The sequence below is a fragment of the Diorhabda sublineata genome, chromosome 2 (assembly GCF_026230105.1).
Source record: "Diorhabda sublineata isolate icDioSubl1.1 chromosome 2, icDioSubl1.1, whole genome shotgun sequence".
In the NCBI taxonomy this organism is placed as follows: Eukaryota; Metazoa; Arthropoda; class Insecta; order Coleoptera; family Chrysomelidae; genus Diorhabda; species Diorhabda sublineata.
This window is the reverse complement of record NC_079475.1, coordinates 37,926,563-38,207,421: the sequence shown is the minus strand read 5'-3', so window position 1 is coordinate 38,207,421 and position 280,859 is coordinate 37,926,563. Positions and strand designations below refer to the sequence as shown.

Sequence of the window (280,859 nt, the reverse complement as noted above, 5' to 3'; positions counted from 1 at the left end):
AATAGGCATAAGTTGAATTAACATCTTGACCTTGAAATATTTTTCAAGATATACTAAGAAGATTATGTGTAGATGTCAATTAGGGATGGCGATCTGAAATCGATTAATCGAAGAATCGATTCCTCCGACCAAATAAATCGATTTGTTGTACTAAATCGTTTCAGTGGATCGGTATTTCACCCTTGAAAATCAAATTTCGTTTTTTTATGTTTTTATTTTAATGTAGCAAATAGATTTAGAAAATAAATGCGTTTTTTTATACCTGATCTGATAATTTGATATGGTAATAAAACTAATTGTTATTATCAAATTCCCTGAACTAAAAAATCCCTGATATTACTGATGAGATATCTCGGAGATTGTTAATTATGGTATCTTTCTTGCTTTTCATAAAATAGATTCATATTTACATTGTGAATAAAATGAATTTATTAGAAATCAATCTTTTAGACCCCGATTTTTTTATGGATCGATTCATCACGTTACGATTCGAATCGATTTAAAAATGGATCTTTCTTAGAAACAATCGCCATCCATACTGTCAATAATAAAAACTAAACAACAAGAAAAGTGGATTTACCATAAGAGTTAGGTTAGGTCAGTTTTACAAAAGTGCTTTAACCGATCAGCTGATCCGACTGACATTTCCTTTGTTGTTGATTTGAATGTGATCATATTTCTCCGTAGAACTGCAACTTGCATGCAAAAAAATCCTCAAAGAAATTGTTATTTTTAAGTCATTTTATAAAAATAATTTTATAAATAATAGAAAGAAAAACATTGTTTATAAAGTATTTATTCATCTATAAAAATTTAGAAATACTGAATTACATCACTGATAGTCACAACGTTAATTTATTCTTATTGAAATTACCAAAAAAAATTGTGGCGATGATACAAAATATTATCTATTTTAAAATTAAATGAAGTGAAAGGAAATAATTGTTGCGTTCGGTAATGTTGTTCGCGGAACCCAGCGAGCAAAGAGAGTATCAAGTGATCATAGGTTGTACAGATTGATTGTGGTGATTGCTGAACAGTAAACGCTTACGAGAAAAAAACCTAAAATACGTCAGCTGGTCAGAACAGTGTGTAGTTTTATGAAAGTACACAAATTGACTTTTTAATTGGATATTTGCAGTATAGAAGGGAAATATTATACTCAGTCAGTTTTTATACATTACGAATAAAACTACTACATATGTACAAACAACTGTCGAATAAAATTGGTAATTGATAAACATTGAAATGTCAAACGAAAAGTCAAAATGCAAAACAAATCTGATAGCCGTCTTTCAAGATTCGGATAAAAAAAATCTTACTCGAAAGGACTTTCCGGAAATTATGGTTGGGTTAACCCAATCAGGATAAGAATGTTCGGAAACTTACAGAGTCCTTCGGATCGTAGTCGTACGATATGATCTCTTCTACTCTGATAGACCAGTAGATGAATCGATCAGCTGACGGGTTATTGTATTTATCTATGGGTGTTTGAACTTTAAAAATTATTTATTTCCCTGTCTACTTTCAATTCCCATTGAACGCAACATTCGGAAACTGTGATCTAAATCTCGTTCAGCTAATAGGTGATCTACCTGAGCACGGGTTATAGCTTTCAAAAAGCCCTAGAGTATTAAAAAATATATACAACCAAACACAAACCGAGCAGTGCCATCGAAATAAAGTGGATTGCAGAGCGATACCTAACAGTCAGATTTACACAACCGAACACAGTAAATAGACATCAAGGTATAATTTAAATATTTGATATAATAGACGAGCGTTTACATATTATTGAAAACGAACAAAGAAACAATTCGACGAATTATAACACACTATTTAAAATTGCTGTTACATGAATAAGATGAAACTTGCAAAACTCGTTTTTTTCAAAGGTGAAGTGGAAAGTTTGTTTTTTAACTTTGATTAAATCTAAGTTTAATTGCAAATTCTAACGAACTAGGCAAAATTTTAATGAAAGTGTAACAAGAAACCACGAACGCATTGACTCTGTTTACAACTCACATGATTTCCAAGGAAAAAGGTTGTTTGGTGTATAGCAATGGAAAACCAATTACAATTTACTCAATGGTTCTATCTTTGAAGGAAAAATATCTTTTAGACACAACGTTAACCATTTTTAATTTCTTTCTTTAAACCAGGATTTACTTTCTCAAAAATTGATTCCATTTTATGCATTCCTGTTATTTTTGCATTTCAATTGTAAAAAGTGAATAGAAACGTTTCTTCCTGATTCTTTTTGTAGGAATTAATAATCTGTCTTGTTTTTTGAAAAGAATTTTTGATTCTTTTTAAACAATTTTACCCTTTTTTTTTAAAAAAAATCGAAAACCATTTTCTAACCATAAAAACTCTTTTCAATTATTTTTTATTAAAAGCCACTAAGAGGATTTAGAATAGTGCAAAATCGTTTAGATTTAGTCCTTTTAGATGTTTTACCACTTTCTAGGCTAAAGTAATAGTTTGTGTAACTGTATAGTCTAAGATAAAACCAATTATGTACTGACCAATCAAATCTACAAAATAGTCAACTTCAAATCAATTTTAGTTCAAAACACAGTATCTACTTCTTTTAATAGTAACCACAGGGTTTACATATAACTCATTTGTAAAGTACACGCATTTTTGTATAATGATCGTTAATATTAATAACAAATTGCATTTTCTAGCATAACATAACAACGGAGATCAAGGCAAGCTGTGGGAAACAGATGCTTCTGGGCAGTTCAGGGAGCTCTCACGAAGGTCAAAGCTCACAATTTACAAAACACGCAGTCAAATAAGGATGCGAGACATGAGATATGACGAAGACAAGTGAGCGGAGATCCTACGAAAGATTTTTGGTCCATGCACAGCCATGTATGGAGTTCCTGGAGGACGGCGACTGAGAGAAAGACTGCGCCATCGGTGGTTGGAAGACGATGAAGCAGATCTGATTCCGCAATGACATTGGAGGCACCATGTTCAGGATAGAAGTTTTGGCAGTCGATTGTTGAGAAGGCCCTGGTTCTCAAAAGACCGTAGCACCGGTTAAAGAAAGAAGATCTTCTAGCGGTGGAGCTCGAGCCCTCAAACATGAGAAGCAAAATATTTTTGTTGTAATGTTATTAAACTGAAGACGCGTTTATACCTACCAAATAGATTCAAAAAAGGAACGGCTTTGGATTTGTTTGTTAATGTGATGTCATAAGTAAAGAATGTCATGTCTACGAGTCAAATGGAAACAAAATGCTTTTAATACGATTTATTTAATGCAAAATGAAAAATTAAACTTCCAACAGGATAATCACATGACAAAACTCATGGGTAAAAAGTATATTGTTTATTTACAATTTGTACAAATATCTAATTATGGTTAAGAATATTATTTATTTTTTACATTTCATATTGTTTATTTATCTGTTTATTTTCTTAATATGCGGTTAAGCACGTTATCAGAGGATTTGTTTAGCAAAATTATTTATCTAATATTACATTTAATCTGTACATTTTTCATATAAATATTAAATATATACAGAAATACACAGAGGCTAGCATTGGGGCATATATAACATAATATTTTGGTAAATAGTACAGAAATACATATATCTATTGTCTTGTAAATATCAAGTGGCAGTAAAATTTATATGAATGGTATGCTTTATTAAATTTAAAGAGACACAACTCGAATTATGACACTTTCACCCACATTTAATTCTTAGTTTACTAATTTCACTTGAGAAAATAATGTACAATAGATTTTGCACGATTTCGAAGTTGTATATGATATGAATTTGAGACGCCCTATGTGAGTGAGAGAATTAAAAAATACCTACTAATGAGAATGACAAAAAAATATGGAACTTTCGAAAGCTATATGTGATAAAAACATTATGGGGAGTCAAGAGGTACCAACTGTTAAGAATGACTGAAAATTTTGAACTATCGAAGGCTATATGCGATAAAAAAAAACATTACAGAGAATCAAAAATTACCAATTAATGAGAACGACTAAGAATTTGGAAGTTTATAAAGCTATATTTCATTAAAAAATATAATTGGGCGTCAAACGGTACTAAACCATGACAAAAACTAAAACTTTGAGACTTTCGAATGCTGGATTTAATTAAGAAACATTATGGGGAGTTTAAAGGTACTAACTAATGAGATTGATCAAAAATTTGGAACTTTCGAAAGCTATATGTGCTATAAAAACATTATGGGGGGTCAAAAAGTACCAACTAATGAGATTGACTGAAAATTTTGAACTTTTAGAAGCTATATATGATTAAAAAACATCATAGGTCGTGATATGGTTCTAGCCAATGACAAATACTAAAAATTTTGAAAGCTGGATTTAATTAAGAAACATTATGGGAAGTCAAAAACTACCAATTAATGAGAATGACTAAAAATTTGTAACCATATGTGGTTAAGTTAGGTTACGAAAGCTATATATGACTAAAAAACATAACAATGACGAAAATTAAAAGTTTGAGACTTTAGAAAGCTATATGTGATTGAATGACTAAAAATTTGTAACTATACGTGGTTGAAAAACATTATGGAAAATCAAAAGACACTAATCATTGACAGAAACTTAAAATTTGGTTCTTTAGAAAGCTGCACGTGATTATTCACAATACGGGAAGCAAAGATCTACCAAATATCAACCAAGATTCAAATCGTAGACATATAAAAGTAATTTAATAAACTGAAGAATGCAGATCGGAATTAATGAATTTAATCTTATAAAAAACCTAGTACTAAACTTATTTTCACTAAAACTGTCTTTTTTCTAAATATTTTTTGTTAGATATTAAATATTTTTACTAATTTATTTAAACTGACACTAACTCGCTTGCCTCTGTATAAACTGATTGCTAATAAAACAAAAGTAAGGCATTTCCTAAGTTTCTAATGTGAATTAACCCGATTATTGCTATACATTATAAACGATTAAAAAATATAAAACAATAAAATTCGAATAATACTTTTGATTTTCATGCACCTCCTTCAAAGCTTCAACGATTGTAAAATAAGACACCAAATGTTGTAAAACGAGAAATGACTTACTCTGTATTAAATTTTCAAGAGTATTCGCTTAATATAACTGCTGAAAAAATATCACATGGCCCTTGTAATATAAAAACCAGTTTTTATAATAAAGAATAAATTTAAAAAATGCACATAGAATAAGATAAAATCATTCAGAAACCAATTTTTTAACCGCCTTGAATGCATCCAAATTAATAAGATTGTTAAGTTTTGATTTTAAAAATTTTCAAATAATATTCCCAAATGGATTCGAAAATTCAATAATCTGACAGTTATAAACCCAAAATGACTTCAAATTGTGATAATTTATATAAAAAAAAGTAATTAGACAAAAAATTAACAACATGAGTATTGCGAAAAGATATGAAACCCCCATATGTCTTTCATTGGGAATCATCATCGTAAACATGATTCTGTAACTGTACAAAAAGTATTTGATCACCCTATATACAAGAAAAAAAACTTTACATTAAGTTTAATCGATATTTATAAATACAAACAAAACTTGATGTTTTGAAATCGGAAACTATAGAAGGGAATCTGAATAAAATTGAATGCAATATAATTTCTTAATAAACGGTTATTTTCGGCATATGCCAAACTGAAGATATTTTAGACTTGAATAGAGTTGGTGGACAAAATTTTATGAGATGCTATTGGGGTTTGATTTGAAAAGGAATTTGATCCACTATTCAAGTTTCACCCATGGAAAAAGCATACAATGACCCCTTGCAATATCTCCCACCACACACAATCTTACAGTTTTTTGCTAACATGGCCTAAAAAGAACGAAAATAACAATAATAACCATGAGTTGAGTAGATTGGTACATAATTGCCTTTTCTAATCCTTATCTAATTCAGTAAGAAAGAGAATAACAGAATCGAAATTTATAAAGCAAATTATTTATTTTAATCAAATTTAGTAAGACAAATTATTTTCCTATAAATATTTTGAGAAACTAATTTTTTTTTTGTCTTTTGCATCAGAAGAACATGTTTCCTGAGGATATAGTGCATATTCAAAGCTTACACCCTTAAGAATATGTCCTTAAACAGATTTTAGCATATTAGCTGTTTTTCTCGAAGTTACTTTTTTGAAGTGGTTGACATAATATTTCAAGTTCTACTCCACCGATTAATTTCAAATTTGGTGGAAATCCTTTCTATGTACTGCTCTATCGCGTCTGCTTTGGATTTTTAAAAATTTCAATTTGGAGTATTTTTAAAAAATTCGAAAATATTAAAAAAAGTTTGATATGTCGACGCTATTTTGTGATTTTTTTTCTTTTTAAAGATTAAGAATTTTTTTTATCCAGATCACTACAAGGGCTGGAATCATGTCAACCAGGGTGCACCGTTTTTTTGTAGCCCCTACTTTACCAACCTGTGATTTATTGAAATTCGGATTTTTTTATTTTCTTCAAAAATTCTATAAATATCAATTCAATAAAAAAATGGATAGTAAAAATGTTTTTCATGATTTTTATACGTTAGTTTCAAAAATGCCTAAACTTTAAGCTTCTATATCAGAATACCCCCTTAATCGATTGTAATTATTTAAAACCATTGATAAAAATTTTCTATCTGAACCAAAACTTAACAACCCCTTACATGAGGTCTACAAAATTATACTATTAAAAGATTTTCGACATTTAATCAATATGAAACGTCAACGTTTTCAAATCATTATAAATAGAGGGGCATATGGCTTTAAACGAAACACAAGAAGAGAAAAATTGAACGGTTCTTCTGTTGATAGAACTTTAATTAATTCATCTTGAATATTTTCATAATAATGTCATTTTATATATTTAAAATAAGTATAATCTGAAATATTCAGCGTAATATGACAGCTACCATTCAAAGACCACTAAAATAAATAGTCCAGGGAATAAATAGCACTCACTTGGTTCTACCTTTCGATAAGTTTTATTTCAACTTCGGACAAGCGAAAATTGAAAAAAAGTAGCCCCCCTACAAATCACCGGGAGAGAAAAAAATTGTAAAAATATAGAAATCGTGATGAAAAACAATTATTTTTTTCATTTAAATTCAATAAAAATTATTATCCTAGTACTTATCCTGGAATAAAAATAAATTATTAGTCGCTGCCACAGCTATAATATTTTCGGCGGGATGCCATGCCGTGTGCAATATTTTTTTATTAAAATCTAAGCAGTCCACGCTAATTTCGTCCTTTTTTCTTTTACCTTGCGAACATACTTTTCGTAGTTTCAGCACGGTGCGCGGTTTGGCGACATCGCGTGAAGCTTCTAGCGTTAATTCACGTTTCGTCGACCGATCGAACATCCGGAAAAAGTTGTTATAGGATCCTGTCATTATAGCCGAATCGTTACCATTCCAACAACACTCAAATTTGTCAAAAATACAATCGTTCTCATAAAGAGAACACAATTTAGCTCGTAAATATTCATGTACCTGCAAAAATATATTAATTATTTCATATATCATTACAAGAAATAATGTAAAAATGAAACATATTACCACAATAAAGATACAAAGAAAATTACAACAAATGATAGAAATTCAGCCTAACACACATACCACACAGTATAAGCTGAAATTAAAGAGTTGTTTATAATAAGTAATTTATTGATTACCCAAAAGCATTCGTCCATGCAATACTTGTATAAATGTAATCGCATGGTAAAGAGGTAGAAGTTCAAAGTGGAGATTTACCACGACTTGAGGGTCAGTCAGCTTTTAACTAGGTTGCAAGGAGAAAGGTTGGTTAGGCAGTTTAATTTAATATGATGATAATCATTAGTAATTAACATAATGACGACATCTCTACAGCATGTAAATGGTGGCTGATTGACATGTTAAGTAAACAAGAGTTCTATAAATGAAGTGAAACAAGATCTGGAAGAATATCACCATCTATTTTGCAACTGAAAGAATATCAGGACACATTTTGGGCACGCATGAGAATGTCCCCCTGAAACTTTCTCATACATTTAGGACAACATATCACCAGAGTTGGAAAATTGTACAAAGGACTGCAACCTTCACCTGGCATAAGCACTTGACAAAATTAGCTAAAGTGGCTTTACAAAAACTTGTAACCCTTTTTAAGACCAAAAAGCTATAAACTCCCCAATAGCTTTTAATTATCTACAAAGCCCAGATTCGTCCATCTTTGTAGTATTGCTCGGCAAAGTATACCCTGAAGATGCTCGACTCAATACAGAAGAGAACAAAAAAATTAACCTGAAATTTGGACAGCTTATAGCATAGAATAAAAGTCAAAGGTTTGACTCTGTTTTACAGATACTACCATGGCAGATACTCTTCCATGCTGTCCCACATAATCTCACCTAGAGCAGTATTTGCAAGACCTACTCGACATGTAGACGGAGACAAAGTGGAAAATAAAGTAAAAATAATTGGGTGGAGAGAAAGAACAGAGGATAGAAACGGATGGAGAGGTATAGTGAAAAAGAGTAGAGGAAAAAAAGCAAAGCATAGCTTAAAGATTTTGAGAATATATACAGAAGACCGCACAATATGACAAAAATATTAGGACAACTAGAAACAAGATATTTTCAGACTGGTAAAAATGAGGTGCAATCAAAAAACAAACCATACAAAATGATCCAATGATGGTCGGATTGTTGGGTATCCAATACAGCAGTAAAACAACTGGAAAGATAACAGAATTGATAATAATCAATATTCTCAGTAAATTTATTACCTATTAGAGAAAAAAATAAAATTTACTTCTAAATAAACTGAAATGTTCTTACCGGATAAGTTTCAATAGGTCTAGTCTCCATATGCAAATCCCAAACTTTAACTGATAAATAATCCCTAGAAATCATATACCTTCCGTTATTTGACAACTTGACATCTGAAATACTAGAAATAATTTCAGAGAAAAAACTCCTATTAGTCGGATCTTCAGGTTCTTCGAATAACTTTGAATGTCTATCACATAGAGCAGCAGCTCTCATATCACATAACCTAATAGTCCCTTTACTGCTACTATATACTAACAAATTACATTCGGTCGGGTGAAATTCTGCTGCTGTTATAACTTCTGTAAGTTCTTCCATATTTGTTGGTTTAATATCAACAATATTAAAACTTTGATCCGTTATTTCAAGATGCCATAAATTGATTCTTAAATCGTCTGCTGATAAATATGTTTCTTGATCCGAATTCACAGATATTGAATTTATATGGTATGTGTGTGCGTTTGCAAATATACGCCTTGGTGAAGCCTCCACCATCAACTCCATGGGCTTAATAATAGGTACTCTTAAGGAACTAACGCTAGTAGGATCGACTAGGCTACCATTTTCTGATTTAGTATTATACCTAAAAAGTCCAAATGATTTCTATACTTATTATCTAAATGTTAAAGGGGGAAACATAGCATTAAAACCTTTATTGAACCAATTCTCAAATTAGAAATGCCCAGAAATAACTCACCCTTCAACTCTTTTATCCCTTTCTGAAACTTTCCATAATTTAATGGTTTTGTCATTGGTAGATAACAAAAAATGAGCTGGATTTTTACGCCTCAACCACCTTATCTTATTTATTTTTTCTTCTATTTCTAAACTTTTTAAATAATCAAATTCTGGTTCGTGCGACTGAAACGTGGAATAGACATTGTATTCTCCACGTTTTGGAAGAACTGTTTTTGATACAGGGTCACGTTGGAAAATAACTACTCTGCCTCCCTTGTCGCCAGTGGCGAGGAGTTCTCCGTCGTGGTTGAATTCCACGCATGATATTATATCAGCTTCTGTTACATCATCATCTAAAGTTCCCTTCACTTGAGAGAAACACCATTGAACTTCACCATTACCTAAGAAGAGAAACAAAAATTGATTATATTCAATAATAGACAAGAAAAAGGGAAGTTATTTTATGATTCAAGTATTTAAGTTTGAACAAGCTAACTAAATTAGAAGAAGTGCAAATGAAACTGATATTAACTGTTAAAATCATTTTAAGCATATTCTCACAACAATAAACAAAAACTTATTTTGAAAACTTAATTTTTGTGTTGCATACTTCCACTATATCCGTCATCACTTACAAAAGCTCAAACAACTCATAATCAAACAAATTATAACAAGATAAAGTTGTGCAACATATTTTATAGCTTTTATCAAAGTAATATAAATGTCAAATTCTTGATAAATAATTCATAATAATAAATGAAACATCCACAAATTTCAGGCTTATCATATGTTCCTTGTATTTCAAGTTTTTGAAATGAAAGTAGGTTTTTGTGTGTTACAGGAAGTTGTCATATAATAATATTACAGGGTTCTCAAAAAAAGTGATTCTTTTTTATTCGAGACATGAGAAATATATCAACTTCAATCTATAAATTTAATTTAACAAATGTGTTGACATCTTATAAGATAAATTGTATCATTATTATGGAAAATACATTCTTTAAAGAAACTTAAATATCAAACTATTATCAAATGAATGTCTTTCAAAGGAAAGATATATATCGAAAATGCTACAAGTTTAGTAGGTTCATATCTTGTAGCACAATCCTTCTCCATAGAGTTCTGTCATTTTTACTTTTAATTCTTTTACACCATCCGCAACCTCCTTCAATATCTGCCTTTGAACTATTTAATGTTTTATTACAAAAAAAGACACACCATTATCCAAAATTCATATTTTTTGAGTTTGACAATTATTTGAATTACTTTAGATACTGATTTTAGATAAATTATTTATTTCCTTGGAATATATTTCATTTTTTTATCAAAAGACTGATGCAAAACAGTCTATAATAATTTTTCTGTCTTTTAATTTTGATTGCAATGGATCAAAACGCAAAAGATTGCACAATCAATTTATAATCTATTTAACAAGATGAATAAAATTTTTACTTTGTACTACTATAATCCTGTTGGAGTCTCTTCTTTTCCTCAACCCAGAAATGAGATTAGGGAATGCCACTGTCCTTAACATCAATTAATTATGGTAACATCAACGTAAACAAATTGTGATACAAAACTAACAAATTCACTCAATGCAAATTTGCTTATCTATTTGAAAACATTCTATTAACTACTTAAATCAACTAAAACTATCAATAAATTGAGAAAACCGAAAAAATACGGTTGTTTATTAATTTTTGATGTCAAACAAGTATCTATAAAAGGAGATATGTGCTAACTCCATACCTAGTTAATGTAGTACTTTAATTTTTATTTAGATTACTTAATAGATCTTATACAGACTCTAAATCGATATACGAGCCTTAGACACTACGTAATTCACATACTTAGAAAGATCACAAATTACGCCGAGTAGGGTTATGCGTTGATTGAATAAATATAAACGTAATTATTAAAACTATACAATTTTAGGTGGATAGGCAATTTCTTGCACAAATAGACGAGGAATTTAAATTCAAACAACTAATTAAAAAGTTTATAATAATTATAGGCGAATTATCAAAGAAAAACTATAGGCTTGATTTCTGACAGAGTGCATGGTGGTTGAAAAAACTGTAGAATAAAATATTTTTCAAATCACTCACCGCCTACTAATTAATACAATTTAATAATAATACATAGTTACCTTCCATAATTCTAGATATTGCGATTGTTTTGCACAAGAAAAATTCACATAGCCCCTCATCGGGGTCACACTGTTGTCGAAAAACGAAACAACTTACCAGCAGCCATAACACAATGAGGGAGCGGGATTTTCGAATCCGTAACAGATTTAATCACAGATTATTAACAATAGGAGGTTGATTAATTTGATTTATATATTGCATAGGAATACTAAGTATAAAAAATCCATATAAAAACGTAATAAACTGTAAATACACTTTTTTAAAGTAGCGTCATAAGTTCACTTTTTGCAGTGTTGCCAAATAGTATTTTGATGGCATCTTGAGAAATCAATCTTTAATTTCAAGTTCCTAACTTCATTTCTTTACTTATAACGATAATTTCTCTCACAGTTTTAAAATCCCGTAGTTAATTGAATTGAATTTTATGTTTAAATAATATCCCATATCATTTTTTATTGAAATTTGTTATATCTGACATTATATATTAGCTTTGATTGGTATTAATATATCAAGGCTGAAAATACGTGGCGAAAGTTTGCCTTAAAACTTGACAGTTTAATTACGAGGGTGGACAGTTCCAGAGAACAAAACATAGGTTATGTTCCATGGGTGAGAAGAGTTCTTGCTTAGAAGACGTAGTAAAACACAATTTTCAACTGTAAATTTATTTATTTAGCGATTATCCAAATATAACAATAAGTGCTAAAAAGATACCTGATTACAAATATTGATTCAATAACAGCTTATTAAATAGAAAAAGATTTTTATTTAGGTACATTCACAAAAACATTAATACACCGAAATATATGCATTACTATATAGTATCACAGACTGCATAAACAAACATTTTATTTGGAATTATAAACTAATGTGTATAATATGTATAATTTATTTAGGCCAACTTTAGCTAAATTTCAAAGAAAACATTAGATTAATTTTTAATTAACAAGATAATCACTATCGGATCTTTAAAAAGTAATTCGAAGTTAAGCTCAAATCAAAAGAAAGAAAATGGATTAAATGGGAGGATGACAGTTATTTGGATATAAAAATTGAAAAAACAGTGTTGGTTGAGTAGGCTGTAGCCACCTCCGCAAAGTTGGTTTCCTGGTTTAATTATTTTGAAATTTCCTTAATGCTAATAGAGACGATAAGAGAGAAAATAAAAATTATTAGAGAGTAATTAGTTAATTGGCTAATACATATATCAAGTAATTGTAATAATTTGTGATCGGCTGATATTGGTATAGCAAGAACTTCCATAACATATTGAAGTACTCAATTGATATGGTTCAAAAACAGTCGATGATTAGATTGTAGAAATTTTATCATCCCCGATGCAGATGTTGCTTCTGATACAGTTAGTGTACCCATTCTGAAATGTATATTGACAAGAGAGTTCAAAAATTTTCCCCAACAGCAAGATACACATCAGCGAGAAGTTGCAATTGCTGAGCAGGACATATATAGGTCTTCTCATGAGAAGTGGCAGTTTTTGCTTTGGCTGATCCTGTGGTTGGACCACCTTCAATCGTTTCCTCAACTGTTTCTCTCATGGGAAATTTACCTGGAATATTAGCCAATTCGACCAAATAAGTGACGGAGGTATTCATTCATGTTTACAATGTAGACAACGTTTACCATGGTGTATCCCAAACTTGCAAGGACATTGTTTTATCTTGTAGTCCTTGACAGTGCAAGATTGTACCTTTTCCACATATCTATTGATCGGTGCTGCTAGATGTCTTGCACAATGCAGTTCCCACTGCTGAGGGAGTATCAAGCACATTTCGCCTTATGTAAGTATTTAATATTAATTGAAATAATTACTCTCTAACAATTTTTCTTTTCACTCTCTCACAATTGGCATTAATGAAATTTTAAAATAATTAAAACAAGAGGCAACTTCATGGAGGTGCTGTAGCCTAATGCAGCAAATTTTGTTCAAAATTTTTTACAGAAGTTTGAAGTAATTTGATAAAAATGGAAATATAGTATTATATGCAGCATAGTAAATACTTGAACATCCCTAAATGAATAATTGCTAACACTTCGTAAAATATACTATTAGCATGATGAATATTGCAACAGCGATACATTATAATTGAAATTCACAATTTATTTAATGATAACTTTTAACCAATAATTATATTTATTCATCCATGTTACTTAATGTTAAATCTAATTACACAATCAATCAGTCAATTTCAATGATCTAATTAGGAAATGATCAAATTTAATTTCAAAATACCTACTGAAATTTATTATTTTTAAATTTTGAATATAAAACAGAAAAATAATCAAGAATTTTACAGAAAACTTCATTTATCAAATTATATAGTAGAGATTTTATTAATGAAAAATTTAATGTAAATAATTGTGAACTAAAGATCAAATTTGCTGTTCATGGGACTTGAACCCTTCTATTGAAAAGGCATTAGAGAAAAGAATGTAGTTATGAGCAAAACCAATTATTGGGACAACCTTCTGTGGCTGAGACAGACAAGGACTCTCCTGGGAAGCTATAACCAGAGAAGATTTGCTGAATGTATCAATTTAAGTAAAAACAACCTACGAATACTAACAAGAGACACTAGACCTCTATTCACATTATTTCGAAATGTGAAACATTATGGAATTTCACAGCACCACACCTGGGAGGGTGTAGGATTAACAGTTCAGCTGTAAACACTGGGTAGTATCGCAGCAAGAAAAAGGGACCACAAAAGATCCTACAGGTCATAGTATATATTAGATCCCAATATCTACTTACAATACAAAGAAGAAAAGCCTACAGGCGACAAACCCGCTACTGAAAAAAAAAACAATAACAAATGAAAAGTTGGATTTACCTAAAATAAATTTTTGTTTACCTAAAAAACATTGTATAGATTTGTACTTTATGCAGTTTTGTTACATAAATTTAATCGTGCTAATTAAAGTATGCTAAATAAAAAAAAGTATTTATTACATAAGCAACACAGATAGAAAACTCATGTTTTTTGTGTAAAATATGTATATACAGTGCTAGAAAAAAGTATGGAACATATGTATATAAAATCGCTAGTCAGCTTAATTCCAATCTAATTTTAGAACTTCGTGATAAATTAAACTGTTCCACTTTACCTGAGTGAGGATTCACATTTGCTATAATTAATTACTTTTCAAGTTGTAGCAACATAAAACAATAACCAACAACTCTAAAACTACTTCTCAAAGACAGTAAACGTTAAATATTATTTTGAAAATACTTTTCATGTATAATGGAGTAATCAAGTGCCCCCTCAGATTACCAGTTCAAATGATTTTTTCTTTAGGTTTATTTGGGTTTTGAAAGATCTACAGATCTTAAGGAAATAAGAAAAATTGTAGTAGAATTACAGTTGCCTTGTTTTTCATTTTTCAAATTATTGTTAAATTTTGTAACAAATTAAATTTAATTTTAAATTAAATGAACTATTTGAAAATTTGCATTTTAGTGGCCCCAGTTCTTGTTTCGATAAATTTTGACTCTTAAGTAAGGAACTCAAAGAAGAATTGGAAACCAATGGAACAGTTAATTATATTCAAGTTGGTTAAATATTTTACATTTATATACTTATGCTCAATAAAAAACTTTTCGTTATGGTATAATAAATTGTAAAAAAATATGTTTTGTGGTTTTTGGGGGATTTCGCTACAAAGGATTTGATATTGATGAAACCCTCCATAGAATCAACTAAATAATATTCTATATAAAAATTGTGGATATATTTAGTTTGTGAGCATAGCCAATTTCAAAATTTTATAAGCTACTGGTTTGTTGATATCGAAAGATGCATGATATCAAATGAAGTACCATAGTACCCTCTGATTATGTTAAAAATGTATCTGAAATATTATATAGAGGCTGAAATTGTTTAATCTCTTTAAAAATATCATTAAATTTTCTGTGGATTATGATTTTTTGGTAATATGATTTTTGTTTAAGAAAAAAATTGATTCAAATTCAATAATTTGGATTTATAATGGATATATCAAGTTATGAATTGTTAAAATAATAAAAAATTGGATGTTTAGATCATTCTAAAACTTGTTTTTTGGTTTACAGTATAGAAATCTCAAATTTTTTGCTAAAGATGTTTGGAAATTGGCTTATGCTTGATATTAAAAACCGCTTACATTTTTACTATCTGGAAAACTAGTTTGGGTTAAACCTGATCAGTCTTTGAATCACTGAATCACTTCATGGGAGAGTATTAATCATAAATAAGTTTTCAATGACCCACAATTAAAAATATTCTGATATAATTTTCATGTAAGGTTCTTGAATCAAAATAGAAGTATAGAATATAGAATAGAATTACCATTTTCATAGTCTAGTAAAGGTTTTCCTAAAATGTTTATAAAAATATAAAAGAAACCAAATATAGTTAATAAGTAGAAAGCAATTACATGATTGTAAAATAATATGCATAATTACAAAAAATTTCTATAATATATGTGGAGAAATCTCTTACCATTTTCTTCTCATCCATTTAAAATAAAATATCTTCAAACATTCAATCGATTATTTATCAATATATCAATAAAATTTATCTAGGATGAGGTGAAAATGTGTAAAATCTCGAAATTAACTGAAATTAAATAACGACAAAGAAAAATCATCATGTTATTGGAAAGTATCACGGAAATTTGGTTACCAAAATTGATCATTTACATACAATATAAAAATAAATTTTAATGGAATATTGTAATAAAAAGTGCCAAGAAAGGAGCCCTGAGTATGGAAATGAAACTGGTTTTATTTATTGTCATTAAAGAAATGTTTTTCAGCTCCCAAAACATAATAAATGTTGGAAATGTATTCAAAACTTGTTATACAATGAGTACCAGTACCAGTAGTTCAATTAGAAAGAAATATAATTTTGACAAAAATCATTATTATAAGCCAATGTGATTAGAACAAATTGTTATTATATAAATTGAAGAAAAAAAAATTGGGGCAATTATTGAATAGAAGGCCCACAATTATAAATTTTGAAATAATCACAAGAGAAGCTTTATGAAAAGTGCTATAATCTATTCAACTGTAAAAGTAAACAAAACCCGTTGGAGAAGGGGCACTAAAATTAATTAGATGACTATGATATAGATTAGTTAAAAAAAATTTTCAAAGAATAAAAGGAGAAACGACAGATGCGAAAATAATACTACCTATACACAAAAAAAACTCAATGCAAAAATTGTAGGGCAATATATCTGGTACGAACCAGTTATAAACTTTATTAAAATTTTTTGGACTAAGGCACTACTAAGAACTACAACTAGAAGGCAGCTTTTATACTGGAAAGACAAATCGATAGTAATCTAATGTATATACATAATAAACAAACTCGATAGAAGTAACAATAGAGAAATAGGAAGAAATGTTCTTTGTATTTATTAAGTTCAAAACAACATTTGATGTGGTCGTTAAAAAAGAGAAGGGCTAATACGGGCTATACAGAGTACAAACAAAGGACAGTTAAAGCTCCTAGATATTGATGAATATACTTAACATGGACAAGACAATATAAAAAAAATGAAACCCTGAGTATAACAATTTAATGTAGGAACGTAGAACCTGTTATACACTGATGATTGGTCTTAATATCAAAAAGAAAAATTTACCCATTGTCCCCATTATTGTAGAGAAAGTATCGAAATAGTGAGCAGACTGAAATATGCATACAATTACAAGAAAAATAGACAAAAATTAAGATGATTAATGAGGGTGGAAATACCACTGACAAACAAAAGAGGAGACCAATGTAAACATGGATAGACCTACTAAAAGAAATTGAGGAAAATAAATGAAGACAGAAGTAGAACCGAAACCCTCTTCTGACAACTGAAAATATGAAAGAAAAAGAAGTTATAAACCACAATTAAAGTTAAATATAATAGTTTACCTAATATTATCAACACCAAAATGGTAGATAACGTATAAAAAGGTATAAATCACTTTTTTGAGTGACTGCAAAAAATAATTAAATACAAGGTTACGTTTCTCCAAAGGATTCATCCATTTGACCCATATAAACGAAAACTTCGGCATTTTCCAAGTAGTTTATAATAAGAGTAATGATTTTTTGATGTAATAAATCGTCCTTGTCATCTTTGAGGTGTTGTAAGGCTATAGTGCCACAACCTGTATCCAAGATGATTTTGTTTATAGTATTCAAAGCCATAGAAAAACTTTTGTAATTGAAACAGTCTTTGATTGTTTTTCTAACAACACACCCACACAAAACACAATTTGAAACCTTAGATTTAATAACACCTCCGAAATTTTTAGGGGCTCGTTTGAAATCTTCTAGAAATGAGAATCGTTTGTTCAATTCCAAAATTTCTTCAGTAACGTACGAATCTGCCGAAGTGAAATAAACTATTATGGACTCTTTGGCGTTTGGAAGGTAGTCGTTTTTGTGATGGATTTTGATTGAATTTGTTGGTACAGCGTCTTCGTTAGGCGTAAAATTACAAACTATTATTTCAATCGGTATATCTCTGAATAAATAGCCCATAATTTGTTTAACCGTTGGCCAATTCAATTGATCCAAACCACAGCCGAGTGTCGGTACAGCTAATTTGACTATTTGGTGTTTTTTAATGTGGTCTCTTAAACGCTTCATAGAACACCAAAAATCCTCGTAAGAAGGCTTATCTCTGGATCTCCTTTTAGTAATTAGGTAATACAAGAATCTGTCCTTGTGTTTTAAAACTGCCAAACCTCCAGGTTTTTCGTTCACATTTAAAAGAGAATCGACATGACGAAAGGTATTTCTAAAAGTAACAGCTATTCCACTCCCCATCCTCATATCCTCAGCTACACAGTGAGCCAATGAATAATCTTCAGACATTTTGAACAAATCTTGATTTTGTTCTTTGATTTTTTCTGACGCCACTAATTTGTTATCTTTTAAATCTTGTAGGAAAGCTTTATATTCAGGGTCTGATTCTGCGTATGTTTCATCAAAAACATGTTCTGTATTTGACACAGCAGACGGTCTGTTCTTGAATCCCTCATAACGTACAGTTATTTCTACTTTAATATCGCCCCGCTCTTGTTTCAAATCTCGCGGTTTATCGTGTTTCTTTTCGAATAGAGCATCCCTAAATGATTTTGCAGGTTTTCTTTCACTTTCGTCTCTATTAAACGATCTCCTATTCAATCTGATACCATCTTCAACATCACTGCACGACTGATTTTTCGAATTATATTTCATTGATTTATGTTTATCTGGAAATCTTCTATTTCTTTCCTTATGTTTCTCTTCATCCAAGCTTTCAGTATTGGAAGTTTTATTGTCCGGTGTTCTAAATTTTGATTTTCTTTCTTTGTGGTGTTCGGATTTAACTATTTCAGTATTTTCTGCTGGTTCAATTTGTTGTTGTTGCCTTTCATCTTTTTTATCGCGATATTCTCTAGAATTATTCGAAGAACTTCTAGGATTCATAAATCTACCTTTCTGATAATTCCTATTTCTAGGTTTTGCACCTTTTTCCTCACTTATTGACTTTGATTCCTCAACTTCCTTATTGCCGTATGACTGTCGATCAGACCATTTCCTTTTGAAACTTTCTTCATCAGCATCCTGTTCCTTTCGATTATGTCTGTATTGATTTCCTTTCTTAATTGAATGGTTTGATTTATTAAATTCTGTCATTTTCTGAGTAGGAGTTTCTGCTTCAACAGTTACTTCATTATTCTCATTCTTATTCGTTTCTTCATTGATATTTACTTCGGTTGTACTACATTGTATCTCAGTTACTTCATTACTATTTTTTATGAAGTTTGGAGAAGATCTGTTATAATTTCTTCTCTTGTCATAATTATGGTACTTATCTTGAGTTTTACCTCTGTCTGAATATTGTCTATTTGGTTTGGCATCATTTTCTAGGTATCGGTAGGGTGATCTGTAAAACAAATTTACAATAAATAAAATATAATTATAATAATATTGGTCTGATATGTGTACAAAATACAACTTATAAAGTATACAGTCTCAACTATAAATTAATTAAATAATTACATAAACCCAAAAAAGTTAAAGTCGGTTACATACTTGTTTACTAAATAAAGTACTTCTGTACTTTTAGGTTTAACAGCTAAATACAGATTTTTATGTCTTATGTATATAATAAACAAGTTTTTCCCTCAAATAAATAGTTGTACACTTTTAACCATTAATTTCGACCAAAATATGGTCATACTTACCTCGCTTAGAAATAAATTTACAACACACGATTTTTCGATGCCATGTCAAGACAAGAAAGGTAAATAACATTAAAGTAGGGAAAAATAGACAATACCAGATATTTACAAAGCTTTTTCTTCATCTTAAAATTAAGAATGGACTTGTATAGGTGTACAGCTGCTGCTTCTGGATCTGTAGGATGAAAGTAGTGCAGTACCTGGTGTCACCAGCATATCATTGAATTTGATAGTGAGAGGAATAAGAGTGGGCCAACTATTGAACATTGTGGCACACCAGATACTATTTCACCAGCCTCAAATAAACTCTGATCTGTACAAACTCTCTGCCTCCTTCCTTTCAAATAAGACCCAAAAAAATTACACAATATTCCATCAAATCTCGGATATTTCAGCTTTACACAAAAATAATGATTCAGCACATCAAATGCCTTGCAGTAATCCAAGGATACGGATATGACAGCCTTCTACTTATCCAGTGCTCTTATTATGTTGTCAGTGATATTTATCATTGCAGTTGCTGTGCTATGCCCCTTACAGAATCCCAACTGATGCTCAGGAATTTTTTAACTCAGCTGTTACAAATTGATTCAGGAGCCTTTATCAGAATACACTCAGAAAGTATTGATCTCATTGGTCTTTTGCAAACTTGTAGCCACTAGTACCTTGAGGGCAGTATTTAATCAGGGACAAAGGGGCTTAATTACTCGAACTGTTCTAAGGGATAAATGCTTTTCAAACAGAGACACAAGCTGGGAGGTAAAAAAGTTTACTTTTTCTTCAATATTTGTTAAATAGTTGATATCATCCCATTTGTCTTTATCAAATCCTTTTAAATCCCAAAATTATACATATTATATTATAAAATATGTAGAGTGTTTCATATCAAAATTGTACTATTCTATTATTTAGTATAAAACATTGATAAATTTATGTTATCACTTATTACAAAGTAAGTTTTTATTTTGTTAATACTTCTGATAAAATTCAATGATAATATTTAGAATAATTAAGATATAATTATAGACTTATTTAAGAAATGACTGGTCTGAACTATTATAATTGATGATGTATAAGCAATTGTTTTTATGACAATAGATCTTGAACTATTGAACAAATTAACTTTGTACAATTAAATTTTTTTGTATCATTATTATTTCCAAACAATTTTTAATGCATTATTTTTTTAATTTTATCAAATGATTTATAAAATCAAAATTGCTCAATAACGATAAGTAATATTTGATTTCTACAATTTAAATGACAAAAAATACTAGTTTATCTGTATTTGTGTGTAAATATTTCAACAATAAAGTAAATTGTTCTGAATTATTCAAAATCTGTTTTTTTTCAACTTTACACTCTAAATTAAATTTTATATATAGAAATATATGGATTTTATTAAAAAAATTTTGCACAGCATAATAATTTATCAACACTAAAAACAATGTTTAATTTTATTATACTTACTCTTTTTGCTGGTCACTATTTGAGTGGTGATTCCTCCTTAAATCTCTTGGTTCTTCGTCTTTATTTCTTGAAAAATTTTCTCTAAATGTTTGAGAATATCTAGATTTACCTTTTTGTCGGTAATGTCCATCGTCCTTTTTCCAATTTCTATTATGTTCTCTATTATTTTTATCATATTGATATCTAGGTTGAAAGTTTCTGTTACCAGCATCATTTTTGTCCCTGTTTTGACTTGTTCTATCTATACAATCTTCTGTTTGGACTGTATTATTAAATTCTGGTAAATGTGATTCATCAACACTACAATACCTATGTAATTGTTCAGGATTTTCACTAATATTGATGTTTTGTCCAACGAATTCTTCAAAGCTTCTGGTTGGCATAGTACTTAGTTTATCTTGGCTCTCATTTTCTTGTATTAAATGAACACCTTCACTCAATTCCGTATTATAAAGCTTACTACTTAAATCAGATAAACATTCAGCCACATTTTCAGCTGTATCATCGGCCCAACTCGTTTTAGTAAATTCTTCTGGGGTGGAAACTAATGTATAACCACCTGATCTGTTATATACAACACTCTGATCAGCATCCTTTGTTGATTCATAATTAATGTTCGTATTTACATCCAAACAGTATCTAGGAACGAATTCCTTTGCTTCTATTCTTAAATTCGTATTTTTTACAATTTCAGGATCAACTGAACGATTTTCACTTTCAACGTGCCACTGTATTGGAAAATTTTCTTTTTCATAATTGTTTTCTTCCAAATTATTCATTGTTGTATATTGCTGAGTATAAAAACTTTCTGTGTATAAATATTCTTGGATAAACTGCTGATTCTGATTGACCGCTTCATGTACGATGTAACTGTTAGCTAGCATCGTTATGTAAAATGGCGTAAATCTAATTCAATAGTTATCAATGAATCAGAGAGATAAGATATGTCTACTACACGGTGTTTACTAAATGTAGCCACATCGTACATAAATAAACGCTTCCACGTGACACGCCTTCATTGACAATAAACAAATGTCATTTTTGTCATTCTCATTGATTAGGCATATTTTTACGTAAATGTTTAGAACACAAAATGAAATACAGCTATAATTAAATAACAGTTAATTTGCATGGATGTTTTTACTGAATTATTAACATTTGATCAGAAACTACTTAGATCGCATCATTGTTATAAAATTTCAAAACTTCATGTGCCAACAAATTTGACTGTTAACCGTTATTAACCTTTCACAAACGTTGACAACGACCTTGAAATTATTTTTTTGTTTTTAATAATATGCATTCGCTCTTTTATTGTGTGTCTATAAGGTTAATTATTCTTTAGTTTGGGATCCATTATTTCCAGACTGTATAATGTTACCATGAGTATTTTATGTCATCGCTTCCAATCTAGTAACTTTTTAGTGATTTCTAGTGGTGTCACTCAAGCTTCCTAAAATGGCCCTCCTAGTTTGAAAATAGGGTAGAGAAGAAAATAAAAAAAATACTGATTTATTCTCAGTTGTATATAAATTTGAAACGTTTGAGTCTCTTTTTAAAATATAATGTACCTGGGATAATTGAATGCATTGACTGCACTCATGTTGCTTTTATAACTCATAAACTGCTACTATTTGTTTTGTTAGCGGTAGATATATTAAATATTTTCTGTAACCAGATTCATGCGCAGTTTGAAATTATGCGCTCGCGGTGCTAATAAAACGTTTTCAGGATTTAAAATCCTGTGATTGTAGAGCACAGATTTCTAATTTCGAACGTGTTCTTAACATTATTGAATCTAAGTTGCTATTTCCTTGAAAGCATTTTCGATCCCTTGTTTGGGTGTATCTCGTGAGGGATGTATTGAATTTAGGCAGGACATTAGTCCATGGTAGAGTAGTGGAAATATGAAAAGGGTTCGTTTTTGAGAGATCTATGCGTCGAGAAGCTGTGATGGGTTTTATTGGAGGAATAGTTGATGGATGGTATAAATTTTTAGTGGCAGTTGTAAATAGAGGTTAAAGGGGTTAGATGAGACAGAACAAAGATTAGATACAGAAGCAGGATAAGAAAGAAATTGCTATCGTTTAATTCAAAACATGGGGTCTCTTTAGGTTCATAATTGAAGTTTTCTATGAGGTTGGATCGAAAACAGGTTCAAACATAAAAAAGATTAGTTTTAACATTTTTATTTTAATAATTTAAAATCTCACAACAAAAATGTACAATTGAAAAATAAATATAATACTTATTTCGAAGTCATCTAATAGCTATTGAGAGTTTCGACTAGATATATTTATTTAACCATAATAGAAGAATAAAAGATCAAAATCAAAAGTTTCAATTTCATTTATTAATTGAAACTTAGTGACAGTTATTACATTTCATCACCATCACAATATAAAATTGATATCTAGCTATCTATAATGATTAAATATTATTTCTAATAAGGATGTTAGGACTCTTCAAGCAGTTTTGGGTATTTCTAGATTACTAATAACTGCATAGGTGAACTGTTGAGTTGTGGATTGTCCTCCGACGTCTTTTGTCTTCACTTTACCATCCTTTAAAACTTTTTCGATGGCATTCCTAATCATTTCTCCGTAAACTGGTAGATTGACGTGTCTGAGCATTTTAGAAGCGCACAATAACATCGCTGTGGGATTAGCGACATTCTTACCTACAGCTTCTGAATAAGTGTGACGCGCACCCTACAAATCATTGGTTGAAATATATGGAAACATTATTTAATAAACCAAACTAACCGGTTCGAAGACAACACAGTTAGCGGAGTACGATGCTCCAGCAACGACGCCAGCACCTCCAACTAAACCAGACGCCAAATTATCCACGATGTTACCGTAAAGATTTGGAGTAACCATAACGTCAAATTGTTGTGGATTCGATACCATCTGCATGGTACAATTATCTACGATCATTTTTTCAAATTCAATTTTCGGATACAACTTGGCCATCTACAACAAAATAGGAAGATATAATTATTTTTATAAGTTATAATGAAATATACACACCTCTTCGCAGCTTTTTAAGAACAAACCATCTCCCAATTTCATAATATTAGCCTTGTGTACAGCGGTTACCTTCTTTCTGTTGTTTTTAGTAGCATAATCAAAAGCAAACTTGGCTATTCTTTGAGATTTTATAGCGGTAACAATTTTAAGACATTCAACAACCCCTTTGACTCCCTCGTGTTCTAAAGCAGAATATTCTCCTTCAGTTTGTTCTCTAATAATAACGCAGTCGATATTGCTGTGTCTTGATTTTACACCTGGTAGAGATTTAACGTGAACTACATTGGCATAGAGGTCCAGAGCATTCCTAAATATCAGAAATATTTGTTCAAAAAAATTATCAAACTTTTATAAAGGAATAAAAATTATATACCTCACAATATTCCAACAAAATTTATTATTACAGAACAAAGAATATGGAAACTGATATAAAGTCGGTACTACAAGATGCGTCCCCAGAAGAGACTTAGAATCATGACGATTTACAAACATAAACATATCAAAAGGTCTAAGAAATAATAAATTTATATAAAAGAGTCCATGTGTGTCGAAATGGTGTGAGACTGCTGGATGGTTCCCTCAATTCATTTGATTCCATTACCTCCAAGGCTTGTCCAAAAGTTGCTACCAGAATCACCTTACGATACTGCACTGTCTGATCTATTTAAATCTGAAAAATTTTCTCCAAAGAACTGTTTCTTGATAGAATGACATTACATTGCATCTTAATATGATTATAAGAATTTATATTGCCATCTACTTACAGTATTTTTTGTAAATAGTTTTCAATGACTATAGTTCTTAATAAATTATTTTAAACTCTTATACAGTGTATGTTCTGTAAATTATGCGATACCACTAACTGTAATCTGTAATTATGTGTTTAATAACTTCAAAGCCTCTGTATATCAATAGTAACCTTGAATTTCTAGTATCATTGCTATTTACCTTTTGTCAAGGTGTCGGAACATCAGCAGTTAGCAGTAAAAGCATTTAAATCTGATTATACCAGCACTCAACTGCATCCTACATTTCTTTCTTTTAATTTTACCTCGCATGATTTGAGAACTTTTCTATTCACATTGAAAAAATCGAAATATATTTATATGCCATCCAACCATACTTCAACAGTAACTGAATCAAGAATTTATTTGGCAACCAAATATGTAATATATCACTTATAAGTATGTTATTAATCTTTAACTGGTTCAACCAGTGTGGACAAAAAACAAACTAGTAAATGATGAAAATATGAAATGGTTTAGAATCCAGTTGCTCCATGGATGAAGTTCCTAAATCAAATTTTTATACTAAAATGCTGTACTAAGACATAACTTTGAAATAGAATGTTTAGAATGCACTATTTTATTAAAATTGACTAAAGTGATTAACCCTTTCGCTGCTATTACCATGAATTCTTATTTTTTGTTGCTGCTTTCTATGTATTACTGAAAATTATACTATCATTCTATACTTTTGTAAATTTACTTACAATAATAAAAATTATTTTCCAATTTTTTGTTTTATTGTGTCAGTTTTTTGTTAAAGATGTGATAAAATTTATTTTATTTCTTTGAAAATACAGAGCTATGTTTTTCAGTCCAATATTTTTTTTAATTTTCCATTTTATTATTATTTTTTATAAATCATTTAAAATATATTTTTCTGGATTAAATGAAATTCTCTTCAATGATCATTACTACATTCCCCAAAGTTTCATACAACAAATAAACAAATGAAAAATTTTAAAAATAGCCACAACCAGGTGTGGAGTTGCTTGTTCAGATAGCTGTTGCAAATCTAAATCCATGTCTTCAATTTCATATATTATACTTTAATTTTTTTACATTAAATGTTTCTGTAAAATATTTTTGATAATAATTACCTAAGTTTCATGTTGAGTGTCTGCAATTCACCTGTATGACTGTAATCGGGGGTGGCCAATATTCCTTTTAGACAAACCCTGTTCCTAGAAATACTTTCAGTAACTTTTTCTATTGGAGCACTAAGAGTGGGATTTACTTCTGAAAAGAAATACGTTTCAAAATCTACAGGTATTCCAGCCGCTTTGAAGACTTCTGTAACTGAATACATGAGTTCTGGGCCAACACCATCTCCTGGTATTAATGTACATGTTGTTCTGGCGTCGGGCCGTTCGGCTATTCCGGACTAAAACGTTTTTAATAGAAAATTTTTTAAATATATTAAAATGTACTTACAGAAAAACATCTTGAACTTGTCCTTGGTAGGACTTGAAGAGCCTGGAATTTGAAAAAATAAATGTAATGATAAATAAAACAAATTTATAGCACTGAATTAAAACTCATCACCGTTCTCCAAATAATATTACATTTGAATTATATTGGTGAAATATATATTTATTTCTTCACCTAAGGTGTTATATCATCAAATAGTATTTGTGTTTCATGATATTAAAACTTACCTGTACAAGTAATTTTGGTACATTTCTGGTGCTTACAGCCATTGTTAAAGAATATATATTTTATTTAGGCTGTTTATTATAATAACGTAAGTAATTCAGCTATATCTATTTATTTTTTACTACCCAGTAACTGGGTCACAATAGGTTAGGATACTCGTTTCGTGTAGATTCGCACTCCATAGTACAAAAAATGTCATTTTTGCAAAAACCATATTCTATTGGCACAATTGTATAACAAGGTTAGCCAAATTGTGTATGTCAAACGTCAAAAATCACTTATTCGCATCAAATACAATGTTGTCAGAATACATAAAAGTCTTGTAATTACAGAAAAATTAGACCCGATAAAATCCATTTGCTATTCTTACTTTATACAACGAGTTTGATTATCCATCATGAACGTACTACTTAACCCTTCAATAATAATTTTTCTTTATGTAACAAACATGAATGATACTTTTTCCTTGCAAACATCACTGAAATGAAAGGATTAACTAAAAAAATCTGAAACGCTGGTGCTTTTATGAATGAGTATTTTTTCTGTCGGAATTATGCCACAACCAGCTACCATATTGTCTTCAAGGGCAAATATTGCAATATTTACATTAAAATTATTATTGATATTGGACATTCAGCTGACTAAACCATGAGCAGCTATGTAAAATTCTAGTGAAATTGTTCAGTGGCATATAATGCCCAAGCCCAACACGCTTTGGAGCTACTACTACTGTTTACAGCTGGAGATATACACTATTACTTTCGCGCTTGCGCTCTCGTTGGCGTTACGTTCGATTTGACGTTGGAACGCGAGCGTTTCTATTTATAAATCACATTTTGTAATTTATTTACTTTAACCATAACTAAATGCAAGCATTTTTCGTAGATAATTTGGCAACACCGATTCTGACATATTCGTTCTGTCGTCTAAACCCCCTTCACTTCAAATTCTGATTTGTAAATAAACTATAGGGAACAAAAAATAATACTACAAATTAAACTACTGGAACTTTATTATAAATAATTGCGAGATATACAGTCTTTTAATTTATAAAAATAATACTAATGTGCTCTTTCCAACATTACAACTAGTTTTTATATAAACAATGTAAGGGCACTGTGGTTTACTAATGGAAGGCAAGGGTATAGTCGTCATACACACAAGTGCTAAGAAACTTTCACTGAAGAAGTAACTAGTAGGTTGTATATTTGCGAATTGTTTCAACTAACCGTTATAATTCAATATAAATAATATAAAGAGAACACAAAATTATTTTTCTCAGCTAAGATAGAATACTGAATGCAAATAATAATTTTGTTACGTAAGAACAAATTTTTATCTTGATAATCATTGCCTTTTTTCCTTTAAACATTATCTACAAGTTAAATTGATACAAAAATAAACTCAAGATTATTCTATAACTACATAATTCTAGTTACCTATGAAATAAAATTAATCACCGGGTACACAAAAGTTATTACTTCAAATTTTCCTATAGTTATTGATAATATAATTTAAAAAGAAAGGTTTTCATAGAGATTCTCAAATTAGTCGAATTCGTCTGCAAGCTAAATCAGCTCTAGTGCCATTCTTTAGTAAAGGTGAGACACTATGTGTCAAAACTTTCTGAAAATATTATTACTGGGATGCAAAATTGAAGTGAAGTCTGGAGGAAACAAAATTCTTCTCCTAATAGACAACTGTTTAGTTTCCAATCTGAAATTCATAAAGCTTGTGTTTTACCGTCCAATGTCACTTCTGGCTTTTATTTTAGAAAATAATTTCATAAAAGACAATATCAAGGTACTATAGATGCCAATGAACTTCAAAATTGTAACATACTACGTTTAAATAAAATGATTTTGCTTCACGGAAGTTAAATTTTCTTTGTATGCTTCATTAACTATTATTTTCTATATTCATAGTAACATTGTGAGCGGCCAAGGTGCTGATGAAAACGTAGGTCTTCAGATAAGCCCGACGTGCCCCACTTGACGTTATGGCCGACCAGGCACTTTGGGTTTAACGCTTTGATGTCATTAGGCTTCCCAAATGTTTAAACCGCGCTCGTGTAATTGCTGGTCGCTCACAGATGATGTAGTCTGCAGTTTCATCCTCCTCCGTGCACCAACAGCACTCTGAATCGTCGGAAACGCCCATGGTGAGGGTATGGCGTCTTAGATGACAGTGTCTGGTCACTAGACGCCTATTTAGTTAGAACACAAGGTCCATCTATGTGTGCCTTTGTTTATCTCATGCCAGGTGTCTCTATCCATCTCTGCCAAGCTTGCCTATCTTTCGTTCAATTAATGAAATTGAACAAATTCAAGGAAAAATTTATAGCCTTTAGTTTAAAGAAAATGACATCACATTCACAATCAGCATCTTTAAAAACATATAGTTAGGTCGATTTATAGAAATATAACCACAATAGGGACCCACCATGCTGGATTTTAGAAAACTAAAACCAGAACATCAATAGTTTCTATAACCCCCATCTCCAAATTTTCATGTGGCTCCCATTAATGTCAAATTTTAGCCCCACTCAGCACCGCTATGAAAACCTTTGCCTAAAATACTACAAAACAATTTATTATGTGTTTCATAAATTATATTCGTATATCACTAAAGTTGATAAAAAAAGCAAATACCATTCGTTGTTTTAGAAAATATAATGGAATTTTTTGTGATATACCTTTTCTAACACAAAACTGAGATCAAATTATTAAAAATATATATATATATATATATATATATATATATATATATATATATATATATATATATATATATATTGTCATGGTATTTCGTTGTTGAGTATCAGTCAATTCAGATAATAAAATTCTTATTTTCACTAAGATGTAAATTGAAAATGTAGTTAATAATAATCATATATAATATCAAAAAAAATTGGGAAACAATACTCCTAACTCTTTGCAATAATCAGAAACTAAAGATAACTCTTAGTACATCTGAATATATTATTTACTACACCAGCATCATAATTATGCTATCTGGTACTTTGAGCCTTTCATAGGTGATTGGTTCATATGTGGCTCGATACACAGATAAAATAATTGTAGGAATTGGTGTGGTAAACAGTATAAATATCACCAGAAATTCCAACAACAACTTCGCTTTGAAATATATTACACTTTAATTGAATCCAATACAAATACGTAAGATTCATTGAAATTTTCCATAAATTTATAACTTTTAGATGCTAGAAACTTTTTAACGGTATCTTTTTCAGTATCATTACTATATAATTGAACGTTAATGACATCAATATGGGTTCTTTCGAAAGGAACAGTTTCCAATACTTGCAATTCTGTACCACCAGTTTCTAATATCAAATAATCAATATTTGTCACATTGGTAGCTAGAAGTAAGGAGTAAAGAGGAAAACATTTCACTCTTGTATTAAACCAATCGCTGTCATCAGTATCTAATATACTTGAATGTATGCTATTGACTTTAGGAAGTTGAGATTCAGGATGTAGAGATACTTCTTTAGGATAAGGGGACGGGCTTAAGCAACCATGTATAGCTTGAGAGTGTTTTCTGTTGTGACGACGGAGGCTGAAATAATGACGTGGGTCAGGTTGAATCAAAAGTCCTTGCCAGTTGAGTTTTTCTTCGAGCCATTCTGTTTTAGAAGTTTTGCCGTCGTTATAGGCACCTGCTTCTACAAAGAAGCCTTTATGCTGCCAATAATTTATTTATTTCGATAAGAAAAAAACATTCAATTTAGTTTCACTACCTCTTACCTTATTTTTTAAAATTTTAATAACATATGCTGTATCTTCTGAAATTTCTTCATCGGATTTTAATGGTTTGTGATTGGGTTCTGCTGCTGGTGTTAGATGAACTTCTCTAATATACATAATTAATTGTGGATTATCCTGAGAAACACCAAGTAAGTCGTAATCCTGACTCATATTTACCCTAAATTGATAATGCTTTATTGCTAGAATAATATAGTGGGTGATTAGACCTGGATTATCATTATAAATAACAATATTTTTACCTGTATTATCCATATATACAATTAATACGGTCATTACAGTGGTGAATGCCATAAAAAATGCGGCCAATGGCAACAATTTTCTAGTTACACTTGTTACAGACTCTAATTTAGATAATTTGCCTATTGTTAACATATCAGATAAACCATTATCAGGTTGAGGCTGCTGGCATTGATTTGGAAGAGTCATTTTTATAAACTATGTCTGAAAAACCTATTATCAAGTTATTATAAAGAGATAAAATGTCCAGAAAACTTAATATTATTAGAACCTATATTTTTAGTAGAAAATATGCAAATTTCTTGAACACAAAAGAAAAACTCTTATGACCTAATGTTAAACCACACCACGCAGCAGGTGCATATATATAAATGGAAGTGAGAAATGCGAAACTAAGAACTTTTATTAATTAAAATTGACTTACCACAGGTTGAAAATATTAATTAAGTACAATTTTAAAGCTTTAAATATTTTGTTCGGATATTTATAATTGCAACTTCCACATGTATTATAAATGCAAACAAAACTTTTGTTCAACTTATACAGTTTCTAGTGGTTATACCAATTATAGGTATTAGATTACCAATAGTTTATTAGCCACTGAATTAGGACAGTTGACATTTAATTATTTAATCAAGATTGTTGTACTCAAATTTTTCCATTTATAAAATATGGACAATAATTTGTTATAAATATATTACATAATATAAATACCAAGACACTTTTATCGGAACAAAAAAATATTCTCTTATGCTAAAAATGCGAGAAAATGCCTAGAATAATTCATCCATATTAAAGATGGTCTACATTATAGTTTTTAAATAACTGGAAAAAAAATTAATTGGTTTGATTTTAGCATGTTCTAATGAATTAAAATCAGCGTTTCGTTCAAAGTAGACTTGATAAATGTTTTCTACATTATTTCCAAAATTCCTTCTTCATTAATGTGTTTTGAAAAGTTATATTTAAAAAGTAACAGTTACCTATAATATTCAGCTCTATCATTCTGACAGTTGTATTAGTCATCTAACCCCTGAGGTGGAGGGGACCGAAACCGAATAATTTTGATTTTAGACAATTCTAAATTAGTTATATTTATATTTTGTGTGTTAAAACATTGCAAACTTTTATTTATTTGTAAAAAATGTCGAATAACAATAGTTATAGAACGGTTTACGCTTTTGCTAGGGAAATGTATCCAAAGAAAAAAGACTCGTTTTTGCAATATGGGACAGCAGGTTTTAGAACAAAGTAAGTGGATAATTTGAATAATATTATGAGAGACAATTGCTTATAACTATTCTTTTCACTATTTAGAGCTACTGAGCTACATCATGTAATGTACAGAATGGGATTGTTGGCTGTGCTGAGAGCAAGGTACAAAAAAGGTAAGATTTTAAAGTAGTTATTGTCGTAAAAATAAAAACGTCAATTGAAAGTGAAAGTAAACTTTGATATTATACCCATAAAGTAAACTTTGATATTATAAAAATTTATTTCATAACTTCAAGTATATTGCTCCAGTGAACATTTGAATAAATTTATTTCATTAACTCTTATCTATGCCATGAAACCAATCTAATCTGTTTATAATTTTAAATAATTAATTGATGTTACAGTTGTTGAATATTTTACTATCTGGAATATAGTTTTTTATAAATTCTTAACTCAATAGATACTATATATTATGTAAATAGTATGAAATATATTATGAACAGTACAAATTTCATTTTATATGATATATATTCATTTTTTAGCTGTAGTAGGTGTTATGATCACTGCTTCCCACAATCCTGAAGCAGATAATGGAGTGAAAATAATTGATCCGCATGGAGAAATGCTGGAAGAAAGCTGGGAAACTTGGGCAACCAAATTTGCCAATGTTGTGTAAGTTTTTCTTTTCTAAATTCATTGAGCTTATTCCTAATATAATTTTTTTTATTGATAACCTGTACATTATTTTAAGTCAATAAAAACTTTATTTTCAGTATTTGTTTACATTTTTGGTATTTGTTGATTTGTAATTTTAATTTTGGATCATCATAAAAATATCAATATTTTGAAATAAAAACTCATAAATAATATTTCCAATTTAAAATTTAGTGAAAATTTTCAGTTATATTTGTTTTATTTTTTTCTTAATTTATGAATTTCAAGTGATGAAAATATTAATTCAATTTTGAGAAACTTATTGAACCATTTGGAAAGAGTTGTAGTTGACCTACTTAATTTAATCATGTGTAACTGTCATTAGCTAATAAATATATCTCCTTTTAGAAGTAAATATATGGATTCTATTTTTAAATAAACTGATTATATTGAAAACAATTTGTTCTGATATATATATCCAAAGCCGAAATTGATTCAGTTAAATGCAATTGACCTTGTTAACCTGTTCTATTTATTTTTTGATGCCAAACGTTAATTAACTATATTGATTTATCAACAGTTCCATAACAATTTATTATTGTTAATTAATTGTTTGATTTCTTTTCAATTTACTATCAATTCATTTTCTACACATGTTTGTTGATATTAAATATCTCTCAAAATATCCTTTCTCCTGAGATGATTTTAATTCACTTAATTTTTAAGAAGAACATATAACATTTGTTCCAACCTCCTAATATAGACCGTTCTTGGAAGCCTTTAAATGATATTTTCTGAGCAAACTCCATATATGCAAGGTTCTTAACAGATTGCTATCAATCAAATATTGAAAATACTTTCCTGGAAATGGTTCACAAACTATACCTAAGTTGGTTGGATTAGAACAGAATCGTTCATATAGTGATAACTGCCCAGTTGGAACATGTGATTTCTATTGCACAGAATCATCACCATATCAATTTTTGATGGGTTGGAACGCACTTATACTAATCAATATTTAAAGATAAACAAAGGGCATAGTTCGATAATTAAAATAAAGATAATATATCTGTAGTATTCATGTCAGATATGCCTTTTAAGAAATTTCAAGAGTCATTTGTGACAGTCAGATCATTTCAGTTAACATCCTAGTTACTTTCTGTAATCCTACATGCAGCAGAAGGTAGTGATCTTACTCCTCTCTTGTCTCCATCATCATCTACTCCATGTGGAATCGGATATGGTGATAACTCTGGTGGTAACAATATAGGTGGGATCATGAACAGGCTTTAGTTAGAGTCAGGGATTTGTCATCCAGAAATAAAACTGGAGATTAATGGAGAAGTGCAAGTCTGTGAAATCAGCTACCAAGACATGTTTTTCATGAACACTGTAACCTATAGAAATACAAGATCAATATCCATAGGCATCTCTATACAGCAGGCACCACTAGAACTACTAGAGTGTAATAGGGTTTGCCCTCTTGTACTTTACATAAAAAAATTTCATATCTTTAATATTAACAGATTTACTTAGCCCGCTTAAAACTATCCAACACCTATATATCACAAATCCAATCCTATTATTGCCTATGAAGTGCCACCTTTGAATTTATGTTAGTACTGTCACTTCCTGGTATAGAAATGAGAAGTAGACCAACTAACTTGATAGCACTCAACAACCAGGAGTCTATCTAAATAGATAAATGTGAAATTAAAAGCCCCAACTAACATCCCAAAGACAACATCAAAAGATAATGTCGCGCTTAAAATTGGGTCATAACAATTTAACCTATAAAAATGTTTCGCATGCACTGGAATATCAACGCGAAGACTGTGTTGTGGTTTAAGTGACCGAAAAAAATATTTCTTCGAAATATAATAACAGACCAAATTGTCATCGTGGAATTTTTTATTTTTATCAATACGTATTCCTATTTCCTATTTCTCTGATTATAATTCCAGATAATATGTAAACATTACCCGTAATACCAGATAAATTGAAATTGTGCAATTACTAAAATTTAATTAATTGCATGTTAGAAACAATGTTAAATATTTTTACATTATTTGCATTCTTTTCTTAAAAATGTTATTTACGTTTTAGTCAATAGAAATTGTTACATTAGCTCTTTAAGTTTAAATTTTCTTGAATATACATTATGTTCCTTATTTATGCAAAGATAAAACATTTTATTCTGCACTTATTTACAGTATAACATACTGCCTCCTTCTGTTGACACACTTATTTGGTTAACATATCTTTTACAGCTTTTTTATGTTCCCATAACTTTCAAAATAAGACAGCGGTATGCAGTTTACATGGTTTAATTTCAAGTTTTAAAATTGTTTGAAACAAAAAAAATGCTTTTATTTTTTGTTCCGCCTTGTACAGTCAATATTAGTATAATACATTTTTAACTTAAACTTTTTGAAACACAAATTTTTCTACGGCTGTCGAGAACTTAATTAAATTCTTTTTCTAAGGGAATTGTGTATTACACGTGTTTTGATCGATACAAACTCTTTTAATAAAAATTTCGCGATGCATTTATCTGACTAATAATCTAGGTTAGGTTGTTTGATTCGCACTATTTTCATGTACGGCTTCCAAGGGATTTATAGGACTTAAATGTATTATAAACTTATAGGGTATTCCAAACTAAATAAACATTATAAATGATCATATAAATGCACAAAAAAATATGAAGCAGTGGCGTAGCTTCGTTAATAACCGCCCGCGACCATAGATAATTTTACCACCATTTTATTTATGTATTTCAATCTAAAATACTATTGAAATACAGAGTGAATAGATGTCATGAAAATAATGCTGTGACATTCTATCATACAACCCCTCGTTTGAGTTACAGGCCTTTAACGTTGCGAAATCAGAACTTATTTTTAAGTATATTTAAGTACATTCGAACATTATAATAATTCACGTTTCGGTATTTATGCAAAATTCGGGAAGTTACGCGCATGCAGACATAAAGATTCTTAGTATATTATAAACATTTAAAAAAAGTTGTCGAACCGAACTGTTTACTGTGTACACCGAAGTGCTACTCGTCATGTAAGTGTAAAATTTTATTATTTTTCTAACCTAACCACTTCTAAATGCAACAATAAAGGCAACTAAAAGACTCTAAAGGATGTAGTTGCATTCATTCAACACTTAACCTCGAATTTAGTTCATGTTAACAGTGTGGCAGTGCAAGACACTGACTTAAAGGGTCACTGTAACTCTCGGAATTTTGTGAAAATATCGATAATTCTACACTACTATCTGAAGGCCAGGGACGGCTTATGCCCAATGGTTAACAACGTAACGTAAAAAGGTACTTTTTGTTTAACTCGATGAAATTTTTGGTTTAGGAGATATGTAGATTTTTAGGTCGTTATACATTATCATAAATTGAAATTATTTATTAAAAATACTTACGGGAGGTATTAAAAACACTACTACTAACTAAAGAAAAGTCCAATCGATACTAAAATTTATAAAAATCAAACATTGTATATAAATGGGGGGTGAGAATAATAAAAAGTAAGCAAATTAAGATGAACTTGTTAAAAGACAGCACACTATAATTAATTATAGTAAACATAACCGTAAATAAAATCAATGGTAATTAATATTTCAGATTATGTACCTCGAATTTTTTTTAATTCAGTAACAAAAACTTTGGTACAATTGAGAAGTATTTACCTTTTTTAGGGATGAAAAATTAGAAGATACTATAAACGAATTGATAAAAGTGTTCAATATAGACAACATGAACGATAGGGTGGAAGTTGTCATCGGAAAAGACACCAGACCCAGTAGTCCTGGTTTAGCTAAAGCAGTCCAAGATGGTGTATTAGCTTTGTCGGGAAAACCCATAGATTATAATATAGTAACTACTCCACAAGTCCATTATTTTGTAGTTTGTAAAAATACTAATCGAGCTTACGGTCAACCGACTGAAGAAGGTGAATTTTTTCTTAAAATACTATGGACCAAAGTTTATTTTTATATATTTTTAGGCTACTACCGAAAATTAATCAACGCTTTTTTGAAGGTGAGGGGGGATAATTATAACACAGGAAATTATGAAAATAGACTGATGTATGATGGTGCTAATGGTGTAGGTGCTAAGAAGGTGAAATTTTTGAAAGAGGTGCTAAAGGATAGTCTCCTTTTAGAAATGTATAATGATGAAATCATCGGATCCGGAAAATTGAATCATTTAGTGAGTAATTCATTCCGTACTCCTGTAAAAATATTGAAAATATCATTTTCAGTGTGGAGCCGATTATGTCAAATCGCAACAAAAATTCCCTAACGGACTTCCCAAGGAGAAAAACACTCGCTGTTGTTCTGTAGATGGAGATGCCGATCGTATTGTTTATTATTATTTAGATGATAATGAAAAGTTCCATCTGTTAGACGGTGACAGAATCGCTACTTTGGCCGCTGCTTATCTCAAAGAAATTTTACAAAAAACTGGTTTGAATTTGAAAATCGGTTTGGTACAAACCGCTTATGCCAATGGAGCTTCCACTGAGTATATATCCAAAAATTTGGTGAGCAAAATCTATCAATATAATGCTTTTTTTACTAAGTTTATCTTTATAAGTTTAGTGAGATTGTTTGGTGGATAAATATATTAGTTTTTGTCAGATATATCTTTCGAAAATAATTTTTTCTACGTCTAGTGATTTTTTTAGGATAAATTTGGATCTAATCATAGTTTTAATATCTACTAATTCAGTCCATTATGCTATCCGTATGTGATAGGGATGTTCCTCATAAAGTAAAAAAAAGTCATTTTCTGTCTGAACGGTTAATGTTATCGATAGAGGTAATTCTTCTTATAATACTGCAAAATTACATTTTTAACTTAAAATACAAATTTCTTCATTATTTAGATTATAAAGTGCAGTAGTAATTTTTTAATAATTGTTTGTAGTCGATAATGACATATAGGTATGATATTTAGAACTTCCGTTATTGAAAAGTTTTCGATTTGTACTTAATTTTCACTTCTTTCAACAAATTTCTTGCTTAAACCTTCAGAGGGAACATGATTTTTGTTCCTTTATGAGGAACATCCCTCTCACAGATGAATATTGGAGTTTAGCTTCTTTTTTTTTGGATTCACAAACATTTTAAAACATTTATTCACCCCATATTACTTTTTATTGTTAATTAGCACATAATACAGTTCATGGGTAGTTAATAAATCGAAGTAGAAACTTATTAATCATAAAACGATTCATTTTTCAAATATTTTAATATATCATGCCAAATACCACAAAGAAGTAACTAATAAAACAAATATTCAACCTATATAATTACTATTATTCAAATATAAAATCTATAATAAAATCAATACTAATAATAATGAAAAAAAATATGTTAGTCTAAAAAGCAATAAGAAAAGCAAATATTAAAGTACTTTAAGTTCAAAAATTTTATGTAAAAAAAAATAATAGGGTAGTTTTAACATCAATATTACAAAAAAAGTAAGCTGCTAATACCTAGCACTTTTATGAGAAGTATATAAAAACTAAAGAAGTAATAAAACCAAATAAATAAAAATACATAGATAAAAATTAAAAAAAAGAAAAGAAAACAGTAGTAAAAAATGTATGTTATAAGAAATGCCTGGTTGACAGACAGATGTTCCGTTGAAGGGTTAATCTTTTCACAAGGACAATTTTGTTACACTACAGTATTGGAAAAATTAAGAAGTGAAATTATTCTTGAAATCTCCTTCATATTTCTGGAACTACTAATAGTTTCATCGCTATTAGTTTTAAGATTACCTTTCTCTATTATTAAACAACAGATCGTTTTATAAATATTAATGATATTGTATTTATACTTTTTTCCTTATGTGTATATTTTTTACTAACGTTACAAATTTTTCATTATAGAATGTACCTGTGGCTTGCGCATCAACTGGAGTAAAACATTTACATAGATTAGCCTTAACTTATGACATAGGTGTATATTTTGAGGCTAATGGACACGGTACCGTCGTATTTAGTGATGAGGCTAAGAAAGCGTTGGCAACTGCCTCAAAAAGTGACAGGTGATACAAATATAAACAATAACACAATTAATTATAGTCCATTCGTTTAGGGAATCCTTAAAATTTTTAACTTTTAATATAGGAGATATTTTCCAGGCAACAGTATGGTTGATATTTGGTTATATAGGTGTGTAGATAACTTATTAGTAAACTGTATCTTGATCTTAAAGGTGAGAAAATAAATTGAATTGTATAAAGTCGAAATTTAAAGCTGGCATGAGCAACCAAATATGTTCCGATGTGATTGTTATTGGAGAAACTACCATTTACATTCATTTGAAACAGTCTTATAACCTGTGAAGAAACCACGTGGATAAATCGTATATATAAGGTTGTATCAGAATTTATTGATGACAAAATATTTAATCCTAAGTGTTTCTACCCTTGCGGGTTGTAGAGTATATGTGGAATCGAGCAACATTTATTTCTATCCATTACTTTCCATCTTATCTTATTCCATTTTCCTATCGCTATCTTAACTTCTCTAGGTCTTTTTATTTATTTTTTTGCTGTTTTAGTTTGTATACCCTTTTAATGTCTACTTCTATGACAAAATGAGAAAAGCAAGGTCTTAAATCTTCACTGGTGGAAAAATAAGATATAGTTTGTTGGAGATGGAAATATTTGAGGGAAATACACAAATTCAGAAGATACTAAGAAAATGGATATTCTATTTATAGTACAGGCATATTTTTAAGCAAGAACTTGAATTAAATTGGGTGGTTTTGGAATACTGAATAAGTCTAGCAACTCTTAATAAAATTATGGGCACGGATTTTCGAAATTTTGAGATTTGAAACACTCAAAAAAAATTTTTAAACGCGGTTAACTCGAAAATTATGAGGAATTCGAAAAAAAATTTCCGTAACAAAAACTGTAGAGTACAAAAGTCTCCCAGCTATTTGTTCATAACCTCAAAATTTTCACCTTAAAATGGATTTATACACTCAAAAATGTTTTGAATCGCGAATAACTCGAAAACGACGAGGAATTCGAAAAAAATTGTACATTACAAAATTCTCTACAAATTGGTCTTTAAGCATTTCATAACCTCAAAATTTCCATTATAAAATGGGTTTGAAAGCTCAAAAATATTTTGAATCGGGAATAACTCGAAAACTACGTAGAATTCGAAAAAAAGTGCCGGAATCAAAACTGTAGAGCACAAAATTCTCCATAAATTAGTTCCTGGTAATTTTTTCCTAACCTCAAAATTTCCATTATAAAAAATGGGTCTGAACGTTCAAAAATATTTTGAATCGAGAATAACTCGAAAACTACGTAGAATTCGAAAAAAAGTGCCGGAACCAAACCTGTAGAGCACAAAATTCTCCATAAATTAGTTCCTGGTAATTTTTTCCTAACCTCAAAATTTCCATTATAAAATGGGTCTGAACGTTCAAAAATATTTTGAATCGAGAATAACTCGAAAACTACGTAGAATTCGAAAAAAAGTGCCGGAACCAAACCTGTAGAGCACAAAATTCTCCATAAATTTGTTCCCAAGCATTTTTTCCTAACCTCAAAATGTACATTATAAAATGGATTCATGTACTCAAAATCATTTTGAAACGCGAATAACTCGAAAACTTTGAGTATTTCGATACAAACTGCCGGGACATGTGGAGCACAACATTCTGTACAAAAAAGGTTATTCCTAACCTCAAAATATCCATTATAGAAAGTGCCGAGCGAAAACTGTAAAGCACAAAATAAGTACCTCATTTGTTTGAAAGAGAAATTATTTAGAATTCTGTGAATATTGAAATAATAATCAACCGAGAAAGAGATTGTGTTCATGATCGTGTTTTTTCAAAGTTAGTTCATTTGAAACCAAAAATTAGCTCATATGTGTTATATACCTTTTCATCTAGCATTTTGTTTTCTGTTGCCGAACTGCCGCTCCCCGGAAAGTAAGTCTTTAGGAAGAGACATGCCCATGGTATAGTCAATATCCTCACAGAAATATATGAAGCTTTGTCCCTTGCTACTCCGATTTCTTTATTGTCGGCAGTGCGGTTTTTGGTGTAGCTCTAACAGTCTTCGGAACACTTTGTTTTGTTGAAAAGATCAGTTCTTAACTTGGACAGATGATCCACATTCCACCAACTGTCTCATTTCTTTGAGTTCTTGCTCCAGATTCAATCGGTATCTAACCGTTCTGGTCTGCATGCAACCTTATAGTTATTGCTTTCAATCAGGTCATCAATTTCGAATGGACTATAATTTTAATTCTATATATGTGTAAGATGTTTTCATAGAATAAAATTATTTTCAGTCGATCTACTGAACAGAAAATGGCTTGTAATAAAATGTTGAATTTAATAGATTTAATAAATGAGACTGTAGGGGACGCCATATCCGATATGTTGTTGGTCGAAACAATATTACACGAAAGAGGTTGGAACGTTAAACAATGGGAGGAATGCTATACGGATTTACCGAACAAATTAATGAAAATCACCGTCAAAGTAAACATTTGTTGTTTATTAAAATATATATTAATTATATATTGTTTTAGGATAGGAACGTGATCACAACAACCGACGCTGAACGAATATGCGTCACGCCGAATGGTCTCCAAGACGAAATCAACTCCATAGTATCAAAATATACAAAAGGAAGATCCTTCGTCAGACCATCGGGTACTGAAGATATAGTTCGGGTTTACGCTGAAGCCGCTACAATAGAACAAGTCGATAAACTAGCTAATGAAGTGGCTAAGAAAGTTTACGAATTAGCTGGCGGTATAGGACCTATACCGGAATGACTCAATTTTAAAAGTGTAATAAGTAATTAATCTAGAGCAATCAAGTCAGGAATATTCGATCACTAATTCACCGAAGGTAAATAAATATGTATACCTAACTTGCTTATTAAACTTGAATGGATTATTCGCATCGATAATTATTTTGAAATTTGAGTCTGGTTTTCATTTATCATCAACTGCAACCAAAAGCCACTGGCCAATATCGAGTTTTTTTTTCTTTAGATTCTCCCAATAGGATCATATCCTTTTTATTCTGAATATATAGGCTCTTCTTGTATTTGGTTTCCGTTTTTTTGTTGATATATTTTTGAATTGTTTTTAGATTATTCATCAAATATTATTTTAAAAAAATATATTGACTTTAAGTAATATTACTAAGCAGCTTAAAAGCTTGATTCGTTAAGATATACAGGTGAATAAAAAAATGAGTTTAGAGAACCTTTAAAGGCTAATCTTTATAGATTTTAATAAAAAGTGATTCTAGATGTGGCCTTAGTTTGTTCGAATTATCCATAGTTTTGGTTCAACTTCCCAGGTGGCCAGCTTTACCTTAGTCCTATTATACCATTTTTTTTAATTATATTTAGCCTCTTCCTGAGTTCTGCTCAAACTACAACTCTCTTATAATCTTTTTGGTGGTATGTCTTAATTTTTTTTATATGTTTGGTTTGCCCTTCTGTTTTCTGGCATTCTTTGGAAATAATCTTTACGTTCTGTGTCCCAATTCACCTCATCATAAATTTCCAGTTCACTGAAACCCTAACTATTCATTTTGTATTTGGGGTTCACACCATTATTTATTTTCATTGCAGTTGTTTTCATTATTATTTTTGTTATTCTGCATATGTGAGACTAGGTCTTACATATGTTTCGTAGATTCCCATCATTCTCGTATACTCATTACATTGTTTTTCAATATTATTCCTCTGAAACTTTGGATGTTTTTATCACTTAAGTAGTTTTTCTTCTATTAGTAATCAGACATAGAAAAATACACAATGGGATGTAATAAACCTTCACACTACTTTGCTTGCTGGTTGCTAAAAGAAATAGTACTATTTACATGAAGATTTAATGTTCTTACAAATCTGCTTGTGTTGTATCAATTATAAAAAACTGATTCCTAATGTGGCCCTAGTTTGTTCGAATTATCAATAGTTTTGGAGAAACTTGCTTTTTAGACAAAGCCTTTGCAAACTGATTCACGAAACTTAATTTTATATGTAGATGTAGTAAGAGGATTTTTTTGAATCTACAAGATTTTTTGTAGAATATTCTTCTCACCAAGTTTTACAAACTTCCTCGCCGGCTAAGCTATAATTTCAAATATTTAGCCTTCTCCTAAGTTCTTCTTAAGAAACTTCATATAATATTTCTGGTAGTCTGTTTGTTGCCCATTTGGTCCATCTGTTTTCTAGTTTTGTTTCGACATGATCTCTCCAATCTCGTTTACGTTCTGTAACCCATCTCACCATATCCTGAATTCCCAGTTCTCCAATACCATGACTTCTCGTTCAGTTTCTAAAGTTCACTATCTTAAATGTTCTTCATTTCAGTTGTTTTCATTATTATTTTTGATGTTTCTGCTCTTATTTCCATTGCATATGTGAGACAAGGTCTTGGGTATGTTTTGTAGATACCTATCTTGCTTTGCGTACTCATTATATCGTATTTCCTTATTTTTTCTCTCAAATATCTGTTGACTTTTGATGGTTTAATCACTTGAATAGAAAAGTGAATGCAAAACATTAGTACTAGGAGAAATAAGCTAAATTTACATGAAGATTGAATGCTCTACTGGCGTTATATGTATCGTAAGGTAATATGTCAACCTAGCTGCTATTCCTACTACTTTTTTTTATTTTCTGACATTTGGTGTGTAGTTTTCAGCAGAGTAAATTCGTGGTGATTGTATTTGTTGAATATCTGATCCATTGAGTTTTCTTATTTGGCACATTTCGTAGATTTATGTTGTAACTATCCGTTCCAATCTAGTCTTGGACTCTAGGTTCCATTTTTCCTTGTTGCCGAGCATTGTTTTTATTAGTTCGTCAATTCCTGGGAGAGCTTCTCCTCTTTCTTTGGTCCACCTGCTGCATTCAGCAGATTAGTTTTGATTAAACTAAATAGAAAACAAATTTTAATAGGTTTGTTGCTATATCTATTTAGATAACTAAAATTTTGTCATTATAACCAATTCTTATTTATTCAATTCACATTTGGCAATTTTTAAGACATCGAACCCTGATTATTACTAATCAGAATCATTTTTCTCACTTTCATGGTTTGTTAGTATTCATAAACTTTGATCAGTCCTGATAAGGGGTCTGTCCCCTTTTTCTATTACTGTATGTTTTGGCATGTTTCTCTTAGCCATCTGTTTTTTTTGTATTGGATCCAATTGGTGTGTAGCTTTTTATAAATTTCAAGATTAATGTATTTTATAGTTGGTGAATTGGATACAATATAGAAAAATAAATGCTCCAGCATATTATTGTTGATTAAACTCCTCAAAAAAAAACTGTTTCTACTTAAAATTACTTGTTACTGTTTCCATTCAGATAATTACAATTTTGCAAAATAAAACAGGATTTACTTAAATGACATATATTGTAAAATTATTTACTTTATTGTTAACAATTTATGGTTTTTTAAGTCACATTTCCAAACTTTAAAAACTTCGAACCTTTCATATTTATTCTAAACTTTCTTTTCATAGTAGTGTTGATATTTTTATTAATAGATATTTTTAATTTTAATTAATTTTTAATTAGTTATGATTACTGATATTGCAGGGCTTTAATTACTATATCAACTGGATATCGAAACTACATATTAATATCTATGTGTTCACACTATAAAACTAATTGTAAAAACACAAAAGTCTCATGTTAACATTGGAAATTTCTTATTTGAGAAAATTTGTGAATAACAGTTTACACTCATTTGAAAATAAATTTTTTTGTTTATTTTAAATCACACATAATTTTAACAATAAATAATTAGATAAAACATCAAATTCATGTTTTATGTGTATTGTACATTTACTCTTATTTGCTTCTTTCATAAATCTTCAACCTTGACCTCCTGGATAGTTCACCTCCACACTGTTCTTCACCAACGTTCCCCTTCCTCTCACATTCATTGTTTGTAAGTCTTCGTGAACTTGATCAGTCCTGATATAGAGTTCGTAGTCCATTGGCATCCCCTTGCCCTCCATTCTATCTTCTTACACTTTCAATTCGTTTTTATTCTTGGTGATGTTCCTCAGAATATTTTCCCTATGGTGGGTTCCATTGTTTTATTTAGTTCTATATCATGCTTTGAACAATTTCTGGAAACCAAAGATGCATATCCTACAAAAATGTGTCTTAATCTATTCGTGTGCTGTATTAGATCCAATCTAGATCCTTCCACTTGATCTTCGCATAATACTTTAGGTCAATTGTGTGATTTTTATTATTTTTCCAATAATGTTAAATTAGATTTTTTAAAAAATGCTTGTCACTTTTAGCCCCTTGTAGTTTTCATTACATACATATGAATATACCTTAGACTTTCCCTAATTGGAGAAGTAAAAACTGCTTTTTTTTAGTCAAGCTATGTTCTAGTCACTACCCCATGTAGTTTAGTTGTTTGTGAATCGTTGAAAAAAATATTCGACCGATTAACTAGGCAAATTGTTAACCCAGTGATTACGAATTATTATTTGATTTACAGAACAAGATTTAAAATAAACAATGATTGATATTTGTTTATAATTTGACTTTTTATATATTCTGATATTCAAACTTTGTATATATGTTTCAACAGCGCATTTACAAGCTGTATAACGATTTTGTTGGTATTTTCTTATATTGTTTATATAACATTATGTTTAAGATTTTTATTAATCGCATCTTCTATTATTTAATATATATGACTTGTTTTTTGTTTTATTTATAAGAACTTTTTTTAGCCAAATTCATCAACGATTTTTTTTATTATTAAGGGTAATTTTAAGAAATAATCATTTTTAATATAAACAAAATTAGTATATTATTGCAGCAAATTAAATTTCCTCATTTTACCGCCTTCTCTCCACCTTGTGACTATTTTCTGTCTCGAAAATGATCTTTGAGGAAGTGATTTTGGAAATCTGAAGGACGTAATCGATCATTTAAAAGCTATATCAGCTGAAGACTTCTAGTGCTACTACCAAGGAGAACTTCTTCGGTGTGTAACTAACCGAGGAGACTAACATTATTTAAATTCCCGTTTTGATTGTTTGTGGAAATTTTTAACCCCAAAATACATTTTTGCTATTCCTCAACCAATCTCTCCACCCTATTTAAGTCCTCGTTACTATTTTCTGTACGGAAGTGATTTTGGACATATGAGGACATAACCGATCATTTGATAGCTATACCAGCTGAAGATTTCCAATGCTACTACCAGGGAGGGTTTCTTTGGTGTATAACAAACCGAGGAAATTACTTTGAAGAGAATAACTATTTCCTAGATTGTCCAATTCATTGCAATCATACGGATTTGATATAAGAAAAAGTAATTTACTGATCGCAGTTCATTATGTATTTCCTAAAACAGAACTACAGGTTAAGGCACAATGTTTTTATTCCCTTATCACTGTTCCTTAAAGAACGGGCTTACTAAAAACCCCTTTTTTATATATAATGTTCTCTTGTATTATCAAATACTTAGACAATTATCTTTTTCTTCCTTTGAATTAAGAACAAGTATAGAGAGCGATAAAAAATTGTTCATATTTAAACGAACCTTCTTATTTCCCTTGTAATATGGCACTGAGGAACTTGGAAATGTTTTAATACCTCCAATTGGGAGTATAATCAGCGCATGACAAGGAAAAGTTTACTGATGAATTTAGAAAAATATCACAGTTGAAATCCCTGTTATGTTCATATTTGTATTCATTTAAATTACTATGTTCAAGATTTGTCAAGAGACAGACAGTTTCGTCCAAGTAAAAGTTTTGTTACAAGTTGAATTCTTAGGATGTGAAATTATTTCTAATTTTGCATATAACATTAGATTAATTTTATATTGTATTCTTAATCAGTTGAAATTGAATTTGCTGCCTTTGTTATAAAAAAAACTTTCAAATATCTCAGGACTAAACTAATTAAACTAGAAGTGTATATTGATAAGCCATAAAATATACCCTGTGGAAAGTTTTCTGTAAAAAATTTATTTATACTAAGATGGTCTTCAAATGACATTTAAAAGTAACAACACCACAACTATTATGATCTAACTGCAGAAAACTATTTGTATTTTTTTTATAAATTTAAAAAAATGAGATCATTAACAAATATTAAGTGAAAATAATGTTTTTGTACTTACTTTTTTAATAGATTGCCTACCTAAAAATTAGGAATTGACTCATTTACAAGGTACAATGCATAACTTTTAATAACTAAATTAAATTCATTGTATAAATCAGAAGCTTTTTAATATGCAGACACAAGTTTTTAATTTTCAAAGATCAAACCAGTTAAGTACATCTCCTATTCTCCATACACCGAGTAAACCGATGGCATTTGTCATCATATAAGGTTTTATTGTCCAGTTTTTCCTGGATATTGAACTTTTAATCTGATGATATCCTTGGATGTCTCTTGCAGTATATCTATTTTCAAACATACTGTTCTTTAAGTCCAACATCAACACATAGCTATTGAAGAATTAATTACCTCTTACAACCAGGGACCAATAATTCCACATGAGGAAATTGCACCTACACCTCAACTAGGAGAATGAACTGTACCAGGACAAAACTGTGTCGTTGAATCTTGATCAAAAGTCACTATATTAACCAATTGCATGGCGTGAATTAAAAAAAAGGAAGTTATGTGACCATACCTTGTACTTCAAACATATTGCAGCTTTTAGAAAGCTTCCTAATAGCTAGCTCCTGAATATTTGACCAAGTACTGCCATATTTGGTGTATAAGGAAACTTTGGTACATCTTAGTTTTGTATGTGAAAGCCTAGTCTTGCTATAGATGCAATATTTATTGTACCATGATTAAATTGCATTTTTTTATTAAAAATATGAGTATTTCGTAAATGGTTATATCGCAAACAAAAAATTCTTTATTTACTGCTGTAACTATTTTAATAATACATTTTTAACTTTTATATGGCGTTTTTCTCAATTTTACCATTATTGTTAGCAACCTAAACCAATTCAATCATCATTGCCATTAAAAGTAAATTGATCATCTGTGCTTTGGTTTATATTTCTCCCAATGCCGATGATTAACAGAAGCAAAATCAGGGCAATTTTCAGCTAAATCTTTCAAATATTTTGCCAAATTCAACAGTTCTTTGTCTTTTCCTCTGTTTAAATGAGCTTCTCTGAATGGTTTTATCCTCAAACCGTTTTTCGGATTCATAATAAAGTTCCTTCTTATATCATCAAACATAATGGTATTTTTTGAAGTAAACTGAGGAAATTTTCCCCAAATAACACCCAACGGCTTTACCTAAAAATAAATTAGATATTACCAAGCATAATGATTGCTGATTAGTTATGTTGGCCAGACGAATACCCAATAGGTAGAACATTCATAGAATGGGCATGGAAATCAATAATCATGTCATTCCTTTATTGAGGTGGAAAGAATAAAGAAGAACTTGTGAATTGGCAGAAGTGGGAACCAGTAACATCTGCTCCATTTATTTGGCTGAATTTGCAATAAAAAGTTAGATCGGCTAATATGAGACTGGGGACCAAACTAAATTATCTAGCTTATAATTGGAAATTGATGCAAAAAAACTCCCAACAAAATAATGGAGCAGAATGATGAAAAAGTGCATAAAATAATGACAGACAAAAACTCAGGGTGTGAAGAATCAGAATCTGATCATCTGAATTTGAGACACTTCATTCTTTTGAGAATAACAGTGTTTATCTGTTTTTATTATATAAATGAAAAGCACTTAATAGTTGCTGCTCCACTTGTATTTCCAATTTTTTCAATAAAAAACAATTGCTTCTTTGCAAATATGGTGTTTCGTTGAAAGTTTTAACTTTCAAATAATACCACAATCACTGTAATGAAGTTCCAGAAAAAACTGATCCGTTACAAAAGATTAAAAAAAAATAAATAGAAATTAGTTCATTAGACTAAATATAAAAAAATTGTACAGCAAATTTCATCAATAACACATCATTAAAACATATCCAGTATCATTAATAAGTGCTTGTTTCACAATAATTTTACATCATTAGTTCTAATGCATTTCCAAAATATGTCAATAATCACTGTTGGAGAGTATAATTGTTTAACTCTCAGGGTTAAAATGTTTTTTCCAAATATGTGAATGTTTTAAAAGGGTTTAGTTGCCCCTATAATCACCATTAACAGTTTTTTCAAAGTTTTCTTGCAAAAATGTATGACCTTCTTTCCAAACTAAATAGAACCACACACTACTTTAGTGACTAGAAAATCATTTATATGTAAACCCTGTTTTCTAGGGGTTTAATTCCAGATATTTATTTTGCATTCCCTATGGTATTAAAAACATCCCTTTGCAAAATATCAACAGAAATTATTCGGTTTTATTCAAAAATTATTGGCACTACCTTTAAAGTAACTACTAAATTAATTATGGATGTTAAATTTTGCATTTTCCAATTGTTTTACTAAAAAATAGTAGTACCATGTGAAAATTAACGAACATAAACTTTCAATTCTTAATAGTACTATTAAAAATAAAAATGTTGGCAGTACAAATTTTAAAAAATTCTATGAAGATTTGTTGCATCAGATATTTTGAACTCTAAAATTTAAGATCTCACACACTGGTAAGCACAATTAATACAATAAGTATCAACTTACATCAACAACACCATACTTTGGTATATGAACTGAGATCATTGCAAGAGAATCTAGATAAAATGCTATTTTGTAATTGGGATTACTAGAAACCCCTAATAATTTCATTTTTTCTTCAATCCACTTCATACCAGTAGCTGACCAAATGACAATATCATAATATTCATAAGAACTCATTAAAAATTCATGTAAATAAGGCCTCATGAGTTCTGCACCCGTTTGAGCTGTAGATCTGTGATCAAAAAGTGTGTAATCTATATCTAATACCAACAGCTTTTTATTCGGTCTGAGATCATTCAACAAGTTTATCTTATACTCCTTTATACGTTTTTCTACTTTTGCAAGATACACATCTTGGTTTTCTATTGCTACTTCTTCTTCTTCTATATCCAAATCATTAACTACTTCTGGAAGATTTGTAGGAGCTGTATTTGCTTCAACTATATCCTCTTCTAAAGAGCCCATCATCATAAGCTTGAAATTGGGCTTTAGTTTTAATTGACCCAAAGTACAGTCGTCATCGGGGGTTTTCCCTGAAATAGACATTTAGTACTGGAGAAACATAAAATTGAAATTCAGAATGTTTGATCACCTTTATACTTTAGATTTAGTAGTTTTTGCCTTTCGCATTTTACACCGGTTACATTTTCTATCAATTTCTTCAAGTTCAATACCGTATCGTCTTCGGCAGTTTCAACATCGAACTCCTTACCATTCCATTTTAAAATAATCTTAATAATACCGCTCATCTTAAGCAAAACAAATTTCATAAAACAACATAACCTATTCGAAATCGTTTCTTCTTTTTTAACTTGTGTACTAGCAGTAACGCAATTTCTTATTCACGACGTAATGTAAAAATAGTCGTGACATGATAATAGAAACGAAGATTATTTTTGACATTTGTTCATATCGAGACCATCAAAATAAAATTAACAGCATCAAGTGTTTGTTATGAGTGGTATGTAGTTATCTTGATTTTAAAGATAAAATGAAAGTGAATATTTCCAATGGCAACTTCTACATATCAGTCATCCTTATCTTCAGTATAATTGTAGAGATAACATGTAAGTAGATACGAATTTGTTATTTATTCGGGAAAATAAGTTATGGGCGCGGTTGATGACTCTTTCTAGGGTTTACATTATAATTTAATGAATTTGAAATACTTATTAATCGTGTTAAATATAAGAAAAAATTTATGCTGATTCAAAAGGAGATAATTATAACTATATCATTTTCATTGATAATAAATCCGTATTAGATGATTTTCCAAGTGATCAAAATATAAAAAGTTCAATATTTGAACATGTAAATAAATACCTAGGTGGTCTTCTGAAGTTTTGCTTGTACATTTTATATGTTCTGATAATTATTCATGTAATTTCCTACATCTTCCAGTTGATATTTTGGTGCTTATATGTTTCCATTTCCATATAGGTCAAAATTTTTGGAAGATCAATTCCTTAGATCGAGAAACATATCGACCTAAAGAAGATAAAATTATTTGGTGTACGATTACACCTGAAGAACAACAAAAATGTCGGAATTTTTCATGGGCAAATGAAAGGGATCAGATTAAAGTTGGATACAAGACAATTAAAATTGAATGTGTTCAAGCCTCAAATAAAAAACAATGTATGGAATTATTAGATCAAGAAAAGGCTACAATGACCACATTGGATGCAGGAGCAGTTTTTGCAGGTGGAAGGTACTAATTTCAATATATCAGATGAAAAAATATGTTATCTTTTGGAATCCTCATACTTATTATCCAAATTTTGTATAATATTCATATTTTCGATCATTCTATTATACAGATATCACAGTTTGGTACCAATTGCTCAGGAACGATTAGAGGGAGGCTTTAACTACTATTATGCAGTTGCTGTTGTCAAAGTTGGTAGTTTGAGTTATGTAAATTCATTACATCATTTACGTGGTACTAAAGCATGTTTCGCTGGTGTTGAAACTTTTGCTGGATGGATTTTACCCATAAATACAGTAAGCAATCATATTGTTAGAACAAGTATGACTATTGAATATGTTTTTTTACTCAGTTAATGAAGGAAGGTGGTATGGACATTGTTGATTGCAATAATCATGTTAAATCTGCTATAAATTATTTTGGACCATCATGTGCAGTCAATTGTCTTACTGACCAATTTAACCCTATTGGAGATAATTCTGATAAGCTTTGCCAGCTGTGTGTTGGTAAAATACCAGGAGGAAGGTGTACAGACAGTGATCCATATGCCGGATATGAAGGAGCTTTTAGATGTTTACTTGAAGCTGGAGAAATTGCTTTTTTGAAACATAACACAGTACAAGAATTGTTAAGTGGACTTGAATTTGGTAAGTAACTTTATTTGCAGTACAATATGACAATTACAATAATTTATTATTTCAGGTTCCCTAGATATCAATAATTTTCAATTACTTTGTAAAGATGGTAGTAGACGTCCTTTATCTGAATATCTTGCTTGTAATTGGGGAAAAGTTCCTTCAGATGCTGTTGTTGTATCATCAGCAGTATCTTATGAAGAAAGGACAAAACTGCAAAGATTTTTACAAAAATTTGCTGAAAGATATCCAAAATTAAATAGGAATTTGACCGAAAGCACAAATCAAAATCAGTTTGATCAAAATAGAAACCCTTATGATCAAAGTTACAATAACAACAGATTTAAAAGACAGAATAATTATAATGACTATAATCCATATACAAGAAATGATAACAATGGATACAATAGAAACAATCAAAATGATGATAATCCTTATACCAGATATGAAGAAAACAACCCTTATGTCAGAAATGATGGGAACAACCCTTATACCAACAATCAAAACTCCAATGATCCTTTCAATCGTGACCCATATACAATAAATAGAGATCAATTTGGTGTTAATATTGACCCTTATGGGAACTCCAATGAAAATAATCCTTATGGAAATACAAATGAAGATAATCCTTATGGAAATCCTAATGAAAATAATCCTTATAATCCATTTAACACCGGCCAATCTCAAGACAACTATCCTGGAAGAAATCAAACAGATAACATTACTTATTATGAAGTGTTTGACTTATTTGAATCTAGTCCTAAATATGGGATACACCTCAACTTGTTATTCCAGGTAAGGATTATCTGAAAAGAGTTTTTATGTTTGAACAATAAATATTTTATCATTTCCAGGATTCCACTAGAGAAATAATACCTGTACCAGAAAGTCAACAAACATATACAACTTTCTTGGGTGATTCACTTGAAACTATTATGGGTGTCAGATCTTGTCCAGTTGCTAAAGTAACATTATGTGTTACTTCTGAAGCTGAAAAAAATAAATGTATCAAGATGAGAGTAAGTGACACAGAAAACTATTGCTATACACTTATTAATGTGTTGAATTATTTTGCAGACAGCTCTCAAAGCGCAATTAATGAAACCGGAAATGGAATGCTACAAAGGTCACTCTCAGATACATTGTATGCAAGCTATCAGATCTGGTACAGCTGATGTAGCTGTTCTAGATGCCAGTGATGTTTATACTGCAGGCTTAAACTTTGATCTGATTCCTTTTATTAGTGAAGTTTATAATTTAGAAGAACCTGAGTATTATGTTGTTGCTGTGGGTAAGGAATCAGATCCCAGCACTGAATTAACATATCTTAAAAGTGAGTGAATGGATAGTGGATTAATTTTAAGTCTGTCCTTTCTACATGGTATACTTGTATTTAAGAAAAATATTCACAGGCTTCGCATTTGTTGACTAATTTTTTTTATTTTTAGACAAAAATACTTGCCACGGTGGTATAAATACAGCAGCTGGTTGGGTCTATCCATTAGCTTTTCTACTTAGCAACGGTTGGATGAGACCGTATGGTTGTAACAGTATCAGAGCAGCTGCAGAATACTTTTCCAAAAGTTGTGTACCAGGTGCTATAAGTACGGAGTACAATACAGGAGTACCTTATGATAACATGTGTGATCTGTGTCATGGATCTAGTTTCAGGTAAAATTTGCAACAAAACTTTTGTACTTATTTATTGTTGGAAAATTTTCAGATATTGTAGACGAGACGCTTCTGAAGATTATTATGGTCACACAGGAGCTTTTAGATGCCTAGTGGAAGGTGGAGGACATGTTGCTTTTGTGAAACACACAACTGTTACTGAAAATACAGGGGGTAAGAAGAAGGAATGGTGGACAAGAGATAATTTGAATGATGATTACGAATTATTATGTCCAGATGGTAAATATTATTAATTGATATTAGATATTTATTTTTTATTATCTGTTGTATATTTGTTTTTAGGTACAAGGGCTGAAATTAATGAATACACAAAATGTAATTTGGGAAAAGTGAAAGCAAATGCGATTGTAACTAGAGGAGGATACGGTTATAATGAAACTCATATCAATTCATACATAAACCTCTTTTTGTATGCTCAAACTTTCTATGGTAGAAAATTCGCTGATGAATTCAGGTAAGGATAAAAGTTTTGGAGACTTCTCTTTTGATTATAACACTTCAGATATTGGGTGAGGGTTTGTATATCGCTCTTACCTATTTTTGCCATATATTTTCCTACCTTTCTAAAATTAGTCTATCTATTACTTTCTTGCACTGCCTCATCAGTTTTAATGGTATTTATTGCTTCAATTGATACTTGGTTGTCTTCATCATGACCTCCTTAACTATTCCCACTATTCTTCTCAAGTATTTCATTAACTTGGCTTTTCTTCTTCTTCATCTTTCCTCTAAAGTATCTAATTTTTATTTGTGTATGTTATAGTTAATACTTCTCATTTTCACTACCATATCCATATTTTTATGTCCCAATATTGTTTTATTTGATAGTAAAGTTTCCTAAATTATCTCCCTATCTGTTGGTAAAATATTTTCTTTCTTATATCAGTCTTTTGGTTTTCTTATCATGTTACTCTATTAATTTTTTTTTCTCTTAAGTTTTTTGCTTTTGTATTCTGTGCCTGAATATTCATGTGTACAGCTGGTAAACAACACTCATAATTTAAGGCAATACCAAAATCAGAATTTTACACTCCAGTCAGTTTAATGAGAGTATTGAAGCAAGCTAACATCAAAAAACCATTCCGAAATTCAAAGTTGATTAACTAAAAAAGTGCGCCGGTCACAAAAGTAGCTACTTTGAAATTTACATGTACCACTCATGAAATTGAGTTCAAGACCTCCCATATGGCATTTGAGCCTTTCAACCTTGGAAATCTCATAAGTTTTGCAAGCAGAAATGCAGATAGTTGCTCTAGTACGTTAAGCTATTTTAGACCAAGTAAAATTCTTTTGTATTTTTATATGTTCAAAATTAAATTATTATTACCTTTAACTTAGTTACTAACTTAATTAAGTTTTTTAAAATAATTAATAATGTAAAAGCAGATCATTTTTAAGAACCAGAATATTGTGCAGTTACTTTTTATGACTTAAGAGGGAGAAATAATTTTTTATATCAGATGTATAATCCAAAAATAATTTTTTAAAATTTGTTTCGATATGTAAGGTATAATTACAACTGATAGATTTTTGGAAATGTAAACAGGTTCTAATTGAATATATGAAAAATTAAAATAAACGATATATTTCTCAATGTAATAAACATCACTAGTCTACCTGCTAAAAATGAAAAATTAATTTCTTATAATGATAGAGATACAACAATAACATCTTGACATTTTTCTCTAAAATAACAGATGGTCAGTTAGAACCTTGTCAGCCCAAGGTAAAGTAATGTTAATAAAAATTGTATTTTTTAATGTTCAATAGTTATTTATACTTATGTTTTCTAAATCAGTTTCAGTATGTTTTCCTCTCAGCCCCCCTATTCCGATTTGATCTTCCAAGATGCCACCACTCAGCTTAAAGTTATTCCGCCAAATCAGCGTCACTACCCCGAATATTTAGGAAAAGATTTCATGCGAGCTAGAAGAATAGTAGATTGTCACGCAGGGGGTTCTAGTTTAACCGCAACGCTTGTAGCAGCTGCCATCCCTATGTTTATACTTAGGTTGTTATTGTAGTATTATTTTTTTAGTAACTAGTTTAAACAACTAAGTTGGAATTTCTGGAACCGTTGGTGATATTCATATTGAACACACTGTTTACACTACCATTTCATCAACACTCACCGTTACACTGTCGGACGCGCGTTTCAATAACACAGTTTACCTTCAGTCTCTGAAGATGATAACGAGGTAAACGAAATGCGCGTCAGACAGTGTGAAGGTAGCATAAACAGTGTGTTTAGTAGTTTAAAAAACGTGATACAAATATTTCCGTCAATTTCTTAACATTGTACAAATTTAAGACTCAGTAGAGTATTCATCTATCAATTTAATGATGCCGTGGTGAAAGACGAAAAGAACAAATTCTTAATTTTTTTTGATTATATGTGCCTTTTTAAAAATAACTCTGATCTAATATTTATTTTAAATCCTAGATTTATACACAAGTGAAATTATATAAAGTGTTTTGTTAATAATTAAGATATTATTTAGGTAAATCAACTTGTATATAATTTTTACTGTTAATGAAACACCCTTTATATTGAATCTTATTTTTGACTAATTGTTTTATATGTGAATCTCAATTCCGTCCAAATATACAAAGTGTTTTTATACATTGTACTTTTTCATTTTAATAAAATTTTATACAATCCTCTGTAATTTTGATTTTAAGAATAACAAAAAACGTCCACAGATAAGAGCAGACTACATAGAGCTAATTAAATCCATTCAAGTGATTTTCACAATTAGAAAGTAGAAACCTTGATATATACCAGGTCCCATCCCAAATTAGATAGAAACATAGTAAGTTGAAGTGTTACCTCCAAAATTCTAGAAAATCATTCTGCAGTGATAAACATAAAAACACGTTTAATTTATAAATGAAGCTTTATTAAATATTCAAATACTTATATAAATAATACACCTGGTAGGTCGGTGCGTTGAGTAGACAGTCGAAGAGATACAAAAAAAAAAACAAAAATAAAAAGGCGCTACTGGCGATCAGTGGATCGCAGTTTATCTTCTACTGCTGACATACTCGCCTCCGACAAATCTGTCGCTTGGATTGATTTTTGTATTACCAATGCTTTTTTAAGATATTCAAAGGAACTGAAACAAAAACGAAAAATTAGTAAATAAAATCTATATCATAAATTGTGAGGAAGAAGCCTGTCAGTCATCATGGTATGTAGAAGGGTGACAAACATAAGGTGCAAAAAAAATAAGGCAAATTTGCAAAAAGAATTTTTTGTTATTTACTTGGAACTTAAAAACCTTTAGTGAAATTCACTGTTTACTATCATTGATCTGGTCCTTTGAGCCTAATAAGAACCAATCAGTGTATAAAATAAAGAAAAATATTATAACCTATGAGGCCTTCTTTATCAATTTCTAACACACTAATAAACACACCTAATATATCAAAAATTCAACCTTAATTAACATTTGGTAACTTCACTGTTAAATGTCTAACATAAAGTTATAAAAATCTGCAAATAAATAGGGATTGTATATGTAATAAATCTGCAAATGAATTGAATTAAATTAACAAAATAAATAGGGATTATATATGTAATGAGTCTAATCTATGCAAGAGGGTTTATATGATGACGGGTGTATAATTTTGAATGTTATCCTTATAATGGTCAGGAAGATTTAGTATAGTGATTTTTTGGATTGTTAAATCTGACATAAAAATTAAATGGAATCATAAAATACATCATATGAATCTCACATCTTAATGCCAACTTTAAATTACACCTGTTGTGTTGTGGCATCAAAAACCACAAATATGTATCTTTGAAACCAATATTATATGCAATAAACCTTTTGATTCGGCGCCAATTTTTTTTCAATTTCTAATCTGTACTGATATTCCAAAATTATCAGTTGTAATACAAATCAAATAGTTGAAAGATAAAAATAGTGTGAATTGTGCAATGTTGCATTTGATTAAGTATTTTTTGTAATACATCACATGAAAAACTTGTGTTATGTAATATTTTTTTTCAGTTTCTTTTTACTGCTTCACACTGTTTCCCAAGGTGAGGCCTATGCCCCTAAGGGGGACAATTTCATTATTAAGGGGGGCAATTCGAAAATGGGACTCAACACGAGTTTTACTCTCTTTTATTCCAGACAATATAAATGCAATGCTGATTTTTGGTAGCAAATTAAAATATTAGACATAACTTGGTTTGACAAGACCAAAATATCAGGCTCCAGGCTTTGCAAGTGACCCCAGACCTTTTAGAATCTTGCTAAATGACCTGAATAGCCCATCACAACTTCTGTATTGTTTTATAGCATTCAATATGATTTAATTAAAAATAAGTGCCCATAAAAATTGTTGTATATTGATTTCTTCCTAAAACCTATTAATTAAATTTCTCAATGGAACAATTCTTTTTTTAATTTTGAAAATTATTTATGTTACACAGGAGCATAGAAATTTTAGGCGGGGCATGGCAAAAAAAAGGTTGAGAAACACTGGCCTAGACTTTTTTGTAATAGATTTTTGGTGTTTCAGCTAAAAAATCTCAAAAATCTGTATAAAAACCATTTATTTATTGAAATAGACCAGATATCAAGAACACCGTATTGTAATTATAAGATATTTTATATTATATCATTTTAATTGACTATTTGAGAATATTCTGATTCTAAAACTCTTATATCAAACAACAAACAAGAAGTCAATAAAGTAATTTGTGTAAATCAAATTGAATTTTTAATTGCATTAACTAGTTATTTTATAGAAAAATTGAACTTTAAACTCACCTAGCATATACCATCTTCTTTTTCACTGAGGCAGTGTCTGGACACCATGACATGAGGAATAATTTTTGTTTCTTGGTAGATTCAGATGTACCTTGGCACTGATGCATATATTCAAAATCGAAAAGTCCATAACGACATTCACCAGAACCTCCGGCCTGAAGATGAGTCAAGAAGTCTTCATAGTCTTCATTTCGCTCCCCTATGCGTTCCACATCAATCTGTTTGCCGTCCTTAATGTAGAAGATGGCATATCGGTGTTTTTTGTCCCTTTTAATTTCTTCGTGGACCTTTTTGCAAGCATCTGCTACAGTTACTCCTGATGCCTAAAACAAGAATTACACAAATCAATGAGATACATATACTATTGAAGTAAAACTTATTTCATACTTTAGAAAGTTATGTAAAAGTTTTGTTGAAAACAAATTTGAATAGAATCAGTAGAAATGTCAATCCCCTATCATACATCCTGCCGTTTGCAGAAAATAAATAACTAATAATTTTTAAAATGATAAGTAGAGAAAAAGTACAAAAAATTATTACATATAGTTATTTATTCATATTCATCTAACCTTGACAAAAAGATAAGACTTCCTATAATTTGTGGGGATAGCCTGTTATTAGGAAATTGGTTTAGTCATCAACTGAAAACTTCTTAAAAGAGATATCACAATGATTTATTAGTGGGGGAATATCTCACTATTTTTTTATAGCGATTGATTGTTCCTCAGTAAAAAGAGTCATGTAATAGATTAAAAAAAACTAGATTCATTTCTCACTTCCTTTTTAATAAAGTAACTATTCTCTATATTTCCTAATAATTTATTTGGCTTCATTTAGAAAAGAGATTAGTTAGAACAAAAGGCCATACAATCAAATATTTAAATAACTTCCAAATTTCATTGACTAAAAGGAACAGTTACGAAATTTAGAATTCATTAAAAATTTTTAAAAATAAATCATTTTTCGCCACATATGGAGTCATAATACCTACACCTATTTTTGTTTTTAGAACTATGACTTAAAAATAGGTTTAGGCGATATAATTAAACCACACGTTTATAATAAAAGGAGTGAATTTCGTATATTTAAATAATAAAAAAACGATAAAGGCGAATCCCATTGAAAAATACTGGAAGATATCGAATGTCACTCCATATAAATGCATGACTCATTATGTAAAATTTTCATTTTTCAACAGAAATACGAATAAATTAAATTTTTTCTTTTCGTTTTAACCTTGAACCTACCCATTTCGTGAGTCATCCCCACAGGTGTATACCTTATGATAAATTAAATTTTTTTGCTGTAAAAATATTTTTTCTTTTTGGGCGAGGTTCTAATATCAACCGAAAAAAAATTCATTAACAATACTGACAGTAATTTGTTTGAACATGAACTTAATATTTGACGAAGTAGTAAAAATCGTTTATAACTGTTATGTGCATCCTATTTTGGCTAGATTTAATGCCAATCTATAAAATATGGCCGCCCGGCTTACTAGAGATAAATTTGTTAATTTTCACAAAAGACAAGAATTTTACTAGCAAATCACGCCATACACTTAATAAATTATTGAAAGCACTTACCATATTTACTTCCTAATACGAAAAAATGTACAATTAGAAAAACTGAACAAACAGATTCACTGAGTTAAACGTACTGCCTGTCTTTGTAGATCGGTTGGGGACGTTGTCCTACCGGCAGTTTTTGATACGCTTGCGCAAGCTGAATAATAATACGCGAATATAAGATTTACTAATACTTATTTACAGAATCCACTGTAATTCCTGAAATTGAATTCAAGTTTCAAATGATCAGAAATATGAGTTTTCGTTAGTACCGTCATTAACAAGTCATAAACTTTCGAATTATTCTAAATAGAAAGTTGAACTACTTTTCGCTGTCTATATGCTGCGCGAGTTTTGAATACAACTATAAGTTTAAATTTTTATTATATATTTATGTTTTAAAATTTTGTCGCGACTAGTTTTATTATAAAACGGTTAACCTGTTTTTATATATTTCAAATTGGTACTTAGATAACCGTTACTGTCGCGATAGTAAGTGAAAAAAAATAATTAAGGGTCTCAGATATGATCTTGCGAATTTCAACCAATGTAAAAGCTGGATTCGCTTAAATGCCCATAAAAGGTAAAGAGAGGAGTGAATGCAAAATGGCTGCCACCACTTGAAAAGCTGGCGCCCCGCCCTCCAAATTCATTGATTTCTTCAAAGGGACGAATAGAAAGGGTTTTCTACAACTACGTCCGTTTTCCGTAGAAAAAATTAAATACAACTCAATAGTAACAAGATAAAATACAGTTTACAATTACTATTTATGTTGATTCTAATAGAGTTTACTATATATGGAATTATATATTTTAATTATTCAAGGCCAATGACAATTTATTTTTTATAGATAAAAAGAATGAAATGCCAATGAGTCATGTTTAATGAAAGTTCAAAGACACACATTAAGTACAAGGTTAACTTAGACGTCAATAAAAAATGTCACTCTATTTAAAATAAGTTTAAATTTAATTTTTTGTTAGAAAAAAAATTTTTAAGCAATTTTAATGGTTGAAGATATTTTATAATTAAGAGGTTGGTCGGCTTGAATTTTACACTGTCATCTATTGGACAATAGCTTTGTTTTTAAGGTCTGATTCCTAAATTAGGTACCTAACGTGTGCGCACTTTCAAAATTGTTGTTCAAGGTTCATATACAGGTTGACCAGTTCTGAATTTTTAGTTTTGTGCTCCCAGAACTTTTGACGGCAAAAGTTCGCGCTAAAATACGAATGGACTTGTAATGAAGCATGCGCATTATAGCGATCCTAACTAATTCGGAATCGATTCTAAATTGACTCGCGAATAAAGCTTCGGTTATAAAATTTGATTATCTTTTCGAACAAACTCCAAGAAAAACATAATAAAAAACAAAATCGTTTATAAAATACCAGAAAATTTTGCATATAATAAGAGAGTGATTATAGGAACGTCAAGTAGTATTGAAAAATAACAAAAATAATGTGTCGTATTGAAAAAGTTATTTACTACCTTATGAAACTAACCTCAAATGATATATGTATAATAAGGACAATCAAAACCAAATTTAAGAACATTTAGATATGACAGTATAATTTAAAAAAAAAAACAATAACTTTTTGTTCATACGGTGATACTAACTTTCATCATGCAGCGTATTTCAAGAATCCACAAGTAAGAATGAATGAAGTTTATTTTTACGTATTTATTGTAAGACAATAAATTCCTTCATGATTGTTTAATTATTTCATCTACATGACAAGAACTAATTATTCATTATTTTACTTCCATACTAATTGAGTTTATTAGATATTTTTCAGTTTTACATACCTATTGAACCAGTTTGGCACATAGACAGTAAAGAATCGGGAATTTATTATTTTTTCAAAATAAATTGTCGATTTACAATTGAGTTGGATAAATACTTCATTAAAATGATCATGGAGTTCTGATGACCCACAGTTGACCATCATAATATCCACCCACATATTCATGAGCTTTTAGAAGATTACTATTGGATTATGCAAGCAAGAAACGTCAAGATCTAGTCTAAGAAAGAAGCAATAGAAAACAGAGGACAAGAAGGATTTATAAGACTCAGGCTAAGAAAGAAGCAAGAGAATTGCAAATAAAAGAAAACTGATGAGAAGCAGGAAATATTAAGACCCAGACTAAGAAACAATCAAGAGAAATCCAAAAGTTATAGTAAACTGGGGAAAAGGATAAAAAAGAGCAAAAGAAAAACTAGGGACAAGAAGGATATATCAAGATCCAGCATGAGTAAGAGCAAAATAAATGCAAAAATAAGAGAAAACAGAGGACAATAAAAGAAAACTGATTAGAAATAGGAAACATCAAGATCTACTCTAAGAAAGAAACAAGAGAAATCCAAAAGTAAAGGCAAACTGAGGATGGAAGACACATTGAGACTCCCGGTACAAAAGAAGAGATATTTCCTCAATAGGAAATTGAGGACGAGGGAAAACAGGACATAAATAATAACATGGTTATTGAAAATTATGAAACTGTTTTTTGTAATAAATTTTTTATTAAGTAAACTTTATATTTCAATAATTCTTTACGCAATTAATACAATTTCGATTGTATGCAGCATTTTTTTAAATAAATTAGTTTAAGAATTCTTCATTACATAAAAAATGTATTTAATGAAGCATGTTTGCTTAGCAAAAAGCAGGTAAACGAATACAGAAAAGAAAACAATAATTAAAAAACGTACATTTAATATTTCACATACATCATATCTACTATGTACAAATCTTACATATGTATATTATAAAGAAACAAAAAAGTTTGCTAGATGACAAAAAATCATAATAAATATTTAAAATTATGAATCACGAGTTGTGACAAAAAATTTAATACCTTTTTGATTCGTTCTATGGTAGCTAGTCAGGTTCTTTTTAAACAAGTTCGATGCGAGGAGTTTACATAAATACTAAATAAGGCCCCTTTTCTTTTTATAATCTTGAAGATTCAGACTTCTTTTGGGAGCCAAATCTTTTGTTACCGCCTTAGGCACCACATTTACTGGAGTAGCTAAAAAATCAATAAACAATAACTTGCAAGTTATTTTATTAGTAATAATTTACCTGCAAGAGGAACTTCAAGATCAATTTTAATATCAAAATCATGAGCAGAGAACAAATCGTCCTGAGATACTTGGGCCACGTGGACAGATTTCTTTGTCTCTACAACGGCTTTCACCTCATTTGTTTTCAGATCAGACAGTTTTTTCTCCATTTCTGCTTCTTTTAAGTCCCGCGCCTCTTTTTCACCCGATTTAAAGTTCATCCTAGGTTTTGTCGATCGTCTGGTAAATGGATCTTCAATCTATAACAATAAAATAATTACATATGGAAACTCTGTCATGTAATCAAATTTATTTCTACCTTCTTTCCTTTATTTGCTCGAACTTCGGCCATAATTGCTTTCTCCGCTTCCTCTACGTTCTTTTTTCGATTCCTATCATTAATATATGAAATACTGGAAATTGTTGAAGTACGTAATTTGTCCAATTCTGATGCTCTCTCTTCCAAAGCAGCCAATTTTTGAGCCAGCTCCCTTGCCAGATCTTCGTCTCCTCTACTCATAGCGCCGTCTCTTTCTTTCATTAGTTGTGTTTTTTTCATTGCATAATTGTAAGGATTCGCTTTGAAACGAGATTTTTCTTGAATCTAAACAACAAAAATACTCAATTCACTATCAAAGGGTCAAAATATATAAGCAAGAATAATGTAATTATAGAACACTCACAATTTACACTGATCGACAAAGTTATCATCGTCAGAGGTAAACTTTTAGTTTTAATTTACTTTTAGTAAATGTAATTGATTGTTGCTGTATATATAAATATCACCAATGGTACCATAAATGAAATCATGCTCAACAGCTGCAATAGAAGCAATTCTGAAAAGCAACCTATGAATATCAACAGGAGTCCTATCGGACACTGTCACATTAATGGACAACTTAAAAGGACTAAGGAAATGACAAGATATGGAGCTGGAATATGGAAACTGAAAATTAGAAAAAAAAAACAAAAAAAGAGAGACAAACCTAGAAAATCTTGGGATTGCAGCATATTCATTTAGACCTAAATTGGGATTTTCATTAAGCTTCTTAAGTTTCAATATAGATAAATAAGAAGAAAAGAATCAATTAATATTTGGCCTTCCAAGTCAATCTTTTTTATGTACCCTGATCTAGATATAAATTAGAAAGTAGACACTGGAAAGAAACAGACGACGTAGCTCAAAAAAAGGAATGAATGGAAGACATTTGCACAAACAACCATTATTAACCTACACCATTAAGTGATAGAAGGGTTTACAGATCACATATACTTACTATTCTTTCTACGTCCTTTTCATTAAATTCGTAACTAATTGCTTCCTTAATATCCATTTGTTTTTGTTCCATTTTACTTTTAGAAGGCATTTCATTTCCTGCTATTCTAGTTGCATCTAACCATTTCTGATATTCGTGTTCAGTAAATTCCTGATTCGATATAAATTCTAACCTAAACACTCTTTCTTGAGTACCATGCCTTACCTTTAAACCCTATGAGCAAATAAAAGAATTTCAATTTAGAAGAAACAATCTCTATGTATATAAAACTTATCATCATTTATTGCAAATTCAAGAGAAATAATTGAAATATCAGAATTTAAGAAACAAACCTTATTAGTTTTTGTATTGCCCAAATTGTATATTTTAGCAGTTTCGTAGACTCCTATAACTTCGGCTACCCTGTATACAGGTGCATTGTTGTGTTGGCCAATACCAACTCTCACAAAACAACCTTTTGCTATTCTATCAAAAAATGGCATGTGGACAAATCTGTCAGATATAAAAATAAGTTAACTAACACATACAGTTTTACTTGATCACTACAAACCTTTCCAATTTGTGTCTAGATAAGCGTACGTAATTAAGATCGACTCTGGATGGCAAATAATCCTGTTTCTTTTCTTCTTCTTCCTCTTCATTATCACTGAAACTTGAGCTTGATGAAGATCTCGATTTAGATCTAGATCGAGACCTAGATCTAATTGAATCTGCTATAGTTGGTCTTTGGGCTGTGGGTGAAGGTTCTGCTTCTGATAAAAATGAGACACATTAATAGAAAATTAAGCAAATAGGATATTTTTAATTTACCTCCATCGCCTGAGTCGCTATCGTCAGAGTAAATATCTGAAGCTTTTAATTTTGTTTCATTTTTCTTACTCATTATTTCTTCTTCTTCGTCCTTCTTTTTTTGTTCCTCTTTCTTTTTCCTCTCTTCTTCGGCTTCCTCTCTTTTTATCTTTCCTTCTCTTCTAGCCTTTAATTCTGCCATGGCATTTACTCTCTTATTTTCAGCTTTACCCCTATTCTCTTCTATATTTTTCTTTCTCTCTTTGCTTCTTTCTTTGTGGTCAATTGTGCTAAAATCATTCTGTAACTTACTTACAAATTCTTTATCTCTATCTTTTTCTTTAGGTTTTGATGGCTTGTCTCTGGCACGTTCAGCCTTTTTTGCTTGTCTTAATTTCTTCTCAATCTCAAACCTAGAAGTATGCGGATATACAGATACTCATGATTTGAGAAGGGATTGTTATTTATATCATTTTATAAAACAGAAACCAACAATAATTATCAGTAATATAATGAGAAAAATATTAGAAAATGTCCATTACAATATATAACTGACTAAAAACTCACCTCGTCTTCATCATTTCCCTTTGTTCTATCCTTTTAAAAATCTCTGTTTCACGCTCTTTCTCAGTTAAAGCTGCTAATCTGGCTCTATCTTCTTCATCTCCCATTAATTGATCATCATAGCCATCATTAAATTCTTCCTCAGAGCTGGAAGAATCTGATACTTCACCTTCTTCAGGTTCCGACTTTTCTGCTTCTTCTTGTTTCTTAGTTTCTTCCTCCTCAGCCTCTGATTCTGATGAAGAATCTTTTCTTGCTTTTTTCTTTGCATTTTTCAACGAACTATCCGATTCTGAATCAGATCCAGATGAATGAGCAGCCGGGGACTTTTTCTTTTTGTTTTTGGCAAGTTTTAAAAATTCCTACAAAACATATACCTAATAACATTTTCAGGACCGTTGATATAACGAACATTTACAAAACCTGCATGCATTACAAAAAAGTGTTAAGTCGTAATTCAACTGACGTCTTAAAAGTGATAGCCTACTGGATACTTTTTACTTACAATTTTAGAAACGTTATAGAGCATGGGTTATTTTTTTACGTTTTGAATATTCAAAATATTCTTACCGAATCCAAGTCACTTTCGGAATCATTACTCGAATCACTATCTATTAAAGCTGTATTTTTTCGCTTAACCATATTTATAATTTAAAATTAAAACTTAAAATTTGTAGCATTACACACTTTTACAACCCAGTTAATTTTACTACTAAATGCTAACTATCAGTACCACCATAACTGAAGCATCTAGCTTGGTAATTGACATATGTCATGTCACCTTATAAATATAAACATACATAAACTATGATTATTATATATTTTTATAACTTTAAAGGAAATTATATTTTTATATATACTGAACTTCATATATTAACATGAAAATATTATTACATACTCTTTTTGTAAAACATTTATCTGACTAAATTTGTCAATAATAAACGTTCAAATCACGGTAGCACAAACTTTTTTCTCCTCTGGATTACTTATACGAATCTACAAATATTTAAATATTCTCTATTAAAAAATACGATGGAAACAATCATCTAATTACGATTTGTATGTAAATGTAAAAATTTCGAAAGAAAAATTTAAAAGTAACTTTGTCATCTTAAAATAGATGGCGCTCACTCGATTATGAATGTCAAAAAATAAGTGGGACCAACATTAAAATTTCAAACAAAGCTCGTTAACCTCAAAAGTGTTAAACAATCTTGAAACGTCAACATCGATATAAAAAAGTAATTTATTAGTCATCCCACATTGAATCATTCGTCGGCAAAATTCGGAAATTTTTGTAAAAATATATAAAAATAGATCAGAGTGTTTCTAGAAGATTGGAAATTTTGTATCCAACTAACATTTAGTAGTTATATTTGATCAAAATGAGTGTACTGGGTTTTAGTGATATTATAAACGGACCGTTAGCTCAGTATCTACAAATATCCGCCCAAATTGGTGGAGATGTTGCAGAACATTCAAATTTGGTTAAAAATGCCTTCAATGCCCAATTCCAATTTCTACAATTAGCAAGCCAATGCGCCCAACCTTCTTCCAATGACTTGATCAACCTCTTGCAACCTACTAGTGAAAATATTCGACTGATCCAGGATTACCGAGAAAAACACCGCACTTCACAATATTTTAACCATTTATCAGCTATTAGTGAAAGTATTCCTGCATTGGGATGGGTTACAGTAAGTCCTGCTCCTTTTCCTTATGTAAAAGAAATGAATGATGCTGGTCAGTTCTACACCAATAGGGTATTGAAAGACTGGAAAGAAAAAGATAAGAAACACTTTGATTGGGTTAAAGCTTGGATTCAGACTCTTGGTGACCTTCAGGCATTTGTTAAACAATATCATACAACTGGATTAGTATGGTCAGGTAAGAAACAAATCTTTTTAAGTAGAAATTAACTGCTTGGAAATGCTATTATTGTCCAATTGAGATTAAAAAGATAAATTGAAAAAAAATTAAGTAATCATTATTTTTGGAAATCTCTTAGAGCATTACATAATTTGCTTAATAATAATTTCTTTTATAAATAATTATATGGTACTGTTCTAAGGTTCAGAATCAACAAGGTGAATCCATATAAATTCAAACACATCTGTTGAATTTTTAATGTAAAAGGTATTTACTTCTAAAATTTGTGGTTACAACTGGTATTTTCTGCATTTTAATTTAACCTATGGTTCATTTTTTGTGCACAAGGTATCTGATGAAGCTATTCTCTTGATTAAATATGAATCGGGGACAAAGGCAGCTTTTCATTGCCTTTCGTATTTTATCTTTCAAATATTTTAGTTTCAATGATCATTTTGTCATAAAAATTTTTTAAGAAAATTTCCTCTGTTTTCCATTGCTGTATATAGGTTAAAAGTATATAATTTTGTAATTTCAATTTAGTAGCTTACATTATTTTGTCAGGCAAGATTGTTGGTTGTGCTCCAAAAATTTTTGTTTAAATACAATTAACTGTATATAATTGGTTGTTATAAAAGTACTTTATATCACTTTTTCATAATGTCAATTAATAAGTGGACTACCGCTTCTCTTCCAAAAGTAATTGTTTACAGAATTTCTAAATAATTACTTATTAGAAATAAATTAAATGTTAAAAGCTTATGAAGTGATTTTATCTAGTGTTTCCTTTATAATCAAGTTACGGTTGTTAAAGTGGGTATATTAATTAATGGTTAATTCATAAATGGCTTTCAGTAAATATGTAAGGGTTATAGTTTCTGAACTGAGTCAAAAATTGAGAATACATTGATAAATAAATATACTATACTTTTAAAATGTTTGGGATTATTTACTACTTTGTATGTCATAGCCACTAATCTCACTTAAAAAATCCAAGTAATAATCTTGGATATCTACCAAGTAAAACTAAGTGATATTGTATTTGAATGTTTTCCAAAATCTTGTATTTAAAGCTCACATATAATGCAATGTATTAGATAAGTAAATAAAGTTGCATTTTATACATAATACAGTGCTTTTAGCCTCTTTTATATTTTAGGTCCCTAAATGTCCTTTTTTTATAATTTTGCATCAAAGATTGTAAGATTTTATTATATGCAAAATTATAAAAAAAAGGACAATAAATTAAGTGACAATTATCACAATTAGCTACTTTTTTTCTATAAAAATGTGATAGAAGGGAATAAATTGTTGTAATGCGTATTTTAAAGTTACTATAATTTTTTTTAATTATAATTATAATAAAATATCACAAATGATTCACAGCATTTGCCCTGGTATGCCAATGTTTTATGTATTGATGTTGCTGACTAATTTTGTTTTTAATTTTCTACATAATATATTTTATGACTAATGTTTGTAAAATCTACAGATGTTGATAAATTATCTGTACATAATTAATGTGTCAGCAGTTAGGAAATAATTTTATATCTTAAATAACTATTAAATAATTCAAACATCATAAGTAATTATACAAAAATTTCTGGGAAATTCCATATTTCTATGAGTAATTTCTTTTTTCAGGCAAAGCTACAGCTCCAAAAGGCGGAGTTCCTCCACCACCTCCTCCAAGTTGTCCTCCACCACCACCAGTACTTGATGTAGACATTATGGGAGGCGCTGGAGACGCAGATCGTTCAGCTCTCTTTGCCGAAATCAACAAAGGGCAAGATATTACCAAGGGTTTGAAAAAAGTCACTTCAGATATGCAGACCCACAAAAATCCTACTCTTAGACAAGGACCAGCGCCTTTCAAGCCTACTGCGCAGCCTACAAGTGTATCTTCCGTGAAACCTGTAAGTTAATTTTTTATTTTGTAAAAATGTATAAAAATAAAAAGAGTTTCAGATCGATAAGCCTCCAAGTTTTGTTCAAGATGGTAAAAAGTGGATGATTGAATATCAGAAAGGTAATCACAATCTTCTTGTTGAAAATGCAGAGATGAATAATGTAGTCTATCTATTCAAATGTGAAAATTCCACTGTACAAGTTAAAGGCAAAATCAATTCCATTACATTGGATTCTTGCAAAAAAACTTCAGTGGTTTTCGATACCCTCGTTTCTTCCATGGAATTCATCAATTGCCAGTCAGTTCAAATGCAGGTAAAAATATTAACTTTCATTTGATTCCATTCATGTTACACTAAATCTTGCTTGTATCTCAGGTACTTGGGAAAGTTCCTACTATATCTATCGATAAGACTGATGGTTGCCAGATTTACTTGAGTCCTGAATCATTAGATGTGGACATAATCAGTTCAAAGTCATCAGAAATGAACGTTTTAATACCAAAGGGAGATGGTGATTATACTGAAATTCCAATTCCTGAACAATTCAGAACTAAGGTCAACCCTATCACCAACACCCTTACCACTGTTATTATTGAAAACAAAGGTTAAACTTGGAATTATTGGTATTATTTCACAAGTTATATTTACATCTAACAAATTTTATATGTTATTTTAATTTTCGATCAGTATTTTTTGCAGGCCGTCTCTAAGATTAATTTTTTTTTAATTTTAAGTAGACTAGTTTTGAAAGTCATTATTGATATTTTATAAGCTTTTCATCAAATTAGAGTAAACTGACATAATTGTAGTTCCTTTTTATTTTATTTGTTAATAATTAAGAAAATTCCTTCAATAGTGCAATACTTTTTTGTGACTATCCCTTTTAAATCTAGAACTGTCCCATTCTTTATAAGTTAATAATTTATGTAAATAAAATTTGTTAGTAGTAAATTATATTAGATTAAATGATATTTATAATAATAATAATATAAGCAATTTCGTACATTTATAAAAACAGATTTCTAGTGAAAATACATAATTTTCTTTGTTTGAATATATTTAGCTTATACCCAAAATACTGTTTTATAATTTGTAATAGTTTCCAATAAATTTAATCTTCAATTGAATAAATAGAGAAACATATGTTATTATATCAAGTCAGTAGTAGTTCAAATGTACCACAGGTTGTTTTAATTTTATTTCCACCATATTAGCGTGAAATATTTTTAATTTTATTTAGTAACTGAACTGGCATCTATTTTAGATTTTCTGAAAACTCTTGGCAAATATACTTTTAGATGGCATTCGAAACATAAAATAATATTGAAGTGAAAATTAGAAAAAAATTTATAATTTTCTTTAGTTACAGTCTTGATTAGAAATAAACTTATTAATGGTAAATGGTATTTTGGGAGTTTGATAGGTGAACTTTTTGTCATATTAACCAAGTTTTAAGCCTGAAAGGATTTTAAAACTTTAGTAATAGTAATAATATTAATGAGAATATAAATGAAGTTGGTGTTTGCGTACGTAATATTAAATTAGTCAACGGGAGTGGATACATATTTCATATCAATGAATTATAGTGTATTTTACATTTGTTTGCTTATTTTACGCTGCATATTATAACTTATCCTGCCATACATTGTGCTTTTAATAAAACATTAAAAAATAGGAGTTGTTTCACTTTTACTCACCCAGTATTATTAAGTCCAATTTTTTTAATTAAAATTCAGTAGCATCTCGAATGTCGGACTAGTTTCTTTAGAGTCTTCTATCCTGTTGGGGTTCCGAGAGTGGTTGGAGTAAGAGATTGAGGTGCAGTTCTAATTTGTTGCAGTATTTAGTACTCTTAATATCCGATTGTTTCTTGTATGTAGGACATACTATGGAGCATGTTTATCAGACATAGAATTCGGGATTAGTTTTTTTAGATAATATTTGTATTAAATTTGATGGTACAACCCCATAACTGTCTACCATACGTCCAAATTGGCTTTAAATGATTTGTTTTCCAGTCCCAGTTTTGATTTTTCTCCTAGTAACCAGTACAAATCTTTCATTCTAAGTCAATTTGTTTTTGCTTCTTAAGGTTATGTTCATTCCACAAGTATTGGGAAGTTGTTGGAAATGCTTTCATTCATTCTTGTTCTTACTTATTTGTCGCTTAAGTAGGTGGTTGGAATTTGTTTTTTAATTTTGTAGATTAACCCCCTATGCCAGACCTTATCGAAGGCTTAGCTAACATCTAGGAAAACCAATGTTCAGTAGTGTTTGAGCGTTGGTTAATGTTCCAGTAGTAGTTATTCCTTCATCACATGTCACATAATCTTCAAATTAAACTTCTACATGTTTCAGTTTTACAATCTACTTCCATATCACTTTCAAGAGCTTCTTCAGAAGTTGTTTGTACCACAGCCTTCGAATCAGTTTAAAATTTTTGAACACTGTACCAGATGATTAAAAATTCTATATCAGGATAGTTGTCTTACTTTCTACTTCCTAGACATTTTTGTTTATATTTCCTAATTATTTACCTTGATTTTAGGTCTCCTTTCATTTTTTTTTATCAAACTAAAGACTGAATCATCATGAAATCTTGAAAATATTTCAACTTTTTTTATGATGACGTGTTTACTGGTAATTATGTTTTACTAAATTTAGAGTCTGATTTTCAAAATTTGAGTTACACAAAGTCGAAATAATTGGACCTAACCAAATATTTGAGGGTTAAGGAATAGAATTTTTTTTTTCAATTTACTGATTTTGACTTGACAAGGTTCGACTGTGATATCTCTTCAATTCAATAAAATATTTTTCAAAAACTAGAAAGGAAAACTTATTTTGTGATATTTTTTATTTTCATTTTACAATATACTATATTCTTTGTAAATTAACGCAATTTCCAACACCTAGGATAAAATAAAAAAATGTGCAATTTAATGTTTGGATTCTGTGAGGAAAATTGCATTCTTTATGTTAAAGGACTATTAGGGCTTTTGTATAAGTGGTACAAATATCAGTTTGAAATCAAAACTAATTTTAAGTAACTAAATTTACAAATCGCTTCTCACTCCAAATCCAGGACCTGGTGGTTCACATTTCAAAGAAGTTGGTTCACCAATTGGTTCAGCAGCAAATCTACCACTTCTAAAATATTAAATAAGTTTAATTGTATTTAACATACAGGAAAGTGATAAAATTTTGATAATATATCTCACCTTGGTCCAGGGGCAGGCTTTCCTCCACTTTTCAATTCATCTAAAATTTCATTTGTACTTTGTACAGTTAAATCCTCCTGAAAAGTATAAATTTGATGATTATTTTTATTAAATATAAAATAACGGATCTCACATAATAATCATCATTAATTTGGACCATAGGTGCATTAACACATGCTCCTAAACATTCGACTTCTGATAAAGTCCACATCATATCTTTACTCGTCTCTCCAACTTCTAATTTTAGGTTTTTTTTAATGGCTTCTAGAATTTCATCTGAGCCTCTAAGCCAGCATGGGGTGGTAGTACAAATTTGAACATGATATTTTCCAGTAGGTTTCCTAAAAACTGACCAACCTAAAAAGATAATTTTATTCACAAGTACAACACATACCTCATAAACATGGTGTAGAATGTAGCAACTTCATATACTCTCATTTTGGGCAAGTTTAATATTTCAGCTACTTTGTTCATTGCTGAAATTGGTAACCAACCATATTGCCTTTGAGCTAAATCAAGTAAAGGTATCATAGCTGCTCTTTTATGACCTTCTGGATATATAGCTAAAATGGCTTCAGCTCTCTAAAATTACCCAATTTTTTATATATAAAGACAAAATCAATTTATTACCTTTTTATTTTCTGGAGTAAATTCAAATACGATATCTGGATTATTTTCGGGAGTATCTCTATGTACGAATAAGTTATCATGTTGAACTATTGAACTAGTTTGCAGGCCTCTTTTGCTAAAGGATTTACCCTACAATGTAATTTGAGGTTATGTGTAAATTACATAATTAAAAATATAATTAATTTTACAATTCCTCTAGTATATATATTGAAATCTTACCACATTTGACGATATTTCCTTTATTAGTTTTAGCATTTCGTTAATTTTTACTGTTATTTGTAAAATTATGTTAGCTGACACTAATATATACAAAATCGTCTATGAAACGTCAATCGCATTTTTGTCATCGACTTATCAAAGGTTAGGTTACTTTAATAGGTCGATGATTTTCCTCTTTTATATATAATTCCATAATTTTTAAGGTTAGAGTAAATTTGAATCAGATTTCAAAAAAGAAGAAGATTCTATTTTTTGTATAATAAAAATGAAGATTTACTTGTCAATCTTGGCGGCAATTAAACAAAGTTTCCTCAATTTATATTTGTCTTTGTAGTTAGTATAGTTTTAATAAAAAGGCATTTATAATAATATTAACGCATTTGATTAACTTCCAAGATGCCCTCACCTGCCCAATATAACATGTCGGAAGGGTGTCTCAAGGTTAGTATATTTTTATATGAAATAATGCGTTGTACATACTTATCAACTTTTAGACCATCATGTCCGGAGGCGAATACCCTAAACCGATTATGCAAATTCTGGGTAGTAAAAGGATCAACGCTGGATCAGGCGATAAAGAAAGAATACGAATTTTATTATCAGATGGAAAATACACCATTTCTTTTGCAATGTTAACAGCCCAAATGAATGAAAAAATTGGTCCTAACGGCGTTGAAAATTTCAGTGTGGTACAAATTGATAAATACATTACTAGCGTTGTCAGCAATGCAGGAAAAGGAGATGCGTAAGTTTGACTATTTTATAAAATGTCTGCACAATTCCAGATACTTTAATATTTTAGTCGTGTGTTATTAATTCTTGAAATGACTGTTATCGAACCTGGATCTACAGTTGGACAAAAAATTGGCTCTCCTATTCCTTTCTCTGATGCTGATACAAAAGGGACTGCAACAACAAATGGAACATCTTCGACCTCAACTTTTAAACCAACTAATATAAAAAATGGATCTGCAATGGAAACCACCACAAGTGATACAAATTTATCTTCCTCTATGATACATCCTATATCCTGTCTTACCCCATACCAAAATAAGTAAGTTTGTTGAAAATTTGTATTTACTGTAATGGCTCATAATGTTGGAAGTTTGCATTTACTGTAAGCACTTATAATGAAATATTTGCAGCTTGTTGGAAGTTTGTATTTGCCATAAGGTCTTTTAATGAAATATTTTCAGGCTGTTGAAAGTTTGCATTTACTGTAGGGCTTATAACAAAATATTTGCAGGTTGTTGAAACTTTGCATTTACTGTAAGGGCTTACAATGAAACATTAATAGGTTGTTGAAAGTTTTGATTTATAATAGGGCTAATAATGAAATATTTGCAGGTGGGTTATAAAAGCAAGGGTTACAAATAAATCTGCTATTAGAACTTGGTCCAATTCTAGAGGGGAAGGAAAACTGTTCAGTTTTGATCTAATAGATGAAACTGGAGAGATACGTGTCACTGCATTTAGAGACTTAGTGGATAAGTTTTATGATTATTTACAGGTGATAAATTAGTAAATTTTAAAAAACAACATTCATTTATGTATCTATTTCAGGTCGATAAAGTTTACTATATCACTAAATGCCAACTGAAACCAGCTAATAAACAATTCAGTACATTGAAAAATGAGTATGAAATGACTTTAACTGCCGATAGTTCCATACAAGAGTGTTTTGATAGTAATGATGCAATTCCTACAACACAATATGAATTTGTTTCTATTGACAAAATATCAGAAAAGGAAACAAATACTTTAGTGGGTAAGAATATTCTAAATTTAAATCATTATTTTTTCCTCAATTTTTTGTTTCTGATTTCTATAATGTTTTACAACTTGATTTGTTACAAATCAAATTATTTCAACAGATTTTTCTTCCTATTTAACAATACAATAATGAGAAGTTTAAAAGGATAAATACTTTTTACAATAGATTTATTTCTTTGGGGATATTTAAAACCAAATAATTATGGACATAGATAGCCATCAATTGTATCAAATTGAGTAGAAAATAATAGACTTTATTGTTTTTAGAATTTATTTTTCATTATCTATTTTCTTTTCAATCTAATATGGCAGAAAGATTTAGCTTTTTCAAATTAAATTTGTGGCAAATTAATTGTAGTTTAACGTGACTCTAGTTAAATATTATATAGGTAGATTGGAATTTAGTTGGTTAAATATTTTTCACCAATATTCTTATGGTCTGTAATATATTTGCTGTGGTTACAAGTAGACTTCATCAAGGCAACTATAGAACTAGCGTTTTAAATCAATGAAACCTCCTGTCTATGTTCCACATAATGTTATCCAACACTTTTTTCAGATGTTATTGGTGTAGTGAAAAATGTGGGAGAATTACAAACTTTCCAAGCCAGATCTACTGGTAAAGAGTTGAAAAAGAAAGAGGTGGTCCTGGTTGATCAATCTCAAACTGCTGTGAGTTTATTTATTTATGTTCTTTTAGAGAATTAAGACATTGTAATGTATGAACGTTTTCTTATATAGTTAATATTGACTTTTCATCTTATCTAATTTTCTATATATTTAATAATTTTCAGATCAATTTTACACTATGGGGTACAGATGCAGAAAACTTTGATGGAACAAACAACCCAGTTGTAGTTATAAAAGGAGCTAGAGTTAGTGAGTTTGGAGGTGGAAAGAATCTGAGTATGCTTTCAAGTAGTACACTGAAAATAAATCCTGAAATGAAGGAATGTTATAGAATGAGAGGTTGGTATGATAGTGAAGGACAAAACGTCCAAATTAAAAATTTAAGTGCTAGATCTGGATCTGGCAATTTCTCCACCAATTGGATGACATTTAAGGAAGTTAAAGATCAGAAATTGGGTAGTTCAGATAAGGGTATGTTTACTATAAATAAATAAATGTTCTAAATTATTTTGACGTATTTTTTTAGGTGATTATTATCAAGCTAAAGCTACCATTCTACTTGTAAAAGCTGAAAATATTATCTACAAAGCTTGTCCAACGGCAGAATGCAACAAAAAAATTATTGATTTGGAAAATAGTATGTACAGGTGTGAGAAATGTAACAGAGAATTCCCAAATTTCAAATATCGACTTCTGGCGAGTGTAAGTATGAACAGATAAAAGATTCTACCAGTTAGTTTAACATTGTAATCTTTATCTCGACAAACGTTTGATAATACTCAATAAAAAAGTTTCTAAAGAAGTGGGAAATTAAAAGAGCTCATTGGATGACAGGAAACATGTTGGGGACAATATCTAACCTTCTTGAAGTCTGCAGATATTGGAATTTATTACAACTCTGAAATTAGAATACAAGCTGTTGAAACTAGTTCTAGAAATTCCAAACTTAATAATAATCCAACTCTACATACTACTTTGCATTTGTAAGGTAGCATGGGTTGGAGGTTTATTGGTTGTACTACTAGAATTTTATCCAATTTTAATTTGTCACTCGAGGCGCTGGTTTATTTGGTGCCTTTGATGCATAATCATAAGGGTTGAAATGTTTTGAAATGGTATAGTTATTCCTGAAATTCGCTACTAACTACTGCTTTAAAAGTGTTAAAATTACTTTTAACGTTTTGAATAAGTTCTAATTTATGATATTTTTTGTGCTGTTGCGTTTTCGGACCGATTATGGTCGGAAATAATCCGGTCGTTTTAAACGTGCTAGATTTTTATTCCCAAACCGACAATCGTGTCTAATAAGACATCTGGGAACTTGAAATGGATTTTGCGACTTCAATGCCAAATTAGAGTGATCAGGGCAACTCTCAGCTACAATATGTACACTATATTAAAAATTGAAATATTTAATTTTCAGATGAATGTTGGTGATCACACTGGTAATCAATGGGTTAGCATGTTTAGTTCAGAAGTTGAAAAAATCCTAGGCATGACAGCAGAGGAAGTTGGACAAGCATTGGAACATAACAAAGAAGAAGTTGCCAATATTGTTGATAGAGCTCATTTCAAAGAATACTTATTGAAATGTAGGGCAAAAATTGAGACTTATAATGTATGTAGTATCAAACTGTAACATTATTTCCATAATATAAGTTTTTATTTTAGGATGAAGCTCGTTTGAAAACAGTATGCATAAAAGTGGATCCTGTCAATTATGAAGAATACAATTCTTTCCTTATTGAAAAAATTCAACAATTAATCGCTTAATTATTGAACTTGCACTTTATTTACTTTCGTGAAAGTTTTTTTTGAAAAATACTAATATATGTTTTTTTGTTCTTTTTTTATTTTGTCATATTACAATAGATACAAAAATATTAATATACTTAATCCTATTTTTATTTCGAATCACCTCCAAATCTGTAACAAATGAGATTAAATTTAAGAATAAATACATACGAAAAAAGCATTTGAAATTAGTCATTAATATCGAAAAAATTACGACTGAGTTCTTATCAGTGAAGATCGTGATAACTATACCTTCAAAGTGGTTCCAAATATGCTTTTTTTCTTGCATATGCACCTAAGCATGCTAAAATTATTATGACACTTATAAATAATCCTAATAATAAAGCTACGGTATCTCCAAAATCAAACATTTTAAAACAGTTACATTAATAAAATTTGTATTAATTTATTATAGAATGTCAACTGTCAAACTGATTAATTTAATTTAAAAGGGGTACATTCCACTCACAATTACACTGTCTGACACGCGTTTCACTGTGATAGTGGGTGTTGATGTAGAAGCAGTCATAGATCGATGGTGACAGTGCTAGCAATAATAAAATTGTTTCTCGTATACCAAGCATGTTTGGGAAAATACATCCTTCGCTCGCGAATTGCATTAGAAATGTATTTTGGTGAAACGGTAATTCCATCTGTCGTGGTATGGGTATTGTGGGTGTTAGATGGAACGTACCCTTTATTGCAGATGTCAATAACACTATTTGAGACAGCTGATAAGTTTACAATATTTTGGAAACTTAAAAAGGGGTTAAGACATTCCAAATACATTTTTTAGAAAGAAGTATGATAAAGATATGGGTTCAAAGTTTGGAGATTTGTTAAAGGCACTTACAAAAGAACAAAGTAGTAAAAGTATATTGAAAATTTTATCCAGCATAAGGAAAGGAGTAGAGTGGCCTAAAAATAAATCTAATATTGATAAAATTCGTGAAATGGGGTCTTTGAAATATTTTATTATCAATTTAAATTCGCGACATAAGCACATAGTTGATGTGAGCCTTAGTATTTTAGGAAATGCTTGTATGGATTACAACTGTGCGAGAGATTTAGTAAGACATTCCGTGTATCAAATAATATTATTTATTACTTCCAAAAGTTGTTATTTTTTTCCGAACTTTGTTTTTTTAAATTTTAGGTGGGATTGTACAATATTATACATATTTTAAGTAAAATTTTGCAACGTTATACAATAGAAGATAGCATTAATGGAAGAATATTTAGAATAATTGGTAACCTTTGTCAACATTCTGACGATTTGGTGAAAATTATTTTAGATCAAGAACCACAAATTCTCACACAACTTTTGGATACATTAAAAAGCACTATCCAAGATATTTCAGAAACCCATATAAATTACTCAGAAGCAACTATTATTATGGGTTTAAGAGCATTAAGGTAAATGTTTTTTCAATTTTTATTATTATTTATGTTTTTATAATTATATATATATATGTATATATATATATATATATATATATATATATATATATATATATATATATATATATATCTTAAAACTTTTTACTTCATAGATTTTATTCATATGCTTTTGTTGATAAATCGTCTTCATTTTCAGTCTCATTTCATAGAAAATTAAGGTAAATAACCAACTATTGACACTTTTAGATAATAACATTATTAATACATATTAGAGAAAGTATTTTATTTGATTTCATTTATTGGTATAATATTTCATAGATATTAGTACAAAAAGTCTATTATTGACATCAAATTTTTATGGGAAACTATTTATTGACATCCCATATATGGAAGCTGCTTTTCTGCAAATTAAAAATATAAAGCATGATTTAAACTTGGTTTATGCAGTAAGTTAAGGATAATTATGAATTACTAGTAAACCAAAAGAATTGACCTGTATGTGGATAGCTTCTGAGACTGTCTAAAGGCCATTGTTGACTTTTTCTTATTTGTTTGATATCAGTTTTAAATATTTTCATAGCCAATGAACAAGAATGTTTAAACAAAACAATACCATCAATACTTACTTACCTGACGTATTATATGCTTATAATTTTAATTTGCTGTTAATTTTCTGCATGAACTACTAGTACCATTTCAGTGTATTTCAACTAGCAATTTAATTTGTTAGTATAATGTTCAATTTTTAATTTTAGCTCCTTAGAACAGTATTCACTATATAAGCAACAATAATTATTAACAGTAAATTTAAAGTAACGATTTATTGAAATTGAGTATTTCAAAAAATTAAATACAATAAATTGAAAATCCCAAACTTGACTCAAACAAAATTTTATTTTTTGCTAATAGCTATGTAAAAGTTGTAAACTAATTATAGGAGCTGGAAAATTCCTAATATCGATTTTTTATTGATAAAATATATATATTTCTCATCAAATATTAAAATATAGTTTTTTTTGAATTAAATAGAAGAATCTGAAACTTGTCTTTTGCATCACAAAGAATATAATCTACACAATCATTCTTGATATGGGCAGTTTTGTCTACCTACATCCTTCAAATTGCTGCCACTTCTCATCTGAGATCCTAGACTCTTCAAATTAAGTAAAAAGTATAATAAAGAGTCTAAGACCTCAGATATAGAGTGGCAGCAATTTGAAGGATGTAGATATATTTGAAAATAGGAAGACTTTCTGCAAAACTGCCCATAGTGAGAATGTTTGTGTAGATTATATTCTTACATCGTTTGTTTTTGTTTTCTCAAAATTATATTTGTCCTGTACCTTTTCTTGTCACTATTTCATGCTTTTTTCTACTTCTAACTTTTGTTTTTTTCCAGTTCCTGTTTAGTTAGTGAGCAATTTTTCCGCTGCTAATTGATCTGTTTATCCTTTTCATTTTGAACTACATTTTCTTATTTTTCAGTCTGTTGCTGATTTATAACTTTCTCATTATATTTTGGTAAATATACGTTTTAGGTTTTAGATTGAATTTTTAGAGACTATCACAAAATGAAATTTTAGACACATGCACAATGTTTTTATGGTGGACTCAGAACTACTGAAATTGTCATAAATTATAAGGAGGCTGTGGATGCCACAAAATTGTATTTATTATCTAATGTTTACTTGTTTTTTCTTGAGAAAGGAAAGGATGTCAATAACTGGTTAAGGGTCGATGAATGGTTGGTTACCTTAGTTTCAAAAAAATATATTTTGATAAATTTTAAATATGTCGAAATTTCCATTTTTACCTGTTTACTGAAACTAATTTTCTATAAAGAGACCTAAAAAATCGAGAGATTTATTAACGAAAAATTAATTGTATATTAGGTATATGATCTCCCGTCAAAGTTTAAAGAAATATCAAATAGTACAAACTGTGGGTAGCCTATTTTTTAAAATCAGCCAGGAATGGCAAAAAAATAAGTCTCAAGAAAATACTTTAGATGCTGTTATAAACTTATTATATAAGATATCCAAATATAAAGAGTACGATACAATAATAATATTAAAAAATTTGGATTGTGGAAATGCATTGGAGGAACTGCCAAAAGTGCTACTACATAATCCCAGCAAGATCATGAGTATTATTGTTAATTTTATCGGGATTAGTAAATTTAAATCAGATCTACCGGTACCAGAGATTTGTACTAAATTTGTGGATGAAGTTGTTAGAAAACATATAGACGCAGATACTACAGGTAAGATATTGCATTTTATAATTCTTGGAGAGTACTTACCAGCATAACTAAAAATAACTATCACTTACTAAATTAATAAACAGTATATTTAATTAAGCAAGTTACTATTTAATATGTTGAGCACTAACAGTTGGCAGGCTTTGGAAATTAATGGTGTAAGTCAAAATAGTGGATTTTTAGAAAATTGCAATTGAAATTTTTTGGTTTTTAATATGCTGGCATTTGAACTTAACAGGAAGTATGCATTTTAAACTTTTTTGTTCATTTGTAGATTTAAACTATTTTGCACTAGGCTTTATTTAAAAAAAAAGTAAATACATTTTTAATTTAAGTGAAAAATAGTCCAAATAATTAACCAAAAAGGAAAAAAATCAATGAAAAAATATATGACCACTTGACTATATATATTTTCATTCATTTTCTTATTTTTCACTTTCATTGATATCTGGGAAGGTATTTGGTATATCTTCTTTGGTTATGAAGCTGAGAATTGTGAAATATGTCACAGAAGAGAAGAATTCCAACAAGTTCTTTTTTTCAACATTGATGGGATTGGGGACATTGTTTTATAATAATATTTTTTGGTCATGACTTACCTTTTTATAAGAAGCTAACCGTTTTAAATGGGTCATCTTCATCCAAAATGGTTTTATACTCAAGAGTATCTTGATCTTAAGACACCTTTGACCAATTTATCTCCTTAGTTTAATTTCTTAATTTTGTGAGGTTATGAGCACAGAATACGTTAGGCCAGTCTGTATTGGTGGTATTGTTTTGTTTACAACATCCTTGTTCTTTGGTTATGGAAATATTATTCGCGTTATTGCGCCGCTTTCAGCCGTGGTGTTTTATGTTTAAAATTAATATTAAAAAAATAGTAAAGTTATCAATGTCCTTTACACGATGGAGCACTGATAGACAGTGTCAAGAGCTTTCCACATTTGTATAACAAAAAGGACCTATACGGGGAATTTCTATTGGTTTATCAGTAATGTATAATAATCCTTAATTTACTGCATAAACCAAAAAATTAACAACAAGAAAGTTTAGTTTAATTTTAATTTAGTTTTAATTCTGGCTGCATAAACCAAGCTTTAAAGGGCCCTTTAATCTAAAGGAACCAGCCGTTAAAGTTATAATACAAGTTTAATTGTATAAACTTAAAAAACTAAGCATTTCGGGTTTATGATGGAGACGAAAATCAGTAAAAAAATCAAACAGTCCAAGTAAAAGTTACATGGCCTCAGGACAGTCCAACCCAATAGTAAAACCAGAGAAAATGCGATCCCTTGGGCTTTGGAGAAGTTTCAAAATAAATTACATTAAGGGCCGTGACGAAAATTCAGTTAAGTGCCTACAGACCACTATGGGGCTCAACATGTTGAATAATATAAATTGCTTTACATACGAAAATCAATTTTCTATGTACTAAAATAAATCTTTATCAATTGTTTTCTTGTAGAATTCAGCAAAGAATCCCTGGAGCATATTTACTACCTCTGTACTCTTCTTGACCATCCGGCGAATCGAAACGGTTATAATTGTGCCAAGACTATTCCACTTTTGATCCAAGTACTAGAAAAGTTGAAAGCCCCTACAGATGATCATATAAAATGCTCCATTTTGCTTGTCAGCACTCTTAATAAATGTCAATACGAAGAAAGTTTATTACAAGATCAATTGAAATGTAATATTTTAGATGTCATTATTAAAAAAATGCGATGGATTATTAATGACACAGATATTTATTCCAAACATAGATTCAGGAAAGGTTTTAAGAGAAAATCTTCTACATTAATAAGAAAATTGCAGTTTGAAGATGCAGATGTACAGCTACTGGAAGATCTCGAAAGGAAGAGAGCATGTACTTGTTTAGAATGTGTCGATGAAAATTGTACCATCTATTATTCTGTAAGTACTTACTTTTTAAATGATTTACATGTACATTATTGTGTTATTAGTATATACATACATAAGGTGTAATAAATTTTAAACGAATCATTCTTTTAGAAAATTGTTTGGAATAAAAAACTTCTGCTGTACGAATAGAAACTAACACAGATGCATTATAGATACATCTTTGTAATGTTTTTACATCTCATATATAACCCGCCCTCTAACCCTGCCTTTTTACTTAAAAACCAAAACAATAATAGAAATTTAATTATAGAAGAAGTTTTATTTTTTTTTAATCTTAATACGTGTGATAATTAATTAATATTGACATAAAGCGGTGATGCTGCTAATACAGGACCAAGTTCAACCACCCATATTCAACTAGGTGCGCGGGGTCAGGGGCGTCCGCCCCGCATGCTCCTGCTTCAGGCCGGCCCTGCAAAATTTATTGTCTTTACAGCCCTGGTTAGATTTCAAGAGACCAAAAGAGACATGGACAAGTTGCCTTTATAGTAGTATGCGTAGATATAATTACCAAATTAGTTCACACCATCTTCAGTTTACTTAATAATATAGAAATTGAGGAGGATTTTGTCATTTTGGTGGCAATCAACTTAACACACACTTAGTGCAATATTGTTGGAATAGTGAGCTCCGAGAAAGTGTTACAATTATGATTCTTCTCCATACATAACAGATCACGTGATACAATGTGCATTGTAGAAGAATTTTTATTAGTGCAAGAGTGGAGACAAATTACCTTTAGGTAATGTAACTCTAGTCTGAACTATTGGACATTTTTGATGTTATATGGATCATTAAAGCCTTACATCTCAATTCAGAATCTTCGAAGAGTTATATCAGACTTTCAGAATGCCTAAAAGATGTGAAGCAGTAATTAGAGCAGAATTTTATATTTTTTTATTAGTATGCTTTACAAATTTGAAACACCTAAAAAAATATTGAAGCTATTCGAAAATCACCATTCTAGTCAATTGTTGAAGAAAATTAATTGGTGGTTTTTTACTTCTTATAATTGTTAATTTTGGAATGGGGTGAAATACTATATCATGAATTAAATGAGTTAAAAATTTAATTTATTTTTAGTATTCCGGTTTATCTCCAAGTATTATTGCAGAAAACAGACACCGACAACTTTCTCCAGTGTCAAGCGATGATGAATTTAGTTTTATGTCAAGTTTTAAATTTGACAGGAGTCCTAGTCCTTGTTCAAGTACGAACAGTGATTACGCAGCATTAACTTGGACATCTCCTTGTTCTAGGTACTTAGTACTCTTTATATAATTTACTAATTGTTATTATCATACAGCATATTTATAGTATTATTAATTTTGTTTGTTTAAATATTTAAATAAGTATTTTTCTCAGTCCTAGATCCTCAAAAAATGATGCTTCTTCTTATTCAGACTCTGATGACTATTCCCCGGTTTGCAGTGAAGCAGATAGCACAGAATTTCCAGTATCTGATTATTTAGAGGAAGAATTAGATGAAGATTCACAATCAGATTTATCAGAAATTAAAGAACAAATCCCTGTTGGTGAGTAAATATGTTGTTTCTTTGAGACTGAGATATTTGATTTTTATTTTTTTTTTAGAAAAAACTCTAGAACATAACAGCACCACAAATTTAAAAATGCGCCTGATATCCGAAATAACAAAATTAATAAAATCGTACGTGAAGATTGAACCACCAGTTCCACAACTAGCTTCCGAGGAATTATTAATAGCTCTTATTAACTGTTCGGAATCTTTCAATAGCAAACAATCTACTTACATCACTACAATAAACGTTGCTTGTGATATTCTTCGTTCACCTTTATATTTACTACCTTTGATGAAAACCACTTTTATAGAAAAGATTTATAAATTGACGGAATTAGCACATACTTCGCGTTGCATTATCTGCGTAGATCATTCTTGTATAGGGAAAATGATATTGAAAAGAATAACGTATTTAGCGGAATGTGCAGCAGGAAAAGGAGATATCGCTCACGAATTACTGAGAGCTAATAATGATGTTAAAGTTCAACTGGTCCTAGTTATTCCTTATATTATAGAGTGAGTAATGAATATTTAATTAATTTTCATCATTTTTTCATTGACATCCAAAGAAATTTACAGGTGCATCCATTTTAATGATCAGCACTTTTAATACAAAAACGTGTCGCTAAATTCGTTATAAAGGTGTTGTTTTAGATAAGTGGAAGTTAAAATCGAGGAAAATAGTTCTAAATTTGAATTTAAACCTGAAACAATAGCAGGAAGATGTAAAGGTATCATTTGGAAATTTTTCGAAAAGAACACAGATCCAAATGAAACAGGGCAGGGCTGTAAAGGTTTCAGTCAGGACTGGAAGGACAAAAATTATGGAAAAAATCTATTTATTCTTCAACGTTGATGGGATACAGGGTGTCGAATCATTTTATTATAAACAACATGTGTTAAACATAAGGAAAAATAGATACTAATGTTTAAAATGAGCACCCCTAGCAAAAATGCAAGCCTCCACTCGACGTCTAAGGGATTTCAGGATACCAGGATTGTTACGAATAAAATTACAGCCTTGTTTGATACCATTTTGAAGATATCTTAAGTTTAATATCGGGCTTGTGCAAATGAGCGATTTTAGCTATTCCCCCGCACAAAAATCCAGAGGATTATGACCTGGTGACTTATGGGTGTGGAGATCCTGGCACAAAAAATGATTTATATACCACTTTTCATATTAATCAAAGTTTAATAATAACCTATGTCGTCACGCAATATGGCCACCTCACTGAAATGTTTAAACTACCTACAAAATTTTTGAATTTTCAATAATTTTTTTATCTATAAATATTGATCAAGGAATCGAAAAAGAAATTATACATTATTTTTTTCCCAAACCATGCAAGTACCCTATTATTTTAATTCTGATTCTTATATTATTTTTTAGCGACAAGAAAATCTTATCGAAGCTTCTGATAAATTGTGGAGGTCTGAACATCCTGATGAAGTTGCTAACAGAAGATTCCATCTATAAACAGCGTACGATTAAAGTAATTTGTTCGTTGGCTTCTCGGAAACTCAACATAGCTAATCCCAGAAAACTTGCTATGGACATAGGTGACAATATAAGTGTGAGGGTTAAAACGCCGGACGATCCGGCGAACATTGTGACGTTTAAATTAGACGACGGGAGTTGTATCGAAGCCGACAGAGACGTTTTAATTGAAAAATCGGATTATTTTAACAGTTTACTCAACGGACATTTCAAAGAAAAAAACGAAGAAATTATTTATTTACATAACGTGGAATTCAAAACGCTAAATTGTTTATTGAATTTAATCAAATCGAATTCGAGTTTGGATCAAGTCGATGTAGATACGTTGTTGGATGTCATAGTTTTAAGCGATCGGTACTTGATGAACGACATCTGTTGTTTTGTAAGGAACTACGTGGAAAAACACACGTTTTCCTTTAAAACCGTACCTACAATTTACAAATGGTCACTAGAATCTGGTTTAAATTTACTTCGGATCGAATGTATTGCATTCGCTTTGGTAACTAAGCTCATGGATAGCAGTAGGTTTTCAATGTTTGATGGCTTATTTGAACTCGGATATTCTAATGAATTAGTAGAGGATATAAGGGCGCTTTTAGTTAGATATTTAGGGACGTTTTCGAGATGAGCATGAATGTGATATTATTTTTATATATGACTGACTGTATTTTTATAAGGACTAGTAATATATGACTTATTAAGTTCATTATCATTTATTACATCCATTAATGTATCTTCGGACTAACTAATGGTGGTTGACCATATTCTTTGTATTAAAACTATTATGCAGGAAAATAATCAATTAAACTTTGTTTCAATAATCCGACGAACATCAAACTATTGAGAGCCTCATATCTGTTTACAAATCACCTTAAATACCAAATTCCTATTGTAATAAAGCGTTAAGAGTCACATCAATACAAAAATCAAAGTAAGTAATTTGATACGTTAAGGTGTTCCAAGTCCAAGTGTCCTTTAAACAAATGGAATCGCTTAACTATGACGTTGGTTCCCATTAGAAGCGGTCGGTTTACAATAAATCTTAACGAATACAATAATAAATTGAATTTAGGTAGGTGAATTTGTGATTTTTCAGTCACATTAATATAAGACAAAAATTAGGTAATCCGAGACTATACGCCAATATAAAATAAAAGTAATTTGATACGTTAATGGAGCTTCAAGTGTCTAAGGGACACTTTGAATCGCTTAACTATGACGTTGGTTCCCATTAGAAGCGGTCGGTTTACAATAAATCTAAACTAATATAATAATAAATTGAATTTCGGTAGGTAAATTTAATATAAGACAAAATTCAAGTAACCTGAGACGTTATGTTAATGGAGGGTTAAATAAAGGACATGTTGTATCTCTGTCTGGGTTAAATTCGTGCAATATTGCCTAATTTTAAATAGAATGTCAGAACAACATCCACATTACTTCCTCATTCGATTTTTTATTGGCCCAGAAATGAAATAAAACAATTTTTATTAAATATATGGTTTATTTACGTTTATCTATTGTATATACAAAAAACTTAGATACGTAAGCTAAAGGTGAAAACTAATAAAAAAAGGTTTTGATAAAAGTACACGAGAAAAATTACTTCGGTTATACAAAAACGAAAACAAAAAAAATCGCGAAATTATCAATTGTATTAAATATAATAAAATTATACCATATGGATGACAATTAAAAGGATGTTAGAGTTGGGATTAAAATTATATGTAAATATAACATTGATCAATAAGTCCCTGATATTGAGGAGAGAGGTCATCACAAATCACTTTTTTATATTTTCCCATAGAAGTACCATCTGTTAAAGGACACCGGTCTAATTTTGAGCTTATTCTCTCCAACAATTTTAAGTAATTATTTAGTTAATTAAGGAGGAAATCACAAACAAACGGACCACTGTCTCAAGTCTATATAAACAATATGTCAAATTTAATGAATTTGTTCATACAATAGTATCCATATTTGGCCCCCATAAACTAGTGAGTGTTGTCAAAAATGTTTCAAATATAGAAAGGGGGAAGTCAGTCATCACTAAAATAGAAGCATATTTGAAACTAAAGAAAAATATTCAATGATAACGGCGTAGATATAAGTTGGAAAAGCGTAGGACGAAATTTGGTTGAACAACTTGTGTTTTGTTTACTAAACCGGGACTTTTTGATCGATGTGTTAGTTTTTAAATTTGATCTTTAGTTCAAAATTACAATTTATCATACATTATTATGGATTCAAGAATATAATGGTTATAATATAGACAATAGAAGAGAATAGAAAATTGAATACTGAAGACGGTCTTACGAAAACTAGAGAATCTGAAAAATAAAGAAATCGATGAAATATTAGGTAATGAAAACATCGTTCGATTCATTAAAACCTAGAGGTTTCTCCACATCCAAAGAATACAAGACAAGCAGTTGCCCAAAAGAATCATGGATGCCAAAATATACAGCAGTGGAAAAAGAGACAGACCCTGTTATCATAGGACTGAGCAAGAATGAGGAACAGACCAGTTTGGAAACAAATTGCCTAGGAAGCCAAGGCAGTAATGCAAATTTGTAAGGTAAGGTTAATTAGAGGAAGTCAAGTTATATCAAGCATTATAGCTTTTTTTAAACTTAAATGAATATTTTGTGGAATTTGTATCACAGTATATTATAAATAAAACATATAAGTTAGTAGAATGGAATAGGGTTTAAGGGTTACTTCTGACAAAAACTGTTTCTATTCTCATCAAATTTAAAAAGTGTTGACCGGTTAAGGATCCTTAACTTAAAGTCAAATAAATCTTTCAGATTCAGAGACGAAATGACCACAAACCTCAAAAAACAGGTTATTGATCAAATCAAAACATGGATGATACAATTTACGTTTAAAATCATTGTCAATTCTTCATCTAGTGAATAAAACTTTTGGTCATAGTTTCATTTAGTATTCCCAAGATGTTGAAACATTATAATAGCTTTTTCACAGACAATGGTATTGTATATATTTCGTATTATGTGGAAAGATTACTGGACAAGTGTAGAAGTTCTTCTATCCATTCCATGGTTTCACTGTGTTATTCAAATAGAAAATCTTCTTGTAATAAACCAAAAGAAACAACTGTAGATTGTTGAAATTTCATTAAAAATAGAGCCCTCAAGACATAAACAAATTTTTGTTTATGATATGACAGTGATTTCCAACGGTTTTGACTCCATGCTAAAGTTTGCCGGTTTATGTCTTCTTCCTTTCTTCTATTTCTTTTCCTAATAATTTTTTTCATGTTCTCCCGGTTAGTTTTTTAATTCTGTTTCCAGTTTTCATTATTTTTCTTGTAAATATATCTTTTTTCATTCTTACAATATTGGATACATACGCTGGTTTCAAGATTTGATTTCCTTTGATATCCTCATTTGTCTAAATAATTCTAGAAGGAAAAGTTGGAGACAATATTCCATCAATGGAGAAAAAAATTTGAAAGAAATGAGTTATGAGATTTTTGAAAATAAAAAGAGAGGAATTGTAGAAAAGCGTTTTATAATAAAATAATTTTGGAAGCAATTTTAGTTTAGTGTAAATTCAGACTAAAAATAATATTTTTCTAATCAACAAATTATTTTTTTTTTCATCGACAGGCCCGAGATTCAGTGTGATATCTTACAAATATTTTAATAATATCAAACACAAAAAAAAATGATAAAATTTGAAATTTCAATCTTAATTAATTACGTACATTATCGTTTTGCAAATTAAATACGTTGATTATGGGAAAATTTGGACACTGTCCAAAAATTCTTATATATACTATGTTTATATTAAAATCTATCACAAATTAACAAAATCCACAAAATAATCAACAAAATCACAGATGTCTCAACATTGCAACCATTTAATTTCAAATACATGTCAACTTAAGTAAAATTTGTTTATCGGAGATAGACACTGGTTTGGCGGTTGATGAGCAACTATATTACAAAGACTATGATCAATTCTTAAGATGATAGTAACTTATTTTTTATTCTTAACCCATCAAAGCCCGGTGTTGCCAAACGGCCACAGTAAATGTAATTTGACAGCGCGAATTTATAAAAAGATTAAGAAAGTATTGGATAGATGGCAGCATATATATTTACTTGGATGTGTATAACGTCTTCTCTACTCATGACAAATTGCACATACTGATCGAACGGCAGGTCAACGGAACTCCTCGTGGCCGTACCGATAAAAATGAACATACGGTTCGATTAAGTACAAATTCTTTTTTCACCAGAAACAAATATTTATACTTTTTTGATGTGGTATTCAAGTAAACACAAATACATGTTTCTATAAGAAAATTTATTGATAATATCAGTTTGTGTAACACCTGCACATGTTTATTTTGATTTGTAGTAGCCATACGGCAACTCTAGGCACGCAGACTTTAGAGGAAACTCTCCAAATTGCATATTCTGATGAACTACCAGAGGACTCAATATATATTGAACCACCCGAAACCAGTTCTCTTACTTTAAAATATGGTGCATATAGGAATCGGGCCTGAAAACTCATCAGCTGAATATCATCATTCTAACAATTTGCTGAGTTCCATATTATTCGAGGAAGGTATCAAACACAATCTTATGATTCCGTTTTGATTGAGATTGCACCACATGGTTTTCTTCAAGTTAATCTGAAGAAGGCTGTTAAAGAAAATATCAATGTTCCTCTCACTCCGAGTTCTTATTACAGATCTTTAAAAAATAAGTTAATTGTCACTCAAAACATATACATACAGAGCGCTGCTGAAATTCATAATACCTTATGGAGGTACTATCCTCGATAATAGAATCCCAAAGGACTGTCCGTAAACTAAAAAAAAGATCATGAGTAAACAATATAAAAGAGGAGCGCAACAATCTACGCTAGAACGAACGAACAAGGCTAAACAACAACGTAATTGGCGAATATAATGAAGGTATGGGGGATACCTATTTGATGTACGAGAATATCAATCAATACGATACAGCATATTCATTAAAAAAAATAGTGGTGGTGCATATTCACCACTATTTTTATACTAATCGACGTTTCCATTACAAATGACTCTACTGGAATTTAAAAGCGAATTGGTACAAGTATAATTAACCAGGTATGGAACTTTCCCTAAATCTGCCGGAAGACCTAACATTTCAGTTAACAGGATATGACCACATTCTGATAAGTGTGCCAGATAAAAAAATGAAGTGCAGGTAAAGGATGCTGATCTATAATGAGTACAATTTGTAACAAGTGCAATGTAAGACTTTGTTTAGAATCCAATCCTATTTTCACACAAAAAACTAAGTTTTTTATTTTTATTAAAATTTTTGGAATTTTGTACTTATTTCTGCCAAACATTGCCATTTGGTAACACGTGTTTTTTTTTCAAAATGAACAATTATATATAAAAAAATGTACTTTTTGCATTAATTCATCAACATGTTGGTAAAATAACTAGTTAAAGTTGACAAAAAACGAAAAAAAAATGTTTGGTCTCATGGGTCAAGACACAATTTAATAAACGAAGCTGTACATTTTGTGATTATCGAATGTGGATTTTAATATATCTACTACCTAACACAATACACATCCTTAGGTGATTTTCTGAGGTCGAAGACAGTTGTTACTTTTTCTCTCTGTAAATTTCTGACGACAGTGTTCAAAAGTTAATCAATCTCTTAATTTTCATTCAGGCAGTAATATAACACTATAAATGTTTTAATACACCTTACCAAAACACACTGAAATTTATAGCCTTTAACGACTATTATATTATTTTCGGTAAAATGTAAAAAATAAATTCTATAACCGGAAAATGAAGCTAAAACTGAACATTATTCAGGATGACTATAATAAATATGTGAACTATATTCCGCTTCAGTGCCAAAACGTTTTTTACAGAAGGGACACGGCAATCGAGACCCTTCGCATTGGTTTTTCTTGTGGAAATACAAGTGGGATTTGTTAGCGAAGGCTTCCCAACAGGAAGAACATTTGTACGACCTACAAATAAAACAGAAAATTAAAAACTTTTGAACATTGAATATCAAACTAATCTATACGAATGTTGGAAACTATACTATAATAGAAAATATAATTTTCCTATTGGGTATTTATCTCGTGTTAACTGTTGTTTCGTTCTCTTATATGACTCCATAACCTGAAACATTATGGAACACCAGCAGCAAAGACCCAGGTTGCCAATCCAGGAGGGCAAGTGAAATATCTTTGGCTTTGGCGTATTATTCATCACCATATTGACGTCTAGGCTATTATATTCCGTCCACTGGCGTTAATCTGAGTATACCACGATAAAAAACTGGCGCCCCAAGCAACTCGAGACATGAACTTTGCCGTCAAACCGATATGTACCGACGATAGAACGTTACCGTTATATACATACGCTAAGTACTATTTTCAAATACCCTTTCTTTGAATTTAAAAAACTTATTAGATAATCAACAAAAAATCCTGAAAATGGTCAAGGTTTACATAAATGTTGGAACTTTTATTTATAGGTCATAGGTTGTTGTATCAGTGAAAATCGATTTTAAATAAACACATACAAGGGTATTAATGCTAACAGATAAACACCATTAATGTTGAGATTTACAAAAATTCCCAGAGATCTTGTGTATAAAACAATTTTGGACTGGTCCTGAGATAAGTCTGTAACTGAAACAATCAGTTTTGCAGATACTCATATGAAAATTATTAACTTTAAATAAATGAGTAAAATAAGGAAATTTCTGAACTCAATACAAACTTGTGTTGTTTATTCCATATATATGTTTAGTTGTCTGCAACTATAATTGAATTTATGAAAAAAGTAATGTAAAAAAATTTTTAAGTAACATTTGCAATTTTTTGGGAATTTTAGGAATAAATGAAAGAATTATAAATGTAAAAATTGTTATACCTGTCAGGATCAGGTAAATTAACACCCATTGGTATTTGGCTGGTACCGGCAGCAACTTGTTGCATTTTCTCAGATGATTTCTTAATCGACAATTGAGGATTATTTTGTACGATTTTCATAACATTGGCATTTATCAAAGCCTTCTGCTTGGGATTTTTACTTATGGGAGTAATACTGACGGCACCATCTCCTAACGTATCTGAAAAATGAATCATACATATATACAATACCGTTATTTTGTTAAATTTGATAAATTATACCAGGGAAACTTTGCTGTTCTATCTGTCCTTGATCCATAGGTCCTCCCTGTTCGTGAATTTCCACCATGGGTTCCATAGTAGCCGGATCCATGGGTTCTTGTTTGATGTAAATATCCATCGGCTGCACTGGCGGATACTGTTGCGGCATAGGCGGCGGTTGTCGGTAGTTCAATTGACCCATTTGGTTATTTGGCGGATTCGGAAAACGTGGGCGATTACTGTAAGGTGGCTGAACTTGTGTTTCGCCTTTATGTATACGCATATGACTGTTTCGAGAGTATATTGTAGGAAATGGGGTGTTGCAAATAAAACAAACGAAAGTTTGTTGCGAATTCGAAGATTTAGGTTCTTTTAAAATATGATCAGGGAGATAAATCTACGAAAATTTAAAAATTATTTTTCTTATTTAATTTCAATTAAAGTTTGAAAATAATCAACTCACGTCATCTTTATAAGGTCCTATTTCTTTGGCGCAATTTCTAACTGGTCTTCCTGCTGGAGAAACATCACCATTTTTGCCAGATAATGTCTTATTATTGCCAGCTGCACGCATTTGTGGAAACTGACTAAAATCACAATTCTTGCTATGGATATTGAATTCATCCAATTTGAAGAACACTTTATAACATTTTCGACAAAAGTATGCTTGATTGCCGGTTTTTGACTGTGATGTTTGAAATTCCTAAAATAAATTTTTGTTATTAGAGATCAATTTTGCAATATATAACTATCCTCACTTTAGAATCCTGAGGTTCTTCTTTAATTTGCAAATTGGGCTGTAGAGTCTTTCTCTCCATGAAACTCCTCTTAGGTTGTGGAGGACCTTGTTGACAAAATCCTGATAAATTATTTAGATTTTGTCCACTGAAAAATTGATTATTGGCAGCTACCATTTCAGGAGGTGGATTATGTTGTGTTACAACTATTCTTCTTGGTTTCGGAGGGTGGATTATCTAATGAAATATTTAACATTCAATCAAACCTATTTATACGCCTTTTAAAACTTACCTTAGGTATGATGTTACTAAGTTTGCTCGCTGCATAAATTTTTTCTGAAACTTCATCTTTCTTAGTTTCGTGTTCATCGCAATGCTCTTTAAATTTATGCCTTTGTTTATTGAAGCGCATTCCACAATAACGACATGTATAGTAACAAGCCAAAGAAAAGTAATGACTTTCTATCGCCCAATTATCTTTGAAAGTATATCTACAAAAAAAAAAAGATTTCAACATAAAAAAAAATATAAAAAAAGCAATTTTATCACAATTTCATTTCAAGAGACAAATCACATTTTTAATTCAGTTTATGAGTCCATAATTAATTGATAAAGACTAATAAATAAATAAATGAACTTGCCTACAAAGTGGACAGAATTTTTTATTGACACCTCCAATTCTCATTGATTGATACAGTAGTTTCCTATCATCTTTAGAATAATCTCCTAAATAAACATCATTCACCATGGGTTGAGTACCTACTAGAGTGATCTTTTCGTCTCCTGTGAGTTTCATACCATTTGGATCTCTATCTTTCTCATCAATAGGAATCAGTAAACTTTCTGCATCAACTACATCATCAATAACAATATCATCATCTTCATACCTAGCAAAATAATAAAATTATGAATTATATGGACGATGTTATGTAACTTTTTTTTTACCCGTTTTCATCAAAATAATTAAGCCACTTATTCCTAACATCAGAATCATCTCTATCTTCAGGCCATGGTAAGGGATTATCAATTTTCTCCCCTATTTCCACATCAATATGTTTCTGTTCATGTATAGATAAAACTTTAAGGTTGCGGAATTGTTGTTCACAATATCCACATTGAGGGAATATTGTTTCTTGGAAGTATTCCTCTGGGTCATAGTCGGGAACGTTAGTTTTGTTTATTGAATTTAATACCAGTTGAAATAAGGATAGAGGTTGATACCGATATTCCTCTTCATCCATGAATTTATCAATTAGTGTGCTTTCTTCATCCTCATCTTCTACAGGCCCAGCTGCTTCTTCTTCATCGTCATCAACAATATTAGGTTTTCTACAAAGTCTTTTCACTCTTCCATTTGTTCTTTCATTTCTATCTAGACTATCTTCATCGTCATCATCTGATTCTATTATTCTTCTTCGTTTTCTTGGCCTCAGTTCTTCCAATGATTCATCAGAACCATCCAAATCACTATTATCATCATATAATTGGGATCCTAGGAAAAGTAAAGTTATTTATTTTGGATTTTTGTAGCTAATTTTTTTATATACAGGTGTAAGTTATTACTGAACAATAATTCAAAATTTTGGAACTCTATTATGATATTTCACAATACTAACAATCTTGTGGGTATTAATTCAGGTGTGAACCAAGAAAATGTTACAACTGGAAAAAACCTTATTAAGTGAACAGAAATTCAGTTCGCACAATTCCACTTCCAACATATTTTAACATATAGTATATATTAAATCTCAAATTTATACTGCAATTTAGTCCCATACTAGCGTTGTTCTTCAAGATATTAATACAATTTTTAATCACAATCCATAGTATCTTCTAACACATTTGAAGATATGAAAGTATTTAACCACATTTTAAAAAATTGATATTTCAAATTTTACTTGTTATTAATCTAAAAAAAAAACACTGATATGAAAAAAATTGATTACCTTCTGTATTTTGAGTGAATTCTGTCAAGCTGCTGCATAGTGAATCATCTAATTCATGATAAAAAGGAACAACTTTTCTTCTCCTAAGCGACTTTTCAGAATTTTCTGTCTTGATTTTATTCTTGGCCATAGATTCAGCAATGGCCAGTTCCAGCTCACCGTTTACTTGGTTACTTTCCAAAATAGTTTGCTTGCAATTATTACAAAATATATTGAGGTCATCTGTAGATGTACTACCATCTTTCAACTCTGAAATTTCGTCCTGAAAGGGCACAGTTTTGTCCGACTGTCAAGTTAAAAGGAAAACATTGATATAAATATAATCACAGAAATTAATATAATAATTGTAAAACTTTCATTAAAATAGTAAAATTTAAAATATTAAAACGTAATTTTATGTAAATGATCAAATTATTTCATATGTCCAGACTATAAAACACTCTTTTTGGGTACATTAATTATGTTGTATAGTGTAGGTGTGAAAATTTCACCAAAGTAGTTTTCTATATATATATAAATTCATATTTATAAAAAATATATATTGTGGATTAATTATTACTAATACTAATTAAATAGTAAAGGAAAATAATAATTGGTACATTACCACTTCTCCACAAGCTAGAAAAGCTTCTATAGCATTATCACTAGGCTCCTCGCGAAGCTTTTCTTTTTGTTTTAGGGCAATTTCCTCACAATTTTTCTTAAAACTACTAAGTGAACTCAGAGTCTCGTTACAACTTTCACAAATTTGCTTTGATAATGGGTCAGTCCTATATATCTATAATAGATTGTTTTGATAGTATATTTTTAAATCGAAAAAAAATTGATTCGAAAAAAATATTTATTTGAGCTTCATTTGTACTTACAACAATGGGAAGGCATTCTTTGATAAGTTGAAGGATTTCAATGCCTTCTTCATTTTTATCGAAGATGCTTAACATCTTTTCTGCAATTTCGTCACACAAACGACACGATTCTTCCGTTTTTTCGCTTTCCTCCATTTTATTAAATTATATTATTTAATTAAATCTTAAACAAGAAGACTAATAGTGACAGAAATTTGTTTATTTTGATGGAAATTTCAATTTTTACACAAAACGCCGACTACTTGACATGTTATTAATGTATTCCGCCATTTTAAATGTAGCTTACGAGAAACCTCGCAAGGGAACGCCAGCGTCGATAAGGGCAGCTTTCCAAATTGTCAAAACAGAGCCGGCGCGAAATATATATATAAATAAACTAATAACTCAGAATAGGAGTGCTCAACACAGTAAAAGGAAAAATTTTACATTTCGAGGTTATGTTTTCGATGTTCTTTGTTTTGTTTATTCTACAATTCAGTTACTGAACTGAATACCAGTTCAATTTTAATTCACTTGTTTTCTAGCACTTCTTGCTTTTTTTGTGTTTACAAAGTTTTAAGCATGTATTACGGCTTAAATACTTTTAAAAAATATATGGTTTTTATATAATTGAGTTTGTGTTTTCTAACATTCATATTTATTGTTGAGCTTATACTGGTAGTTAATTATACTAAAAAGTACAATTGTATTGCTGGATTATTTTAATATTATTGAAACTTGGTACACAATAATACATTTTACATCACTCAAATCAAATTATTAAAATAGTAATAATAAATTGTTGTTTTCATTATTGTCAATATTACCAATAGCGATAATTATTGTTTGTTGTATGATTTTCAACACAAAATTACCAAATTATAGGTTACAAATTGTTCAAATAAAAATTAAATCAGTCCTCGATTTCGGTTTAATTTAATGATGGTTTAAAGACTTGGTTTAACACTCTGTGCAATTCAAGACAGTGTTAAACCATGAGTGCAAGTGGCCATAATATGCAATAATTTGATGATTCTAGGGTGTTTGTGTAATAAATAAAACATACTAATGAGGTAGGTATAATTATATTTTATAATACAAAAACTATAAACAGAAAGCGTTTCATACGTGACTAGCCAATTAGTATAAGAGCACTTATAACTTATTTATTTTTTTAAACCAAACTCCAAACTTGTTAAAATAGTAACAATAACAAAAAGCACATAAAATAACCTAAAGGATAAACCAAACGAAGTTACAGCCTTACAGAATTTTACCAAAATATATATTATTGAACTATAATAGATTAAATATTTTCAAAATCCACCAAATCCTATATTACAGGTGATCTAACAGATTTCAAATCACTTGTTAGGGTCAAAAGTATATTCATTTAATTTAAGGGATATCCAGTTGGTATAATTGTAGAGTAGGGTCCTAAATTGTTGTCTTAGTTTGTCATTACGCGCGCACAAATATATTTTATACTTTGATCCTATTTAATGCCTTAAAACTGTATAATAAAAATATGGCATAGTTTTATGAAAATATTGACAATGATTGACCCGTGGCTCATGTTTTCCCCAATGAATATCAAAGTATTGTAAAGTTTTTGATTATTTTTTAGGAAATTTTGACAAAAATCCATTGATCATTTTTTTGTTGATTAACTTTTTTGTATAAATCTAAAAAAAATTATTTTCAAATATTAGGTATAATTGACAAAATGAAATTATTGCTTAGAAAAAACTGTATCCACATACTTATAGAAGCTTCAATAAACTTTGGTCAATAATGGAGCAGTAAGAAGTAGTTGCACATTCGAAAATTTTTTTTAAAGAAATATAAAAAAACTTTTATAAAAATTTTCAATTGATAAACGTAGGGATTAAACGAAATCACCAAAATAGACTTGCAGAAGAGGAGGGACCTACTCTTTTAACCAATTTGAATCCTAGGGAAATTTAAAAGAAATACTTGTATAGCTACAGCAATGTATTATGAATCTCCATTATTATTATTAATAATCAAATCTGTAATAAAAGTATTATATTTTTTTACTAAATAAGAAAAAAACTCTGACAATTTAAACAAAATGATTTTATTGTATGTAAATATGTAACATCTCCAGGGAAAATCATTCGGTATGACTAGAAAAATGGTAACCGAAACAAATAATCGAAAACTATATTTTTCATCCCCATTTCTTTCAAATCCATAACAAATATATATCTCAGAAATGTTGATAGAATTTATAAAAATGTATATTGACAGATTAACGATAATTACAACATAAACATAACAAGGAATTTATTATACAATATCATTTTTCAAAATTAACACAAACTTCAATTTTAATGTCATTTTTTCTCCATTACCTTTTTTTAAATTAATTGTAACTATTTATAGAAGTAATTATCAAAAATGCAGCAACAATTTTGAAATTGGATGGTAAAGAAAGAAGCAACCATGGGATAGTGAATGGGTAGGAAAAGGTAGATGATTAAATGGGTAAATAAATCAAAATTATACTAAAACAACTTTCAATTGTATATCACTCGAAAAACCTCGCTTTCATACCATGGTACACGGAGTTACTAATTTAAAGTTGGTAGAGTATATAATTTACAATAGAAATATCATATATTGAAATGGAAAAAATGTTTTTCATATAATTGAGACGCTTGAATTTCTGTATGTACAGCAATTTTTACAGTGTCTAAAAACCAAAAAGAATAAATTCAGTATTTCAGTTACTCTATATATAAATAAAACATGTTAAATTGACATTCTTCAATAATCCATATCTTCAACTCCTTTCCAAAGTAGGGAAAATCTGTCAGTATAGTTATTTGAACATTGTTTAATTCAAATCTAAATGTCTAGTGTAGGGTATATGTAGTTTGAGATAAGTACAATTAGGAATGTGAGTGTGAAGTGAATGTAAAATTAAATATCAGTGTTGATATATAATTACTCGTAACTATAATTGTTGAAAACTTGAAGCATCTCTTCAGATTCTTCATTTCATATTTGTTATTTTCATGTTCGCTCCAGATTGAGGCTCTGTCATTTCTTCCCTTGGGATAATGTAAAAATTACTATCACGACATACCCAATCGTTTCCTATGGTGGCTTTAGAGGTACTTGAATATGAAACAGAATTTTTTTTTATTTTGCTTCCCTGCGTATTGTACACATAGGTTGCAATCTCTTGATGTGGAAAGTCTGTGACCCATTACCATTTAGCTGGTATATTTTCAAAAGCATTTCTCAAATCATCAACTCCATTAAATGCTGTTAGGAAAACTGGATTTGTCCTTTGAACATAAATATTTTTACTTTTTCTACTTCACTTACTATTACAAGAGAAATGACGGTTTTAAGGAGAACGATACTTTAGAAAATATTGAAGAAGACAATGTAAATAAATCGGAAACGATAACAGGGCAGACTAAAAATGATGAAATCTTTGAAAATGCTAATTTATTGAATGTTCCAATTGTTTTTATTGGGCCCAAGCAGAAATCAAGAATGTAAGTTATTTGCTTACCCAATTTTCAACATTGTTGGGATGAAATTGAATTATCACTGTGATTTTACTGATTGAAGTAAAATATTTCTTTTAATGAGCTGAAGCAAACGAATTTTGAAAATATTCATCTTAATTTGCAAATATTTGGAATTGTCGTTGTCATTATGGGGGCACACTTCCCCTAAAATTTCCAATTTTATCATATTTTATCTCAATATTGCAACAAACATAAGAACGATAAAATTTTTATTCAATTACTGCAGATGGGTACACGAAAATGAAAATATATACAAAAGCTGTTACAACTACAACATATGTAGTAGAAAATAATTCAAAAATCGATGCAATAATAAAATCTATAAAAATATAAGTGGGAGCAAAATGGGGCAAGATAAAGACATTGGATATGAAACAAAATAAGTAGTGATTATAGAAAAAAAATGGTATGAACATACTGTAAGAATGAACCAGGTAGATAATGGAGGCTGGAAAAACCATTAAAAATGGACTGAGGATGGATGAGGTGGAAGAAAAGGTTACAAGAGGTACTAAAACCCTATACTACTCAAGAAAATGTAAACAATGAAAAATTAACAAAACAAAAAGCAATAATACAAAAAAATAAACAAAAAACAGTTGAATTAGTATGGACATATAAAAAAATGAAGCAGGTGGACCAGAATCCTCACACATTTTCATGGAAAAATCAATCAACATATACAATAATCGAAATAATGAATTCATTCCATTAGGCTGTTACACACTGTATATATGTAATTAATAACAAATTTTTTTTCAAAATTCTGTGACTGTAACGGTCACTAACGTCAAACATTTATTTTAATATAAATATTAAACTTGTCAAATGGTATTTGAGAACTAAGTGATATCAAAATAACTCATTTTTTGTATATGGAAAATATGAAATAATAAAATTGCATTCTAATTTTGTTTTTTTTTTTTCATCAAAAATACACTCTAATTTAGGAAAAATTAATTTACAATATGAATCTCATCAATAATACCCTAGAAAAATAAAATTATTAGCTGAAGTATAAGAATAAGTCAATATTTACTAACAACCAATAATCAGTTCTACTTATCGAAGAAGCTAAATCCATTGAAAAAAAATAAAAACAATCATGGGAGTTATTTTGACACAAAAACTATTGTGGGAGTTATTTTGACACACAAAATAGTTCCAATTTAATTATTACCACTTTTTGAATATTAATAAGTGCATTCAAGTAGTTCCACTTTTAACGAAGATTACCTACAAACTGGACTGAAATACCTTGTTCTAAGTATAATAATTAGTAGGATGATGTATTTCTCCTTTTTTTGGAAGTAGATAAACCAAAAAAAGTTATAACAACATTTTTCTTTTTCATACTATCAATGTAACTGCCTGAAAGCACCTTATTACAAATGATCAAACTGACATAAGTGTTAATTATGTCAATTTCGTATTAATTTGACCTGGAAACCAACAAATACTAACTAATTATTCATAAATGCACTTTTTTATATAGAAATAAATGCAGAAGATCACAATTTAGAGGAATATACAAAACTAGAGCTGATATGGATTTCATCCATAATAATACTTTTAAAAAAATAGTAACAAAAATATTCAAACTCAATATAATTTCACAAGGACACAAAAAAATATTAAATGTCAAGCTAAATGTAAATAAAAAAAACATATAGTATAAAAATATTCGGTATTATAATCTCAAATAATTTAAGCTGATTCAAACCCCCCAAATTCGATAACGTGTTATTTTTTTTTTAATTGGAGTTTCCACAGCGTGAATCAGCATGTATACTACTTGATTCGTTATACTTTGTGCTATTTTCACTGTATATTACTGTCACTTATATTTGACTATTCTGACAACTTTTTATACAATACTGGAATAAATTTACCTAGTTAGTCTTTTAATTTGTTTTATATTATAAATTATATTCGTTGTTCAAGAAATCCAATTTCGATAAACATTATACAGACTGTATATCATTGTATATTTCTTAAATATACATTCTATATCTAATCTTTATTTTAGTTAATGTCAAAAGTATTGATAATTTCAAATGATAGTTTCTTTGTAATCGAGCATTAGACATATAAGAAAAATTAATCTACGAAATTGAATATCACCCTAAGCTTCCAATACCTAAAATCACCAACACCACTATCGAGTGACTTACTGTAAAAAAAACCTTTGCTACATTAATTTTTCAATTATTATAATAGTTATTCAGAATGTCAAATATATGCAATTAGTATACCTGTTAAGATATATTATGATGCCTTTCTTCTATGTTAATTTCTTGTGTTTCTGGTGATGTGTACAAGATATTAGCTGATATTATAATAGGGTATTCCACATTTTTATCAAAAGACATTAACTGGATTTCTTCGCCTTTTGACAATGATACTTTTAATATTTCCGATTGTTTACTGTAAACAATCTGTCTTTGTTCATTAAGTCGAGTAACAGTTACCCTAAAATTGAAATAATCAATAAGTTAATAATAGTATGGAAAGAAAAGAGAAAAATAACATCAACAAAAATATTATGTAGTACATACGAATAAATTTTGGGAACGAAACTACAGATATAAACGAAATTAGATAAAAACCAGTGCAATGTAAACAAAATAAAGAAAAAAATACATGAAATGAAATAGAATGAGTAGCAATTATAACAAAAAAATTAATAGCTGAATTGTTATAAACATGAGTGAACGAGATAGATAATGGAGGCTGGAAAAATAACTGAGAAATAAACATGTAAACCATGGAGAGACCAAATAAAAGAATTGAGGATGGATGCAGTGGAAGAAAAGGTTACAAGAGAGACCAAAATCCTGATATGACTCAAAAAAATGTAAACATTAAAAAATTAACAAAACAAGAAGAAATAATCTGAAAAAATAAACAAGAAATAGTGGCATTGGTATGGATATAACAGTCAAAATAAAGCAGATAGACTATCAATAGAAAAGGGGCTGGAAACACCTTTAAATAATAAAAGTTTAGATCAAAAAAGAAATACAGTAAACAATGCAAATGTGGACCAAAAAGGAATTGAGGATGATGGTCTACATCTTCATATTCTCAATATAAACAAGAAATGGTTGAATTGGTATGGACATACAGTAAAAATGAGGCAGGTAGATTAACAATAAAAAATGAAACTGGGAACACCTTTAGAAAAGAAAGGGTGAGTTCAAAAAAGAAATAAAATAAATGTAGTTCAAAAAGGAATTAAGAAAAGTATCAAAATACAGTGGATACAATGGAAAACCAACTTTAAATGCCGAAAAACGTAAAAGGAATATGAAAAATTTAAGAACACAACAAATCTAAAATAATTAAATTATAAAAACAAATTACTTTATAATAGTGCTAGATACTGACCTTATTGCCACATGCCTAGTTGTTTGTAAACTCAATAACTGCTCAAATTCCGATCTATGATTTCGTTTAATGGAAATGGTAGATCCATCTGTGATCATTAATAAATCTACACCGAAATGGAACCCAGTCCACCTCCAAACATGTCTCTCGTTCACTGTTAAAATCCTTCCACACCTTAAACTAGATGCTAAAAATATTTCGTCAGAAATATCTCTTGGTCTAAAACAATATATTTATTTTGAAATTTTATCACAGTAATTTTTATAAACCATAATTTACCCTTTATCATCATTTTGATTGACCCTTAAAACGTTCTTCCATTGTTGTAGAATCACAGTATCGAGCCATGTTCTAGGAATAATGTTGTCCCTTATTACCAGCAGTACATCAAGCTGGTGGGATAATAGATTTTGTAATCTAAGGCCTTGGAATACTGATATGAATTGTTTTCCTTCTGTAGTTAGGAGGTATGGTAATGTTTCTAAAAAATATGAATCAAATTATTTCGAAAGAATCATTTGCCAATACATAGCATAGCAGAGAGTTGTTTATATTATTTTTTTAGAACTAGTTTCTACAAAGGTCTTTTTATTTGTTTGTTTACATTCTAGGATCCTTTCTGTCATATATTATAAAAATTCATAATGAACGGAACGAAATAAAAAAGTAAACAAAGAATTTAAATAAATTATATAAGTTAATTAAATCTAGTGTAAATGTTTAAATAGATTAAGTAAGTCAAAGATATATAAAAACAATAAAGCTGAATGAAAAGCCAGAAATAAAGGATGAAAATGATGAGAAGAAACAAATAAAATCATCACTGATAAAAACCATGCAATAATGTCTAGGATAGGTGAAAAGAAGTACAGGAAAGGATTGGTTTGACGAAAAATGTAGATTAATTATGGAAAAGAGAAACCAAGATATGATGAAGCAAGAAAACAGGCAAAAGCAGAATGCTGAAGAGAGAAAACACCTGGAGAAGAAACTAGAAGTAATAGAAGACAAGTATGTGAATAAAGAAATAAGAAAGGTGGAGGTGAAAAGAGCACAAGGTAAAAACCAGAGAGCAGTAGGGCAATGTAGAGATAAAAAGAATATCTAAAGGCAACAAAGATAAAATTATACTGTATGGTTGGGAGTCCTAGGTACTAACCCAGAAGAGTTCTGAAAAAATAAAAGTGTGGGTAAGGAAGTACTCCAAAAAATAATAGGGGGCATAAAAATTAATGATGAAAGATGAAGAAGAAGAACAAATACTGAATTGAAAGAAGAAAGAAATATGTAATGAGCCTAATATTAATAAAATAGTCAGAATGTGTGCAGAGCTTGAAGAATAAGAAATATAAAAATTTTTAATTGTAGGAAATTTAGCCACAGGCCCTATTTTTTTGATCAATGACTTACCTGTCCTTGAACAAAAGTATTCATTAACAGTAGCAATTGAAAGGTCTTCTGTTTCTGGAAAAAGTTGCATGTATATCCAATATTTTAACATCACGTAAATGGAATATTCTGTCTGAATAACAAAAAGATCTGGATCGGCAATAAGCTTTGCCATCAGGGGTATAGGAATAGTTTTTAACTCTAATAAAGGAAAACTGAAATAGTAAGGCATCAGATTTACCAAGAACCATTTGAAACATACATCTTGTAGCTTTTTATCTCCATATAAACAGGCTGCATTATAATAACTTAGAGCTGTCTACAAAAATATTTACAGTATGTAAATAATGAATTTATTATTAGTAATGCCAGAATACCTTGGGATTAATAGTTTCTAACATAACTTCTGTACATTTTTCAATTAATCCATCCAGTTGAAACATAGTAGCTGTAGCTAAAATTGGTACTATTTCAAGTGGATTCAAAACAATCTCACAATTATATAAAGAGCCTAAAACCACTTTCATAGCTGAAACAACATAAAAATGTAATTTCAATAAAATTTTGTATATATGGAGAAATCCTTCTGAAATATAGAACTATTTTTAAACTTACAATCTACAGAGATGAGGGGGTCTACAATATCAATGTTGATATATTTCTGGTTGGTCTCCAACCAAGATCCTCCAAACATACTGGCAAAATATGGACTCTGGCAAAGATATACCCTATGTAGGTTGAATTCTTCACCCAGAGCACATACTGTAACATCAGAATTTTGACCTTCCATAAACAATGCTTGGTAGATGTATTTGGCTGTGCTTACTAGCTTTTTCCTTTAAAAACTTATATTATAGTATTCCTTATTTGTTACACAAATATTACATACCTTTTAGGAGTGTGTAAAGCAATATCTATAACTTTATTCACTTCTTCATCATCGGAATCGCAATATTTTCGCTTCCTTCCTGTTACATATCCAGTAACACTGCTCACTAAATATTGCGTTGAAAATTTCAATCCCATTTTAATTGGTTATTTAATAACTTGCAAATTTTTTCTATTATCTTTGGTAGAATATTCCACCACAAATACCACTAAGATTTATAGTAGAACAATCTTATTGTTTATTAAATTTTTAAAAGTAATATTTAAATCCATTTCACAAAATATTGCCACTATTCAATATATTTTCTTAACTTGTTAGCTATGAATCTTCTTTTGCGTTATGTTTACATTAATCTATAACGTAAACTTGTTTATTCAAAATATCGTACGCGATTTACTTATTTTAGAAGTTACTTAATCGATGATGAAATTGAAGGGGAAAATGATACTGTGTACTACTACTTTCAAATAATACGGTGTTAGTTATTTTCACTAAATTTTCCGACGCCACTACGAAGGTCTATTGCAAAATTTACTTCACAAAAACAGAAACAGCTGTCCTGAAATATAGGTTATTTGTTATTTCTTATGTCATCACCGAAAATACAAGTGACTTGTTTGCATGAGTGAATACATAATTAATTTTTCGATAGGTCAAACGAGGATGAAAGATGAGCGAGGTACGGAGAGTAAAAGGCGAAAGTGATTTTCATACGATAAGTGTAAGTGAGAAAAGATGACCTTCATGATTCAAAAATAAAAGTAGGTCAGTAGAAAACAAACCTTATTTGACGGTTAATCTGCATAGCCGGTAGAGTTTGGAAAACACGGAACGCAATGTTCCGTCAATGATTTTTAATTCTTATAGGTTATGTTTTAATTTTAAAGAGACCAAAATAAAACAATTTTTTATTATCTATTATAATATTATTATATTTATTGGAAACAATAATGTTATATTGTTTATTTAAAATATAAAAATATGTACAGATTAGGTAAACAAAGTTTTAAATTATACCGACACAGAGATATTCTACTTAAAAATGTGAAAACAATCGAAAAGTTGAATAGACACGAAAACTACAATCAAAACAGAGAATTTTCCTTCCAATCTTCTGTAGAATCTGTAGCCAAAACCCAAACAGGTATTTTCAAATGGATATCAGAAAGTACACCAGTGGAATATCTTCAAAATTTTTTATTGACAATGCACGATACCACAGGTTTACCATGGTGGGCAACAATTGTTTGCACAACAGTATTATTAAGGACGTGTGTAACTTTACCTTTAGCAGTGTATCAGAATTATATATTAGCAAAATTACATAATTTACAATTAGAAATGCCTGCAATAGTTGAAGAACTTAAAAAAGAAACGTCTATTGCTGTTAAAATGTATAACTGGGACGAAAAGAAAGCAAAAATGGTTTACAATAGATCAGTAAGTTCGAAAATTTCATTTTATATAACATGTTTAATATAGCTTTTTAAAGATAAGAAAGCAATGGAACAACCTGGTGGTAAGAGATAACTGTCACCCTTTTAAAGCTAGTCTTTTACTATGGTTTCAAATACCTATGTGGATATCTTTATCTGTTTCTTTAAGGAATCTTGTATATATGCTTCCACATCAAAATGTAGATGCACAAATAACTTTTACAGAGTTAACTGTAGGAGGTTTTGGTTTTATTCCAAATTTGACAGAAGTAGATGCTTCTGGTATATTACCTGTTGGATTAGGCCTTATAAACTTGTTGATAATTGAGGTATATAACAACTGACCCAAGTTGTATATTATAAATAATTGTATTATCTTTTATAGCTGCAAAGATTGTCAAAAGTTAATGAACCTACAAAATTACAAAAGTTTTTAACAAATATTTTCAGAGGTTTAAGTGTGATTATGATTCCAGTAGCGGCATCTGTACCATCAGTAAGTAAAAATATATCAGTTTATCCAATATTTTTCTTATAATTTGTAATACATTAGAATTATCGATTGTGGAGATATCAATAGTAGTTCAAATGAGCCACTGTATATTGAGACTTAATGATTCGGTAGACATAATTGTTTTATTATTAAATATCTTTGCTATAAATTAAAAATATGTTTATTTTGAACTTTTCTTAGTAGTTACTATTTTCGGTTTAGGGAATTCAGTGATAAAAGCGTTTTTTATTAAATGTGAATTAAAATAATTCAAATTGTTCCACTTATAATGTCTTTTTCATTTTAGTGTCTTGTTTTGTATTGGACCACATCAAGTGCATACGGACTAATTCAAAATCTTGTACTTATGTCTCCTAAAGCTAAACGAATTTGTGGAATACCTAAAACTGATAAAGAACTAGAACATCCTTATAGGCATGTCAGTTTACAAATACAAAAGAAACTTAATTTATCTTCTAACACATCGAAATGATGGAAAAATATAAATTAATAAACATATTAATGTGTTTTTATACTGGTATATAATTATCTTTGGAAAATGGTTTTTTGACGATATGGTGATGAATGTTCAGTGAAAATTGCAGAAATCCCACAAAAACTAAAACTACAAAAAACTTCTGTTGATTGTTGTTGCCAAAGGCCGATATTTCATGAGAAGCCAATTAGGCGCTTTGGCTTGAACTCTTTGATGTCATTAGGCAAGCTCAAGTATTTGAACCGCGGTCGTGTGTGTTGAGCATTTTAGATAACTGTGTCCAGCTAGAAGTCCAGTCACTAGTCAGATTTAGCGCCTATTCAGTTGGAGCAGTTGTTTGGTGCGAGGGTTTGGGCCCCTGCTGGCAAAGTGTCTTTTTGTTTGGTATAACATTAATGACACTACCTCTTGGATACTTTATTATCATATTTATCCCAGTTCCTTTGTAGTTTTTTTGCTATTTTGATCTTCAGTTTACTTGAATCAATAACTGACTAATCAATAGATTTTCACAAGCTAATGTAATCGACATATAATTGATCTTGTAAGTTAACTCGTTATTCTATTTTTCTTTTTTTACAATAGGTCATGTCATTTTATGTTATCGAGTTGTTTTGGTGGGCTCCTATTTGTACTTTGCTCAGTTTACAATTAACTACATCTTTTTCTTTTAAAGCTGGGCTCAATTAGATTAATGAAGATCTAATTCACACATTGAATATAATATTATATTCCAGGTGTAAATTTCTAGTAAACACACCTTGAAACCCCATCAGAATGTTGACAACAAAATGGGGCTAAACATGGAAATACTTGGAAGTAACATTTAACAACCATAATTAACGAGGACTAAAATAAAAATCTAATGAACAGCAATAAGGTCAACAGTAACCTACGGAGGAGAAACGATGAATCTAACAAAAGTTGATGAAGAAAAACGCCTTCGAAAGAGAAATGATACGACAGATATATGGGCCAAAAAAGTTAGGTAACGGTCAAAATCTTAAATGACATAAACAACATAATGAATGTTCTTAGAAAACCGGCTCAAAGGAAGACCAAAAGCCAATGGGAAAGTCAAGTAACAAATGATCTGAACAAAGGGGAGTTTGCGGTTGGGGAAATAACACCCAAGACAGAAATAAATTGGAGAAAAATAACCTAAAAAAGCAATGTCAAAGAGCTGTTGATTGACATTGACATCCCATGATCCTTTCATGTGGCATGAACTGAAAAATATTTTAACGCCAGTTAACGTGTTCAGATGAGCGTTTCTGATAATATGCTACACATAAGTCGCTTCAGAAAATTGTTTTATTGTTAATCCAGGACCGGTAGGTCCAAATATATCCAATGAGATTTTAGAGATTCGGTTAAATGAAGCAAACAAATATTGTGTGTGTATCTTTATTTATCAATAAAACATAAGTTGTTATTTTTAATATTGCCCAGACTTTACATTATATTTAACGTTTCCTTGTCCATCTGAAGACGAGGAAGAATAACTAAATGCCGCCTTAGGTCCTTGAGCCTCCGAGGATACTTTAATACCCGTTCCTTTTTCTATTCCACTCCTGCTAAAAATGCTCGGACTGAAAATTAAATTTATGACATCATAAATGATAGACTTAAACTTAATTAAACTCACCCAGAAGAAGATCCTCCGTTTTCAGAATGTCCTGTTGATCCACCATTGCTCGAATATCCTCCACTTCCAGAATGCCCTGTGTATCCTGTTGAACCATCATTTCCAGAATATCCTGTTGATCCACCATTGCTCGAATATCCTCCACTTCCAGAATGTCCCGTATATCCTTTTGAACTACTTTGACCTGAATATCCTCCATTTCCAGAATGTCCCGAATATCCTGATGAACCACTTTTACTAGCATATCCTGTTGACCCATCATTACCTGAATTTCCGCCACTTCCAGAATGTCTTGAATTACCTGAAGACCCACTTGAATATCCAGATCCGTAACCGGAACCTGTCGAACCTGAATATGAATAAGCAGATCCTCCTCCTCCACTTCCGGATCCTGTTAGATGAGAATCGGCTGTATCAGCAAATCGAGTAACTATTTGATTGTGGTTATTCGAAGCCTGTTTTATAATGTCTTCGACGTGGGCTTGGATATGAGCCAATTCATCAGATGCTCCCGCGTAATCTAAAACAGCATAGAAATAATACTGACTATATCAAAATTGGTTATACAACCAGTAATACAATTAATACGAATGTTAATTTTGAAATATTTACCACTTCCGCTAGAGCTTCCGGAATACGAGTAAGCGCCACCGCCTCTTCTTATTCTCGATAATACATCTTCAACTTCTCTTCTGTTCCTGACGAAAATAGGTTCAGTTTCGTAACCATCTTCATCGATTAGATACACCGATCTAGGAATATATTCGCCATAAGCTGAAATATTTAAAACCTGTCCATTATTTTTCTATGTTTATTATGATTTGACAGATTTTACAAGATGGCTGCTGGTTATAACCATTGAATTTAAAGCATTTAATTTTAGGATTGTTAGAGTAGTTACAACTTACACAACTAACCATTTGATTTGTAATGGAATTACTTATGTTTCAACACTTAAATCACTATTCTAATTGATCCTAATGAGCACCTATATAAAGCCCAACAAAAACATACGAACTATGTGTAAAACTTTGCAAAATTTATATAAAATTATCAAAAACTGCACATGTATGTGGTCTATGGCAACGATTTCTCTATCCTCCGAAGTTCTGCGCATTCTCAAGCATGCGCAGTATAGATAAAGTGTCTCGAACGAGAGAGAAAATGAATATTGTCGCCACCGTAACGTAGGGACGGTTTATAATATATACTAATTTTTTTTATCAACCAGTTTTATATACATTTCTTATTTGGAAATATACGTATTTTATATTTCAAGTCTTATTTTCTTAAACATAAGTAACATATAATTAGTTAAAGAATTATTATGTTGGAAATCGATTTATTTTAATTTGATATGAGTAAAAAATTTTTCAAATCCTTAGCTTAGTAACATTACAACTAGTGGTCATTTTTATATTTATGTATTTAGTTTTCAAAATTCTATTCTTTCTAGGGTAACATTTCTGAAATAATTGTTTAACATTCATATTTCGCGCCACTAATAGAATTCAGATTGGTTAGTATTTTGTCACGAACGTGAAATTAATATAGTTTAGTTTAAAATCTACTAGATGGCGTCAATTTATATAATTAATAAAACATCTAAATCCCGATGATCTGTGATATTCTGAAACCAAACTTTATAACCTAATTTTTATTCTACTAATTACTAATTAATTAGTATCTTAACTAATTTTGATTATAGAAAGAATAGTAACAAATTAATGTATTTATTATATTTATTGCATGGTATTGTATAAAGAATATTATTCTTTATACAATGCCAATAATAATTTATTGCCGATATGGAATTTAAATTTTAATTGTGTCAAATGTGTCTTACAATTTTTTCTGAGTATACAATAATAGAAAATACGATATAAGAGGAAATCGATTAATAGTTAAATATTCAAACAGATTATTTTTAATTTATGAAAAACGATTGTTTACACATTATTATCTATTTTTAAACATGACCAGCTGTTCTTTATTTATTGCTAAATAAACTCAAAACATAATAATTGTACTAAGTATCATACTATAAGTTATATTAGTCATAAATAGTTTTTTTTAACTCATGTTTATTATATTAGACCCGGTACTTATACGAGGTTTATTAAAAAAGTTTTTCTTGCCAATATTTCAATACACAATCTACCATTATAAAATAAATAGTGAATATAATGAGACTTTCGAAAAATGATTGATATTAATGATTATCTAGTTTTTTCTTTATAATCAGTGCAGGGTTAATAAGTTTGTTTCGATTATTTATAACTTGTATATTATTATTCGTTAAGGTATAAGTTTTGTTAGCAAATGCTGTAATAATACGAGGTACGATTAAAAAGTTTTATTACAAGAAAAAAATTATTTTATACAACTTTGAAACTTCGGTTTTGTTGTATTAATTTTTTAATCTTGACTCATATTTCGAATTGGAATGAAAATATAAAAATATCGATTATGACTCACCTTGCGCTTTACAAACAAATCCGAGCAAAAACAAACAAACAAATCCTACCGACAACATCTCACGGCAAGGATGAGTAACTATTAGCAAACGTTTAACATTGACTGTCTTTATATTGGTTTTTATGACTAGTTAGTAATATACCGTAATGCTCAAACTCACGACAACGGATAAGCAACATTGAATAAACTTTTAGAAAAATGTACGCCATATTTTTGTCAGCTGATATAATAACAATTTGGTACCGTCATAGTTTTGAATATAATTAGTACCGATCCAATTTCTAGGAAGGAAGATAAGCGATCAATAGCAGATACAATTACTGTTGGGAAAACCCAACTGCTTAGAAGAATCAATATACACGGTGGACTAATAAATGCAATAAAAGATATTTAATTTCCTATCTCTTAGACCCTTGTATTTGTTTTTGTGGCCTATTTCGGTAAAATTTCCACCTATTTTAAAAACTAATTGTCAACCAAAATAGACCAAAAATCAAGACTATTTATCTACAAAAAATAATATCATTTAATACACATTTTAGCAGCTAGTTTCATTCTCAAGAGGAAGAAATGGATGTTATAGCTTCCAATTCGATTTAAACCAATTTTTCTAGCTAAAAATAAGGAGTTTTGATTGTCATTGACAACAATAGTAAAGTTACACAATCTAATGCTACGTTTACACTCTTGCCAATGCTTGTCACACGTTCCCAAGCCTCCAATATTTGACAAACGCTTGAATGTCATTCACATGCTTGTAAGTTAGTGTGTTCCGGACAGGTAAACTTGGGAGACGTAGATTTTGAACTTGTGTCGACTATTGCCTTCGATTTGACTTTATTTTATACCAAATATGTGATGGTGTTAATAATAACAAACACGTCGATAGCTCGCGACACTAAACAAGCGCAAACATGTAAATAGTTGCAAGTGCTAGCTACAAACTTCTTTCGATTCGTGTTGAAAAACTGGATCTGTTTCAAGCAAACCAAATACTCCGTTTGAATACGTTGCCAATTGACCGGTAGCGGTATTGAAAAGTGTAGATGTGCAACAAAACGTTTATTTTCGATTTGTAATGAAATGATCAAATGGTTAATTTTTTCGAAATCTTAAAAAAAACAATCTCTCTTCTATCGTCGAGTTCCTTACAATTTCTTTACGAATTGGACGAAAAACAACATAAGATGTAGTAGATAATCCATTCGTCATTGACCATGAGTTACAACGATACACACAACAATATTCATTGCTTATGAAGCCATTTCGTTTCGATAGAATCGTATATAATAATAAAATTTAATCAAATTTGTAAAATTACACTAAAATTTGCTCTGAAATTAGTATAACAGCACGGAAATAAACTGAACCCAAGCAAATTCAAACAGAATCCTATATTTTTGATGGAAATGTATTGGTTATTGATAGAATTCACCAGTGTTGCCAGCTCTCGATACATAAATAGAGACCCTCGTGTTTCATTTCTTACAATATCCAATGTTTGTATTTCTAATTAATATAGATAAATATATCAATTTAATCATGAAAAGAATGAAACGAAAATTTATATAAAAATCATAAGTCCAGTAAAAATGTTTGTTTTAACGTAATATCACGTCCCACCTTGTAAGAATATGTTAACACGTAAAATATATGCTAAGAAGAAATGGTTACATAACCTCGTCTGTTCTGCGAATGCGTTAGATTTACAATTGATTTCATCCTTAAGCTCAAGGGTACTAAGGTTAGACCTTGTTATTAAATACATAATTAAATTTTCGCTTATTGTATCAGTTTTTTTTATACCTAAGTAAATAATTTTTAAATGATCTTCAATAATGTAACACTCTATTTGGTTGTTATATATTTATTTATTTATTTGGAGACATAATAAATAGATAATCAAAAAAACTTAGTTTATACAGTATGTCTTATTAACAGTAGCTCCAGATGTTTTTTTAGTAAAATCGGATTGAAATAAATAATACAATAAATAAGATTCAATGCTGTCTACTTATATTTATTGTAAACACTCTTTTCAGCTTTACAAATAAGTCACGAAATAAAATTGTTGAAAGGCTTTTAAATAAAAAATTAAATGTTGTGTCAAAGCATCATTTAGGTCAAAATTATGGCCGCAAATGGAGCAATTATAATCTTTGTTCATTTTGTATGCATCTAAATCGCAATCAAAACAACAACACATTACCATAATGGCTTTTAAAAACAAAATATGTCTAGTGGTTTTCAGTCGTGGCTTCATCTATATTTAATTTGAGAAAAATGCGATGTTGCGTGGCACTGCGCATGTGTGTCCTTATTTTTTACCAACGCCTATAGATGCTCGTTGTTCAATCTCGTATGTTCCATTGCGGTTGCGAAAGCCGAGATGATGGGTACATTAGAAGTAACTTTCGCTGTTAGGCTATCAATTATTATTGTATTTATGAAAATCCAAAAAAATTTAAGAAAAAGGCGTAAACAAAGATAGTGTCCTCTGTACTTTGCCATTAAAGAGTTCGTTCACAGGATATTCAATCTAGCATCATGCAACTGTTTTTGTCTATAAAATTTATAACTATCCCGTAGTACGTGTTCTGTTTGATATATTTCTAAAAAAATTTATCCACATATGTAATTCGTTATTGTAATGTTTTACTGACACGTGTATATAACAGACACAGGAGCGAGAGCAGGCGATACACCCCGAGACATATCGAGACAAGGCGACTGTACACTCTCGCACTCGGCATACCTCGTGGTGTCTCGCAGAGGGTGTACAACGGCCATTAATAATCTTTTATGTGACCAACAAGACTCCTGTTGACAGCGTTCAAAGTCGTAACCATAACAACCGTAAATCATCACATTGACTTCATTTATCAAACAATTTTTTAATCTCGCGAAAGTTGTTAATAGAATGGATAATACCTTGTTTGTAAATCTTTACATTATTTTGGAAACACATTTACCAGATACCGCGGAAACAAGTTTTTTTAACAAAAAAACTGTTTATAAATTTCGCAAATGTAATATTGATTGACGGCGACTTTTGTTTATATTTTTGACATATGTTTGTGTACATTTATTTCTTCAAATGACATGAATTCGGAATACCGTTACATTTTATTGAAATGGGTAATTATTGTTGCAAAGAGAAACGAAAAAAGTGAGTATTAATATTTATTTATTATTTAAAAATACGTCATTTATATTTCTTCTTTTATTATTCACAAATTACTGCTTGGAACTACGTTTTTAATATAGACAAATACACTCCGCCAAAAAAGTATTGCATCTATCTATCTAATCATTGCATTGAGAATATTTATTATTATTTGAATAATAATAAATAATCAGATAGCCTTAACTGTTTTTTGTATATAAATTAATAACAGATAGAACGTGATATAAAAGTATATAATGTATTGTATACATATATTATGTTAAAGTTAAAGAAACCCAGAAACAGAAAATACATTACAAAATTAATTCTTTTAAAACTAAATAAATGCCGTTTCTAGCACTAATCACATCACACTTTTGATAAAATCCTGTAATTTTCGTCCAAATCTCGATACCCATACACCGGTATGCTGAGTTGTCGGTTCAAATTTGACACGTCTCGTTCGAATCCAAATATTTTCTTGGCCATTAAGATTAGGTTAGGTTGTACATATGCACCGCGTTTTTATGTGTATGCGATATTTTTATGTGCCTTAGCCGCTTACCCAGTATTTAAGACTACGTATTGTAGAGTTGACCTAACTCTTATTTTCTTTTAAAAGATTGTATTCTATCATAAAATCGTAGTGCCCGGGTGCGCCAAGGTTACACAAAGAATCAATAATTGCAATTCGAAAAAAACGGCTTTTGAATACTTAGTTTTTCAATAAATGAAAACTTGATAAAGCAGTGGATAGTCTGTAATCGAGAGGATAAAACTAATTTAAAATATGGTGAATTTCCAATCATAAAATTGGCTTTCCGTTTGCCGTTTCCGTCCGCGGGTAACGATTTCCGTTTGACTTTCGTAGCAAATTCTACACCCTATTAATAAACTTGAATTGCTGGCGTTAACCTAAAAATTTCTTTATTCTCGTGTGTACTGCTTTTTGTTTTCGTATTAATTTGTATTTTTGTTTGAAATGCGGTATTTATGGACGATATTATGGAAAACAAGCAAAGTCAAAAAACTGCCATAGATAAACAAATAGAAAGCTCTAACGTCATACGTCAAAATCACGTGACAAACTCAAACGGATGTGATTGGCTCTTTTCTATTGCTACGAACAGCCGACGGGAAAAGATAAAATTGGTCAATGTTTTTAATTTTAAACAGCAAACGGAATTCCTATTTCTACCAAAAAATAGTAATACCGATTTTATGTTGTAAATTCACTTGTGGAATTATAAAAAACAAACAGTTACAGTCTGGTTGAAAATTTACCTACATATTTTGCTAGAATTGTTCTGTGTTTTGAAATACATTTTTTTATACGATATCACTTATTTACGTGCTTATTAATTTTAGTGCGTGTCTGTTCCATTCATTTCGAAGACTATAGTTCCTTATAATACAAAGTATCTAGGATTAAAACTGAAATAAATAAATTGTCATAATTCTGCCAATTATATTTTTAAGATTAACTTATTTCACGGAACAGACAAGAATTTATATTCCTTGTTAACAGCAAGCGGCCTTACGAACGTGTAATTTATATTGTAAATTTGATAACTATATATTTATAATTCATATATAGACATGTCTGCAACAAATATTACTTTTGGAACCAAAATAAAACTATAACATGTATACATTATACATAATACTTCAAATTTTGATTCCAACTTGACATCACATTGTGCCTGAGATCGCGTGTGCTTGCACATGAGCATTGAATGTGTATCGTTGTCCAAATCAAGTTTCACTGTTATATTTTCATGTTCAATAGATTTTTATAGTTTTACATTTCTATTTCTTATACTTATTTTCAGGAAACTTACCTTATTATTGTTAGGATTAGATAACGCTGGTAAAACTAGAGCAGCAAACGGTCTGATTGGAGAGAGAGTTAATTCTCCAATACCAACTGTTGGTTTTTCTGTTTTGAATTTGAAATATGCAAATTATGCCGTTAAGATTTTCGATTTAGGTGGAGGACCGAATATTAGAGACATTTGGCAAGAATATTTTGTTAACGTAAGTTTAAAATTTATTTCTAATTATCAGAATGTGACATGAAATAAATATTATAAACTTTTTATTACTCAAATAATTTCGAGACTGTATTCATTCTAATACTAGATGAATATTCGCTGGTAAAACAACAAACTTTCGTATATTTATTCATATATACAAATTATTTAACTGACTATAAACTGCGACGACTCCACCTGACAACTGAGTAGCTACTGAAAGTTCGTTTTATTTTCCCCACAACGCTTTTGTCAGTTCGTTAGTAACAGTGCATGGTTGCCAAATGTCCATTTTACGTTATCTTTTACGAAATTCGTTTTACCATTATTGTGAAAACAATACAATGAAACACATTTTAATCTGAAACAGTCTTTTATTAATTAAATAAGTACCGTATAATTTATATATCTTTTATTTATTATTGTAACAAACATTCTTTATTAGTCCGTAACCTCACTTTTCTTGTCCTATCAGCCCGTTAAATTGCAATACACATTACTTTCATAGGTAAACGTATTACGTTAACTTCTATTAAAAAACGCAATGATTTTACTACATTAAATAGATAAAATCGTACAGGGAAATACATGTAAATTACTTGTTGGAATTTATATTAAGAAGTTTTGTTTAACTATTTAAATCGTGCAACGCCGCCTAGTCAAGGCATAGTTTTTGTTTCTGTGATATGTGCGATTCTTCGTGTTTTTGTTACCGTTTTTTATGTATACAGATTAGAATATTCATTTTTATAACAAATTCTAATTTTGTATTTTGGGGGAAGTGACAGTACAGACACCTAGAACTATGATGAAACATAAATTTAGAAATGTATTCGTTGTAATTTTATTAGGATAAAAGTATTAAAATTATTGGCAAAGGAAATAGCTAATTGAAATTCAATTACTTGAACTTGATAATAAATCCCTTGCATTTAATTTAATATTGTTTATAGCAAACAGCCGTCTATTGAAACGTTGCAAATCCTTATAAGGATTTTGGAACGAATACATTACATTAATACATTTGTAATGTTATATACAACATTTATTGAAAGTAATTTTAAAAAATTAAAACGGTACATAATCAAAAAGATACAAAAACATGAGCACAACACAACCACAGAATTAATACGATAATGTCGCCAACATTAAATTACCAGCTCTGTTTCAAATTCGCCAACTTGATATCTGCTGGCAGACCCATCTAGGGCTTTAAACTTCAATTAGAAATTTGATTCAATTTTGTGAAATATGAAATATGTGGTTTGTGAATGACACGCTATTGTTGCTAAGTTACATTTTTTGAGGAATTATTCTAATTCACTTGATTATTTCTAATCAGTGTTATAGTACATTCAGTAACACCACTTTATTGGAGAATAAACCATTGCTACCAACTTTTGGCGTTATACTTTCCTAGTATAATATAATGACAGTCAACTAACAAGGCATAATGCTACAAAATTTCGTATTTATAGATAGTTACATTATTTGATGATTTTAGTTTCATATATTTTTAATATTTAATAAAGTTAGCAAAACTAAAACTGAATAAAAGAGTGCAAAAATAAGAAAAGTTTATTAATTGACTATTCTATTGAATGTTTCGTAAACTAACGTTCTTTTTGATTGGAATTATTACTTTTTGTTGGTTTTTCATATTTTCAAACATATATTTGCTAATTTCTGATAATTACCCGAAGTTTTGCTGTAAAAACAATTTATATTATAATCACAAGCCACTATTTTCTCATTAATAAAGCAACAGTTTAGAAGACACAAAGTTATCTTGACTTAATTATTGTAAAAATAGTTTTGAGAAGCCACAGTAAAAACAAAGCAAAAAGCACAAAAGTAAACCACAATATTGAAAACTATATACTCAAAATGAAATAAATAGTCCAAACGTCACAACGTAAACATAACCTCCTAATACGAAACTTTTCCCTTTGGATAGTACTTCTGATTGATGATGACTATTTATCGAGAATGACCTTGAAGAAATGTGATCTTACGAGGGATCTTCCAAAAATAGTTTACATAAAGTTTCGATTCTGGGCGAAAGCAAAATTTTAAAAAATCATATTAATTTATATATATCATAAACAATTTTGGTTATTTTCAGGCTCACGGTGTAATTTTCGTTATAGACTCCAGCGACATATCCAGATTTGCCGAAGTGAAAATGGTCCTCGAAGGAATTCTACGTAGCGATAAAATAGCCGGCAAACCAATTCTGATTTTGGCCAATAAACAAGACCAAGAAAACGCCGTCGACGAAATAGAAATAATCGAATATTTAAATTTGGAATATTTGGTCAATACAAGAAAATGTCCGACGTTAGTACAAAGCTGTTCGGCTTCGGTAAATAAAGTAGATAAATTAGATACTGGCGTTCAGAAAGGTTACAATTGGTTAATGGGTTACATAGACAAACATTACGAGACTTTGAACCAGAGAGTGGAAATCGACGTACGCGAACAAGAATTAAAAGAAAAACAAGAATTACTGGAAAAGATACAGAATATACGTTCCTTACATGCTTTAGAAGAAAATAAAACAGACGAAGATACCATACAAACTTATTCTGATTATATGAAAACGTTAAACGGACAAGCGAAAGTACTCAAAGAAGAACCCAGTACGTCTATGGTAGACTACGAAGAAGCGAATTCCAGTTCGACCAATGACGAAACGTCGGATTCTTCAGGATCAGCTGCTCCAGTATATATTTCAAATACGTACGCGTCTACAGAAAGACCGAAATCGGCCGTTGAGTTAGTGAAACGACAATTACAATTGAGTAATGGCACGCAAAAGACCAAAGTGCGAACTAGATCGAATAAGACCGCCCCTATAAATCTATACGGTACGCGCATGCCTCGTTCGGCGGACGAGAGACGCAAAGAAACTTTGTTTGACAGAAGGAATCTTAAATCGGCGGATAATGTACTTTTCACGATAAGCGGTAGAGTTACTGATGATATTAAAGTCGTTGATTCCAGCGGTGATCATATTATGATCAATTTAAATAATTATGGCTGTAAGTTACCGCCGTTGAGAGATTCCGAAGTGCCTTGGGTACATAAACCGAATAGACAAGGGGACGGTTTGAGTATTGTAGATATTTTGTAGTAATTTTATATTTTTTAGAAAACTTTTTCTATTATTATGTAAGGAACTTGTTCATTCAACCCCGTAAAAACATATCATCTCTTAAAATTGATATAAAAACAATGTATGCAATTCTCAATACATACAAAACTTTATGGCAATGTATGCAATTCTCAATACATACAAGAATAAAATGAATAGCTTTGTTCGTGGGTGTGATTTCGAATCAGTTTAGGAACTAATCGCATGCGCACTTTCTAAATTGTTCTCAAGTTGGCGACTCCTACCCCCCTTAACGCAACGCGATCGACATATTTGAGAGTGCGCATGCGATCGTTTCCGTAAACTGATTCAGAATCAAACCTGCAAAACAAACTTTCACTTTAACATATGCTACACTTAATACAAGATCATAAACAAAGTTTTATACCTTTTGCAAAGAATAATTGATAATTTCATTCGTAAATTCACTATTTAAATCAACTAGTAAGATCTTTATATAAAATATTATATATGGACATAAGGAATAATAACGTTTCATGGTGTAATTGGAAGAAAAGTTACATTCAACAATATCTAACGTTTACACCTCTACTCTATAGTATTTGTTTTATCTATGAAGACAGTTGAATTTATTTAAATGACGTAATACTTCAAGATATGTTTAATAATTTAACAGTACCTATGTAAGTACGAATCAAAAAGTCTGTTTAATATTATTAAAATATATTTTCGAAATATAATATTATATAATTAAAATATAGTTTTATTTTGCACATAGTGTGTGAATTTCCCATTATTCTTTTATTATTTCTACATCCATTTTTCAATTTATATATTGTACAATAAAAAGAATCCTGCTAGTTCTGTCTATTATACAAACGTTCCTATAAAGTTATAAAAAATTTTATAATTATAATATTTACAGGTTACCGACCCTCAAAAAATATTCACCAAGAGTTTAGTACATAATTAATAAACTTATTTGGAGTCGTTGATTCAGTTTTGATTATCTACTTTTTCAGTGATGATGTAATGATCGCAATTTACATTTACAATTTTATATAAAGCGTGTAAATTGCCATAGCAATTATAGCGAATGAAAAAATAGAGCACTGAATTAATAAAAGTTGACTTTATTGATCAGATAGGGCTAATTAATATTGCGTGACCACGTTTGTGCGAATAGGAAACAAACGATGTGACCTTCAATATATTTGCAATAAAATATAACGACGAATTGCCGCTAATGTACTAATATACATCATCTGCATGCCACAACGTTTAGCATTAAATAGGTTCTCTAATGAGCTCTTTCAAATTAACATAAAATAAATACTAATGCACGTAATTGAAAAGCAAAATGATTATTTGGTACATTAAGCAACGGATCATTCATTTATATCGATTTGTCTCATCATAATTATTGGAATAATGGAATTTGGAATATACTCTAATATTGTTTAGTTTTTACAATAAATTTACAATTTTGAAGTGAAAAATGAAGTTACTAAACATAATATCGAAATCAATAGCAGCTACATGGCATCAATCGTCGTTTTAAGTTCATTGTTGTCAAAGTGGGGTTTAATTCTGTAGTAGTTTTTTTTAGTTTGTCGTTTTTCATTAGGATTTTATAATTATTATCCTAATATGGGTAATTAATTAGTACTGTGGTGAAAATTCTTAATCTACGTGAAATTTTATATTAACTACAGATAAAACGTGGCAACGGTGTAAACCATCTGTCATATTTTATATTATTAAACTGTTTATACATATATATTTAAAGAATTTTCTCCAAATGAACTTTCATTGGATTTTATATATTAACAGTAGTTGAGGATTTAATCTTATTTCTTTCGTAAAGGTATCTTGCCAAAAAAAATCAGAAGAGAGCTGAACGTTGAACGTCAATTTTAAAAATGGGAATATTATTGGACCTTTAAATGATTTAGTACCTTTCAGACCGCGAATAAAACCAAGATTCGTTCTACCAATGTTCAGAGCCGGTCTAGACTCATTTGCTCTGTTAGCCATAAACAAGTGTTAGAATCTTTCATTGATTCTAGCTCGTGACTTTTTAAATTATTCTATTTAGAAATTTTCGTTGAAGTTGCTTAATATTGTCACGAAATTTGAAGATTTACCTTTGTTTAGGTAAATTTTTTGTAAATTACAATTTATAAAAATAAATATTTCTTGAAAATATTTATAAAGTGAAACCGCTTGGAAACTCATCGAAAACGCTGTCAATAATACATGGTATAATATGAGTGCATTCTATTAGTCGTTTACGGCTTCTGAAATAGTCTTTTGGAGCATTCCACATAGCGACTATGATCGTTGTGGGCACCTAACCAAATGGGCTTGAGAATTGCTTTTTAGATCAGTACTGTATTTTATTATAGATAATTGAGATTTTTTACCTATCGGCCAGCATAATTGTTTGCGCTTGGTGAAGATGTGTTTCCATCAGGTTAGGCGCTTATCTAGATGTTTGTTTGATTGTTTAGAGTGACTTCTGGACCCTTGTCTCTATGGTTGGTGAAAGTTACTCGAACAGACTTTAACTCATATGCTTCAATTTCTATAATCAGTTTTATACCTTATTGAGATAAAGCAATGTTGTATTTGATGCTACATCTTTATGTGATTTGTCGGTATCGTTTGCAAAAATGATTGATAATGCGTCATTGCTGTTTGGTAGATCAGCAGTGAAGAGGAGATGGAGTAGTGGCTCCAAAACACTGCCTTGTGGTACTTTGGAGTTTATTTTAAGCAGTGGTGTTTTTTCATCAAGGTATTTAACCAAAAAGTAGCAATCTTTGAGGATGGCAAATGAGAATAAGAATAAAAATATTTTTTTAAACAATATTATATTAATTTATAATATTTTAGCAAGTACAAATTTTTAATGTCGTTAATAAGGTTGTGAATTATAAATAATTTTAGACACAGTTGATTTGTACAACAAATTTGTCTTTATTCGCAACTTATTACATAATACTTCTTTATAGCTAGAACATAATTTATTTACTGTTGATTTGGTATAAAATTCTCTACTATTTTATACGTATAAAGTGGAATATTATACGAAGAAAAGTCGCCTTATTAGAAGGAGAACTATTATCGTTATTATTATCCATATTGCAGCAGTCCATAATTTATCGCTAAAAAATATTCAATCAAAAAAGCTTTGATAGAACTTTTTTCCAAATATAACTTACTTATTAGACCTTTGGATTGAATCTACGAGTAGAGGATCAGTTACTTGAATAACATCTTCATCAGTTTCATTTATTTGTTGGGTTGTAATTCTTTGCCTAAGTTCTCCATCGACATTAATATTTTCAGAGTTATTTGAAGGCTCGATTTCTTTTTTATCAGCGTCTTCTTCGGCCTAAAATAAGTACTATGAATTCTAAATTAATGTATCAAATTAAATTAATATACCTTTAGAGCGATCTGTTTAAGTAATGAAGTTTCTTCCTGTGTCAATTTAGGACTTATTACCAAATCTTGTTCTTCCAATTTTTCTGATATCTTTCCACATATTGAACACTCCCAATTTTTTGATTTTTTAGCTAAAAGTTGCCTTTCCTCAGGTGTATATTCTAATGAACCAATAGCACCAGTCGATGATGTTGGCATAAATGCTATTAGCGCCAAAAGGGCAGTACGAATCGACCAAGAAGGTTGCCAAGTTTCTGGATGATGTCCCGATATTGATAAACAAATTTTCTTATTAATTTCAAACCTCCCATTTGGCTATAATATATTTACAATAATAAAACCTTTATTGAGGAGTACATACAAAGTAAATATTACTGCTTGATTATATTTACCGTTAATAAAATAATATTTGGAGGTTGCATAGGATATTGGGATGGTAATGAAATCCTTCCATGATAATATCCCCCCTCAAATTCCGTTCCTGGAGGACCCCTAACAGTGAAATGCCATTCAAATAAATTATCTTCTACTGGACACGCGAAATATTCATCGGTAGGTTTTGCTAATTCAATAGCTTCTCTCATTAAACGTTTTACACCTACGAATTTTTAATGTTTAAATGGATTTTAAAACATATTTCGTAAAACATACCAGGGCTTTTAAGATTGTATTTGGTTTCTAAAGACATTTTTGTTGTTTCAATACGAAAATTTTGCAAATTTCTTAATATCTTATCTAACTTGATGACACTTTCCGGAAATTATTCATTTAAAATGCTAAACAAACTAAAAACAAATAATTATCACACGTCAGAACTCGAACAGTCAAACTCAGCTGATAGGAGAGAGGAGTATAGATAATTTTATGGCCTAGAAAATTGTAACTTACAACCAGATTTTCTTCTTTTTTTCCATTGGTAGATAAATAGAAATGAAACATAACCTTATACTTAACACAAAGACACATACAAAGTTGTCTCTGCTAGTAGTTTAAACAAAAATAATGCCTTTAGTTGTGGTGACGGGTGTCCCAAGTAGCGGTAAAACTACAAGAAGTTTGGAGTTATTAAAATTTTTTGAACAACAAGGCAAGGAAGTACATATAATAAGTGAATTAGATCATATTTTAAAGGCAGGGTTTGAAAAAAATTCTTTTTATGATGATAAAGACAAAGAGAAGCATATTAGAGGTGTCTTAAAATCAGAAGTATTGAAATTGGTATCTTCTAATAATGTTGTAATATTAGATGCACTCAATTACATAAAGGGTTATAGGTATGAACTGTTTTGTGGAGCTAAAGCTAACAAATGCACACAATGTACCTTGCACACTGAAATTAATCGAGATGAAGCTTGGAAATTCAATGAAAATAGGGAAAACGAAGCTGAAAAATATAATAGAGAAACTTTTGATGCTCTAGTGATGCGATATGAAGATCCAAATGGTAACAACAGATGGGATGCACCTTTATTCACAATATTTCCTCATCAAGTATTGGATCTAGATGGAATGTATACCAATCTGTTTAAAAAGAAAGCACCTAAACCAAATCTGTCTACACAAAATCCTCCGTTAAAATCAACAAACTTTTTATATGATTTAGATCAAATAACGAAAAAAATAGTGGATGACTTGATTAAAAATAAGAAGAGTGGGGTGAATGGATTAGTTAGTCTTTCTGGGTTCGATGATCTAAATATAGATATTACAGATATAAGTATTCAACAATTAATGAATTGTAGAAGACAATATATAACTTATTCTAAGACACATGCACCTGATCCTGATAAAATACCGATGTTATTTGTACAATATTTAACGACATCTTTGAAATAATTTAGGAAATGAATTTGATAATTATTTTTGTTTGTATACATTCAGATGGTAATATAATATTTGAAATATTTGAAATAAAACACTTTTAACAATAACCTCATTCCTTTGACATGAGAGGTATGGCTATTGAATAACGAGACTAGTGGTGTATATTCTTTTTGATATTATGTGTATTTATTTATCATCACCCTAAATATATACCCCTACATCGCTCTATGCGAATCTTCCATTATTCAGAACAATGCATGTTTCAACATCTTCACGGCCATCTTGATCACGCTTAAATCACTCAAAAACAGGTGGACTTGGCAAACCATCATTGCTATACACTTGTTTCAATAAATTATAAGTTTCAGTTGCAGTTTTTCCAAGTTTCATGTGAAATTTCACAACAATATTTTGTTTCATTTTTACGGCAAAGAACAAAACAACCCCTATACAAATGAAGGCAACGGCTATACCGGTTTGTTTACCGACACTTAGACATCGCATTTGAAATTACATGAGTTACTTAATACTTTGTCTTAACGTAAAATATTGTGCACGAAGTTCTGCACCCTAATTAAAACTATTACCTAATATCCCTTCAATCAAGAAACAGTGACATGCATCTTTCTGCTCATGTACCCATGGACAGTACTTTATACTTACTTTTTTTCTCAATAATCATTAATTATACTGTTACTAAGGTAACCTACTTTAGCTTAACTACCGTAATAGAAAATATTCGAAATTATTCCTTACAGTCTTGAATAAGTTTTTATTATAAGAAAAGCTTTCTATTTTCAGAATTTTGAATAACCTTTATCAAGAAAATATATAAAGATTATTATAAATGACAATAAATATAATTAAGGTGACTGTAGTATAAACCACGTTACGACCTCTCAATTTGATAAACAGAAGACGACAACTTTTGACAGATTACAAAAATGTCACTTTAACATTGCAAATACTCCGCTCTATGGCAAATAGGAAGTGTCGATGTCTGGTGTGACGTGTCTTTGCGTGGCACTTGCGGTACACTTGGATTGTTGTAAATGTAGATTAGTGGGGAAACACTTTTCGGTGGCAACTGGTGGCGGAGGTAACTTAGCTAACATAAGTTTATTATAAAGTAACATTTTTAGTATTAAAAAAGGATAAAACAAAAAAAAATGGTAAAACCTGTAAGAAAAACCTCAAATAAAAACCCACCAATATTTAGTCACGAATTTGTCATACAAAATCATGCTGATATAGTTTCTTGTGTTGCAATGGTGTTTGTAGTTGGCCTTATGGTCCAGGTAAGAGTAATATCGTGAAGTGATATTGACATAGTTTTACAGGAAGGAATGTTTGTCCATAATAATTATTTTTATTTAGGCTACGTCACCATTGGCTTCAATTTTTATAACTCTGCAACATAATGTTACTGAAGCTGGAGAAGTGCCCCTTTACAGCCCTGGGGTAAAAGATTGGGCTTGTTTATTTTTCTACAGTTTAATATGCATAGTGATTCATGCTATTATTCAAGAATATGTATTAGATGTGAGTATTACTTTCAGAAAATTAATAACATAAGGTAGTTAAGAGGTCAAACAAGGTTAATTTAGTGAGTTAAGAATGAGGTTGAAAGGGAAGTTAGTGATTTAGATACATTTTTTTTGCATCTGTTTCACAGGATATAAGAATTTAGCTTGTTCAGATGAAACATGAAAAGTACTTTTTCCACAATCTACTCACTCCCTAGCGAGATCTAGTACTAAATCTGTAAACTATATACAACTGATAAACCAATGGTCTGTTTGGAAGGTTAAATAATTACTTTAGATTGTATTTTTTTTTTGTCAAATTAAATGAAATCCAGGATTGGAGAAGATGATAAAGAATGAAACAACTGTTAAATAATTTATATATATTTCAATTCCAGAAAATTTCTAAGAAATTACATCTTTCGAAATCAAAACTGGCAGTATTCACCACTAGTGGACAATTATCCATTTTCTACCTAATATCTGCAGGATGGGGTATTGATATTGTAATTAAAGAGAATTTCCTATTTGATATATCTCGTTTATGGTCTGATTACCCATCTCCAATGCCTTTCTTAACTAAATTGTATATAATTATACAATTGGCTTATAATCTCCATGAGATTCCTGAATTGTACTTCCAGAGGACTAAGAAGGAGGAATATGTCGGAAAGGCTACACAAAGTTTGGCAGCTTTTTCACTTATTTTCATTCCTTATTTTTTGAAGTGAGTAAATTTCTATTTTGTAGATTTATATCAATTGAAAAAGAATATTCTTTGAAATATCTAAAATAAATAATTAATTATCAACTGATATACTTTGAAACAATTTATCACTGTTATTAATTATATTATTTACTTTTCATTTCGCAGCTTCAATCATTTGTTGGTATGTTTATTGGTTCTCCACCATCTTGCAGAATTAGTTTTTCACATTTTCCAACTAGTTCAAACTGTAGATAAAGATGAAAAATTCTCTAAAAGTAAGTTTTTATTTGTAACGAAATTTTTTTGATTAAAAGTGAAAATTGATTAACCATATAACATAAAACGGAAGTATTTTTACAGATATTTTCTGTTAAATGTATACCACTTTCCAAAGTGAAATTATATGCTATTCTGTTGTAATTAAACAAAATATTTCTGTATGTTGATGAAGCTAGATAATATTCTGCTATTTTATATATTTATATTTGTCAACAACTGTTATAATAGAACTTTCTGCGACAGACCTCTCTAGATACTCATTGTTCCGGTATTTATATTATGAAAAAATCAACTTTATCAAATTCTACTGTTTTGTTTGAATGGAGTTGTATGGTAGCATGTTGGCACATATTTCTCACATTTAGTTGTACCAATTTACAGTATGTAATTGTTGTATTGTAATTGTATATTGTTCTAGTTAATTTATAGTTTATGTTCACCAAATTTCATTCTTCAACAAACAATAAATAAGAAGCAATAATCATTTGAACTACAAAAAACAAAACAGTTCTATTATTGATATACATATAACTGAAAATATTTGTTTTCATTATTTTAATAATTATTCAGGTACTAAAATAAGGGTATTTGGAATTGAAATAATGTTTTTGATGATTTTACATTTTAGTTACCTCTATGGTGTCAAACTGCATACAACTATCAGCTCGTGTTGGTAGCATAGTTTTGGCGATTTTGACTTTATGGTATGGTTTAGCACTTGGGGAACAAAAAGAACTGGATCTACAAACTGGTTACTTCAATACTCCCGTTATCCGTATTGGTGTCTTGGTAGGAGTTCTCGGGCTTCAACTGTGAGTATTTTATATACATTTAAATTTCAATTTTTTCATGTTTGTTTTGATATTTTTGTCTGTACACAATTTTTTGTTACTCACATTGTGGAGTGTCTGGATTTTGTTTATATTTAATAAGAGCATAACTAATTTCACAATTTGAAACTCACAAATTTTGTGTTTTTCATTATGATCCTCCTTTTTGGTTGTTTGAATAAAAATAATATTTTTCAAATTATTTGATAGATAATGTGTTTTCTATTATAGATATTTGACATTCAACATAATTAGTCAAGAAATTGCCAGATCTCGTGAATCGCAAGTACTCAATGTTACTCCTAAAACCAAGACACAAAAGAAAGATAAATCTAAGAAAAGTAAGTAAGAAGTTGAAATTCCTCGTTTTTTTACGATTTTCTTCCTGTATTGAAATTAGTTTTAAATTTAACTACCATTTATAATGTATAAATATTTTAATGGAGTGTATTAATTTTTCATTTGTAGGTAAGAAAAGTGATGAATCAGATTTACCTGAAGTAGATCAAAACACAAACAAGACTTTGAAGAAACAGAAAGCAAAATAAATGTGTTATAAACGCGCTCTATTTTTTTATAATTGATTTTTATTTTTCCATCCGTTCCTATAGTATATATCACATGTTTAATTGAAATTGTCTTTTTTAAAAAGATTTATTTACATTAAGTATATTTTTTTATTACAATAATAATTGTAAGTTTGTCAAGTCCCTCCAAAATCCATTTTGAATAAATTGTTGAATAAACTTTGAGTTTCATTTATCAAACACTGCACAGAATTTCCACAAATGGTTAAATGTTCATTCTTAAATTGTTCATAGTAGAATAATGGGTGACTAAGAGCCGTTTGTCACATACTCCTTCTGATAGATCCGTTGTGCCCCACTTACATTACCAAAGGCCGATGTCCTTTAAAAAGCCTATCAGGCCCTTTTGCTTTGACCTTTTGACAAATTAGGATCTGAACCTTAACCACTGCGGTGGCTTGGCTCAGCTGCATGATGACCCTAATCAACGCGTCAATGAAATTCAGCAACTTTTCTTCCTTAATGCTAGTATCGGTTTATCTAGATGTAGATTTGATCATCCCTCGTCTCGGCAACCTTCCTTCTCCTTTTTTTCCTCCACACCACACTCCCTTGTCAAAAGGGTAATAGTTCCATGATCCTTTGCCCTTCAGGGGAAGAGAACGATTTGTTAATGTCCCTGCTCTTAGGGTCATTAAAATTTCACGAAGACATAGCTCAAAGCACTTGATTTGGGCTCAGGTACTATCCATACCGCAGCATGATTGCTTCCGCCTAGGGTTTAGCCAATAAAAATAAGCCGCTCTTTGCACCGGCACCCCTCCTCATACCGACGTAAGTGCGTCCACTGGGGCTACTCACCAACGATTCCTTGAAGGGGGCTATTAAATTGTTTATTCACGTAAATAGTTATAGAAATCGCATGAGTTTAACTCTCAAATCTTGAAGCGAAAAATAGTAAATTAATAACTTTCCAAAATAGCATTGCAAGCAATCCGCAAACAATCTCAATTTAAATTTAGGTATAAAACACAAACATTTAACGTATCATTCTCACATATATGAAAATACAATTTCATTTTTTAAATTTCGAATATACAGAAAAATATTTTTTAATTTTTTACTTAGAACTTCGATGATTTGTTACAAATTTCCGAATATTGATATAGTAGCGCAATTTAGTTTATCCATCTTAGCGCTAAAGATATCGAAATATACCCCTCATTCTACAACATCATATCATATAACGTTTTTTAGTACATTTGAACTATTTTCAGCTTACATGGTGACTGATGACATACTTTGACAAGGCTACTATTAATTTTTGTCGACATTCAATAAAATCTATAGCTTTTAGTTAAAAAGTTACAGAGAACTAATAGAAATAAGATTTATTTTGTGATTTTTCAGAACATTTGGAGTAAGCTTCTAAAAATGCGAAAAACCAAATTCATTGACTAATAAATATAAAAGAAGAATTTATTACTTCATTTTTCTTACGTCACTTTCGTTATGTCAACAATTACATGTATGATTTGTCAAAAATCTTGTTTTTTACATTATTAATGATTTCGAAAAATTATGTCAGGATCAAATCCTTTTTCGGGTCTATTTGACATCGAAGAATCTAAAAAAACTGGCAATCTTAATGATATACTAGAAAATATTTTCAGATTCACCATTAATCCAAATAAAACTTACAATCAAGATTTACTGTATTTGGAAGATGTTCATAATGTTCACGAAAAAGTTGATTTAGACTTAAGTTTATTACAGTATGCCTTATTTGAAAGACTATTTTTATGTAACGACAATTCTGATTTGAGAAGTGACACAGAGAGCATACAAGAAACCAAAGTTATTACATACTTATACCATTGCATGCAAAATTTGAATAATCACTTAGGCCAATTAAGTTCTGAACAGTATGAAGAAGTTAAAGATAAAATTTTACAAAATGTTGCTACTGCTATTATACAACCAGACGTATATTCAGGACAAAATATCTCTGAGGATATTTTGGGTATATTAAAGAATGGTGAAATTGGGGCGGACGTATTTTTTATAGAATCCATTAAAAGAGTTTGTATAGAAGATACCAGTAAGTAGTAACAATTATTTTTTCAGGATTCTTAATAAAAATGAACATTTCTAGGTTTGGATTCTCTGAAATTTCTTGTAGAATCAATAAATACTATAATAGTGAATGAATTATTTAAATGTAGTTTGACTGATGTAAATCCTTGTATTTTCAATTATTTCGATACTATACCTAACTATGATATATTAGCAGATGTATTTATAGAAAGCTGTTTTCCTAAGAAAAAAAATATTGGAGGCGAATTCGCCCTAACAGTAATAGGAGCAATTTTGAATCATTCTGTATTACCTAAAACTCCTGTTGGTAAATTTATACATTTTACAAATCCTATGGACCAGGTAAGCCTAGTTAAAAAATAGTGTTCCAATAGTTTATAGTGTAAAATGAAAAGTTGGTACATGATATATGCCTATCGGTAGTTGAAATCGAGTAGAAATATGAGTCATATTGATGCAGATCACAATTTTACATTTGAAATAAGATTCTACCACTTATTTTTACAATTTTAGGTATTTCAATCGCATTTAAATTTTCATTACTAATTATGAATTGAAGAGAAAATTTTATTTTTTACTTTCAGATATAATGTAATATAAACTTTTAATGCTTTTTGGGTAATAAATGAATCAATGTTTTAAATTCTATTCCTAAATAAAATAATGCAATTTTTAACCTTCTTCTCTTTGGCTATAAGGCCAACTGCACAAGATGCAACTATTTTGAAAAAAGGTTGCAAACCAGTTGATCTTGCAACAGTTGCAATAATTTTTCAATCAAAATGTGAACTCTAGGCTGTTGGTAGCAGCTCAAGAACTGTCTCAGATTGCAAAGTAGTTTCATTAGAGTCACCTCATTTGCTGCACTTTGCTATTATACGTTGCCTAGGTTGCCAAATCATTGCAAGATCAACTGGTTTGCAACCTTTGTTTCAAAACAGTTGCATCGAGGGCGCTCGGCCTAAGGATGTAAACCCATTTTATGGTACCATCAAACGGACTTTTTCAGTCTTCACTTTAATAATTGTGTGCATCATTGTTGTTTAGTTCTGCTCAACTATTTCCAAGCTCAAAACGTTTTCCACTACCTTTAGGTCCAATACACATGGAGCAATTGAAAAGAATCTAAACTCAAAACTAACTGGTTGTCAATTGATTAATGACACACACAGCAGACTCAATTGTGAGTGAAACCTGACTGACTTTTTGGTTTATAACAACTCGAGGTAGTTAAAATTTTCAACAATTTTTAACTTTCCAGACTTTTCTTTAAATAAATAATTGGGTTTACTCTCTTGAGCTTGCTTTTTACTTAAAAAAATAATAAATATTGCACCAAGAAATAAAATAAGTGAAGACAGTAATTTTATTAGAATGTATTACTCGAACTCTGGTGATTAGATTGAAAACCAAATAACCTTCGTTCATTGAAACCCTTGAAAGGCAAGTGATTCGAGTTGCCAGATCAAGTTTCTTTAAACCGGTTGCTCCATCTGAAGCTCCCCATTCAAAACAAAGGTTGTTACTCATTGCAAACTGGTAAGAAATTTGCGTCAGAAATGAGTTTCTTTTGAGTTGATCCTTTGGTATTCGGCCTTACAAGTCTTCATTTTAAATCATCAACTTCCGATTCCTTTATTGTTTCAGATGGGAAATGCTGGTACGGAAAAATTCCTTTGGGTTTATCTTTCTAAACAGAATCAGCATTTACATAAATTCTTTCTTGCAATGTTAAAGTGTAGTCCAAAAGTAAAAGAAAAAACTTTATTGTGGTTGGGGAATTGTTTGCATACCAATGTCAATAGAGGCAAAATATGGAACACTCATGCTCCCGAATTAAATCCCGCTATATATACTAGTGTGACAGATGGTTTTATGTTGAATTTAAGTAATTTGTTGTTGAGTTTGTGTCAACCGTTTTGTTCAAAAACTAATGACGAAAGGGTATTGAAAGTGGATCCGACATATTGTGCAGTACCAGTAAGTAGATTTTTATTTTGATTGACATGATTATGATATATGTAGAAAATAACAATAACATATCAAGTAACAAAATAGAAAATGAACTACAACAAATGTTAAAGAAAAAAAATGGAGTTAGTATTTAAAAAAAAATATTATCGGAAGAAGACAGTGAAAATGAAGAAGATGATATAAATGATGATGATATAATACTATAAAATGAAGAAAAGCCGACGGAAGTGAAATGTGATAATAATCAACAAACTGAAACACAATAAAGGGCCAGACAAAATATGTGTGGATGATTGATTGGGGGTTGCAGTTATGCAGAAGTTTCCAGAGGGTTTACAAGAAGTTTCTAGAGGATATATACAAGAAATAATTAGAAAATAGCTGATTTTTTGTTATAAAAGGGTTCTCCACGTTTAAATATCTTATAAGTATCGTAGAAAATATAGTTTCTAGAAATATGTACGATGATATCAAAAATAACTTGTTCCACTTGTACATCCCTTCCTATAATAAAATATTCTTTATTTAATTTACTTAATACCGTACAGAAAATACTAACAACAATAATAAATGAAAGACTGAAGAAGATAGTGAAACCAGAAATAGGGGAGAATCAAACAAGGAAAAATCAACAGTAGATGCCAAGTGACCGAAAAAAGTTGATGAGCACAATATTAGTTTGCTATAGCTATTCATCGACTTCAAACAAGCATTCGACAGTCTGAAAAGGACATGGATAAACTACAAGTACCCCAAAAGTTGATAAGATTGATGAAAATGACTATGCTAAATTCTAGGGGAAGGGTAATAACAAAAAAAGGACCGTCTGAGTTGTTGAAGATATAATAAGAGAATGTAATGTTCTTCTTAATTATTTATATGATTTCTATTCGTGAGGTGAATTAATAAACACTGTCTCTTAAGTTCTTAATTAATTAAATACACTACACTAACTTATAATAATTCACTTATCAATATCACTTAACTAATTCAAATAATTTATTTAATTTTTTCGGTTACTTTCTATTTTGGTCTGTTCACTACGACTATTTATTAGAAACTCATCTAAACTGCGCTACATAAACTGTTTATATATCCCAAAGTACTTCTCAAAATATCTAGAAAATAAAAATATAAAACGAACAAATAGAAATTATTTAAAAGAAACAATGTAAATAAATCCCTTGTTATAAAAACTTATGAAAACAAAGATCAAACGAATTCCGCGTATTTCGTCAAAGGTGGCGCCTTCGCCAAATTTCAGAATTTCACTATACCCAAACAGGACCGGCGCCAGGGCGGAAATGAGTTCGTAACAGTGATATTGATAGAAGTATCATTAATAAGTGAATACAAGTTATAGCATATGCTGATGATTTAACTATAATAGCAAGTGACCGAAATAATTTTGAGGACACATTAGAAAAACTTGTAAGAGAGGCAGGAAAAAGAGGATTGAAAATGAATCAGAAAAAGACAAATTATATGGAAATTGAAAGTAGGAAGGAAGTTCACAAACAAAAGTCATGTTTTGTTCGTGTAGTAGACCGCTAGGAACTTGATGTTTACATGCTTAAATGCACTCGGATTTTTTTATTTACCGACCATAATCAATGGTAATTGGTTTCTTGGTCATTTTAAACCCGGGCCCGGGTTTCCCGCTGCGAAGCTAAACTTTTGTTTGGCAACGCCTTGTAATTTAAGCCGGTTTCGTCAGCACTGTAAACCTGCTGAGTAGAATATCTCCTTCGGTAATGATAGCAGTGAACTCATCCAGATAAGCTTGTGCCGCAGCTTTATTTGAAGATAATTGCTCTCCAGTTATTGTCAACTGGCGGACGCCACGACGAACTTTCCATCGGTACAACCACCCATTGCTTGCAGTAAACGATTGATCGTAACCATTAATTAAAGTAAATTGTTCAGATTCGGCAATCCGGACCGGCTTCGGTCGCAATTAGTTCGGATTAGCGGGGTTCTAGTGCACTTTAAAAACTAGTAGTCGATTTTTTTGGACCAACACCAGTCACAGTGTTCGTAATTGTTTTAGAATGAAGATATCGAACAAAAACATATCCACATGTCTGATATGTCTACTGAAACTTGTTTTTTACCAGTATCCTCTGATGATACTTTAGAAGAAAAAAGATTGATGGCGAATAGTTATAATTTCGTAACTGAATGTTTCTTTATGGCTCACAGATCTATAGATTTAGGATTTAGAGTGGGTGTTGATAAATTAATTCGCCAAAATCACGTAAGGATTATTTGAATCATATCAATAAAGTCGATAGAGGTGTTTTTGATTTCCAGGAAATGGGTAGGATTCAAAGGGCATTTAATGAAGCTTTACAACAGGCCGGTGGTAATTCAGATTTAGTAGGTACAATTAAGGACAGAATGAGTGATGAATTGACAAAGTGAGTACAAAAAAAAACACCTGATGTTGTAATCGTGTTGGTGTAGTAGAATGAAATTCGCAATTGAGTCGGTGTGAGTAAAAGTGACATCAATTTATGGCCAAATTGAGTAACTACCAAAATTAATGAACTTTCCCTTGGGCACAAAAATTTTTTTGTATTTTCACACTCCATATGGGGTGTGGATCCAAGGAAAAGTCAATATACTCCCTCCCTTGGCCACACTCCTTTCCATACGTTTTTTCCATTGATCGAAGCAGTGCTGGATGTCTTCTTTGGTGAGTGCCTTCAGGAGTTCTGCCGTTTTTTGCTTTACCGCTTCCATCGACTCAAATCGGGTCCCTTTCGAAGCAGATTTTATCTCCGGAAACAAAAAAAAGTCGCACGTTGCCAAATCTGGTGAGTACGGCGGGTGTTCAAGCACAGATAGCGCGTTATGTGCAGGTGCGTTGTCCTGGTGCAAAATCTGGCCGTTTTTTTACGACCTAGTCCTCGCAGTGTTGCCAAAACTGACAAATAGTAAAACTGGTTGACATTCTGATCCTCTGGAACACATTCAGTCATCATGATATCGAAAAAATGATCAACATTGCCTCGAATTTTGATTTACTCTCTCGGCTCTCACTAAAGCGCTTACACTACTCAAAAACACCCGCACGTGATAGAGATTTGTCTCCATAGACCTCTTTGAACAATTTATATCACTCAGTCGGAGATTTTTCCCAATTTAACGAAAAATTTGAGATCGATACGTCGCTCCTTTGCTCAAATTTTGATGTCTTATGCCACTTTCATTCTAACCGGTTCAATTGGTTCCAGATATACTAATTCGGTATTATTCGATGCTCCTTTTAGGTATTTATCATTAAAGTGTGCCCTGTCGGATCCAGATATGTTACAAAAAATGTTCGATTTGATATCGGCAACATCTTACTGGTTATGTCAGGTTTCGGTTCACCGACACACTCCGGAATCGACTGCGTATGCACCGTTAAAAGAATTACCAGTAAATTTTCCGTTAGATACCAGAGTACCAGATACTTTGAAGTGAGAATTCTGATGAATATACTCGTTAATCATCGTTAGTTTATTATATAAATTTTTAGATGCATTCCAGAATTTTTAGTTGAAAATATTGTATCATTCCTAGTATTTATAAGAAGATTCTCGCAGAAAAGTTTCGAAGAACAAGGATACGATAAACTCAGTCCGATATTGACGTTCATTTTAGTTTACATGGGTTCTAGACGTCACATGAAAAATCCACATGTTAGAGCCAGATTAGCAGAAGCTTTAGAGTCCCTTCTTCCTTTCCATAAGGATGAACCTCAAGGAAACAACATAGGAGGTGCACAGAGGAGGATGTTGTTCAATGAACATCCTCATAAAGGAAGAGTGAGATGTTTAATTCTTATCCTTGCTTATTTTATATATATTTTTTTTTTATTTTTAGATTGTTGAAAATTTGATGAATGTTTTTGTAGAAATCGAAATGACCGGACAAAGTGTTGAATTTGAACAAAAATTCAATTACCGTAGGCCAATGTATGCCGTATTTGATTATTTGTGGGAAATACCGGAACATTTAGATAGTTTTAGGTGAATATTTCTACGAGGGGAATTCGGGAAGTTTATTATTGATTGTTATTTCCTTTGGGGTTCTTTTAGACACCAATTTCGTTTTATTTTTTTCGATTCAACTATCAATTACAATAATATTTGGTACATATAATGATCATTATCCGATTATTTTCCGATTTCAGTGATCCATAGACAAATTTGATGTTGAATATACTATATTATTGTTTCTGTATGCTTAATCAATAATGGCTTTTTATCTGGCCCACATTGTTCTAACGCAAATAATATACCATGGAAGGAACAAAATATTTAGTCAAGATGTCGGAAAACCTAAACTATAATGTATCTTCGATCTGGGTGCGTCTAAAACCTGTTATGTTTTAAGGGATGACCCAGAATATGGGCCAATTGCCCTCACCGTAGTCAGACACTGACAGGACACGGATCTTTTGCCACATTTATTGAAAAAATTGGAAACCTGCACCTAATGCGGAAAAATATACACCAGAGAAGTGACAGAAACGACGCCAAATAAAGAAAACTTAATCCCGTTGATGGCCAAAACCAAACATGAACAAAATCATGAAGATAAAGGTAACAGAAGAAAGAACCCGACAAGAAATTAACTAGAAAACAAAAGGAGAACAAGAACTGGCAGCAGCTGATGGAGAAGTCCGCGTGGATGGTTCCAGTTTTTGCGGAAAAGAATTTTTAGCTGGTAGGCGTTCGGGCGACATTGCTACGATTTTGCTGTAGAATTAAACAAATATTGTCCCGGCACTCAAATGCTTGTGCTACCCGAAGAAGAAATTGATTTTCAAAAGATAATAGACCAAATATCAAACCTTTTATTGGTACAATATAAGTACATCAAATATGAGGAAACTATGTTTGCAATACGTCGCACATGAAGAGCCTCAGCTGCTTTTGTAGCAATTTCTGTCCTCATTTCCACTTAGACGGTTTTAAAACCCTCCCAAAACCAATAAATTTGGATGTTGCTGCAGTATACACTGATTCTGAGGACACGAAACAACAACTCATCTGATAATGCAGACACTCCCACCCCAACATAAGCGAATCTTTTTCGTTTGAGGAACACGCTACCGTCTTCCAAACCGAGGTATTTGGTATGTGGACGTGCAATACACAATCGACGCCGCAACAACGCAGCAATTTCGATCTGCGCAGACAGCAGAGCTGCCATACAACGAATAAAAGCAGTTTTAATTAAAAACAACTCATATTTCTATATATTAAAGATGAGAGTTGGCCTTGTATGTGGAAATCCGGGATGGTTGCAGCCCCCACTGAATTCCCAGTTGTTGGAGTTGAGTTTAATTTGTTCGTGATGTATCGGTTGAGTCCTTTACTGCCAACTTGGCGGCTGTACGACTGCAAAAAAAAATAAGGAAGAAAACAGGAATACAGATGTATATCATCAAAGGAAGAACGAGTAGGTAGAACAGATTTGTATAAAAAGAAATTTATGCTCCAATATGTAGAAAACTGAATTTATATTTTTTTAAAACGTAACCAAACAGGGATTTGTTCTAATTTATTTGTTCTCTTCTCCAAATAAACAAAAAATAAGAATGTACATGAAAATTATTATGCAAAAAAAGTAGAAGGAAATTAATAACGATAACTGGAATTTTTGTGAGCACAATGGTAACAAAAGCAAAGAAAAACTTACCAGTGAATATAAAGAATAATATAACCTAACATTTTGGTGAAATTTCACACTCTTGGACTGTAGATGGAGGACGATTAAGGATATATACCGAGGTTTTATCGATATTCTCGATTGGGGTGGAAGGAGGGATAACAAATTAATTTTTTCAAAAACTTTAATCCCGACAGAACAACTTTATAGAGAATCTGGGTACCTTGATATTAGAATATCGTTATCACGGTTTTCCAAAACAGACATTAACGCTTATACAAGATGGCGCAAAAAGAAAGCACGAATTTCAAACCAGTATAATTTGCTTTAGTTCGATTACATACAAAATGGACTCACATGAATACAATGTTCAGATTATCTAATTTATGACTTAGTTCATTGGAATATCGACATTCACTGTTTGTAGTGAACTGATCAAAATTCCTTTTTCAAAGTTTTCCATTACTTTTGACAATCATCGTTCAGGATGTGCTGCATTTGCCGTCAAGACAAGCTCAGATTTGGAGAGCGCCGCTTAGTGGAGCGGCGAGGACTTTGAGGAACCGACGCCCTAACTCTGTTGATATTCTGTGGAGTTGGCGCCGTGCAAAAACGACCAGGCAACTCCTCGAAGTATTGTGTTGCGATTAGGTATCGAACAGATTCATTACTTTTGAAGAAATGTTCAACAGCGATACGCCACGGTCCACTGCAACTAAAACTGGACGCTCTAACCTATAAAACAACCAGACTCCGACCCTCCCACTCCCGTTACTCAACTCAAATGCATGCATTCTTTTTGCGCCACCCATTATAATCGTTTTTTTCAACAAATCGTATTAATTTTTATTCAGACAATTAGCTGAAGAAGCGGAAACGAATATGGAAGCAGTAAATCCTCCTTTATTTTTAAAATTCTCCAATTTATTAATCAATGACGCAATTTTTTTGTTGGACGAAGCGCTAGCGAATATGGCGAAGTTAAAAGAAATGCAACAAGCACAGTAAGTAACGAAAATCGCTTAATGATGTTCAGTTCTAATTAACTAATGTTTTTATGCTTTTAAATCGTTCTGATTGTGTATTGCGGTAAACAAAACATGATAAACAAAAAAAAAACGGGGGAAAAAACAAAAAAAATTAGTTACAGAAGTGATTTTGGACGCTTCCGATTTGGTTAACCGGCTGCAGTCCACTCAGATGATGATCATTTTGGTTCCGGAGTGAAGTGACGGATCCATGTTTCATCAATTGTCACATATGGACCCAAAATATCTGATTTATCATTTGTGAACATGATCAAACACCTTTAGGGCCTCAGTTATCTCACGCAATTTCAATTTACGATTAGATATAATCAATTTGATGTTTTCTGGAGTAACCAGTTCAATTGGACGACCAGAACGTTCACCATCATCGGTGTCTGTTTTGAATCCAATTTTTTTGAATCCATTCATTTGAAAATAACAAAAGTAGCTTCACTTGAATGGCTGTCACTTTTTTCTGACTAATCGAAATGTCATGAAATTTGACATATAATCTTTTGAAAGTTGGTACTTCATAAACGTCATACGGATTTGAGAATAGCGGCGCCATCTGTGTGTGGGTCACACGACTTATTTAATTGATGCGATAATTCGTCACGATTGGCGCTCAACGTTCGTTTCTTTCTTCTTTTTAATGAAAAGACGCACCAGACGTAAGAGAAACATTACATAATATTTTTTTATAGAGATAGTGGTGAATGGGCTAATATGAACGTGAGAGAGAGGACACAAAATATTTCTTACATGCACCACATCGGTAATTTAGCAAGATTTGACAACATACTAGGCAAAGATACGATAGGAATGTTGGAAAAATTAACTTCGAAAATAAATCTGGTTTTTACCCATAGTACGATGGTAGATAGGATAGCCGCCATGTTAAATTACTTTTTACTGAATTTGGTGGGACCTAATAAAAAAAATTTCAAGGTAAAAAGTGTTATGATTCGATAATTGCATCTCGTTTCAAATTTCTAATAATCCCTTGAAAGTTTTGGAATTTTATTTTTAGGTAAAAGATGCCAAAGAATACCATTTCGATCCGGCAGATACGGTTTTGGAAATTTGTAAGATTTACGTAAATCTGAAAGAAAGCGACGCTTTTTGTCTCGCTGTATCTCAAGACGGTCGCTCATACAGTCCGAATCTCTTTTCTTTGGCCGAAGATGTATTGTTGAGAATCGGCGGTGGACCATTGATAGGTGAATTGAAAGAAGTAGCGAATAAAGTAGCGGAAAAGGCTAACGAATATATGGCTAATGAAGAAGTATTATCGGAAGCGCCTGAACACTTTTTAGATCCCATTATGTCTACCTTGATGATGGATCCTGTAATTTTGCCAAGCTCCAAACAAATCGTCGATAGGAGTACAATTGCGAGGTACAATTGATTTTTTTTTTCTATTCGAAAATTATTTTTTTCATATTTACCTACAAAATAGCCACTATGGGATGTTGAATATCAAATTTAAAAAATCATTTTCATTAAAAAAATAGTATTAATTGAAAATATCATAAATTCCCGCTACTGTTAAAAATCTACAGAACAACAGGAAGGCCGACAGTAACCTATGGAGGAGGAACTATGAATCTAACAGAAGCCGATGATGGAAAACTTGACACTTTCGGAAAAGGGGTCAAAAAAGTTCAGTGACGGATAATATGAATGCTGGAATTAGAGAAATCTTAAAATCAATATGAATACGATCTCTAGGACACATAAAACGTGACAGAATGGAAACCGGTTAAAAGGAAAACCAAAAAACCAATGGGGAAGTCAAGTAGCAAGTGATCTAAACAAAATGGGAGTCTGTAGATGGTGGAGTAACACCAATCAAAGGAAAAAATGGGTCAAAACCCAAAACATGCAAGAAACTTTAATTTAAAAAAAAAGGAAAATGGATAGAAAGTGGATTGATTCACTAAAAGAAATGAAATTAAACACCAGATGTATAAAATCGTACCAAATACAATCACTAGGACACATAAAACGAATGATAAAAGAAATAATGAAGTTAGAAACAAAATAGAATGGAAGCCCTTCGGAAACCGGCTAAAAGGAAAACCAAAAAACCAATGGGAAAGTCAAGTAGCAAGTGATCTAAACAAAATGGGAGTCTGTAGATGGTGGAGTAATACCAATCAAAGGAAAAAATGGATCAAAACCCAAAACATGCAAGATACTTTAATTTAAAAAAAAAGGAAAATGGATAGAAAGTGGATTGATTCACTAAAAGAAATGAAATTAAACACCAGATGTATAAAATCGTAGCAACTACAATCACTAGGACACATAAAACGAATGATAAAAGAAATAGTGAAGTTAGAAACAAAATAGAATGGAAGCCCTTCGGAAACCGGCTAAAAGGAAAACCAAAAAACCAATGGGAAAGTCAAGTAGCAAGTGATCTAAACAAAATGGGAGTCTGTAGATGGTGGAGTAATACCAATCAAAGGAAAAAATGGATCAAAACCCAAAACATGCAAGATACTTTAATTTAAAAAAAAAGGAAAATGGATAGAAAGTGGATTGATTCACTAAAAGAAATGAAATTAAACACCAGATGTATAAAATCGTAGCAACTACAATCACTAGGACACATAAAACGAATGATAAAAGAAATAGTGAAGTTAGAAACAAAATAGAATGGAAACCCTTCGGATATCGGCTAAAAGGAAAACCAAACAACCAATGGGAAAGTCAAGTAGCAAGTGATCTAAACAAAATGGGAGTCTGTAGATGGTGGAGTAATACCAATCAAAGGAAAAAATGGATCAAAACCCAAAACATGCAAGATACTTTAATTTAAAAAAAAAAGGAAAATGGATAGAAAGTGGATTGATTCACTAAAAGAAATGAAATTAAACACCAGATGTATAAAATCGTAGCAACTACAATCACTAGGACACATAAAACGAATGATAAAAGAAATAGTGAAGTTAGAAACAAAATAGAATGGAAACCCTTCGGATATCGGCTAAAAGGAAAACCAAACAACCAATGGGAAAGTCAAGTAGCAAGTGATCTAAACAAAATGGGAGTCTGTAGATGGTGGAGTAATACCAATCAAAGGAAAAAATGGGTCAAAACCCAAAACATGCAAGAAACTTTAATTTAAAAAAAAAGGAAAATGGATAGAAAGTGGATTGATTCACTAAAAGAAATGAAATTATCACCAGATGTATAAAATCGCAGCAAATACAATCACTAGGACACATAAAACGAATGATAAAAGAAATAGTGAAGTTAGAAACAAAATAGAATGGAAGCCCTTCGGAAACCGGTTAAAAGGAAAACCAAAAAACCAATGGGGAAGTCAAGTAGCAAGTGATCTAAACAAAATGGGAGTCTGTAGATGGTGGAGTAACACCAATCAAAGGAAAAAATGGGTCAAAACCCAAAACATGCAAGAAACTTTAATTTAAAAAAAAAGGAAAATGGATAGAAAGTGGATTGATTCACTAAAAGAAATGAAATTAAACACCAGATGTATAAAATCGTACCAAATACAATCACTAGGACACATAAAACGAATGATAAAAGAAATAATGAAGTTAGAAACAAAATAGAATGGAAGCCCTTCGGAAACCGGCTAAAAGGAAAACCAAAAAACCAATGGGAAAGTCAAGTAGCAAGTGATCTAAACAAAATGGGAGTCTGTAGATGGTGGAGTAATACCAATCAAAGGAAAAAATGGATCAAAACCCAAAACATGCAAGATACTTTAATTTAAAAAAAAAGGAAAATGGATAGAAAGTGGATTGATTCACTAAAAGAAATGAAATTAAACACCAGATGTATAAAATCGTAGCAACTACAATCACTAGGACACATAAAACGAATGATAAAAGAAATAGTGAAGTTAGAAACAAAATAGAATGGAAGCCCTTCGGAAACCGGCTAAAAGGAAAACCAAAAAACCAATGGGAAAGTCAAGTAGCAAGTGATCTAAACAAAATGGGAGTCTGTAGATGGTGGAGTAATACCAATCAAAGGAAAAAATGGATCAAAACCCAAAACATGCAAGATACTTTAATTTAAAAAAAAAGGAAAATGGATAGAAAGTGGATTGATTCACTAAAAGAAATGAAATTAAACACCAGATGTATAAAATCGTAGCAACTACAATCACTAGGACACATAAAACGAATGATAAAAGAAATAGTGAAGTTAGAAACAAAATAGAATGGAAACCCTTCGGATATCGGCTAAAAGGAAAACCAAACAACCAATGGGAAAGTCAAGTAGCAAGTGATCTAAACAAAATGGGAGTCTGTAGATGGTGGAGTAATACCAATCAAAGGAAAAAATGGATCAAAACCCAAAACATGCAAGATACTTTAATTTAAAAAAAAAAGGAAAATGGATAGAAAGTGGATTGATTCACTAAAAGAAATGAAATTAAACACCAGATGTATAAAATCGTAGCAACTACAATCACTAGGACACATAAAACGAATGATAAAAGAAATAGTGAAGTTAGAAACAAAATAGAATGGAAACCCTTCGGATATCGGCTAAAAGGAAAACCAAACAACCAATGGGAAAGTCAAGTAGCAAGTGATCTAAACAAAATGGGAGTCTGTAGATGGTGGAGTAATACCAATCAAAGGAAAAAATGGGTCAAAACCCAAAACATGCAAGAAACTTTAATTTAAAAAAAAAGGAAAATGGATAGAAAGTGGATTGATTCACTAAAAGAAATGAAATTATCACCAGATGTATAAAATCGCAGCAAATACAATCACTAGGACACATAAAACGAATGATAAAAGAAATAGTGAAGTTAGAAACAAAATAGAATGGAAGCCGTTCGGAAACCGGCTAAAAGGAAAACCAAAAAACTAATGGGAAAGTCAAGTAGCAAGTGATCTAAACAAAATGGGAGTCTGTAGATGGTGGAGTAACACCAATCAAAGGAAAAAATGGGTCAAAACCCAAAACATGCAAGAAACTTTAATTTAAAAAAAAGGAAAATGGATAGAAAGTGGATTGATTCACTAAAAGAAATGAAATTATCACCAGATGTATAAAATCGCAGCAAATACAATCACTAGGACACATAAAACGAATGATAAAAGAAATAGTGAAGTTAGAAACAAAATAGAATGGAAGCCCTTCGGAAACCGGCTAAAAGGAAAACCAAAAAACTAATGGGAAAGTCAAGTAGCAAGTGATCTAAACAAAATGGGAGTCTGTAGATGGTGGAGTAACACCAATCAAAGGAAAAAATGGGTCAAAACCCAAAACATGCAAGAAACTTTAATTTAAAAAAAAGGAAAATGGATAGAAAGTGGATTGATTCACTAAAAGAAATGAAATTATCACCAGATGTATAAAATCGCAGCAAATACAATCACTAGGACACATAAAACGAATGATAAAAGAAATAGTGAAGTTAGAAACAAAATAGAATGGAAGCCCTTCGGAAACCGGCTAAAAGGAAAACCAAAAAACTAATGGGAAAGTCAAGTAGCAAGTGATCTAAACAAAATGGGAGTCTGTAGATGGTGGAGTAACACCAATCAAAGGAAAAAATGGGTCAAAACCCAAAACATGCAAGAAACTTTAATTTAAAAAAAAGGAAAATGGATAGAAAGTGGATTGATTCACTAAAAGAAATGAAATTATCACCAGATGTATAAAATCGCAGCAAATACAATCACTAGGACACATAAAACGAATGATAAAAGAAATAGTGAAGTTAGAAACAAAATAGAATGGAAGCCCTTCGGAAACCGGCTAAAAGGAAAACCAAAAAACCAATGGGAAAGTCAAGTAGCAAGTGATCTAAACAAAATGGGAGTCTGTAGATGGTGGAGTAACACCAATCAAAGGAAAAAATGGGTCAAAACCCAAAACATGCAAGAAACTTTAATTTAAAAAAAAAGGAAAATGGATAGAAAGTGGATTGATTCACTAAAAGAAATGAAATTATCACCAGATGTATAAAATCGCAGCAAATACAATCACTAGGACACATAAAACGAATGATAAAAGAAATAGTGAAGTTAGAAACAAAATAGAATGGAAGCCGTTCGGAAACCGGCTAAAAGGAAAACCAAAAAACTAATGGGAAAGTCAAGTAGCAAGTGATCTAAACAAAATGGGAGTCTGTAGATGGTGGAGTAATACCAATCAAAGGAAAAAATGGGTCAAAACCCAAAACATGCAAGAAACTTTAATTTTAAAAAAAAGGAAAATGGATAGAAAGTGGATTGGTTCACTAAAAGAAATGAAATTATCACCAGATGTATAAAATCGCAGCAAATACAATCACTAGGACACATAAAACGAATGATAAAAGAAATAATGAAGTTAGAAACAAAATAGAATGGAAGCCCTTCGGAAACCGGCTAAAAGGAAAACCAAAAAACCAATGGGAAAGTCAAGTAGCAAGTGATCTAAACAAAATGGGAGTCTGTAGATGGTGGAGTAACACCAATCAAAGGAAAAAATGGGTCAAAACCCAAAACATGCAAGAAACTTTAATTTAAAAAAAAAGGAAAATGGATAGAAAGTGGATTGATTCACTAAAAGAAATGAAATTATCACCAGATGTATAAAATCGCAGCAAATACAATCACTAGGACACATAAAACGAATGATAAAAGAAATAGTGAAGTTAGAAACAAAATAGAATGGAAGCCGTTCGGAAACCGGCTAAAAGGAAAACCAAAAAACTAATGGGAAAGTCAAGTAGCAAGTGATCTAAACAAAATGGGAGTCTGTAGATGGTGGAGTAACACCAATCAAAGGAAAAAATGGGTCAAAACCCAAAACATGCAAGAAACTTTAATTTAAAAAAAAGGAAAATGGATAGAAAGTGGATTGATTCACTAAAAGAAATGAAATTATCACCAGATGTATAAAATCGCAGCAAATACAATCACTAGGACACATAAAACGAATGATAAAAGAAATAGTGAAGTTAGAAACAAAATAGAATGGAAGCCCTTCGGAAACCGGCTAAAAGGAAAACCAAAAAACCAATGGGAAAGTCAAGTAGCAAGTGATCTAAACAAAATGGGAGTCTGTAGATGGTGGAGTAAAACCCGGGACAGGATAAAGTGAAGAAAAATAGCGGAAAAAGTCAAAATGTACAATTTTTATTTCTAAAGTTGTCGATATGAAATAACGTCAAGAATTAAATATTCAATCAAAAGTGAAAAAATAATTTCTAAATATTTAATCCGAAATCGTAAATATTTCAAATTGTCAACTACATTAGAAAACGATTATCGTTGGTTTTCTGTTGTGACGTCATAGATTTAATAAAAACATTGAGCAGTTTAATTATCACGAGCTTATCGTTGCCGGCAACGTAGCGTGTGCTGTTATAATACAGTTTTTATTTATTAGTTACATATAAATTTTTCTATATATAAGAATAAATCGGATACAATCTTTTATAGGTTAAGCTTTTACATTGAAAATAAGAAGCATAATAAACTTGATTACTATGAAATATCAAAATAAGTTGAATTAAAATGGTACATCTGGTAGGATCGTCAAAACGAAAAACATTTTCAAATCATTTTTATTGTATAATCGAATTTCTCGGCATATTAGGTGTTTTAGTGGTCGTATTTTTACATTCTGTCATAAAACACCATTTTTCAGGTTGATTAAAGTTTATTTTAGAATAACCGAGAGAATAACTGTCGTATTTACTTTGTATCGTAAGTTCAGCGTTTATTTTATACCTATGACGTCGCGCAATATGGCGGCGGCCTTACTGAAATGTTTAAACTACCTACAAAATTTTAATAATTACAAAAAATATGTAATAAAAGTTGTATGTCAAATTTCAAATACTATTTTTTTTCTCAAACCATGCAAGTACCATATTTGATAGTATTTGACGTTCTTGAATAAATTCAGTTTAGTAGAACTTAAATTCTTCCAAAAGTGACTGTTTTAGTCAGTTGCAAATATTTTTAAGGCATTTGCTAAGCGATCAAACGGATCCCTTTAATCGATCACCACTTTCCATGGACCAAATAATACCACATACGGAATTAGCAGAAGAAATTCGAAATTGGATAGACGAGAGGAAGAGAAAAGCGGGCAGTCAATCTTAGGAATTTTTTTTTTAATCCATTTGTATCTATGCAGCAACCATATTTATCGATTATATCCATATTTTTCTGTTATTTCTTTCTAATTTAATAAATTGTGAGGGGTCTTGAATGTGTTTTATTTATTAATCCACAAACACCAATAAAAAAACAATCATAAATCATATTGCTGCACTAGAAGTAGAAGAACCAGTGACACAAAAAATCAAACCGAGAAAGGAGGAGACACTTTCCAGGAAACGACTATACCTCCTCAAAAAACAAAATGGAAGCAGCAATGAACAAAGAAAATTCGACTATGTACAGCTTTTAACCGTTTAAGTCGCCAGGAGTGGATAAAATATTCCAAATCCTGTTTCAAAACGGACTGGAAGAAATCCTGCTAGATTGATCCGCCTTAGTTGGAGCTGTGGTATATTCCAGAGCTGTGGAGAAGAGCCGAAATAACCTAAAGTAGGAAAGTATAATGGACAAAGCTGTAGAGAACTACATGAGAATAGAAACCATTCCAAACTCTTCAATACGTAAACCAAGTAAGCAAATCTACGGATACTACGTTGGCAAAATTACCAAATGAAATTCGGGATGCTCCGTCGAACAAAAAAAAAACGTAGTATGCGCATTTTTGGACATAGAAGGCGCCTTTGACAATACTCCACACCAGATGAGGTTCTTAAAATAACTAGATGCTTGAGCAGTACATGATACAATCATAATCTTCTGTCGAACAAAGAAAAAGTGGATCCTTAGGCCGGCTCTGTTCAGCTGCAATGGAATTTCAAAATTCGGCGAACTCGCGCGGCTTCTTTCATCTACTTTCTATAAATGGCGAACGCGCCTATGATGTTTCCTTTGGAAAATTCTTATTATAACAGGCGGTTTATTTACAGTATTTCTTTTGAAATAATTTCTAGGTGAGTCTATCTATTTGTTGTTTTTTTTTGTTCTAAAAGTTCGTAAAATTCTATTTAGAATATATAAATTTTATTAATTCACCCCGCGGATAGAAAAATTGTAAATAAATACGAAAAACGTTACAGTATGTATATTAGAAAAATGGATCCTTGGGCCTGTTCTGATCAGCTACAATGGAATTTCAAGATTCGGCGAATTCGCGCGGCTCCTTTCATCTATTTCCTTTGGAAAATTCTTATTATAACAGGCGGTTTATTTACAGTATTTCTTTGAAATAATTTCTAGGTGAGTCTTTTTATCTATTTGTTGTTTTTTTTTGGTTCTAAAAGTTCGTAAAATTCTATTTAGAATATATAAATTTTATTAATTCACCCCACGGATAGAAAAATTGTAAATAAATACGAAAAACGTTACAGTATGTATATTAGAAAAATGGATCCTTGGGCCTGTTCTGATCAGCTACAATGGAATTTCAAGATTCGGCGAATTCGCGCGGCTCCTTTCATCTATTTCCTTTGGAAAATTCTTATTATAACAGGCGGTTTATTTACAGTATTTCTTTTGAAATAATTTCTAGGTGAGTCTATCTATTTGTTGTTTTTTTTTGTTCTAAAAGTTCGTAAAATTCTATTTAGAATATATAAATTTTATTAATTCACCCCACGGATAGAAAAATTGTAAATAAATACGAAAAACGTTACAGTATGTATATTAGAAAAATGGATCCTTGGGCCTGTTCTGATCAGCTACAATGGAATTTCAAGATTCGGCGAATTCGCGCGGCTCCTTTCATCTATTTCCTTTGGAAAATTCTTATTATAAGAGGCGGTTTATTTACAGTATTTCTTTGAAATAATTTCTAGGTGAGTCTTTTTATCTATTTGTTGTTTTTTTTTGGTTCTAAAAGTTCGTAAAATTCTATTTAGAATATATAAATGATTTGTTTAAATACAGTAAGTTAGTTTAAAATGAATAGTAGTAGTGAAATCGCGGAAATTATTAGGATGTAAGAGAGTGTTTATTAATTCACCCCACGGATAGAAAAATTGTAAATAAATACGAAAAACGTTACAGTATGTGTATTTTTGGACATAGAAGACGCCTTTGACAATATTCCACATGAGTTGATGCTGTTAAAAGGACATTAGATGCTAGAGCAGTAGATGGTACAACCTCCAGACAGATGTCACAACTACCAGCCACTGGATCAGCAGATATGAAAATTCGCAAGATTCTATCCTCCCGTTTAGAGGATATAAGGGGTAGTTGCATCCCCAATCATGTGGAGCTTAGTAGAAGACAAACACTTATGAGAATTGAATGACCTCGACTTATCTGGTCAGGGATGTGTCGATGACAGAGGTGGTTTTGTGACTATAATAAAACAACCTACATGCAACCTGAATTATCTCCACTAGGTAAAAAAGAAACTTGATCTCAAGCCCTTCAATATAGACGGACAAGCCATTGAGTGCAAAAGGCAATATCCGGGACTCACCCTAGATAGTAAACACGAAAAGGAGATAGAGCCACGAAAGCTCAGATGGTGTACATAAATTTAGCACGGAAGAATTGGGGTTGTAAACCAAAGATCCTAATGTTATTTATCATCACGTATGGGGTATTAAAACTGGTGTAATCACCAAATCAATCTCTCGAATGTGCAAAGACTGGCTTCCATATCTACAACATGCCCAATGGCTTTTATTAGAAGTGATTATAAATCTTTCCATAGGGAGAAACCGAAACCTCTGTCAACAAATGATCAAATTTGAGATATGGCTCAGGATGGAATACCAAGAAAGTTAAGCTTTGAGAAAAAATTCACCTCAGTACAAAGCTGTAGAAGCTAATGGGATCAATATACCACATTGCAACTTCTGTACTAACAAGGAAAATTCCAATTCCTTCATAGTGTAGGCCATTGAGCGGAAAGAAGAAGAAATTGAGGATGGAAACCAAAGATCTGCCGTGCAATCTTCATTTATTATTGGAAACCGTTGGGGAAAAACTCGGAATGTTTAGAAAAGGAGTCATCAGGTGTAAGCCGAATCCCAAATAGAAATAAAATGGATAGGAAGGAAGAGACATGCTATCCAACGGTACACGAATGGTTTCAGCGGACAGATCTGTGAAGGGGTATACAGGGGAGTTCGTGATCAGGATCATGGCACGAATTTATGAAATTATTGTATTATCGTTGGTCCTTAATAAGTCTGGGGAATTTCAAATGGATCCGACATTTTGAAGTGCTCCAAAATCGACTATAAAGCATAAAATTAATTTGTACGTAACTTCATTCAGTACGTTGTTTTTAATACAACTATAATTTGATCTTCGAGTTTGATTTATTATTTCCGGATAACACTTTATATGAAAAAAAAAAAAACTAATTAGGGTAATAGAGGTATTAAATATTGTTTTTATTTAAAGATACGACCTCCTAACCCTTGTCGAGTAGGGCCACTGGTGCGTCGTCGATTCTTGCAACAATCAAAACAAAGGTTGCAGCTCATCGCGAAACCCTGCGCGTTTTGTGTACGCACGCGCCGTGTGCGGAATGAGGAAGTGTCTGCGATGAGAACTTGGGGGGTTTCATGCGCCGTACAAATCGCGACTGCCGTGGCCGCGGGTAAACAACCGGCTCGTTTCGATCTTTCTTATGAGCCGCGGACGTAACTCGAAAAATTATAAGTGACTGAATGTTTCGCCGGTTTCCTTAGATCGGTTCATGTGTGTGATTTTACGTAATATTCTATATTAATAAGTGTAGTGTGACTAAAAGTACGTTGATATTCGTGAAGGTGAGTTTATTATTTATCCCACTGACAGGTTGCAGTTGGTGGACTGTCAAGTTTTATTTACTTCCATTTTAAGGGTGCCTCGATGTCTGGGGATAATGTTTATCCAACGCGTTTATATCGTAGATGCGAGGTTTAATTATAGGTTATGGGTCGAATTCTACTCCAAAAATAGAATGGGAAAAAATAGATTTTATTAATAAAATTTAGTTAGTAGCAAGATAAATAAATTTTTTTTATCGATAAAAACATTGGCAAATAATATACTGTACAATGTGTTTACAAAAAGTGTACGCAAAATTGTATCACTGTTTACAAAAAATATACGAATCTGACTCATTTTTAATTGTTCTATTTGCTAGATGTAATAACGGCGTTCTAATTATTTAACAAACAATTTTTAAAGCGTAGTTACCAGTCCCTTATAATGGTTGATAAATTGCCTTTGAATTCACGTAATTTGCTAATTTTATTTCCATTTAAATTAGTCTGATTTGAAGGTTAAAAGTTTTATAATACAAAACTGCAATGTAAACAAGACGAATTAATTTTGAAATTACGTATATAACCTCACATTATTGTTTGTATATAGGGTTATGATAAAAACATGCACGAAAGTTATATCAAAGTTTTGGTGTTCACAATTTTTGTTTTTAATAGGAAGCTACGTTTTTTTACATTATTTATCACAGGATTTGTTCAAACTCCCCCGTTGCCGATGCCTAATTCCTTCCATTAAATCTGCTAACTTGTCTGGTCGGTCAACTTAAGATCAGGTGACCTAGGCGGCTACTACATACCACGTCTTACCAAGATTTTCCATCCGAAAGATATAAAGACCAATAAATGAAAATAATTTTTTAGTGGCATTGAGTGTGTTTTGTCTAAACCCAATGAGGATTTTCCCGAATCCAGTAGCGACAAAATGTAACAATAAACTAAGTCCAGACGTTCGAAAACTGTGTCCCCCGTTCACTAGCTTCCATTTGATGCCTAATTCCTTCCATTAAATCTGCTAACTTGTCTGGTCGGTCAACTTAAGATCAGGTGACCTAGGCGGCTACTACATACCACGTCTTACCAAGATTTTCCATCCGAAAGATATAAAGACCAATAAATGAAAATAATTTTTTAGTGGCATTGAGTGTGTTTTGTCTAAACCCAATGAGGATTTTCCCGAATCCAGTAGCGACAAAATGTAACAATAAACTAAGTCCAGACGTTCGAAAACTGTGTCCCCCGTTCACTAGCTTCCATTTGATGCCTAATTCCTTCCATTAAATCTGCTAACTTGTCTGGTCGGTCAACTTAAGATCAGGTGACCTAGGCGGCTACTACATACCACGTCTTACCAAGATTTTCCATCCGAAAGATATAAAGACCAATAAATGAAAATAATTTTTTAGTGGCATTGAGTGTATTTTGTCTAAACCCAATGAAGATTTTCCCGAATCCAGTAGCGACAAAATGTAACAATAAACTAAGTCCAGACGTTCGAAAACTGTGTCCCCCGTTCACTAGCTTCCATTTGATGCCTAATTCCTTCCATTAAATCTGCTAACTTGTCTGGTCGGTCAACTTAAGATCAGGTGACCTAGGCGGCTACTACATACCACGCCTTACCAAGATTTTCCATCCGAAAGATATAAAGACCAATAAATGAAAATAATTTTTTAGTGGCATTGAGTGTGTTTTGTCTAAACCCAATGAGGATTTTCCCGAATCCAGTAGCGACAAAATGTAACATTAAACTAAGTCCCGCGTGCCGAAGCAGCGAGATCCAGACGTCCGAGATCTGCCCACTTCGCTGCCTCCATAAAAAGTGATCCTCGATTCAAAACGTCTCGCTTGGGTTCGTGATAAGTATGTTGGTTTTCCCTAAAACGTGTACCAGGTATATACGTGTATAGGTAAGGTGACTTGGAATTTCCAAAAACGGATACCTTGGGTCAGGTATCAGTCAGACAAGGGTCGAAGGATTATTGAGGAAGAAAAAGTCAAAAAAGAAAGAAATCCGGAACAGCAGTCCGTTGATATATCGATTCGGTTAAACCTTACAATCATATCTAGGTGTCTGAGGAAGACATACACAAAAAGACCATAACACCATATGGTGTACATGACGTTTGGGTTACGGTTTGGTGGCCCAATCCTTCCAACGTTTTACGAGGTGCTTCCATGCCTGTGAGGGCACCGGGGGTCGTTCCATAATCGCCAGTATTGAAACGATTAAACCAACGCTGTGTCTTCCTCTTCAATTTCACATATTTTCCCTGCTGCCAATGTCACTTTTGTTTCCAATAATTCATTAAATGAAGAAAGTATGTTTAAAAGAAAGTGGAGTGTACTTTTCATAGAATTAGAGTTTAGTCTAAATATGATTAAATTAAGGCGTAAGAGTTTTTGCATATAAAAATCGACATTACTTACGAAATACCCCCTGTAACTTAGAATTAAATCGCAGTTTAACTGAAAATTTGAATTTAGTACGTCACTGAGTTTACATTAATGATATTCAAACAACTAACTCGTATGAAAAAACAGATAGAACTCCGTATAACATAAAGCGTAATTTCTCGTAATTAAAAATCAATTTGAACGCACTCGAAATTTAATTATATGTGGTAAGTAAAAAACCAACGAGATGATGGAATAATTTGTTGTAGGATCTTCCGGAATTAAATAGGCGTTAAAGAATAATATAGAACAGTTACGCTTAACCGAGTAACTATTATTGTAAAAAGTAATGCGTTCACTGATTATTCCAAAGCAAATGGACCATATAATAATTGAAGTACATCTTCTTTCAATTGTGATTGTAACAGTTCGCGATCTCATCAACAGAAAATACGATTTTTTCGGTCAAATTTATATAGAAAATGGATAAATGGACGTTCTGGGCGTCCTGCCGGCGAACTCGGAGCCAGGTCTGCTCTGGCTGATGGTATTATGTTGGACAGGAAATATGGATAGTGATGATCCGTTGCTGTCTACGGTATTGGGGCGGCTAATTTGAATGACGACACCAGTGTGCTGGCACAATTATTATTGCTATTGCAATCCACAGGGAATCAATTTTTTTCAATACCAAAAAAAGTTGTTTAAGACCTATGAATAATGCCACACACTTTTCAGAAAGTCTGACTAAAGCTTCTGTACCAGTTTAAAATTACGTTGCATGAGTGAAAATTTTTGACCACCGCCAGTTCAATTTTATCCTTTACTACCCCGTAACTTGGCCTTCAGCTTTGTAAAAAACAGTCGGACAAGATCAGATCGGGGCTATAGGCTGTGAAGCTACATTCGTGTAGCCTTTGAAAGGGAATCAGAATGGACTGGAGCACAACTTACTTTGTCGCGCTTGTTTTCAATAATTTCTTGATACAATTGCTTTGTAAATCAATTAAAATATACCCACGAGATCCCAAAATATTGTAACGATCATTTTTTTGGTCCTTCACGATGACACTCTCTGGAATATATTTTAGATGTCGGATCTTATTAAAAGACCGTAGTTACAATTGATCAGATTAGGCTTTCTTTGTCCTCGCGGCAGTCACCGTCAAAGCACGTCCCGTACGTGAGTCATCTTCTAATGATTCTCGTCCCCAGCGAATCAAATAATGGGCACATGTCACCGTAAATATTTTCCAATCTGTTTTTGATTTGTTTTGGTGCCCAAATCGAAGCAGCAAGTTGAAACTTGCCACTGACGCGTACATTTTGTGAATATGATTATCATTGAAGCTAATTCCGGTCCTGTATCTTATTTATAACCTCTAACTGCGCCGAACCTTGACACTGGAAAATATTCAATAGTGGTTATAAATAAAATGATAAATGCCAATTTGTTGCTGTTAACAATATACCGTTTTAAATATCTATTTATAAACATCGAATCTATGATTAATTACATCGTGAGGATATACTATGAAAATATTTGTATTTATAAATTCATTTCAAACGTTTAATAGTTTACAAGATGACAGGTTGAAATGTTTTCGATGTGGTAGGTAATTAATGTAATATATGAGAAGAGTTTACTGACAATAAAAAAGAAGAATCGATACATCTCGTATGGCCTGGTCCGGTATGCTCTTAGGCTAATTTTGTTCTTAATCCGGATCTGTTTGATGTGTACTGTACTTAATTCCATACATTTCTTTCGCGCTTATGTGCCTATACTTTTTATAGTTTCTATGTAACCCTAATTGGATACTAAAATAGTTGTCTATTATAAAACAGTATTCACCTAACTACCTCGCCATATTGCATTAAATTAACTGGTTCGTTAAACTTTTTATAAATAAACAGAGCCGAATTTATGAATAAAGTGTTTCAATTCAAACCGGATATCAATTTAATAAATAAAAATTTTATTATATCTACAAATTTTTAAACAACAACATTGGGATTCACGATATAAAAGCCTCAATTTGATTTCCGAGATTCGTGGATTCGAATGAAGATTCGATTTCTAACGTTCATCACAAATATCTAACCTGCATCGATTTCGATGATGGGACATAATTAAATTGAAACTTTATTTTATCTATTCCACAATGCGAAGATGTTTTCGATTTATAATCGATTATTAAATCGAATAACTTCTTCTTAAGGTTGAGAAGGCCTCAGCTGCCGGGGCTATTCGGCTTGTTTTTTAGTGACTATCCGACTTCCTATCTATGGTTTTATTTACAGTGTGGACTTGCTAATATTGCTGAGTTCTATAAAATGATGTTAGAAGCACAAAAAAAATTTGATATTTTATTATATCTACAAATTTTTAAACAACAACATTGGGATTCACGATATAAAAGCCTCAATTTGATTTCCGAGAATCGTGGATTCGAATGAAGATTCGATTTCTAACGTTCATCACAAATATCTAACCTGCATCGATTTCGATGATGGGACATAATTAAATTGAAACTTTATTTTATCTATTCCACAATGCGAAGATGTTTTCGATTTATAATCGATTATTAAATCGAATAACTTCTTCTTAAGGTTGAGAAGGCCTCAGCTGCCGGGGCTATTCGACTTGTTTTTTAGTGACTATCCGACTTCCTATCTATGGTTTTATTTACAGTGTGGACTTGCTAATATTGCTGAGTTCTATAAAATGATGTTAGAAGCACAAAAAAAATTTGATATTTTATTATATCTACAAATTTTTAAACAACAACATTGGGATTCACGATATAAAAGCCTCAATTTGATTTCCGAGAATCGTGGATTCGAATGAAGATTCGATTTCTAACGTTCATCACAAATATCTAACCTGCATCGATTTCGATGATGTGACATAATTAAATTGAAACTTTATTTTATCTATTCCACAATGCGAAGATGTTTTCGATTTCTAATCGATTATTAAATCGAATAACTTCTTCTTAAGGTTGAGAAGGCCTCAGCTGCCGGGGCTATTCGACTTGTTTTTTAGTGACTATCCGACTTCCTATCTATGGTTTTATTTACAGTGTGGACTTGCTAATATTGCTGAGTTCTATAAAATGATGTTAGAAGCACAAAAAAAATTTGATATTTTATTATATCTACAAATTTTTAAACAACAACATTGGGATTCACGATATAAAAGCCTCAATTTGATTTCCGAGAATCGTGGATTCGAATGAAGATTCGATTTCTAACGTTCATCACAAATATCTAACCTGCATCGATTTCGATGATGGGACATAATTAAATTGAAACTTTATTTTATCTATTCCACAATGCGAAGATGTTTTCGATTTATAATCGATTATTAAATCGAATAACTTCTTCTTAAGGTTGAGAAGGCCTCAGCTGCCGGGGCTATTCGACTTGTTTTTTAGTGACTATCCGACTTCCTATCTATGGTTTTATTTACAGTGTGGACTTGCTAATATTGCTGAGTTCTATAAAATGATGTTAGAAGCACAAAAAAAATTTGATATTTTATTATATCTACAAATTTTTAAACAACAACATTGGGATTCACGATATAAAAGCCTCAATTTGATTTCCGAGAATCGTGGATTCGAATGAAGATTCGATTTCTAACGTTCATCACAAATATCTAACCTGCATCGATTTCGATGATGGGACATAATTAAATTGAAACTTTATTTTATCTATTCCACAATGCGAAGATGTTTTCGATTTATAATCGATTATTAAATCGAATAACTTCTTCTTAAGGTTGAGAAGGCCTCAGCTGCCGGGGCTATTCGACTTGTTTTTTAGTGACTATCCGACTTCCTATCTATGGTTTTATTTACAGTGTGGACTTGCTAATATTGCTGAGTTCTATAAAATGATGTTAGAAGCACAAAAAAAATTTGATATTTTATTATATCTACAAATTTTTAAACAACAACATTGGGATTCACGATATAAAAGCCTCAATTTGATTTCCGAGAATCGTGGATTCGAATGAAGATTCGATTTCTAACGTTCATCACAAATATCTAACCTGCATCGATTTCGATGATGGGACATAATTAAATTGAAACTTTATTTTATCTATTCCACAATGCGAAGATGTTTTCGATTTATAATCGATTATTAAATCGAATAACTTCTTCTTAAGGTTGAGAAGGCCTCAGCTGCCGGGGCTATTCGACTTGTTTTTTAGTGACTATCCGACTTCCTATCTATGGTTTTATTTACAGTGTGGACTTGCTAATATTGCTGAGTTCTATAAAATGATGTTAGAAGCACAAAAAAAATTTGATATTTTATTATATCTACAAATTTTTAAACAACAACATTGGGATTCACGATATAAAAGCCTCAATTTGATTTCCGAGAATCGTGGATTCGAATGAAGATTCGATTTCTAACGTTCATCACAAATATCTAACCTGCATCGATTTCGATGATGTGACATAATTAAATTGAAACTTTATTTTATCTATTCCACAATGCGAAGATGTTTTCGATTTCTAATCGATTATTAAATCGAATAACTTCTTCTTAAGGTTGAGAAGGCCTCAGCTGCCGGGGCTATTCGACTTGTTTTTTAGTGACTATCCGACTTCCTATCTATGGTTTTATTTACAGTGTGGACTTGCTAATATTGCTGAGTTCTATAAAATGATGTTAGAAGCACAAAAAAAATTTGATATTTTATTATATCTACAAATTTTTAAACAACAACATTGGGATTCACGATATAAAAGCCTCAATTTGATTTCCGAGAATCGTGGATTCGAATGAAGATTCGATTTCTAACGTTCATCACAAATATCTAACCTGCATCGATTTCGATGATGGGACATAATTAAATTGAAACTTTATTTTATCTATTCCACAATGCGAAGATGTTTTCGATTTATAATCGATTATTAAATCGAATAACTTCTTCTTAAGGTTGAGAAGGCCTCAGCTGCCAGGGCTATTCGGCTTGTTTTTTAGTGACTATCCGACTTCCTATCTATGGTTTTATTTACAGTGTGGACTTGCTAATATTGCTGAGTTCTATAAAATGATGTTAGAAGCACAAAAAAAATTTGATATTTTATTATATCTACAAATTTTTAAACAACAACATTGGGATTCACGATATAAAAGCCTCAATTTGATTTCCGAGAATCGTGGATTCGAATGAAGATTCGATTTCTAACGTTCATCACAAATATCTAACCTGCATCGATTTCGATGATGTGACATAATTAAATTGAAACTTTATTTTATCTATTCCACAATGCGAAGATGTTTTCGATTTCTAATCGATTATTAAATCGAATAACTTCTTCTTAAGGTTGAGAAGGCCTCAGCTGCCGGGGCTATTCGACTTGTTTTTTAGTGACTATCCGACTTCCTATCTATGGTTTTATTTACAGTGTGGACTTGCTAATATTGCTGAGTTCTATAAAATGATGTTAGAAGCACAAAAAAAATTTGATATTTTATTATATCTACAAATTTTTAAACAACAACATTGGGATTCACGATATAAAAGCCTCAATTTGATTTCCGAGAATCGTGGATTCGAATGAAGATTCGATTTCTAACGTTCATCACAAATATCTAACCTGCATCGATTTCGATGATGTGACATAATTAAATTGAAACTTTATTTTATCTATTCCACAATGCGAAGATGTTTTCGATTTCTAATCGATTATTAAATCGAATAACTTCTTCTTAAGGTTGAGAAGGCATCAGCTGCCAGGGCTATTCGGCTTGTTTTTTAGTAAATATCCGATCTGTTTGCAGAAAACTGTAGGCATAAAGTTGAATAAATAGAACCTTGCTCTAATAGTGAAATCTGTAGTAAAGAAACTTCAACTGGTGGTAAATATAAGAGTTGCGTTGGTGACCCATGGTATGAATATTTCCCCGAGCAATTGTTGACTATTGGTGAAGCCTGTCGACGAATTGAGCGGGAAATGGGTTGTGGGAAAATGAGCAGAATTTTGGACTCAAGCTTCTGGGTCAACTCTACCTGAAGCAGACTATGTTTTTATAATTTTCAGCTGCAACTAGATTATCTCTAAGAAACCTTGATAAATCTTATATCTGAACTAGAACGTAACAGCGAAAATGTCTAAAAAACTTCTGCTTGAAAGCTTACTTGCTGACAGATTAAAAAAAAACTGTGAAAATCTTCAGTTTTAGTTATATTAGTTTCACTAGAATAAATGAGTGATGGTATAATATGCTAATACCATTAAATTGTTTTTGGAAGCAAAGTAAAATATATGATAATTGAAAGAGGATTTTGTATTGTGAAAATTTTTTGTTTCAGATACGCGAAATGTGGTAATTTCTCAAAATCCTCCGTTCCTAATGGTGCTATAACTTGGATTCGAGTTCCTCATTAGCCTCGCCTTGTAACCATGTTATCGTACATGCTTCCGGTAGATGAGAAACCTCCTCCGGGACCACCAAAGAGTCATTTACAACTCTCTTTGAGTGGCGGCGATCCGGTAGCCAACGGGAGGACGTCCACGCCTATTTCTAAGGAAACTAGCGTCAGTTCTTTTGCCAGTGATCTAACCACAGCTACGGCTAGTCATAGTTCAATGACTACTCCTACTAGTACAAGCGATAAGGGGAAACCCAAGTTGATGGTTAATGGTAAACATCCTACTTTGAAAAGGTAGATTTTTATTGCAAAATATATAGTAGTTGTATAAAAAATATTAATTAATATTAAAATACATTGCTTAGAAATTTATTTCTTGAACATAACATCTTCTAAATGTAAACCGTTGCCCTCACGTCATTCATTTAATCAAGCGTGTTAAATCGAGACTGCGTGGAGGCCTACTTATATCATCTCTCCTGGAGATCAATTTGACACGAAAATTTCACGAACTCCTGGCATAGATCGATTGGACGTGTGGGAAATTGCTCCGTATTGTTGGAACCATGTTCTTTGGTTATAGTCTTTAGGCAAATGTAGGATAGTTTCTAATATTTGGGTTTTGGATTGATTGAATTCCTAAAGAGATATTTTACACTAAATTTGTTCACTAAATATTAACAGAATCAGTTTTCTGAGGCTGTTAGTCCCGAACGACGAACGAACAACACAAGTCTCGAGCCACGCCACAAACAGATCAGTCTTCTGATACTGTCTTTTCCATTTAATGAGTTTATTTTCTTCTGGTATCCATAACTTATAGTCTCCTACACAGTTCCCAATCATTACTGCTTTCTTGGCCTTTGCTTCCAATTTATTTTCTTTTGGAATTACTGTATACCAGGCTCTAAAACCAAAAACTCGAAGTTTGTCTATATTGTTTCTGCCGTGCATATTTGAGAAGGAGTGTAGCCATCTTTTAGAGCTATGATTCGGTTAAGTTCATATGCAGAACATCTTACAGCTTCTGCCCACAAAGTCTTGGGCAAACCTGACTCAATCAACTTTGTTCCAACCATGTGCAAAAGTGTCATATTCATCCTCTCTGACTTGCCATTTGACTGTTGACTATATGTTGAAAACTTTGACCTCCATTCTAAAATGCCTTTCTAAATCTGTGACATACTGCTTTAAGTTTTCTTCAGCTTCATTTTTGAATGTTAAGCTTTCAACAACCGGGAAATTGGAAAAATCATCTAGTATTACTTGGAAATATTTTCCCCTTTAATTGTGTTTGGGGTTATTGGGCCGCATATATCACTATGAACTAGTTCTCCTATGCTTCTGGTTTTATTTTCATTTGTAGGGAACGGCGACCTAGTAGTTTTTCCTTCAACGCATGGTGAACAGACTTTTTCTAATGACTTTAGCTTCAGTTTCTTCATAGCATCTTTGCCTGCGTGCCCCAAACGTCTATGCCATATTTCTGTGGTGGCTACATTAATGGTGGCTAAATTAATTCAAAATTGTCTCCAACTACAGCAGTCTTCTGCTTTTCAACAATGTTGACGTGTCCATTATGATAAGCTTCATCCGAAAACAAGATGTTGGTAAACGTTGGAAAGAGCTCAAGCCTCTTACCAGCATCTTGAGACTTCTATTCTTGCATCAACTGAATTCTGAAGGGTTGCAGCTCCACATGCGATATGATGATGATCTATGGGCGTTTTAAACAACAGTACACTTGCAAATAAACGAGTCAGGGTTTTCACGAACTGTCTACGTTTCGATCTTTCTAGAAGACCTTGAACGCCCAAATTTTGGTTTATCTTGTGGTGATTCGGTCTCTTCAAACTTCTCGATCTATTTTCCGATCAATCGAGCACCTAGAGCATTATTCAAGTGACGAAAGTTACAGAATTTTCTAGGCGCTACAGACCGTTTTTTGTAAAACTCACGGTCCACTAAAAGGTGATTTTTCTTTTGAGACACCTTGTACTTTGGAAGTGATACAAACTATAATGTAAATAAAAAAAAGTTTATAGTAGAATATTATAACGGATTTGCTGAATGATCTATGTCATTGTGTACAGAGAATTTTATGTTTACTTTATTTTTTCTTAGAAATGAAATAATTATCGTTTGTAGAACTCAAATTAAAAACGGTAGATACAACTTTTTTAAAGTACAATAACTTACTAACATAAAATTTTCCTGGAATCTTGAATACGTTGCTTTTCTAACATTAAATTATGTAAGACTTAAATTAACAATTTTTTAAAACAATATCTAACCGTTTATGAAAATTACTGTCAAGATATAAACAAAATAGTAAATAGACGATATAAAAATACGCGGTCACATTTGAGTAACGTTACCAAAATTTAAAAATCTTTAAATCTGGATGAAAATGCTACTCCAGTTCATCCCTTATAATGAGGTGAAATACATTGACAGAAAAGCATAATCGTAGACCGATTTCGACCTATTTAGGTCTCATCAGGACAGTCAACGACCTATCGTTCAAAGTAAATAACAGTCAGCGCTGCAGTATTATCTTTCGATTGGTTTCGAACTATTTGGGTCTCTTCAAAACGGTAAAACGCTATATCGTTCGAAGTCAATAACATTTAGCGCTGCAATAGAATTTTTTAATCAGTTTCGACCTTTTTAGGTCTCTATAAGGCAGTACTATCGTTCGAGGTCACTAATATTCAGGCTGCTGTATGATATTTCGTCCGGTTTCGACCTATTTGGCTCTCATCAGAACAGTACAACGACCTATCGTTCGAAGTGACTAACAGTCAGCGCTGCAGTATTATCTTTCGATTGGTTTCGAACTATTTGGGTCTCTTCAAAACGGTAAAACGCTATATCGTTCTAAGTCAATAACATTTAGCGCTGCAATAGAATTTTTTAATCAGTTTCGACCTTTTTAGGTCTCGGCGGGGCAGTACTATCGTTCGAGGTCACTGATATTCAGAGCTGCTGTAGGATATTTCGTCCGGTTTCGACCTATTTGGCTCTCATCAGAACAGTACAACGACCTATCGTTCAAAGTAACTAACAGTCAGCGCTGCAGTATTATCTTTCGATTGATTTCGAACTATTTGGGTCTCATCAAAACGGTAAAACGCTATATCGTTCGAAGTCAATAACATTTAGCGCTGCAATAGAATTTCTTAATCAGTTTCGACCTTTTTAGGTCTCTATAAGGCAGTACTATCGTTCGAGGTCACTAATATTCAGAGCTGCTGTATAATATTTCGGCCGGTTTCGACTTATTTGGGTCTCATTAGGACAGTACACCGACCTATCATTCGAAGTTACTAACAGACTACAAGGGAGTATTAACTTATCGTCAAAACAGTACAAAGTCCTATTGTTCGCAGTTATTAACATTCACTGCTCGTTCGGGGTCTTCAATTGACACTACCAGTCAGTATTGCTATTTGGTACAGAAGATATCGACTATCGGAACCACTGTTCAAATATCCGGTGGTACGTTCCGTTTATATATTGTTTTCGGTTTGGATGAGTGACTTTGAACGGTCGAGTATTGCTTTGTTCTGACGAGATCCATGTAGATCGAAACCAGTGCTATTAGAGAGTTAAATGTCGGAAAAAAGGAATTTTTGTTTTAAAATTTCCAAAATAAACAAAGGATATAGTACCAGCTATATAAATATATATTGAATACTTTTCGCCACAAGCTAGTTACAGGTGGGGTAGACAATTTGATTTCTATCGAGATATTTTGGGTGATAACAGCCAAAAGAGTAGGTTTACGAAAAAATGTATAGGACCTTTTTTGTAGAGCATTTTATGAGCTTCATCTTTTGTTTGAAACTTTTTCCACTGAAAACAATATTTTTGGAAATTTTTAGTAAAATTGTTATATCTTTGAATGAGGCTTATCGGTAAAAATTAATTTAGGGATTATCTCCTCCAATCAAGTACAAGCTTTGGCAAAAATTTCAGCAAAATCGGGGTATTCTTGTTTTCTGAACTTTATCTAAAACTCTAATTCGACAAAAATCGAAATATTTGCACGTTCCGTTAATTTATGAACACACTGTATAATTTCCCTTACTGTAATTTGAGTCTAAGGTAAAAAAATGTCTGTGGGAACGTTTATTGACAGCGTAAATCGGTTAATTGTTTCAGATTCGTGAGAAAGATTAATTTCGGTTTTGCTAGACTGACTGTACTATAAAAGTGAATAAGTGGAACAGCAGGTGCTTTGGTCATTGGTCGCCGTGCAGTAGCTATGAATAAAAGGTTTTTTCCCCTCTATCTCTCTTAAGTTTGCAGCGAAATTCTTAACAAAACGGAAGTTGTCACGGACACGTAATAGTTCATTGATTCCTAGCTAGTTAAATAATAAACATTTTGTTGATGTTCAAGGGCATTATGCCGTGAAACCGGCGCGGTTCTGTGGGATGATTCTTTTCTGTTTATATTTTCAATGAGAAGAGTTTTTCAACGTTGAAACGCTACAAATATATACGAGGTTTATCCATAAATAAGGTTTAAATCAAACTTTTTTGTATGCGTCCCATCCAAGTTTTTCCTCAATTCAGGGAAGAGATGGTAATCACCGGGGTTTTCAAATTAGATCGTTGACTCAGATGTTTAGCTGTGAAAACTTTGAGAACATAAATAGAATTGAAGAATTTTTCGTGAACAATTGACGAAAGAAGCTTCGAGATGCGGTTCCTCGCGATCTAGGGCTTGGCCAGTACGGTCCTGGTGTTATAGTAAAAAGGATAATTGAAAATTGGTCGTAAATGATAGTAAATTAAGGAAATAATTGTACACTGAGAGGTTTTTTTCTCATACATTCTTACGAAATGAATTTAACCAATTTGCATATTTTTTTTTTCGTCATGCAACATTTAATTTTTATTTTAAATTCTATTGTTGGATAAGACTACCCTATAAAGGCGTGTATATAATTTTTTTGATGTACACGCCTCCAAAAAGTCATTCCACACTTTCTATGTTATAATATTTACAAACAAATACTACATACGAGGTTAGATCCATAACTACCTGTTTCAAACAAAAATTTTGGAAAAAATAATATAATTATTTTTCAACGTAACCTCCTTTTAGCTACATATGTTTTTTCCTGCGATATTCAATAAGTTCGATGCCCTTTTTATAATAAGAATCGTCAAAATCCTTGAAATAGCCATTAACTGCCGACATTATCTCTTCATTGTTGGACAATCTTTGACCACTAAGGCATTTTTTCGAGTAGACGAACGGAAAATAATCCGAGGGGGCTAAATCTGACGAATAGGGTGCACCAGGTAGCAATTCAAACTTTAATTCACTAATTTTGGCCATTACAATAACCAGAGTGTGATCTGGTGCATTGTCTTGATGAAACACTTTCTTCTTAGCCAAATGCGGCTGTTTTCGCTTGTTTTCTTAGCTCAAACGTTGCATAATACTATCCATTGATAGTTTTTCCTTTTTCCAAATAGTCAATGAAAATTATCCCAAAAAAATCGACGACACGACCTTGCCTGCAGATGGAAAGGTCTCTGCCGTCTTTGGAGTCGGTTCTCCCTTTTCAGTCCATTGTTTTGATTGTTATTTTGTTTCGGGTGTGAAGTGATGTACCCACGTTTCATTCATGGTTAGGAAACAAAGTAAAATTCGGCTTTATTTCTATGAAAGGAGATCAAAATTTCCCCATCTTCATAACAACTCTCTGGTGTACCAAACAGCCCGGAAATATTATAACTAGGTGTATAAATTGTTCAAATAATAGGTCTCAGTGGCTTCCCGCAGACCTTGGAGGACCTTGAGGACTTGATAATTTGGGAGCTGATATAATATAATACAATTAACAAAAATATGTATTGAACAAAACTATTTCTAGTACAACAACTAATTTTACAAACACGAAACAGCAATAGGCAATTGATATGAGTGTTGGTGTACTGGTAGTATAAACAGTGTGTTCATCTGATTTAACTTCAACTTTTAGTTGGTTCTTGGTACATGCAATAGAAATATCCCTAAAGTTTGGAGCACTGTCGTCTCAACAAACACCTGAAGACGCTAGACCTAGCAGATAATGCGGCGTGCAGATTTGTCCACATTCTCTGTAAGACACTTTGGAACTCCAGAGCACTACACCTGGGACCGTATGAAATAGAAGACGAAGATCTCTATCAATTAAAGCCACACCACAAAAGGAGTTGTTAGCACTGGGTTCTCCAGTATCACATAAAAAAAAGGGGGACACAGTAGATCCTTTGGGTTGCAGTGTATACGAGACCTCATATTTATATATACCTATACGCTCCATGGATTCGAAATGGGGTTAAATTTTCGGGGTTCGAATTAAAGAGATCCTTCTGTAGTACGAATATTGATAACTGAATTCAAACTTTGGGGGCTCATGACGCCTACAGGGACTGGGACAGTCAAATACTCTTATGGGGAATTGTAGCCAGATTATATCTGCAGAATGTATCAACCCAAATAAAAACAATCTACGAATACTAACAAGAGTTCTATCGGGGCACTGTTACCACAACAAACACCTGAAGACGCTAGACCTAGCAGATAATGCGGCGTGCAGATTTTGTTGCACAGAGGACATGAATATGAAGTTCCAGAGCACTACACTTGGGAGCGGATGAAATAGAAGGCGAAGATCTCTGGAAATTAAAGCCATCCCACATTCTAGACTTTTTGAAATGAGTGGGATTGATGGATCAACTGTAAACACTGGGTTCTCCAGTATCGCAGCAAGAAATGGGTTGCAGTGTATACGTGACCCCAAATCCATACGTGCATACCCAATGGTTGATTTTATTGTTGGTGATTGGTGATGCTGTGGATCAAGGCATGGAACATTGTGAAAAGAGGGGTACAGTCGCTCATTTGAGGCAATCTCGATCTTCGGCAAAAGATTTTAAACGGCTATTAGTGTTTTAAATTTGACGAAATCATTTTATTTGTAAGAAAATTTAAAAATCTATATTTCATTGGCTTTTTATTAGTTTTCAATATCAATATTTTCAAAAATAAAATGCTATTAGTAAGTTTGAAGGTTGACTATAATAAACATACAGTTAGCAACCAATAAATAGACAGTTGGGTCAAGTGTTAATAGTCATTATAAACTTTTATTATCTGTCGGTTAAATTTATTATTGAATGTATTTCATCATTAAATGATTTTACTTTACGAAATATGAGGTTTGACAAAAGGATGAATGTTTAAATAGTCAGATCAGGTGAATATAATGGATGAGACGATAAACAATAACACCTTGTTTTCATCTGTTTTTAGAAAAACGTAAAGGTGGCATTTTCAGAACAGCGCTCGGATTTTTTCACATATTTTTGGATTTTTCAACTAATAAACTATAAGAATATCATCAATTAAAGTTTTAATATCTCGCTATTTCATAAAAAGTTGATACTCGTGTTCATATCTTGATCTGGATTTTCCTGGTGACAAATCAACACTGGGTAAAACTTTAGATTACAAACTGTTGATTTATAGTGATTTCCGGGGGGTTGGGACGTGGATGCTGTTCTTCGATCGATTGATTTGCCAGAAAAACGTTTTTTTTTTAAATTACCAACACGGATAATGTACTGGAACTGGAATGGCTAAGACAATTGCAATTTTTTCAAAATTAAAAAAACCCTCATCTCTACACTGATAACTGCTTCAGACGTGCTTCGGCAACAATTTTGGTAAAGGCAGGAGGGGACATATTAACCTTGAAGCGCCATGGGGAATGGCGATCCAGTACCGTGGCAGAAGGATACGTCGAAGAGTAAAAAAAAAATGACAACTCCATTGAAAAACTACTCGAACCCTTTACAGAAATGGAGACGGAAAATTCACCGTAAATGAACGATCAACCCTCACCCTCAACATCTAAAATTAACATTTAACAGGAAATATAATAAAAAGAAATGACGTTCCGGGTTTAACTAAGCAAAATAGTAAAAATTTCGCAATCAACTACAATTTTAAATAATATTATTTAACAGTTAAGAAGACACTTTAGTGTTATTTTGGTTTTACTAATCATAAAAATAAATATTAAGTTCCATTACTTTTATTTCAATTTGTTCAGTTGTAGAAAAAGTATAGTGTGCAACATGTGAGAGAAGTACTTTTCCCACTTGTTGCTATGGAAATGTTAACCATGATTTGTACTATTACGGTGTATTGTTATTTCTTAACGATCTAAATTTAATTCTTACCTTTTTTTCGTTATTTTCAGGTAAGTATAATAAAAATTATCGTTCATTACTCGTCCCGAAATGGATGCTTGCATTAATTTATATTTCCGAAACAGTTACAAATAGGTATAGGACATTGTACATGAATTTTCTCAAGATTCCAATAAATTATTAATAATATACAGCGGGTTGCATTTAAAATAAAAAAGTTCGTATTGTCCACCGTCACATGACACATCCAGTATTGTTTTTGAATAAAAATAAAAGCGTTTTTCCCAACACAGTCTCATTTATGTGTGCCCCTCGTATATCATAACGAAGCTGTTGTGATTTTTACAAATCCAGACAAAACAAATTTCAAATTACAGCATGACATCATCGTCCCAGACCAAATAACTTTTTTTTTTAATATATTACAAACAAAATGAACAACCGTAGCTGCCAATTTTCGTATACGTTTTTTTATTTCGTCATTACACAGTACCATTTCAGTTAATTATTGTTGTCCCCAATGGTTAATCCTGATGATGTTTTCTTCGTTTTCCTTTTGCTGGGGTGAATACAAGCAGTAGCAGTCCATATTAAATTTATGTTGTAACTAACAAAAAAATTACGACACCAAGTCTCAAATAATATAATAAGTAACACACCTATTATAATTATGGAATTTTTAAACATCGATTTCCTTTTAGTTTGTGATGTGACATAAATAAATCACAGACACTTAATCACTGTACCGTGAAATAGGTCACTCTTTTATAGGGCGGTCAAATTTACGTGACATATAAGGTTTTTTTGTAAAAAACCTTCAATATTACATTGAAAAAAGGTAATTTTATACTTTAGCGGTCCTATTTTTTTTAAATCTTCGTTTTTACGGCGTATTTATAAAAAAATGGTTAGGGGGGTGGAAATACAGGGTGTTTCTAAATTCAAGCGACAAAATTCGGGGGGATATTGATCGAGGGGACCGCGAAAGTATAAAATAACCTGAAGAAATATATACAGGGTGTTTCTAAATTCAAGCGACAAAATTCGGGGGGATATTGATCGAGGGGACCGCGAAAGTATAAAATAACCTTAAGAAATATATACAGGGTGTTTCTAAATTCAAGCGACAAAATTCGGGGAGATATTGATCGAGGGGACCGCGAAAGTATAAAATTACCTGAAGAAATATATACAGGGTGTTTCTAAATTCAAGCGACAAAATTCGGGGAGATATTGATCGAGGGGACCGCGAAAGTATAAAATAACCTTAAGAAATATATACAGGGTGTTTCTAAATTCAAGCGACAAAATTCGGGGAGATATTGATCGAGGGGACCGCGAAAGTATAAAATTACCTGAAGAAATATATACAGGGTGTTTCTAAATTCAAGCGACAAAATTCGGGGAGATATTGATCGAGGGGACCGCGAAAGTATAAAATTACCTGAAGAAATATATACAGGGTGTTTCTAAATTCAAGCGACAAAATTCGGGGAGATATTGATCGAGGGGACCGCGAAAGTATAAAATAACCTTAAGAAATATATACAGGGTGTTTCTAAATTCAAGCGACAAAATTTGGGGGGATATTGATCGAGGGGACCGCGAAAGTATAAAATTACCTTAAGAAATATATACAGGGTGTTTCTAAATTCAAGCGAGAAAATTCGGGGAGATATTGATCGAGGGGACCGCGAAAGTATAAAATAACCTTAAGAAATATATACAGGGTGTTTCTAAATTCAAGCGACAAAATTCGGGGGGATATTGATCGAGGGGACCGCGAAAGTATAAAATAACCTGAAGAAATATATACAGGGTGTTTCTAAATTCAAGCGACAAAATTCGGGGGGATATTGATCGAGGGGACCGCGAAAGTATAAAATAACCTTAAGAAATATATACAGGGTGTTTCTAAATTCAAGCGACAAAATTCGGGGGGATATTGATCGAGGGGACCGCGAAAGTATAAAATTACCTGAAGAAATATATACAGGGTGTTTCTAAATTCAAGCGACAAAATTCGGGGAGATATTGATCGAGGGGACCGCGAAAGTATAAAATAACCTTAAGAAATATATACAGGGTGTTTCTAAATTCAAGCGACAAAATTCGGGGAGATATTGATCGAGGGGACCGCGAAAGTATAAAATTACCTGAAGAAATATATACAGGATGTTTCTAAATTCAAGCGACAAAATTCGGGGAGATATTGATCGAGGGGACCGCGAAAGTATAAAATAACCTTAAGAAATATATACAGGGTGTTTCTAAATTCAAGCGACAAAATTCGGGGAGATATTGATCGAGGGGACCGCGAAAGTATAAAGTAACCTTAAGAAATATATACAGGGTGTTTCTAAATTCAAGCGACAAAATTCGGGGGGATATTGATCGAGGGGACCGCGAAAGTATAAAATAACCTTAAGAAATATATACAGGGTGTTTCTAAATTCAAGCGACAAAATTCGGGGAGATATTGATCGAGGGGACCGCGAAAGTATAAAATAACCTGAAGAAATATATACAGGGTGTTTCTAAATTCAAGCGACAAAATTCGGGGGGATATTGATCGAGGGGACCGCGAAAGTATAAAATAACCTGAAGAAATATATACAGGGTGTTTCTAAATTCAAGCGACAAAATTCGGGGGGATATTGATCGAGGGGACCGCGAAAGTATAAAATAACCTTAAGAAATATATACAGGGTGTTTCTAAATTCAAGCGACAAAATTCGGGGGGATATTGATCGAGGGGACCGCGAAAGTATAAAATAACCTGAAGAAATATATACAGGGTGTTTCTAAATTCAAGCGACAAAATTCGGGGGGATATTGATCGAGGGGACCGCGAAAGTATAAAATAACCTGAAGAAATATATACAGGGTGTTTCTAAATTCAAGCGACAAAATTCGGGGGGATATTGATCGAGGGGACCGCGAAAGTATAAAATAACCTGAAGAAATATATACAGGGTGTTTCTAAATTCAAGCTACAAAATTCGGGGAGATATTGATCGAGGGGACCGCGAAAGTATAAAATTACCTGAAGAAATATATACAGGGTGTTTCTAAATTCAAGCGACAAAATTCGGGGGGATATTGATCGAGGGGACCGCGAAAGTATAAAATAACCTTAAGAAATATATACAGGGTGTTTCTAAATTCAAGCGACAAAATTCGGGGAGATATTGATCGAGGGGACCGCGAAAGTATAAAATTACCTGAAGAAATATATACAGGGTGTTTCTAAATTCAAGCGACAAAATTCGGGGGGATATTGATCGAGGGACCGCGAAAGTATAAAATAACCTGAAGAAATATATACAGGGTGTTTCTAAATTCAAGCGACAAAATTCGGGGAGATATTGATCGAGGGGACCGCGAAAGTATAAAATAACCTTAAGAAATATATACAGGGTGTTTCTAAATTCAAGCGACAAAATTCGGGGAGATATTGATCGAGGGGACCGCGAAAGTATAAAATTACCTGAAGAAATATATACAGGATGTTTCTAAATTCAAGCGACAAAATTCGGGGAGATATTGATCGAGGGGACCGCGAAAGTATAAAATAACCTTAAGAAATATATACAGGGTGTTTCTAAATTCAAGCGACAAAATTCGGGGAGATATTGATCGAGGGGACCGCGAAAGTATAAAGTAACCTTAAGAAATATATACAGGGTGTTTCTAAATTCAAGCGACAAAATTCGGGGGGATATTGATCGAGGGGACCGCGAAAGTATAAAATAACCTTAAGAAATATATACAGGGTGTTTCTAAATTCAAGCGACAAAATTCGGGGAGATATTGATCGAGGGGACCGCGAAAGTATAAAATAACCTGAAGAAATATATACAGGGTGTTTCTAAATTCAAGCGACAAAATTCGGGGGGATATTGATCGAGGGGACCGCGAAAGTATAAAATAACCTGAAGAAATATATACAGGGTGTTTCTAAATTCAAGCGACAAAATTCGGGGGGATATTGATCGAGGGGACCGCGAAAGTATAAAATAACCTTAAGAAATATATACAGGGTGTTTCTAAATTCAAGCGACAAAATTCGGGGGGATATTGATCGAGGGGACCGCGAAAGTATAAAATAACCTTAAGAAATATATACAGGGTGTTTCTAAATTCAAGCGACAAAATTCGGGGGGATATTGATCGAGGGGACCGCGAAAGTATAAAATTACCTGAAGAAATATATACAGGGTGTTTCTAAATTCAAGCGACAAAATTCGGGGAGATATTGATCGAGGGGACCGCGAAAGTATAAAATAACCTTAAGAAATATATACAGGGTGTTTCTAAATTCAAGCGACAAAATTCGGGGAGATATTGATCGAGGGGACCGCGAAAGTATAAAATTACCTGAAGAAATATATACAGGGTGTTTCTAAATTCAAGCGACAAAATTCGGGGAGATATTGATCGAGGGGACCGCGAAAGTATAAAATTACCTGAAGAAATATATAAAGGGTGTTTCTAAATTCAAGCGACAAAATTCGGGGAGATATTGATCGAGGGGACCGCGAAAGTATAAAATAACCTTAAGAAATATATACAGGGTGTTTCTAAATTCAAGCGACAAAATTCGGGGGGATATTGATCGAGGGACCGCGAAAGTATAAAATAACCTGAAGAAATATATACAGGGTGTTTCTAAATTCAAGCGACAAAATTCGGGGAGATATTGATCGAGGGGACCGCGAAAGTATAAAATAACCTTAAGAAATATATACAGGGTGTTTCTAAATTCAAGCGACAAAATTCGGGGAGATATTGATCGAGGGGACCGCGAAAGTATAAAATTACCTGAAGAAATATATACAGGATGTTTCTAAATTCAAGCGACAAAATTCGGGGAGATATTGATCGAGGGGACCGCGAAAGTATAAAATTACCTGAAGAAATATATACAGGGTGTTTCTAAATTCAAGCGACAAAATTCGGGGAGATATTGATCGAGGGGACCGCGAAAGTATAAAATAACCTTAAGAAATATATACAGGGTGTTTCTAAATTCAAGCGACAAAATTCGGGGAGATATTGATCGAGGGGACCGCGAAAGTATAAAATTACCTGAAGAAATATATACAGGATGTTTCTAAATTCAAGCGACAAAATTCGGGGAGATATTGATCGAGGGGACCGCGAAAGTATAAAATAACCTTAAGAAATATATACAGGGTGTTTCTAAATTCAAGCGACAAAATTCGGGGAGATATTGATCGAGGGGACCGCGAAAGTATAAAGTAACCTTAAGAAATATATACAGGGTGTTTCTAAATTCAAGCGACAAAATTCGGGGGGATATTGATCGAGGGGACCGCGAAAGTATAAAATAACCTTAAGAAATATATACAGGGTGTTTCTAAATTCAAGCGACAAAATTCGGGGAGATATTGATCGAGGGGACCGCGAAAGTATAAAATAACCTGAAGAAATATATACAGGGTGTTTCTAAATTCAAGCGACAAAATTCGGGGGGATATTGATCGAGGGGACCGCGAAAGTATAAAATAACCTGAAGAAATATATACAGGGTGTTTCTAAATTCAAGCGACAAAATTCGGGGGGATATTGATCGAGGGGACCGCGAAAGTATAAAATAACCTTAAGAAATATATACAGGGTGTTTCTAAATTCAAGCGACAAAATTCGGGGGGATATTGATCGAGGGGACCGCGAAAGTATAAAATAACCTGAAGAAATATATACAGGGTGTTTCTAAATTCAAGCGACAAAATTCGGGGGGATATTGATCGAGGGGACCGCGAAAGTATAAAATAACCTTAAGAAATATATACAGGGTGTTTCTAAATTCAAGCGAGAAAATTCGGGGAGATATTGATCGAGGGGACCGCGAAAGTATAAAATAACCTTAAGAAATATATACAGGGTGTTTCTAAATTCAAGCGACAAAATTCGGGGGGATATTGATCGAGGGACCGCGAAAGTATAAAATAACCTGAAGAAATATATACAGGGTGTTACTAAATTCAAGCGACAAAATTCGGGGAGATATTGATCGAGGGGACCGCGAAAGTATAAAATAACCTTAAGAAATATATACAGGGTGTTTCTAAATTCAAGCGACAAAATTCGGGGGGATATTGATCGAGGGGACCGCGAAAGTATAAAATTACCTTAAGAAATATATACAGGGTGTTTCTAAATTCAATTTCCTATAACAATATTTTCTAACAGTGCACCCCTTTCTGAGATATCACTCCTACAAGGATGTCATCCTCGTATAAAGTAACAAGAATATATTGAAAAAATACCCTTAGTTAGTCCTTTGAGAGTAAGGGAAAATTACAAAATTTCAAGTTTCTGACTCAATTTTAGCACCTTTTAAGGGTGATATCACGGCATGAATTTAGAAACACCCTGTATATGGGATATGAAAAAAATTTATTGAAAAAAGTACTATACAGGGTGATGTAGCTCCGTTCCAAACCAAAAATATGTTTTTTTAATGAAAATTTACTATACAGAGTGTTGTATAAATTACATTATTAAGAAAAATATTTTATTTAACGTAACAGAGTTTTGTGATTTCGTATCTACTATTGGTGGCTGCGAGTTTTCTTATAAGTAAACAAATTTTATAACCGGTACTAAATATAAATCAGATAGAGGTCGAAAAATACAGAATGAAGAACATATTTTCCTGTCACATTTACTATAGTTAACAGTTGAACAAATAAACATTTATTTACGAGCGAAAATTCACTTTATAAATAGCTTTCTTTATTTTCCTTCAATCAAATCATTTGCATCAGTAGCATATCTTACTGAAAGACACATATTAACGTGATCGTACCTCGTCTAACTTCGCAAGATAATTTTATAGTACAGGGTGGACCAGAAAGGCGTACGATTTCACAAACTCTCTTGCGTTTGAACGTTATGAGAGGGAGCTGCGCTTCGTGCGCTATTGCTCGGCGTTTGTTTGGATTGCATGACATAAATTGGTGTTCGAGGGAAAGTTTGATTCGTCAGTGGGTCAGAAAGTTCGAAACTATGAGACGCCCAAGATCAACTAGAACAGAAGACACAATTCAAAAAGTTGGAGCTTCAGTTCAACGTAATCCTGGTCTATCGACGAACTTGTGGTATTCAGAACATGTTTATTTCAACTCAATTACAGCCAAATGGTTTAATTTTAAGACGAGCTTTTGTTGGAATAATGTTGGAACGCTTTCAGAGTTTGAACAATGTATTCTGTTATACAGAGAACCCACGTTCGCCGAAAGAAACCGTTTGGGCGGCCATATCAGAGCACGGAATTAGCCATAGCCATGTTAAGGGATTCTTTCTTTCGGCAACTGCAACAATTTGAAGCTTATAATCGTACGACATGGTTTCAACAAGATGGCGCGACATGTCATACTTCTAAAACCTCTTTGGCGATCTTGAACCAGATGTTTGCCGGGAAACTGTTATCTCAGTCAGATCGGGACAAGCCGGTATCGGGTTAGGTCCTTCCGATTTCGCGGAGCCCAACTGCGGGTGCAGCTTTACAGCTTTTGGAGCCAACTCGTAGTTCGACTTTACAGGCTTTACCTGGGGTTCCGAGCTGGAAGCCCTGAGTGGAGGAGGATTGGAAGTTCCGACACTGTTAAGAACTGAGCCGAATGCAATTGGTTCAATTACTTTCAAAAGATCTCAATGGAGACCATATTGAAAGACAATTAAGCCATATCCGATTACTGTAAATATTTGTTTTTATTGATCCAACTCAAAAACTAAGTAGCAACCCTCGAGATCAGGGTAGAAGCCTTTAAAATTAAAAAAAGTGAAAAAAATTAATACTGGAAAAGGAGATTATAATGGAAATTAAAAGATAAATAATTTACGGGCGATCTGAGGCCGGGAAAGGATAGGGGTGAGTTTTTAAGGGTAAAAAACGATTTATCTCAATTTATGGCAAAACTACAAGTCCTATGGAAAAAAGTCGATTAGTAAAGTTGTAGATAATAAGAAGATCTACAACTTTTGTGTTTTCACTTTTCTCACATAACCTCAAAGTTTATATGAAAAACTGAAAAAACCAAGTTTTTCGTTTTTATCTTTTACAAAAAAAATTTTTGATGATATTTTGTGAAAAGTTACCTTTTTATGTCCCACCGAAATTCATTTGATTTGAAATATGTATTTTTTCTCAGAAAGAAAAAAAACAAATACAAAAATATGCATCCGAAAATTTTATTCTTAGATGTTTATTAGAATTTTACACTCTAATTACTTATATTTTTCGATGGGACATGGAATCTGACGTTTTTCGTGTAATTAGAGTGGAAGAATTTAGTAAAAAATTTAAAATTGTTAATAATGATTAAAAAAATATTTTCTGATAAATTTTACCATGGTGATGGTAATATTTTTTTACGCCATCAGGAAGTAGAGATTTCAACGAACCAAATTCTCACCGAATTTTTAAAAAAAGATAATATTTTGACGGGAGAATATTCGTTCTAAAATTAGGGTGCTTTTTCGATATTATGTCAAAATAACGTGAAAAAATACATATTTCAAATCAAATAAATTACAGGGTATATGGGACATAAGAAGATATGTTTTCAAAAAATTTCGTGAAAAAAAAAATGTTTTTTGTAAAAGATAAAAATTACAAACGAATTTTGAGGTTATGTGAAAAAAGTGTATGTACAACTTTACTATGTGAATTTTTTCCATAGGACTGGTAGTTTTGACGAAATTTTTATCATATGATCCTCCTTTCCAATGGGTTTCATTCTACTATTATTTTTTTTTTTATTTCACAAATTATCGACCCTGGTCTAATAATCGACATACCACGAATGAACAGCATAAAAATTGGGTCGATTTAAAAATAGTATAAAATCAGTTTAATGTCTCATATGGTAATTCCATTTCAGCGGATTGTTATTGTTATATTTTTAAATTTATATAGAACGTGAATGATATTTTTAAACGGTGTGGTTGTGACACGCTCGTTTAATGAGTAATAATTAGTTCTGCATGATGAAAATAATAATAGAATTGTACGACGCCGAGTAATAAAATCATAAAGTGGAAATTTGAAACAGTTCATTAACAATCCTTAACTAGATTGTTATAAATGCATTTCAAACTACACTTTTATGAAAAAAAATTACTATAACTTGCTTAAAATTATCAACAATGATTTTTTTATAAACAAATTTTGGGTTAGACTTCTTCAAAGTTCTGCTCTTGGTTTTGATGGCACTTATCTCAATTCTGCTCTACCTTAATGTCAAGAATGGTAAAAAACGTTAAAATGGATGGAGGTCTTGACCATTTCTCGGCCATACTCTACTTTTAAATCGGTATATCACTTGTAATTAGTTACTGTACCATATATACCTACTAAACATTTTACTATTGGCAAAAACTCGTGATATGTAATGATCTTTAATAAGTGCAAGCACGCCTTTGTCTTGCAATTTTATTCTAAATATTATGTTCTTGTAATCACCCACGTTCATTATTCTATGTTCAGTTTATTGTCATAGGACTTTTAAAAGATTATACCTCTAAGTAACCATGACCAATTATTGATAGAAATAGCTATGCAGTTACATTGTTATGAAGAGAAAACGTACTATTCTAACTGTAATCGAGAATGGATTAGAAAAAAAAAATTACGGTATTCATATTTTTTTATGAAAACAATCATTATTGTGAACTGAAAAAGAAACGTATAATTTTCTCCAAATAATCAATCGATTATTTTCAAATTACGTTTTCGGTCGGTAAATCAAAGTAATATATTTGGAAAATTTTGTTGTAAATACTATAAGAATGTGTTTTTTTGCAAAAAATGAATGATCTTACCCTTGCTGGAACAACAAAAATATTTATAGTTAACCACGTCCATCATAGTAACTTCAGGTAAACAACCAAAACCTTATTTATAGATTATTTTCTACTTAACTTCACATATCGTTTTTATTTCTGGACTCAATAAATGATAATATTCACTGCTTTTCACAATAAACACCAATATAAGATATTTTTTCACTACAAGCACTTTAAACTCGTTTTTAACTTATATTTTCAGTAATAAATGTACATGAATAAAACACTATAAGACTAATAATGGCATACGGAAGTTGAATAATTATTCATAAACTTTGAAATATCATTAATTTTCAGTATTAACCTTAAGTATCTTAATCGATAACCCAATAATCCATTGTTCGTCCCGGTACAAAATGGCTGACTATTAAAATCAGCTGTTTGAAAATAATCAATATAATTGATGTCTAATTCTTCTTTTTTTTATTTTGAATATGAGCTCTGCATGGCTTTGTATCTAGTTATTTTTCAGTGCTGGAATATGGCAATTATTTGGTTACAATTTGATTTCTTTTGTTTGTAACATTGATTTAGTGTCATTTAATGTCGTTCACCACTCCTTAATTATATTTGCAGAATGCGTATGATATATCAACCTGTTTCTCAACCCAAATAATGTTGATTCAAGTAAATATCGAGAATTTGGCGGATATCCAAATCGTCGATTGCACTTAATTTTAAGTTTGTTCCAATATTGGAGTTATCTCAACAAGCGTTGCAAATTTAATTAATCGCTTCAAAGAAAACAAAATGCCAAGAATAGTATAATGTATGATCTGTTTAAATTTGTGGAATGATATACGGACGGAGCCGGTTGGAAAATAAAAATGAAACGGTTAGTTTTGAATAAAAGAAAACATTAAAAAATAATACTTCGTTCATATTTATTTCAATCTATGGATTGATAAGAATAATTGAAAGTATAAATGTTTCAAACAATACTAGCTGTACTTTTTACATTTAAATTTGAGATTAGTTTATTAAAGATTTTGAAATATTTATTCGTAATTCTATTTAAAATTGTTATCTGTAAGATCATAAAAAGTTGAGATTTAGGAGGAAGTCGGCTTGTTACTGTTGTCTAGGAAACGTAAACTAGATTTGCACAATCTTTGGCGTACGATGAATAAACATTATAAAAAATTTCTTACAGTTTATAGCATTCCAAGAAAACACGTTCTATTCATAGTAGAGTAGTTATGAATGACTAACATATATCTCTAAGTCACCCCTTTAAAAAAAACTGTTCTCTAGTCACGAACATCCGTTTAAGTTTAATTATTATGAGAACGTATAAATCCATGCAAAGAATTAAACTTGAAAATATGAATTATGGGGTTTGTAGCTACTTAATTCATCAAAAATATTGGTTCATGTTTATCAATTATTTTAGAACCTTGAGAAAAGTTCAAGGTCGTTATAAAAAAATTGGTCTGAAAAAATAAACTATTTCATTCTGAAAATTTTTTCAATCTGGTAGCTACTATTTTATTTTTAAAATGTGACATCAATCAGAAGCCGCCCACCGTGAAGCGTAGTAGGTGTAAACAATTTTTTACGTCATAATTCACATGATCGAAACTTTGCTACGTTGCCAAATTGCAAACAAATATTTTGATAAAGACTGAATGTAGTCGTAGTCTCAAATTTTTAACTGTCTTAAAAAACAAGCAATTTTAGTTTAGAAGAGATCTAAAATCATGACGATTTAGAAACATAAAAATATCAGATAGTCTAAAAGCATTTTAGAACAGATTTTCACACTGGGCGATGTACATAGAACCCTATATCAAGATTTCATTACCAATTACATATTTCTGACATTTCACTGTCCACACCTGTATCTTGAACAGTAACATTTATATTTTTGGGCAACATGAATTTGTTTTGTTCTCATTTTCTTTTAATTTCCATCGTTTTTGACCCAAAACTTGATCAATTTTGACATAATTCGAATAGAATTTGTTTGAATCGATTTAACGTGATAAAATGGGAGAATAATGATTTGGAAATAGACAAAATAAACGAACAATAAGCAAACAGAAATAAACACTAAACATGCCTCCAAGAAACCTTCTTTATTTGTTATATAGACTCCTATATCAACAGCTGACGTTTAAAAACACATAAATCCTTGTTCCAACTTTCTCCGCGCCCAGATAGAACGTCTAGATAGACTCTTATTTCACAGAACTATTTCGTGTTCTATGTTGTGAATCGATATTTTTAAATCGATTGAAACTAACGTTGATATAATCTTGAAAGTACATAGACTCTTATTCGATTAGATGTTTCAGTTATCAAAGTTTTCTTAATGTTTGAATAAATTCCGATTTTTTCCAATTCATAAACCTATGAAATATTATCTATGGATTATGAGAGAATATTGACAAGTAATGACAGTTCTTATTCACGTTAATGAAATAATCTCATTCAATCGTCAATATTAAATCATAATGCGTATATTTTGGCAAAATTTTGCATCGACGACAACATAAATAACAAGTTATAACGAGGAAAAAAACCTATAGAACTAATTAACAAGAATAACTGTACCATACGAAATGTTTTCCCCGATAAATTATTCTATCAATGAGTAATAGATTATAAAATGACAGGGTTGCCATATAAAATATCAACGTACACCCTATATACATATTATTGCATATGATAAATTATAATTGGAACGGATACGAACATTTTTTTCAAAATAAAATTAGAATTACGTTTTCGTTTTATTATACGTTATAAAAATAGATGTTACATAAGTAAATATTTATGTATATCCATGTAACCTTGATAGAAGATATCAACCAATTAAAAAATATGAAAGCCGTTACAGTTTAAATTATAATTAGAGTTGCATTTGATTGACGGTTCCTGACTTACAGATATATTTTCACTTCAAGTCATATCTCAGCTGAGATATAAAATAACGTACCGTATACAAAGTGGACCAAAGTTCACTCCGTTCAGTCTCAGTTAGTTTGACGGATATGCATTAACAGCAAAAAGCTTCATTGCTGACCTGTAAGTTGCCTGATTTAATTCCCTTGGGTTTCTTTTTGTATGGGTGACTTGAAATCCACTACGTCTCAATGCTTTCAGGAGCACATGTTTCTTGGAGACAGTGTTGCCAGAGCTAGTACAATTTTAGTACATTTTAGTGTATTTTATACGCTAGTACATTTTTCCTTTTTTCTAATACATTTTCCCTGCGTTCGCAAATATAAAGTCATTTTATATTTTCGTTCAATAAAATAAACTAGAAATTGTACTAGATTGTAACAATAATTAGAAAACAGAGCCAAGTTGATTTATATTTATATCGTGAGATTTTTGTACTGCATTGCTAATTTTATCGGTAAACTTTATATAAATTTTTCATCCTTAAAATAATAATTGACACAGTCTATAACATTTTTGGAAAAAAAATTTAATTTAAACTTTTGTTTATACATCTTTCTATAATTTTATTAAATTTGTTTGAAGTTGGTACAATCTAGTACATTTTCTAGTTCAATTTTTACATTCAGCTTTTAAATTGTGGCAACACTGCTTGGAGACAATTTGATTTCTGTACGGACTAAGAATTAAAACAAGTTGGATTGATGATATTGCTGTTGTGGCTTTCATCAAAATATCTTGCAGAAACACTGCAACTCCTACTAGTCGGTTACCGTCTATTTCTAAATCTGTTTTCTTTATTTTTTTTAATATATTTCCTTACCTGGGCTATAAACTATCACTTTATTTTACTTTAATCTAATTCTAAAATGCTTTTTAATATTTCTCAAATTATGAACATTCCGATAGTAGCATCAATCATAATCAAAAATTCATTAAATCATTGACACGTACTTCTCAAGTATTTGTCAAACTTTGAATTATAATATCAAAAAGATTTTATACAATTTTTGAACGATACCCATCAACTAATTATACATTTTACTTCATGTTACCTTGTGATAACATGAAGTAAATGGTAAATATTATTGAGAGTGAAAGATATTGCTACGTATGACTCATCGTCCGGTAACATCAGGCTTACGTAATATGCCCAATTTCGACACGAACTGAAAACATAATTGTAAAGTTACTTCACAGTGACTGACTACTGCGTTTGTAAATCGTTGCTCAATTTGAATTATAATAATCGATTCTGGAATATTGTAACTATAGAAAATTCTTCCAAATATTTAATGTTTTCAATGTATGAAATATTACCTATCAAATACAGTATGTTTAAACTTCTAAGTAATCATAATATAAAAAAGTTTTTTGAAAATTACATCTCATAGCGATATAAATCAGGACAAGATAGGAGGGGGGTTGATAGAAGGTTGACGTATGACATCTGAAGTTAGAAAAAATAGAATTGAGAAAATATTATAATCCAAAAAATACTTTACTATATCATATAACACAAATACTTATACAGTTGAATATCGTAAATCAGGACTTTTAAAACGCAGAATATATAAAATCCGGACTGATTCGTTCGTATCGTAATTTGTAGCTTCTGTATTTGACACTAGATGGGGACACTATATTTTCACTGCTGCTTATAAAGTATTTAATATTTTTATTATTATTATTTTATGAATTTGTTTTGGTGCAGTATTAAAAGCGATTTTATTATATTTTATGCATACCTCTTCCTCTATTTACATTATTTTGTGTAATGCGATATGTTTTCTCATTAGCGCGATAGATGGCGCGACTATAAATGCCATCAAATTTTCGCATGATCTAAAATACGGAGCCAGTTCTGTTCCAGCGATATTGTTTTTAAAAGAGATGAAATTTATAAAAAAGTTGAGCCGACAAATAAAAAATATTCGATATATTTTCATTTAAAATGACTGTATAAATACTTATAAAAGACTATTTATTTCTAATGTCTAACGTCATTCAAATAAGACGGACGGACGGACGCCTAAACGAGTAAATAGAAGAGAAATTAATTAATAACTAATGATTGACCAGTCATTTATAGGAAAATATCAACGAAAAATTATTGTGATAACGTTAAAAACATATCGTAGGAACATAGTGAGTTAATTAAAGTGCGATAAAAATAATCATCATGTTTGCAATATCATAGTTTAACTGGAATCCGTAGTTCTGTTTTATTGGCACACTATGCTTTCATTTTTGGTTTTCTTATTGTTATTCCAAGTGATTGCCATCATTTATAAGTACTTCCAAGTGACCACCGTCGTAAAGTAGTGACTACAGTTTTTGAATATTGATCATGTAAGTAATTGCTTTCACTAATGAATCGTTCAGTGGAAGGAAATCGAATTATTGATTAGCATTAAGAGATATCAGTAAAACTTGAAATTGATCATTCACATCATCACTTTAAATAACTAAAATTAATATTTCAACAAAACAAAACATATAAATATAAAAATAGACATCGATACGAGCAGTGTGATTAGAAAATTTTATGTCACGGCAATACCCAGCGGCACGATGATCGATGTACAGATGAAACTTAGAATACGATATTATATTCATTTGGAAATCGAGAATCACACGTGAAGATTTTCACTTACGAGTGTATTTTGGCCGTAGGTATTCAAATTTTGGATTATTTACTGATCCATTTGTGTTCAGTTCTCTTGGTTGGATAATTAAGGCGATCGAACGATTTCAAAAAAAGACTTTTCAAAGTTCTAATTTTTAATTATGGCCGCGATCAACTGTCAAAGTTGTCAATGTGAGACTACTACGTAGAACGAGCACGCACGCACGAATTACAGTGCGTACTCAAAGTTATTCACAAAATATTTCGGCGATTCTCTAAACAATGAAGGAAATGCCGAAATAAATTAAACGGAATATTAATTTGAAGTGAAATTAGTTATGCTGGATGTTATTCATTCACTGTTTGATGACTTATCGCTATTCATTGTTTATAATGAGCGACGTGGGATGCTTTTTGTTTCTATTAAAATTATACCGTTACGCAACTTACCTACTCACAATTATTTAGTTTATTATTATAATAAATTGGACGATGATCCACACGTATTGATAATATAATTTCCTTAATATAATTTCCTTCGAATTTTGTAGTGTTTATGTCACCGTTTTATGATGATATCTGGAAAGCTATTATACTCTTATTTTTCCTTCACAATATAGAAAGTATAGAAACTAAAATATCTACAAGTTTATGTCTATGGGTACCTACAAATAGGAACCATGTCCGATTAGAAGTACCGCCCGTAATCCGTCCCATATTATACCAAACACGTGCGCGTTAGAAATCCCGTCCATCGAAGCATCCATCCCCGGATAAATACGCGGATCGACGCGAAGAAGAACATTCCACCACTCCTGTCATTTTGACAGGTCGGCATCCTCGTTCGCGTCACAGTTTCGCGCGTTAACCCCCCTTAGTTTAAAGGGAAATTCTGTTCTATCTTTTCGTTAAGAGTTCTGGTTCTGATTTGATTTATTGGCCTACCTATCTGCAACACCCTCCTCTTATAACCCTATTATTATACGAGGTATATCCACAATCTGTTACGTTTCTATTTCTACCAGCGGCAGCGCTGCGATCGTAGTCACTTTGCCATATGAAGTCAGCCTCGATTGAAAAAACTGCCGATGGTAAGAGCAGATCTAAATTAAAACTAGTGAAATGTATCGACAAATCTGCGAGGTTTAAATAATTAATAGTTGAGTTAAGACAGTTCAAGCAAGTGAACTGATACTAGTTCACGCAATTGAAGAGGAGCTTTAGTACAACCGGAAGTTTACTTGTTATGGAATTTCCGCATTGTAGTTCAAGTTTTCGAAAACTTGGGTAACCGAAATTCTTACTGAACAACAACACGGCGGTTGGATGGATTCACGGATGGGCAGTGCACTTCAGTTTTTTACACTCTACATTGATTCTCTGTCTCGGATAGTCGCGGGGAATGAAATTAGGGTATCTTACGACACCCCAGAAACTAAATTAATGGAATGGAGGTATACAACGAAAGTTAAGTCTAAGTAAATCTTGACAGTTCGAAAACTCATGTGTCCCGTTTTTTGGTTAGGTTAAACTTGATCAATCAATGCAAATGTTTACTGCGAGACCAATAAGAAACTGTGCCTAGCAATACAGAACCAGCGAGAAGAATTACTGTCAAAAGATGTTTTTTTCACGACACTGCGAACACGTCAATAAAAATCGTAAAGGAATTTGGATGGAACGTGCTTCATCATCCTCTGTACAAACCGGTTTTAAATCCTTGGTGATGAATGCTGGAGTTCACGTTGCGAACCCTACAGGAGCTTGGCGTTTAATAATCCTTCGTACAGCCTGGACTTTGCTCCTAACAACTTTAAATCTTTCCTTTCCTTCAAAGATGATAATGAGCCGGAGGAAGATATTCGGAAACAAAGGCGACAACCTCCTATGAATAAGGCATATAAAAAATTGTGCCATGCTATGACAAGAGTTTAAAAAATTAGTTCAACAGTTGTATAATTCATCTGTATCCGTACAAGTTTTTTAATATAACCGAACGGAACTTATTTTGCGGATATATCTCGTATTATTCATCGAAGATTTTCCCATTTTTCTTACATCGCGTCATTAACGTGATAAGGCAAGTAATAAAGTGCACAATTTAAAAGGGCCGCAGGTGGTGTGAAGGTCATTACTGGGTTAGGTCAGGAGTTTACCAGGATAGACGAATGCTTCGAGCTTCGGTTCCATTGGCAATGCAAGTATTGATCCTCAGCAGCTGTATGTGGACAATCCAATTTCTGACGGCCTTGTACGATATACGGGGCCAGCTTACGATAGCGCATTTAAAAGAAAGATAGGGTTTCATAAATTGCCTTTAAATTTCGATCTATTGAAGTTTGAGGATAAATAAATAGCGATAGAAAATTTCCAGATGATTTGAAACTTTCAAGCGTCCATTTTTTACATACCAAATCTCTTATTTTGAATGTCCATTAGTGTCAAAAGTTCTTGGTTGGCAATTCTTTCGTGCAACACTGATTATCATAAAATTCGACGAGAAACTAATGTTAGATTTTAGCTTGGTGGTTAATAACACACTTTGTCGGGGGCGGAAATTAATAAACGCAAATTAACCTTAGAAAATGGTAAGGTTATTTTAGGCAAAAAATGTATGCATATCTTTGTATAAAAAATTAGGTATTCACGATTAAACCTGTTTAGTTTGATCTAAAATACAAGCTTTTGAACCTTTTTTTTAATATTAATTGAATTAATTTAGCAAAGAGTTTGGATATTCTAAAGTTAAAGAAAAATTTCAATTCGCAGAGGAAAATTTCAAGGTTAATTTTTGAAGAAAAGTTCATATAAAACAAAAAATGTACTACCAAAAGATTGGTACACTTACTTTTCGACATAACCACCGAAGAGATTGAGATATTTGTCATATCTGTGGTCATCCTTTCCAATACCCTCTTCAAAGAAAGTTGAAGAGGGTATTAGAATGAACAGACCTTGAAACTTCTAAAAATTCCGCAGACAAAGCAGTAATGATGAATCTGCGGTTTTCTTTAACCATTCTGTCAATTCGTTGCACCAGGTCATCTAAAACGACAGATTTGCTTCCGTCATGACGCACATCATTACGGCCATCTTTAAACTTTCGAAACCATTCACGCACAACACCATCACTCATGAAGTTTTCCCCACAACACATTCTCCGATGAATCTCTGCATCACTATAGCCTGTAGAATACGAATCACACTACGCACTTAACACTCAGCATCAATAATGGCTGTAGCACAACGCCGACTGACGTCTGAAGAGACTAAGACGAAACGCATAACTTTGTATCACCTCATCCACTATATTAACCTGATATGTCTCCCTTCGATCACTTTCTGTTCCCCAAAAAAAAATTGATCGGTGGTAAGCGATTTTTGTCAAATGATCAAATTGGAAACTCGCCGAACTAAGTGTGTGTAGAGTTAAAAGGAATTTTTCTAGCAAGCCTCGTATTAGAATTGATAGATAAATTGTTAACAATATACAAATATAAACTATTGTTACAATTTCAGTCGATTTTCTGACTTGTAAGTCATATTAAAATCCCCGTCGCTCGGTCTAACTGGAAATCGTGAAATTCGACGTGTCTGGCTTGATGTTTTAATTCCAAATTGCAAAATATTCTTATTTAGTTCGTATAATTACTCGAAATACACTTTCCATATGTTACAAAATACCTTTTGAATTAGTTAACACACAGATTGAAATGTAGCAAATAAATAAACAGCTGTTCTTTGAAGATATTAATTAAATTCGGTTTGGAAATCTAGAACAAAAATAATAAATGGTATATACATTTTTTTGTTTAATGCCAAAAACATATTTTTTTGACCTCCCTATACAGGGAGTTAAAACTATTTGTATATATTCGGGTTTTTTAACTAAAGTATTTTCAAAGATGGCCGACTTCCGGTTCTACCGAATTGGAAGTGGGGGGAGCATTCGAATGTAGAATCATTTTTATAATAAAACCCTTTTTGGTGACCAGTCTCGTTATTTAATAGCCAGTACTAGTGGACCCGACAGAAATTTTTATATATAAGCTTCAACTAACTCGATGGAAATTTTTATTGAAAAGTTATCACAATATCTAACGTCATTACATAATGTGGTTATCACAATTCGACCAACCGACAGCGTGTGAGTATTATATACTATGAGGGAAGTTAAATGTAGGGGCTGTGTGAATAAAATATCAAACTTGTTTTAATTAAAGTTGAAATTCAAAATATTTTATAATACATGTATCCATTATATAGTCCAAAAACTTAATTAACCGTAATACACAATATTTTTGGCTAATCTTTGAGGGGCATAAACAAATAAATTTGATGATTTCTCAAATCTAGAACACGTATTATATAATTGAATTTTTGATATGATTTGATTTCATTGTTTGAACTTAGTCATAGCAAATGTCAAGTGTATTGGAAATTGTAAATTTTTCCATGGTATAAGAGAATCTGAAAGAATCATTTGGATCAGTGGTAGAAGTAGAACTTCATCTTGGAATTTTCCACTTAAAATAGTGACTTCAAGAATTTTATTCATTATTTTTTTTTGTGACTAATCGCGTGCCTTTACACAATTTTGGAGCATTAAAATTTCGAAGCAAAATTATAGGTGAGCTAATCTTGAATCGCAAATTATGTGGTGGCATTCCCGGTAAATCCAATGGATTAAAGAACGGGATAATTGACTACTAAGCTACAGGACTGAAATGATTTATTGTATCGAATATAAATAATGTTTAATTTTATTCGATACCTATTTTTTTATTTAATATATTTGATAAAAAAAGTTTTATGTGTTATAAAATCAAATAGCTACACAAATAGATTTATAGGTTAGGATAGTTGTTGATCAAAGCACTTGTAAATTTAATAGAATATCGTGTAAAATACTCACACTAAATTTGCAGAATTTGCCCACTTCAAAACTCTTCAAACACTAATTACACCTCTCTCTAATAATTTAATTAACACACAATTTATTTCTAATAATAACCTAAAGTAACAAAATATTTTTCTGAATGTAATCGCAGCACCAGCTGTCGGGACAAACTGGAATTATAATAAGATATTTTTGAATATTCGGTAATGCGATCTTAGCGCAATCTACCGGATCCAATTGTAAAATAAATACAATAAAATATGAAGTAACAAAATATTTTCCTGAATTTAATCGCAGCACCAACTGTCGGGACAAACTGGAATTATAATAAAATGTATTTGTTGTTGTCTTGCTGTTTAAGTCGATTGTTTATATTGAACGATAGAAACTAATATGCAAATTGTCGTGGGATCCTTAAATTGTCTAATTTAAAACTAGCTTAATGTCTGAGTCATAAATTACAATTATGTTTATGCGATTCTCCTAGAAAGGGCACCTTGAATTAAATAAAACTTAACGAAATTGGAAAATTCAACAAGACAAGGATCAAAACAATGAATGAGTCTGTCTTAATAGTTATTACTTTTCCTTACTGTTGCCAATTCAGAAGTTTTCAACGCAATTTTGTCCCAATGGTGAGAACGTCACACAGATGGCGCTGCCATTGTTAAATCCATACTTTCTAAAGACTATGTGAAAAAATTCATGACATTTTGATTAGTGTTAATTTGTGTTAATGTTAATAATATGTTAATTTATCATTTAAAACAAATAATACCCGAAATTAAAATCAAACTGCCACTTCCCAAAAAAAGAACAGAACAAGTAATCAGAACATGCCCAACCAGACTCACAGTGAATCATCTACTAATCGAATGTCCTCAAAATGAAGAACACAGAAGACGCTACAAGCTAGGATAAAATTTGAAATCAATTTTCTCTTCATCCGAAAACGAAGTGCTATCTCAAAGATACTAATTTGATATCTAATATCTCATTATTATAAATTATACTACTATGTTGTGAATATCTCCCTTGCTAATAACTCTTAGTAGTTGATGCGGGGTTATATTTATAAAATTTAGAATTACAAAATCATTTTAACGTAGAGAAATGAATTTTTGAAATTTGCGGAAGCCGTAATTTGTAAAATTTCATATAACATAATAATGCACACTTGCAATTTTTTAGGTTAGGTTAGGTTAGATTAGTCAAATAAAATAACAGAATATAAATTTGTGGAACAGACACAAAATCTAATATTTTTTTTATTGTAAAAAAAGAAGGTAAAATATTTTTTACTGAAATACTCTGTAATATTTAATTTTTGTTTTTCATTCCATAATTAAAATCCTCAGCTGCATAGTCAAGATAACCACGAATACGAGTGGGCACATCCGAGCAAATCTCGAGTTGCGCACGCCCGAGTAAAATACTGAATTAGCGCTGACACGCCACCTGTCGTACAATAGGCTAGTCGACAGAAATTGGAAATAATTAAAAACTACAGCTTAGCATCTATTTCACCCCAAAAATATATTATTTTAAGAAAAATAGGTTTTTTACGTTAGTATTTTGAGTTTTTAGAAATGAATTTGAAATTCATCGCGGAAAAGGCCAAGACTGTCATGGCGTCTTGAATGACGCGAAACAGCTGTGTTTGTTTATGACAGTCAATTTTGCTTTTTAATAAATAAGGAATTCCTCGTATTATAAATACTGTATAGTTACCCAATGTGAAAGTACAACGTTAAAAACGCCAGACAAATTATTCATATATGTTCCAAACAATAAAGAAATACGAAGAAAGTGGTTAAAAATGGCAAGGAGACAAGATACTCTTACTTTATCAACTAATTTCACAAATTATTTCTGTGAAGATCATTTTGATGTAAGTATCAAACAAAACTTGATGTATTTATTTATAAATGTACTAAATCTATCATAATATACCACACATAACATATAAAATGTTATGACCTAATTAAGTTAAAGGTATTGAAACTTTGTATTAGCTAACCTCAAAATCAGTTCAGAATTTTAATTCCACAGTGGGTTAATTCGACTCTATGACTGGTAACTGCTAATTAAATAAGACTTTGTTTGATTTGCACATAATACTTACATATAAGTTTTAACATTGCGAAGTTACGATGAACAAAAGTATGTAGGTGTTTAATGCAAAAAAATTGTCAAGCATAACGGCGTCAATTTTTGGCAAATTTCAGCAGTTTGCTTTGTTAAATCCTGATTCCATTGCAAATTATACCTGTCTTTCAAGATTAAACTAAAAACGAACTTTATTAATTCAACAATAATTGCTGAAAACTATTTTTAATCTTTTATTATTTTTGTAGAAAAGTTGTTTTTCTATTTACTAATTATTATAGTTAATCATTAGAAACTCAAAACCATCCGATTTATTCTGAGTGTAAACAAGCCTATATTGAATAGTTAATACAAAATTTGAATATTTTTCTTCAATTTATCATTTCTTAGACCCTTTATAAATGTTTTTGTTACTTAATATTCTGGATTTAAGGTCTCTGTTGATTTAGAAGCAGTTTTTAAAATATATATTTGCTAAATAGACTTGATTAGGTTTCTTTTGATTGAAAAATTAGTTTTCAAAACAGGTATTTCGATAAATATTATATACATCACTTTTTTTTAAGTTTCTTGACGTTCTTTATCCTTCTGCGGTATTGGAAAATTTTTGAAAACCTTTCTGGTACTTCACTGAAACGGTCAGATAAAAATTGATTCGTATTTTTAACATCCAAGGACGAAGTTCCCTGTCAGTTTTCCTCCCCTATTTTAATGGTGTAATTGTTGCAGGAACAACCTTTCAGAAACATTTCCACCCTTAGTCAGTTCTAAAAGCGGAAAAAAGGCAGAAATTAACTGGAAATTGTACACCTCCTGACATTTTACGCTCATTTTCACGGAAAATTTTCCCATGAAATATGATAATTCAACTGTTTTAAGAATATTTTAGACAAATTATTATTATATTGTTTTTAAGTAACTAGATTATGTTAGTCTCATTTAATTATACGAGGACGGTACCAGAAATACCTGTTCCAACAAAAAATTACTGCCAATTTTATTCCAGTCTAGGTACTTCTCGGACCATCCGTTTCTCGAAGACGTTGTCGTTGATGTTTTCCTATGGATTGGAAGCATACTGCCCAATTTACAACACCCTACCCAGATGCAGTTAATCCCCGAAGCTGCCAAGTTGCAAACAACTACTATATTTTTTTTGTCGATCAGATTTAATTTAAACTTTGCACAATCGTCAAAAATTGACCACGATATAATAATTATCTAATAATCCCGATTGGATTCGACCGGATTCATGAATTTCTTGTGTGCGTACGCCCTTTACTGTATGGAGCCAAGAACTCATTGACCGCCCTACGTATATTTGTTTTTCATTATTAAGTCCTGTGAACAATAAAAAAAATGGAGATAATAATATGACTTCCATTAAATACAAAATATTTTACTAAACTTACAAGATGATTTCTACTTTACCGAATAGCAATAATACGAGGGGTTTCCTAAAATTTTTCATCAATCTGACGAACTTATCAATAGTTGAGAAATATATTTATGCCAATATTATTTGCGACCCTATAATTTTGGACAGAGGTGTTCAAACGAGGCCGTATCCCTACTATTTATTCAGATTCTTTCTTTTATTTGTTATTATCTAGTTATAACTCTTGCGCTAGCCCTGGTATATAAATGAAATATTTCTGTAGTCTCGTATGAAGTAAAAGGTTATTTCAATCATAGCGATGAATAGAAACATTTTATTTTTTAATTAAATTTCGTTATTTTCCTCCCACAAGTCATCAATAAAATGACCTCGTTTCCTTGGCCATTAGTTCGTGTAATGTGGCTACTATTTAATTCTTAAGTGGGTAGTAGTTTGGGGGAAGAGTTCTTTCAATTTTGTATATCAGCCCTAGATGCCGCACTCTGTCAAAAGCCTGTCCGTTATCAAGGAAAACAGCAGAGCCGTATTCTTTGTTTTCCGGGGCTTTATTTATGCGTGAGTCGGTGGACTTGTTGCCTTAGGGGATCTAATCCTGTGGAGGTACCAATCAATATGATTTTGGAGAAACGGAAATATCTTAATGAGGCTTATATCCAGTGATGTGAACTCTAATATCTCATACTAGGTCTGTTAGCCAATTTTTTTAGTCTCTTCGCTTTTGTTGGTCTTCAGTAACGGAATCGGATGGGTTTCTGAAGTTTTGTGTAGTTTGATGATCCTTTCTTGGATAACATCTTGTACAGTGTGCATTCCCACGCGAATCGTGTAATACATACCATGGAAAATATACCAGAAGCCGATGTATACGTTCAAATAAGCTTGACGATAGACTTGTCTTTTATATAAAGTTGTTTTGGTATTTTTGTGATGTGATCTTTCCAGTTTTTTGTCCAGATGGATTCCTAAGTATTTAACACTATCTGCTTGTGGTATTTCTGTATTATTCAACTTATCTGGAGGACATTTACCCTTACGTAGGGTGTTTTCTCTTGGTTGACACACTTTTGAAAAAAGAAAATATGAAATTTGACCATGTAAACTGCTGTCGAACATTAAAGAGATGGCGTTACGTACATAAATCAAAGCATAAGTCAAAGGTGAGAATGGTTTGAAGAATTTCGCGCGATAGGTGGGTAGTTTATCGGTTTATTAATAGATCATAAATTTGACTTTCATGAGACAAAATCGTTTACGTAAGTAAACTATCACACCTACTTGGAGTAATTTATTCGGAATCGCTAGAGAGAGCGCCAGTCGTTGGTAAAAACCTGACTTATTCTAAAAATAACTGTTATGTATCGGGTTTTTAATAAATACGTAGGGAAAAATTATATTTATCTACCCAATAACATAAAATGAATATGTCTTTTAAAAAATAACCATAGCGAGTTTCCACGATGTCTCTTCATCGGTCAAAAGACTGTAACTTCCGTTCTTTTCCCGAAAAATCAAACGAATAGGAATATTGCAAGCTCGAATTCCCTTCCCTGGCTTCAATAACACTTTCCAATCACATTTTAGTGGGTCTAATAAGTTTCTTTGATCGATCTGCAGTATATATGGTTGGGTATTGTACTGCATTAACTTGAAGCTTTTACCAATGAAACTGGTCTAAGGAACGACGCGATCCCCTAAAATTTTTGCCGTTAATCCCTCCGCTCCATCGCCAGTTTCAATAAAACCAACTCGGTTTTAGCTTCCATTGAAATGTCCGCTCAATCCATCCAGAAATCTCCTCCAAAAATCACAATTTATTTCATGCAACACTGCGTGAATCTTTCTCCAAGTTTTCTCTTCTAACACTACCAGACTTTGCTTTCGTCTAAGAAGAGAGCGGAGCCCAATTTCCCGTAGACGGGCTACTCGGTCAGCTGGGGTTAATAAGGAGCTAGTAGCTTGCCTCTTTGACTCATGGTTAGCCGCTTAAAGTCTTCTTATGACTGTCCAGCCACTCACATCCATTCCTCACGTTTCTATGAACTCTTCCTGGACTTGAACACCAGTGATGGCCTAATTTCTCGGCGATGATCTAACAAGTAAACGGTTATCACTCTCGGATGTGCACTTTTTGCTTCTGGAGCCGCGTCTTATTTGAATGTTTCCAATCTCTTGGTAACGACGGTAAACTCTGGAAACACCAACCTGACTCATCTTCAGCGCATTGGGCACTTCTTGGTGACTTCTGCCTTGTAGCAATAATTTGACCGCTTGAGCAGCTTTATCACTATTTTGTCCACTGTCAAGTATAATTCGTGTTTGTTGTTGTCAGTTTTTCTGCCAGTGACTTGTGATTGCAGGATTGTCGCGTCGCTTGAGTCTATTTTGATCAAGAACTACCGTTTCGTGTAATTCAATTATTGGTAAAATCCGAAGTACTAATTTTCGACATCGAAATATTTCCAATTCTTACATACCTTGATTCAACCCTAAACTAAAAAAAATATAACACATTTTCTATGATTCACTACTCTCAATATATATATTTAACAATTATGGGAAACACTGTATATTATTTTCTGTCTAGTAAATCACTACATTTTGCACTTGTCGTGAAGGTCATCGATGGGTTCGAGGCAATTTCATACAATTGGAATCCTCCCCAGGGGTATTACCACGAGGTATTATTGGCACACACACCCCCCTCAAATAGAACATCATTTTCGACAGGCAGCTGCTTAGTTTCTGATACGTCCACCCTCGTTCTATGTCTACCAATTATACTTACAATAAACCGTTATCTTTGTTATGCAGATATTCAGTGTTGCCAAATATTTGAAAAATTGTTTCAAATATATCTTAAAAAAGATTAGAAACACTTAAATATCGAAATGAAGAAATCCCTAGACTACATTAACGTTTTTTTTTTAGTGAGGTTATGGTTTACATGAAAACAGACATTTTAACGGTGTGTCAGAAATTTATCTGCGTGTTAACTTTATAATTATCCTAATTTGTAGTATTAGGAGCTTTTTAAATATCATTTAGTGGTTATTTTGTAACTTATTTTTTTTAAACATGCCTTGTAGGTGATTGGGAAAATCGTTTAACCGCCAAGGAATTTCGGAATTTTTTATATAAAAATTTCTCGTCAATAATGCCTTTAAATGATCATTAGTATATCAAAAAACCCGAATCAACATGAAAACACTTTAAATAAACAGAAACATATCCATAATATTAGTTAACACTTTGGAACTACTTTTCCATAAACGCCATATTTAATCACGTGGTTTGGACAGCTTAATTAGGTGCTGAAAATATTTAAACAATATTTTTAACGAAAAATCTAAGTTGATGAAAGATTTATGTTATCAATTGTTCTGGAAATACTATTACATGTTTAAATTAAAGTCTGACAACAGCGCAAACATTGTTAATCGGGGTGGAAGACATACAATTTGATTAATCAAGTCACTATTATGCTTTGTCACGTGTGTACTAAATGTATTTTATAATGGTTGCACGTGAAATGTGTAAATCGAAATGTAAATATGCTTTTTACGAGAAGAAATCGAGAAGTTCAAAATGGTTTACAGCGATTTATGGACAGAGGCGTATCTAGCACAGAAATTTAACTAAATCATTTCATTAAAATAACATTTTCTTTGGCAACAGACTTTTTTATGATATATTTCATAGAAATAGGTTATGTTCATTTTCAAAAATCATTCTGTTCTTTTCGACTTGTCAAAAATCAAAAAGTTATATCACTAATACGTTACAAAGTCACTTGACGCATCTCTACTTCACATGTCATGTGAAATAACAATTTTCGAGACTAGTAGTTTATGGCCTACATAATTTCAATCACGAGCTTTCAATCCGAACAACACAATCCAAATTTACTTTTCTTTAACATGCGACAAAAATCAATTAAACATCTGTTCTGAGGAACTAAAAACAAATTTTAACATAAAATTTTCATATCAAATATCAAATCATTAATATTGGCGTGAAGAGTTTGTTCATAGATCTAATCTTACCATAGAAATAAACGTATTAAAACGTAATCATATCAATCAAGCTAGTTTTCGATGGCATAATATGACAGCGTTTTGCATCGTTGCCACGTTATAATTGTTATCAATCAAATTTTTAAAGGGTTAATTGAATTTTTGTTTAAATTGTTATTTTTTCGTATAAATTTGGCATAAACCGAATAAGTTGCTGGTATATATATTGATTAAACATAAAACTTTTTAGTTAGTATTAGATCTTTTAAGTAGTTTTCATTCTGACAAATCGAATTGCTTTTTTTTAATATAATTTGGACATTGTCAAAAAACGGCCATGTACTACCAGTTGTTCTTCGCATCTTTGGACGTCAAAAAATTCAAACTCAATAATTTATATGACATAACCATCTCCAACAATAACTATACCCACAAATCATTTTAGATATTTATCATTTTTCATCATAATAACTTTTTATTACTTTTTTAACATAAAAAACACGATAACGGTGTTTTGTGATGCACATAACGATGAATTTTTTCCATGTTTACAAATTCACTGAAAACGTTCACTATTAATGGTAGCCAAACAAATACTAAACAACATGGCGTCTTCAAACTTGAAATATATGCTGTATAGATTGTATACTTTTTAATTCAGTGGTATTTTTCAAGCAACCACCGCCATCTCTAGGTTAGACCAAGTACTTTTGGTACCATTCTCGTATATGGTCCGCCTCGAATTCTACAGGGAATGAAATGGTCCTCGGTAGTCCCGTATAGCTTTTCTCCACTACCAAGAACAGTTTTTTCTATAATAATATTCGGTAAAGACCTTAATATTTATAATAAATAAATAAATTAGAATCATTATTTATTTCAAATCGTATGACGCGTTATTCTGGACTAAATGCAGCGAATTTTTCCAGTTAAACACGAGCTTTAGACCGTCGAGACTATAACGTGAGCAGTGCCGGATTAAGCTAGGGGCTTGGGGGGGCTATAGTCCCGGGCCCCCCATCATTTGGAAATCATTCTGTATTTTTTGATGTGTTGATACCAAAAATCTAACGTATTGATATTATTTTGTGAATTTTACCGGGTTTCCGAATTCCTTAAGGGGGCCCCGTCATTATTTTAGCCCCGGGCCTTATAAATCTTAATCCGGCCCTGAACGTGGGTCATCGTAGGTTATGGAAAGAGTGTGCAGAACATGTGCGTGTATCCTAACAGTCAAATTAGTTTATCAATGTATTTATTATAACTTTTTGAGAGCTTTACAGCATTGTACCACCGTCAAAGATGTGACGTTTCGACCCGTGAAATATAAAATGACTTTAAAGATCAAATTCTGTTGAAACAACGACGACTTGAGATTGTTAAAAATAATAACCCGCTACGCTACCAAGAAAGACGAAACTAGCATTTATTTGGTCTATTATGATTCCTCATTATTTTTTATTGTACCTACTTTGAAAGAAATAGACACGACGGAATAGTACTTTTTTGTGACAATCTGTATAGTCTACCAATATACCTGCATATTTGCAACTATAAATAGAATGTGACCGGTATTTTTAGTATTCTATTTTATAAATATGGAATGACGACCGTACAGGTTTGGTTCCCATAAAACACTGACGGTTTGTTACATATTCTTGGTTGAGTTTATTACACAAAATACGTTAACTCGACATATATATGGGGTATTATGTAGTCAGGTACGCACACACCTTAACAGTATGTTTTATATTTCCATACCATGGTCATAATTTGTATAAATTCCACGTTCTGTACTATTCTTCATTTTGTGACCAGAATATACTGGAATAAGTAGAGAAATTTACTGAGTACATTATACCGGATGTTCCGTACATAAATATTCGCTCTAATGCACGGTTGCCAACCGTCCCGGATTTCCCGAAACAGTAAAAACGTAACTGGATATTCGATGTATTGCTACTAAATCGAAATGGCGCTGTTTCCAGTAGCGGCCTATTGTAAAACAGTTTTTTCTGAAATTAGCGAGCGATATGGGGTTAGATTTTAGCATTGCACTGATTTTTTTTGTCTAATCTTAAACAAGATAATTGCTAGATAAATGTTGCGTGCACCGGATTTCTTTGATCGGAAGTTGGCAACCCTGCTTATACTAATGATATATACAGAGCCGATTCGATACAAGATTGACTTTTTAGAAGTTGGCAACACTTTCACTACGGCGATTAATTAGTTTCCGTCATGTTTCTGATATCATGTGTCAAAATAAAACTGGTAAATAGGTTAGTTTTAATAAGGAAAAGTTACGGAAATATTATCCTGAAAGTGCTTTGTCCCATGTAAGGATCTATAAGTGGTTCACTGTTTTTAATATTCATCACGATTATAAAGGACCATAAAGTCACAACAAACTATATTAAATGTAATAATGATGTCTTTCTTATCGATTGAGAAATCTTCATTTTGAAAAAACAATGCGAAATAACCGACTTGTTAATACCGGGTGGACAGCAACAACTTTAAGGAGAAAAAAATTTTAATTCATAAGTTTTAGTCTATCTTTTCAAATGAGAGGTTCAAACGTCTAGTAGGTTGATTCGCCCAAACGGAAATTAAAAATTTATGTAAAGTTATTACGTTGGCCTACCTGCAGTAATTTAAACTCTTATTATTGCTGCTAGATGGAGTTAACTTTACTAACAATGAGAAAAAATCATTCAATAAACCATCTAACAAACTTATTAATGGTTATCTAGGGTTTTTATCTTCTTAATACTCCGGTTAGGAGGAAAACACTTTTATTATAGAATTTAAACAATGGAAACACTTTATTTATGTACAATGTAAATAAAGAGAACTGAGGTTGATAGTAAAAATACTCGTTTATGTTGTTTATATGTTAAATGAGAGTCTTGATCACGCGTGAAGTTGAGTAATCTTTACCGTCTACGTCTTACTCCCGACTGACTCGCGATTGTTATTGTCGGCGTGGCTGTTGAAGCAGTGTTGCCACAATTTAAAAGCGGAATGTAAAAATTGAACTAGAAAATATACTAGATTGTACCAACTTCAAACAAATTTAATAAAATTATAGAAAGATGTATAAACAAAAGTTTAAATTAAATTTTTTTTCCAAAAATGTTATAGACTGTGTCATTATTATTTTAAGGATGAAAAATTTATATAAAGTTTACCGATAAAATTAGCAATGCAGTACAAAAATCTCACGATCTAAATATAAATCAACTTGGCTCTGTTTTCTAATTATTGTTACAATCTAGTACAATTTCTAGTTTATTTTATTAAACGAAAATATAAAATGACTTTATATTTGCGAACGCAGGGAAAATGTATTAGAAAAAAGGAAAAATGTACTAGCGTATAAAATACACTAAAATGTACTAAAATTGTACTAGCTCTGGCAACACTGCGTAGTAGTCTCCCATTGACAACTTTGACAGTTGATCGCGGCCATAATTTAAAATTATAACTTTGAAAAGTTTTTTTTCTTTTCAAATCGTTCGATCGCCTTAATCATCCAACCAAGAGAACTGAACACAAATGGATCAGTAAATAATCCAAAATTTTAATTCCTACGGCCAAAATACACTCGTAAGTGAAAACCTTCACGAGTGATTCTCGATTTCCAAATCAGGTTAAATTGAATATAATATCGTATTCTAAGTTTCATCTCTACGTCGATCATCTAGTTTATTTTATTAAACGAAAATATAAAATAACTTTATATTTGCGAACGCAGGGAAAATGTATTAGAAAAAAGGAAAAATGTACTAGCGTATAAAATACACTAAAATTGTACTAGCTCTGGCAACACTGTGTTGAAGAGAAGTCGTGTTTCGTGCGTGGCTGTAGGATGGAGTAGAGCAATAATCTCAATCCTACATTAATTAACAACTTAGGTGTTCAAAACGTTGCCCATTATTTTCTATAGTTAGTCGCTGACGGGTGCATAGGACAACAGTTTCAATTTCTGCTATCGAAATACTTCGTATTGCCTGTCGTATGTGTGCTTGATCTAAAAAATACCGAATATATATCGAGTAATCTACCGGGCAACCATCATGTCACGACGAATGACTGAAGGTAAGTCTTCTAAAAGCGCTGGCAATTCGTTTCTTCAAGAAATGGCTCAATTATTAGTGCTTGGGCCAAGTTCATTAGCCAGTTGCGAATTTGCTTCACAGCCACTGGCCTCTTTTGTTATAATTTTTATCTCCCAAAGCTGTATGCCTGATATATGGCCTGCGGCCGTTCTTAGTTGCCCACCCGGTACAAAATAAACTCGCCCGCCAAATTTGAAAGTTATTTAAAATAAACAATGGACAGTAGAACAAACATTTCTTGTATTGCTACGAAGCTGAAACATAAATAGAAACGAAGATACGAGATTTAAGTACATTCTGAGAAGGTTAATAGGCGGCACTCAATATCGGTTTTGCTAACATCAAAGAGAATTACCGACATTACATATTATATTTTATTGTATCCCAGCGGGTATAATACCACAGGATATAAAACGTAATTAAAGCATAGAAGAAGATAGTAACCTCAACTGCGGTTTCTATGTTAGTAATTTCATACGATTATTTCCTAGAGAAGATTAATTTCAGTTTTTCCTAATAGATGGCGAGGAAACTATGCTTTGATACATCAACCGTTGAATAATCGATGGAATTCTTTAAATAAATCGATATTTTATGTAGTGAAGGAATTAAACGTCAATCATAAAACATTCGTAAACGTCAAAGATAGTGCGAACTGTAATAACGCATACAATACGCCGAAGTTAATCAAATTTCTACTTTTTACGTGCTGAACGTCAAAAACATAACCTCGCCGATACCCTGAAAAATGACTTCACTGAGTGAAAGCCTGATAGAATTTGTTCGTGCCCATGAGTGTTTATATAACACACAGTCGGCTGGATAGAAGAAAACTAAAATTCGATAGAATATAGGGAATCGTTTTCCCATTTGAAAATTCCATAACTGCTGATTAATTCCTGATCTAATCGACAATCAGGTTGATCATATAAACCCCGATTCATTCATTTATGTCTGGATCTTATTTCGTTCATTTTAAAATATGTTTTAGTAAAAAGTACAAGTAGATATTTCTGTTAAAATTGAGGGGTCTCATCCACCATTTTCTCGCTTAAAAATCCCCTCAAATAACTTAGGGATGAGTTAGCTATGAGTCTATTTTAAAGTATGAGAGAGTATTAAAATAATGAAGCATTTAATAGACATGTCATCCGGGGTTTCATAGTCCTCCAGATTTTCAAATATATTCTAGTCGATTTTTGACCTTGTATTCTCTGTAAACAGGGTTGGATCACTTCCTTGTCTCACCCCCTTTTAGATTTTGATTTGCTGTAATGATTGTCCTTTGTTCTGTATCTTGTCTGTGCAATTATTATAAATAAGTTGCATTATTTTGATAGTGCTTTTATTATTTTCCACATTATTTCTCTGTTTATCGAGCAAATTTAACCATATCCAGTTGTATTCCCTCTTATTCTTTCCAGATTAACTGGAGCCTTGATATCACTTGTTCATTAACGTGATGGGACACTAGTTTTCACAATTAGATAAATTCCCTTTTTTTGGTAGTTTGATCATTGTTTCTGCGCTCGAATCTTTTGGGACCTCCCATAATTCCAGATTTTATTGAGGAGTGGATGAACTATTCCTGTTTACCACACTTACGGGGTAAGCCAGCGTAGTCAGCAATAAAAAAATACTTCAAAAACTTCAAAGAGATCAGATGATTTGATTGGCTACTTAATAACCAATTTGCCATGGAAGACTTCAGATTAAAACTCCATTCGTTTTATTGTAATATGAATTCTTAATGTGAATAAGCGTTAAAAATGATCCTCAACCCCAATTTCATGCGAAAGTAGCCATATATTTCATAAAGACAAATATTTAAGTAGCATTTGGGGCTTCAGCAGCAGTTTAAAGTCGTTCAATGGCACATTGAACCCTGTCGGAGTAGAACCTTTCATATATGTATTGTAAATAATTTTGTTATCATTAAATCTTATAAGAATTTATTTGTTCGCAATCCAAACGCCGACTTACACTTTTTACATCACATAAATTCATGAAATTATTATTTTATATTTCCAATTTTCACGTTACCTTGTTTGCATAGCCACTTCCAAATAAATGTCAACAAAAAACATTCGGAAACCTTACGAAATGCAGAGGTTAATTTGTTGTGATCTTTTGGTTAACTTATTAAATTAACTTGAGCAGTTTAACGAAGTTAAATCTGAAGAAAACTCCGTTATTCAATCAATGAATTAGTGTTTCATTCACTTCAATTGTTAATAACCTAAATATTTCTCCAATTATTTTCGGCTTGTGTGACTAAGAAAAAAACGATGTAGAACAACAAAGTGATTATCCAAATTAATCAAAGTATTTATATCAAAAATTAAATATATTTTAATGTGTCTAAAAAACTAATGTTATTAACATATAATTATGTGACTTGTCAATCAGCTGTTGGAGAAACCTATAACGTTTGCTAGATGGCGCTATAAATCAATTTAAAGTTGCTTCAAAAAAGTTTTTCACACTCTGTAATTACTATTCCATCGCCATTCAATGATACGAAACAGGAAGAATAATTCTTCTTAATTGATTTACACTGTGAACATGATGCAGGTGTTTGTCCAAAGGCATAAATCATTATTAACAGCACGCGATTTTGTTGTTAAACAACGATGGTCAGGTTCATTGATTTACGCTGCTATATTTATAACTATAACAAATTAAATATGAGATATTTCACTCCCACGTTCATCAGAAGAAGTTATAGGTAAATGTTAAACGTCTTCTTTGACCTATATTGTCTTATGGTGGGTCCACACGATACAGACTTCCATAAAATTCTATAGAACTTTGTCTCTGCAAACTAGACATAGAGACAACGTTTTATTATAATCAGTTTTTTTCAATTTTGCAATTACTGTTTTTTTTTCAGGGTGTCTTTTGGCAGTTCCAAAGGATCAATGGTAGAAACGCTTATTTTCGAAACGCCGGTTCAAGAAGAGCCGGAACCTAGTCCGATACCTGAAAATAGCAGCCCTTTCCCTGCCGACCTTGATCAAACTGAGTAAGTGAAAAACTACTACAAAAAACTTTTTTTTTTTAATTCTTTTCAATGAATTTTATAATTTTCTAAATATTTAAAGGATTTTTCTTTCATAAAAACCCACATGACATACCTATAAATTGATTTTTTTATTTATATTGACGTATCAATAATTACCATAATTATTCGTGAAACGTTAATTTCAAATATGTGATGTGCAAACAAAGTTATTTATTTAACAATCGTCAATATAATATACTGTTGCAACTTATAACATTCTTATGTGTGTTTCGTTTCCATCTCAAAGTAAACAAATTTTATACCTATTCACCAACCGACTAGCTCGATCTGTTGAACATTCGATTAACTATTCTTTATATCAACAAACGTCAATATAGTTTTCTACTACTTCACGTTTGTTGTTTGACAAAGAGCGCTGTGTGGTAAAATCTGTAACTACAGTTTAATCAGTTACAGGCGTGGTTAAAAGGACATCAGCGTTGCCAGAATGTGAGATTGTGAACTACAATATTAAAAATTTTAATTCATCTTCGGAATCAAAAATTTTGTGAAAAATTATTTTTGTTATAATTGTTTTCGCTATTACATTAATTCACATATACAAGGAACGATGAAAAATTAATTAATGATTAATGACACAATTGGAATTGTATTTTTAGTTTATACATGAACAGTTTCAATAATTAGTTCTTGATTGCATCATGATAAGACTTTGTATGACACGATTACGTCAATTGTCATGTTAAATAACATCTGATATCAAAGATATTATATTATTAAAGATATTAATATAACAATTTAAAGATATTTTGTTCATTGTATTACAGAAAATATGGTGATACAGTAATACCTAATAACACTGGATATGCATAACATAACCTAATTTGACGAAAATTAAATTTAACGAATCACCCTTCGATATCGATTAAACATAAATGCACCCATCCCACTATTCCAAATTCTGACTCGTCATTGGCACGTGTCCAACTGTGCCACGTACCCATTCAACCCGTTTCCACTAAAATGGCTCATTTAGTTACGCCAAATAATCATTTTTAATAGATTGCTAACAGCGTTTTTCATCATCTAGTTTATGGAACCTGTATACTAAATTTAAATAAAATATACAGTATGAATGTTATACTACAATATTTATTCCAATATTAGTATTAATTATAAAATGGCTTCGTTATTTTTTATTTTATTTCAATTGTATTTATTATCATCTGCCTGCTAGATTCTATTTTAAATACATTATTGTTAAAATAAATACTTTTTATTAATGTCAAGGAAAATATAATAGTTCAACCGGCAACAGCGCACGCTTAATCCAGCGTGCTGCGTTTTGCGTTTTACCAACAGTTTCAATAAAGACAAGCTTTGCATTTGCAAATTTGTTACAACAGTTCCACAAACGAAGTTGTGTTTGTGCGGTTCGGTTATACCGGGTTTATCATTATTAGTGCCGGGTTTTAGAAACCATACAAGAAGTTTCCTTTATGGACGTATATTAAGGTTTACATCCATCGAATCGAAAGTAAGTAATATAATCATTGTATCCCTTAACTAACCTGGGACAAAGGCACGAAAGGGTGTACAGGTTAATATCATACATAAAAATGTTGAATCGATATCGTAACAATTTGAAAATATACTCTGGTTAAATTTGAGGTTAAAAGTTTAATGGCATATTGTTATTATTATATAATTCTTAATGATGACATTAAACGAATTTCTAGCGTAATTAAGTATGACATAAGCTTTTATTAAATTGTTGTGGGTGTTAGCTGTGTTAAAATGTTCTGTTATCTTAATAGGCAAGTCTATTTTGATTAAATTTTTTAATAATGTATAAGACGAAAATATTTTTTATATGAAAGTAGATCGATTTGGGACCTTTTTAGTCGATATATTTCAAGTTTTATGCAGTCTTTTGATATCTAGTTTGTAGTTTTGTATAATCTGTTATTGTGGAGATGTATTTTCGTGATATAACACACACATTTTAAGCATTCGTTTAAGAATAAGAGAAAGTCGTAGTAGTATGATCATCCATTGTCTTTTGAGCTAGATTACAGTGTCGTTTTGGTTACATTTAACCTATATAACGAATATTATTGGTTTTTATGGGTGGTTGAATGTTTGTAAAGTTAAAGATGATGTCATTTATATGAAAAATTGAGACTCATATACACGAAAAATAAGAAACATTAACTTTGGATCAACAGATGTCTACAATTTATTAGAAATTATTTTTTTTTAATAATTGCATCAAAATTTTATCTACCAATAACATTGGAAGTTTTATTTGTATCGTTGTAAATATATAAAAGTGATTTATACTCCGATTCAAATTAATTTTAATACCAAGTTGTTTTTTATAAAACTTGTGATTCGTTGCATATTTTACTGCGTATTATTTTAGTAGCTCTATTCTCACTTGAAGGAGCAAAATATATGGTAAAAGTAACGAGTAAGGATTCTGTCACCTTCAGCGACAACTAAGATGTATTATATATAATACTGTAATAACTCACTTGGCGCGATTTCGTTACAACGTTTTTAAAATTCGCGCTTTAACCGAACGCATTGATTGGTTATTTAGGCATGATTGCATTCAACCAGTACAATAACAGTTGATTGGTCAGTGACGCGCGTGGCGTGTTCGTATCTTTGAAGATGTTTACATTTTTCTAGTTGTTTTTCGGTGGGTAAAAGTGAACGTTTTTTATTAAAATTTATGATATTCTGCCGTAATTACTGAATAAGATTGCTTGTGCGTTAGTAGAACTAAAAGTTTATGTTTGGAGATGAAGATAAGAATTTTAAAAAAGGTGGAGAATAGAGGCAAGGCTACAGAGGTTGGACGACAGTTTTTCTACTACTTTTCTCACACTAAGAAAACGTAAAGTAGAAAAATTCACTACTTTTGTTGTACGAATGGGTATTATATCCGAACTTACTCAATATCTGTTTTGTAGTCTTCGATTCCTCTCTCTATTCTTTCGTCCTTAAATTAAAGATCCATAAAGTAAATCAAGTTTTAAAAATACGGCATATTTTTCGAAAAAATAGTCTTTTCGTGTAAGTGAAAAGTTTTTTTTTAACGGAATATCATTTAACGAGATTAACACTAAAAATAAGCGTGAAATTAATTCTAATTAAAATAATATATTCACTTAACTAGATAATATGTAGGTGAGTTTTATTTGCATTAGTAATTACCATCTTGTGTATTGTTTGTAATAGGTTGGACAGCCTGTTTTAACACGCTTCGTATATTAAATTTGCTATTACGAATTCAAGGACGTTTTACGTTTTGGTGAAAAATTATCGAAACATTTGGCGGGTATTGCCTCAGTGTACTAATATTTTCTTCAAAACACGTGAAAAAATATTTAATTACGTGCCTTGAGCAATAAAGAAACTAAAAATAGTTAAAACTTACTCGAAGAGATCCAGTAAATATTTCGATTTATACGGATTTTGGTATATTGTTTTGAGATATGGCAACACTGATCTGAATATGTCAAATCTGCCATTGTCAACATGAAGTTTGACATTTTTAATGGTGAACGTACTCAGGACGTTGTTTACAAATATAAGAAACATTCATCTTGGTAAAAAAATGGAGTTAAATGGATTTGGAATCTGCTAAAAACTGAATTTTTATTTCATATTTCGTGGGTTTATTTTTATGAATTTTTGAGACTTCTAACTATGGTTAAAAATCAATATAAATAAATTTTTTGACGTTCAAAATATAAGAAACTCATCAGGCATTGCGTGAGGCAGTTTCTATGAATTGTCTAATGTAGTAGGTCACTAATATTTACGTATAAAATTTCAATTATTCTGTAAAATCGTTATTCAATAGAAATAGTAAAATTTATTGCTCAACGCCATAAATTTTTCGAACGTATCCACGATTAAAACCGTTTTTGTTCATTTCGTTGATGATGTAAAGGGCGTGACTCAATTTAAATTAGCTCTTAATAAAAAATTGATGATAACGGTATTTGAAAGCAATGCTCTTATAAAAATTGCACGAATTTCGATTTTTTTTCTTTCTAATTTGATAACTAATAAAGTGCATTAACCTTTCTCTGGCTATTTAAATATTTCTGGCTGTACAAAAACCGTTATAAAACGCATGCATGCGTTTATCAAGTCAAAAATTCATTAAAAATCTAGATTTTATCTTATCAATGCTCCGACGAAAACGATAACGTTATCAAATATTGCATAATATTTTTATTCACGTCCAGATAGTTGAAAAACTACCGTTACGACCATATTATGATGCTATCACAATTTTGGTACGATATTTAAAAGTAACTACAATTTATTCAACTGTGGTGGCAATAAATCGATCAATTACGTGACTGACTACCATAATAGCTTAATTTTTAAGGTCTGTCAAGTCAAAATAAATCCTGAAGCCAGTTCAAAAACTGCCGGTTTTTTGCCGGCTAAATTGAGTATCAAGATAGCGGCAACCCCCTACAATATGGCCGCACGACAGAAGGTGACCCAAACATACCCAAATGCCTTCTCTCCATACCGGCGCTTCCCAACATCGGGGATCGTATTGTCTCGAACGGGAATTATCTATCATTTCAGTTTGAATTTCCTTACGTAGGGAAGCAGGAAGTGGCCAGCTAGATTTGGGGTAGAACGGGGAAAATCCATTTGTTACCATTAAATCATCCCGTACCTCATATGTAGAAATTATTTTTTCCCTTTTTTCTCTGGATGCTGACGTGCCCCGAGGTCGGTAATGAAATTTTCTTGAACGGCAAACCAAGCTGCAATTATCTGTGCAGTTACTTTTAGTTATTGTAAAAAGGGGGGCCACATTTTACTACAAAAAATGGTAGTTTTTGAGCCTGCCAGACTTGATAGAAAATCCTCAACACGTCCTGATGAAAGGTCAAGTTATCTGCCGTAACTAAGAATAAAAAACATCCTGTACTCGTTTCTGTTAGACTCGAGAAGATTTTTTACACAAGCTTTTATATGAATATTATACACGAGTGTTGTTTTTATGGCCATACAATTCAATATTACAAAAACCGAAGCAGGAAATTTTCATTTCTGATCAAAACTGAAATATAGATAAATTTGGCAATATAGCAAAACTTCGACTTATCATTTTAGCAAACTTTGCCGAACGGAAAAGTTTCCAGCCCCGGATATTTCGTTTGTATTTCTTGACACACAATATTTAATTCGAAGGGATCGTTGACCTCAGCTCCATTTTACGCACAAAACTTGAACGGATGCCAAATATCCTTTAAAAGGATAAATTCACAATTTTATTTTTCAAAATAAACCAAGCAAGGTCAAGTCTAAGCTTTCTGATTACGTGACTTTAAATAAATTTAAAAATATCGGATTTAAAAAACTTAGGCATATCTAAAAATACGTTTTTGTTGCATAATTTTCTCAAAATTTTAAGGTCATTCTTCGAAAGTACATGAATTTACATTTTTTTTATATTTCTCTGAAAATATGAAGTTCTACGGTGGAGTTTCCAAAAAACTTGGACTGCCTCCAAAAATTTTAGTACTTCTTGACAATGCACCACCAATATTGGAATCACCGCGGGGTTGGAAAGTACATAGACGTGATGTTTTTGCCACCAAATACCACCAACATTTTCCAGCCTATGGACCAGGGGGCTGTAGCAAATTCTTACTACCACTGCCACACATTTAGTCAGCTGATTCGATAAACACTTCATTTGGAAAAGAAAATGGAGGTTTCCAACGAAAAGATATCATTTTCATAGGAAATTTAGCGGTTCGGTATCCAAAGTACGACCTAAAAATTTATTTTCTTATTTTGAACTCATAATTTTTTGCTTTCGGCCACCCCTTTTTCGATAAACAATCTTTTTCTCAAAATGCATCAAAAAAAGTGTGTGCCAATATTCAGCGTGCTACAATATTTTTTAAAGTGGCTATTTTGGTGTTTGTGTCCTGTACTAAATTTTCTTTTCGATTTTCTATCATTTTTATGAGCTATAACATTAAATTAAAATTTATTGGTGCTGATGATCCTCACCTATCATTATGATTGACATCTAAAGCGAAATCAATACGCGTAAATTTGGCAACGTGTCAATTAACGAGAAATTGAAATAGTAATAAATCTTCAACTGGAAATTCTATTCTAACTGTTTAATTCTACTTTTCTTGTAAATTTATACGGTTTAGTGTTAAAATTAAAACCGCATTTATCCACTTGGGTTTAATTAAAACGAATTACGTAATACACCCACTATATAATCATGTATGTACGTGACATACATTTTTAGTACATCCTCCTATAACTATATTTATAAATAATGTCTCAATTAATCGATTATAAATCGATTTTTAATTCGAATATCTATAATTTATAATTATTATTGTAAATAACGACACGTATATTATAATTTTAATTTCATATTGTTGCATAATTTTCGTTTCTATTATGATCTAAATATCCTAAAAACCGTAACTTTTTTTAAAAATATTCTCTGGAATAAATTAACCGTTCAACATTCTTATTTTATACAACATGGTGAGTCATAACCTCAATATTCTAGAATAATTTATTCAGACAACCTTTAACAGATTCGCTTGAAGTTTTGTCATTGAAAGTCTGAACAGGTTTTTATATAACTATTTTGAGAAAGTGGACAATGTATTTACAAATAAATAAGATCGTCGTTGGAAATTGATTCGTGTTATAATATACGAGGGATTTCTGAATTCATGCTACAAACATAAACATCGATGAAAAATTTAGTTGAAGAATAATTAACAAAACAATACTTGTAAGTTTTAACTTAATTAATTAAGTTATTTTAATTAATACGGACACCGTTTCGCTTGTTTGTTATTTGTTAAAATGTATTATTTTGAAATTCAGTTAATGGATTATAGGGTGAGGTGGGTGAAAACTTTTGACCGGTAGTGTATACTAATAATATACAATAAGGTTTTAATGTCTGATTCGCAGGTTTTTTCCCAAAAGTTTAATCAACGAGTAGGGGTAAATGTTTGTAAACATTATGAAAATTAATAATGCAGAATTATCAATAAATTTTCTGACATTAAAACATTTCTATATTTTCATTTTGAGTCTCGTCCATTAATTCAATAAAAATTTGAGAGATTTTTCTGTTAAAACTCACCATACCACTTTCCCACATTATCATAATTAGTGCAAATTCAATCAAATGACTACAAATAACATCAATTCAATTTTTTTCTAATAAAAAAAAACTCAAATCACATTCTAATGTGATTTAACAAATATTTAAAATGTGAGTATGGGTATTACATTAGCTCTCGCTTTCGCCAAAATGTTATATATACTAGGCGTTATGATATATGGATCCGAATGATTTTATTTTCTTGGAACTAACAGTTTTTTGGCAGTTTGCCCTGCGGCTCGAAATAGATTGTAAATATTAACTTGTTGATGTTCTTGAATAATGTAATTCAAGAAATAAAAAAATGCACAGTATTGAACATAAGGTATCTAATAAGATATGACGGTTTTTGAAAAATCTTGAATATCTTTATAGGGAATTTTCCAATAAGAGGTGTTATTTTGATATTCAAAGAAAAATGTCATTTTTTGAGATAAATGATCGGATGTTTATTTCATTATAAAGAGGAAGGTATGCCGTTAATAATGGAACACAACATCAGCCAAATGGCCGCCACGACTGCGCTTACAGGACCATATCCTTTTCATGGCTGCCCTATGTCCTCGATAGCCTCACGAACTCCATCTTTGAGGTCTTGAATCGATGCTGGACTGTTGGCGTAGACCTTATCTTTCTTTGTTGGCCCCAAAGGAAAAAGTCGCAAGGTGTTAAATCACAATATCTCGGTGGCCAATTGTGATGACCCCTTCGAGAGATAACACGGTCCGGAAATTTTTCCCGTAAAAGATCGATGGTTTCGTTGCTTGTGTGCACGTAGCACCGTCTTGTCGAAAGTAAACGTTGTCCAAATCAATACCATCCAATTCGGGCCATAAAAAATCATTAATCATCTCTCGATAGCGCAATCCATTCACCGCAACTGTTGCTCCAGCTTCATTTTCGAAAAAGTAAGGTCCAATGACACCGCCAGACCATAAACCGCACCAAACAGTCACGCGTTGAGGATGGAGAGGATTTTCAACAATAACTCTTGTGTTTTCCGAGCCCCAGATTCGACAATTTTCTTTATTGACGTAACCACCAAGGTGGAAATGGGCCTCATCATCTAAGATGATTTTCATGCATTTCAAGGACCCAATCAGCAAAGACACGACATTGTTGATGATCGGCCGGCTTGAGTTCTTGTGTTAACTGAACTTTATAGGCCTTAAGACTCAAGTCTTTATGCAAAATACGGTGTAATGACGTTTGTGGAATGGCTAATTCCAAAGAACGACGAGGAATGGACAAACCTAGGTTTTCTTCAACACTTTGGGCTACAGCACCAATATTCTCAGTTGTTCTTGAGCGACGTGCACGGGTTTTATTCTTCATATCACTAACTTGTCCCAACAGCTCAAATTTTTCCACTAATTTCTGTATTGCGGTCCGAGAAGGTGCTTCACGTCGACCCAAAAATGTTTTAGTTTTACGAACTGTCTCTGCCAAACTTTCACCATTTTTATAGTGAATTTTAATAATTCCAATGCGTTGTTGAAGCGTGTATCGTTCCATTTTCATAAATGGCGTAGTTTCTACTTGTCAAATATCAAAAAATGACAGCTTCAAAAGTGACATTTACCGAAATAGCGGGCTGTTCAAAATAAAACCTCTTATTGGAAAACCCAGTATATAAAAATATTTTTCTGTTCGTTAATCTCGCTAAAACTCGACAACGGCTGGACCGATTTGGTTAATTTTGGTCTTGAATTATTCGTGGAAGTCCAGAGAAGGTGAATAAATATGAAAATTTTGTTTTTCCTTGATGTTTTGTCATAAATTAAATTTTTTAACGCAACCATAATAATTTAACATAGTCGTTAGCGTATCCTACTGGAATTTCCTGGATTACACGTCACAATTCGCAGTTAAAAGTAGGATCAGTTGTCATCATGCTGAGTAATCAACCTCGACTGTGCAATGGTGATGAAAAACGTAATTATAAAGGGAAAATACAAAGGAGAGGGTGTTTTGATAACGCGTATACCGATGATTCCAACGGATTTACTATTCGATTTTAAACGCTTACAATTTCCGGTACACGTCTGTACTTTGCGATGACCATAAATAAATCGCAAGGCCAGACGTTGAAAGTTTGCGGAATAAACTTGAAGTTTCCCTGTTTCTCGCATACATCGCTTTAAATTGATTAACAGACTGTATCATGATTGTGTGTGTCAATATCAAATTGAAACCTTTTATATTGACAGTATTTCAGGAAAACTCTGTTTTCTAAGTAAGCATCATCATGTGTAATAATAATAAAACTTAGCTCCATACACTTTTCCCTATCCATCGATGTTTTTATAATCGTCAAGTTCCTTAAATTAGGCATTAACTGGTGTAGAATTTGCTACGAGGCAAACGGAAAGTCAAGTTTATGAATCGGCTTCAACTGTTAGCGCCATTCACTTTCGGGGCAGACGAACTGATACGCTTCATTTAACATATTTTTGTTCATAGCCAACCATGGTTTGCGTTAGTCTAAAACTCTCGCCAGTGGTGTTGCCATACTCTCACGATTTGATACGCGACATACTATTCAACGTGGAACGTCACCAAACATAAAAATGCCCGTTTTTATTTCAACCTTATCTATATTCACGATTTATAGTTTAAAATTACCTTTTACAGTAATTACGTGTTTTTAAATTGTTCGCTATATAAAATGTAAGTATTTTTTCGATAGTTTTTATGCGTATTAAGGTAACTTTTACTAAACGGGATGTTTTTCAAGTTTGGAAACCAATGGCGCAGTTTTTTGCGATATTGAAGATGATAGACTTTGAACTACCGACATTTTTTGCTCTTGTTTTCTGTAGCTCTGGTCTTCTCTCATTTTTTCTGGGTTTCTTTGATTTAGATCTTCGATTTCTTCTTGTGACCTTTCGTAATTTTTGTAATTTGTTTGGTATTGTCCCATGCTGTTTGCTGTACGTTTATCATTAGTTTCCTAGCGTCTTCGTCTAGTTTTTCCACGTAGCATAAAATTGTTTTTATAATTAACAGTCGTGATTCCACATTTTTCATAAATCCTGTATTATAATTTTGCCCAACGATGTGTGACTAATGCTATACTGTTACTTTCATTCTCTTCTCTCTAATTCAAAAAAAATAATCTATTTAAACTACTTATATAGTTGTTAATCCATTATATAATATCTTCTGTAAGAATGTGTGAGAATCTAAATAAAACATTGTATAAAATGTCGTTTTCGGTTTATAAACCTTTTAAGAAATTAACGAATTATGAAAATTAATGAGAGTTCTTTGGAATTTTTGTGGTCAAATAAATAGGTGTCACATTTTATTGCGTTATAATGTATTTTTAATGTTTATAATCGTAGTAAACAAAAATGAGACTGTGAAAACTAATTACGGGTGCGGAATGTGATGTCTCACGTAAAAATCAAAAGTAGAAAAACTTGTGCACGTCATAGAATGAGTGATAGATCAATCTAGAACAACGTTACCACGAATGGAGAGTAGTTGGGAATTGAGGAAATGTAAAACAATGACTTTTCCAATAGTATTTATGTACACGGGTTGTATGCCACTTTTTCCATTATAATATCGCACAAAAAATCTGTAGTAGCACGAAATCTTATATTTCTATACTATTCGAAGAGGTCAACAAGATTAACACCAGCAATACGAGGTCTGGCTATCAAATGACGAGATTGGATTATTCTACATTCGAATGCTCCCCTTTCCTCTCCACACACATTTCCATACGTTTTTCCATTGATCGAAGCAGTGCTGGAAGTTTTCTTTGGCATATCTTTTTCTAAACTTTCAAGGAAATCTGAGCAGACCCGTTGACGCAAGAGCTTTTGGTCGGGAGTCAGATATTTTAACACCAACTTCTCACAGACTTTTGTCATGTGTAATTCCTCGTGAAAAATTTTCTTTATCGGCGTTTACAGCCTCGGCATTCATCCGGATGCTCATTCGACGACTTGCACGCACAATTTGGTTGAATTTGGTCACTGGTTCCGGAGTTGAAACAGTCAAAGGGCGACCTGGGCGCTGGTCATCTTCGGTGCTCTCTCGGCCCTCAATAAAGCGTTTACAACACTCAACAAACACGCACGAGATTGATAATTGTCCCCAGAGGCCTCTTGCAACAATTTATAGCGTTTAGTCGGAGTTTTTTTCAATTTAACGAGAAATTTGAGATCAAATCGTTGCTTCTGTTTTTTATCACATATGGTTTTCGGCACGAGAAAAAAACACAAACCGCTACTGCACAAATACTCTAATAGTGACGGAAACGTGTTTTGGGACGTGCATAGACAAGATATCTAGATACCCAACCCGTCTAGGGCGCCCTCTAGGCGCGCAGTCTTGTTATTTAATAGCCAAACCTCGTATTTCCAGCAAATTCATTCCGATCTAAGGGACAGATTTATTCAATAATCAATTTTAAACATATCGTAAATTAAGTCGTAGTTTTTCAATTAGAAATATTTCGTCTTCGGCTTCTTCTCTAAATCCTTCAATATTCTCCTTCGTCAAAATTTCTTCCGTCTCTTCAGCCAAGCCAAAACATAGTGTACTTCTTGATAGCGACATTTTTGCGCACGGTGAGTTCAGATCTCAACATTGAATGTGTAGTCAACAAAGTCGAAGCCTTTAATGTTAAATTTTCAAAATAAACAAAATTCTTGATTTTTAAGGTTTTAAACTACCCACTGCAGCATTTGCAGGCTCTCTTAGTTCAAATGGAATGTCTGATTCTCTATCTGAAGACATTTCAAGTAACTACTTCTGACTTGTTAAGATATATTTTGAAAAATCGGCCTTTTTGGCCATATTTTTTCACAAACAACGTTCATTGTTGTTAATTTTGATTCCTTCCGTGATTCACTGATGGTGCCAACAGTATCCTTGATGTTATAGTGTATTCAAAATGTTTCAATTCAAGATTTGTCATCGGTTTGTCTCATCAGCTGTCGGGAAGGTTGGATATCAAAAACTCCTTCTAAATCATCGATCGTGAGCAAAAGCGGCTTTAAACTATGTGAGATGCCTATGCCTTCTCCAATCTTTCCAACAAACAATAAAAGTCACGAAACGTGCCATATTCCTAGTGAACAAATTCTATAATTGAAATCATTAAGCTTTGTAAGATATCTGTGCTTTACGTGCTGTAAATTAGAGCAATTGTCTCCAAAATGGTTAACATCTTTCTCAGACGCGGTATGTTACTAAAAATGGTTGTTAATCATGACGAGAATTGTTCAAATTTTGACAGGAATCGAATAACAAATGCTTTCATAATTCATAGGTATGGACGGCCGTTGAAGCCGTCGTGCCCCACTTGACGTTACCAAAGAAGTCGCTCAGGCGCTTTGGCTTGAACCCTTTGATATCGTTAGGCAGGTTGTGGGATTTGCCCAGTTGTTTAAACCGCGCCCGTGTGTGTGTTGGGCACTCACAGATAAAGTGGTCTGTAGTTTAGTCCTCCTCCATGCACCAGCGGCACTCCGGATCATCCGTGATGCTCATGGTGTGAAGGTGACGTCTTAGATGGCACTGTCCGCGCCTATTTAGCTGGAGTAGTTGTTTGGTGCGAAACGAACGGGGTCCATCTGTAAGGGTCTTCGCTTGCCTCATACCAGGCGTCTCCATCCATCTCTGCCGAGCTCACCTTGCTAACGAATGATAGGAGCAGTATGTTATCTCAAATAACAGGAAATTGAAAAAGGTCACCAATTTATTAACCTATCGTCGTAAAATTTGAGCTCTAAATTATATTTATGTTTACACCTCATAAAAAAAATCTATAAAACGCCCGACGTTTTTTACACATACAAAATCTTGGATCATTTTCCGTTCTAAATATCAATTTGTTGTGTCAATAAACGGAGTAAATTGAACATAAAATTATCTATCACCGCAACGTTATATATCGATACTTATTTCGATAAGATTTTTTGCGGAATTTGCATTTTTATTCGCAAAAATAAATTGTTGCGGTTGCCATTTGGATGAACCAAGATTTATTTTAATATTTCAATGGTTTCGGATGAATGCACGAAGGAAATAAATACCCAATAATAACATATTATCCTTGCGCAAATAAGATATATCGTTCTCCTTATTTATTATTACAGTTTTTAATCATTAAACCGACGGAATAAAATTATTAATACACACGGTATATCTTTATTCCTTAATTTATTTGAACACTATTCACTAACACTTAACATTTAATTTATTTACTTAAATAGCCGCGTTTTATATACTATCATCAAATTCTAGAATATTCGATTCCTGGAAAACGGGATTAAAATATCTACAAATGTCCACGAAATACAAAAATTTCAATTAAAAAAATCTAGAGCAAGATTAGTCAATATCATCAAATTATTCGAAGGAAGATTCGGTAAAAAAGCATTCGCCTTCCGAGCAATCAATTTTAATAAAATACAAGTACCACTTTCGCCCTAGCAACAGTCAATATAGATGTTACTCTCACCCCGAGCCGTCTAAACGATTTGCAAGCCCGAGACGTGATCGAAAACATCGTTATCACCACCTGGATAGTAAACGACTCGTTTCTTCAAGCCCCAAGAGAAAACTTCCCCATCCCTCTCTTCCGCTACTAGCAATTGCTTACCAACAGCTCCCTTTACCTTTTTTAAAATTCCCATATCGCCATTAGGTAAAATCTCAAATCCCATATCACCAAACGTTGTCCGGGGTTTCCCTGGAACCTAGTTCATCAGTTCAATAACTGGCGATACGAAATAATGCAGCCGTAACTGAATCCACCCCTGGATTCTCAACATCCTATTTATTAGAATCAAAATCGATAAGTATCTAAATTGGAGAGTATTCGTTACATCCACAATTCAATCTTCTTTTCATCCAACATGAATTATCGTTTTTGTTTTGTAGTACATACAAAAATTCGCTTTGGATATCACGCGTATCTTCAATATTCAATCAACTAACTCTACTATATGTTCCTTGTTTATATATGCTTATGCAATCATTCTAGAACATTGTAAAAACTTCTTAAAGTGTCTTGTAGTAGACAACTTCTGTCTAGAAACTTCTGTCCATTTGCAGTTAACTTCTCTTTCTAGAAATATATAGAATATAGTATACGGTTACCAACATTTTTATTTTATGAAATTTATTGATGAATCGTGTTTATTTTATGTTTCATTTGATAGAATATTAGTTTAAAAACACCTATTTTGCTTTTTGGGAAGAGATTTTGATATAAAAAGATTTGAGAAGTTTACATGAAATTAAAACCAGCGCCTTTAGGTGGCGTGCGACTGTCTACCCGTCATTTTACAAATCAATTTTAATTTCCATATTTTTTTATTCAGTAAGTAACTGTGGCTATATACAGAGTCATTATATTATATGTTTTTTATCTGCAAATTACTTTAAAGTTAATATGAATGTGTCTGTATCATAGTATCTTCAGAATTATTTTTACTACGTGACCCCAGGCCATATATAAGTGTTACTTAATGCCTATTACTTAATTCGTGAATAAATATATGTTATAATCAGTGTTTGTGAATGTTTTATGATGATTAATAGTGATGTTATGTAGCTGAAAATACAATTATCATAATTTTTATCATTTTTTAACAATATTTGATAACTTTTAATTGATACCAATCAATTAAAATCACCTTCCGATTATAATTTTTGTTTAGTTCTATTCAAATTAACGCCAATAAATCTGTTACCACCCTTTGGTATGATCTTTTGATCGATCTTAAATAGAAATTAAAAAAAATGAACGTGACTTTGGCATTTGGTAAATCCTAGAAAAAAGCCAAAAAAACTTTCTCTATATAAAATTAAGAATATAATTTTGATAATCTATACTACAAGTCAAAAATATTTGCCCACCCCATAATCCTTTTTATGATTTATACTTTTTGGACCAAGGCATCTTTTTGTGAAGTTCCTATACGAATTATTGTTTTCGTTCTCGAAAATTCAGACTTGTAAGTTTTAGAATGGGTAAAACCCAGAAACTATCGGTTGAAACGCGTGCATTGATCTCAAGTCTTCATAATCCATGAATCAGGATCTTTGGTCATGGAAAACGTTCAGGGCGGCCTCGAAACACCACAACCGCTTAAGATAAATGTATTAAATTAAACGTGATCGAGGACTCATGGGCCCAGAGATAGTAGCTCACATCAATGAATCTAGAGATCCGCCTTGAGTACTTCTACAGTAGAGAGATTGAGAGCAGCTGGCCTTTTTAGAACGATGGCAAGTAAATAAATCTCTTTTGAGACGTCAAAATAAAATTAAGAGCTTGCAGTGGGCTAAAGATCATAAAAATTGTACGCTTGAAGAGTGGTAGAGAGTTTTATGGAATAATGAGTCAAATTTGGAGGTTTCCGGATGTGTGTGTGTGTGTGAAGAGTGTTTGTGCGCAGGTCAAAGGAAGAACGGATGTTCGATCCATGTGTAATCTCGAATGTAAAACACAGCGGAGGCTCAATGATGGTTTGGGGATGTTTAGGAGGAAGGGCTACTAGTGACCTGGTAAAGGATTTTGAAAAAAGAAGTTTCTGACCATCGTCTGACATGACAACGATCTCAAGCATTCCTCGAAGCTGTGCTAAGGGTATTTGAACGAATTGAAAAGGAAGAATGTACTGAAAGTCATGATTTGGCCGTCACAGTCACCCAACCCCGATTGAGTTGTGGGAAAAATTTGACTGGGGACACTATCAGCTATATTCTAAGTACTTCCAATTCACATCTTTGGAATATCCTGAAAAACGAACGGAACCAAATAGACGACGACTATTTGTTGAAATGCCAAAATTGTGCACCGAAATATTAAACACAAAAGAGGGTGACGTTGATGAATAAAAAATTTAATATGTAATAATTATGAACTGTAATTGTTGTATATCATCCAAACTATAGGGCGGGCAGAAATTTTTGACCGGTAGTGTACTTTTATAATAGTTTTAAGAATATTTATGTTTCGTCATGTCATCGATTTCTGAATGTATTTTTTTAAAAGTAAAATTACGTAAAATGCCCACATATCGAAAAATTTGTTACTAATTTCCAATAATTGTTACAGGGCCGAACGAGAAAAAGTAAAAGTGAAATTTTTTCAACAATCGAAACCTCTGGAAGTCGATTTACCGAATGAGCCTATTTTCCCAGAAACGAATTTCCTAATGGCGTCACCGGTAACAATTAGCGAAACTAATCACGTGGTTTATACTAGAACCGAAAGGTAGGATCAGTTTATTGTCGCTCATTTTTTTGATACGTCTCCATTTAAAGTTATTTAATAATTTTGTTAGGTAAATATCCTGAGCATTTTCTGTCATCAGATTTATGCGTAGTTTGAAATTGTGCATTCGCGGTTCAGAATTTACGAGAATGGTCCCTGACCCAACAAAGAAGACACAAAAATTTTGGGAAAAAATGTATTTAACTTTCCAAGTAATCTCCTTTTACCTCCCAACGATTTTCAATAAGTTCTTTATAATAAGAATCGTCAAGATCTTCAAACTGCCGACATAACTTCTTCAATTTTGGGAAATCTTTGATCACCGAGCCATTTTTTCAAGCCTGGGAACAGAATATAATTCGAGGGAGCTAAATCTGGCGATTATGGTGCATAATTCATTAATTTGACCATAGTAATAACGGATGTGTGAGCTGGTGCATCTTTTGAGCCACATGATGGTGTTATTGCTTGATTTCATCGCTCAAACTTTGCAATAAATTCGCATAATAGTCGCCATTGATAGTTTTTCCTTTTTCATCCCACGAGCACCCCAAAAAACTAACGCCATGACCTTGCCTGCAAATGGAACGGTCTCTGTCTTCTTTGGAGACGGTTCTTCCTTTTCAGTTCATTGTTTTGTTTCGGGTGTGAATTGATGGACTCACGTTTTATCCTTGGTTATGAAATTGAAAAAATTCTGCTTTATTTTTGTAAAACATTGCCGAACACTCGATTGAAATATCTTCACGAGGCTGTTTTTGTTCCATTGAGCAAAAGCGGCACCAATCTTGCTCCAAATTTTCCATGTTTACAAATATTAAACAACATGGCGTCTTCAAACTTGAAATATATGCTATGTAGATTGTCTTTTTATTCTTCCTCTTCCAATAGGACCAGGTCCCGTTCAATCCTATACGTTTGGTTCTCTTCTTGGATCTTCCTGAGAAGCTGAACTCCAACTTTCGTACCACCTCTTTGGTAGTCTGCCTACAGGTCTGGGTGTGTTCGGTCTCTGAGTTTTAGCCCATCTGTCTTCTATCTACGTGATCCCTCCGGAATATTTTTCTGTACGTCCAATTCTTCTCTTATTCGGTCCCTTGATGATTCACAGTATTTTCATCTCTGTGATTCTCTATGTAGATTGTGTACTTTTTATCTCAGTGCTATTTTTCAAGCAACTACCGCCATCTCTAGCTCAGGCTAGGTACTTCTGGGACCATCCTCCTACAATACTTTGTTCGTGTAGTACATGTTTCTAGTTCCGAACGTGTTCTGAATACGTCCAATAATAATTCAAAAAACGTGCTAGTTCTCTTTATACTTACATATATCAAGAATTCAAATAATAATTTTAAATGCTCATAAATCGTTCATCGTTTTTATTTTTACTGAACGATTCAAAAAATTCCAATTTGAAGATATTTGTTATTTTTAGTTGCATCCCTAGAGATCCTGACCGATAATTCACGAAACTTGACCTTAAGGTCGTCTTTTTACCGCTAAATTCATAGACTACGTATAAGCATAAATGTTTTATCCTAATCAATCTCATTGATCATATTTTATCTAATATGATATTAATTATTCGAGCATTTTCGTTTTTGTTGACGAAATGAACATTAAATTGCTTTTCAAATGTTTAGCGCCTGTATTGAATCGTCAGTATTTTGGGAATATAAAATACTAACATTTAATGACCTATATCTAATTTAAATCTCGAAAATACAAATGCAGCAAGACATTTCGAAATAAAATCAAATATTATCAAAAAATAGAACCAACTCTCTGCAGGTGTGTCACAAATAATTTGTATGCGCCACGATTCCCGCTAAAAGCAACGTTTTCGTTTCATCTAGGTATGACGTAGCTAATCTTATAGGATAAAGGGTCATTATTTTGTACAAAGAATTTTTAACTTTTTAGACGAAATTCTCTTTGAAGTGCATTTTACTGATATTGATTAAATTTATTTACTTTGGAAATTGCGTTCCTCGTTAATGTAGTCACTTGACCTCATTAGTTAGGGATCCAGTTCAAGTGAATAACTTTATTTAATTTATATATCCATTACCGACAACAACGATACGATATGGCATTTTATAGACGTTCATTAAAATGTCAAGTAGTAGTTCAAACGATTTCTCGAAACGCTGTATTTCAAAGATAATATTTTGTTAATTTTTCGATTTTTACGTTGTATTAGGTTGGTTGATAAATAAACTTGAAGGTGTGTGTACATCGAGGTAATTTCTTTTGAGGCAATACCAAGTTTTTTCTATAAATAACTAATGATAACATTTGAACAAACAGAAGCAACAAAATCCAGTCAATAGATACATGAAAATCAATAAGTTGGTCAAAATCTGCGCATGTGAATGTCAAATGATGAAGGAAAGCGGTCAAGGTATCGAGATATCTTGAAGTACAGTTAGTGAACATTGATTGATTAAATAATAAAAGTAATTTGAAATAGATTATTGAAAAGATGTATAAAAAACATAAATAAAATTATTTTTAATTATTCAGCGTTTTTTTCATAGCAGATTTATCTGTATATATAAAAGAAAGTCAAGAGATAGATTCTTTGGGTATATTTTGAGTGGGATTTTTTTATGGAATGGCCCCGATATAGGAGTTACTCCTCTGCAGGGCTGTGGTTGTGGATTCTGTCCGCGATTACACTGCTTCGGGCCGAAAAAAGAACAAAAAACGAACGGCCAAACTGAAAATGAAGAAAGAACAATAAGAAAGCTCCAGTCTAAAAAAACGGTTCTTCCCAGTTCAAAAAGAAACATACAAAAAACGCAAAGTATCTGGGGACATATTTTATGATTTTTGTATGTTTCTTTTTATCTTAATAGTTTTTTTTTTGTTTATTTTCAATGGGAAAACGGGTAATTAGGGGGCGGACGGGTACAGCTCGGCCGTATCATCCGCCATTTGAGTGGTCCACCAAGTTACAGAAAAACCACAAAAAATCTGCAACAACGACAGGTGTCTGAGGTAGCGTTTCATCTAATATCTACGGGAGACTTATCTAAGAGGTAAAGGGAGGTCTTCGTATGTTGTTGCTAGTAGCCGAAGGGTTCGATAGAGTATTTAACTTTTGGGCTTTGATGCGATGAGCCGTTTATTGGCGAGCCAGAGGGCGAGAAGAGTTTCTTTGACAGCGGAATTGTCTGATTCGATAGTACGAATCCCAGGAGGTTATTTAGACGGCTTGGAATGGGGGTTAGGTCGGTATTGACATAAACGGTGTTACTGGAGTTGAATAGGCAGTACCTAAGAATGACTGCTCGCAGATCAAGAGACTGAGACGTTTGCTCTATATTCGGGAACGCATGTAGGTTTTAAACGTATGAAGTAAGGTCGAACCGATTTGACTAAAAATTGGTTAGGAGGTAGCTTAGAACCAGATATCTAGACCTGATGTTAATTTGACAATTAGAAGTTGACCGTTTGATATGTTTGTTTCGAGTTTTTATTAGTTTATCGTGCATATTTTATCATTAATAATGCCTTGACCAAGTCGATCGAATCTTTCTCGACAAAGCCGTAATGCAACTAGGTTTCGAAACATTGCGGATGAAAGGACTGGAGAAGGACAAGAAATTGCACGTGGAAAGCGTCGTGTTAGTATGGCTCTAATTCGTGCTTCCCAATCATAAGAACTAAGCGAGGCAGCCGGCGAAACTGCTCGGTTGGTAATGCTCAAAACCTCGCAGATCAACAACTAGATTTTACTAGAATTATCGATCTGAATCGAGTTGCGTTTCGATGCGATGACGTAGCACTGATTACTGCGTACTGCCAGGATTGTGCTGCTTTAGTCGAAGAACGAGGATTTGATCCGACATTAAAGGTATTTATTTCGATGTGCCTGGCTTACCAGCGTACAATACAAGACTAAAAGTTGGCTACGTAGTAGAAACATAAGTCAATCAAAATTATACAACAGAACGCGTTTGGCGGTGAGTAAATTGATGAACAATGTGATTTACGCAACAAAATGAAAATTCGAAGATAAGGAAGTTCTCTTTCCGAGGATCCCGATGATTCCAACCGATTTTTCGTTTTAGTTTAAACATAATCATTAACAAAGAACAATCCTTGAAAGTTTGTGGTCTGAATGTTCTTGCTCTTGATAATAAAACTAAAAATGTCGTATACCATAAGATGCTTCATTAAAGAGTGCAACCTAGGGATCAAAATACCTGCCCGAAAAAGAATTATTAGGATTTTTTTTTTCATATTTATTATTGAAAATTGAACTTTACAAAATCTAAGGTGCGAGGCGGAACAAAGTTCGCTGGTTTAGCTAAGTATTCCGTGCAGATTGAAATTCTGTGGTCCATAAAAAGAATGAGATGCGGTGAGATCGATGGAATGTAATTTTATTACATCGACATATTAATCTCGAAAAAAATAATCAAGTAGAAAGAATAATTACAATGTATTCAATCGTTCGTGTGTTATTTTTATAATACAACTTTTTTTTTAATATTCTCTTAAGTAATTTTCTTAAATTTCGTACCGTTAATTAGATTATAGGAATGTTGACGTCACACACTACCATTGTTAGCGCAGGTCAGGTATAACTTTCCAAACAAAGTTTTAACTGCGTCGACGATCGTATATATGTTTTGTCATTTGTGATTTTTTCGTATCTTCGTTAAAAAAGCTTCTGCTACAATACACATTTACCATCTTATAAAACAGTAAACTAATTAAACACTTTTTAAATAATTACTCACCACTTCACGAATTTTGTTTGGAAAATGAACTATAACAATATGACGGCCGTGACGTCACAATTTATTACGTGGGTGAAGACGTTTTCTTCTGTTCCATGTCAATTGTCATTGACATATTTAATCGAAACAGTAACTTATACTTTTTAGATCATATTTGTTTCATACTGTTAATTCATCTAAAAGCGAGTATATATTCCAGAATTCTGTGTTATTATTAAATTATTTTGTTGCTAGACATGTGTAATGAACACATGGAAAACCTAGTAATGACCTCGTAAAACAGAACTCGTTTCAGGACACAAATAAACCGTATGTTTGAGCTTTAAAAATTTCATCATAGCGTAATTGTATATGCATAGCTAATAAATGACTTGGTAAAAGCGTGGGGCCTTTCAAACAGTGTCGTTACATGTAATTTTTTCGCAATAAATATACATAACAGTGTAATCTTTAATTTTATAACGACTCATAAATATTAATGACAGTTTCAGGTTCAATATTGCAAAGTGCATTTATAAATAGTGTACGTGAAATTTTAAAGGTTCGAGGTTAACGTCGAATGTGTTTCTCTCGAAAGTTCTAGTCCCAGAGCTGACTACAAGTAACGGGGTTGATAAGGTGCGCGCCCCAACTTAGTACATCACCAAACGCCAAACCTCATAACGTGCGAGCTTGGAGACCTTTTGTAACGTGGGGTTTAAACTGCAAATAAGAGCGGTGTAATAGTGCAAGAAGTTTTACACGCCGGAAAATCCTCGTAAGAAGTGATCGAAAGTGCCGGAAAACTGAAAATCCTCATAAAGTACGCGCGAGAAACTTTATTGGTTTTTTGGAGTCTCAACTTAGAGCTGTGTGATGGAGCAAGAAGTTTTGCAGGCCGGAAAACCTCTGAAAAAAATTGACAAAAATCTGCGTATATTTGAAATGAAAATTTTCCGTATTTGGCTTAATGGAAAATTATTTTTGATGTCTCCATTCAAAATATCTGTTTAGGTCACCCGAATTAAAAAAAAAATCATAGAGATACGATGAAAACTCGAGCCGCCGTTAACGACGCTAAAAACGGGCTTCTAATTTATTTTTTTTTTAAATTCATTTACTGCGCCGAATAACAATTTATTTTGATCAAATTTTTTCTAAAACTTCTGGGAACAGTTATAGTTTTTAATAAACAAAAATCTAATAAATCTTCAGATGAGTTTTCCGGCACTTGCGATCACTTCTTACGAGGGTTTTCCGGCATTCAAAACGCACGTTATGAGGTTTTCCAGTCAATTTTTCGACCTGTGCTGAACTTAAGAAGCGGCGTTTGGTGATGTACAGTAGAACTCCAATTATCCGAATTAATGGGGACCGGGACCCATTCGGATAATCGGAGTTTTTTTTTTAAAAAATTGCCATTGGAGAGAAAAAAAGCTACGTTTTGATATTGCACTATTTTTTTATTGAATTAAATGAAAGAAACATGATATTTTCACATGTTTTAAATATAAATAAAATGTATTTATGTACAAGTTTAGAAATAAAAATAATTGTTTTTCAAACATCTCCGTCAATGTAAGCTGTTTTGCGTTCTTCATCCGTTTTAGGGCAGCCAGGTCACGCATTCGCTTGACGGTGAGCAGTTGCAAATGGTCACACTCGGGCTGACGCTCCATCCACTTCAAAGCAGTCTCGAGGCCGGCAAATGCTTCACTAGCTGATGGTCCAGCGTCTACTTCAGCATCAGCAGAAAGTTCTTCTTCCACTTCCACTTCAACATATTCTCTCACACTTTCAAAAATTTCATCGTCATTGAGAATTTGAAAACCAGGATCAGACGTGTCACAAGCCATCCACTCTCCTACATCTTCAGCACTTACTTCTGTACAACCAGGAATTTTTACAATCATTTTTCTTATTTCCTCTAGTGGCAACGCATCTGCATCATCTTCATCCTCTCCATTTTCTTCCGATTCTTTTTTTTTTGTTCTTCTCAGACGGTAGGCCTTTCAGTTTATTCCACGTACGTCTTAGCGTCACTTAGACTTTTTTTGGACAAATTTTTTTCTGAAAGTGATTCGGATAATCGGCGATTCGGATAGTCGGAGTTCGGATAATTGGAGTTCTACTGTACTAAGTTGCGGCCGCCCGTTTACGAGATGAAATGGCGCGCACCTTATCGACCCTGTTTTTTGTAGCCAGCTCCTCGTCTATTCTTTCAAAATAGATGCCATCAGGAGTGTATTCAAAGATTGTTTACTAACTATAAATAGCGGCTCCTTTTTAGGTCATACGCTGGCGGGATTTAAATAAGGTCCAGGAGGAATCGGCGCGTGAGTATCGAAAAATATTCCACCTCAATTTTTTACGCGTTCCTCTTCAAATTGCCTTACTGATGATATAAATGATTGTTACCATGGGGCCGCTCTGGGTCATATTGTTTAAACGATTGCAAGGAATTGTTATTTTTCAACCGAACAATTTTTGTTTTTATATTCTTTATTCTATTACTTTTCGCGATAAGGTTGATATTTTTAGAGATATCAATTTTTAAAAAATCGAAATATCTCCAATTTGAGTAGGTACTTTTGACCTGTAAAAAATATATTAAAAAAAAATGAAAATACAAATAATATTTGTTTCAATTCTTCATACATTAGTTAACAATATGAATTAGAATTACTCCAATCATCTTGGGCCAAATTGGATGGTTTCAAAAGGGTCAAAAGTAACGAAAATCGATTTTTTTTTCATTTATTGCAAATATCTCGTCTTCTATGAGTTTTACGCTATTTGTGTTTATTATTAATATTGTAGAGAATTGAATTCTCTACAACTTTTGTATTTAAAATTTTTATGTACCTTGAACTGTTTTCGAGATAGGGGGCTTAGAACACGCGACCAAAGAATTATCTAATATCAACTTTTTTTATGAACTTCTGGGTCAAATTAATTTTTTTTTTGGTTATTTATCTCTTCCCCTTTTTCTTCTTCATCATCGTCGTCATCGTCACTCTGCTACAGAATTTCAAGTTCCTCTTTATTACTGTCTTCAACGACATTTATCTCCAAGTCATTAGTGATTTTTGGGTGAAAGGTTCTATATATATATATACGCCGCACTTTTCTATTTATTCACTCCTTTTCCTGGATAGCTCCATCTTTCATATTTTATTCAATTCCTTCCTTCTAGGTCCTTGAGGATCATTCTCGTCTTCTTCTTTTATTCTGCGATTGATACATCAATGCTTTCTTCTGCTCCATCCTTATCTCATGTCCGTACCAGAGCAATTGATTAGTCTGTATTCTCTCTGAAGTCACGTAGTCAAGAAAAGTCTCCAATGGCGGCTACAACATACTTTTCAAACTTCAAGAAAATACTTGATGGCCAAAAAGAAATGAAAACTGGTTTAAATTCCATTTTGTGTACTTTCTTTGGCCCAATATTCCTAGGTAGCTAACTACTAGGTTTTTAAATGATAGGATGGCTCACTGACTCAAAAGTTTGGCGTCCATTGGTCTACATCTTCTAACCCGATTTATTTGCAGTTTGGGGTGTCCTGGTGTGCAGATATTCTGTTTTTGACATATTCATATCCAAACCCCATTTTGCATAATCACAATTTTGGTAAAGTTGATAGTTTTTTAGGTAAATAAGGTGTTAAAACACTATTCTAATTGATCTGATTACCATATACCTATATCTTTACAGTTACCCGTCAGATGATTCAGGTAACTAAACTTGAAAATATTGAAATTTTTCTTAACATTTCGATTTCATTTTTGCATAAATTGGAATTTAACTTTTTCCAAATGAAACAGTTCACTAGGTAAAGGAACACGATTTATTCATTATATTTGAAATACAAAACATCGAACAATCAAACTAGAACTGTCTAAAATATCAAATCAAAATACAATTGTTGGGCTTATCAACTGAATTGTTTTTATTTCCTGAAAATACAAATAAAAAATATCAAAATTATGAAAATCTCTGACTAATAACAATGCAAATATCGTCTAGTTATTCAGACTTTTTCCGATGTCAGTTCAAATTTGTGACACTAAATATGAGCAGACAAAAAAACGATAAGCGGTAAACTAAGTTCCATATTACGAAATTCTCCGCTGTTTTTGAGAAATTCGTTGCTTTGCTAACTTAAAAAAAAAGAGCAATGCAAGTTAAATGTGCAAAATCCATAATTAAATGTTCCGTTGTTCAATGATAGAAAAAAAATTGTAGTACGGTACGAGATAGATGTTTATCGACGAGCCGGCGAAGGAGCCAAGGCAAGAATATCTAATATAGTACCGTAAAAACAACTTTACGGACGTACTTCGTAATATGTGTTTTCGGTTTTAAATGAAAAGCAAAATGATACAACAAAAATGTAATATCATATTTGATATTATGATTAAGTAAAGGCCCATTTTCTAGACTCAAGTTAGTACTGTAAAGTCGACTTTACAGTACAGGATGAAAAAAAAAAGAAATTTTCTTTTCCTTGCATGGAATTTTCGAAGGAAAAAGAGTAAAAAAGCTTGACATCTGACATCCCTATCACTATTTATTATAAACTAACTAATTCCGCTAAACATGCTCGATATATACAGAAAAAACGAAATTTCTAGAAAGCTATAATGTAAACAAATAAATAACAAAACTTTCCTAGAAGTTATTTCAAAAAGAAACAATGCACAGTCGACTTTACAGTACAGGATGAAAAAAAAAGAAATTTTCTTTTCCTTGCATGGAATTTTCGAAGGAAAAAGAGTAAAAAAGCTTGACATCTGACATCCCTATCACTATTTATTATAAACTAACTAACTCCGCTAAACATGCTCGATATATACAGAAAAAACGAAATTTCTAGAAAGCTATAATGTAAACAAATAAATAACAAAACTTTCCTAGAAGTTATTTCAAAAAGAAACAATGCACAGTCGACTTTACAGTACAGGATGAAAAAAAAAGAAATTTTCTTTTCCTTGCATGGAATTTTCGAAGGAAAAAGAGTAAAAAAGCTTGACATCTGACATCCCTATCACTATTTATTATAAACTAACTAACTCCGCTAAACATGCTCGATATATACAGAAAAAACGAAATTTCTAGAAAGCTATAATGTAAACAAATAAATAACAAAACTTTCCTAGAAGTTATTTCAAAAAGAAACAATGCACAGTCGACTTTACAGTACAGGATGAAAAAAAAAAGAAATTTTCTTTTCCTTGCATGGAATTTTCGAAGGAAAAAGAGTAAAAAAGCTTGACATCTGACATCCCTATCACTATTTATTATAAACTAACTAACTCCGCTAAACATGCTCGATATATATAAAAGAAACGAAATTTCTAGAAAACTAGAATGTAAACAAATAAATAACAAAACTTTCCTGGAAGTTATTTCAAAAAGAAACAATGCACAGTCGACTTTACAGTACAGGATGAAAAAAAAAAGAAATTTTCTTTTCCTTGCATGGAATTTTCGAAGGAAAAAGAGTAAAAAAGCTTGACATCTGACATCCCTATCACTATTTATTATAAACTAACTAACTCCGCTAAACATGCTCGATATATACAGAAAAAACGAAATTTCTAGAAAGCTATAATGTAAACAAATAAATAACAAAACTTTCCTGGAAGTTATTTCAAAAAGAAACAATGTAAATAAATCGCTTCTTTTGATAAAAACAAACACCAAACGAAATCGTGTGTATATAAAACGGGCCGCGATTTCGCCAAATTTTAGAATTCCATTATAACCGGACAGTACCGACTGTACGACCTATGTCGTGAAGTTGTTCGTATTTAATTAGCACTTGATTATTCAAATTCTAACGAGGCTACATGAGTCTATAATTCCCGGCCAATGATAGCGTCCTGCTGAGAAAACTCGGAAAAAACTAATTTTTTTGTGACTTGCACGCCATTTAATTAGCATTAGTCGAGCACTTAATAACTCGTATTTATGTGAAGCGTTTTTATTCTTGGGAAATATCCTTGTACAACGGAGCATTTGATCGGCATTAAATTTTTTCCAAAATTAGCAGGAAAATCAGTTTCTCAAAAATAACAATAATTGCAAATTTGTCCGTAAATTTATAGCAGTTTCGTATTTTTGTTTGAGATAATAAAATCCATTGTCTTGATCAAATTGCGCATTCTTTGAAGTTTTCCTATAACTCCAGCAGGGAATAAAAGTATATTAAAACATGGTACGTCATCGTGTTTATATATATAGTCACCCATTTACCATTTAAGTCCATAGCCTTGCAATTTTCTCCAATTCTTTCATTACCTTGCTTTTTATCTACAGCTCTGATTGTTTTCCTGTCTAAGATCTTCTTCCACTACTTCCCCGCACTGTTTTCTTGGTCTACCTCTTTCCTCTCGCCCTCTGGTATATTCCATGCAACTCGTTTCAAGAGTCTTCATCCATTCGTTCTTGTCCTCCTTGTTTTTATAAACGCGCTGATTGGTGACTCATTAAAAATTTCATGGTTTGATCTTCTCTCCAATCCTCACACTATCTGCTTTCCTCCCAAAATTCTTCTCTTCCAGATTTCCAATGTTTTTCGTCTTTATCCAGGTTTCACAGTCGTGTGTCAGGGTGGGTAGTACTTCATCATGATATAGAATATTTTGGATGATTCGTTGGATCCGAAACTAGATTTTGTGTTGTAGAAATTCATTTTTCAATGGTGGTTTGTTGTTGATCAGACAGTGAAGTTTTCTTAATGATAGGTCTATATTATTTTTAGGTTTTGCAAAATTTCGTTCTGTACTAAGTTGATGGTATTCATACTAAAGGTACTGCTTCATTGTGTGTTTCATTTCTTTCAGATTGTTTTGTGTGGCACTGAACCAAAAAAATTTTGCACATTCGGATAGAGTCCTCGTTGCTTGTCTATTTCCTCTTTTCCGTTAAAACCAGAAAGTGAAGGTACAAACATAAATTCGACGATGGTATCTGTATTTTTGCTTTGATCAGCAATTTTTGTAGGTACATAGGAGTTGGAGAGTTCGAAGTGAGTCTGTAAATTCTGTAGAATGTGAAAAAGTGACTTCAGACTTTCCTTCCGTGGTGTTCATACTTTTACTTACCTGGAGCTGATTTTCTGCTTACATACATGTCTTTTAAGTGTCTATTGAGTTTATGAGTATGGAATTTTATCTTGTTGATAAAAAAAAATGACTTTAAATACCTATAAATATCTAATACTTACTTATTTAGTCCACTCGTAGATATATTGTTGACTATCAACTGACTTCTAATGTGAATTAATGATTCGGTCATTGTTTTTAATGATTTTTCAAAAGAATTGTATACTTGTAGCATTTCATTAAATGATGTCATCTTATTGTAAGCTTGGTATATATTCAAAGTTGATGTGGCGCATGAAGAACTCGCCAGGGCCGACAAAAATAGCGATTGGTTTATTTCACCAAGTTTTTTAAGGAAATCTCCGCGCTGAGTCAATTGTTGAACTTTGGATTCCTGCTGTTGACCAATATGTATTAAAATAATGTTTAATTGTCCAATTTAATCGTTAATAAAATATATCTTTTGAAAGATAGCTCAAAATACCAAGGCGCTCATCCAAAGAAGAATCTAAGACAGTTGAAACCAATTCTAAATAGAGACTGACGTGAAAATGGGTCTCTAATTAAATCAGACAAACTTTTGATTTCTTCTTTCGAGATATTTTCAAAGATTTTTAGAAGATGCCACAAATATACATGAAAACGACTCTAAATAATGTAGTAGACCAGTTCTAAATGCAGACTACTTGCAGTGGTATCTCAAATTCTGTCTGATAAGCTTTTGTGATGTTTTTTTGAGATAATTTCAACCATTATCAGAAGATGACAGCGTAATATATGACAAAGACTCTAAGTAATGTTTAAAGTGCGTAGTACTGAGTAGAGGAGCATCTCAAATTCAATCAGACAAACTTTTGTATTCTTTATCAAGATATTTTCAAGGATTTTTAGAAAATAACACAAAATAAACTGCCACATTTTGAATAAGTCTCGAAGTAGTTCTGCAATACAACTGAAACCATCTCTAATTACAGATTGGACATGGAGAGGTATCTTCCAATTCAATCAGACACACTTTTATGTTTTTTTCTGGTTATTTTTCCTAAAATATTGTTGAACACATGACCACATATATGAAAAAGGCGTTAGAACCACCGAAATATTTTGATTTTTATTTTTCAATATATTTTCGTAGACTGCTCAAAACACACTCCAACTTTGAACCATCTCTAAGTGCAAACTGTCGTGGGGGAGTGTTTCAAATTCAAAAAGATAAAAGATTTTTAGATTATTTCGACATTTCCAAAGATTTTTAGAAAACAACACGAAATACACGACCGCATATACAAAAAAGACGAGACTGGTTCAAATATAAACTAGAACTATGCTATAAATAATTTTATTCTTAATTTATAGAGCTGAAATTTTGTCATCTCTCCCGAAGCATTCGGATGACTTTTTTGCAAAAATTCCTCCGTGTGTCACGTCGAATAGCATTTCGCCAAGTGATATTTTCAATGAACCAAATAAACAATAGTCGCATGGCGACAAATCGGGACTATAAGTAGGGTGCTCCAACGCAGTCTGGCGTTGTCTTTCAGCGATATCGTACTACGGATTGGAATATCGCGTCGATTTGATCTGATAGACAGGTTTCACCGTGTTTTACAGGACGTTGTTAAGAGAGAAAATCTTCGTCTTCGTCTTTCTTTCTCCACACCATAGATGCGCTTTTACTCTCCATACTATAAAGTACCCATGTTCCGTCTGTGGTGAATATTTAGGGCAATAAATTTTGAATTTCCTCTTCATACCGCTGCGGGAGACGCGTCCGAATTTTCCAGCGTGTGAATTTTTGGTGGAAATTCAATATCCTTGGCACTCATCTGGCTGAAATTTTGCGATAACCGAGCCGTTCATGAATTATTTGCTACATTGTTGCGCAATTATTCAGCCGTATCGCGTACAGTACTGCTCCGATCTCCCAAAATGACGTTCTCATCGTTTGTTCTAGCACTTTTCGTCATTTTCGGAAAGCGGAACACCATTCATACAATCGAGTCTTGAAGAGGCACTCATCATCGAATCGCTCGAGGAAGTTTGCGCAAAAGGCACTGATACATCCTTCGTAACATTAATATTCAGCGCATTCACTTGTACAACACCAAATTTTTCGCGCGTGTATTCAAAAATTCCGATTTGTATTTGAACCACCCTCGTAGTCTTTTATGACAGTTAAAACCAACTCTAAATGCAGACTATTTTAATCAGACAAGAAGTTGCCACGTTTACGAAAAAGTCTCGAAATGAAACTGCAATACAGCTGAAATGAGTACAAATTATGGTCTCAAATCAAACAACAAATCTTCTGATTAATTTTTCGAAAAGATATTGTGATATTCCTAATATGAATTTTTCGACTATCCAATTGGAATTAAAGGAGAATAATTACCTCTGCCGGTGTAGAATTAGTGTTGTCCTGTCTTGTGCCGTACGTATCGGATCCCGGGGTATTAGCATTAATTCTGTTGGTGCCTGTCATCTCATTATTGGGATACGCAACATAATATATATGATGGTTATGGGCACCAACCACCCTTCGAGATATAACGCGAGATATGGCGTGATTTATTACAGCCTGTCGTGGCGTAGCTGATGTAACAATAGGAGTACTTTGAACACCTGCAGCTGGAGTACCAACAGAGTTATTGGTATAAATCGCTCTGGGAATAAGTGGGGGATTGAGTTGTGCGGGTCTCGATAATGTTAACTTGGATATCGGTACGTATATAGTCGGTTTATGCAAGTTAATCGATGCGGAAGGTAATGGATCTCTTTTTGGAGGTAATGATGTCGTGTTAAGTGCTGGAAGGAATCGATAATGTCGCAATATAGAAAAATGGATTTAAATTTTGTCTCTGTGTACTCACGAACTGGATTTAAATTTTCTTTTTCAAGAGACAATTCTTCGTCAGGCGCAAATGTCTTTTTCGAACTTGTAGCATTTTCTGTTTCTTCTTTGGTATCACTTATTTTTATAGCTTCATCTTCGACGTGATTTTCGGATAGTTTGTTTTTTTTGGACGTTTTGTTTTCGGTAAATGTCGTAGATTTTCGTTTCTTATCGTTGTGTTCGTTGTCTAATCGCCTAAATAGAATATATCGTTAGGAATATATGATTATTTTTTTTGTTTCGGAAACACTTACGTGAGTTTCCTCTGAACGTATTTTACAAGTTCGTAACACTGAATCTTGAGACGCATTATTGGTTTAGGATTACAAGCAAAACATTCCCAATATTCGCTATCACGAATCGTTGTAAATTGCTTAGATGATACATTATTTTTTATGCAAATCTAAAAAAAGTTCATTTTCTTCCGTTACGTAATTTGAAGGAATGGTAGTTCTTCAAGAAATATTTGAAATGACTAAAAACCAATTTTTTCTATTTTGTGAAATAAACGTGAGCTTTGAATTGGTATATACTCGAACGCCTCGAATGAAAACCTATTGAAGCTTTTTTGCTTTTTTTTTGGATTTTTTGTTACCTCTGTATAATTGTCATTTCCATTTCATTTTTTTTTTCATATTTTCTCCGTTTTTGGAGGGTTTCCGATTTTTTCTGTTTTCGAAGTTTCTGCCTTTCTCATTTTTTTTACCGTTTTATTTTGTTTTTCTCACCGCTCTTTGTTTTCTTTTGAGGTCCTCATTTGATTATCTAGTCTCCCCTAACTTTTCCTAATTTTTGAATTTCTCCCATATTTTTTGTTTTACAATGTTTTTTCCCTGTCCTATCTTCTTCTTCATAATTTTCCTGTCCTTCTGCTTTCTTCTATATAATTTTTTTTCTGGTTATTTCTTCTTATTTTATTCAGTCCATTTTTCCGTCGTTCCTATTTCTTTCCGAGTAATTTTTCTGGTGTCTCCTTTTTTCATTTTTTTTTCCTTTCTCCGATTTCTCAGTTTTCCTTTGATTTTATTCTCTTTCCTGTCCTATTTGTTTTCTTCTGAGGTTTTGTCTTGTTATTACTTTCTCAGTTTCTTCCATTTTATTCTGCAATTCAGTCTTTTGATTTATGAGCCTTCCCTATGTTTTTTACTATTGCTTGCGTTCCTCTATCTTTTACTGTTTTTCATGTACTTTTTCTGTATCTTTTTTTTGTTTTATTCGCCTATTCTTATTTATATTTGTTGCTTCTCTTATTTTTGGGTTTTCTTTTCGATTTTTCAGACTCCCCCTCAAGTTTCTGCATTTTTGCCATCCTTCAACTTTTTCTGTTTTTTGGTGTCTTTTTTTCTGCCTTTCCTATCACTTTCCGTATAATTTTTCTGTTTATTACAACTTGTTGTTCATAATTTTCATCTATCGTTCGTCGTATTCTCAGGTTCTCTGTATTTTTCTCTCTTCCTCAGTTTTTTTCTGTTTCTTTGATTTTCTCTATTTTCTTGTGAGGTTTTGTCTTTTGATACTTTAGTCACTTCTAGATTTTTCTGTTTTTCCTATCTCTCAATTTTTCCGATTGTCATCTCTATTTTTTCCTTCTTTTACTGCCTTCCTTAGTTTTTTTTTTATATTTTATTGCGTCTTTTTGCCTTTCTCTGTTTTCTTTCAAGGTTTTGTTTTTTGATTTTTCATCTCTTTTTCATCTCCTCCCTATATTTTCTGTTTTTTCGCTTTTCTAAATCTTTTTCTGTAATTTAGTGAGTTTTTCCTTATCTTTAATCTCTTTCGTATAATTTTTTCTACCTATCCTATCGTTTTCTGCATATTTTTCTGTTTCCCTGCTTTTATCAGTTGTTTCTCTTATTTTCGATTTATTTCTCTGCATTCTTCAGATGTTTTTTTATTTTACTCTTTTCTGGCTTCCTCTTTTGATTGCTAGTATCTCCCATCTTTGTCCCCAATTTCATATATAAATATATAGATTATAATCTCTTCGAAACAAATCGATTTCGATAATTTTTTTAGTTGTAAATTTAAAAAGGTCGAAAAAAGTATTTCAAATATTTTTTGACGATCTACCATTCCCGTAATTCGCTATATTTGAAAAACGAAATATAATATATAATTTGGTTATTTGATTTTAATCACCTTGCAAAAAACTTTAGGGCACTTGTTGCAACAAAACACTTGCCCGCCTTGGCCACACCATCTACAGTACATCTCCATGCCGTCCATATCGATACTGAAGGTACCGTTCATATAAAAGTCGAAACATTCTTTGCAAATGATGACGCTCAAAATAGGATGGACAAACACGTTTTTGAATTCGGTTAGGGCATTACTCAAGTGTTTGCAGCACGACGTACACTCGATTCTTGTATTCTGTATTCGGTTACCTGGTAATAAAATTTTAAAATAATACTAAAAAATTCAATGCTTTGTCGCGAAAAATGGAAATTTACTGTATTTTTATCAAAAAATTGAGTCTCGTCTCGAATATCGCGCAAAGGTTTTACGTAGATATTATAAGAGAGTCTTCCAAAAGAATATTTCTTGTTGCTTTTTTGAAAACCTAGCAGTGGATGGAAGAACGAGAATACCATGTAGAAAAAAAGAGTGATTTTGTGATCGATGACGATGTTATGTTTTCTCTCCGAAGAAAAATAGGTGCAGGAGCTCCAAATATTTCGATATTAACGATTAGAAAACATCGAAATCGTCTTAATAATACGAAGGTTGTACCAAAAGTAAGGGTCCCATATATTTTACAAATAGAAAACATTTTTTATTTTAGGTTATTTAAAAGTTATTGTTATCTATTTATAAATTGTTGAAAAGCTTGCACTATTGTGTATTTTTCAATATGGTGTCCTTTTTTCGGCACACTCCCGATAACGGTATTCTAGTTTTTGTATTCCTAAGTTGAAGAAAACTTCCTTCGATACGTTGAGAAAGCGTGTGACCTCTGCTCTTGAAGCTTACTGAGTGCTCCTTTAGCTTGTGGAAGAAGTTATAATCGTCGAACGGATGATGGGACCCAAAAACCCACCTAAATTTCACCAAAATATCCATTGTTCGACGAGCATTGTCGTAGAGAAACACTGCTCCCTCCGTCAATCTGTCGATTCTGGATTTTTCGCTGGAGTTTATTATAAGAGTCCCTTGTTGCATGAAATATTTAATTTCAAAACACAGTTTTTCCATCGACTTCTTCTTGTTGCCCCACTCACTCATATTATTGAAGAAACTTGCGATAATCCAACATTTCTGTCAAAGTTTTTACGATTGTACCATGGGAAGCTTCAGAAATACGTTCTTCAAGTTCACGAACAGCGACCCTCCGATCCAAAGATCACTAATCAAAAGTAGCTCACTGTTTATCTTCGAATCGGCGGTGTTTCACTCCGTTCTCTATCTAACACCTTCCCTCGAAGCTGCAGCTCATTGAGAACCTTACTTTTAATACAACCCTCGTAAATCCGAACAATGTTTGTTACGCTTAACCGACTGGGAATGACCTTTTAGACAAGTGGATAGTTTGGTATATTTGGTTGAAATGAATTATATTTGAAAATTTGTACTCACCCCATTTAAAATACTTTTTTTTAATTTTTATTTCTTCTGGAGTTAATTGAAATATCGCTGAAAATATTAAAAAAATTTAAACCATAAGCTTCCCTTTGCTATTACAAGTGAAAACAAAAAATGTAGAACTTTTATTTTTCAAATTTTTGTTTGAATGAAAAAATTTTGAAATACCTTCATCAAATCCAGTGATGGTATAATCCACTGGATCACCATCGATATTATCGTTTACCAACTCTTCTAAAAATGAAAATATATTTAAAAAATCAACTCTTCCACAATCAACATTTTCTAGAATATTATAGATAAGACATAGATAACACACACACACCGTCTGACGCGCGTTTCGATAACCAAGTTATCGTCTTCAGAGACTCAAGGTAAACCTTTACGAAACGCGCGTCAGACAGTTTAACTGTGAATGTTGATCTAGTGGTAGTATAAACAGTGTGTTCAGTATGGATGTTAACAATGGTTCCAGAAATTGGTAATGACCCAGAATCAAAGCAACAGAGTGTAAATGCCATCGTCATTTCGTTAAAAAATGTTATCGAACATGAAAACATTAGTCATTTCCGCTGATATTCACCCAAAAATCAACATTTTGAGTTCATTCCCTTAGTTCAGAGCGTCAAACAAACCTTTTATTTCAAAATGTCAAAAGGATAACGCGGACAGGAGACCAGTACTACCAAAATGACAATGCACTTGCACGTCAACAATTTTTGGCAAAAAATGGGACGGTTGCGCTGAAAAAGGACACCGATTCCACAACACTGGAAGAAATTAAGAAATAGTTGTGATAGATCACGTTATTTGTAAAAAATTTGTAATCTCTCCCTCGTAATAAATACAAGGGTTGAAAAAAAAAGGAAACAACATATAGTGCCACAAGTTTTTTCTATAAATTTATTAACTATGAACTATTTGAAATTGAAAAATTCAAATGATAAATCGAAAAAATTGAGCACTGAAATCAAATTAAATGACAGATGAGGATGTGAGGATCAAATTTTGCAAATATAAAAAGACTGTTGGCAATTTAGTTACAAAAATCTCTTCAAATAAACATAGACAAAATCGTTTACAATAAACAAAAGATTTGTAACAAATGTAAATTACCGAAAAGTCAATAGAAATTTTTTTACCGTTTTTTGTGTTAATGACTTCGTTGGTTTCTTTGAAGATCACATCTGGATACAATAAGGAGACATCGACTTCTTTTTTAATGTTATTATTCTCTGTAAAATAAATGAAAACAAACGTATCCTACATTAAAATTAATTTCTGATAGTTGTTCACTTTTACCAGATGTATCGTCTCCTTTAAATTCTTCCATAGCATCAATAAATTTATCGTCTTCCTTTCGCAGTGCAATTGTTATTCGGTTAATTCGAAATGTTCCTAGAAAAAAGTTGGTTGGATGTGTTTTAAAAGTTTCTAAACTAATTTTGCTTCACGATTATCGGCGATAAGATTTCCAAAAATAAAAATATGAATATTGTTACTATAGAGGAGAAAGTCTCGAAGATTAAAAACCTCGAATCGGCACGTCCAGGTTTGCTTCGGACTTGTAAGATGTCTCATCTTCAGGCCTTCGATGTCTTCGTCAACTTATGGAAAAAATACAACAAAAAATAACCTAAACTAAGTGGTTTTGAAAACGTATTTCCAGGACAGCGTATCGCACATTTCAAATCCCCAAAATTAAACTAGGAATACTGGTTATACTGAAATTCATTTATGATCACTCGGTACTATCAGCTCACGTTTCGCCTGAAAAGATACGCGATGAAATCGACTATGCTTGGGACCGAGGATTTTCTCTTCTTCAGGTCGACTTTCCTCCTCGGGAATGTGGAGCGACTCCACATGACTCCGTTCGGAGTTTCTCCTTCTATTCAATATAGGTTGCTTCGACAAAAACCAAAATATTACTTGTTTTGTTAATTGGAAGATATTTTTTCTTCGTATGAATATTTACAAAATCTTTTTTATAGTATAGTTATTCAGTTGGAAGCTTCCTCAAGAACTAGGCAGTTCAGGAAGTCGTGAAACAAAGCTTTGCGTACTACGCGTTACTCTGGAATGAAACTTAACCTCACACCGTTTTATGTTGCTGTAATTATAACGGTAGCCATCGAAAGAGCGTGCACAGCAAATTTTTGTATATCCGAGACGAAGTATTGGAAATTGGAAACAAGCAACAAAAAATATTGCATTAGTTTAAATACTTATTTAAATTATATAATTATCTTTTTTCTAGTTGTAATTTTTTTAAGATGTCTGCAGCCCTTAACAGATTTTGTCGATAGTACACAATTTTAGACCTTCCCGCAAAAATTGAGCCCAAAACGCCAATTCCAAAATGAGTCGTTTTTTAGTCACTTGACTTTGATCAAAAATAACAGAAAGGAAATTACAAAAACCTGTTGTCGAAAGGTTTTTTAGATTTTGAGAAAAATATAATTTCGTGTTGAGTCTTTAGCCAGTGACTTGCGATTGCAGGAGTATCGACTGAGTTTGCTGACGAATGTATTTACAAAAAAAAATGTGTGATTTTTGAACAATTTTTGTAAATTACTTCTACAAAGTCTACCAAATTTCTCAATTTGGCAACATCAAACTACAGATCTCTTCAAATCCCTATTTATACGTCTTTATCAACGGTGACGTCACAACGTTCCACCGAATTTAGAGCGCAAACTCAGTTACATCGTGTGGGTGTATCCAGGAAGTCCTCACGCCCTCGGCCCCAAAGTCGATCGATGTGTCCGGGTGCCCCCAAGAATCTTCTGTTCTGTTTTTAGTGTTGTCTATGGTTATGGCGAAACGAGGCGGCAACTTGTCGTTTCCGGATTTAAAAAATCATCGGGGATTGTGGTAATAATGACATACTTAAGTGGCAAATTGTTTTAGGGGATAACAAATTTCTAGGTTACCGCAATCGAAAAAAAATTGTGCGATGGAAAGTGATTTATATTTTAATTTATAGTGTAACTTGATAATTTTATTTATACTGGATACTGGATTTATACACATTCAAAAACACTTTCACCTTGTTTATATTTGAATAATCAATTATGTAGAATACCTCGTTGCTGTATCAAAATAAGTTTTGTCAACAATAAAAACTTGTGAGCGAGAGGTTGAAATGGGTATATATACATATATTTATATGTGTTTATACTGTAATTGCATCATTTCTATATTTGTAGTACGTAAACAGAATCATATAATAATCTAAGATCAAGATGAAACGATATTTTCAACTCATTTCTTGAACACTTAAAATTTATGCACGTGGATTATTGAAACTGAATGAATTTCAATGATATAATGAGTAATGATAACGATTTAAGCAAAACATGAACTTTGTGTAACAGAATTATTTTCAACAGTTTCTCTAACATAACATATCGTACTCTCCTTGTAAGTTTATTTTATGGTCGGATAAAAAATGTTTTATATTGTTTACATAGACGCAAATACCACTGAACGACAAAAAAAAATTTTGTAGTAACACATATTGTGATAAAATGGACCAATGCAAAAACGAAAATATAAAAAAAAATTATTGTTACACGTTAAGGTTTTTATGTTACATTTATAGAATTATATTCATTGGTAAAATATTTAATATTTATTAAAAAAATAATTTTACGTTTTTTAAATCGTATATATTGACAATATTTATAATCTTATATATTAAAAAAATTGATGATTTCCATTCCGAGTCCGTTCAGGCGTTCTACCCAACCGATTTGCTTAATTTTTTTTTCAATGAAAGGTATTGATGCACAGATCAGCCATCAACCATCGGATTTCATCTAATTTTCACCATTCGCAAGTTATACTTAAATGCGATTTCCCCCTGTACATTACTTATGGGAGTTTTTCACATACACACGTTCTATCCTCAATATCTCAGGTTCTATTCAAGATAGAGACTTCGTTTTGGTTTAAGAACACTCGCTGAAACGCCTTCTTTCTTTTGAGTTTTTGAACACTTAAATCGCTTAAGTTGGAGAGGAGCTATGCGCGGACATTCAATGTGGAGTTATGGATTTTTGTAGGTTTTTGGCAATTTTTCTACATTCAAAGATCTATATCTCAGATTCTAATATAGCCACAGAGTTCGTTTTTAATTAAGAACACTCGTTGAAACACCTTCTTTCTTTTGAGTTTTTGAACACTTAAATCGGTTAAGTTGGAGATGAGCTAGGCGCGGACATTCAATGTCGAGTTATGGATTTTTGTAGGTTTTTGGCAATTTTTCTACATTCAAAGATCTATATCTCAGGTTCTAATATAGCTACAGAGTTCGTTTTGGTTTGAGAACAATCTCTGAAATACCTTCTTTCTTTTGATGTTTTGACCATTTAAATCGGTTGAGTTGGAGAAGAGCAAGGCGCGGACGTTCAATGTGGAGTTATGGGTTTTTGTAGGTTTTTGGCAATTTTTCTACATTCAAAGATCTATATCTCAGGTTCTAATATAGCTACAGAGTTCGTTTTGGTTTAAGAACACTCGCTGAAGCACCTTCTTTCTTTCGAGTTTTTGAACACTTGAATCGGTTGAGTTGGAGAGGAGCTATGCGCGGACATTCAATGTGGAGTTATGGATTTTTGTAGGTTTTTGGCAATTTTTCTACATTCAAAGATCTATATCTCAGGTTCTAATATAGCTCCAGAGTTCGTTTTGGTTTAAGAACACTCGCCGAAACACCTTCTTTCTTTTGAGTTTTTGAACACTGAAATCGGTTGAGTTGGAGAGGAGCTAGGCGCGGACATTCAATGTGGAGTTATGGATTTTTGTAGGTTTTTGGCAATTTTTCTACATTCAAAGATCTATATCTCAGGTTCTAATATAGTTACAGAGTTCGTTTTGGTTTAAAAACACTCGCCGAAACACCTTCTTTCTTTCGAGTTTTTGAACACTTAAATCGGTTAAGTTGGAGAGGAGCTATGCGCGGACATTCAATGTGGAGTTATGGATTTTTGTAGGTTTTTGGCAATTTTTCTACATTCAAAGATCTATATCTCAGGTTCTAATATAGCTACAGAGTTCGTTTTGGTTTAAGAACACTCGTTGAACATCCTCTTTCTTTTGAGTTTTTGAACACTTAAATCGGTTGAGTTTGAGAGGAGCTATGCGCGGACATTCAATGTGGAGTTATGGATTTTTGTAGGTTTTTGGCAATTTTTCTACATTCAAAGATCTATATTTCAGGTTCTAATATAGCTACAGAGTTCGTTTTGGTTTAAGAACACTCGTTGAACATCCTCTTTCTTTTGAGTTTTTGAACACTTAAATCGGTTGAGTTGGAGAGGAGCTATGCGCGGACATTCAATGTGGAGTTATGGATTTTTGTAGGTTTTTGGCAATTTTTCTACATTCAAAGATCTATATTTCAGATTCTAATATAGCCACAGAGTTCGTTTTTAATTAAGAACACTCGTTGAAACACCTTCTTTCTTTTGAGTTTTTGAACACTTAAATCGGTTGAGTTTGAGAGGAGCTATGCGCGGACATTCAATGTGGAGTTATGGATTTTTGTAGGTTTTTGGCAATTTTTCTACATTCAAAGATCTATATCTCAGATTCTAATATAGCCACAGAGTTCGTTTTTAATTAAGAACACTCGTTGAACATCCTCTTTCTTTTGAGTTTTTGAACACTTAAATCGGTTGAGTTGGAGAGGAGCTATGCGCGGACATTCAATGTGGAGTTATGGATTTTTGTAGGTTTTTGGCAATTTTTCTACATTCAAAGATCTATATCTCAGATTCTAATATAGCCACAGAGTTCGTTTTTAATTAAGAACACTCGTTGAAACACCTTCTTTCTTTTGAGTTTTTGAACACTTAAATCGGTTAAGTTGGAGATGAGCTAGGCGCGGACATTCAATGTGGAGTTATGGATTTTTGTAGGTTTTTGGCAATTTTTCTACATTCAAAGATCTATATCTCAGGTTCTAATATAGTTACAGAGTTCGTTTTGGTTTAAAAACACTCGCCGAAACACCTTCTTTCTTTCGAGTTTTTGAACACTTAAATCGGTTAAGTTGGAGATGAGCTAGGCGCGGACATTCAATGTGGAGTTATGGATTTTTGTAGGTTTTTGGCAATTTTTCTACATTCGAAGATCTATATCTCAGGTTCTAATATAGCTACAGAGTTCGTTTTGGTTTAAAAACACTCGCCGAAACACCTTCTTTCTTTCGAGTTTTTGAACACTTAAATCGGTTAAGTTGGAGAGGAGCTATGCGCGGACATTCAATGTGGAGTTATGGATTTTTGTAGGTTTTTGGCAATTTTTCTACATTCATATATCTCAGGTTCTAATATAGCTACAGAGTTCGTTCTTTTCTATTATAATGATTTCTGATACTTATTTAATGGATTAGATTCGAGCGAAGACGGGGGTAAAAGCTAGTTTACATCTAATAAACATGCCCCGCATCTATTAAAAACAAAAACATTAAAAAAAATCACTTTAAATATCAATAAGCTCAATTTTTTTCTTTTATGAGTCGTTGTACTTTCTCTTTTTAAAAACCAACAGTAATCACAGATTCCCATCGTCCTTGATACCGAATTTCCATTGTTCTAATATCTTGGTGGAACCTTTCACCTTGTTCATCACTGATAGCTCCCAAATTTTCGGGAAAAAATGTCAGATGGGAATTAATTTTCAATGACATTCGATCACCAAGGGATTTGTAAGGGTCTAGAAGTTCATCAACTAACTGCTTTTTTGCAAAATTGTCATCGTCCACCAATTTTCTTATTTGTGGCCCAATAAAAATACCTTTTTTTTTTTAATTTGGCATCACCCAACTGGGGAAAGACTTCTCTAAGGTATTTGAATCCTTCACCCTCTTTATCCATAGCTTTTACAAAGTTTTTCATCAATTCAAGTTTAATGTGAAGGGGGGACAGTTTTGGGATTTAAATTAATTTAAATTTAAACTTAACATTTTGAGATCCCGGTACTTGCTTGCCATTTTTTTTTACATAGCGGTAATTAAATTTGGATCTACGGCCAAACAAGCACTTTAGTCCAATTCGATAATTGTTTCCCCTTCAAGGACATAATACGAGACCTAAAAAATGTTTTTTTATTTACCATGACAATTTATACTCTGTTTTTATATTGAGAGAGTAATAAGATGATAAAGAATTCGTAATAAACAGGCCTATCATATCATTTAGTAGAGAATAGACAAATTAGAATCGGAATCATAAGATGGACTGTTGCGACCAATATTCACAATAAGTGGCTCGCTAATTTCATTGATAATGTTGTCCAACTTCCACATTTTTTCTTCTTTTTTAATCGTATGATTACCTGCGTTTTCTCAGCTTCCAGGATTTACATTTTAAAAGAATTATTTTTTCTTGAAACTTCTCCCTTTATTTGTGCCCCCACACCAGTTTCATTGATATGGTGGAGATTTAACCACCGTTATTCCACGATCTTCTGCAATTTAATCAATTTCATATTTTTTAAATTTCTCTGTTTTATAGGAAACAGTTATTTTCTGAGTTAATATTTGAATTCAGCCAATTTTCTAAATCTTTTTCTAACCACTTTGATGCGGGCAATTTTTCTAAAAGTTTCGGATGATAATATGCAGTATCTATCATTAACATACAGTTCTGAGGAATAAAAACCATCATTTGTTCCAACCATTTCTCATAAACACCAATATTCTTGTCCTCATAGATTCAAAAGTCATTAAACCGCCATAAATTATTGCAAAAACCTCTCTTCAACTTGTAACCATTTCATCTTGCCAAAATTTATTTGGTATATATGTCTTTCATTGATCTAAATGTTTCATCTAAAAAAAATATACTTTTCCCTTGGATCTCATTTCTTTTATAGTCCTTCTCCATACATACTCCATACAAAAGAAAAACACCAAGATAACCTTTTATTTCCTAAGAAACTCGTCGAAAACCCTATAAAGTTTTTGTAAGGACAAATCAGGGCATTAAATAACGATAAACGGACAAGAAATAAATTCCTTATTAGTATGAGCTATAAAAAAATCAAATCGTTTACTTTCACTATCCGCAAATTAGATAATAATGATTAAACAACTTTGTTTTAAAACAATTCTTTATCTAAATTAATATTTTCCCTCTTAGCTCCCGGACTATATATATCACACGATATCACGAACTTAACCGAGTTCCGCCACCGCCAAATCGCGACGCGCACATTCAACGTCGCTATCCTAGTTCCAAATTCGCTTCCAGCGTAAATAAAAGTTTTAATTTCCATCGGGTGTTTCTGCGCTTCGGTATCCTGCTAATATTAGTCATCTGCGAAGAGTTGAAAGTAGTGCATTCGGATTCCGTGGATCGACCTCCCGAGAAGGGGTCAGATAATATAGACTTTTTCGTTGTGGTGTGAAAATTTTCAGTGACAGTTTTTTTTTTAATATTTTTGGGTTGGTGATTCATTTGAACGCCCACGTGTTAGATATACAAATTTATTTTAAACAAAAGTCTGGGTCCAACATTTACGTCTGTCATTTATACTAATTTCTGTTCATTATATTTTTATTTCCGTGAGATACTGTTAGAAGCAAATTGAAGCTTATATATACAGGGTGTTTCTAAATTCATGCGAAAACATTCAGGACCTGATTGCTCGTACAAAATTTGTTCATCCCACCCCTTATCTGAGATATCGCACTTAAAAGGTGGCGGCTAAAATTGAGTTTTTTTTTTCTTTCTAAACGTGTACTGTAATCCAAGCCACGTAGGCTACGTTCATGTATTTCGGCCAGATGTGGTTATTTTCAGAATTTATTATGAATCTTACTATATTTAACATTTCTACTTTTTTCCACTCAATTTATTAGAAAAATTATAAATTATGTTCCTTATTTTTTTTCTCTCGGCTATTGGTTTTGGGATAAAAAATATTTTCAAATAAAACAAGGATTTTGAGTTATAATTTTATTTCATAAAACTTTTTCTTGCAAAAAGTTTTGAAATGAAATACAATAAGGGTTGCTAAATTCACCCTGTTGTTGAGAATTCACGACAATTACTGAATTTCAATTTTCTAACTTTACTGAAATTTTAGAAAAAAAATAAAAACTCAATTTTAGTCACGCCTTCTAAGGGTGATATTTTGGAAAGGGGTCGGCTTAAGAAATTTTGTTATAGTAGAGACCCACCCATATTTCATGAAAAATCACCTCCTAAATTTAGAAACACCCTGTATATTCTATAAAGTCGGGATTATTTTATGTCCAGTAGAATAATCCAGATAATTTTTTTTGTCGGTTTTCAACATCAAAATGTATTTTGTATTCGTAACAAATGCAATTTCTTACAATAATAATACACAGGGTATCTCATTTTCTACTTCTCAAATTAAAAATGTTGTAACTTGTTGAAACTAGTCTCCAAGTCTATGTTTAGTTGTTTATTGACTACGCAGTATATTTTTATAATAAATATTATGGAGTGCGATTAATATGAAATTCGTATATTGTTGAAATATTATTGGAAACAAAAGTTTAAAGCCTTTGTGGCATATATCTTTTCCGACCTAGATTTTCCAACCTAGATTTTCCAACCAACCCTCAACTAATTTCTAATTGATTCTTCAGAGTCTCTACCTGATAGTCAATATTATTTTCTATGCTTTAGATTTAGTCCTTCTATTTTCTTTTCGATGTGTTCTTTCCATCGTAGTTTCGCCTCTAAGTTGGTACCCAGAAGTATTTAAAGTACGTATTCTATTAGTACACACGTGCCATCTGCTAGTGTAATTTGTTGGTTTTAAAGTTTTACATCAAAAAGGGGAAATCGTTTATGGAAATAATACTCGTGAGTTTCCTGACGGGTTCTCTGGGTACTTGTTTACAGAAATTTTCGCTTGAAGTTTTACTTGGAGAAAAAATAAAGACCAAGGCGACTTAAGATTGTAGGGGTCCTTGAAGAAGGAGTCTTGAAGAAGATATTGTCAAAAGTTTAGAATATTCCAATGTTATTCTTTCAAGTCAGATTCAAATATATTTTTTAAAAATGACATCATCTAAATGACGGCCCTCCTCTAAACGCGAATACAGATTTGTGAAAACTTTTGTCAATAAATCTGAGGTGATTCCTCCCATTTTTTGGTGCATATTTTCTTTTAGCCTTACTGATTTCTCTCGAAGATGTAGAATTTATGTTTGGAGTGTCCCCACAAAAAAAATCAAGAGGCTTTAAGTCAGGGCTACGTGGGGGCCAAGGGATCATATCTTTTGGAAATTAGTCTTGCCGTCTCTATCCCTCTAACATCGCAACAAAGCGGTGGGTGTTAACGACGGTGATGTTCTTCATGAATCTTTGAAGAAAATGAGCCAATAATTCCTTTGCTTGAGATTGATGCCCATACCGTTACTTTCGGATTATGCAGTGGTTTTTGATGTCTCATTTTTGGATTTTTTTCGGTCCAATAAAGACAAATTTGTCGGTTTACGAACCCATTTAAATGAAAATGAGCCTCATCTGAAAGAAGAATGTTGTCAAAAGTGGAAAATCGACTAAGCATTTCTTTAGTAAGTGCCAACCTTGCTCCAAAGTCGGTATATTTTAATTCCTGTGTTAACTGGAGCTTATAAGGATGCAGTTTAAGATCCAACTTTCAAAATTCGCTGTAAACTTCGTCGCGACAAGTTTAAAGCTGCCGATCGCCGTAGACACATGCGGATTTTCTCCTACTGACTCCTTTACCCTTCAATATTGTCTGTGGTCCTAGACGTTCTTCGATGACCTTTTGCTGGTGGTTTAAATGTGGAACCGGTCTCTTCAAATCGCTTAACCCATATTTTAATAAAATTTGCATTCGGAGCTTCATTAATGTGTCTTAATCTCTTATCAAAACGTATGAACCACGTGAAACGTGTGAACACAAAAAGCGTGACGCTTTCCGTCGAAGTGGCTACTAAAATTTCACGAGTGCAATTATCCAACCACGCTAGGATACCCCCGCCCACGCACCGTTTATCTCTCAAAACGAAAAAGAAGAAAAAGATCATGCAATTTGCAAGTTCTATTGGGCAACCCTGTATGAAATTTCAGAGGTCAATAGAGGCAGCAAAAGATAAAGGCGGCGAATCTACAAATCCACTACTGTGTATGGCAATGAATGTTTATCGCGTTCACGTGTTTTGAGTGGTTTGGACGTTTTCAAAATGGCCGAGAAGATGTTGAATATTGTTCAAGTTTTCTTTCACGTCAAAACCGCATGGCAATTCGAACAAATCGGTAATCTTGTGGGCTAAGTATTCCTGCAATTGCTGAATCTATAGAAATTTTATATTGCGAAAAGTGTGTGCAAAAGTAGTGTCCAATCTTATCCACATTTGGACCGGAAGAAGCTCGCAAAAATATTTGTATTGATACTTGAATGCGATTGAATATGGCTCAAACTTATAAGGTGTGACGAATCAAAAGAAACAGGATTTGAATCTGTTGAAACTGTGAAAGAAAAAGCGACGTGCTTCCTGAAGGAACTAGCAGAAGGAGACTTCCTGCACTGTAAAGATAGAGGAGGAGTATACATTGAGGGTGACAACATAAAATGTTTTACATCACCAGATTCGTCATTCATTAGCCACACCTCGTATAGTGAATCATTAAGAAGACGTAATTATTAACGAAAAAGTATTTAATTTTGACACCCACAATTTTTTTCAGTTTCGAACTTGGCAGTATTTTAGGATATAATTAGACAGAATTCTAAAGGTTGTTACAATGTCATTATCAATGGTATATATTTCTATTGTGGTCTAGGCAATTGGTTACGTGGAAAACGGAAGTTTATTATTTACTTTAAATACATGGTTGGTCATCCCGTTGTATCCTGTAGAATGAATCTACATGAGAAAATAAAAGAAGCCTTTTTCATAGTTTAACTCTGTCAAACAATTGTATCAAATAAAAATAAAAATACCGTAAGGTCAGAAAAGAAAAAAATATCTTCATAATTTGTTAACAATACCGCGTATTTCATCATCATTTTTTTGACAAAAATTGAATTTCTCATTGCATTTTGATCCTACATTTCAGTTATTCTGAATGATAGATCATCTGAACCAGCAAATCCAAAGTAAGAATATATACCTCTAGAAGGTCCTAGCTGCGTCTTGGCATACATTAATATGACTTATTTCCTTATAAATTGGGCATACGTAAAGTTCTAAAATGTCTATTAAGTATCGGTCGACCTCTACCATCACTAAACGTAACTTCTGTTCTGTATCAACCTATGTAGGTTGTTCCAAGTACTACCTCCTTTCCTAGTGTTATGTTATTCACCTCCTCCACTCCAGTGTATCTCGAAACCCATGGCTGTTTGACGATAATATGCTGTTTGCGATAACTCCTTTCCTAGTTGACCAGTCACATTTTTCAATTGCTTGGTGTGATTCCCAAGCTTTCAGTGTATAGTCCGTTATTTCTGGACTGAACTTTTTCAGTATTTCTTCTTGAGGCAAGTCCCAGATCTGAGTTTTTTTTGAAAAAAGGTTTGGTTTAACCCTCGCGATTCTTTCTTTTAACTTTTATAGGGTTTTTCTTCGGTACGTTTTCCCATAATACATCGAGATGCGGAAGATTTAGAATCACCTCTACCACACCCGTTGGTTATGCTTCTATGCATTTTGGGGGTTTAGTTTCGAATTTTGTAAAAAAAAATGAATTTAATCGGTATAAGAAATTTTTTGATTACATCCAGAATGTGGAAAAATAAAAATGAGACTATCAATATATACATATGTTTAGTTTTACGAAATGGATTTTCTAATGGATTCTCGCAACATCTGGTTAATTTTTACATCGACTTCAAATTGAAAAATAGAATTTATTATGTTTATATCAACATTTTTCAATCAGCTAAATTAGAAATATGGGAATTTATGAGTCTACTATGATGTTTGGTGTGAAAACATTGGTAATAATACGAGGGCTGCCCGAAAAGTTTTCGATCTAACAAAGAAACAGGACATTATTTTTTCCGTAATCATTTTTATTCACCAACATGGCCCCTTTTTATGTCCATTCACTTTGTCTAGCTTTTTTACTTCTTTCAAGTAATAGTTGTCAAAAATATGCATTTACGTATGTCATAACGCCCTCGCCCGATGAAACTGAGGTTAGGGAATGGGAACAATTCGCTAGGGTCCTAATTTCATGATTACGGTGGGTCCATAAATTCGGAATGCAATTCGTCAAGTTTAGACATCACCGATGTATGAGAAGGTTGCGTTATTTTTCCCTTTATTTCGGCAAACAATGATACGTAATACAATCCCCAAAGAGGGAGCCATCACTTTTCCTTTCGACGAAACCGTCTTTGCCTTTTTAAGAGCAGTTTTGCCCTTTGCAAACCACTCTTGACTGATTGTTCATTTCGAAAGTATCGTGGAAGATCCAGTTTATGAATCAATGAAAAAATCCGGACCATTTTGCTTGAACCTCGTTAATAAGGTCTGAAAACGGTTCATTTGATTACACTTTTGATTCGCGGCACCCAACACGCGCATAGCAAGCATTATTCTCCATTCAAAATATGACAAGTGCATTCTTTTGATATGCCGATAGCCTCTTCTATCTCTCTAACCTTAATCCGACGGATTAATTGTGAATTTTTTCGATGATATTTTTGGTTATCGCAGTTTTGGGCCGCCCCAAAGCTTGTCGTCAATGCTGATACAGCCACGTTAGAATTTAACTATTCACAAGTTGACGCTCGTAGATTATGGTGCAGGGTCTTTTGTACACATTGTCTAACTCTTTCATTTGCGTTGGCGAATTGATTTTCAAAGGAAAATATTTAATCACAACTCGATACTCAATTTTTTCCATTACCACAACTCACTTATACAATTGTCAAACATAAAATAAGCGTCCAAGATTTCCTCTAGCAGCAAAATCGCGTGTATTCCATTCCATTTTACCTTATTGGTAATTGAAGCAAGCGGCATTAAACTTTTCGGCTCCGAAAAGCTCTGCCCTTTCCTGTATTTTAACCGAGTTTGGGGGTTTCAGGACAACGAGTTTCGAATCTTAAAAACTATCTACAGATTTTATAAGAACTATTTGAAAATTATTCAGTGAAATAACTGCTGTGATAGTTTCATCGTTATATTTTGTCGTTGAGTGCGGTTTTTCGAATAATGCCAACAATGACAACGCACGGAGGTGTTCTTTACTACGTAGTACAAGTTCCTAAAGATAATGGACACAGGTAATTTCATAAAGAAACATTACAATTGTAATAAATGTTATCCTGCATATGCATTATCATTATGAATTTATTTCGATGTAATGGGTTTTTCCCTTTTAATGGCATTTAAACTAGAAAGAACAACCACAAACTATAGAATAATGACAGCCTGTAGTTCTTTTCAATTTTAAATAATTTGAAAATAATAGCGAAAAATTAAAAACATACATTTTAGAAACGTTGTTCTGGATTTTTTATAATTTAATTTTTGATAAAAGGTCAAAATTTTATCGCTAAAAGTAATTTTCTAATGAAAAATTCATTCTCATCCCTCTGAATAGACTTCCGAGCGTAAAATTAGTTATTTGACAAGTTTCTTGAATTTTTTTCGGTTGTAACGTAGTTTGCTTGAATAAAAAGAAGTTTCTGTAGTTGAAAGTTTATTAAAAGTTTACGTTACTATGATTTTCGTTGAAAGAAAAACGATTTTAATGCCTTCAGTAGCTAGTATTCCCTCCTCTAACAGTGATAACAGCTTGCAAAGCATACTTTGGATCACATTCTGTCTCATTTCTGCCCCAATATGTCGCGAGCCTCTTTAGAATTTCTGGAGGCTGGCACATGTCTCCATAAACACCTCCCTGTCACATCCAAAATGTGTTCAATGGAATTTAAGTCTGGACCGCGAGCAGGCCAAACAAAATGCGTGATTAGAATAAAATACTCTTTCCATATTATCCGAGCAATGTGGGGCCTTGCATTATAATGGATAGAGGTTATGTCATCTCCAAGAATAACCATGAATTGTACAACATGGTCTCTTAGAACCTCTATTAGGTAGCTGTGCACGGTCAACGTCCCGTTCCCGACAAAGACTAACTCCGTGCGAGAAAAGATACGCCTCCCCATACCATAACTGATCCTCCACCAAATTGAAGTTGCTCGGTAATACATTCTTGAGCATATTTTTAGCTTTGTCGTCGCCACTCGTTTTTCTGAATCCGTAAAACAGAAACTGTCGTGGCCGTTCGTTTTCTCAAAACTAACTGTTGTAGTTCTGCTTTGTCCTGAACTGTACCGCGGACATACTCGTTGCATTCTTGAGAGACTTCACCACCAACGTTTTTCGCTGTTGCCCGCGGCCATCTTCTAGAGCCGCGACAATTCTTGCCGCAATACAATTTGCAATAGACGTACAAAACGACACAAACAAAAAATTTGCCGATAATGGTTTTTAGGAATTTAGGCGAGGGGTCCTTTTTTTGTCAAACCCTTATCAAAACAACAAAAACTTTTTGCTTATTCAAGCAATCAATTAGGAAACTATGTTATTGCCTAAAAAAAGCCTTGTTACTCTATTAAAACTGAAAATTTTATCATTTTTGTTTTATTTTTCAGTATTGAAAGCGGTTGGGACAACCCCTTCCGACCAGGAGGCGATCTCAGTCGAGAAGCCGACGAAATAGTAGAACTAATCAAAGGCGGTAAACCGATAACGCCAACGCCAGGTCAACAACCGCCTCCTATCCCGAACTCCGATTCCACAGACCATACTCAATTAACGAATAACGTCCAGGAACCGATCACCGAGTCTCCTAAGAAAATCGCCTCGCTCCAAGCGGCGGCAACGACGCCCGTTACGCCTAAAAGCGCTAACGGTACCACCCCGAAGAATAATAGCACCACTCCAGGTACTGTGGAAGTTCAAAGAGTGACTGTTAAACCAGACGGCGACGCGTCCCAAGTCGAACACATCACTATCAAAAAGAAACAAAAGTGTGCGTGTTGTGTCATACAATAAATTTTAGATTTATATTTAGGAATAGTTTCTGTTACTATTGTAACTCATTCATGAGGACGGTGGTGTGAAAAGGATCGATATTGAGGTTACGAGGTACCGTGGTATCTGTGATAAGGTAGCTGACGTTATTATGTGAACGGAATGGTAATGGTAGCTTGTGATTTTTTTCTAGAAAAAATATTTAATATGAGTTCAAATTAACAGCAAATTTATGATAGGGTATATCCAGAAAGTATTGCGTCAAGGCCATCGCGATTTCCATGCGGAAAGGCTCTAACGGGGATAACCGTCGAGGGCCCTCTTGGTCGGGCCGGCCCGAATATGACTCTGATCTAATTTGTGGTCAGATAGGAAGCCGAGCTTCCAGGAATCCTTCATATCTGGCTTGACCCTTTGTTTGACTATTCCGTAACATCTTGTGCCATTTGTCCGACTGGGATTTCGAGAGATAATCCCTAAATGCCTCTTCAAGATTTGCAAATTTCTCCATCGGTGTTGTCTGGAGTCTCACACAAATCTTGTTCCACTACTGGATCGTTTTTATCCATCCTGACTTTGGTCGCGCTTCAATAGAGACGTGCAATGATTCAAGCATCCTGTCCTGTGGCTTGGTCCGCTGCCCCCAGTCGATTCGGAAAAGATGGCACGCATTACTTTCCGGACATACCCTGTATATACGTGTTAGTAAATGTGAAGGGCAAAAACAAATCCTAAAGGTATTCATCTCATAGCTTTTGTGTATTGTATTCAGCTTGTGGTCTTTTTAGTACTTTAAGTTTGAAATTGCAATGAAAATTGCAGTTTTTCTCTTAATATTACTAATTGTATTTTTGAAGAAAAAAACTCTATGTGAAGTAATAGAAGAACATCCATTTATCTATAAAAAATAACGATTTTCATTGTCCAAACCACCCATCAGCTGCTTTGAAATTAAAAACTGAATTAGGTATATTAGTTTGCCTGAAAAATGTGGCAACAATGGGAAACTTTTTCATTATTTATGTTATGAAACAAAGTAGGATTGATTATTAATGCGTAGTTTAGCATTTAGAACAATTTTTCATATCTATAATTTACAGTATTGCCTAAAATAAAAATATGCATATTTTTTGATAAAACTCGTATACTAGCAAAATATATCTGATATTTATGTTCCTCCTTACGAACCATGCAGAATTTTTTATATAAACAAATCTTTTTGTGTAACATTATTAATAAAAAAGTTTCTAATGGTTCACCCACCTTTTTAGACACACTGTATATACTGTTGTATCTGTTGAATTATATATAAAAAAATAGTAGATAATTAACGATACTCTCAAACAATTTAATCACAAGCTTATCGTAATCGCTTATAGGCACTTAAAGATTTTCATTCAAATTTTGAAAATGACTTTCTTTTATTTTCAAATGAGATTTTTGAAACAAATCAAATTAGTACAAAAATTATTGAACTTATCACAAAATATTTTATCAATACTGGAAAAAGTATGTTCTAAACGTATTAAAAATGAAATCTTAATCAAAATATTTGGTATATATGTTGTTATTTGAAAATACGGGGGTTTGACGTAACGTATCGATATCTCCCAGTATTTGAAAATACATATTACAACGTACAAATATACATGAAAGTTGCAAATTATATATTTTTACTCTAAGCAGTACTAAATTAGAAAGGAAGAAAAATGTACATAGATCTGAAAATGATAATTTTGACACGTCCTATTTATATTATAATGCAACCACAGACCTAATAACACAAGTGACCAAATATTCTATTATCCAATTATCCTTGTCAGCTTAGAATTGCTTTCCGATAACACTGCAAAATGCGTACCTTCGTAAGCCGCCAGTGGTCTCTGATTATCGACTAATTTTACCATAAATAAAACATTTTTTAGTTATTTTATAATACATTTGGTTTTTTTTAAATATTTCGATGATGCTAAGGTAATACTTGTATTGCCTAACCTTGACATTGAAAGTCAAACTATTGAACTAACGAGATTTATTTAAAAAAATCACAAGGATAATTGCATGATTAAAATTTATAGAAAATAAAAACACTACATATTATTTTTTATACTGAACACACCTTTATACCAACACTACATCAACACTCACAATTACACTGTTTGAACAAATTATCGTTATGAAGTTAAACCTTCAATTTCTGAAGACGCTAAACTAGTACTAATAGTTAAACCGAAATGTAAGGCAACAGAATATTTCAATAATAATAACAAAGAAAATGGCCCGCCACTGATGATAAACAATTTTGTTTTCTAGACATGAAATGTAACCACACTTACCTGCGAAAAGTTAAATCTACATATAAATTATACATTTCCACTAATTTCACTATCACGAACCATAATTGTTTGATAATTGATGTTTTTTTCAAGAAAAATCACACATATAACCTAATAATTATAAATTATAAATTCAAAGTTTCTGGAAGACAAGAAATAAATTCATTCATTATTATGTATCCAGCCATCTCTTAGCGTAAAATTGTCAACAGTGTTGCCATGCTTCTTTTTATCTCATACGAATAATTAATAAAATGAAATTATTATTTTATAATAAACAGTTTGATTTTAATATTGAACAATTTAATATAAAATTGAATTAAATCAGTATTTTCCATTAGTTAATTGCTATTGATACTAAATTGCTCCTATTTTATTTTTTCTCGAGAAACTTATACTGTTTGTAAATTTGGCTACACTGTGGCTACAATTTTTATAGCATAGAAAATGGCTCCTTCTAGAAATGTAAACAATTTGCTCTTTTGTGTTACTAGGTGTGTGACTGCAACATATTTTATCTTTATGCATTATTTTAAGGTATTTTATCACAGATATACTTATAAGTGATATTTAATAGTGATCATTTCGATCTTTTTTTCAACACTTTTAATAATATTATGCTTTGAAAAGATAATAGAGGAGCAGACTAAATCTACTGTTGCTTTTTTGTAACAAGTGCAGGATAAAAAAGTCAACTAGACTGAATTTTTCGAAAAAAAAAAACAAATGAATGTAAGATATATGTATAACGTGAATAATCAGTTCATCGATTACCAATTTTATGTATTTTGACGAATATTTTTATAGACTATAATTTTTTTTAATTAATCTTCAAGGTACAAAAAATTGTATAAACAAATTTCAAATGTAAATAAAATCATTATTTATTATTGACGCCACTGCAATAAGAATCAACTAACATAGTAGTCCTCAATACATAGGAAAACTTTTATGCATTTCGATGAATTTCCACTTGCCCTAATTGCTTTGTTTACTTTACAGACTCAATTAGGTTTTTTATATTGTGGTAATTTTTCATGTACTTCATGCTGAATTAACTTTGTGTCTTCCAAAAGACCAAGAACATTATACCTACATGGACTGTTATGAGCTACCACAACCTGGATCTGCTTTTTGCCCACTTTCTAGCAAACTTCAGAATTTCTAACATTGATCACTATTCTATTAGTTGATTCTCATTACACAACTGAAGATTCCCTATCAGCAGGTTTCCAAAACAAAAAGACATTGACACAATCTTGGTTATTAATCCTATGGTGTCATCAATAATCCATATATAGATATCATTATTTTAAAACCCCATTTGATTCTTAGTAATAAGTCAAATCATATCTCAAATATGTGGATAATTTTTCTGTTAGATACTGCTTTGAAGTAAAACTGCTTTAAAAGAAACAAGGAAAGAATGTTGAATCAATCAAAAAGTAAATTAAAACATTTTTATTCACCTGTTTCCGAACGAAAAAATATTAAAAAAAAATTCAATATAAGTACAATAGATTAAATAGTTTTCGTGTGAATGTTATTTTTGTTACAAAATTGGAACCTGTTTGATGTGGTATGATGTACCTTAAAAAATATCAACATGTATATGTTAGAAAAGAAAATAAAATAGTTGTATTGATCCCATTCTGCTTTTTATCAAAAAATAGGTAGCTTGTCTGGCATCTAAATACGAACCTAACCTTGTATAACATTTAATATACAGTATACCTCTTCAAAAAATTTTATTTAAAAATTCAACTTAGGAAAAATTTGTAACATGTTACGTTTTTCTTCAAACGTTTTGAATATTCCTTTCTTCACGTATTATGGCACAGTAGTCACTTATTCTAACCTCGAAATTGATTCGAATTCTTCTTCTACCTATCTACAATACAAATAAAAGGAAATTTTTGGTGGTTTTATTCTTTATATTCGCCAGTAAGTTATTCCTTGCTTATTTATCATTTTGTTCACAAAAATATTGATTTCCTTTTTGTTTTAAGCAAATTTTGTATTAAATTTCCCCGTAAATTCGTATTTCCTATTTATTTGATAGATGATAGAATAGAACAGATTCCTATCTGGTTACATTTGGAAAAAATATAAGTTCTTTTTTTTTGATATTAGAGTTGAGGTTGACTTGTTGGTTCAATAAACAACAACAAAATGTTTGAAGAAAAACTTAAAAAGCCGTAATCATTAAAAATTGTGGTATTTATACTGTGTGTTGAATGTTATCAAAATTTTATTGTTATTAGTTTTTTAGAATTACTTTTTTAATATTCGACTATGAATTTAACTCATTTGATTTCTTTTTCTTGCATTTCCTATTTTAACACCAACTTTATTTGATATGTGTATTATTGTAATTTTATATTTATGATAAATTTAATGTTGACAATGTATACTTTTTATAATTGTATAAAACAACACTTACTGTATCATCATTTTGCTAAATATACAGTGTTACAAAAAAGCGTAGCTATATAAACATATTACAGTCTACCTTTACTAATTTTAAAAACTATGTAAATTACAATTTTAATATATTATATTTACACATAAAAAACTGTTTATTTTAAAAATTTCGAGTTGATTTTGATTCAAAAGAAATTTCAATAACATACGTGGGTGAATAAAACAAACTTTGACCAAAACAAAACAACTGAATTTCATATAGTGACTTTTTATATATATCAAAGAGTATAAAAATCAAATAATTTTATGTATACCTTCTAAACAGAGTGTCCTGGACCTAGTGGTGGTTGAATCATAAAAAATCAAAATTATGTTAGTACCTCTTCTTCCTTTTTGTATTATGAGCCTCCAAAGTTTGAATTCTGTTTTTTTAGTACTACAGAAGGATATTCATTTGTAAACTTTATATTTATTCGACTTTTTTAAAGAAATTCTAATACTTTCATTTGTCGGAAGGTAATTTACGTAAAAGCATTTTTTCTGGCAAAGCTATATCCACTTGGACATGTATTTTAGGCTTGAATTGCAATGCTTGCTACTATTATCAGTAAGAAGTTCAATTTCATTTAGGTCATCATTGTTTAGTAAGAAGCCATTAATTCCAGCCTCAGAAAAGCCCCTATCAACGAAAAAAACTAAAGGAATCTCATCTTCGTTTTCAAAGTCATCGTCTGTATATTCTTCATTGTTTAACTGAGGCCATAAGGGAGTCCAACATTTTTTTATTAGATTCGAATTGAACTTTGCCAATCTTCAGCCAATGAACAGCTTTTTCATGGTGGTTTCTTAAGGACATCTGATACAGTACATTCAGATTTCAATTCCTATTGTACAAAAACTTGAGGCAACAATTTTTCTCATAATTCACCTTCATTATTTGAATAACGTTTTGGTCCATTGGCTGGTTAAGTCAAGAGTCAAAATATAACCTGATACAGGCTGTTCCATAAACAATGAATCTTTACGTGTGATCTCGCATATCTCAGGAATAGTCAATGTTTCCTTTTATTTGACGTCGTAGCCATGATGTAAAAACACAAATAACTAATGATTATGAGACCTACTCGACATTCGGTAAGTAACTGGCGTGACAACGCAGAGATTGAGAGATAGATTCGATGGATAATTTTTGGTTGGCCCTGATATAGGAGTTGCTCCTCTGCAGGGCTGGGGTTGTGATGATTGCATTATCGTTGGTTGAAAAGGAGGAGAAACGGACGACCAATTGCCAGGACAAGGCGAAAAGAGAGCGGCTAAGTAAAAACGGTCCACCTCAGTTTGTTTTGTAAGTTTTTTTTTTGTTTTGGTTCAGTTTTGATTTTCTATTTGTTTTTTTTTACTTTAAATTAGGGGTGGATGGGTATGTATATGATGTATATGCACAATTTAAAAGTACTAACATCATTTTATAAGCTTCAGACTTATTTTTCATTAGTATTTTTGTGAAAATAGAAGATTTTCTTCTAATACATTCTTTGGTCAGTGAATTTTCACAATTCTATTCATAACAATATGAAAATACATAATTATATAGTATTTTGGATATTCATATTGTAATTGTTGATAATAATCCAACCAGAAGACTCTTTTATACATAGAATTCAACTAAATTAGGAGCGAGTTACATTAAAGGATCAGTTTTAGAAAAAAGGGTAAGTTTACAGTATTTTGAAACACATTTTATTATCAAGAGAAAGAAGCTTATTTAAGGTATTAAAATTCATTTTACTACCAACGTCGCGACGTATTATGTATATTATAATTCTAGGAGAGACATTCTGGTATTGAACCAGTCAGCCAGAATATAAAAGATAAAATTAAATTTTTTTTATTTAAGAAACTAGATTTGGATTCTTAGAAAAATATGGTCAATGGAATAGACCAGGAATAAGTGAGGTAACAAAACAAAAACTGAATTGAATTTAATGATTATTACAATATGGGAAAACACAAAAAAAAGCAAACCTCAAAATGAATGAGTATCATTAAAGTTATTAAAAGTGACTGGTTTCTACCGGAACTGTATGTATATAAGTATATATAAATATTTTCATATGAATGAAGGTTTATATTAATCAAAACAGTGGATTTTTCGCAATAACGTGGTATATTCTGTAGAAAAGATTCAATAATTTATTACGAAAATGTCTATTAATTGATAAGAACCATGTGTAACTTATTTTTACTCACATTTATTAAATGTGTAATCAATTATAATAAACCCAAGAAAATCTAAATGTCAAGTTATTAAACAAATTGAACAACATAGTGCCTCAACAATAATTTTCAATTGGCTAACAAAACCTCTAATTACTATAGAATTGGCAGTAATTGTATTAAAATGATACAAATCAATTTCTATTATAATAAAAACATTTGCATAACTTTGAGAATCTTAAATGCCTGCCAAAAATACAGATTGTAACCTTAAAAGCTAAATAACCAGTCATTAACCTATACAAATTGGTACGTTAGACAAAAAAGTCTTCCAAAAGTTTTTGCAACATATATTAAACGTTCATAATCAAAAAGGTATCATTTATCTTTGTAGAACATGTTTATATTAAAAAAAAAAACAGTTTGGATGCTACAAATTTTCAATTATTATGACAAACATTAAATCCTGGTAATATTTTAATTAATGAAATGTAAATAACACAACTTGAGACGTAATAAATATATCAATGACATTAGAGTAAGATTCAATGAAAATGCGGAATTTATACTAGTCTAATAGACATTTTTGATTAATTTCGTATAGTATAGTTATATTGTTAAATTAAGTTGTACATGGGAGTGTATGTTAAAAAAATGTGTTTACAGTATAAGTTGAAAAAAAAATACTTTTCGACATATTAATATCCGTATCTGAATGGTTTTATTCAAAAATCTATCATATGTACTGTTTTGGTTCAAACTACAATCTTTTCACGAATAAATTAAAAATCTATCTGTTTAAATTGAAAATACAATAGTTTAGAGTTATTGTGTTTAATTAGATTCTTGAGAATATATTCTACTACAATATTTTTAGTATAACCAATTATGTCTAAAAGTATTAAATACTTATAAAAAGTTTAGCACAAAAGATATTTGTATATCAAATTGTACAGCTTAATGTGCTTCATCAACATTATTTATTTTATATTGTACATTTGCATCATAATAAGCAATATAGGCTCTGAATCAAAATATCAAAATAATTTTTTTATCTGTATAATATGTATAATTAATGTTTTATTTGTATACCATGCCACATAGCATTTAATATAATTTGTGATGTTCACAATATCGTTGTTTTATTTCACCTAAAGATTTTCATTAAAATCAAAATTGTTTTAAGAATTAAAGTTTACTTAAATGATGGGTTGTAGTTTATTTTATCATTATTAAGGGCTTCTTTTAATTTAAAATGATATAGTGAAAGTTCTAGATATATTAGTAGTTCAATATTAAAGTACTCACCGAATTTACTAGCACAACTTTTAAGCTTCTTTTTAAAAATTTGAATTCAAACACAAAATGGCCGTTCAAATGTCAGTTCAATTGTTTATTTACAACAAGTTTTGTCTATAGCACCACCTATTATGATTATTTTCGTATAGTTTTGTGGTGTTTCCATAATTTTTCAAAATTTGTTCTGTAGTCTCAAGCTTTATTACACTAACATTAGCAAAAACCTCCAACAAAGTTTATTATACAGGTTTCTTACAGATGATCACAAAACAATGAATTTATATTTACATAGAACTAATTTGCCCCGTTAATTTAACCGTATTTGGATGCTTAGACACTTTACATTTGATTGGTAGGTGTCCCATGCATCCCAAGATACGATTTCGAAAAAAATATAAATTTCAGATGAAAAAATATTGCACAGTATTTTTCGTTGAGTAAATTATGGTATGCACTTTTCGGTGTCCAACGTTTGCGCCAACATTCATCTTCCAATGTAAGCTGAACATTAGTCGAAGGCTGGAACATTATCTAAAGAAATAAAAGCGTGGTAAACGGCATACTCCAGATATAAATTCTTTTAAAATCAACTGGCAACTTAGGTTTTCCATACAAAACACGCACCCTTCTCGTGTAAGAGGTCAAAAATTGTGTGTAGTATTGGTTTCAATGTTGGAAGAAAAACATTTATCGAATGACATGCGCACTACGACAACACGATGCATCACCTAACCTAACCAATGTTGGAAGCATTGGACGCATCGTATGGTACCGGCATTATACGCCAGTATAGTAGGTTCTTATGCGGATCACCATGTATATTCTCGTATCATAAATTTGCGTAAAAATTTGGTTAGGATGAGTGCATTAATTTTGCGGCTGGATGTTAGACTATATGATCAATGATTTACTTTTTCAGTAATTTTTGACAAAGAAAAAAGAAAACTGATATAAAAATATATTTATTACAATATTAGTTTAAATTGAAATACAAAATATAATTAATTAAAATAAAGTGTAATAATATGGCTATTATATATTAAAAATCAATACAATATGTATAAAGATTATTGAAGTTTCAAGCTTCTGTATATTATTAAAGGCACAAAATTCAACTTTTATTAATACAATTATCTTTTCACATAAATGATTTAATATTTATAACTATTTTGATTGGTTTGCAAATTTCCAAAATTGTATTGTTTCTGTAAACAATCAACATCTTTTGTATGGCTACCATTGTCGGGAACATCTGCACTCTGGTATCTATATCCCTCTTGTTCAGTATTAAATTGTTTAATAAAATTATTCGGATTTTGTGATAGATGTTGCAAATTGTTTTTTTGATTAATATTAGTAGCTACAGCTACCGATGGTGCTCCATATTGAGGTTCGGGGCTTAAATGAAATATGTCAGGTATAGAGGGTTTAGATAACGTATTCATAGTTTCTTGAGAAGAGATTTGTTTTTGGTCGATGTAATTCGCGTGTTTAGATGAATACGAATAAATATTATTTTGAGAAGTAATTGAAAACATGGGAACTTGTAGGGAACTAAATTCTCTATTTCCTTGAGACACAAATGAAGGTTGTTCTTGAACTGTTGTTTCATTGGATTGATAGTTTAAATTTTGGGTTGAATGTGTTGGGGGTGGTAATATTCCACCTTGTTTCACCATTTTTTCTCCACTTTTTTTACTCCCAGTATCAGATTTTTTTTTAGTTTCTTTTTTTACTTCATCCTCACTTTTGGATTTCCTACCATATGGTTTTTGACTTATAGATTTTTCCGTTGGTCCCTTTTTGAATTTTCTAACAGCGGTTACGTTGATTTGCAAGCATCTTGCTGTTAACTAAAAGAAACAAACTACTAATTTAATTACACACATCAATTTACTTACAGTATGAGGATTTTTACTAGGAAAATGTTTCTCAAAAAATTCGAATGCATTCTTAATGAAAATTTGTGCTATTTTATTTCCTTGTAGTATCAAGTACTTCCTATTGGGATCAATACAGCTCTGAAAGTACATAAAATTAAATAAGGAAACCGTCACAGGAGAATACAATAAAGTTGTACTTTTATTGAAGCAGCTGTAACTTTTCCGAATTCTATCATATGCTGTTCTAATGTTGCTTCTTTTGGAGGAGGATCCGATATATAACTCATTTTTTTATAAAAATAACACAATTATTTGTTCAACATAACCTATATTCACAACATTCATTTGATATATACATTTTCACTATTCAAATATAAATCAACAGGTATATCAACAGATTGTTACTTTTTAAGGACATTTAAAAGGTGCAATAGTGTTAATTAGTTCACTTTTCACTAAATTTGTAAATAATTAATGTTTATATCAAATTTTTATGGTTTAATAGCCAGAACATTTTCTCAAGCGACCTCTTACGATATCATTTTAATTTAAACTTGATTTGTTATTTTCTGTAATTTGTATAAGGCTGACATTTTATGATATTTTAAATTAAAACTAGAGGGCGCAATCAACTTAATTATATATAAAAATAAATTTAAATTAGATATATATTTATTTACACATTCAGAATAATTATAAATAAAAAAATTATACATAAGAAGAACATTTTTTTTCTTAATATTTATATCCACCTTGGTTATCTTGAACAGTTCCTTCATATTGTCCAGAAGGTCTTTTAGGTCCGTTTTTCTGTAAGCTGAAGTTATTCGCTGAAAATGTTATTCCTGAAGCTTCATAGTTAGGAGCAAATTTGTTTGATATTTCAGCTTCATTGTTTTGAGATGCAAAATAAGTGGAAGGTACATTGTTTTGTTGTGCAAATGGAGTAAATTGTTGTTCACCAACTTTAGTATTACCAGTTGTCGAATATTGGTAATCGTTGTTGTTTCGTCCAAAAGATATTTCAGGTTCATTCTTTTGTTGTCCTAAAGTGCGTGTATTATAATTATTACCATAATAACTAGATGGAGCTTCATTTTGAGATACAAAAGAAGTTGAAGGAACGTTGTTTTGTTGCCCAAATGGATTTAGTTGCTTGCTGTTTTGCTCAAAAGAGGTTTTAGGTCCATTATTTTGTTGTCCAAAAGGAAATAGTAATTGTTTGTTATATTGTTGGGTTCCTTTTTGCTCGAAAGGTGTAAGAGATTCGTAATTTTGCTGACCAAATGTATTCGACACTTCATTAATTGGAGAAATGACTTTATTTTGTTGTCCAAAACGAGAAATTTGATTATTTCCTTCAGCAGTAAAAGTACCTTGGTTAGAGAAATTATTGTTTCCTGTAGGTCCAGATTTTTGGTATCCATAAGCGTTAGGATCTTGTACTGAGTTCAATTGAGCGTTTTCTTTGTTTCCATTAGATTCATCATTGTATTCATCTCTATAGGAACCTTCGTTATATTCTCCTCGAGCTTCAGCAGCTTTATTTAGTTCAATAGACCTTGCAATAGCTTCAGGAATCTCAGGTACGTGGGATCCTCTAGGAACAAATCCGTTTGCATCGGCGGTATATTCCAAAGTAATTATTTCACCTTCTGGTGATGTATAAGAGAAGCTTCCTTGAGCAGATTTTCCGTTGTTCGTTTCAAAACCTTCTTCTTGAGCAGTAATACCATTTTCTGTGTCGTACAGATAACTGTAATGTCCATCACCAGCATCTGGGTTGATTTCTGATCTGATTATACCAATTGGAGCTAATCGAGGTCCGGTATTACCGGTAAATTGTCCATTGAAGACACCAGCTGGTTGACTCAAACCGTTAGTCGATGGTACTACAGTATAATCTTGTTTTTGATTAGGAAATTGTTCAAATGAGTTGGTGTTTTGTGGTTCAAATTTGGATCCTAAACTTTCGTCTTGTTTGTACCCATTGGAACTCAAACTGGGGCTTTGGGATTGTAAATTTTCTGTATTGAAACCAAATGGAGTAGAAATTTGTCCAGATTGTTCCGAAACAGTATTAGCGTTAGTCTGTCCAAATGTACCAGTTTGTTGTTTTTGAGGAAATTGTCCAAACGAATCCGTTGATTGTCCGGATACTTTGGAAGCTCCAAATTGATTTGCGGAATTCGGTAGTGCTGGTGGCTGGAATTGAATGTTGTCAGCTTCTGGTCTAGGAGGAAGGTACTGATTCAGTTTAGCTCCAAAAGCGGAGACAAACAGAAGTAATAGTATTATCATCTAAAAATAAAATGGAATACGATTATTATTATGAAAACTATTATATACAATCGTATTTTCAATAGCATTTCTTCACCAATGGATATTGTAACAAAAAAACCTTCTTACTTGTTTCATTTCTCTTGTTATGAGTTGAGGAGAAGACGAAATGTTCTGATTGAACTGTCTTTTTAAATTTGTTTTTATAGGTCTTAACGAAATATGATATTCTCCCACTATTTTTTCAATATTAACCATCATCTTAATATACTCATGATTACAATAGTCAAGGCGATTGTTAATGAGGACGAAATGGACCATTTACTTGTTTTTTTTTTCGGCTTGTTCATTCCACCAATGTAGGTATAGATATAAAAAAAATCATAACGCAAGTATGGTTGGACCGATTTTATTGATCTCAGATTTATCGGATTCAACCTTAAAAGATATCGAAATACATAAAAAATATTGAACTCGGGTTTAGGTTCGTGGATAAAATTGCACACGTTAATTTTACACTTAAAACTTCATTATACCATTCACTTTAAGTATTCAATAAACAACTAAATCTTAAATATGCCTTTATATTAACCCTATAACACAGAAAATCATGTCTAGTTACTTCTTCTAGAAATATCTGCAGCTTTGTTCATGATTACCCAATAATAGACAGTTTCCATTACATTAAATTGTAACCGGCGCCGTTAGATGGCGTATGGCTTGGTTTCGGTTACGTCATAGTTTCCACTTCCACTAATTACCACACTACAAACATTGCAATAACTAATATTACACTAAGATATCACGTTACTGCGAGCTCCTGCCTTATATTTAACTGTAGAATATTGTAGAAACTCACGTCTAGTTACAGTTAACTTCTTTTTTCAGAAATATCGGGGACGTAGTTCACGTCTAGTCAATAATAGATGGAGCACTCGCTTTCATAACATTAAATTGTGACCGTCACCGTTAGATGGCGTGTGGCTTGGTACCAGTCACTCCATAGTGTCAACTATTATTTTCAACCATTATTTTAAGTTATAATCGGTGCTGACAGATGGCGTGCAGCTGTCTACCCGTTATCAATAATATGCTGACAGAAATATAGAAAACATTTGGCGGTATTTTTGAATTTTGACAAGTAATGACAGTTCTTACTTTTGTCAATTGATTGATGCTGACAATTCGATTGAAATTCATTAATATTTTTCAACCGGGTTGGTATGATGACTTACTTTTTTATTTTCAACTAAATTCAGTTAAGTTTTTAAAAATTTTCTTATTTGAAAAATTCGATATAAATCCAATACGGAGGGTGGAGAGAAGAAGTTCAATCTCTGTATATGAAAAGTGTCTGTCAAAATGTGTTAAATCAGGGTAGATTCAGGGTAAATTTTAAAGGAAGCGCCAAATATTATTTACGTCCTGGACAACTTTTAATACTGAATTATAATATTGAATTTTTTAACTCTACATTCTGGAAGGTTTTTGAACTGTTATTTATCGTATACAGCTTCTCCTTCTTTCTACCCTCTATAAAATCCAAATCTATTTTATATTTTTGACGGTTTTTTTGTTATTTCATCAATTTCTTCTACATTTTTCATAGAATTAAATCTTTTTTTTTCACATCTATTTTTTGGTGGAATTATATTCGGTGGAACAGTAGGAATCACGATTGTATTTATGCTACTTGAATGATGTACTCGCGTATGATGAATATCCAGATTGCTTATTAAAGTTTATTGTACGAATATCTCGTGGTATTTTAAATTATACTACACTACATATTAAAAAACCTCCGTTCACTATCGACATCAATAGACAATTATTTTTTAAAATTAATCAAACAAATTTATAATTGACGACATGATTAAATCATCAATGGTGGAATAATAGTTTACTTTTTTCAGTGTAAGTTTTTGAAAAACGAGAATGTGAAAATTAGAATCATAAATAGAGAAAAACTCTTTTTTATCAAGCCTTCTCTTGGAAAACTCCTTCGCGTCTTCGTTTGCTTCGCTGCAAGCTAGGCATTCCGGAGAATCAAGCCTTCTTTTGGAGAAACTCCTTCTCGGTTTTGATATGGTGTATATTCCAATTGTTGTTTCTTGTTGGGCAATAGATGCACTTCCCTTGGCCCTTTTTTTTCTTCGTCATTATAGGGAACATAGTCTGACACCTCGTGAACGTCCTACTTCGATTTTCGCGTCGCAGATCCCGGAGAACTTTGGTGGTGGAAGTTGTCGTTGCATTCCATTTGTCTTCAGAGCTAAGCGTTGCCTCGACCAAGGTCTCGAGGCTTATGCCTCGATTCAGCGTGATTTCCAGCTCATGTCTCAAATATTGGACACGCCTTCACGTCTTCGTTTGCTCCGCTGCAAGCTAGGCATTCCGGAGAATCAAGCCTTCTTTTGGAGAAACTCCTTCTCGGTTTTGATATGGTGTATATTCCAATTGTTGTTTCTTGTTGGGCAATAGATGCACTTCCCTTGGCCCTTTTTTTTCTTCGTCATTATAGGGAACATAGTCTGACACCTCGTGAACGTCCTACTTCGATTTTCGCGTCGCAGATCCCGGAGAACTTTGGTGGTGGAAGTTGTCGTTGCATTCCATTTGTCTTCAGAGCTAAGCGTTGCCTCGACCAAGGTCTCGAGGCTTATGCCTCGATTCAGCGTGATTTCCAGCTCATGTCTCAAATATTGGACACGCCTTCGCGTCTTCGTTTGCTCCGCTGCAAGCTAGGCATTCCGGAGAATCAAGCCTTCTTTTGGAGAAACTCCTCCTCGGTTTTGATATGGTGTACATTCCAATTGTTGTTTCTTGTTGGGCAATAGATGCACTTCCCTTGGCCCTTTTTTTTCTTCGTCATTATAGGGAACATAGTTTGACACCTCGTGAACGTCCTACTTCGATTTTCGCGTCGCAGATCCCGGAAAACTTTGGTGGTGGAAGTTGTCGTTGCATTCCATTTGTCTTCAGAGCTAAGCGTTGCCTCGACCAAGGTCTCGAGGCTTATGCCTCGATTCAGCGTGATTTCCAGCTCATGTCTCAAATATTGGACACGCCTTCGCGTCTTCGTTTGCTCCGCTGCAAGCTAGGCATTCCGGAGAATCAAGCCTTCTTTTGGAGAAACTCCTTCTCGGTTTTGATATGGTGTATATTCCAATTGTTGTTTCTTGTTGGGCAATAGATGCACTTCCCTTGGCCCTTTTTTTTCTTCGTCATTATAGGGAACATAGTTTGACACCTCGTGAACGTCCTACTTCGATTTTCGCGTCGCAGATCCCGGAGAACTTTGGTGGTGGAAGTTGTCGTTGCATTCCATTTGTCTTCAGAGCTAAGCGTTGCCTCGACCAAGGTCTCGAGGCTTATGCCTCGATTCAGCGTGATTTCCAGCTCATGTCTCAAATATTGGACATGCCTTCGCGTCTTCGTTTGCTCCGCTGCAAGCTAGGCATTCCGGAGAATCAAGCCTTCTTTTGGAGAAACTCCTCCTCGGTTTTGATATGGTGTACATTCCAATTGTTGTTTCTTGTTGGGCAATAGATGCACTTCCCTTTGCCCTTTTTTTTCTTCGTCATTATAGGGAACATAGTTTGACACCTCGTGAACGTCCTACTTCGATTTTCGCGTCGCAGATCCCGGAAAACTTTGGTGGTGGAAGTTGTCGTTGCATTCCATTTGTCTTCAGAGCTAAGCGTTGCCTCGACCAAGGTCTCGAGGCTTATGCCTCGATTCAGCGTGATTTCCAGCTCATGTCTCAAATATTGGACACGCCTTCGCGTCTTCGTTTGCTCCGCTGCAAGCTAGGCATTCCGGAGAATCAAGCCTTCTTTTGGAGAAACTCCTTCTCGGTTTTGATATGGTGTATATTCCAATTGTTGTTTCTTGTTGGGCAATAGATGCACTTCCCTTGGCCCTTTTTTTTCTTCGTCATTATAGGGAACATAGTTTGACACCTCGTGAACGTCCTACTTCGATTTTCGCGTCGCAGATCCCGGAGAACTTTGGTGGTGGAAGTTGTCGTTGCATTCCATTTGTCTTCAGAGCTAAGCGTTGCCTCGACCAAGGTCTCGAGGCTTATGCCTCGATTCAGCGTGATTTCCAGCTCATGTCTCAAATATTGGACACGCCTTCGCGTCTTCGTTTGCTCCGCTGCAAGCTAGGCATTCCGGAGAATCAAGCCTTCTTTTGGAGAAACTCCTCCTCGGTTTTGATATGGTGTACATTCCAATTGTTGTTTCTTGTTGGGCAATAGATGCACTTCCCTTTGCCCTTTTTTTTCTTCGTCATTATAGGGAACATAGTTTGACACCTCGTGAACGTCCTACTTCGATTTTCGCGTCGCAGATCCCGGAGAACTTTGGTGGTGGAAGTTGTCGTTGCATTCCATTTGTCTTCAGAGCTAAGCGTTGCCTCGACCAAGGTCTCGAGGCTTATGCCTCGATTCAGCGTGATTTCCAGCTCATGTCTCAAATATTGGACACGCCTTCGCGTCTTCGTTTGCTCCGCTGCAAGCTAGGCATTCCGGAGAATCAAGCCTTCTTTTGGAGAAACTCCTCCTCGGTTTTGATATGGTGTACATTCCAATTGTTGTTTCTTGTTGGGCAATAGATGCACTTCCCTTTGCCCTTTTTTTTCTTCGTCATTATAGGGAACATAGTTTGACACCTCGTGAACGTCCTACTTCGATTTTCGCGTCGCAGATCCCGGAGAACTTTGGTGGTGGAAGTTGTCGTTGCATTCCATTTGTCTTCAGAGCTAAGCGTTGCCTCGACCAAGGTCTCGAGGCTTATGCCTCGATTCAGCGTGATTTCCAGCTCATGTCTCAAATATTGGACACGCCTTCGCGTCTTCGTTTGCTCCGCTGCAAGCTAGGCATTCCGGAGAATCAAGCCTTCTTTTGGAGAAACTCCTTCTCGGTTTTGATATGGTGTACATTCCCATTGTCGTTTCTTGTTGGGCAATAGATGCACTTCCCTTTGCCCTTTTTTTTCTTCGTCATTATAGGGAACATAGTTTGACACCTCGTGAACGTCCTACTTCGATTTTCGCGTCGCAGATCCCGGAGAACTTTGGTGGTGGAAGTTGTCGTTGCATTCCATTTGTCTTCAGAGCTAAGCGTTGCCTCGACCAAGGTCTCGAGGCTTATGCCTCGATTCAGCGTGATTTCCAGCTCATGTCTCAAATATTGGACACGCCTTCGCGTCTTCGTTTGCTCCGCTGCAAGCTAGGCATTCCGGAGAATCAAGCCTTCTTTTGGAGAAACTCCTTCTCGGTTTTGATATGGTGTACATTCCCATTGTCGTTTCTTGTTGGGCAATAGATGCACTTCCCTTTGCCCTTTTTTTTCTTCGTCATTATAGGGAACATACTTTGACACCTCGTGAACGTCCTACTTCGATTTTCGCGTCGCAGATCCCGGAGAACTTTGGTGGTGGAAGTTGTCGTTGCATTCCATTTGTATTCAGAGCTAAGCGTTGCCTCGACCAAGGTCTCGAGGATTATGCCTCGATTCAGCGTGATTTCCAGCTCATGTCTCAAATATTGGACACGCCTTCACGTCTTCGTTTGCTCCGCTGCAAGCTAGGCATTCCGGAGAATCAAGCCTTCTTTTGGAGAAACTCCTTCTCGGTTTTGATATGGTGTACATTCCCATTGTCGTTTCTTGTTGGGCAATAGATGCACTTCCCTTTGCCCTTTTTTTTCTTCGTCATTATAGGGAACATAGTTTGACACCTCGTGAACGTCCTACTTCGATTTTCGCGTCGCAGATCCCGGAGAACTTTGGTGGTGGAAGTTGTCGTTGCATTCCATTTGTCTTCAGAGCTAAGCGTTGCCTCGACCAAGGTCTCGAGGCTTATGCCTCGATTCAGCGTGATTTCCAGCTCATGTCTCAAAAATTGGACACGCCTTCGCGTCTTCGTTTGCTCCGCTGCAAGCTAGGCATTCCGGAGAATCAAGCCTTCTTTTGGAGAAACTCCTTCTCGGTTTTGATATGGTGTATATTCCAATTGTTGTTTCTTGTTGGGCAATAGATGCACTTCCCTTGGCCCTTTTTTTTCTTCGTCATTATAGGGAACATAGTCTGACACCTCGTGAACGTCCTACTTCGATTTTCGCGTCGCAGATCCCGGAGAACTTTGGTGGTGGAAGTTGTCGTTGCATTCCATTTGTCTTCAGAGCTAAGCGTTGCCTCGACCAAGGTCTCGAGGCTTATGCCTCGATTCAGCGTGATTTCCAGCTCATGTCTCAAATATTGGACATGCCTTCGCGTCTTCGTTTGCTCCGCTGCAAGCTAGGCATTCCGGAGAATCAAGCCTTCTTTTGGAGAAACTCCTTCTCGGTTTTGATATGGTGTACATCCCCATTGTCGTTTCTTGTTGGGCAATAGATGCACTTCCTTTCCACAGCTTGTTGTTCATTATCTAATAATCATGAAATTATCGCGATGACCTCTTTCGAAGCCGTACAGAATGCATTTATCACTAGGAGCGCACTCAACCAGTATACAGCTTCTTGCTTACTTCCTTGGATAGATGTTAAGTGTGGTTAAGGATCCAGTGAACTGCCTAAAAGTCGCAAATAAGAGTACAAACACCCACGAGGTTTTTTCGCGCGTTTTGAAAAAAATAAAAAGTCACAGGGAGCCAAATCTGGTACGCTAGGTGGAGGATGACACTCGTTTTGTACTATGCAAAAAAATTGGTCATAATCGAGCTGGAATATAACGGTGCTTCACGTAGATTGAGACAACTTGGCGTAAAAGCATGATCTTTGTTATTAATGATGTTTTCGGAATGACGTCATAACGAGGCGCCATATTGACATTGACATATGATAAAAAAGTTTGAGTTTGCTACAAAATTTTGTAGTTACGGATTGTCCAAACGAACAAACTGTTTTAGCTCTCCCAATATCAATTACAGATTATAAAAACTATTGCCGACAATTTTGTTTGATCTATCATAGGCGTAGATACCTATTTTATAAATTTATAATTTTTTTAAATACCCTTAAAAAATATTTATATCTTAGACTGAGAAAAAAATCATTATTATACCTTGTTAACTTGCTACAACTGACTATTAAATTATAAAACGTGAGTAGACGAGTAAAATGTACCTGCCTGTAAGGGAGTTTGGTTTAAACAGGATACCAGACGTGAACTGAGCTCTTTTTGTACCCCATTTGTCTATTAGAACTTCGGTAGTTCTTGTCGCCATCGAACTATCCTTGACGATTCGATTATTGCCAACCGTTTATTCAGTTTGCTTATGTTTAAAACCACATGCTGACAAAACTTGACGCAATGTTTCTAAACTGGTTTAATTGTAAGTAATGTTCCTTATATAAACTACAAATTGTCCTACTTATAAAATCTTGAGTAGCTTTGTCAACTGATTTTAATTTTTCTTTACATGTTTTTCGGTTTTGTGAATGATCCACAGCAACCCCTTTCGTGACTAATCGATAAATGGAAAATTTATTTACTCTAGTTAATTCAGCATTTCTTATTATAATTTTTATTATTAAATTCAAACTGTCTTTGTACTCAGTACATTCATTGTCTTCATTCGTCCACGCCACTGATTATCGCAGACTGTCTAGCGGGAATACTTCAAAGAAATTGTGTACATACGCCTTTCGACAGCTTCGTCCAATAGAAATGCATTTAGGTTTACGATTCGATGTTTTCATTGGTAAACATTGGAGATGATGAGTCCACGTGGACTGAAGGTTTGTTAGATGTTTACCGAGTTTTATACGGGGAGTAAACATTATTTTTCATTTCTTAATTTCGTATTAGTGCCGTTGTGTTTTGTGCAATTGATATTGAAAGAACTATATGTTTGTAGAAACAACGAATTGAAACAATTATAATATAAATTATTAGGCATTTATTTACATATAATCAGAATAATTATAATTTACAGAACTGCAGATAAAAATAATGGTAGTCTTAATATTTATATCCACCCTGACTATCCTGTACGGTCCCATATTGTCCAGAAGGTTCGTCATACTGGAAGTTCACGTTAGGCCCTTTGTTTTGTTGCTTAAAAGAAACATTATCCCCAAATGAAGTAGATGGAGCTTTATTTTGAGATCCAAAAGATGTAGCAGGTGAATTGTTTTGATGTCCGAATGGAGTTATTTGCTTGTTTTGTTGGGAAGCAAAAGTACCTTGATCAGCAAAGTTATTATTTCCAGGTGTAGATTGTTGATAACCATTAATATCGTCATTGCTTTGTCCATAAGTTTTTGGTCCTTTGTTTTGTTGTCCAAAAGTACCAACATTATTATTATTACCAAATGAGGTAGATGGAAATTTATTTGGACTTCCATAAGCAGTGGAAGGAACATTGTTTTGTTGTCCAAATGAAGTTACTTGTTTACTTTGCTGAGAAGCAAAAGAACCTTGATCAGCAAAGTTGTTCTTACCAGGTGCCGATTGTTCGTAACCATTGATATCGTCATTACTTTGTCCATAAGTTTTTGGTCCTTTGTTTTGTTGTCCAAAAGTACCAACATTATTATTATTACCAAATGAGGTAGATGGAAATTTATTTGGACTTCCATAAGCAGTTGAAGGAACATTGTTTTGTTGTCCAAATGAAGTTACTTGTTTACTTTGCTGAGAAGCAAAAGAACCTTGATCAGCAAAGTTGTTCTTTCCAGGTGCAGAATATTGGTAGCCATCATTGTTTTGTTCAAAAGAAGTTTTAGGTACATTAGTTTGCTGTCCAAAAGAAGTAGCTGGAACATTATATTGTTGTCCAGAAGGACGAAGATCATTATTATATCCAGAAGAAGTAACTGGGGCTTTATTGTAAGGTACAAAAGAAGTGGAAGGATTATTGTTTTGTTCCCCAAATGGTGTTACTTGTTTGTTTTGCTGGGAAGCAAAAGTACCTTGATCAGGAATGTTGGTTTCACCAGGTGCCGAATATTGGTTACCGCCATAATTTTGTCCAAAAGATGTTTTAGGGCTATTGTTTTGTTGTCCCAAAGAAGATTGTAATTGTTTGTTATTTTGTTGGGTTTCTTTTTGCCCTGAAGGTGTTTGAGATCTATAACTTTGTTGTGCTAAAGTTTTCGGAACTCCATTAATTTTCTGGTCATATGAAGAAATGCCATTGTTTTGCTGTCCAAATGGAGAAACTTGTTTGTTATCTTCAGAAGCAAAAGTACCTAGGTCCGCGAAATTATTGTTTCTAGTAGGTCCAGATTTTTGGTATCCATAAGCATTAGGACCTTGGAACGAGCTAAATTGAGCATATCCTTTGTTTCCATTGGAATCGTCATTGTATTCATCTCTATAGGAGCCTTCGTTATATTCTCCTTGAGCTTCAGCAGCTTTATTCAATTCAATAGACTTCGCAATGGCTTCAGGAATCTCAGGTACGTAGGACCCTTTAGGGACAAATCCATTCGCATCAGCGGTATATTCTATCGTAATCTGTTCACCCTCAGGCGAAGTATAAGAAAAACTACCTTGTGCCGATTTTCCGTCATTCTTTTCACCACCCTCTTCTTCAGCAGTGATTCCATTTTCTGTTTCGTATAAATAATTGTAATATCCATCACCAGAATCAGGTTTGAATTCGGATCTGATTAAGCCTACTGGAGCTGATTGAGGTCCAGTGATACTTTGCCCAGCAGGAAATTGTCCGTTGAACTCACCAGCTGGTACATTATCACCTTGCCTTTGATTAGGAAACTGTCCAAATGAGTTGATTTGTGAATTAGGTTTAGGATTTAAACCTTTATTTTCTTCTTTGTTATATCCATTAGAATTAAAACTAGGACTTTGGATTTGTCCAACTGAATTTGAACTTTGTACAGAAGTATCTTTATTATTGGGAGGTAAATACTGTCTGCTGGGGCTGCCATAGTTGGTATTAAAAGTATTTTTCTGAGAAAATTGTCCGAAAGGATTAGAAGTTTGTCCATATTGTTCTGGGGCGTTATTTTTGGGTAGCTGCCCAACTTGATTATAACCTAGATTTGGTGAATTTTTTTTAGCAAATTGTCCAAATGGACTCTTAGATTGTCCAGATTGTTCGGAAGCTTTTGAAGGTCCAAACTGTCGTTCAGGTAAGTTACTAGAAGCGATCGGTTGATTTGGTAAGGCTGGGGGTTGAAACTGTATATTGTCAGTTTCTGGTCTGGGTGGTAAGTACTGATTCAATTTAGCTCCGAAAGCAACAATGAATAGCACTGGTATTATTATTATCTAAAACAAAAGATGTCTAAATTAATTTTGAATAAAAATAAATTAAATTCATATCAAAGTATAATTAAAAATAAATGCAAAAGGCTAAAAAGCCTAAAAAAAGCCTAAAAAGTATATATTTGTAAAAAATCTTAATTTTTACGTGGAAATTATTATTCTGATCAATATTAGGCTAAGGAGGAACTTTTTTAATAATAATAGAATTAGAACCTGAGATATAGATCTTTGAATGTAGAAAAATTGCCAAAAACCTACAAAAATCCATAACTCCACATTGAATGTCCGCGCCCAGCTCCTCTCCAACTCAACCGATTTAAGTGTTCAAAAACTCAAAAGAAAGAAGGTGTTTCGGCGAGTGTTCTTAAACCTAAACGATCTTTGTAGCTATATTAGAACCTGAGATATAGATCTTTGAATGTAGAAAAATTGCCAAAAACCTACAAAAATCCATAACTCCACATTGAATGTCCGCGCCTAGCTCCTCTCCAACTCAACCGATTTAGGTGTTCAAAAACTCAAAAGAAAGAAGGTGTTTCAATGAGTGTTATTAATCAAAAACGAACTCTGTGGCTATATTAGAATCTGAGATATAGATCTTTGAATGTAGAAAAATTGCCAAAAACCTACAAAAATCCATAACTCCACATTGAATGTCCGCGCATAGCTCCTCTCCAACTCAACCGATTTAAGTGTTCAAAAACTCAAAAGAAAGAAGGTGTTTCGGCGAGTGTTCTTAAACCTAAACGAACTCTGTGGCTATATTAGAACCTGAGATATAGATCTTTGAATGTAGAAAAATTGCCAAAAACCTACAAAAATCCATAACTCCACATTGAATGTCCGCGCCTAGCTCCTCTCCAACTCAACCGATTTAGGTGTTCAAAAACTCAAAAGAAAGAAGGTGTTTCAATGAGTGTTATTAATCAAAAACGAACTCTGTGGCTATATTAGAATCTGAGATATAGATCTTTGAATGTAGAAAAATTGCCAAAAACCTACAAAAATCCATAACTCCACATTGAATGTCCGCGCATAGCTCCTCTCCAACTCAACCGATTTAAGTGTTCAAAAACTCAAAAGAAAGAAGGTGTTTCGGCGAGTGTTCTTAAACCTAAACGAACTCTGTGGCTATATTAGAACCTGAGATATAGATCTTTGAATGTAGAAAAATTGCCAAAAACCTACAAAAATCCATAACTCCACATTGAATGTCCGCGCCTAGCTCCTCTCCAACTCAACCGATTTAGGTGTTCAAAAACTCAAAAGAAAGAAGGTGTTTCAATGAGTGTTATTAATCAAAAACGAACTCTGTGGCTATATTAGAATCTGAGATATAGATCTTTGAATGTAGAAAAATTGCCAAAAACCTACAAAAATCCATAACTCCACATTGAATGTCCGCGCATAGCTCCTCTCCAACTCAACCGATTTAAGTGTTCAAAAACTCAAAAGAAAGAAGGTGTTTCGGCGAGTGTTCTTAAACCTAAACGATCTTTGTAGCTATATTAGAACCTGAGATATAGATCTTTGAATGTAGAAAAATTGCCAAAAACCTACAAAAATCCATAACTCCACATTGAATGTCCGCGCCTAGCTCCTCTCCAACTCAACCGATTTAGGTGTTCAAAAACTCAAAAGAAAGAAGGTGTTTCAATGAGTGTTATTAATCAAAAACGAACTCTGTGGCTATATTAGAATCTGAGATATAGATCTTTGAATGTAGAAAAATTGCCAAAAACCTACAAAAATCCATAACTCCACATTGAATGTCCGCGCATAGCTCCTCTCCAACTCAACCGATTTAAGTGTTCAAAAACTCAAAAGAAAGAAGGTGTTTCAACGAGTGTTCTTAATTAAAAACGAACTCTGTGGCTATATTAGAATCTGAAATATAGATCTTTGAATGTAGAAAAATTGCCAAAAACCTACAAAAATCCATAACTCCACATTGAATGTCCGCGTATAGCTCCTCTCCAACTCAACCGATTTAAGTGTTCAAAAACTCAAAAGAAAGAGGATGTTCAACGAGTGTTCTTAAACCTAAACGATCTTTGTAGCTATATTAGAACCTGAGATATAGATCTTTGAATGTAGAAAAATTGCCAAAAACCTACAAAAATCCATAACTCCACATTGCATGTCCGCGCCTAGCTCCTCTCCAACTCAAGCGATTTAGGTGTTCAAAAACTCAAAAGAAAGAAGGTATTTCAGCAAGTGTTCTTAAACTAAAACGAACTCTGTGGCTATATTAGAATCTGAGATATTGAGGATAGAACGTGTGTATGTGAAAAATTCCCATAAGTAATGTACAGGGGGAAATCACATTTGAGTATAACTTGAGAATGGTGAAAATTAGATGAAATCTGATAGTTGATGGCTGATCTGTGCATCAATACCTTTCATTGAAAAAAAAAATTAAGCAAATCGGTTGGGTAGAACGCCTGAACGGGCTCTGAATGGAAATCATCAATTTTTTTAATATATAAGATTGCGAAAAGGATTTCAGGTATTTAAATATGTAAAAAATCAAATTAAAATTGTGGATTCTCTCACAAACAAAACAAATAATATACCATGCAAAACCCATTAAACTTACTTGTTTCATTTCTGGAGGTTTTTTCTAACTTCA

The 280,859-nt window shown here is 32.0% G+C and overlaps 27 protein-coding genes and 1 long non-coding RNA gene across 34 annotated transcripts; 11 read left to right on the top strand and 17 right to left on the bottom strand.

Moving 5' to 3' along the window:
- Positions 1 to 3,250: 3,250 nt before the first annotated feature.
- On the bottom strand, positions 3,251 to 11,975 carry LOC130453000 (protein phosphatase PP2A 55 kDa regulatory subunit). Of its 2 annotated transcripts, none has more exons than XM_056792568.1 (4): positions 11,743 to 11,975; positions 9,516 to 9,897; positions 8,828 to 9,401; positions 3,251 to 7,499 (listed from the first exon to the last, which is right to left on the bottom strand). In XM_056792568.1, the coding sequence occupies exons 1-4, from the start codon at positions 11,750 to 11,752 to the stop codon at positions 7,131 to 7,133; spliced, it is 1,335 nt and encodes a 444-aa protein (XP_056648546.1). In that variant the 5' UTR covers positions 11,753 to 11,975; the 3' UTR covers positions 3,251 to 7,130. The 2 variants fall into 2 exon arrangements, with proteins under 2 accessions (XP_056648546.1, XP_056648547.1); XM_056792569.1 differs by having other exon boundaries at positions 11,646 to 11,921.
- A 320-nt stretch (positions 11,976 to 12,295) lies between these two features.
- LOC130453083 (protein kinase 4-like) lies at positions 12,296 to 22,385 on the bottom strand. Its single transcript, XM_056792675.1, has 2 exons — positions 21,356 to 22,385; positions 12,296 to 19,587 (listed from the first exon to the last, which is right to left on the bottom strand). The coding sequence occupies exons 1-2, from the start codon at positions 22,237 to 22,239 to the stop codon at positions 17,670 to 17,672; spliced, it is 2,802 nt and encodes a 933-aa protein (XP_056648653.1). The 5' UTR covers positions 22,240 to 22,385; the 3' UTR covers positions 12,296 to 17,669.
- Positions 22,386 to 23,528: 1,143 nt separating this feature from the next.
- On the bottom strand, positions 23,529 to 27,087 carry LOC130440823 (isocitrate dehydrogenase [NAD] subunit beta, mitochondrial). The gene is made up of 6 exons (XM_056774178.1): positions 26,831 to 27,087; positions 26,607 to 26,648; positions 26,273 to 26,556; positions 24,388 to 24,694; positions 24,121 to 24,330; positions 23,529 to 24,066 (listed from the first exon to the last, which is right to left on the bottom strand). Exons 1-6 carry the CDS (start codon positions 26,870 to 26,872, stop codon positions 23,821 to 23,823), a joined length of 1,131 nt encoding a protein of 376 aa, XP_056630156.1. The 5' UTR covers positions 26,873 to 27,087; the 3' UTR covers positions 23,529 to 23,820.
- Positions 27,088 to 27,825: 738 nt separating this feature from the next.
- On the bottom strand, positions 27,826 to 31,445 carry LOC130452874 (protein Star). 2 transcript variants are annotated; one of them, XM_056792361.1, is made up of 4 exons: positions 31,281 to 31,445; positions 30,859 to 31,069; positions 30,599 to 30,798; positions 27,826 to 30,535 (listed from the first exon to the last, which is right to left on the bottom strand). In XM_056792361.1, the coding sequence occupies exons 2-4, from the start codon at positions 31,043 to 31,045 to the stop codon at positions 29,978 to 29,980; spliced, it is 945 nt and encodes a 314-aa protein (XP_056648339.1). In that variant the 5' UTR covers positions 31,046 to 31,069; positions 31,281 to 31,445; the 3' UTR covers positions 27,826 to 29,977. The 2 variants fall into 2 exon arrangements, with proteins under 2 accessions (XP_056648339.1, XP_056648338.1); XM_056792360.1 differs by having other exon boundaries at positions 30,859 to 31,060; positions 31,281 to 31,422.
- Positions 31,446 to 31,871: 426 nt separating this feature from the next.
- On the top strand, positions 31,872 to 42,245 carry LOC130452633 (phosphoacetylglucosamine mutase). Its single transcript, XM_056791984.1, has 9 exons — positions 31,872 to 32,107; positions 32,174 to 32,244; positions 32,614 to 32,743; positions 36,446 to 36,699; positions 36,754 to 36,959; positions 37,012 to 37,293; positions 38,650 to 38,807; positions 41,086 to 41,278; positions 41,329 to 42,245. Exons 1-9 carry the CDS (start codon positions 32,001 to 32,003, stop codon positions 41,575 to 41,577), a joined length of 1,650 nt encoding a protein of 549 aa, XP_056647962.1. The 5' UTR covers positions 31,872 to 32,000; the 3' UTR covers positions 41,578 to 42,245.
- Positions 42,246 to 47,690: 5,445 nt separating this feature from the next.
- LOC130452634 (ubiquitin-like domain-containing CTD phosphatase 1) lies at positions 47,691 to 50,266 on the bottom strand. The gene is made up of 3 exons (XM_056791985.1): positions 50,032 to 50,266; positions 49,443 to 49,972; positions 47,691 to 48,083 (listed from the first exon to the last, which is right to left on the bottom strand). Exons 1-3 carry the CDS (start codon positions 50,207 to 50,209, stop codon positions 47,817 to 47,819), a joined length of 975 nt encoding a protein of 324 aa, XP_056647963.1. The 5' UTR covers positions 50,210 to 50,266; the 3' UTR covers positions 47,691 to 47,816.
- A 63-nt stretch (positions 50,267 to 50,329) lies between these two features.
- On the top strand, positions 50,330 to 56,137 carry LOC130452631 (melanotransferrin). Its single transcript, XM_056791983.1, has 11 exons — positions 50,330 to 50,506; positions 50,880 to 51,150; positions 51,260 to 51,443; positions 51,500 to 51,794; positions 51,850 to 52,577; positions 52,637 to 52,801; positions 52,860 to 53,115; positions 53,231 to 53,453; positions 53,506 to 53,693; positions 53,757 to 53,928; positions 55,273 to 56,137. The coding sequence occupies exons 1-11, from the start codon at positions 50,431 to 50,433 to the stop codon at positions 55,496 to 55,498; spliced, it is 2,784 nt and encodes a 927-aa protein (XP_056647961.1). The 5' UTR covers positions 50,330 to 50,430; the 3' UTR covers positions 55,499 to 56,137.
- Positions 56,138 to 56,352: 215 nt separating this feature from the next.
- LOC130452635 (cofilin/actin-depolymerizing factor homolog) lies at positions 56,353 to 60,330 on the bottom strand. Its single transcript, XM_056791986.1, has 3 exons — positions 59,851 to 60,330; positions 58,265 to 58,587; positions 56,353 to 56,593 (listed from the first exon to the last, which is right to left on the bottom strand). The coding sequence occupies exons 1-3, from the start codon at positions 59,851 to 59,853 to the stop codon at positions 56,476 to 56,478; spliced, it is 444 nt and encodes a 147-aa protein (XP_056647964.1). The 5' UTR covers positions 59,854 to 60,330; the 3' UTR covers positions 56,353 to 56,475.
- Positions 60,331 to 62,536: 2,206 nt separating this feature from the next.
- LOC130453455 (RNA polymerase-associated protein Rtf1) lies at positions 62,537 to 66,573 on the bottom strand. The gene is made up of 9 exons (XM_056793217.1): positions 66,104 to 66,573; positions 65,537 to 65,895; positions 64,991 to 65,382; positions 64,731 to 64,932; positions 64,513 to 64,672; positions 64,181 to 64,393; positions 63,223 to 63,507; positions 62,923 to 63,163; positions 62,537 to 62,869 (listed from the first exon to the last, which is right to left on the bottom strand). The coding sequence occupies exons 1-9, from the start codon at positions 66,173 to 66,175 to the stop codon at positions 62,769 to 62,771; spliced, it is 2,025 nt and encodes a 674-aa protein (XP_056649195.1). The 5' UTR covers positions 66,176 to 66,573; the 3' UTR covers positions 62,537 to 62,768.
- Positions 66,574 to 66,710: 137 nt separating this feature from the next.
- On the top strand, positions 66,711 to 70,986 carry LOC130440575 (adenylyl cyclase-associated protein 1). Its single transcript, XM_056773828.1, has 4 exons — positions 66,711 to 67,420; positions 69,047 to 69,318; positions 69,371 to 69,625; positions 69,688 to 70,986. The coding sequence occupies exons 1-4, from the start codon at positions 66,919 to 66,921 to the stop codon at positions 69,919 to 69,921; spliced, it is 1,263 nt and encodes a 420-aa protein (XP_056629806.1). The 5' UTR covers positions 66,711 to 66,918; the 3' UTR covers positions 69,922 to 70,986.
- Positions 70,987 to 72,151: 1,165 nt separating this feature from the next.
- Positions 72,152 to 73,562, bottom strand: LOC130440576 (NADH dehydrogenase [ubiquinone] flavoprotein 2, mitochondrial). The gene is made up of 6 exons (XM_056773829.1): positions 73,383 to 73,562; positions 73,164 to 73,292; positions 72,928 to 73,115; positions 72,667 to 72,874; positions 72,534 to 72,610; positions 72,152 to 72,462 (listed from the first exon to the last, which is right to left on the bottom strand). The coding sequence occupies exons 1-6, from the start codon at positions 73,416 to 73,418 to the stop codon at positions 72,369 to 72,371; spliced, it is 732 nt and encodes a 243-aa protein (XP_056629807.1). The 5' UTR covers positions 73,419 to 73,562; the 3' UTR covers positions 72,152 to 72,368.
- A 26-nt stretch (positions 73,563 to 73,588) lies between these two features.
- On the top strand, positions 73,589 to 77,767 carry LOC130440574 (replication protein A 70 kDa DNA-binding subunit). The gene is made up of 10 exons (XM_056773827.1): positions 73,589 to 73,823; positions 73,877 to 74,127; positions 74,185 to 74,436; positions 74,730 to 74,892; positions 74,946 to 75,150; positions 75,715 to 75,827; positions 75,950 to 76,256; positions 76,312 to 76,487; positions 77,209 to 77,403; positions 77,457 to 77,767. The coding sequence occupies exons 1-10, from the start codon at positions 73,779 to 73,781 to the stop codon at positions 77,556 to 77,558; spliced, it is 1,809 nt and encodes a 602-aa protein (XP_056629805.1). The 5' UTR covers positions 73,589 to 73,778; the 3' UTR covers positions 77,559 to 77,767.
- LOC130440577 (uncharacterized) lies at positions 77,618 to 78,007 on the bottom strand. The gene is made up of 2 exons (XR_008909552.1): positions 77,832 to 78,007; positions 77,618 to 77,711 (listed from the first exon to the last, which is right to left on the bottom strand). It is a non-coding gene; the product is annotated as an uncharacterized LOC130440577 (long non-coding RNA).
- A 273-nt stretch (positions 78,008 to 78,280) lies between these two features.
- LOC130453034 (uncharacterized) lies at positions 78,281 to 87,708 on the top strand. Its single transcript, XM_056792619.1, has 8 exons — positions 78,281 to 78,649; positions 78,736 to 78,995; positions 80,873 to 81,243; positions 82,706 to 83,154; positions 84,247 to 84,422; positions 84,529 to 84,698; positions 84,757 to 85,219; positions 86,097 to 87,708. Exons 1-8 carry the CDS (start codon positions 78,395 to 78,397, stop codon positions 86,830 to 86,832), a joined length of 2,880 nt encoding a protein of 959 aa, XP_056648597.1. The 5' UTR covers positions 78,281 to 78,394; the 3' UTR covers positions 86,833 to 87,708.
- Positions 87,689 to 97,225, bottom strand: LOC130453035 (uncharacterized). Of its 2 annotated transcripts, none has more exons than XM_056792620.1 (11): positions 96,933 to 97,225; positions 96,671 to 96,844; positions 96,067 to 96,352; positions 95,066 to 95,612; positions 94,762 to 95,007; positions 94,413 to 94,611; positions 94,142 to 94,357; positions 93,847 to 94,086; positions 93,405 to 93,780; positions 93,145 to 93,343; positions 87,689 to 92,228 (listed from the first exon to the last, which is right to left on the bottom strand). In XM_056792620.1, the coding sequence occupies exons 1-11, from the start codon at positions 97,065 to 97,067 to the stop codon at positions 92,060 to 92,062; spliced, it is 2,787 nt and encodes a 928-aa protein (XP_056648598.1). In that variant the 5' UTR covers positions 97,068 to 97,225; the 3' UTR covers positions 87,689 to 92,059. The 2 variants fall into 2 exon arrangements, with proteins under 2 accessions (XP_056648598.1, XP_056648599.1); XM_056792621.1 differs by having other exon boundaries at positions 96,067 to 96,328; positions 96,933 to 97,217.
- Positions 97,226 to 97,980: 755 nt separating this feature from the next.
- Positions 97,981 to 106,702, bottom strand: LOC130453115 (protein germ cell-less). 2 transcript variants are annotated; one of them, XM_056792718.1, is made up of 8 exons: positions 106,152 to 106,702; positions 105,878 to 106,098; positions 105,640 to 105,791; positions 105,284 to 105,581; positions 104,153 to 104,354; positions 103,874 to 104,092; positions 102,739 to 102,955; positions 97,981 to 102,656 (listed from the first exon to the last, which is right to left on the bottom strand). In XM_056792718.1, exons 1-7 carry the CDS (start codon positions 106,286 to 106,288, stop codon positions 102,742 to 102,744), a joined length of 1,443 nt encoding a protein of 480 aa, XP_056648696.1. In that variant the 5' UTR covers positions 106,289 to 106,702; the 3' UTR covers positions 97,981 to 102,656; positions 102,739 to 102,741. The 2 variants fall into 2 exon arrangements, with proteins under 2 accessions (XP_056648696.1, XP_056648695.1); XM_056792717.1 differs by having other exon boundaries at positions 97,981 to 102,955; positions 106,152 to 106,504; positions 106,565 to 106,692.
- A 164-nt stretch (positions 106,703 to 106,866) lies between these two features.
- Positions 106,867 to 109,627, top strand: LOC130453116 (cytochrome c oxidase assembly protein COX18, mitochondrial). 2 transcript variants are annotated; one of them, XM_056792721.1, is made up of 5 exons: positions 107,022 to 107,591; positions 107,644 to 107,916; positions 107,973 to 108,083; positions 108,388 to 108,519; positions 109,314 to 109,627. In XM_056792721.1, the coding sequence occupies exons 1-5, from the start codon at positions 107,133 to 107,135 to the stop codon at positions 109,317 to 109,319; spliced, it is 981 nt and encodes a 326-aa protein (XP_056648699.1). In that variant the 5' UTR covers positions 107,022 to 107,132; the 3' UTR covers positions 109,320 to 109,627. The 2 variants fall into 2 exon arrangements, with proteins under 2 accessions (XP_056648698.1, XP_056648699.1); XM_056792720.1 differs by lacking the exon at positions 109,314 to 109,627 and having other exon boundaries at positions 106,867 to 107,591; positions 108,388 to 108,738.
- Positions 109,628 to 109,967: 340 nt separating this feature from the next.
- Positions 109,968 to 113,008, bottom strand: LOC130453114 (keratin, type I cytoskeletal 9-like). Its single transcript, XM_056792716.1, has 4 exons — positions 112,703 to 113,008; positions 110,837 to 110,998; positions 110,225 to 110,744; positions 109,968 to 110,168 (listed from the first exon to the last, which is right to left on the bottom strand). The coding sequence occupies exons 1-4, from the start codon at positions 112,758 to 112,760 to the stop codon at positions 110,015 to 110,017; spliced, it is 894 nt and encodes a 297-aa protein (XP_056648694.1). The 5' UTR covers positions 112,761 to 113,008; the 3' UTR covers positions 109,968 to 110,014.
- A 2,485-nt stretch (positions 113,009 to 115,493) lies between these two features.
- On the top strand, positions 115,494 to 121,769 carry LOC130453043 (ADP-ribosylation factor-like protein 13B). The gene is made up of 3 exons (XM_056792634.1): positions 115,494 to 115,871; positions 117,701 to 117,905; positions 120,027 to 121,769. The coding sequence occupies exons 1-3, from the start codon at positions 115,837 to 115,839 to the stop codon at positions 121,035 to 121,037; spliced, it is 1,251 nt and encodes a 416-aa protein (XP_056648612.1). The 5' UTR covers positions 115,494 to 115,836; the 3' UTR covers positions 121,038 to 121,769.
- Positions 121,770 to 123,977: 2,208 nt separating this feature from the next.
- Positions 123,978 to 125,320, bottom strand: LOC130452729 (ubiquitin-conjugating enzyme E2 J1-like). The gene is made up of 5 exons (XM_056792146.1): positions 125,124 to 125,320; positions 124,865 to 125,070; positions 124,473 to 124,787; positions 124,247 to 124,419; positions 123,978 to 124,189 (listed from the first exon to the last, which is right to left on the bottom strand). Exons 1-5 carry the CDS (start codon positions 125,158 to 125,160, stop codon positions 124,108 to 124,110), a joined length of 813 nt encoding a protein of 270 aa, XP_056648124.1. The 5' UTR covers positions 125,161 to 125,320; the 3' UTR covers positions 123,978 to 124,107.
- An 80-nt stretch (positions 125,321 to 125,400) lies between these two features.
- LOC130452728 (protein KTI12 homolog) lies at positions 125,401 to 126,404 on the top strand. Its single transcript, XM_056792145.1, has one exon. It carries the CDS (start codon positions 125,475 to 125,477, stop codon positions 126,306 to 126,308), a length of 834 nt encoding a protein of 277 aa, XP_056648123.1. The 5' UTR covers positions 125,401 to 125,474; the 3' UTR covers positions 126,309 to 126,404.
- Positions 126,405 to 127,230: 826 nt separating this feature from the next.
- On the top strand, positions 127,231 to 130,387 carry LOC130453270 (translocating chain-associated membrane protein 1). Its single transcript, XM_056792909.1, has 7 exons — positions 127,231 to 127,594; positions 127,674 to 127,838; positions 128,221 to 128,549; positions 128,697 to 128,806; positions 129,439 to 129,622; positions 129,872 to 129,981; positions 130,109 to 130,387. The coding sequence occupies exons 1-7, from the start codon at positions 127,466 to 127,468 to the stop codon at positions 130,186 to 130,188; spliced, it is 1,107 nt and encodes a 368-aa protein (XP_056648887.1). The 5' UTR covers positions 127,231 to 127,465; the 3' UTR covers positions 130,189 to 130,387.
- Positions 130,388 to 131,527: 1,140 nt separating this feature from the next.
- LOC130453046 (ubiquitin conjugation factor E4 A) lies at positions 131,528 to 149,141 on the top strand. 2 transcript variants are annotated; one of them, XM_056792638.1, is made up of 12 exons: positions 131,528 to 132,268; positions 132,323 to 132,606; positions 133,912 to 134,244; positions 136,289 to 136,495; positions 136,552 to 136,658; positions 137,514 to 137,705; positions 137,765 to 138,053; positions 138,112 to 138,257; positions 140,760 to 140,909; positions 141,638 to 141,881; positions 141,964 to 142,331; positions 148,897 to 149,141. In XM_056792638.1, the coding sequence occupies exons 1-12, from the start codon at positions 131,749 to 131,751 to the stop codon at positions 149,033 to 149,035; spliced, it is 2,979 nt and encodes a 992-aa protein (XP_056648616.1). In that variant the 5' UTR covers positions 131,528 to 131,748; the 3' UTR covers positions 149,036 to 149,141. The 2 variants fall into 2 exon arrangements, with proteins under 2 accessions (XP_056648616.1, XP_056648617.1); XM_056792639.1 differs by lacking the exon at positions 133,912 to 134,244 and having other exon boundaries at positions 131,665 to 132,268; positions 148,897 to 149,139.
- A 3,378-nt stretch (positions 149,142 to 152,519) lies between these two features.
- On the top strand, positions 152,520 to 263,651 carry LOC130452744 (uncharacterized). Its single transcript, XM_056792161.1, has 5 exons — positions 152,520 to 152,751; positions 161,486 to 161,839; positions 204,621 to 204,752; positions 221,051 to 221,209; positions 255,167 to 263,651. Exons 2-5 carry the CDS (start codon positions 161,577 to 161,579, stop codon positions 255,567 to 255,569), a joined length of 957 nt encoding a protein of 318 aa, XP_056648139.1. The 5' UTR covers positions 152,520 to 152,751; positions 161,486 to 161,576; the 3' UTR covers positions 255,570 to 263,651.
- On the bottom strand, positions 229,775 to 263,926 carry LOC130452739 (uncharacterized). Its single transcript, XM_056792156.1, has 11 exons — positions 263,834 to 263,926; positions 240,830 to 240,925; positions 240,670 to 240,762; positions 239,696 to 239,761; positions 239,522 to 239,578; positions 238,085 to 238,332; positions 236,200 to 236,348; positions 235,923 to 236,140; positions 235,445 to 235,857; positions 233,175 to 233,449; positions 229,775 to 229,899 (listed from the first exon to the last, which is right to left on the bottom strand). Exons 2-11 carry the CDS (start codon positions 240,858 to 240,860, stop codon positions 229,893 to 229,895), a joined length of 1,557 nt encoding a protein of 518 aa, XP_056648134.1. The 5' UTR covers positions 240,861 to 240,925; positions 263,834 to 263,926; the 3' UTR covers positions 229,775 to 229,892.
- An 844-nt stretch (positions 263,927 to 264,770) lies between these two features.
- On the bottom strand, positions 264,771 to 266,231 carry LOC130452746 (uncharacterized). Its single transcript, XM_056792163.1, has 3 exons — positions 265,905 to 266,231; positions 265,726 to 265,845; positions 264,771 to 265,677 (listed from the first exon to the last, which is right to left on the bottom strand). The coding sequence occupies exons 1-3, from the start codon at positions 265,992 to 265,994 to the stop codon at positions 264,976 to 264,978; spliced, it is 912 nt and encodes a 303-aa protein (XP_056648141.1). The 5' UTR covers positions 265,995 to 266,231; the 3' UTR covers positions 264,771 to 264,975.
- Positions 266,232 to 266,361: 130 nt separating this feature from the next.
- On the bottom strand, positions 266,362 to 268,166 carry LOC130452738 (uncharacterized). Its single transcript, XM_056792155.1, has 2 exons — positions 268,117 to 268,166; positions 266,362 to 268,008 (listed from the first exon to the last, which is right to left on the bottom strand). Exons 1-2 carry the CDS (start codon positions 268,123 to 268,125, stop codon positions 266,443 to 266,445), a joined length of 1,575 nt encoding a protein of 524 aa, XP_056648133.1. The 5' UTR covers positions 268,126 to 268,166; the 3' UTR covers positions 266,362 to 266,442.
- Positions 268,167 to 275,953: 7,787 nt separating this feature from the next.
- Positions 275,954 to 280,835, bottom strand: LOC130440670 (uncharacterized). Its single transcript, XM_056773934.1, has 2 exons — positions 280,827 to 280,835; positions 275,954 to 278,230 (listed from the first exon to the last, which is right to left on the bottom strand). The coding sequence occupies exons 1-2, from the start codon at positions 280,833 to 280,835 to the stop codon at positions 275,954 to 275,956; spliced, it is 2,286 nt and encodes a 761-aa protein (XP_056629912.1).
- Between the last annotated feature and the right edge of the window lie 24 nt (positions 280,836 to 280,859).

Excerpts from the sequence above, each read along its gene's own strand:
- LOC130452634 (XM_056791985.1), bottom strand. The coding sequence starts at position 50,209 with ATGAAATTTGTTTTGCTTAAGATGAGCGGTATTATTAAGATTATTTTA. Across the intron at positions 49,973-50,031 it reads ACTAAATCTAAAGTATAAAG|GGAAAACCCCCGATGACGAC; the intron begins GTGATCAAACAT and ends TGTCTATTTCAG. Across the intron at positions 48,084-49,442 it reads CAAAGTATGGTGTTGTTGAT|GTAAAGCCGTTGGGTGTTAT; the intron begins GTAAGTTGATAC and ends ATTTATTTTTAG.
- LOC130452633 (XM_056791984.1), top strand. The coding sequence starts at position 32,001 with ATGTCGAATAACAATAGTTATAGAACGGTTTACGCTTTTGCTAGGGAA. Across the intron at positions 37,294-38,649 it reads AGTATATATCCAAAAATTTG|AATGTACCTGTGGCTTGCGC; the intron begins GTGAGCAAAATC and ends TTTTCATTATAG. Across the intron at positions 38,808-41,085 it reads ACTGCCTCAAAAAGTGACAG|TCGATCTACTGAACAGAAAA; the intron begins GTGATACAAATA and ends AATTATTTTCAG.
- LOC130453114 (XM_056792716.1), bottom strand. The coding sequence starts at position 112,760 with ATGTTGTCGGTAGGATTTGTTTGTTTGTTTTTGCTCGGATTTGTTTGT. Across the intron at positions 110,999-112,702 it reads ATTTGTTTGTAAAGCGCAAG|CTTATGGCGAATATATTCCT; the intron begins GTGAGTCATAAT and ends TAAATATTTCAG. Across the intron at positions 110,745-110,836 it reads CGGAAGCTCTAGCGGAAGTG|ATTACGCGGGAGCATCTGAT; the intron begins GTAAATATTTCA and ends ATGCTGTTTTAG.
- LOC130452729 (XM_056792146.1), bottom strand. The coding sequence starts at position 125,160 with ATGTCTTTAGAAACCAAATACAATCTTAAAAGCCCTG. Across the intron at positions 124,788-124,864 it reads CAAATATTATTTTATTAACG|CCAAATGGGAGGTTTGAAAT; the intron begins GTAAATATAATC and ends AATATATTATAG. Across the intron at positions 124,190-124,246 it reads TCAATCCAAAGGTCTAATAA|CGATAAATTATGGACTGCTG; the intron begins GTAAGTTATATT and ends AATATTTTTTAG.
- LOC130452728 (XM_056792145.1), top strand. The coding sequence starts at position 125,475 with ATGCCTTTAGTTGTGGTGACGGGTGTCCCAAGTAGCGGTAAAACTACA.
- LOC130453115 (XM_056792718.1), bottom strand. The coding sequence starts at position 106,288 with ATGGGATTGAAATTTTCAACGCAATATTTAGTGAGCAGTGTTACTGGA. Across the intron at positions 106,099-106,151 it reads GCTTTACACACTCCTAAAAG|GAAAAAGCTAGTAAGCACAG; the intron begins GTATGTAATATT and ends AAGTTTTTAAAG. Across the intron at positions 102,956-103,873 it reads ACTAGGCATGTGGCAATAAG|GGTAACTGTTACTCGACTTA; the intron begins GTCAGTATCTAG and ends TTTCAATTTTAG.
- LOC130440574 (XM_056773827.1), top strand. The coding sequence starts at position 73,779 with ATGCCCTCACCTGCCCAATATAACATGTCGGAAGGGTGTCTCAAG. Across the intron at positions 74,437-74,729 it reads CTTACCCCATACCAAAATAA|GTGGGTTATAAAAGCAAGGG; the intron begins GTAAGTTTGTTG and ends AAATATTTGCAG. Across the intron at positions 75,828-75,949 it reads TTGATCAATCTCAAACTGCT|ATCAATTTTACACTATGGGG; the intron begins GTGAGTTTATTT and ends AATAATTTTCAG.
- LOC130453035 (XM_056792620.1), bottom strand. The coding sequence starts at position 97,067 with ATGGAGGAAAGCGAAAAAACGGAAGAATCGTGTCGTTTGTGTGACGAA. Across the intron at positions 93,781-93,846 it reads TAGGACCTTATAAAGATGAC|ATTTATCTCCCTGATCATAT; the intron begins GTGAGTTGATTA and ends AAATTTTCGTAG. Across the intron at positions 93,344-93,404 it reads AGAACAGCAAAGTTTCCCTG|ATACGTTAGGAGATGGTGCC; the intron begins GTATAATTTATC and ends TTCATTTTTCAG.
- LOC130452635 (XM_056791986.1), bottom strand. Across the intron at positions 56,594-58,264 it reads AAGAAGATGGTATATGCTAG|TTCCTTTGAATATCTTAAAA; the intron begins GTGAGTTTAAAG and ends TTTTTGTTTCAG.
- LOC130440576 (XM_056773829.1), bottom strand. The coding sequence starts at position 73,418 with ATGCTAAAACTAATAAAGGAAATATCGTCAAATGTG. Across the intron at positions 72,875-72,927 it reads TTCTACACCATGTTTATGAG|GAAACCTACTGGAAAATATC; the intron begins GTATGTGTTGTA and ends GTCAGTTTTTAG. Across the intron at positions 72,463-72,533 it reads AAGCCTGCCCCTGGACCAAG|AAGTGGTAGATTTGCTGCTG; the intron begins GTGAGATATATT and ends TTAATATTTTAG.
- LOC130452744 (XM_056792161.1), top strand. The coding sequence starts at position 161,577 with ATGTTATCGTACATGCTTCCGGTAGATGAGAAACCTCCTCCGGGACCA. Across the intron at positions 204,753-221,050 it reads GCCGACCTTGATCAAACTGA|GGCCGAACGAGAAAAAGTAA; the intron begins GTAAGTGAAAAA and ends TAATTGTTACAG. Across the intron at positions 221,210-255,166 it reads GTTTATACTAGAACCGAAAG|TATTGAAAGCGGTTGGGACA; the intron begins GTAGGATCAGTT and ends TTTATTTTTCAG.
- LOC130452739 (XM_056792156.1), bottom strand. The coding sequence starts at position 240,860 with ATGGAAGAATTTAAAGGAGACGATACATCTG. Across the intron at positions 239,579-239,695 it reads CATCACTGGATTTGATGAAG|CGATATTTCAATTAACTCCA; the intron begins GTATTTCAAAAT and ends TAATATTTTCAG. Across the intron at positions 238,333-239,521 it reads AAAAAAGTATTTTAAATGGG|GTAACCGAATACAGAATACA; the intron begins GTGAGTACAAAT and ends TTTTATTACCAG.
- LOC130452874 (XM_056792361.1), bottom strand. The coding sequence starts at position 31,045 with ATGACTCTTCCAAATCAATGCCAGCAGCCTCAACCTGATAATGGTTTA. Across the intron at positions 30,799-30,858 it reads TGTATATATGGATAATACAG|CAATAAAGCATTATCAATTT; the intron begins GTAAAAATATTG and ends ATATTATTCTAG. Across the intron at positions 30,536-30,598 it reads TTAAAATTTTAAAAAATAAG|CATAAAGGCTTCTTTGTAGA; the intron begins GTAAGAGGTAGT and ends AATTATTGGCAG.
- LOC130453046 (XM_056792638.1), top strand. The coding sequence starts at position 131,749 with ATGTCAGGATCAAATCCTTTTTCGGGTCTATTTGACATCGAAGAATCT. Across the intron at positions 134,245-136,288 it reads CGACATATTGTGCAGTACCA|AATGAAGATATCGAACAAAA; the intron begins GTAAGTAGATTT and ends TAATTGTTTTAG. Across the intron at positions 136,659-137,513 it reads ATGAGTGATGAATTGACAAA|GTATTTATCATTAAAGTGTG; the intron begins GTGAGTACAAAA and ends TGCTCCTTTTAG.
- LOC130453270 (XM_056792909.1), top strand. The coding sequence starts at position 127,466 with ATGGTAAAACCTGTAAGAAAAACCTCAAATAAAAACCCACCAATATTT. Across the intron at positions 128,550-128,696 it reads TTCATTCCTTATTTTTTGAA|CTTCAATCATTTGTTGGTAT; the intron begins GTGAGTAAATTT and ends TTCATTTCGCAG. Across the intron at positions 128,807-129,438 it reads AGATGAAAAATTCTCTAAAA|TTACCTCTATGGTGTCAAAC; the intron begins GTAAGTTTTTAT and ends TTTACATTTTAG.
- LOC130440823 (XM_056774178.1), bottom strand. The coding sequence starts at position 26,872 with ATGGCTGTAAGCACCAGAAATGTACCAAAATTACTTGTACAG. Across the intron at positions 26,557-26,606 it reads CAAGTTCAAGATGTTTTTCT|TCCGGAATAGCCGAACGGCC; the intron begins GTAAGTACATTT and ends AAAACGTTTTAG. Across the intron at positions 24,067-24,120 it reads ACTGTGTTGTCTTCGAACCG|GGTGCGCGTCACACTTATTC; the intron begins GTTAGTTTGGTT and ends AATGATTTGTAG.
- LOC130453455 (XM_056793217.1), bottom strand. The coding sequence starts at position 66,175 with ATGGTTAAGCGAAAAAATACAGCTTTAATAGATAGTGATTCGAGTAAT. Across the intron at positions 65,383-65,536 it reads AGGGAAATGATGAAGACGAG|GTTTGAGATTGAGAAGAAAT; the intron begins GTGAGTTTTTAG and ends GCATACTTCTAG. Across the intron at positions 63,508-64,180 it reads AAAAGGACGTAGAAAGAATA|ATTCAAGAAAAATCTCGTTT; the intron begins GTAAGTATATGT and ends TTTGTTGTTTAG.
- LOC130453083 (XM_056792675.1), bottom strand. The coding sequence starts at position 22,239 with ATGCTAGCTAACAGTTACATCGTACATGAAGCGGTCAATCAGAATCAG. Across the intron at positions 19,588-21,355 it reads AATAGTGACCAGCAAAAAGA|ATCACCCTACCGATACCTAG; the intron begins GTAAGTATAATA and ends TTTGTTTTACAG.
- LOC130453000 (XM_056792568.1), bottom strand. Across the intron at positions 9,402-9,515 it reads AGGGATAAAAGAGTTGAAGG|GTATAATACTAAATCAGAAA; the intron begins GTGAGTTATTTC and ends TGGACTTTTTAG. Across the intron at positions 7,500-8,827 it reads GACCTATTGAAACTTATCCG|GTACATGAATATTTACGAGC; the intron begins GTAAGAACATTT and ends ATATTTTTGCAG.
- LOC130453043 (XM_056792634.1), top strand. The coding sequence starts at position 115,837 with ATGGGTAATTATTGTTGCAAAGAGAAACGAAAAAA. Across the intron at positions 115,872-117,700 it reads TGCAAAGAGAAACGAAAAAA|GAAACTTACCTTATTATTGT; the intron begins GTGAGTATTAAT and ends ACTTATTTTCAG. Across the intron at positions 117,906-120,026 it reads GGCAAGAATATTTTGTTAAC|GCTCACGGTGTAATTTTCGT; the intron begins GTAAGTTTAAAA and ends GGTTATTTTCAG.
- LOC130453116 (XM_056792720.1), top strand. The coding sequence starts at position 107,133 with ATGTACAGATTAGGTAAACAAAGTTTTAAATTATACCGACACAGAGAT. Across the intron at positions 107,917-107,972 it reads TAAACTTGTTGATAATTGAG|CTGCAAAGATTGTCAAAAGT; the intron begins GTATATAACAAC and ends TATCTTTTATAG. Across the intron at positions 108,084-108,387 it reads TAGCGGCATCTGTACCATCA|TGTCTTGTTTTGTATTGGAC; the intron begins GTAAGTAAAAAT and ends TTTTCATTTTAG.
- LOC130452631 (XM_056791983.1), top strand. The coding sequence starts at position 50,431 with ATGAAAGTGAATATTTCCAATGGCAACTTCTACATATCAGTCATCCTT. Across the intron at positions 51,444-51,499 it reads GGATTTTACCCATAAATACA|TTAATGAAGGAAGGTGGTAT; the intron begins GTAAGCAATCAT and ends TTTTTTACTCAG. Across the intron at positions 53,116-53,230 it reads TGAATTAACATATCTTAAAA|ACAAAAATACTTGCCACGGT; the intron begins GTGAGTGAATGG and ends TTTTATTTTTAG.
- LOC130452746 (XM_056792163.1), bottom strand. The coding sequence starts at position 265,994 with ATGAGTTATATATCGGATCCTCCTCCAAAAGAAGCAACATTAGAACAG. Across the intron at positions 265,846-265,904 it reads TTACAGCTGCTTCAATAAAA|AGCTGTATTGATCCCAATAG; the intron begins GTACAACTTTAT and ends ATGTACTTTCAG. Across the intron at positions 265,678-265,725 it reads CTAGTAAAAATCCTCATACT|TTAACAGCAAGATGCTTGCA; the intron begins GTAAGTAAATTG and ends TGTTTCTTTTAG.
- LOC130453034 (XM_056792619.1), top strand. The coding sequence starts at position 78,395 with ATGGGTTCAAAGTTTGGAGATTTGTTAAAGGCACTTACAAAAGAACAA. Across the intron at positions 78,996-80,872 it reads ATGGGTTTAAGAGCATTAAG|GTATATGATCTCCCGTCAAA; the intron begins GTAAATGTTTTT and ends ATTGTATATTAG. Across the intron at positions 85,220-86,096 it reads GTTATTCCTTATATTATAGA|CGACAAGAAAATCTTATCGA; the intron begins GTGAGTAATGAA and ends ATTATTTTTTAG.
- LOC130440575 (XM_056773828.1), top strand. The coding sequence starts at position 66,919 with ATGAGTGTACTGGGTTTTAGTGATATTATAAACGGACCGTTAGCTCAG. Across the intron at positions 67,421-69,046 it reads AACTGGATTAGTATGGTCAG|GCAAAGCTACAGCTCCAAAA; the intron begins GTAAGAAACAAA and ends TTCTTTTTTCAG. Across the intron at positions 69,626-69,687 it reads GCCAGTCAGTTCAAATGCAG|GTACTTGGGAAAGTTCCTAC; the intron begins GTAAAAATATTA and ends CTTGTATCTCAG.